The 269,658-nt window shown below is 39.0% G+C and overlaps 1 protein-coding gene and 2 long non-coding RNA genes across 3 annotated transcripts; 2 read left to right on the plus strand and 1 right to left on the minus strand.

Moving 5' to 3' along the window:
* Positions 1 to 52,489: 52,489 nt before the first annotated feature.
* ODAD2 (outer dynein arm docking complex subunit 2) lies at positions 52,490 to 242,900 on the minus strand. Its single transcript, XM_077946071.1, has 19 exons — positions 242,674 to 242,900; positions 235,141 to 235,298; positions 232,749 to 232,941; positions 231,935 to 232,041; positions 231,597 to 231,733; positions 229,222 to 229,338; positions 218,824 to 219,029; positions 216,511 to 216,606; positions 209,022 to 209,169; positions 192,813 to 192,959; positions 192,215 to 192,424; positions 187,591 to 187,833; positions 187,000 to 187,110; positions 183,833 to 183,987; positions 182,158 to 182,400; positions 153,376 to 153,490; positions 106,329 to 106,517; positions 104,520 to 104,741; positions 52,490 to 52,854 (listed from the first exon to the last, which is right to left on the minus strand). The coding sequence occupies exons 1-19, from the start codon at positions 242,895 to 242,897 to the stop codon at positions 52,741 to 52,743; spliced, it is 3,135 nt and encodes a 1,044-aa protein (XP_077802197.1). The 5' UTR covers positions 242,898 to 242,900; the 3' UTR covers positions 52,490 to 52,740.
* Positions 61,638 to 84,553, plus strand: LOC144331386 (uncharacterized). The gene is made up of 3 exons (XR_013398487.1): positions 61,638 to 61,697; positions 61,959 to 62,039; positions 84,445 to 84,553. It is a non-coding gene; the product is annotated as an uncharacterized LOC144331386 (long non-coding RNA).
* On the plus strand, positions 101,290 to 107,182 carry LOC144331091 (uncharacterized). Its single transcript, XR_013397974.1, has 2 exons — positions 101,290 to 102,829; positions 107,084 to 107,182. It is a non-coding gene; the product is annotated as an uncharacterized LOC144331091 (long non-coding RNA).
* Positions 242,901 to 269,658: the final 26,758 nt, after the last annotated feature.

A 269,658-nucleotide genomic window follows, 5' to 3' on the forward strand; every position in this document is an offset into this window, starting at 1 on the left:
ATATTTGATGGCTGCACCATAAATGAGGTTAAACTTGACCACTGGCTTCCGGTGATGAAAACCTGGTCCTTCTATTGTACACTTACATTTCTCACCTGTGACTAGCAAGAAAGCTTTGGTATTACTTTGGTACTCTGCGAATGTCTGACTGTCCATTCATCTTTTTTAAGATCAGCTGCTTCCAACAATAGTTGATAATTCTTGCCTGGGTCAATAATTTCATTAGGAATTGACAACGATTATCATAGTGTTCAGTTTTTTATCTTTCTTCATAGATGGTATTCTCTTGTAAAACCCCACTAGATGAAGTGGGGGTTTTTTGGTTGGCCTGAAATATAGTCTTACTGGAAAAGCAGACTAAGTGTTAAAGCTTTCCCATTAGACATACATTTTTAGAATAAGGAGCTTAATTAATAACTGCCTCAAATGTGTATGTGGGGGGGGGGCTTTCTCCTTTTTGAATACCATTATTCAATTATGAGTTTTCATTGTTTCCATCTAAGAAAATCACAGAGTTTATTGGCTTTGTAAAAATTGCCACTTCATCCTGAAAACATTTTGGATCCAAGAAGTTATAAGTTGAACAACTCAGCATCAGTTGCTTTTACACTGAAGTGTTATTTAAAAGAAGCAGATACAGCCAACTTCACAATTTTATGAACATTTTAAAAAATGAATTGATAAGAAAGTGAGAATGTCTTTTGTTACACACGATGAGCCACTCAGCCCAGAGAATGTCCTCTTCTAATGGCAGCATATAAGGCTCCGTCTATCAGCCTTGCATTATTAAAGATGAATTCACTCCAGAAATATGGGTTTATTAAGGCTGGAAAGGAAACACCATTTCAAAAACGGTTACCGATACCATCGTCAAGACAAGATGTCTCTATTTTGAGAATTTTTCTTTTTATTTAAAATGCAAATACTGAATTTTAGTTTTTACTTTTCTTAAAGATGAGTTGATAAATAGCTAACTACTGGTTTACTTGCACACATAGCACATAGATTGGAAAAAGTATTATATTTGGTCGTTATCCTCTAAAAGGATGTTAAACACATGGAAAAAATAATAACAATAAATGTATCTGAACACACATACTTATACACACATACACATCCACAGACATAAACCCACACACACACACACACACCGTGCACCTCCACACAGACACACACACACAGAAGCACACACACCCCATAACCACTCACTAACACACGTGCAGATACACATACACTCTGAAAAATATATTGCTAAATTGTAGTGTGACCAACTGTCTCTATGTTAGTACTGAAAATTATGTGTCCCAGTAAACCCTCCAGGGTTTGGCAACGTGGGGGGGATGATCCCTACAATTGGTCCTTAAAATTGCCAGATAGGAAACCATACAGGATTCAACCAACAGGTCTCTAATGAATCTTCTGTTCTTGACCTAGACATTTAAACAGGCCTTTAATTCAGATATGAGCTGATATATCAAAATGGCAAGAAAATACGTTTTTAAATACACAGGATGTGAGTTCTAAGAGTTATCAGGAATGTACTAAATTTCTTTAAAACTCCCAGCACAAAAGGGCCCAAGAATCTCACTACCTAGTTTTTCTTCCAAAGAAGTAATATTGTTGCCAATATTTCTGAATATTTCAGCCAAAGTTTAGAAAATAAAATGGTATAAGGTACAATGTGCTTGGGTTGATTTTCACTATGCAATTTTATTTATAGCAAATACTATTTGTACAACGACTATTCATTGAAAAGAGACCTTGAGAAGCCAATAGAATCTATCTTTCCATATTTAGTCAAGGCCATAATTAAGCCATCATGGAATTCTACCCAATATATTTAAAAATATCCCCAAAAGGGGGGTATCATTCTTTGACAAAGGTTAGAAATTGTCTTTACTTTTCTTTTCAGTATTTTAGTTCTAGAAGCTGTTAACTTTTCTTCAAAGTTTATATTTTAAACTTGTAGTTACATGTGAGGCTCTCGTCCAAGTACCTGAAGCATAGATTTGGATGTATTAAGCAAGCAGGACTGCAAGCAGAGATTTTCTTTGGGGGGAAAAATACAATTTCTACTTTGTAATACAAGTTTTTATATTCTTGAAATGATATGAAACTGACATATATGTAGTGGAAATAGTATTAAATAATAACCTATTGTTGCAGACCTGTAATAAAATTGATGTCTCAATAAATAAAACTATTAGTTTTATTTATCAGAATTTGACTCTGTAGGATCCCCAAGAGATTCTACAGGTATGGCATCTTATTGTTAGAATTTATCACTATCATTTTATCATTTTCAGCTGAGGATCAGAGAGGAGCCTAATCCTAGATGCTTTCTAGGAAAAAGAAGTGCTTTGAAATGAAAACATACTCCCTTTTCTCCCAATGGGAATATAGGTGATGCTACGAGACATATGTTTTAATTTTAGTCCTTTTTTTGTTTTGGTGCTTGGTGGGTAGTTTAGAAGTACAGAAACGTTTTATTTAGGTGACTAGTATTTTTGAGATTGAAAGAGCTGAGAGAAGTTAAAGGGTATTTGTTACTTAATGTCAGTACAGAAGAAATGAAAAGCAGTATTCTCAAATATTCGCAAACTTCAACTTGCGTGCAATTCACGTTGGGATCTTATTAAAACCAGATTCTGATACTGTGTGGTCAGAGATTCTGCATTCCTAACAAGCTTCTAGGTGGGGGTGATGGCCCAAGGACCACACTTTGAATAGCAAGGGTGTAGGGTGGTTTATATACAGAATGAAGTATTATTCAGCCCTAAAAAAGAACCAGATCTTGCCATTTGCCACAAAACGGATGGGCCTGGAGGATATTATGTTAAGTGAAATTCTCCAGGCACAGAAAGAAAAATATTGCATCATCTTACTTATATGTGGAATCTGAAAAAATTTCAAATATGCAGAGATGGAGCATATAACAATGGTTAGCAGGGGTTGGGGATGGGGGGAAGAAATGGGGATATGTGGGTCAGAGAATACAAAGTAGCAGATATGTAGGATAAACAAGTCTAGAGATCTAATGTACAAGAAGAAGATTATAGGTGATACAATTGTACCGTATTTGAGATTCATGCTAAATGAGTAGATTTTAGCTGCTCCTGCCACAAAAACAAATAAAAAAGTGAATAATTATGTGAGTTGATAGACATGTTTGTTAATTTGTTTCACTATATTAACCTTTTTACTCTGTATATGTATCCCATAACATCATACTGTATAACTTAAATACACACAACATAATTTGTTTCTTTGGAAAACTTTCTTTTCTTTTCTTTTCTTTTTTTTTTTTTTTTTTTTTTTGAGACGGAGTCTCGCTCTGTCGCCGGGGCTGGAGCGCAGTGGCCGGATCTCAGCTCACTGCAAGCTCCGCCTCCCGGGTTCACGCCATTCTCCTGCCTCAGCCTCCTGTGTAGCTGGGACTACAGGCGCCCGCCACCTCGCCCGGCTAGTTTTTTGTATTTTTTTAGTAGAGACGGGGTTTCACCGTGTTCGCCAGGATGGTCTCGATCTCCTGACCTCGTGATCCGCCCGTCTCGGCCTCCCAAAGTGCTGGGATTACAGGCTTGAGCCACCGCGCTTTCAGCTATAGCTTAGTTTCGTCTTTCTTTTCTTAACTTAGAAAAACAAATAGAACCCAATGAGATACACTCATTACAGAGAGGGGGTAAGGGCATGGACAGGGATTAGAAAAACCACCTCTATGGGATGATTTATTTGGTGTAGAGAGATATTTGTATGACCAGTTAGGAAGCTATTTCTGTAGCACAGTGACTAGAACATAGATATAAATCTGAACACTGTGTTGGTAGTTTAGCGTACAATTGCTGAGTGTTTTAATTACAATTTTTTAATTGTTTATTTTTAGAGACAGGGTCTCGCTCTCTCTCAGGCTGGAGTGCCGTGGTGCCATCATAGCTCACTGTAGCCTTGAACTCCTGGGCTCAAGGGATCCTCCTGCCTCAACCTTCTGTGTGACTAGGAGTACAAGTGCACCCACCATCCCCAGCAAATTTTGATTTTTTTCTCTGTAGAAACAGGGTCTCTCTGTGTTGCCCAGGCTGGTGTCAAAGTCTTAGCCTCAAGTAATCCTCGGGCGTTGGTGAGAATTATAGACATGAGCCACTGTGCCAAGCCCCTAGTTATAAATTTTTAATCTACGTGTTATAACTAGATGTAGACTTATTTTAATCCTCTTTAATAAAGTTTAGTTTTCTCTATTTTATATCATGAAAATACCAAATAACTTTATACAAAGATAGTTCATATACTGAAATTTGGTATTGCAAATATATAAACCAAATACCTTTTTGTATTTTGTACTTCAAGTTGATATGTAGATCTTTGAGACAAGACCCAATAGCCTTATTTCATGGGGTGCATACTTCAATTCACAGTCATTTATTAATCCAGCAGAAATGATGTACTGAGCAGTCCTCATTCATTTACTATGCTTTTTGAATTTTTGCCTGATCTGTTAAGATTGTTTGGCCATAACAGAAAAACTCCAAATCAAAATAGTTTAAACAAGATCATTGCTTACTTTCTTTTCATATTCAAGAAACCCACCTGACATTCCTATATGCCAAGGATCTAATTGCTTTCTATTTTGTTGCTTCCCCAATGCAAGGCTTTCTGTCTTGAGATCATTATCCGGTCTAAAAAGGCTATGGGGGTTTCAGCCATTATGACCACATTCCAACCAGGAGAAAAGGAGAAAGAATGGGAAATAGAAATGCATGCTTCCTCGTTCCCACACCTAGCTGCAAGAAAGGCTGGGAAATGCAGTCTTTATTCCAGGTGGCCATGTTCCTATCTGCAAAATAAAAATAAAGGATACTATTACTATAGAAGAGGGATCAGCAAACTATGATCTGCCACCCCAATCTGGCTCACTGCCTATTTTTGTAAATAAAGTTTTATTAGGAAGACATAGCCATACCCATGTATAGAGTATCTATGGCTGCTGTCATACTATAATTGTAGAGCTAAGTAGTCCCTAAAGAGATCACACAGCCCATGAAGCCTAAAATATTTTCTGTCTGGCCTTTTCACAGAAAGTGTTTGCAGATCTCTGCAATGGAAAAAAAAAAAAAAAAGCAGGGAAAGCCTCTGTCATAATTCTTCTCTTTTCTTTTTTTTTTTTTTTTTTTTTTTTTGAGGCAGAGTTTTGCTTTTGTCACCCAGACTGGAGTACAATGGCACAATCTTGGCTCTCTGTTATCTCCGCCTCCTGAGTTTAAGTGATTCTCCTGCCTCAGCCTACCGAGTAGGGGGTACTACAGGCATGCACCACCACATCCCGTTAATTTTCGTAGTTTTTGTAGAGACAGGGTTTCACCATGTTGGTCAGGCTGGTCTTGAACGCCTGATCTCAGGTAATCTACTCACCTCGTCCTCCCAAAGTGCTGAGATTACAGGTGAGAGCCACTATGCCTGGACACCTCCGTCACATTTTTTGGGCCATTTTCTTCTCATCTCTCATCTTTAGCCAAGTTCAGTTCATTTATGAAATCCACCAGCTTCTACAAAATGCTGGGAAGTAGGGCCTGCACAACAGTGGCATTTAGCCTGGTACAGGATGAGGGAGATGATTTGAGCAAGTTACCAAGATGTTCCCACATATTACTATCATTTTCTTTTTCTTTTTTTCAAGATAGGTCTTGTAGCAGTTAGGGCTTCATTGGTGCAAACGGAATCCACTCTAGCTAGTTCAATGAGGAAAAGATTGATTACAGGACATGAAATGACGTGGAAAACCACTAAGAACTTAGGAACAGGAGGAAGGGAAGTGCTTAATTAGTAAACTCTGGGTACACTTGGTATCACCCTGGTCCAGGTCCCTTCTGCCCACACGCAATAAATCAATCACTGTGATACGTGTTTTGCAAAAGAGAGTTTATTCACAAGGCAGCCAGATGAGGAGGTGGGAGAGCAGGTCTCAAATCCACCTCCTTGAAGATGAGGCTTATAGGGATATTTATGGGTTAGAGAAGCAGGGTGGTCTAAGGCGTGGGAAAAGGTGATTGGCAGTAGGGAAAAATGACGTAATCAGTGATCTGCACAAGCATAGGCAGTGTGCCTGGCATTTCACAGGACATATGTTCAGAACATGGCATTGTGAGCATGATCTGTGGGTAAAGTTTTGGGTCCTCTCATGTCAAAAGGTCAGCTCTCGGGCATTTGCACAGGCCCCGTTGAAGGGTGGTCTCAACCAGTTTGAACTGGATAGGAGCTATCCCAAGTTCCTGAAAAACAACTGACGTGACCATTACCGTGGTGACTTATAAGTGTTGTCAATAAGGTGGCCAGTGAAGGTGACATTGCAGCATTCATCTCATGGCCTTCAGATTCATGGAAATAAAAATGACCAAGAGCAAGAAGGCGGCTACATCTGGGAGACCTGATCAGGTTAACCCCTCCGTTCCAGGTTTTTCAGAAATGGCTTCCTAAGTACACTGCAGAGCAGAGGTACTGAAAGAGCTTCTGCCTCCTCCCTGATCCTAACTCCAGAGCACCACCCCCCTGTGCCACAGTCAGGAAGTGCTATGACCAAGAAACCACCACTGCTGCTGGCACCAGGACTGTGACTCCCATGAACAGCACCGATGGCCTGCACCTCACCTCTGACACCCATGGAACTTGTATGTGGACACCGGAAAGTCTGCCAATTCTGGAACAAAAACCTGAAATGTCTCCATGAGACTGAAAGAAACAGAAAACCACAGAGGTGAGGCCTCCACTATACTTCCAAATGCTGTATCGCACATGGAATGCATTTGATTTGTCAGATCAGTCACATTCAGAATCCAATTTGCAAAGGAGTTTTGGAAACATAGACCTGAGTTTTCCAGCCTCTGTCAGACGAGAAAGCTAAAAAAGATTGGAAGGGATGATGAACATTCGTATTTCACATAAATTCAACTTCTAGATATGTGATGATGTCTTCTTTCTTTTTTAAGATTTATTTTATTTTCTTGTAGAGACAGGGTCTCACTTCGTTGTCCAGGCTGTACCACAGTGGTAGGATCATGGCTCACTGCAGCCCCAAACACCTGGACCCAAGCAGTTTTCTCCTCTCAGCCTCCTGAGTAGCTAGAACTACAGGCACACACCACCATGTCCAGCTAATTTCTTTCTTTCTTTTTTTTTTTTTTTTTTGGTGGAGATGGAGTCTCACTATGTTGCCCAGGCTGGTCCTGAACTCCTGGGTTCAAGCAGTCCTCCTGCCTCGGCCTCCCAAAGCACTATGACTACAGGCATGAACCACCATGTTCAACCTCTTTTTTCTTGATTCTGACAAGTCGGTACAACACTCTGTTATCATCAATCTCCCTCAACTTGATCAAACCATGAAAGCACCAATTTTATATTCTCCGAAGTATAACTAAATTGTGCCATCTTAGATTTGAAATAGTCATTTTTCTTATTAGATCAGTGCCTTAACACATGTTTTTCTTTTGAGCCAGGAAACTCTTCAAATAAAATCTCCCTTGGAAATATTACACACAAGTAAAGAAATATACAAATCACTGCTCTTGTTGAAGTGGGGGTAAGGTCTTGTAGCAGAAATCATTTGTACTTGCTGTGGATCCTAGGTGCCTCCTGAGGTTTCCTGGGCTCCCTGTAAGTTAGACAGGGGCCATGTGACTTCATTCTGGCCAGTGGAGACTGCCACGTCCAAGCTGGCCCTAAAATCCTCCATGGACCCTCCATTTCTCCTTTCCTATTGCAGCAATAGCAGTCTTTAATATATAGTGGCATCACACAATGGTGGCAGATGGGTGTACGAGATGAAAGAAAAGGCTTTTTGGTCTGTGCTGCTGTTTGTGGAGCAAGAAATAGCATTTGTGGTGTGAAGCCACTGAGATCATATGTGATCCCCACATAGCCTATCTCTCTTGCAAATATGAGCCTAGGGGGTCCTGCCCAGTCACCATCTCCCATATCACAAACTCCAGCCTCCCTTTGCTTTGATTTTTTTCCCCCTGCTTTCTACACACATCCTAAGGCAACTCCAGACAACTATTTCTAGGGAACAGTTTGTAAACCATTGTGTTAGGCTTCTAAAATATCCTCTCTTCTGGCTTTGGAATGTAGAAGACTGTATAAAAAATGAATATTCCAGTTACACATAAATCCAGTGATATGGTTTGGCTCTGTGTTCCCACCCAAATCTCATCTTGAATTGTAGCTCCCATAATTCCCACATGTTGTGGGAGGGACCTGGTGGGAGATAACTGAATCATGGGAGTGGTTTCCCCCATACTGTTCTCATGGGAGTGAATAAATCTCTCATTCTCTCTCTTGCCTGCCGCCATGTAAGACGTGCCTTTCACCTTCCACCACGATTGTGAGATCTCCCCAGCCATGTGGAACTGTGAGCCAATTAAACCTCTTTTTCTTTATAAATTATCCAGTCTCAGGCATGTCTTTATTAGCAGCATGAGAACAGACTAATACATCCAGGAAGGACAGAAATTAATTCTGTCATTGGGATGGTGAAGGAATGTGCTGATCGCCCACCACACTTCATGGAGAACACTACTGAATTTATGTTTTACAGATAGAACCTCCACTGCTCAGAAACAGCATGAAAACCATTGTTTTCAGACTTTTAAATTATTATGTATAGAATCCAGTTTAATTTTCTGGAAAGAGCAATGTTTGCTAAAGTGATATAATTTGATAGAATTTGAATCTGATTTTTCCAAAGAAAAAATGTTAACCTAAGGACTAAGGGTGTTGACTAAAAGCCCAACTACTGAAATAAAAATGACTACAGACATTATACTTAATTAGCTAGAAATAGAATATGTGATTAGCATATCAAAATAAAATAAATAAAATAAAGTCACATTATTCAAATAAATAGGAAGATGTATTAACTAGTCACAGAACATTTTATTTTATAAAAAACATGATCATCATACAGTGTAATAAACCCATCAGCCCATGAAAGGCAATCTCAACAAAGGTCACAAAGTTCAGAAGGACTTCTTTGAGAAAAGGTTAACAACCCTTTTTGCGGGGAAATTTTGGCCACAGACTTTTGACACAGGTCCCCCAAGATTTGATGACTTTTTTGGCTCATCCAACATAAACGCTGTAATAATTGTAAGTATCTGATATCAAGGGCTTGATCTTCCTGATACATGGAGCATTGGACAATGTTTCTGTCAACTTCTCTGGGGTCTGTGCGTGTTCATGCATGCCTCAAGGATCAGGAGCAAAAAGATGACTGGACTGAATGTGTATTCTGTTTTTGCAAACTGAGCTTCTAATTCATTCAGGCCTCAGTGCAGAGGCCACCTTTTCAGGGAGATAGTTCCTAACCATCTTATCTAAAATAGCTGTGCCCTATTTCCTAATTGCTTTCCAGGCCTGCCTTCCTGCCTGCCTGCCTGCCTGCCTGCCTGCCTTCCTTCCTTCCTTCCTTCCTTCCTTCCTTCCTTCCTTCCTTCCTTCCTTCCTTCCTTCCTTCCATTTTCTCTTTCTCTTTCTTACTTTCTTCCCTCCTTCCCTCCCTCCGTTCTTCTCTCCTTCCTTCCTTTCTTTCTCTTTCTGTCTCTCCTTTCCTTCCCTCCCTCTCTCCTTCCTTCCTCCTTCACTTCTTCCTTTCTCCTTCCTACCCTCCCTCCTTCCTTCCCTCCTTTCCTCCTTTCTTCTGTCTTTTCTTTCTTTCTCTTTCTTCTTTCTTTTCTTTCTTTCTTTCTTTCTTTCTTTCTTTCTTTCTTTCTTTCTTTCTTTCTTTCTTTCCTTCCTCCTTCCTTCCTCCCTCCCTCCCTCCTTCCTTCCCTTTTCTTTCTTTCTTTCTCCCATTTCTTTCTTTCTTTTCTTTCTTTCTTTCTTTCTTTCTTTCTTTCTTTTTCTTTTCTTTCTTTCTTTCTTTCCTTCCTTCTCTTTCTTTCTTTCCTTCCTTCTTCCTTTCTTCCTTCCTTCTTTCCTTCCTCCCTTTCTTCTTCCTTCCTTCCTTCTTCTCTCCCTCCCTCCTTCCTTCCCTTCCTCTTTCTTTCTTTTCTTTCTCCCTTTCTTTCTCCCATTTTTCTTTCTTTCTTTCTTTCTTTCTTTCTTTCTCCTCTTTCTTTCTCTTTCTTTTTTTCTGTCTCCGTTTTCCTTCCTTCCTTCTTTCCTTCCTTCCTTCTTCCTTCCTTCTTTCCTTCCCTCCTTCCTCCCTCCCTCCTTCCCTTCCCTTTTTTCTTTCTTTTCTTTCTTTCTCCCTTTCTTTCTCCCATTTCTTTCTTTCTTTCTTTCTTTCTTTCTTTCTCACATTTCTCTTTTTTCTTTCTTTCCCTCTCTCTCTTTTTCTGTCTTTCTTTTTTCTCTCTCCCTTTTCCTTCCTTCCTTCTTTCCTTCCTTCCTTCTTTCCTTCCTTCCTTCTTCCTTCCTTCTTTCCTTCCCTCCTTCCTCCCTCCCTCCTTCCCTTCCCTTTTTTCTTTCTTTTCTTTCTTTCTTTCTCCCTTTCTTTCTCCCATTTCTTTCTTTCTTTCTCCCATTTCTCTTTTTTCTTTCTTTTCCTCTCTCTCTTTTTCTGTCTTTCTTTTTTCTCTCTCCCTTTTCCTTCCTTCCTTCTTTCCTTCCTTCCTTCCTCCCTCCTTTCCCTTTTCTTTCTTTCTTTTCTTTCTTTCTTTCTTTCTTTCTTTCTTTCTTTCTTTCTTTCTTTCTTTCTTTCTTTCTTTCTTTCTTTCTTTCTTTCTTTCTTTCTTTCTTTCTTTCTTTCTTTCTTTCTTTCTTTCCCTTTCTTTCTTTCTCCCATTTCTTTCTTTCTTTCTCCCTTTCTTACTCCTCTTTCTTTCTTTCTTTCTCTTTCTTTTTTCTCTCTCCCTTTTCCTTCCTTCCTCCCTCCCTCCCTCCCTCCCTCCCTCCCTCCCTCCCTCCCTTCCTTCCTTCCTTCCTTCCTTCCTTCCTTCCTTCCTTCCTTCCTTCCTTCCTTCTTTCCCTCCTTCTTTCCTTCCTTCTTTCTTTTTTCTCTCTTTCTACAGGACCTTGCTCTGTTGCCCAAGCTGGAATTTAGTGGTGTGATAATAGATCACTGCAGCTTCCAACACATGGGCTCAAGTGATCCTACCACCTCAGCTCCCCCAATAGCTGGGACTACAGACATGCACTACTATGTCCAAAATTTTAAAAAATTTTTTTATAGAAATAGAGTCTCTGTATGCTGCCCAGGCTGGTTTTGAACTCCAGGCCTCAAGCAATCCTCCCACCTCAGCATCCCAAAGCACTGGGATTACAGGCATGAACGACTGTGCCTGGCCAGGCCTTTCCTTCTCTTAGTCTCTGCATACCACTTACCTCTAATTGAAATTTTGTTGTTTATGGTCTTTTTTTCTCTACTACCACATAAGCTCGATGAGAGGACAGCTTTTGTTGAACGCCACTGTGTCTTTGGCAGATAAGCTATTGGCTGGCATATAGTAGGCACTCAGTATTTTCTAGGTTTCCCTTAGAGACTTATACTTGAAATATCATCCGAAACTCACACTTCTTTCAGTTGTATTCCCCTGTGTGATACAGGAGCTCAACTGGTGTGAAGATAAGGAGTCAAGAGGGGAGGCTTCCTCTAGACCTGTGGGGAGGTCTGTCTTGAAATGAGCCTGTGCCCCTGGGCTGCGACCTTTCCAAGTGCTTCTCAGGTCCCCCACCACCACCAAGCTGTGGTTAGACAGGAAGGTTAGATGGGGCTGGAGTTGGAGATTTCCCTCCTCTACATCAGTTGGGGTCTAGCAAAATCTCAGGGGTCTAACAAAGCAGTTTCTCTTTGGGGTAGTCTTTGTAAGGAGGAGAAAGCTCTGAATGTTATTTCACAATGGCTACTTTCCACACACCCTGCTGGAAACAGGAGGGGATTTTTCTGAGATGTTAACTGTGAGAACCTTGAGTGCTCTTGGAGGTACAATTCCTGAAAGTGCTCCCCATTCCTTCTAAGACCAGGTCCCCGGGAGTTTTTAATTCTCAAACTTGTCCGGACTGAGCCTCCAGCGATTTGTCAGTTAAGCTTAGGCTTTCCTACGCTGGTTCTGGTGCCCACCGAGGTTTCCGCTTGAACTTCCTTCCTTGTGTGATGGAATTTTCTGTATCCACCTGTCTATCTCTGCAATTCTGGGGGCAGTATTTTTGCTCTGTGATCTCAGTTCTCTGATGGATCTAAGAAGAGTTGCTGGTGTTCAGTGTGTGGAGCTTATTTTCCTGAGAGAGATGACATCCAAGCTCTGCATATGCTGGACTAGAAGTTGAAAATTTTTCAATGTGTTTTACAGGTAAGTGAATGACTGCTAAAACATAGTGCATCTACCAGCTTGTTTGCTCTAGTTGCTCTAGGAACTCTTGTTTGCTCTAGTTTTGAACATCTGAACTTTAATCAAACATAACTGTACAGAAAGAGATTAATTTTCCTATCAGTGAATAGTAATTTCCAAACATGACCTCCAATGAATTTTGTTACTGTAACAGATTTTATTTTTGCACAATACAGAGACTAGTATATATGTTATACTGTCCATTAGTCAATAACTCCTTAAATTGAAAGCAACATTTTCTTTTTAAAAAAATTATTTTAGATTTGGGAGGTACACATGCAGGTTTGCTACCTGTGTATATTGAGTAACGGTGAGGTTTGAGCCCAAATCTCACTATTATTAATGTCTATTGTTTCCATTTTTATGTCCACGTGTACACATTATTGAGCTCCCACTTATAAGTGAAAACGTGCATTATTTGATTTTCTGTTTCTGAGTTATTTCATTTAGGATAATGACCTCCTGCTTCATCTATGTTACAGCAAAAGACATGATTTTATTCTCTTTTTATGGCTGCATAGTATTCAATGGTGTATATATACATTTTCTTTATCCAGTAATCCACTGATGAACACTTAAGTTGACTTCATGCCTTCGCTACTATAAATGGTGCTGTAATAAGCATATGGGTGCAGGTGTCTTTTTTATAGAATCGTCTCTTTTCCTTTGGGTAGTAGATATCCAGTAGTGGGATTGCAAGGTTGAGTGGTAGTTCTAGTTTTAGTTCTTTGAGGAATCTCAATACCATTTTCCATAGAGGCTGTACTAGTTTACATTTCTCCCAGTTGCAAATTGTGAATGCAATTTCTCTGCGTCTACACCAACATCTGTTGTTTTTTGACTTTTTAGTAATAGCCATTCTGACTGGTATAAGATGATATCTTGTGGTTTTAATTTGCATTTCTCTGATGATCAGCAATGTTGCTCAAGGTTTCAATTGTTTGTTGGCTGCTTATATATCTTCTTTTGAGAAATGTCTGTTGATGGCTTTTTGCCCCCTTTTTATTGGGGTTATTTGTTGTTGTTGTTGAGTGGTTTGAGTTTCTTGTAGATTCTGGATATTAGTGGTTTTTGCAGAGGCATAATTTGCAAATATTGTCTCCCATTCTACAGGTTTTCTGTTTACTCTGTGGATTATTTCTTTGGCTTTGCAGAAGCTTTTTTAGTTTAGTTAAGTCCCACTTGAGTATTTTTGGTTTTGTCGCATTGAAAGTGACATTTTCTAGGTGTATTGATTATGGTGTAGGCTAAACTGCAATAGCAGATACTTCCATACATCACTGGTTCAAACATAATAGAAGTGTACTTCTGTCTCATACAGTCTGGAGAGAAGTGGTTAACCAGCTTGGATGGACAAAAGACTGGGTCGGGACCTGGGTTCCTTCTATGTTATTGCTCCTGTGATATTGTTCTCATCCAGATGGTTGAAACTGGCTCAGGTTATTGTCCATAATTTAGCCTACCAGAAAGGGATAATAAATGAATCTAGAGAGCAAGCAATTTTCTCTTAAGCACCTGCTGCAGAACTTGCACAATCACTTCTGCTCACTTTCCCCTGGCACAAACCTAGTCCAGTGGTCAACTAGCTTCAAGGGAGGCTGATAATGCAGTCTCTAGCATGTGGGCTAGAGGGAGGAGGAACTGAGGATCAATTAGCTGTCTTCCACACTATGTGACTCTATGTGCGTGTATAAAGTAAACTTGCCTAAAAGTTTCGAAATGCATTTTGAAGTCTGACAAACAGTGAAGCACAAATGATATAAATATTATTAACTTTCCATTCTTGGAAATAATGTTTATATGAAAATCTTAAACTAAGTACACAGAACACACTGCAGAAAATGAACCTAGTAATTTTGTCAAACTTTATATAGTAATAAATACGTAATCTTGATGCTGTTTAGTTGGAAGGACTGTATATTATCCAAATACAAAGAGTTTTTGTGTGTGGAGTGACTGTGTGTGTGTGCGTGTATGTGTGTGTGTAGAGCAGTTGTTCATAGGAACAGGTCTTAGTATAGTGTCTCACCTGAGGAAATCTAGACTCCAGCAGCAAAAAGTAACTTAGTCAATTTTGTGCTGCTAAAATCGAATAGCAGAGACTGGGTAATTTATAGTGAACAGAAATTTATTGGTTCATGGTTTTAGAGGCTGGGAAGTCCAAGATGCAGTGGTATCTGGCAAGGGCTTTTTTGTTGTGTCATACCATGGCAGAAGGCATCACATGGGAGAGAGAGACACCCACAGAGAGAACTAAAGAGCATTAGAACCAGAGGAGGCAAATTCATCCTTTTATAAAAGCCCACTTCTAGGAAAATGCCATTAATCCATCCATTCATGAGGGCAGAGCCCTCATGGCCTAATCACCTTGTAAAGGTCTCAACTCTTAATACTGTTACAATGGGAATTAAATTTTGACATGAGTTTGGGAGGGAACAAACACTCAAACCATAGCAGTAACTTAGAAGGAATTTTAATATTTTATGTGTATTTCACAGTCTTAAAGGGAATCTATGTTATAACCCACAAAAATACTTTTGGAAATATCATCTCTCTTCCACACTTCTTTCAAGGTCCATATTTGTTGCAGACTCTCCCCAAACTTTCCAAATTCTCCCAACATCAATCTAGCATGGCTTTTCTGTCTTCTTCCTCCTGCCTCCACCTCAAAATCTTTCTTATTTATATCAATTTGGAATTAGGCTTCTTTTTATAGTCTCATTTCTGCTTTGCTCATTACCTGGATTCTGCACAATAGAGAACCCAGGGCCGACCCAGAAAGCAAAAATCCTTTCGTTTTTCTTCAGGCATCTATGGCCCAGTTGCTCTCCCTGCCCCTTAATTTTGCATTACAAAAATACCAAGAACTAGACTGGCAAAGAAAGAATTCCTAAGACTGTGGGGGAGGGGTAGAATCTGCACAGACAGGAATGAAGGAGGCTATGAATACTTACATATTAAAACGTCTTGTTTCCATCACACATATATCATTAAGAGCTCAAGTGAGGCTAATGTGGGCTGCTATAACTCCAAAACAGATGGAAAATCTCTCAGTTTAAAAATACTCACAAAGCTGGATTTATACAGATGTTCCACCTGAAGGCAGAGCTGGACAAATTAATGCTCACAGTGGACTACGAAACTCTAATCTATAAAGTGAAAAGGGAAGGGAAGGAAACTAAAAGTTATTGAGCACTTACTCAAGTATTGTGCTAAGCTCTTTAAACAATGTCATGTCATTTAAAACCCCCAATAACCTTACAGATCAATGTTCTCAGCTTAGGGATCTACAGACCATATTCTCAGTAGTACATGAGTGGTAAGATTGAAAACTGCTTGTGTTTCATGTCAGAAATAATATGAACCTGGTTAACATGAGCATATTCTGAATCATCAGAAAGGTTATAATCAACACTTACAATGAGAGTGTCACACAAAGTAGTCCATTGTGCCACTTTAACTGAAGTACACTAATGAGAAAGGCACAAAGGCAGACTTAATATGCAAATGACATGCATATATATTCATTTCATGCAGTATGAGGTCTTTTGGTCGAGACAACCTCATCGTGTGTGAAATCAATGATGGCTTTGCAGGAGTTCAAATCCAGAATAGTGCTAAGATATTTTAGTTATCATCTGACAGACGGTGGTAAAGTCGTATCCTAAAGAACATGCATCATATTCATATTTTGAGCTATGATTTGATATAAGACAACAGTGTCACATTGAGTTAATACTGTTTCTTTGAGTTTCATTTTTTGCTTTGATTTATATCAGTGTGGTAAATTATTCTCCTCCTTTTTTCACTCCGTCTCCATTATAGGATTCTACAACCAAGCCCTTTGTCTAGACTTTGCAATACCTCACCTTAGAGAAAGCAGAATGCTACAGGAGGCTGGAAAACAAGACAGCCTGTACCACTGTTAGCAGTGGTGTATCGGTGCAGATCTTCAGCAACCTCAATTCTTGCGTCCTCAAAAGAGACAATGTGACTGAGAGGCATAAGGCAGAGGGAAAGACCAAGGCAGGTTTTAGAGCAGGAGTGAAAGTTTATTAAAAAGCTTTAGAATAGGAACAAAAGGAAGGAAAGTATACTCGGAAGAGGGCCAAGCAGGTGACTTGAGAGTTCAAGGACATGGTTAGACCTTTGACCTGGGGTCTCATACACTGGCATACTTCTGGGGTCTTGCATCCCTTCTTTCCTGATTCTTCCCTTGGGGTGGGATGTCTGCATGCACAGTGGCCCACCAGCACTTGGGAGGTGAGCACGCACAGTGTGTTTACTGGAGTTGTACACATGCTCACTTGAGGCGTTCTTCCCTTACCAGCCAAGGGTTCCTAGAAGAAGGTCATTTACCTGTTAAACTCTGCCGTTTTGCCTCTTAGTATGCAGGCTTGAGCCTGTTCACCCAGTTCCTGAGATCTTATCGGGAAGTTGCTGATCACCAGTTTCTGGTATTTCTATCTGTTGGGAAACTACCTTTTCTTGGCATTGTCTGCAACAAATCATTATTTTAGAGAGATGGTTAACAATGGCCTGACCATCACCTGATGGTCGCCTGACATTCCTGGTCCGGGGCCCTCTCCTGCCCTACTTATGTCTGCCTGACTACCTGCTGTAACACCATGGGGCAGTGAAACATTTGGGCAAAACTATCGTTTTTGATGACTAAGAAGGCAAAAGGTGTTCTCTAATGAACCTGTGGCACTGGGCAAGGAGATTCTGAATCCGAATGTTGATAACGTGAATAGGCTGCAATTCTCAGCATTTGAAAAAGTACCACAAGAGATAAGCTCAGAAAAGAACTGGCCAGTTTTCAAGCAAAATTGACAGGGAATGTAGCAAGCCTAGAAATTCCAGAAGCTGTCGAGTTGACGAATAAAGCTGTTTCTCATTTTCAATCAGTAAAATATAAAATTAAAAAATAACTTGCATTTGAAAGACTCACGAAAATAGCCTCAGAAAAATGACATGATCCAGGCGCAAACTCATCACAACAAAACCAACGTAGGTACTTTTCCCTGGACGTAATAACTTTTAAGTGGCCCAGAAAGTGGGCTCACTGATGCCTGATGCACCCAAAGTACTTGTAAGTGAGTTTAGAGAGAATGAGATGTGCCTCACAAAGAATTACAAGTGTGGCTTTTGGTACATGGAAATGTCTGGAATCAACTGCATCAAAACCCAACAGGCTTTTGAGAGAGCTGTATTTGCAAAAGTGTTGCTAGATTAAGAGACTGACCTTGAGATGAAAAAAAGAACTCTAGGCTCCTAACTTTCTATAGGTAGGAAGTGGGTGAGAGAGCTGCTCTCCCATCCTCCAATACAGTTGGCCCTCTGTATCCACGGGTTCTGCATGGGTGGATTCAATCAACTATGGATCAAAATTATTTGAAAAAGAAAACATTAAAAATAATACAACAATAAAAAAATACAAATAAAAAACCACGGTATTGTTTCCAGAGCATCTACTATGTATTAGGTGTTATACAGAGTAACATCTATTACATAGCATTTACGTTGTATTAAGTATTATAAGTAACCTAGAGATGATTTAAAGTATATAAGAGGATGTGTGCAAGTTATATACAAATCCTAGGGCATTTCTATCAGGGACTTGAGCATCCACCAATTTTGGCATCCAAAGAGAAGGCGTCCTGGAATCAATCCCCTATGGATACCGAGGAATGATTGTACTCTTTTCGGATGTGGCCAGGAAAAATAATGGAAAAGGAAGGCTGTGCCAGAGACAGAGCTGGGACATGGAGAACAGTGGACTGGGGCATTTCTCCAAAGAACAATCCCTCCCCCGGTGGGGAAACTGGTCAATACTTTCATAGTAGGATTTCAGAATTCCTATGGCCCAGTAATCACTATATATCTTCTCAGTCTTCCCCTTTTAAAAGAAGGGCATTTACTGCTATTCCTCAACCCTGTTTCACCATTGTATGTTGGGAATATAGGCTGACAGATGCCTTGTCTTTTTAGTTTATGAATATCTGAATAAAGAAGAGCCACATCTCAGTGAGGAGTACAAGATTTTGAACTTTGAGCCCCATGCCATGATTGGTTAAGGCTTGTGGTGTGTCTTGAGGGGAGGGGGAGCACGTCACATATGGGAGCAAAGTGAATAAGTACAATCTTTTTTTTTTTTTTTTTTTTTTCTGAGACAGAGTCTTGCTCTGTCATCCAGGCTGGAGTGCAGTGGCCCAGTCTTGGTCACTGCAACCTCCGCTTCCCAGGGTCAAGCCATTCTCCTGCCTCAGCCTCTGGAGTAGCTGGGATTACAGGCGTACACCACCACACCTGGCTAATTTTTGTATTTTTAGTAGAAATGGGGTTTTGCCACGTTAGTCAGTCTGGTCTCGAACTCCTGACTTCGGGTGATTCACCCCACCTTAGCCTCCCAAAGTGCTGGGATTATAGGCATGAGCCACCATGCCCAGCCGTGAAAAATGATAATCTAAGAAAAATTGTGGATTGAACCATTGCTGCCAGTCCTTCCGTTCCTCCCTGTTATGGATTTATACCTCCATGATCTTTGCCATGAGTCTTTGCAGTACCTCTCCCAGAGTAAGCAGACTATACTTCCCTGACCCATTAAGGCTGGACTTGGCTGGAATATCAGCTAATGTGACACAGGAAGAGACTCTAAATGTGTATTCATAATTTGACATGGCCCCTGCGGTCTTGTGATACATCATCAAAAACAAAACAAAACAAAATAGACATGCCTCACGTAGCCTCTGATCCTGCGATGAAAACAGAGGAAGCAGCACTGAGTCTACCTGCAACCTGGTGCTAATCCTCACCTGGCCCAGCTGAGATCGGCCAAACCCTACTGTGAATAGAAAACACAAATATTTGTATTTGTAATTTACCAAGATTTCTGGGGTTGTCAGTTATGCAGCATTATTTCCATAGTAGTCAACGAATATAATTGGTATAAGAAGTTAAAATAAGCATAAAGAACTTATACCTAGATTTATGTAATAGCTCAGCAACATTAAATCAGAAAACACTTTGAATCAACACTCTAGGCATCTTTTTTTCCTTAAAGTTTCCATATATGAATAACGTTTTAGAAATTCTGCTTTAAATAGTCCCAGTTAACCCCATTTTAGGGATGAGTAAACTGAGGCAACTCCAAGAGGTTGGTGGCTCCTTTAAGCCATAGAATCTGACTTGACTTGCCTGACTTCAACATGAAGATTTTTCTACTATATGCCTGGCTGTCTTTGAAAATTAATTTTAAGTAGCTTCTCTTTTTTCTAGGTGATAATTAAATTAAAATTCTATATAAGCATACAGAGATCAAAAGATAGAGAAAAAAATTTTTTAAATGAAAGAAAAAGAAAGGAAAGATAGAAAGAAGATAAACTGCCAAATTCCAATGATGAAACCTGGCAGAATAACTATAAGCAAAACTGTGAGTGTCCAAATCCAGTCAGATATTTTCCCCATCAAAGGATTGACACGCAAAGCTCATGTGTCTGTGCTATTAACAGGAAACTGCTTTCAAAATACTTCAAAAACTTGTGACTGTCCACCAATAAGATTGATACTAACATCAAAGTATGCAGGACTTGAAGATCCAGCAGAATTAGACCTGGAATGAAAGGGCTTCTGGGAATAAAAGTGCAGATTACAAAACAAGTGGATTCTTTTAATGTTCAAGGGAGCTTTTTCTTGTTTAAGTTTTCCTCATTGGAGCATAATTTGAGTAGTTTCAGATGTTAATCACATCACGGAGAGGAGGGAAAAACCCTCCGGAGTATTATTTTTTCATGTGGCTCAGTGTTAACAGGCCCTTTAAACCTGGAAGAAACTCATAAGCTCCCTGGGATAGTTTTCACAAACCGTCCATAAGGCCTGCCATTCGGAATCCCGTCATCCATCCGGGCAGGATAAAGGCTTTCCATTGCTTCAATCATTGCCTCTTTTTGGTGATCAGAGACCTTAAATGTTGCAGAGCCCTCGACCCTTTCCTGTCTGTCTAGGTGGATCTGTCGTGACTACACCATTTGCTCTCACAGAGACCAGTAGGTAACCAGAATGCGCCTTTTATGTGCATGACTTCCTCAAGGAATGTTGTGGGAGAAGCATAGTAATAAAAATAAGAGAAGGAAAAACTAATAAGAAAAAGAAGTTAAATCTTCTCCCTTGGCCACCGGTACCAAATTTCCTTGCTTCGGAAAACTCCTGCTTGATTTCTGAAATATCTCAAAAGATGCCCACCTGTTAAATTGACTGACCCATTTTGTGGGTAAAAGTACTCCCCTCTTTCGTAGGACACACTGAAACACATTGCTCTGGAAGAAGTTTTGAGTCAGAGAAGGACAGTTACCCCATGGATATGGGTCTCTTTGAGGAATAAAAGCAAGATGGTTCAGGCCACTGGGCTGGCCCTTGTAGACTCAGTCTCAGTCGCCTGGGAGGGTCGCTGTAGTTTTTGAGGTTCTCTCAACAGAGACAGCCTGTGTCCAGGCTTCTTGGTCATTGATAGCCTTGGGTGGGGGGCCATGCAAAGAGAGCAGCTGTTTAGTAAGAGCATGTTTTGCTCTGGAACATTACGAGGAAAACAGCACTTACAACAAATCAAATTAGCATCAATAAAAGTCACAGATCTTTTCATCAAAATTGAGATGCATATAGATATTATTGTTATTGATTAACTGATTGGCTACTCTTTTTACAACCATAGGTGAGGCAAATTCATTTTTGTCTTTTCCTAGTTTTACTTTCCTCTTACTCCTTTTCTGGGAGTACTAATCTGATCCTGCACATCATGGGATAGAGACAGAGAAAAGGGAAATAGCCACAATTTTTAGAAGGAGTTGGGGTATCAGTCTTGGTGAAGTTCTTGCAGTAGACTTTCTTTAAAAGCCATGTTTAGTGTCTAAGATGTCTGAAACAAACTGACATGAACAAAATGGATATAAACACTTATTTTTGCCAGTGTTGTGAAATATCTGAGTTTATTAATTAAATGAAATGTCAAAATGCTCTCAAAACCTTCAAAGCACGTCTCACATCTTTTGCATTGACTTTGACATTTTGTTTTCTCTAAACTAAGATGTGAAGTGATTATAATAACTTATGTATATCCGACAAAATGCGACCTATTACTGATACATCCGTCTGAAATTAACATGAAAATTAGATATAGGTATGTCTTATGTAGACCACTGCACATATCCTTATCGTTAGTCATTCATTTTGGGTGGCTATATTAGACTCTTTCTATTTTAAAATCAGGAAAATTGTTCTTTATCCATCATTTTAACAGATGTATTTTATATAAAATAAAACTTTCTCACTGAGAGATTTCAAACTACACAGAGGTAAATACAAAACCACCCAGTGTATGGGATTTTATTACGGCAGCATGAGGAGACAATACAAGAGTTTTCTTTTTGAATCCCTGAGAATGCTCTCACCTGCAAGCTACAGAAAGCCCAATTAAAAGGAGCTTAAACATTAAAGGCATTTTAAAAAACCTTTCTTGAGAATGTCAGAGTTTCAGGGAATTCCAGGGCGAGGTAACTCAGTGCCTCCCAGATTCATCAAGGGCTTAGGTTCTTCATCTTTTCCCTCTCCAGTTCCATTTAGATATTTCTGCCATTTGTCATGATTTTGAAGTTGCTGTCACAGTTGCCGGTGTCTTATTCAGACAACAGCTTTTAGAGGCAGAAATGAGAATATTCATGACTTTTTCAAAGTGAGGAAATCTTTCCAACCCTCAGAAGCATATTTACACTAATGTTTTGCCGTCCAAAACTGTCTTAAGCAATGAGATTGCCATAATTAACATGCTTCAGTGAGGATTTTCCCTTAGGTAGATAGGAAGAGTAAATTCAAGAGATCTATTATACAACATTACACTCTGTTTTCCAGACTGGAACGCGGGTGTGCAATCTTGGTTCACTGCAACCTCTGCCTTCCGGGTTCAAGCCACTCTTGTGCCTCAGCCTCCCGAGTAGCTGGGAATACAGCTGGATGACACCACACTTGGCTAATTGTTTTATTATTAGTAGATATGGGATTTCGTCATGTTGGCCAGACAGGTCTTGAACTGCTGCCTTAAGTGATCCACCCAGCTTGGCCTCCCAAAGTGCTGGGACCAAAGTGCTGGTGACTATAGTTAATAACAATGTATTGTATTCTGGAAAATTGCTAAGAGAGTAGATTTTAAGTGCTCTCACCACAAAAAAGATAAGTATATGAGGTAACACATATGCTAATTAGCTCAATTTAACTGTTCCATAATGAATACAGATTTTAAAACAACATGTTGGTCGGTGCAGTGGCTGCAACCTGTAATCCCAGCACTTTGGGAGGCCAAGCTGCGTGGATCACTTGAGGCAGCAGTTCAAGACCAGTCTGGCCAACATGGCGAAACCCCATCTCTACTAATAATTAAAAAATTAGCCAAGTGTGGTGTCACGCACCTGCATTCCCAGCTACTCGGGAGGCTGAGGCACAAGAATGGCTTGAACCTGGAAGGCAGAGGTTGCAGTGAGCCAAGATTGCACCACGGCACTCCAGTCTGGAAAACAGAGTGTAACTGTGTTCCCCAAAAATAAAATAAAATAAAATAAAATAAAATAAAATAAAATAACATAAAATAACATAAAACAAAATAAAATACATGCTGTACCCAATACATTTGTACAATTTTTACTTGTCAGCTTAAATAAATAAGTAATAGATTAATCCTCAGGGCTGAGAAGTCTAGCCTTTCCCAACAGACTGTTTTAGTTACCTATTGTGACACAACAAATTACTCACATATCTCCAAATTTAACAGCTTAGAACAACAAACTTTTATTACTTCACTCAGTTTGTGACAGTTGGAATCCAGGAATTGATTATTTGCTTAGTTGTTGCTCCAGATCTTTGTTGAGGTTGCAGTAAAGGTATCAGATGGGGTGGCTGTCATCTGAAGGCTTGACTGGGGCTGGAGGATCTGCTTCCGAAATGGTTCACCAGCATGGCTGTTGGCCAGGGATCTCAATTCCTTGCTGGCTGTTGGCTAAGGGGCTCAGTTCTTTGCTACCTGTTGGTTGAGGGCCACAGTTCTTTTTTTTTTTTTTTTTTTTTTTGAGATGGAGTCTCTCTCTGTCGCCCCAGGCTGGAGTGCAGTGGCCAGATCTCAGCTCACTGCAAGCTCCACCCCCCGGGTTCCTGCCATTCTCCTGTCTCAGCCTCCCGAGTAGCTGGGACTACAGGTGTCCACCACCTCGCCCCGGCTAGTTTTTTTGTATTTTTTAGTAGAGATGGGGTTTCACCATGTTAGCCAGGATGGTCTCGATCTCCTGACCTCGTGATCCGCCCATCTCGGCCTCCCAAAGTGCTGGGATTACAGGCTTGAACCACTGCGCCTGGCCGAGGGCCACAGTTCTTTGCTGTCTATTGGCTGGGGGCTACAGTTCTTTGCTACCTATTGGTTGGGTGTCTTAGTTCTTTGCTGCCTGTTGGTTGGGGGACCACAGTTTCTTGCTACTTATTGGCTGGGAGATTCAGCTCTTTGCTGACCATTGGCTGGGCTCTTCAGTTCTTTGCTGTTGGTTGGGGTCTTCAATTCTTTGCTGGCTATTGGCTGGGGGCCTCAGTTCCTTGCTGTCTATTGGCTGGGGGCCTCAGTTCTTTGCTGCCTGTTGGTTGGGTGCCTAAGTTCCTTGATAACTGTTGGCCAGGGTCTTTAGTCCTTTGCTGACTATTTGTTGGAGGCCTCAGTTCCTTGCTGCCTGTTGGCTGGGGGCCTCAGTTCTTTGTTGGCTGTTGACTGGGAGCCTCAGTTCTTTGCTGCCTATTGGTTGAGTGCCTCAGTTCTTTGCTGTCTGTTGGCTGGGGGCCTCAGTTCCTTGTTGCCTATTGGCCAGAAGCCTCAGCTTTTTGCTGCCTACTGGTTGGGGGAGCCTCAGTTCTTTGCTGGCTTTTGGCTGGGGGCCACAATTCCTTGACTGTTGGCTGCAGTCTTCAGTTCCTTGCCATGTGAGCCTCTCCATAGGGCTGCTCATAACATAGCAACTAACTTCCCCTAAGGAAAGCACTACAAAAGAGATCCAGGAGGGGGCTGCACTGCCTTTCATGACTGTCACTTCCACTTGATTCATCAGAATTGAGTCACTAGAAGGCTTTGCTTCTCGAGAGCTTGTCTGGAGATTCTAGCAGGGGAGTGCAGCTACTCATACACCCTTGACCAAAGAAAGGACCTCTTCTATCAGGGAAGGTCGTCCTCTTTGATCAAGAATGCAATCCACCTCTTGAACAGAGAAGTGGTAAACAATTTGTGGACATGTTTCAGAACCACCACAATTGCCATCAGAGGAGAGTGAATAATGGTGGGGTTCTTTTAGGAAGAAGTGAAGTTGACTGATGAGGAGACACTCATTGTTTTTTCTATCTTCCATTCCTAATTTTCTAGGTTTATTTATTTTTAATTATGCACATTTGAATTTCCCCAAAATTTTCTCAATGATAGAAATAAGTGTTTTTCTACTTTAATATTTTAAGGTGTTTGATCACATAATTAGGTTTTTTTTTTCTAACACTGAAACACCTTATTATTAATGGGACATACATTTTAATGTCATTCAGTATGAGTATTTTATACATTGCTGATTTGATTTTGCATCTATGTTCCAGGGTGGGACTAGTTTCTTCTTTAGTCTTCTATTGTACTTGTCCGGTTTTGGCTTCAAGGCTATATGAGCCTTGCGAGATATTTTGGGTAGTTTCTCTTCTTTTTTGGGCTATGCCTAACTGTCTCTCTTGCTCTATGTTTTTGTTATTTTTGCTCAGCTTTTTTTGGCTAGTGGGTATCTTTTTATCTGAAAAATTTGTCTTTCTTAAGTATGAAATTTTCTTCCACTACTTTTTTCCCCCAATAACCATTTTTAGCCTTTGGCTCCACAAGGAACTCACAGTTTTCGTCCCTCTGCTTTATTTAGAGAACTGTTTTTTAGGCTTCATTCTGGTGAAAAATGCCACCATTTCTGTATGATACTAGCCTAGTACTTCTGCAACATTTTAATCAGGTATCCATTCAATAGTGTGTGGCTTATGTTGGATCCATGGCCCTGCTGACTGTAGCCTACAGTTCTTGATGGGAAGATGGTAACTTGGTTTTGTGGTGGTCCTCTGCTATATGTGATTGGAGTTAGGAAGGCTGGGCTCTGGTTTTTCCGTAAATCCAATTGTGTTTGCTTTGTGTCCTACAGAAATTGTTCGCAGTATTTGGTTTCTTGATGCTATTCTTTGTTGGTTTGTAGCACTGTTATGGATTCGTATCTGTTTTGGAATTTCAATGAGATTTTGGGAGAAAGGGTAATAAATCCACACATAGTTTTATTCAGTCTGCCATTTAGACTGAAAATCGCTTGCTGCTGCACACTGACCACATAGAACTTTACCTGTGCACAAGCATGTCCCACAACAGTGGCACTTAGAAACCATTATTTTAAAAAATATATGTTTTATTATGGTTTTCATTACAAAAGTAATACATGCATTTTATAGAAAACTTGTAAAATGTACAAACCTAAAAAGAAGGAAAAAAAGATGCATTGGCTAATCACCTCAATACAATTTGATTTATTTTATTTTATTTTAATTTAATTTTATTTTATTTTATAGACGAGGTCTTGTTATATCACCCAGGCTGATCCCAAACTCCTGGGCTCAAGGAATGTCCCAACCTCAGCTTCCTGAGTAGCCGGGATTACAGGTGAACTCCACTACACATGGCTAAAACAATTAGTTTTATCAGGCTCAGGAATTTCCTTATAGTTCTATTAAATACATATCTGTAATCCTATAGTATATATGTTTGCATATCTTTCCACTTAGCACTAAACTAGGAGCCTCTTTTAGTGTTGTTGCATATTTATAATGTACTGTCATTTTTGGAATCATAATTTCCATGGTTCTAAAATATTGGTATTTTTCCTGATTATGTCCTTTGCATGTTCTTTATAGCACATAGTCTTATTTTATACAGAGTTTTCTTCTGTATTGGTATTGTGTATTTTATAACCAAGGATGGCTCACATGTTATCTTTATATAATCCTTTCTATTACTTTCTTTGCTGTAGGGTATTTCTATGGTGCGATGTTATTCCTTTATCACAGGCAGCTCTAATAAGGCTTTCTCTTTCATCTCAATGTTGGTGTGCCATCTTGGGTCCCTTCTTGCTTATCTGAGACCTCAGAATGTGGAGGGCTGGGCCTGCCGTTCTGGCTCTATTTGGAAGCCCGAGGCTCTGGACGGCAAGGGAGTGCTCAGGAAGTACCAGGTTAGTCGGATTTGGTGAATGAGTTCTGACCTTTCTTCTATAATTTAATGTAAAGCCCTGTGATGGGGTTACTTCCATCTAAGCAGTGGCCTTTCTTATTCCCTTAGGTAGTTTCCTCAAGCTTCAAATCCTTTCCTCAATTCAGGATGTAGCACTTCAGCTAAGAGTCACTCCCATCACTCGTGCCAGCAATCCCAGCAATCCTTCAGACGCTTCTCCCTCTTCTTTTTTTTAAATAACAGTTTTATTGTGATATAATTGACATATGACCTAGGTCATCTTTTTAAAGTGTATAATTCAGTGGGTTTTTTTCCCTATATTCACAATGTTGTGCAAGCGTTACCACTAATTATTATTATTATTATTATTATTTGAGATGGAGTCTCACTCTGTCTCCCAGGCTGGAGTACAGTGGTGTGATCTTGGCTCACTGCAACCTCCACCTCCTGAGTTCAGGTGATTCTCGTGCCCCAGCCTAGGGGCTGGGATTACAGGTACCTGCCACCACACCCAGCTAATTTTTGTATTTTTAATAGAGATGGGGTTTCACCATATTGGCCAGACTGGTCTCAAACTCCTGACCTCAATCAAGTGATCACATGCCTCGGCCTCCTAAAGTGCTGGGATTACCATCGTGAGCCACTGGGCCTGGCCACCACTACCTAATTTTAGAACATTTTCATCATCCCCAAAAGAAACTCTAGCCGTTAGCAGTTCCTCCTATTGTCTTCTCTCCTCCAGGTCCCAAGAATCTCTAATCTACTTTCTCTCTATGGATTTGCCTATTCAGGATATTTCATATAAACGGAATCATACAGGATGTGACCTTTTGTGATGGGCTTTTTTTTTTTTTTCACTTAGCATGATGTTTTCAAGTTTCACCCACGTGTAGCATGTATCAGCATTTCACCTCCTTATTTCAAATAATATTCCATTGTGTGAATATACCACATTTTGCTTATTCACCCACCAGTTAATGGGCATTTGAGTTGTTCATACACATTTTGGCTATTATGAATAATGCTGTAATATCTCAGGGTTTATTTATTTTTTAGAGATAAGTTCTCACTCTGTTGTCCAGGTTGGAGTGCAGTGGCATGGTCATAGCTTAATGCAGCCTCCAACTCCTAGGATTAAGCAATCCTCCTGCCTCAGCCTCCTGAGTAGCTGGGACTACAGGAATATGCCATCATGCCAGGCTAAATTTTAAAAAAATTTTGTGTGTGGAGCGGTCTCAAATTATTGACCTCGAGCCATCCTCCCACCTCCACCTCTTGCCTGTTGGGATTACAGGCATGAGCCACCTCACCCAGCCTCAACTCAGGGGTTTAAAAGGGAAAAATTCCACGGGTTTTGCTCCAGGTGGTCTTTTATGGGAATGGAGTGGGGCAGGAGGGCAGCAAGTGGCAGAGATTTCCCTTGGCCCCACCGCTCTATCCTTCTACTCCTGCAAACGGTCTCGCCTTCTTTTTCTCTCTTCTTTGCTTTCTGTCCTGGCAAAGTGTTGTTTATGGCTGAGCTAGTTTTCTGTGCCTCACTATTGACTGCTTACAGTCCCCTCCATGTCTTCTCCTAGTCCAGAGCGACAAGCCATGGCAATGCTCTCTCTTCACTAGTGAGCACCAACCTGAGTGCAAGAAACTCTTTTTGCAGGAGTTTGCTGCTTTTCTTTCTCCATCCTCTCCTTCTCTATCCCTATTTGCCTCTCCCCAAGCTGAGTAGGATTATTGAAACTGCTTAGGAGCCTGGGCAACATAGTGAGATTCTGTCTCTACAAAAAAAAAAAAAGAAAAAAAAAAAAGTAAATTAGCTCGGTGCAGTAGACTGCAATTGTAGTCCCAGCTAGTCCTCCAGAGGCTGAAGCAGGAGAATGGTTTGAGCCTGGGAGATCAAGGCTGCAGTGAACTATGATCACTCCATTGCACTCCAGCCTGGGCGACAGAGTGAGACTACCTTAAAACAACAAAAAACTCCTTAGGATTTCATCTGCTCACCTTTCTCCGTCTCATCTCCACTGCTTGGGGATGAAGAGTTAGGAGCTAATCCAAACGACTTTTTGGTTTTTCTCTCACCCTGATGCTTCTTTTCAAATACTATTATAAGAAGTTGGTCTTCTTTCTGGGTGCTGGGGTTTTGGTCCTTCTGTTTTTACCTATTTTTGCTCATTTCTTTAGTGTTAAGGGGAGGGATATTTTACAATTTGGTTTCACTCTTTCTGGGAGCGTCTTCAGTGATTCTCTAGAACCTATTACAAATTATTTATTTAATTCCTATAAATGGTCCATTAAGCGAATGTAACATGATTTATTTAAGAACTCTTTCCTATTTTTAGACATTAAGTTTATTTCCAGTTTTGGCTATTATAAATAATGCTGGGAGGAACAATTTTCGCAAAAGGCTTTTTTATTTTTTATTATTATTATTTTTTTTGCTTTGAGATCATTTTCTTAGGTTAAATTGCCAGATGTGTAATTACCCGACTGAAGAACAGGAGTGAAGAAAAGGATGATTTTAAAGTCCTTGAAACAGCTATGCCAAATTGTGTCCCCAAAAGATTCATTTGCATACCCAACAGCATGGGGTAAATGTCCCTTGCTGATCCAAACTTTCTTTTACTAAATAAATTAACCAAGCATAGGATCATTAATAACTTCTTATTGTTAGAATTAATAGCACTGCGGGTTAGAAAGAGCATAAAATCTTTGCAATTGCCTTAAAAGGCACAGAAGTGTCACAATGCTATTCGCATTTTTAAGAGACTCTATGTAAATTTTGATTGTTAGGGTTTATTTCAATTAAAAAAAGTGGAAAGACACTTGTATTCGTGTGATCTTAGCAAGTTTGCATATAATTAAGCAGATTTTTTCAGAATCTTGACTTTAGCTGGGCCACTTTTTATTTTCAACAGTTTTATCAAGGTACACGAACATATTGAAATATATAATATGCTGGATGATTTAAAGTGTACACTTTGATAAATTTTGACATGTATATACATATGTGTGATGTGAAAACATCACTACAATCAAAATAATGAACATTTTCATCAGTCCCAAGTTTCCTCTTGGTCCTTTGTAATCCTTGGAGACCCTTGCTGCCTTCCCACAACTCCATCTGCTTTTTATCTCTAAAGATTAGTTTTCATTTTCTAGAATTTTAAATAAATGAAATCACAAAATATGTACTCTTCTTCATCTAGATCCTTTCAATCAGTGTAACTGTATTGAGAGTCATCTAAATTGCTGCATTTCCAGGTTAGGGCCATTGCAAAAATGTCGCTAGGAACATTTGTGTACAAGTCTTTGTATGAATATAAACTTTCTGTTCTCTTTGGTAAATCCCTAGGAGTGACATGACTGGGTCATATGGTGGGTGTATGCTTGATATTTAAAGAAACTGCCAAACTTTTCTAAAGTGACTATGCCATGCCCCACCCCACCAGCAGGGTACAAGAGCTCCATCTCCTCCACATCCTCGCCAACACTTGGTAGGGTCAGTCTTTTTGAGTTCACACATTCTGATTCTGATGGGTGCATAGTGGCATCTCATTGTAGTTTTAATGTCGATTTCCAGCTGGGATACTTTGACATTATAGAGGTAGAATAAGACACTGTTATGTGTCTTACAGCTTAGTGCCTGTGGATACGTTACTTAATATCTGTATACCTTGGTTTACTCATCTAAAAAATAAAGGTAATGAAGACTGTACTACATAATTGAACGTAGTTGTTAAAACTAATAGACATTATGAATATAAAAATGCTTTGTAAACTACTTAAGTACTAGATATTATCATGATGGTGGTTGAATTGCTGCATGATTTTGGGAAAATCATTTCAACTTATTTGAGGATTCTTTTTCAGTTCTATAAATTGAGGGCTAAATAAGGTAACCTCTAAGTTTCCTTGAAGCACAAAATGTTCTTGTTTAAAAAATATACTGATGTTCCAATATCACATATATATACACATATATGCATATATATGTGCACATACATATACACATATATGTATATGTGTGTATATACCCAGCTCTTGATCTGAGTAACAAGATGTAGTTTTTTAACTTTGCAAAAATACTTTGAACTGGCTGCAGGATATTTAGTGAAATGATTGCCTTATTTTGAGGTTTGAGAATACAGAAGATGGGTTTCTATGTAAATATTAAAATTATTTTTTCTTTGGATCAAATTACTTACAGAAACAAAAGATTTATTACTAACCACTTCCACATATAAGACACAGAAAAATAGAAATCTGTAGTAGAAGTCTAAAATTTGGAGTAGCTGAGATAATAAGAACTTACAAAGTACATTTTTTTAATGTTTAGCTCTCATTTTTTTCCACATTAAAGAGTACTTTTCCATAAATATGTTTTTATATATATATGTGCACATATATGTGTGTGTGTATATATGTATATATATGTATATACATGTATGTATACATGTATATACATATATGTACATATATGTATATATATGTATATATATACACACACACACATATATATAAACACATTTATGGAAAATATACTCATGTTTTTATTCCCGTTTCCTTGAATAGCTTATAATTTGTCCACACTCCACAGGCTTTAACAATTACCTTTTAGGTAAAGAGCAATAGTAAAAAGTAGGAGGCTAATTCCTCCCCTCATATTCTCTGGCATCTAGCCAATTAAAAGTTGACAATGCCACACCATTGGTCTCCTATTTCTGTTTAAAAATTTTATCTTTCCAGCTATTTATTTCACCATATTATCCTCTTTCTTTGTCCCTCTACTCTATTTCAGGGTTTGATGTTATAGTGTTTTCTCAACAGTTCTTGAATTTAAATGATGGCTCTAGTTCTTTCCCCCTCCCCGTGTTCACACCTTTTGCCCTCCCACTGCAAGTGGGTGAAGTGACTGCCACCCATTAACACTGGGCTCAGCCAGGTGATTTGCTTTGGCTAATGGGATTCTAACTGACCTGTCATAAGCAAAGTCTTGAAAAGGGTTTTCATATGTGTCTTGCTCTCTGGCGCCTCAGCCATCACATGAGAACATCTCTGGGCTTGCCTGCTGGAGGATGTGAGAAACGCACGCAGAGTCAAGTCACCCCAGTCATGCCTAGTCCTGCCAGTCATTACCTGGATCAGAAAATGGCTAGCTGACTCCCACTTGAGCAAACTAGTCCAGCCAAGATTAGCAGAGCCACCAAGCCAATCCTCAACATACTTCAGACACGTGAGCAATAAACACTGCCGGTTAGGGTTTGCAGTTTGTTACACAGCGTTATTGTGGCAATAGATAAGGATACATTAACTAAATTCCCACTTCTAGGCAACTTCCCGTCATGTACATCATGTTTTTAATTAAACAGAATATGAACATATAGTAGCTAGAACAAAAAGGCATAGCCATCATTTCATCAAGCTTTGCAACAATACCAGGAATCTGCTGCTCCATTAATAGTGAATGGGAAAAAGTTTCACGCCCATGTTGTTTGACAAGGTGGACTTATTGATACTATCAGACCTGGAAGGATAAAAACCAGAGGCAGAGTTTGATGCTTTTCTGGCTGAAAAACAAATCAGGTAGGTTTCTTATAGAAAAATGGAGTTTCATTATTAGTTTGAAGTGCAGTTTGATTGTATAGTTCTTAAGCAGTGCTTCTCAACCCTAGTTGCATATTAGAAGCACTGGGGGATTGTTCTAAAAATATTCATGCCTACGCCCCATCGCAGACCAACTGAATTACCGCCTCTGGGAATGAGGCCCAGACTTATATATTGTTTAACAGCTTTCCCAGGTGTTCTAATGCACAGCCTGGGCTGGCAGATGCTATTATAAGACGAACGATTCCATTATATAGGAGATAGTTCTAACTATTTCAATCTGACCTCAAAAAGCAGGCTTGTTATCAAAAAAATAGCACTGAGTCACTTCTATGGTACAAGGCCTTTTCTTCCAACATGGGTAGAAATATATTCAAGCTAAATGTCTTGTGACCATTCTCAGCATTATCTTATACAAACAGTGCAGCACATAGTTTGACAACCTCTTCACCTTCCAAAGCTTCTCATTGACCACTGCTCTTTAGAAATCCCAGCCTCTGCTTCCCCTAAGAATCTATTAACCAGGGCTGAAACAAAGAAGAGTACAATACCTCCAGAATTCAACAGTTGAAACCAAGACTGCTACTAGGATAAGAATTCTAGCTCCAAATTCAAATAGTCCTGGGTTCAAAATCTGGCTTTTGTGATAGGTTGGTGCAAAAGTAACTGCGGCTTTTGCCATTACTTTTACTGTTTACTAATTTTAGTTTCATTATTTTCAAATGGGGATAATAATGCTCACTTATTCATGAGGCCATTGGCATATTAAATAACATAATGCAGGAAAGTGCCCTATACAGTTCTTGGCACATAGTTGCACTCAGTAAATGCTAGCTATAATAAAGATAGTAGTTGCTTTAAGACAATTATAAGGTAATTCATTCCATTATAGTTATGAGGCAGCTCTTTATTCTATTTAGACCATTATGTATTTTCTCAGAACTTCCAATGTCACTAATTTCTTTTTTTTGGAGTAATATGGAATAAACTTAATCTCTCTTCTAAATGCACAAGCTTCAACTATTCCGAGAGATGTATCATGTTTTCTATTTTGGACACATTTTCTCCTTCTTTCTGCTTTCTTTTAGTACATTACCTCTGCTTCATTGCATGCGGTCTTAAGTAAAAAGATAAGCCAAGCTTATTTGTTTGTTAGGGTAGCAAAGTACCACAGACAGGGTGGTTTAAACAATCGGAATCTGTCTTCTCACAGTTCTGGAGTCTGGAAGTCTGAGATCAAGGTGTCAGCAAGGTTGGTTTCTTGTGTGGCTTCTCTCCTTGGCTTGCAGATGGCCATTTGGATTCACATTCATCTGGCCTTCTCCTGCTGTGTGTCTCTGTGTCCAAATTTTCTCTTCTCATAAGAATACTGGTAGGATTAGGGACCACCTGAATGACCTAATTTTTAACTTAATTACTCCTTTAAAGACCCTATCTCCACATATAGTCACATTCTGAGGTTCTGGGTGTTAGGACATTAACGTAGAAACTGGGGAGGATACAATTTAGCCCATAACATCAACCTTCAGAGTCTCCTCCTAGGAGGCTGAAGATCTTAGAGCACAGTGATGAGGACAGAACATGTCAAGGGTGGATTCACAATGGCAGGGCTGTTCTAAGGGTCTTTTCCCAGGGCTACCTTGCCATGACTTCTGTCCTTCCTGACACCTAGTCCTTTTGCTTACTTTTCTTTTTCTATGAGCAACCCTCATATCATTGTGATAAATTTCCTTCTTTTTCCCTTTGAGCTAGCCAGAGTCCATTTCTGTTGTTTGCAATAAACAAAAACTCTGATGTGTAGCCTTAATCATGTTCCCCAAATGTGGGCTCTTAGGCAACTGGTGCTGGAAGCCAGCAGCCCCCCTTGGATGTCCTTGGTATAAGAACTGCCAAGTTCCCATTTGTTTAGACCTAAAAAAAACTCTAATTGTATATGCATGCATGCTAGCAGATATTCTGCTTTACAATTGCATTAAATTATTTATGTGTTTACTATTAATCTGTTCAAGGAATATGTGCTGTGAAAGTATTAGGAGAAAGTATTCCATCATTTTGATTTTTTCCTTGTTCTGTTTGTTATTGAAAACCTTTTGATACCGTTTGGCTGTGTCCCCACCTAAATCTCATCTTGAATTGTAGCTCTCATAATCCCCATGTGTTGTGGGAGAGACTCAGTGGGAGGTAATTAAATCATGGGAGTAGGTTTTTCCTGTGCTGTTCTAGTGATAGTGAATAAATCTCACGAGATTTGATGGTTTTATAAAGGGCAGTTCCCTACACTTCTCCTTGCTGCTGCCATGCGAAGAAGGACGTATTTGCTTCCCCATCCGACATGATTGTAAGTTTCCTGAGGCCTCCCCAGCCCCTTGGAACTGTGAGTCAATTAAACTTCTTTCCTTTATAAATTACTCGTCTTGACTATGTCTTTATAAACAGTGTGAGAATGGACTAATTTGCCCTTATTAGAGACAAAGTATTTTTGTTAACTATCGTGATCTATGATAAAGATCAGAAAAAAAGTTGAATTGGAAACTGTTCTGATGAAACACAAGCACTATATATAAGACAGGTGCTGCTTGGGAATAAAAGACGACAACTGAAAGTCAAACCCATTATACTTAATTCACAGGAAACTGTTGCTGGCTCTGGCAGAGACTGCTGATTGCACTCAAGAGCCATTCTTCCTTTCTTTTATGGTATTAGACTATTTTAGCTGGGTGCATGGCCACTCAGAATAAAGGCAACATTTCCTAGCATCTCTTGTAGGTAAAGTGTGGCCTATGAATGTGCCCTAATGGGTAGGAGATATGTAAAAGTGAGATGTGAAACTTCTAAGGTTTGCACCCTCCCTTTCCGTTTTCTTCCTTGCCATATAATCATGGGTCTTGTGAGCTGTTGTGGAATGTTGCAGACATGCAACATGCTAGAATGGCACTAGACCAAAAGAGAAGGAACATGGGCACCTGATAATTTAATGGAACAGCTTGGAAGTTTATGCAATGAGAGAAATAAGCTTCTCTCTTGTTCCAGGCTCTGTATTGTGGTTTGACCTGCAGCAGTACTTATGGCTTAATTGATATAGTCACCATTAACATGCTTCCTGCTCTTGATTAAACTTGTGATCATGCTGGAAATGGGAATATAATCAGGTAATACCCAGTGGTCCTAAGCTGTATTCTGTGTGCTTAGTGAACAAATGAACAACATGTATAACAATCAGCTCTATCACACGTTAAAAGTGAGAGAAAAGGCCTCAATTTAATGAGAAATGTTATATCATATATTTCAGTTTCAGTAAAAAAGTGCCAGCAAAGAACATCTCCAAGATTCCAAGTGACTTGCTAAAGTAGCATGTATTAGAAGTATATTTGGTTTTGTTAGTTGCTTGATTTTAACACATTAGAGCTAAAAAAAAAAAAAAAAAAAAAGAAAGAAAAAGAAAAGAAAGAAAAAAAGGAAAAAAGACCCCTTGATTTCAAATCGGAGAGGACTTTTTAAGACAATCAAACTGTGTGGAAACAGCTCTATCACTGTGTGTATGACTCTTTTTAACACCAAATCTCAAATTTCTTCCTTCTTTAGAGAAAAAATAATAATAACATCATATTGAGCATATTATAAAACCACATGCATATGCTGTTAATAGAAATTATAGAACTCTCTCTGGAGTCAAATGCAACCAAAAAACAGAAAACATTTACCCCACCTCCCAACTCAAAGCATACAAGAGTCCAGCTTTGGAGTGTATAGTAGTCTTCAATTGGAAATTTCTTCCTAGCTTCAATCCAAATACCCAGAACCATTTGTCAGAGCCATAAAACATTTTCTTCCAGTTCTGATGATTTATAATGTGAGTTAGAATTTTCTTATCTAGTAGAATAAAGATGAAAAAATAAAAGCATTTGGATATGGAAACTGATCTAATGCTTTAGCTATCCATTTTTGAGACGCATGTAGATTTTTGGTAAAAAGATTGCAAAGGTCAAAATTCCTCTTAAAATTATGTGTTTTTTTCTTTAAAAATCTCCTATATCTTTTTTTATTCTCTTCCTCTTTCTTCCTTTTCTTTCTTTCTTTTTTTCTTTTCTTTTTCTTTTTTTTTTTAACTACAGAGATAGAGTCTCACCATGTTGCTCAGGCTGATCTCGAACTCCTGGCCTCAAGTGATCTTCCCACCTTGGCCTCCCAAAGTGCTGGGATTACAGGCACAAGCCACTGCAGCTGGCCTAATTCTCATAAATCCTTTTTTGAAAAAAAATGTACTTACAATGGATGGTCCCTGTGTACAACGAAGTTTCAATCAAAGGATTTTACATTCCAAAATTTGAAGAAAAAATACTCTTTAAGTTACCTTTTCTCCAGGGTTTGCATTCTCAGATTCCTTAGGGTCAGGATTCTCAACTGGGGTCCATGAGTGAATTTATGGGTCCATGAGTCAACTGAAATTATAGTCCAAAATTTTGAGGGTTATATGCTTTGTTTTGTATATTTTTATACAGATCCATACTTTTCATCAAATGCACATAAGGATCTATAACCCCAAAATAGGTTAAGCGTCTATAAGGTACTGAATAATAGGTACTAAATAAGAGTATCTATTATTGGAAGTTAATATAGCATTGGAAGATTAAAGCAGCTTACTCCAATTGGAAAGACAAAAGGAGAACATCTGTTGTAACAGTCCATGGTTTTCAAAACCTTGTTATTTTTTCCTCAATTCTACAGTCTTGCCTGTCCTCTGTGATTGTGGAGCCAGAGTCTTACAAAGGCTGCTTAATGGAGAGTATAATTCAAGACTGCAGTAAGAGTTTGATGTTTACTGCATCAGTTTCCAAGTCCGGCTGTAAATATACTGTAGTTGAGAGATGGAGCACTAAAATCTGTTTGAGCTTGAAAAGACAGTGATGCATAGCCAAATACGTTGAACTGTTTGCTTGTTTAAGGAGAAATCTATTTCAAGATTTGATTACCACGAAGTCAGACAACTTTTTCATCACTAAGTCCTTTCAATTCCATATCATGTGTTTCAAATTTTGTCTGCATAACTTATTTTTGTTCTACTTTTCTGTCAAAAACAATGTGGAAATCCCAGGTTATATAATTGAGGTCTTGGAGAGGCAATATACATCTAGCCAACCAAAATAAAATGAAAGTTATTATCAGGAAACATGCTTAAGGAAGTCTATCCTTTGTTCGGTTAAGAGTGCCAACATTTGTGATCTTAGGATGAAGTCGAAAGGAAATAAAATGGGTTTTCCTTAATGTAACCATGTGCAAAATCATTCTTTACCATAACAGATGATCTGTACAAGTATTCATGCATTTTAACTATTCATGACAAGAAATCAACTTTAAATAAAATAATAATGTATTATTTGTATAATAAACCTGGAAGTAGAAATCATTCTATTCATCTTTCTTATTTGGGTTTACTATCATCCCTATGAGACAAATCAAATGAAAGCTCTCTACAAACTCTATCAGGGCAGGCGGTGAACTGTTCATTTCTTCCTCCCTCCTTTGAATCAAGTTGAGCATGCAATTCATTAGAGTAAATGGTAAAAGAGAAATTTTGCATAGCTTTGGATTTTGAAATTCACAGAAGCAGATGTTCTATCAATAAGAGGTTACTAATGTGCAGAGTTGTGAAGCTAGTGACAGAGTCCACAAGGAGATGGCCAGGTTAGCAATACTTGGAGCAATTTAGATTTCTTTGTGGAGTGGCCAGAGAGGGCAATAAGAAACTCCTCTGATAGCCACCTTACTAGCATAAGGAAAATGTTCCCCTGTGGAGTGGGAGTGTGGACAGGCTGACCGTTACTGGTCTGGCTATTTGAATAAAATCGCCACAAAAATGCTTAATAAAGAGAAAATAAATGGCATGTGGACTCTCACTGAGACTTCATGAAAACACTCAAGGAAAGAAAGAACAGAGGGCAGTCTTTCCAAAATACATGGAAGAAGTATAATGTTTTCCTAAATTTTCTGTCAATGTCAACGTTTTGGATGGAAATATGTTATTAGAAAAAAGACAAGCCCCAGTTGTCTCAGAAAGAATTTTCCCTGCAAATAATCCTGCATTGGTTTTTAATATGTAGGGTTTCTATTGCCAGTCAGTTCTGTTTTACAATTTTCAATATTATTTCTTTTTTGACCCATGAATTATTTAGAAGTGGGTTTTTAAATTTCTAAATGTATTCGTTTCATGACTATCTTTAGCTATTGATTTCATTTGTAATTTTACTGCTTTGATTTTTTACTGAGTTGCGCTTTGTGGTCAAGTATGTGATCAACTTTTATAGATATTCAATATGTGCTTGAAAATATGTATTTAATATTTTTTTGCTTGTAGCACTGTATACATACACAGTATATATATACACACACACACATATATCAATTACATCAAGCTTAGTAATTCTGCAGTTCATAATTTCTCAGTTTTTACTAAATTTTGTTCTGCTCAATGTCCTTGGAAAAACTATGTTAAAAATCTTCCACTATGACCTAAAATTATATAAAATTATTTATATTGCCAGCTGGGTGTGGTGGCTCACGCCTATAATCCCACCACTTTGGGAAGTTGAGGCGGGCGGATCACCTGAGGTCAGGAGTTCGAGATCAGCCTGGCTAATATGGTGAAACCCCATCTCTACTGAAAATACAAAAATTAGCTAGGTGTGGTGGTGCACTACTCGGGAGGCTGAGGCATGAGAATTGCTTGAACCTGGGAGACAGAAGTTGCAGTGAGCCAAGATCGTACCACTGTACTCCAGTCTGGGCAACAGAGAAAGACTGTCTCAAAAAAAAAAAAAAAAAAAAAATTGTTTATATTACCTTATATTTCTGCTTGCTTTCTGCTTCATGTATTTTGAAGCTATGCTTTTAGGTGAATACAGCATCAGAATAATTTGTCTTCCTGGTGAATCTATCATTAAGTAAAGCAGCCCTTGATCCTTAATAATGCTTTTATGTCCTTAAGTCAGTTTAGTATACATCAACTTTCTTCTTGTCAACACTGATCTGGTGGTGTGATCATCACCGCTTGCCTGGCTAGAATCCATTTATTCCCCTTCCTTCCTAAACCTCAGATTTGTTTCGGTAGTCACTTCTTTCCCAAATAGCTAAGTGTCTCAGGCAAAGATTTGAGACAAATGGTGAGTCCATTATGTTTTCCACTTGAGTGTTTATTGGGCATGAGGTCCAGTCCTGGCCAAAAGGAAGCGTGCTGGTAGCTAGGTAGCCTCTGGGAAAGTTTCCTTTTTCTGAGCAAGAGCCAGGGTCTCTTATCTCCACCTGAATATTGCTATTTCTGCTATGACACTCGAAATTGCTGTGGCTGTCTTGCTACAAGCCAAAAAAATGAAATCAACATAGAGAAGGAAAGAGCTCAAGTCTTTCATGCAACCATTACCTAATTTATTTTTGTATAGCCTTTTATTTTTATGTGTAGCTTTTCTTTTAGTGCCTTGCTTAAACTGAATAAAATTGAGTTGCTTTGGACCTAAATACAGAGGGTTGTTTTTTGACCTCTTAAAAGGTGCATTTGTTCATTTGCATTCATTTGCTCTTCCATTCTCGTATTTTGCTATTTTCAACTTCCTTGCAGTTTCTTTTGCTTTCAACCTTTTGTTATACAGATTTGGTTTTATTTGCTTTTTTCCTTATAATGTTTGAAAATTATAATCTTCATTCTGCAACAGTTGCCTTTGAAAATAAGATTTTTGATGTTCAATGACATTTTTGTAAAAATGAAAATTGATGCAATCTAAATATTGGCAAGAATTAATTATGCATACAAATAATGAAATATTTATAAGCAATTGAAGTGGTAATATTGATATTCACCTGGAAAAACTTTCAAGTCATGCTGCTAGATGATAAAAGCAGTTTGTAAAACTGAATTTACAGTTGACCCTTCATGCCTTCCTTAGTCTGTTTCCATTCCCATTATATTTAGCAGAAATTCTGTTATGTTTCTGATATGTAAATGCCACCTTTTACTATTTTCCACAGCTAGTTCAGGCTTTCTCTAATTTTTATATTCCTTTAGTCATATCATTGGCCTGAGTGGTGGCATGAGAATTAGAGTTTCTATCTTTCCTGTAAGCCTTTGTTTTTCTTTATAAATCAATGTTGTGCTTCATTCCTTCCTTCCTTCAATAAATGTTAATGACTACCTACTAAGTGCCAGATATTTAAATTTAACTGTAAGGATAGATGTTTAAGCCTACAGATTATGTAATCTGTAAACTAAACATAACAAAAGGAAGAGACTGGAAGACAGAAGTATCTGGAAAATAAACACCCAGCAGAGTAGCTTTGACCATGAATGAATAGCAGAGATAGTGTCTCATGCATGTATTTGCTGAGTTTCAACTGAATCGGTTCAGTAACCAGAAGAAAGTTCAAGGAAAGTGTAAAAGAGATTAGCAAGTCTGAAGTTATTTTTAATGTGAATCTTAGTAACTTATGAAGAAAAAGTTACACCATTTCAATACCTTGGAAACCCAATGCCTTATTTATCATCTCTTTGTGTCTCTTCTGTAAAATGTGGTAATAAACACCAACCTCCTAGGTCTAGCCTGAGCATTAAGTGAAAACTAGTAAAATGAGGTAATAATGATGTTGTTATATAATAATCTTGCATATGACATATACAATAATTATATATTAGATGTGTCAGACACTGTTGTACTTACTTTTTATATGTTAAGTTCTTTTATCCTCATGACGCCCTATGAAGTAGGTGTAATTATTCTTATTTTGCAGATGAGGTTTTGAGGTTCACTCTAGACATTTCTTTTAAGAGAGAAAAATGTTTTTCTAGAAATTTCAAAGACATCAATGGTAGTAATTATACAGAAAAAATGGAAATTATCCTTTATAGAGCAAAAATCACTTTTGTTCATTTAAGAGCATAAAAATGTGTCTGGATATTTATTCTGACCAATTAAGTTTCATTGAAATTAAAATTAAATTTATGCAGATGATAATTACAGATGGAGGAACTTAATTTACTTTGAAATATTTTCAGCTTTATCACGAAGTGAGGTGTAAGCATGAGAATGTTTGACTTTTCAAAGATCCAACGTGAGAGAAGGGTATTCACGTTCCTACAAATTTAGTGATTACAGTAAGTTAAGAGAGAAGATGGCTGCAGAGCAGCTATTCATGCTTTTAATACACAGAGCTGGTGCTTTTCTTTCAGGCAGATGTGGGATACAACCGGGCTGACATTCACGCCCTGAGAATGTTGTCTAACCTGCCATGGTTTGCTACATGTTAACCTTGTTCTGATTATGTGCCTATTAAGTCACCCAAACCAGAAGAGAATGTAACAGAGTCCTTTTCTGCTCAGACTACCTGAGGCAGGCATTTTACTGGCTTCCTGCACATTTACCCCATTGAGTATCAGCCCTGTGGGTTGGATGAGATGGAGCCCGCCATGTTCCAGTCAACACATGACCCAAGGAAGTCAGCATAAATCCATCTCCTTACCAGTGCCTGGTTCTTCAGGGATGAACACATCTAGGATCAGTCAATCCGCATGGTAATGACCTGAGTCAGTTCAATCAGCGTGAAGCCTAGACAGTTTGCTTTGTGGTTGGAGGAAGAGGAACTCCTCTGAACAGTGGGATGTGAGGATATGAGATTTGGAGTTGCTACAGCCATTTTGCAACCATGAGGGAAGCCAGCTGAAAATGAAGCCAACGTACAGAGGAGGGCACGGCCAAGATAATTTCAGACACATAGAATTCAAAACTCGATCAAACTTTACCTAAAGATCACTCTATCTTTAAACTTTTTGTTTACATGAACCAACAAATTCCCATTATTTAAAAAGCCATTTTGGCTGGGCATGGTGGCTCACGCCTATAATTCCAGCACTTTGGGAGGCCAAGGCCAGTGGATCACCTGAGGTCAGGAGTTCTAGACCAGCCTGGCCAATATGGTGAAACCCTGTCTCTACTAAAAATACCAAAATTAGCCAGGTATGGTGGCACATGCCTGTAATCCCAGCCACTCGGGAGGCTGTGGCAGGAGAATTGCTTGAAACTTGGGAGACAGAGGTTACAGAGAGCCGAGATCGTGCCACTGCACTCCAGCCTAGGCGACAGAGGAAGGCTCTGTCTCAAAAAAAAAAAAAAAAAAAAGTAGCCATTTGAGCTAAGGTTTTGCTATTTGCAATCAAAAACATTTAGTCAATGCTGATTATGGAGCCAGGCAACAGGCCAGCAGAGAAATACTGTATGTGAAATCCAGGGCTGGTTGTTTAGCCAAATGGTAACATGGTCAGGAATAACTTGGATTTTATTAATGCAGTTGATTAACAGCTTCCTGATGTCTTTTATGTCTACCCACACTGCAGTGTCTTTCTCACTTTTGATGTGGTCCCTGCACCTCCCAGTCCCTTCTTTTTGTTCTTCTTTGGTGATCTGGCTGGACATCATTTCACGGTTCTCTATTCGCCTTTCAGAACTTTGCACAGTTCTGCCTTGCCAGTTTGGCACCCTGTTCCCTGTCCTGCACTTCCCATACAGTTTGTTCACCTGCCAACATTGTTTGTTTAAAGAGTATCCATCTCTTCTGGATGGCTTTCTTCCCATTAGGTTTCCAAAATATGTATGTATGTATTTATTTATTTCGCCAGTGCCCTAAAGTTACTGAAATTTGCTTTCCTGGAACAAATTATTTTTTCCTCATCAGTTTCTTTCCTTTTCCTTAGGAAAAGAATGCTGTGCCTTTTTTCCCCCTTAGTATATTACTTTCACAGAAGGTTCAATCCTCTTTTAGTTCTCTGTTAATTCTGCCGTTATTGAAAATGGAGTTAGAAAGGATCTTTGTCTTTATGATGTATTTTGTAAAAAGTAATTATCTCCAGTGTACTTAAAAATCAATTTCACAGTTGGTGGCTGACCCATTTTCTTCAGCAAATTTCAGGGTAGCTAGAAACTGTCTGAACATACCACACTGGGGTGTTAGGACACTCGTCCTCGTGTAATTTTGGGTGGGATGTATTAAAATAAAGCAGGAGTAAATATACATTTGTATTGTTTGCTTATCTTAAAGTCCCCATAATAAAAATTTTGAAGATAAAAAATTAAATTATTACCCAGGAGCAAAAACAATTACTTTCGTTTCTTGCAACTCTCCCTGTTCCCAAAACACACTCACATACTGATGTTATTTTCTTGTGATCTTGGGAAGAAAAATCACAGAAGTTTAAGAGGTGGCTGCAAAGTTCTTCCAAGAGGAAAGAAATGTATTTTAAGTAAAAACAACTTAAGGACTATTTTGATTATGGGAACACAAGCCCTTGGATTTGTCCTATATATATGTGTCCCCCACCCAACCACTCCCCATATACACATCTCTTTACAACATGAGTTTGTAGCCCCCTATCAAGTGGAGACCTTGTGAGTTGCTTTGACAGATGGAATGCAGCAGAAGAAATGATGTACCAATTGTCCCTAGGCTTCAAGGATCCCTACATGCTTTTGGGTGTTCTCTTGAAACTGAGTGCAACCTCCATAAGCCTGGGCTTGCCTCCTGGAATGTGCGTGGAGCACATTCAGATCAGCCCAGCTGTCCCAGCTGAGGCCCCAGACAAGTGAAAGCCCGGCCAAAACATCAAAGTCAACCTATAGGTGACAGCAGATGCATGCAGGCCCCCACCTGAGCCCAGTCCAAATTGCTGACCAGTGGAATCATGAGCTCAACAAATGACTGTTGGCAATGGCTTGTTAAGCAGCAAAAGCGAATAGATACAGAAGTATTTAAATTTCTGAGGATAGCATCTGGGGGTGGGGTGGTGGTTCTGGAAATGGGGGGAAGTCATGGGAGAGGAAATTGGATGGTGAGAAAGAAGGAGCCCAAGGCCAGTGATGCCGGTGAGAGGTTCTCGGTTTTGAGAACAGCTGGGAGACAGAACATAGGTGTGGGTTTACAGAGTAAAGCTTTCTTCAGTCCTGTCCTCATTCATGGATCATCATTCAACATCTCCTACTTCTATTTGCCTGAGGCCAGTGGTATTTTTCAGAAATCAAAGAAAAAGGGTTGCGTTACATGCCTGAGATTACAAGGGCATGAAAGAAGAAGGAAACGGGAACACTTGCAAGAGGTGAGACTAGAGAGACCTGAACAGGTAGATGATCCGCCAATCATCAGGATCATGAGGTAACGTGGAAAAACAGGTCCCACTCAAGAATTCCTGGAAATACTGGAAGAATGTTGAGTTTTCCCCTCTCTGTGTGTTCAAGCTGATTTTATCGAAATCTTAGTGGATAAGATCACCCCCACCACGCAGAGAACGCTCATTGACAAGGAGCTGACATCAGGTTATCCAGAACTTCTAACCTTCATACATAATGTTTTGTCTTTTCATCTGTTTCCCAGTGGTTGCCAGAGAAAATGTGCGGCCCACTGGTTTGGCTCTGACATCAGTAACAAGCCATTTTCATTGCTAATTTTCCTTTTAATAAATCAGGAATGAAAGGAGAAATCATTTACAACAACTAAGGCGAAAAGCCACACAACAGACAAGCAAGCGTGATGTGAAAACTAAGCCCCAGGCCTTATTCGAAGTGACGGGATCAACACAGACAAGATGTGGAAACGGGACAGTCCAGCATATTCACGGAAGAGAAACCGTTTAGTTTGGCTGATTGAAATAGGCAATATTTTGAAATACCATATGATGTATTTTTTTTTCTCTTTAGTATTTCCAGGGTCGGGTTTGTTTGTTAGTTTGGTTAGTTGGTTGTTTTTAAAGCTTTGCAGCCTCCCCTCTATTTAAGCCAGGATGCTCGCAGAAGATAATTTTCTGCAGGGAAAGGGAGACAAAATGCCACCCAGAACAAAAAAGTCCTTGCTCAGCTTTGAGTTTCCAACTAGATTTTCAAAATAAACTCTGCAAATAAATAATCATCTCCAAAATTAGGCTTTCAAGCAGGAGTCGATGGTTTTCTCAGACCTCTAAGAGCAGGTTTTATATAAAGAAAGGAGGGTTGGAGGATTGAGATCAGAAAAAAATGGAGAATTCGATTCCAAAAAAGCTCCTGCTACACAGAGGAGAGTAAAACTCCCCTGTGTTGGGAGGACAGCTTGGAAGTGCAAGAAGAGAAGGGAAGGAGGTTGCTTGGAGAGCTTGGCTTACTTTGAAGGAAATAAAAGTTATTAAAGTCAGCCTAGAGGGGTTTATGCCCCTCAGGGAAGGTCCAGTTTCTGCAAGGCACCATGTCTGGCCCAGCTAAGGGAGATTTCTAAGCCGGTGAGCTTAGGGCAGCCTTGAAAGAGCCCATGTATGATTTTGTGGTACAGGGAAAGCAGCCAGCAGCTCCTAGTCTCCTGGGAGAGCCCAGCAGAGCTGAGACGACCCAGACACCAGACAGGGCCAGGGGTTCTAAGGAGAGGCCAGAGGTGGAGGCTTCTTGACTAGGATCCACGAGAGACTCCGTGCATCAGCACAGGTGCCGGCCTGCCCTGTGACCAGGACATTCAAAGCTACTCACAGCAAGACAAAAAGGAGTCAGGCTGGGGATAAAGGAACAAAAAGGGGTGTGTAACTTTCCTGGAGATTCCCACACGTCTTCCCAGAACTCAGCTCACAGGCGCCCAGGAGGGCAGAAGGGAAGGAAGGGGAGAACACTTGAGAAGGGGGAACAACTTTGAGAGATGTAGCAGTGAACCAAGAGGAGCTATTTTTAATCAAAAGAGGCTAGACACTTCTAATTGGCAAAGTCAAGCTTTTCACCCATCAGTGGAAAGACATGTAAAAATTAAAGGAAGTTACGTAAATTTTTTCACATCTGAGTCAACATATGTGATTTTTTTTTTTTTTTGGACCAGACTACATGTAGAATATATTTGAAGGAGAATAGTGGGAGGTAAGAACGGGGAGGTAGATTGAAATTAGAATGAATTGAATTGAGGAAAGGGAAATCGAAGACATTCATATCAATTTCCTTTGATTGCCTCTGAATAGATTGGCCAGGACTACATCTGAAGAACTAAGAATAAATTGAAGGTTTTCTAGTGCTTATAAGGCATTCCTCATTCCTTCTCTGAAGCCTCAGTTCTCTGCTGAAAGGGTATAAATAAAAACAATCTCCTTTCCGAGGAAATTATTAACAATATTATCCAAAAAAACGGAAAACTGAGAGGCCAAGGAGGGAGGACTCCTTGAGCCCAGGAGTTCGAGACCAGCCTGGGCAACATAGCAAGACCTCATCTCTACTAAAAATAAACAAATTTACCTGGGTGAGATGGTGCATGCCTGTGATCCCAGCTACTCAAGAGGCTGAGGTGGAAGGATTGCTTGAGCCTGGGAGGTCAGGGTTGCAGTGAGCCATGATCACACCACTGCACTCCAGCCTGGGTGGAAAAAAAAAAAAAAAAAAAAAAAAAAAAGAAAGAAAAGAAAGGGAAACCTCATATAGGCACAGTGCAAGAAAAGTCGGGCTCCTATAGGCCCATGAGCAGATTCTGCACTAGAAATCCAAGCAGACCAGCCACACATCTTGGTTAAAGCACATCTGTCTCCAACATCTGTCTTGCACATTCATGACACTCATAGGCAGAAAAGCAAAGACCCTCCTTTCCTTTACACCTTCAAGTTTGTTGTTTTAGCTCATAATTAGTTCCGTTTAAGAGAATAATCTAAATAAATTGACCTCACAGATTACAATGCATTAGCTTGTCTTCTGTTTTAAATCAGCATTAGCAGCTGTTTATTGCTTCAAACAGGACAAAATAATCAAGGTGATCCCTTAATGTTTTACGCCTTGCAGTTGAAGATTAGGAACGATCATCGAAGCTCGAAAAAGCAACACATCTCCTTCAAAGCAAAACCTGGTGCTAACCGTGAGATTCTCCCCATGTGTGCACAACATTTAAAGCAAGATGAGGTTCGGCTGGAGCTACAGTTTCTCTGCAAATGAAGGGAGGGGTTATAGAGAGAGAGGGGAAGACTATGCAGAAGCAGACAGTGGCATTTGCAAGCAGTCAAAGAACCAGTCTCGCCATCTTCACGGGCCTGTTTGTGAGTATGAATTACATCCACAATGCAAATTGAGCAGATTGTTATGGCAGCATCCCACCCAAGAAATCTTTCTCACAGTTCAAACACAACGTTTTCAGAGGTCTTCTGCCCCTTTTTCTCTCTAAAAGGGCTTAATTGCACACAGCAGTTGCAGAAAACTGACATTTGCCTTTTAGCACAATCTAAACATCACACAGTAGAACTTAAGAGAGTTAGTGTCATTTTTTAGGTCATCTTGGCACTCATAAGTGGCACAGTTACACCACCTTACTGGCATTTCAAATGCATGACTATACCTCCTCAAATGCCTAATTTGCCAACTTCTTACACAGCGAAGAGATAACTGTCTGCAAGCCAGGAAAAGAGGCCTCCCCAGAAACCAACCTGCTGGCCCCATGATCTTGGACTTCCAGCCTCCAGAACTGTGAGAAAATACATTGCTGTGGTTTAAGCCACCCAGTCTGTGGTTAACTTTTACGACAGCTCTAGCAGACAAATACAGCTGCCATATTTAAAATGTGGGAGATTGGCTATGAAAAAATATGTATTTCTACTGAATAACTGCAAGATCTGGCAATGGTTGTCCAGCAGTGAGTAGTAATTGTCTGTATTCTCCAGTTCTCCATAGTCTCCACCCATCCCTTTTGTCTCCCAGATATGGAGGCTAAAAGTCAATTGGCAATTGTATCAGTATTATTATTATTTTTTAATCTAGCTATTTTCTCTCATTTAGATTACTTGCCTGGTGCTTACAGACATTTAGGTTTGAAATTGCTCATGTAACTAATCTAATGGCAAACAACAGCTTTTTCTTTTTCTTCCCAATAGTGAGAAAGGAGTTGCATTGAACTATCCATACTCCTTTGTCTGAACTTCCTTTCTGACGTATGTATAGTCTTCCTCAGTGGAAAAGCCAACCAGCTATAGAGTCTTCAAGTCTATAAGAACCACACTGATATGCACGACTATATCTTTCAATCATGAAAATAAATTAGGATATAACTCTAAATTGTAACTACAAATCTTAACTCTGAACATCATGGGGCAATTATGTAATTTATAAAAGATGTCTTTTATCAGCTAATAAATCAGAGTGGCAAGAACTGGCAAAAGAAAAGCTTCCTTTTGTCTTGACAGATGCAAACAAAGAGTAAGTCACTTTTACTTGAAAATTTGAAAATAATGGGTTGAGAGTATAAGGATTCCATCTGTTACACGATTTCAAGTCAGCCATGACAATTATACATCAGAAACATATTGAAATATCAACTTTATATCTTGCATTTATAGAAATTGAAGCATAAAATATTTTAAGAGCCAGAAAATGTAATAACCATTTGTCAGAGAAAATGGAAGTAGAAGCTGGAAACATGGAGATTAGAGTGGAGGGAAAAAAAGAAGAGAAACAAATGTTGGAATGAGGGGAAATTAATGTAACAATCAGAGCATAAAGAAATAGCACAAAGGAGAAAAACATAATGCTTTAAGAGAGAACAGAAGTCTAGAAAACTGTCCTATATTTACTTATTGTTTGGCACAGTTTGGTTGAGAGTGTACTTCTGTTAGATTTATTCAGGCAAAATATATAAAGAGACTTAGTAAATCACAATATTTTTCATCTTAGGCATCTACGATGGAGTAAACAAATAAATGGGCCCAAATCATTCTTTCCTTCTCAAAACAACATTGTATGAAGCAATCTTTTAATGATCTTCGGAATTGTTACATCACTTGTGTGTTTTCTCTACTCCTGAGGTAGAATTCAGCTGCTTGTAATGGACAAAAACCAAATAAGGAAACAGTCAGAATTTACACATGGGCCACTTCAGCACGTTTCAGTTATGCTGCAGCACTATTATTTGTGGGTTAAGGCTATTGCAAATACATATTTTGTAGATTAAGAATATTTTTATGGTGTTTCAGATGTTGAAGCTATTTTTCTTATATTTCCAAAAAGTGTGTTGTGTATTCCATTTGTAAACTGAGAACTTCTCTTTTAAAATTAGTGCTAGAAAGTAGGAACAATGTCTGGTTTAGAAGTTTCCAAATGATAAAAAGATAAAATTAATCGATAATGGTTTCCCTTTAAAAAGCAGAAATTCATGTTCACTGTGAAATAGATCAGAAAACACACAGATGAGCAAAAGAGGAAACAAAAATCATTTTTATTTCAGTATTCAGGAATACGTGTGGATAACTCAGCTCTTTCTTTCATTGTAACTATTTAGCTATGTGTATATAATTTTTTAAATGTGCTCATACTGTATATACTATGTCAGAACCTGATTTTCAATTTAACGATATATTCTGAAATGCGTTTTATGTCATTAGCTATTTTATTATCCTATAATGTTTTCATTGCGTGATTGAACCATAATTGAAATAAAGCAATGGTGTGTTGAGCATCATTGTAGATAAATCCTTGGACATAGCACAAAGGTATACAAAATTGTAACACTTTGGGTATGCATTGCCAAATTCACCTTGCAAAATGATTGTGCCCATTTAAGTAGGCCCTAGTCAGATCTGAGAGTGTCTGTTTTATCAGTTCTCCTGTATTTTAAATGATATAATGAGTACAAAATACCTAATACGATGCTTGCATAGAGTAGCGTCTTATAAAAGTTAGTTTCCTTTCGACTCCATTCTCACTTAGAGAGAGAGTTCCACTGTTTACGCTTAAGTTCATGGGGACCATTGGTTTCTGGGGGCCATTTAATGAATGTGAAGCAGTGAGGCTCTTAAATAAGTGGGTGTCCTTGTTGTTTTCACTGAGTTACAGGAATGGACATAGACTATTCCATTCCCAAATCTTCATGGAACGAGATTAAATGCTTTAAATTATCTGGACTGGAGAAGTTTCTTTATTTTTGCTAACCCAATCCCACTAGGTAAAAGAAGAAGGATGGATTTACTTACAGCTCTGGTCATCATCTGTTTATCAACAACTGAGATACTTACTCTCCTGAGTAGCAATACATTTTCTAAATATTTTTAATTATAGTCTCTCAGTTCCATGCAAATGCCTTAGGGATGTACAATGGTAACATCAAACTCTATCAAAAATAACAGATTTTTCAATGCCAGGCCCTACGAAAACTATCCTCGCATTCACTTTCAGAAGCTAGAAAAGTTTTTGTAAGAAACAAGTCATTTTCAGTACAAGTCATCTTGATATTAGCAAAAGAACATTGACTGCAAAAAGCAGAAGGATCAAAGCAAGGATTTCTAGGAGGAAACCTTGCAAACTAAAGAGACTAGAACATCAAAGAATATCTGCTTAAAATTCTTTCCACCTTAAACCCCTCTCAAACTGTAGCAGCCATCAGTTATTAAGAGAGCATACTGTATTCCCTCAATGTCCTGGGCGGGGGAATAAAGTCTAAAAAAGAACCTTGTCCCCCAAAACTTACAAAGAATTAAGACTGTCAGCCATAAATAGCACAAAATAAATATAACAAAAAAATCCCTCATACAAAAATGAATGAAAAAGAAAAAGAGTACTCACACAGTATGGGGTAGCAAAACAATGGAGCGATCATCCATACCTGTGTTCCCTGAAAGCTGGGGGTGTTTCCACTGGCTTTGACATTTTTCTAGCAAGACCAGAGTTTTCTGTGATGCCATTTCACAACAATAAGCCAAAAATGGACCTTTAATTTCAACTTCTCATTTGTTTACTCTGAAATTACTACATTTCTGGTGTTTAAGAATTAAAAAAAAAAAAATCCTACTTAGAAATATACAAGACAATCTTCATGCTAATTTTCTCTGTTTCCAAGTGCTTAGTCTATTTTAAAACGGTACTGTTACCTTTCTTTTATGCATTTATTAACCATAAAAACAGAAGCCCCAAGTTTTGCTCCAAGCGAGCACATGGTAAAGAAACGACCCTTCCTTTCCAACATTCATACGGTTCTTTTTGTTGTTTTACCTGCTGTGTTTCTCACTCCCGGGACCACTACTGATTCAAGAACATTTTAAAATCTGAGAACAATGGTAGAAATTTCCTCTAATAATATTACAACAGCAATGTGTTTATTCTTTTCCTGTCGCTGTCATAATCCAAGGCTTCTAGAAGTATTTTTAATGCCTAATGAAACAAAGCTAAACAGTGACTTTAACATTAGAAATCTCTGCTGTTGAAAATTAAGGGATTTCCTCTATTATTTACATTTCAATTTTTAGTTTGCATTAATACCATGTTCTTGTTCTTCGCATTATCCTTTTTTAGAACCTCCTTTGAAAAGTCATGACAATGAATTAGTGTTTTATTAAACCTTAACATTCTCAGAAGGGCTTTATCTTTTTATCGGAGTATCTATCCCTCATATGATTTTCATCCTGTACAGGCTTTTCATTTCATACAAATAATTTACATTTAATTCAATTAAGTTTATGATCTTTAAATGATGACACACATATCCAGTATCTAATATTTTTCAATAAAACCTCCTTGATTGCTTTTTTAAAGCATTAACTGAGATTGTCAGTTTATGGTGCTGATGAATACAAAGCAATTTTTCTGGCGAGTGTTACAATACTAGGGACAGTGAGTTCCCAAACATTTCAGCACACCGAGCTTACATATGTGATTCTTCTAAGTGGGTTCTAATGTTTCTATAACCTGATAAAATGCCATTATTTTTTTGTAGCCACTTTTTAAAAAGTACTTCGTGTGCTGAAAACAAGTTCAGAAATTCAAAGCAATTTTATGTGAAGTCGTATTATCCTTACATCAGTATCAATTAATTTCTTTCAAGAAAATGTTGGTAAATCTCTGTGAGAAATAAAACATATAATTGTTTATGCTCTGTAAGTCCAAGTGTAAAACAACAAAACTCATTGCTTATGTTCTTGTGATTTGCATGATCTGGTACAGTGACAGTTACACGTTGTCCTTTCAGATGTTTGCTAGTATTTAGGAGAAATTTCGGATGACCTTAGGATGATCTCTGTAAGTCCAGCTGCTTGACGCTAAATTCTATTTAATAACAGTTCGTGAAATCAGCACATCTCCTCGGAACTCTCCCGTGGGTTGCAAGTGATCAAACAGACAAAGCCGTAATGACAGGACAGTTAGATTGGTTTAGCAGAAAGGGAGCTGTAGGGACGTTCATGAACAACCATGAAACTGCACATTGGGAGGGTCATATCCTTTATTACAATCACCACAAATACAAAAGCATCACTGAACTCTATATATACTGTATACGTATATTCTCAAATTCTTAGAAACTTATCAGAGGTTTATTGGCTTTCCATCTTACTACATGTCATATCCCTAAAACATTAAATGGAAACAAAAGTCTCCAGGCAATTTTCAGATGAAAAACATTCTGTGCATTTTTGATTTATGCGTTTTCATTTCGACGGTTGAAAGGGTTTGCTTATAAATGTTTCCCAAGGTAGGCTTCCTGGCCATGGGAGTGACATGTCCTGTGTCATGTAGAATTTGATGGCTTGTAATGTCCATTTAAATTTCAAGTGTATCTGGCCTTCTCTGTAGCAAGAGCCAGCCTGCGGATATTGGATATACAACCAGCTGCAGCTTCCTGGAGATCCTGGTCAGGGGACCCAACCATATCCAGCAGAAGCTGTCACACACAAGGAGGAGGAGAAGAGACACAAGAATAAAAACATTAATCTAAAGACATAAAGTTAGGCTATGAAAATAATTTTCAGTAGTAAATATTTTTTAAAGCCTCCAAAAAAGCATAAGAAATTCCATTTAAGCAAATGTGAATATAAACAGTGCTTAATCAGATGCAGGAATTTCCTCATGCACTTCTTACCTTTCTGGAGCTGAATTAGACTCCTTCCTCCCCACTTTCTCTGGGTATCTAACTGCTATTTTGAGGTTCTGCTTCTGAAATTTTTCTTGCATCCCTTCTGGCTTTTCCATCTCTCAGAACAAACCAACAGCACACCATGCTTAGACTAGCAGGGCATCCGATAAGATTCATCTCTCTGAGTCCCAATCCACCTGATCATGTCATAACCTCATTATATCAGTCACTTAGTAGGGACTTTCAGTGACTTCCAGTGCCAACTAACTAGAGCGGATCTATTAACTGGTCCTTGAAGGGTTTGTGCACTCTGACCTCAATGCATTTCCAGCTACTCATCTTTCTCCTCTTCTCCAAGATCACACTCTCCTACTTCTCTTGACTTTATTGATGCTATCCCCCACCTAAAATGCCTTCCCATCCCCTTCTCTGGCTTGGTAAGTTTTATCCATCTTTCAAAACAGACCTAGCTAACTTTTCCACGAAGCCTCCAAGATTTCCATCAAACTAAATGCCATTTATTCCTCATCAGGCTCTCAGTAGCAGTTTACTCAAATGTCTGTCGCTATATGTATTTTTTCCTTTTCATAAGATAATTGGCTTAATGCTTTCTGTCCTTCTTTAGATTTTAAGTGCTTAAAAAATGTACAGTATCTAATGCATAGAAGACAAATGAATTAGAACATTTAATATCTAGAAATTATGATTCTAATTAATGGTCTTGGTAAAAGAGTTTTTAAAAGTAAATTTGAATCACATATTTTTCTACCCCATAGCATTTGAGTGCAAATGTAGATCATGCCAAAATATGAGGATGATTAGATAAGCAAAGAAATCTTATAAAGAAAAATACTGTGAGATGTTTTACATATACCAGGCTTAGGGTGTGGCTTTTACTCTATAGGTAACAAAAAGAAGTTATTTAAGCACTTTAATCAGGGGAGTGACAAGGTCATATTTGTATTTTAGAAAGGTAACATTTACAGCAAATTACAGAATATAGACTGTAGGGAAAAGAGGTGGAAGTACTGTATTACTTCATGTAGAGGTGACAGGATGGAATAAAAGGTAAGGATAGTGAGGAAGGAACATATTCAAGGGATATTTGGGATGAAATAACTTCAATAAATGGCCCCAGAACAACTGCTTATCCAAATAGAAGAAAATTAAAACGGTAATCTGACATTACACATAAATATCAATTCCAGATGGATTAATGATGCTGTAGGACTCTCTTCTCAGTTCAGCTAAAGACAGGGTCCTTTTTACAAGGCCATGAAAAATTAGGCTCACAGACAATTTGAAGGGGGAGAAAAATGGAATTTATTGGGCAAAATGGGGGAAAAAGGGAAACAGGGACTCTCCGCAAAGCCAGAGTCCTTGTGGGTGTGCTTCCTGCCTCGCAGATTGAATCCCAGGTATCACCTGGGATGAGGAGGGCCAGGCTCCTGCCTGCTGCAAACATCACGTACTTCTGTGGCTCCACCTCAGTGCACATTCCTCCACCCCAGTGCACATTTCTCCCAGTGTGCATTCCTCCACCCCAGTGCACATTCCTCCCAGTGCACACTCCTCCACCCCAGTGCACATTCCTCCCAGTGCGCATTCCTCCCAGTGAACATTCCTCCCAGTGTGCATTCCTCCACCCCAGTGCACATTCCTCCCAGTGCACACTCCTCCACCCCAGTGCACATTCCTCCCAGTGCACACTCCTCCACCCCAGTGCACATTCCTCCCAGTGTGCATTCTCCCAGTGAACATTCCTCCCAGTGTGCATTCCTCCACCCCAGTGCACATTCCTCCCATTGTACATTCCTCCCAGTACACTTTCCTCCCAGTGCGCATTCCTCCCAGTGCGCATTCCTCCACCGCGGTGCACATTCCTCCACCCCGGTGCGCATTCCTCCCAGTGCGCATTTCTCCCAGTGCGCATTCCTCCACCCCAGTGCGCATTCCTCCCAGTGCGCATTCCTCCACCCCAGTGCGCATTCCTCCCAGTGCACATTCCTCCCAGTGCACATTCCTCCCAGTGCGCATTCCTCCACCCAGTGCACATTCCTCCACCCCGGTGCACATTCCTCTACCCCAGTGCGCATTCCTCCCAGTGCGCATTCCTCCCAGTGTGCATTCCTCCACCCAGTGCACATTCCTCCACCCCGGTACACATTCCTCTACCCCAGTGCGCATTCCTCCACCCCAGTGCGCATTCCTCCCAGTGCGCATTCCTCCCAGTGTGCATTCCTCCACCCAGTGCACATTCCTCCACCCCGGTGCACATTCCTCTACCCCGGTGCACATTCCTCCCAGTGCGCATTCCTCCACCCAGTGCACATTCCTCCACCCCCGTGCACATTCCTCTACCCCAGTGCGCATTCCTCCACCCCAGTGCACATTCCTCCCAGTGCACAGGCTGTTTGAAGTTTCTCTGGGGACCCCTTTCCACCTGGCTGTCTCAGTGAGATTCAATAAGAAAGGGACAATGCAAAGCATTTAGAAGGTTGTATATGAGAATATCATGTTCAAATTGGGGGACTGAAGGATGTCTGTCCTCTCAGTTCCTTGACCTCCCATTGTCACTGATCTTCACACTTCAACCTTCCACCTTCAGGGTCTCACCTGGGCCCTGATTTTTCATCACTGTCAACAGTCTGACCTCCAAACTCTCTGACCACAATGTCTCCTCCCACAATTTGGCTATGCAACCATCTTACTTGTTTGTTCTCATCATGATCTCTTGTCCATAGGCTCACATACTTTTTCTTTAACCGTCTTCTGTCTTTGCTTCCTCCATAACCGGCTTAGATTGCATAGTCCATCTTTTGGATCATTCTCTTATCAGTTTCTTAAACCTCCTTACAACATCCCTCCAGGAAAACCATTAACTGTCCATAAATCCAACTCTGTTCTTCCCTGTGCCTTCACCAATAACTGAGTCCTGTGGGAGACCATATGTCAACAAGGCAAATCAATCCACTATCAGTTCAACCTCAACTGGATTCTCATTCACTGCCCAGCAATAGAAATTTGTGTCCCTCTCATTAGGTTACTTTCCCTTTTCAATGCCTATTTTAAATCTTCCTTCTTCTTCAATCTCCAGTTCTTCCTTTTAACCACCACTTCCAGAAGATGACCAATAAAGTCTCCTTCATAAACTCAATAGAAGCCATTAGATAGAAACTACTCTACCTAAAACGGCAATCATGCCAGCATCTTAGCAGATCTTTTATCCTACCTTCCAGTTATAATGGCTCTCTCCTATCCCAGGCCCACAGTCCACTTGTATTCTTCATTCATTCTTCTTCTTCTTAGGACATTTTACTACCAAATACTCCCTGTTTCTCTTCTACTTTAGCTTTCACCTCTTCCTTTCTAATGATTCCATTATCATTTAAACACATGTCTTACACATTAAAAATCAACAAAACAAAAAGTCACCACTTTGACCTCATTTTCTTCCCTTCATAGCCAAATTTCTTTAAAGAGTTGCTGTCTGGAATTCCTATCTCCAGTCTTAAATTCCATCCCACTCACTCCAGGCTGCTGTCTGCCTTCAGCTCTCCTCTGAAATGACCCTCTCAGAGGATGTCGGTAACTTCCTTCCATGTGGCTAAGAGTAGTGGACACTTAGGAGTTCTCATCTTATTTGACCCCTTAACAGCATTTGATATAACTGGCAACTTCCTCCTTCGCCGCCACTGGCTTTTTCTACCCCTACTCCCCGACTTTTCCTCGCATCCATTCATTCTCATCTTCTCAATCTTCATCCATGGCTCTTTGTTTCTCCCAAAAAAAATTGTTGGAGTTCATCAGAACAAATTCCTCTTCTGTTTTCATTCTGTTCTCCCTCCCTAGATGACATCTTTCACTACCTGAATTCAAATGGCATTCATATGGAACCATCTTCTAAATTTCTGTCTCCACCCCAGAACCTTCTTTGGATTGGAACACTTCATATCCAACACTTCTTAGCCATCTCCACTTGGAAGTCTCACAGCCACCTCAAGCTTAATAGATTCCAAATGAAATTTTTTACTTTTTCTATATAAACATGAATCTCTTTCCAAGTATTTTCCTGTATCCATAATAGATGTTATCACTTAGTTGTTCAAGACGGAAATCTGCGTGCCTCACACTCACTCCCACCCTCATTTCCCCTATGCTGCATCCAACCTATTATCATATTCTTGTGATTCAGCTGCCTACACATCTTTCAAAGTCATTCACTTCTCTTTATTGCTGTTGTCATTCACCCCAGTAAAGCCCACAACACCTTCCCACTGTCCCTGCACCCTGTCTTGTCCCCTGATTAACTATTCATACTGTATCTAGAGCAATTGCCTAAATTGCAAAATTCACTAATAAGATACAATGTTTTTGACAAACAGGAAGCAACAAGACAGGATCAATCTTCTGAGATTAAAGAGAAAGGAAGATTCTGTTCTGCATGAGGGAAACAGGGAAGTTTGGAGGGGCTCATGCCTTAGGAGTTTTGTATTATTCTTTTTCTCCAGCATTGTTCAATATCCTAGGCATAAGACAGAGGAAATAGATTATAGGAGTGTGATTCATTTGAACAGCCATATGGTTCGTGCTGGGCCGGAAGGGAAGTGAAAACAGGAGGCTACTGATCACTGGGAGAATTAGGAAGTGAGGCCTCAACAATGCAGGAAAACAGTTTTGGTGGGACCAAAGCATAGGAAAAGGGTGAAAATAAGACATTCTCATCTGAGAATGAGATATTTGGAGTTTAAGATTTTACAGATGAAGTTGCTTTGAGTATTGACAAGATCCAGGGTATGGCCATGGGAATGTAGGTCAGTATAAGATTGTTACGTATTTTTTGTTTGTTTGTTTGTTTGTTTAGACAAGTCTCGCTCTTTTGCCCAGGCTGGAGTGAAGTGGTGTGATCTTGGCTCACTGCAACCTCTGTCCCCCAGGGTTCAAGTGATTCTCCTGCCTCAGTCTCCCAAGTAGCTGAGATTACAGGCGCCAGCTAATTTTTATATTTTTAGTAGAGATGGGGTTTTGCCATGTTGGCCAGGCTGATCTCTAATTCCTGACCTCAGGTGATTCACCCGTCTCAGCCTCCGAAAGTGCTTGGATTACAGGCATGAGCCACTGTGCCCGGCCTGTTATGCAGTTTTATACATACACACAGATGTATGCATGCATGCATACACACTTATATATTCTCATTCTCCCTCTCTCACTGTAGGAAAAGGAAATAATGGGAAAATAATGAGCAGGAAGAACAAAGTAGCCACTCTCTTTCGTTATCCTAACACATGACTTAGATGTCTTTGTATAACTATTCACACTTAAATCCCTTTCCTAGCTTGAAACTTTTAACGCATGATCTACGGTTCAGAATTTTTATTAATCTCTTTGTTCATACCTCACTTTACTATATAGATAGTTATAACTCTTTTCAAAAATTTTGGATATATTTCAAGGGTACAAGTGCAAATTTCTTACATGCATATATTGCACAGTGGTGAAGTCTGGGCTTTTAATGTACCCATCACACAAATAGTGAACATTGCACTCAATAGGTAATTTTTTAACCTTCACTCCCCCTCCCCATTTCTCATCTTTTGGAGTCTCCAATGTCTGTTATTCCATGTGTACCCATTGTTTAGCTCCCGCTAATAAGTGAGGACATGCAGTTTTGACTTTCTGTTTCTGAGTGACTTCACTTAAGATAATGGCCTCCAGTTCCATTTATGTTGCTGCGAAAGACATGATTCATTCTTTTTTATGACTGAGTAGGCATTCCATGGCATATATATACCACATTTTAAAAACCCAGTCCTCTATGGATGGCCACTTAGGTTGATTCCATATCTTTGCTATTGTGAATAGTGCCACAATACACACACAAATGCAGGTATCTTTTTGACATAGTGATTTCTTCCCTTTAGGTATATATCCAGTAATGGGACTGCTGGATCGAATGGCCATTTACAGACAGTTTTTAAAGCAGATATAACTTTATGAAATTTAGACGATTTCTTCTAGATACATACTTCACACCATTCACCATTTTTCATACTCACATGGCTTTTACTGACCTCTTTGTAGCCCACGTCCACCATGGTAACCTTTGTTATCCTGGAGTATGGAGTGCCAACTGTAAACCTGGAGATTTTACTCCTCCACACCACTAGTACATCACTGAATGTGAGCGCTGCCAGCATGGATGCCAACAGATCCTGATATTCATGTCTCTATGCCCAATGGGCCTGTTTTTTCCTCACTTCTGCTTTCTGATCTTTAAATTATTTCTTATATCAAAACAAAACATTCCAACTAATTTCTTGGTAAACTATATAATCAAGGGATTGACTTGATCCCTTGATTACATAATTGTATAACGCCTTGATTATAGGATTTTAAAGTTATTAATTTCCCTTTACCTGAGTTATTTTCTCACTCCTTCTCCCAAGTAGATGATTCATAAGGGTTCATGAGTCCCTGTGTTAACTCCATTGTTGTACAAAATATAGCAGAAAAACTCTCCCAACAGTCACTTTAATAGACAACAATTATTACTTTACGAATTTTGTTATTACAGCCTGGTCATCACAATGAATAATGCCAGTTCCCTGTAGGTGTTTCTGGGCCCTGGATTAGGGGACCTAATGCTACACTAAAAGCTTGATTTCCACAAGCAAATGAGATTTAGAAAAAAATCTAGTCTCCAATTGCCCTATATTTGTCGTTTAGGTAATAGGAGGAGAATAGATTGCTAGCTACAGCAATTCCACCTAACATCTACCTCCCACAGCCACCCACCTTGCTTCCGCTCCAGTCCTTGGCCTCTCTGCTCATAGTTCTGGCCATTGTTGCTTTTTAAATCTGGAAAGAAGTGAAGTAAAGTCCTAGTCCATAGCTCAACTACCTGAGAAGGAATCTAGATGCCTTATACTGTTCACTCCTTCCCAGAAAAATCACTATCAAACCATAGTCAAGGGTATGGGTTTTGAGGTCACAGCATCTTGGATCTGTACTCTGATTCTCCCAGTTACTGGTCACATCACTGAACCTCTTAACCCAACCTTCTCATATGTGTAAAGGGATCACGTACCTCTGGGGGTCACTGCAAAGATGAATTAAACATACATCTTTAATAAATGTTTGAACACCTGTATTCACAGCCTCTTCCTTTCTTTATGTCCTTTGATATTTCCCCTTCCTATTTCATCTGATGATTCCCCTGCCTTCTGCAAACCCAAGTCTGCAGTGTGTGAGAGGAAAGAGTGGAGGAGCACAGGTGGGGGGAATTTACACTGGCAAGGGCAGAGGACTCCTTATGGGACAGAAAAGAGCAACAGAAGGAGAAGGAATGAAAAAGGGGGAAGGAGAACTTTCATCCTGTTTTGAAGAGTTTGAGAGGTTTGGAGTAGAAAGGTTGTTTTAAAAGCAACTCTGAGGTGAGAGAGATATACTGAGAAAGATTAAGAACTTAAAGCTTAATAGTGCATGATTGTACTCTCTATCTTCGAGAGAGTAAAACTAGGATTCAAATTACTTTCAGGCTGGGTGCATGCCTGTAATCCCAGTGCACTGGGAGGCCAAGGCGGGAGGACGGCTTGAAGCCACAAGTTCAAGACCATCTTGGGCAACAGTGAGACCCTGTCTCTAAAAAAAAAAAAAAAAAAAAAAAAAAAAATTAACCAGACATAGGTGTGTTCGCGTGCACCTGTAGTCTGGGTAGCTGGGTGGGTCTGAGAGGCTGAGGCGGGAGGGCTGCTTGAGCCCAGTTCTTCAAGACTGCAGTGAGCTATGATTGCACCATTGCTGTGACCTCAAAACCCATACCCCTGACTATGGTTTGATAGTGATTTTTCTAGGAAGGAGTGAACAGCATACTGTATCTAGATTTAAGAGAACTCGTCTCTTAAAAAAAAAAAAAAAAAAAAAGAAAGAAAGAAAAAAAATACTTTCAAGTGCTATTGGGTTGCTAGGCTTCTGTTTCTCCGACTGCATTTTCAGGTCAGGACTAAACCATGAGGCAGCCTGGTTTCGTATGGGTTACGCATTTGAATCGCATAGTCCAGTGTCCAATACAAAGCAAGTGCTCCATGAATGCTATTCATGCTCATGGTGATTATTTTGCCAGTTCAGAAGTCTGGTTCTGGCATTATTTCCTGGAGGCCTGGCCTGGTTAGTTTGGAAGGAAGGAGGAATTTTGGCCCAGAGGTCAGTCTAGCTTCTGTCAGCACCTGCTCCAGGCCCTGCCTTGTCGCTGGTTGACCTCCATGGACACCGATGGCCCAGGCTCCACAAGGCACTGGCTGCTGCTACCTGGTACAGCTGCCTTGGAAAGGAAACCTTTGACCTGATGCCTGTCAAAATCTAGCCTGCGTTTCGCCCATCCTCCCTCAGACCTGGTCATTGTTCTGCGGTCTCTGCTTGGGCTTTCTAAGAGTCGGTTGTATTTATTTCCAAACTCTTGATTCACTTACATAATTTCCCATTGCATAAACCAATGGACTGTGAGTGTCAAGCCTATGAGTCATAATGTTTGGCACACAGAAAGCTGCTGTGTGTTGGCTATTCCCGGAGTCAACCAGATAAGGGTTGCTGGAGGCAGCATCTCCTGTGTGTTCACAAGACTTATGTTAGAAGAAAACGTGTAATCTAAGCAGGTACCCTTTATATGACTCTACTCTATAAATTAAATTTTTCTTTATCTGAGTAACTTCTAGTCCTGAATGTACCAAGAGGACTGCTCTTTGTTGGGGGAATTTATTTTCCCTTAAGTTTCTTACATTAACCACAAGGCTTCATTCTATATCCCATATGCTGGTTGGTTAAATTTTAGCTTAACAATTAAACCAATGAAGCCCAGCAACACCCCCCCCACCTTTATTTTTTCTTTTTGACAGAGTTTTGTTCTTGTTGCCCAGGCTAGAGTGTAATGGTGTGATCTTGGCTCACTGCAACCTCAGACTCCTGGATTCAAGCCATTCTCCTGCTTCAGCCTCCGAGTAGGTACGATTACAGGCATGTGTCACCATACCCGGCTAATTTTGTATTTTTAGTAGAGACAGGGTTTTACCGTGCTGGTCAGGCTGATTTCAAACTCCTGATCTTAAGTGATCCGCCCACCTTGGCCTCCTGAAGTGCTGGGATTATAGGCGTGAGCCACCGGGCCCGGCCAGCATCCCACTATTTTAAAGAACTATGATTTATTCTTTACTGCTGAATTTAGCCTGCTCTGTCCATTTTACTTAGCTAAGTACAGTCTCAATCAAGGGTATAGAATTGGAAGTCTAGAATTTTCTGTGTGCTCAGGGTCTGAATGGCTTATTATTTGAGACATACCCCCAGATCCCTCTTTGAGTTTTGCTGCTAGCTAACTGTATTGTTTTTCCCGAGTTTAACTTTATTGTCAATAAATGTTACTCATTGCTTTGTTATACAGCCAGAGGCTACGCATCTAATGCTGTTTTACAAATTGAATAAGGTTATGCTACTGTCCCAAACCACCATCTGAAAAATATGTAGCATATATGTGTCTTGGTTTTGAATTGGGTTCAGGAATATGTTTTTATTTTCCTATGAGCCTCACAAGCAAACTAAGGCACTAATTTCTTTAAACTAAGGCACTAGTTTCTTTAAACTAAGGCACTAGTTTTGTTAAAACTAACAAATACTCATACAACAGAAAGTTGGTACAAAATCCTGAATTTGATGTGCAGCTAACAGAAATGAAAGGCAGTGCGTATTTTCAAATCACTCACACACAGAGCAAGGTGAGGGCGGTTTCTAATCTTTTTGTCACAATTACATAAAAGGAATAGTTTTCTTAGGAAAGTGAAATACAAATTTGGTACAAGTAAGTATGAAATTGGTATACACTTTTTCAGTGTCTATTTTTTGATCTATAGACTTTCTTTCCAACAATAAAGACATTTTTTAATATTCTAAGGGGATTACCTTTTTGAAGTCCTTGTTCCTTTCCAACTTTTCTCCTTTTAATCCTCTGCCTCCCCCAAAACACACCTAAGGACTTTAAATTTATTGGGAGTTTCATATATACACTGAAGGAAAAACTAGCCCCCATGCTTTTGAAAACTTAACTGCACAGAGCACTTTAAAACAGCATTCAAACAAATAACTTTTTACAACGTTGGAGTGAACAAGAACGTGGGGAAAGGCACAAGGAGCTGTTTGTAGACTGGGTTAACACCAATGCTTCCTCTGGTGTAAAAGGCTTTGATCTTAAGGTTCATGCCCTCGGCATGCAGCTGTGACCCACAGTTCACATCTCCTGGAAGGTGTGACAAAGGTAGCATGGGAATTGGGTCTGAATTCAATTTTTACATTTCCATTTAACAGTTTATGATTTTATATAATATTTCAGTTGTATGGAAAATATGTACCAATTTGAGTGATAACAGATTTTCTTGTGGTTTGACTTGACATTGTTTGGGTGAACACAGCCTGGAATTATGAGTTTTAATTAGAGCCGGATGAGCTCTGGAATGCATACCAGGCTTAGGGGTTTTCCCGAAAGATCTTAAGTGCCCAGAGCTGATTTGAACTGGGAACCCTTCTGACATTCTCCTGTTTACAAGGCATTGCAGTGACGTTGTAGCACTCATGCACAACCCAGTAACAAGAAATGCCTTTGGACTGTGTCTGCCTATGGAATGGTTTCCCAACTATTTGGGTTGGCTTGGGTTCTGCAGCTCTTCCAACAGAGAATCCACCGCAGTGTCTTGCACATCCAGACTCTGAGCCTCAGCAATTCATTTCATATGACAGCTCACCAGAGCTAGGGGCCTCAAAACATATGTAACATTTGCTGGTTGGAGCAAAACCTTTAGTTCTGTTTGGTCAGTGAAGGGAGTCAAGGGGCTTGCCTTTATTGGTGTCTGTCCTCCTCAAGGTGATAGGTGTGTGTGTGATCTGAGGTCCATGTCTGCAAAACTTGGATCTGCTTATTGGATCCAGTACTCTTTCTGTGTGGACATTCATAAGTTTATCTTCTGGGTTTTCTTCCATGTTTCTTCATGAACCTTCTATTAGAGAGCTTTTGTGCCCAAACAGACAGACAGGAGATTCGCACATTGGCTTAATAGTATTGGGAGTAGAAATGGGATATATCATAGAGAGAGCCCTATTGACTTTCTTCTAAAAATGCTAGAAAAGAAGAATGACTTGATGGCTGGTTGGTCAGGGGATTGTGGAACATTGCTCAGCACCCTATATCAGAGGAAAAGGAAGTGATAAGTTTCTGTCTGCCCAGGGCAGAAGCTCATGGTGTCATTTGGAATGGCCTTAATTTGCTCTTGGATTTTTACTCCTATTAAATATAAAGAATATTGGCACACATAGGAGCTTCCTACATAAGAATGCTAAAGAAATAATAGGATAAGGATGGATTTAAAAGATCTATGTGGACAAGATTGTTTAGAATTGCATTTTGCTATTGGTTAGATCAAAGTGTAGATGGCAATTCTCTGGAAAAAAAAATTCCCATAGATTATGCAGCAAAGTGGCTATGAGTTTATGCTTTGAGTTCAGACAGTCTGAATTTGAATCCTGACTTTACGTCCTCCTAACTATATGTGACCTGAGTTAACTCTCTCTAAACCTTAGTTTTCTTATCAGTAAAGTTAGGATTTTTAATAGTACTTTCCTAATAAGATAGATGTGGGATTAAATGGGAAACTTAATGTAAAGTCCTCATGCCATGTGCCCCTAAATTAAAGTTGTTATTATTACTACTCTTATTATCTTGACTTAGAGATTGTTGTTGACCAGAGGCAATAATATTTACTGTTAACTCATTTTCTCTGCTACAGTTCCTGTTGGATTGATCCAAATAAGCAATTTTAATCTAGTTACATTGAAAATTAATCTGGTTACATTAACAGAAGGTTCATGGTTTCCCATTAGATGGTCAAAAACAAAAGTCAAGGCATTAGAACTAACACATCTCTATGTTCATAAAAATAGATCAGTAAGTTCTTATTCAAATTACTGTTTTCTCCTGTATCAGTCTCTAGTCTAGGAGAACATCAAATCCTGCTGTGGATTGAATGTTTGTCCCCTTCTAAACTCATGCTGAAACTTAATTGGCATTGTAACAGTATTAAGAAGTGGGGCCTTTAAGAAGTGAATAAGACCTGAGGGCTCTGCCCTTATGAATGGATTAATGCTGTTACAGGGTGGTTGGGCTCCTAATAAATGGGTAAGTTTGGCCCCCATCTGCTCTCTGTCTCATGAACTTGCTTCCACCTCCTGCCCTTCTGCCATGGGATGAAACTTGACAGATCCTGGTGCCATGCTCTTGAACTTCCCAGCCTCTAGAACTGTGAGAAATAATTTTTTCCCTCATAAATTACCCAGTCTATATTCTTTTATATTAGCAGAAAGTGGACTAAAGCCCCACAGGTAAACAAAGACACGAATTAAATTATCTGGAACAATCCATAGATCTCTTTATTAGAAACAATCCACAGGTTTCCTCTAGACTTAAGAAAATTGCCCTCTTGATATAAACTCTGAATATAATGCCTGCATTTAACTTGGGTTCTCTCCCATTGGTGTGAGATTGAAAGTCTGTTGGCTGTCTGTATTCTGTTGTTAGATCCATTTTTTGAGAGACTATTTGGAAATACATTTCTTGGGGAAAGGTTGTATATATAAAACGGTCAAACAGTGGAACAAGCTGGGTTTCACTGTGACTTCTCTGGAATTTTAAGTCTCCAACCCTGACCTGAACTCTAGACCATTCAGCTTCCTACTTGACATCTCCACTTGGATATAAAAATGGCACCTCAAAAAGGACAGAGTTGAACTCCTGATCTTCCCATTTCAAACCTTATTTCCCACAGCCTCCCCTACTCAGCTAATGCCAACTCATCTCTCTAGTTGCTGGGGCTGAAAATCTTGGCGTATCCTTGACTCCTCTCTTTCTCTCATAGCCCTTATCCAAGCCATGAACAAAATTTATTGGCTCTACCTTCAAAATAAACCCAGAATCTGTCCTGACATCTTCTCATTACCTTCACTGGTCTGAGCCACTACCATCTCTTGAATTGAATTTAATGATTAGGCCAAGTTTTCAATATGCAAAAAGATCTGAAGCTGACTTTAAAGATTCAGCCTAGTGAAAGCAAAAATTCTCAGATTCAGAATGTATTAGAACCTTTCTTTCTTTTCAAGGGGAGACAGCAGAGAAGAGAAAAGACAACTTAGCGATCTGGGAGAATGGTAGCTTCATTTAGAAATGGCCATGAGTCTTTTTAAGAACTGACATGCCTAATACTCAACTCAGAAGTTGCTGGAATTGCTGCAATGCATATGTCCTTCCATCACTCCAAAACGTTGACTATTTTTGCTTTGTACGTAACGATGTTACGGAAATGTTTTGGTTTGGTTGTTGCCTTCATGACTAAGCTGCTAATGAGGAGGACAGGTAAAAAGGGTTGAGTTCCAAATCTAGGTCAGCTCCACATAGGATAGGGACAACATGTGTACAGGAGCGAGACAATGCATAGCCTGGATCAGGTTATCAGAAGCTGGAGATGTCTGTGGCAATATTTGGAATCCTTTACAAGCCAGACTTTGCCGAGGGCATGGAAAGCAGGAGACTTGAGCCAATGTTTCCTATACAATAAGTGGAATAGCAGCCCTTGTTAACACCTGAGCTACTGAATCCATGTTTTTCTAATATATGAATAAAATTATGACTGAAAATGACACCTCATCCTCACAGTAAACAAACAAGACAAAAACATTTTCCTCCAAGCACCTCGCCTCTAACATCAGACCCTGACTTCCTCAACTCCATTGATCTTCACTTCAATTCCACATTAATTAATCAGTCATTCTTATGGTCATATCCAGACCTTAGTAATACCAGTGACTGCTTCATCTCTGCCTCTCATTGCTGTCTATCAGAAATTCCAGGTTCTGGAGAAGGCAGAATGGGATCAAGAATATCAAAAGGCACTGATCTACCAGCGCAGTCTCCCTGCTCTGGTCTGCCATGTCACCTGCTTTACTGTCACCAGGTTTGACTCTCTGTTCTCTATCATTCTTCTCCCATAGTGATATTACAAATTGAAATTCTGGCTCTCAACCAGGCTTCCAGATCATGTACATCCATTGCAGCAATGGCACACACATTATGATCCCTAATTTCCATCAGCTCTCCATGTTGCCCGGTCATCCACCCAGGTGTCTCTCTCATCAACTTTCTCCACAGCAGCTATTTAAAACCATCTCCACTCTCCTCAGATTACCTAACCCACCACTTCAGTTCCCTCACTCTCAAGCATATGTCTTTGCCTCCTACTTGGTGGGGAAAATAGAAATCACGAAAAGGGAAGTGGCCCAACTCACTGCCACCACACGCACAGATTCCCGCTGCAAGTGCACGCGTCCTTTCCTCCTCCCATCTGTCATGTGGAAGAGGTGTCTCCTCCTGCCCAAGCTCATCTCCTTGCCCTCATGCTCTGCATCCTCCTGCCTCCCTCTCCACCTCCTCTGGAAGCTGACTGCGCCATTAGCCCCCCTCTTTCCGGTATCTTCACTACCTCTTTCACCCTTCTTCCTGCTCTTGCCAATTAACATTTAAACATATCTGCTATCTCAGAACAGAAACATAACAAACAATGGAAAACCACCAAGACCTCCTTTATATCCCCGTCCAGCTAGCATCCTCACTCTCCAGCTAGCACTTTCCAGCTAGCATCCTCACTCTCCTTCTCAGTCAAACTTTTCCAAGGGTGACCTCCACTTGCTGCCCCTATTTCCTCACTTCTTATTCAAGGCATTTGTAATCGCTTTGCTATGCATCCAGGGGACACTTTTGGTTCTTATCTTACATTACTTTTCAATAACACTTGTCCCATCAGTCATGCTCTTGTGCTTAAAATATTCTCTTCTCTTGACTTTGTGAAAATAACACTTTCCTGATTGTTTGTTTGTATTTTCACCTCTTTAATATTTAATTGCTTTTTTCCAGGAATCCTCTTTCTTAACCCATTATGATATGACTCAGGACATCATGGTATGTCCTTCAACCTCATTTTTTGTCTATACACCCTCCAAAGGAAATGTCATTCACTCTCATTATTTCATGAACAACTGCTCTCAAATCTATGTCTTTAAGGACATATATACATAGCAAACACACACACGCACACACACACACACACACTATATATATATATATATATATATATATATATATATTCTGCATGTCTCTGCTTTATGTTTTCCAAGATGTTCAAAGCCATTGTGCCCCAAATGAGCTCTTACTTCCCCCTACAAGCAGATTTCTTCTCTCCTCCTTAAATCTTGTTGTCCCAGCCAGACATTTAGACATCATCACTCTGCCCTCTTTCCCAGGCATCACATCCAAAAAGTCACAAACTCCTGTTGTTTTTACTTGTCAATTATCTCTTGCTTGAATCCACTCATTTCTCTTCATCTCCGGGGATATCATTTTAATTGCAATCACCATTCTCTTGCCCTGAGCTACTGCCTAACTCATCTTCCAGCCCTGTCCATCCATTCTCAAACCAGAGTAACTTCTGAAGGGCCAATGGGACCCACTGATTCTCCAACTCAAAATATTTTAATGGCTCTCCAAAGCCAAATTTTATTCCCCAGAAAGGTTCACAGGGGTCTTCAGTGGGCTCCAGTTGACATTGTCCCCTTCTGTTCATCTTTAGCTTCTGTTCTTTTTTCTGTGACTATATATTACTTGTGCTATTTTAAAAGTTCTAGTAAGTGGATTGGCCAGAAGGAGATGCAGAGGAGATAAGGAGTCATCAGAGAGGAAGGGCAGGACCAGGAGGCCAAGAAATCACAGAAACCAGTGAAGGGTGACACTTTAAGGAAACGGGGATGTCAGTATTATACTATGCCTCGGGGAAGTTAAATTCCTTGAAGGATGAAAAGAATCCCTTGAATTCAGACATTTGAAAATCCTTGAGATCATTAATAGGGAAGTCTCTGAAGTTTCTAAGGCAAAAGTCAGAAGACAGTGAACTGAAGAGCTAGGAGCAGCTGGGGCAAGGAGGCTCCTCAGAGAATGCTACTTCTCTGATATGATGATTTCTGCAGTGGGCATGATCAATTGATGGGGGGTTAGGAAGGAAGATTAAGACTAAATACGCAGAAGTGAGAGGGAATTGCCAATGTCAGAACTTATAGCTTCTGGAGAAGTCAAAATGAGATCACCATTACAGAGGATGGGAAAGGCCAGGAGAAGGAATACTCAAAGACCAGAAGGAAGATGTTTAGACTGAAGGTAACTACGGGTAAGTTTGTAGGTGTGCGACAGGAAGTTGAGATTTTTTCTGGCTTTAACTTCATTTTTTTAAATATCAAAGGCAAGTTCATGTGAGTAATATCCCTACTTAATGCAGACATAGGGTTACTGTTCATAATTTAACATGGAAATATTTTTAAAGCAATAAAAGATATGCACCATCTATTAGAAAACAATTACCTTAATTATATAAATAAGCTTTCCATGAAATAATTTTGTTTTGGTTGATAACTTTACTTTGGAAAATGCTAAGAATTTGTGTAATCTGATGCAAAGCTGTTAAATCTTAACAAGTAAGAAAAGTTCAAAATTGTTTAATATAAGAAAAAAGTCAAACAGAGAATTAATACCCATATTAAAAATGAATAATTAGTTCCACAGTATTCCTTAACATTAGAAAAAGTATAATTTCTTAATGTTATGTTTGCCTTTATATTTATCTATCTTCCAAAATGAACTCATTATTAGAAGAAATTTGAAACCAAAGACAAGCCAATATTTAAAATACATTTTTGGATATAGAATTCATCCCTCATGTGGATAAAATTAGAATAGATATTATCCAGAAGAGATGAAGCCAAAGAATTAAAAAGGAAAAAAAAAAAAAAAAGAAACAAAATCCTTTTGTTGAGCCATTTTCCCAATTTTATTTTGATTTTGGTTCGGCTTTCAAAAGCAGATTAATATAGAAAAAATAAAGTACAAGGCTGGAAAGAAGAGCACAATTTTTCTTCTTCGATGTCAAATAAATAGCTTTCCCTGCTCCTACTAAATCCCTGCTCCTACTAAGCTCATAAGGATGAAAATAAACGACTAATTTCTTGAGAAATAACCTTAAGTGAAAGATTCTTTTGGTCCAATAATTGCTTTTTTCAAACTCCCGTTGACTTAACCTCATTCTCAAGGCCTCCTCGGCCTTTCCTTCCATTCACCCTGTTGATATCAAGTGCATCTTAAGAGTCTGTCTTGTCATTTGCTACCAATTTGAGGAATGTTTTCCTTGTCTCATATAATTTTTTGGAAGGCATATGTCAAATGTGGTTGTTATTTCTTTTTTATAACTTATTTCTAACAGAACTTGTCTAAGACCTTTAAAAATGGAGCCTAAAAAATATTACAGTACAATACAGAGTAATGTTTCTACCCACTCTGAAAAAGTCCCCTGATAATCCCCTAACATTTTAATAAGCAACTAGATATTAATTTTAGTCTTTTTGCAAAAATGATATAAAACGATGCTTTTCAATTTCATCTATATGAGAACTTCACATTTCAGTGAAAGAAACGGAACGAGTTTTAGAACAGAATGATCCTTCTTCCTCTCTGGCAAAGACTGTGTTCATTTCAGAGCCCATCTTACATGATTTTTGCCAACTTAGGTTTTCAGAGCTTCAAGACTGGTCCTAAGCAAGGTATTCAGACAGCAATTAAAAAATATATATATATATATAAGCAGTGGAACCTGTTTCTTTTTTCCCCAGACAAAACTTACTTCTTCTATGAAATCCACATATATGTGAACATACACATGTAAGATAAAATGGAACATCTGAACACAAAGTGGGGCACAGGGTCGTGGAACTTTGCTGTTCCTTCTTGTTCCCCATAGAGATCCTTGAAGAACCTTCTCCAACTCCATGATACTCTAAAAACTGTTCATCTTCGTAATAGGAGTGGGGCCTAATCCTTGGTCTCCTCACCTCCTGGTTTCCTGGAATGTCTTTCTCACCACATAACACCTCCCCTTGCTGCTCACTCCTATCTGGTAGCCTACTCATGTTCCATTCATTACACACGGGTCTGCGCAATCTGCACTTACTCTTCTAACAATTGCCCCATACCACTGCACCATAGTCCCTGAAGCTCCCATTCTCTCATTGAGAGTCTCAAGTCGATGTTTGGAAGAACACAGTTTAAACACATTCCTACCGAGTGTTAAGTGGCTGATAGCCTTGCTTAATCTTCCCAGATTTAAAATGAATGTTTACAAATTTTAGAGAAGATAGTTTTCAACCAGATCTTTAATTTATGAAGTTTCAAGTTATGTGGCAATATCACATGTGCGTTTCAGGCAGCCTAGTGAAATGGTTCTATTCAGGAAGGTCTTTTGGGGCCCTCTAAAATATACATGAAGAGGATCATCGTTTTTATGTTTTACTGACTCGTCTGAATATTCTCCCTGGAACATTGGAGTGGATTGCATCTCTAAGCCTTTTCCAGGATCAACCCAGAGTTCCTGTTGGAGATTTAATAAAGTCGTTCCCTCAATACTGATCTTACTTTAATATCAGTTTGGATCTGGGGCACTGAAATGGCTTATTCATGCCAATACTTATTTAGTATTAATATAGCTGTCTTCAGTGCACATCTTATACTTCTGGCAAGATTCTTTAAATAATTTTTTTTTCTCTAGTACATCTTTTGGATAAGTTGGGCAGGTGGACAGGTCCTTTTTCCTTTGTTCTATCAGGTAAAGATGTTGCTGATCAGCTGTGATGTGATGTTAAAGGCACCATGAGGAAAACACAGTCTAGCCCTGAAGGAGTGGATGGGGGAGGGAAGAGGCATGAGGAGGGATCTGGAGGCCAGTGGCCCAGGGGACAGTGCTCCCAGAAGTCCACCTGTCTTGTGCTTGGATGCATCTTTACATCTGCACATAACGCTACCTCTGCCTGCAACACTGATGGACTCTGGTCTATCAGAACAATTCTTTGTTCTTGTTTGATACTAATTCAAATGTTCTATGAATTGGAGGTAACATTTATAAAATATTAAACCTGTACATTTTTTCGTCATCACCGAAAATGACATTCCCCTGCCCAAATTCATCATTATAGACCCAGGAAAGGCAGAGGGGTTAGAGAACCTTCAAGAAGGAAGAGAATAATAGGAACAATAGCTGACACTTCCATAGTGAGTGCTTACCATATATCAGGCACTACTCGAAGTGCCTTATAGGATACTGATTCCTTTGAAGTTCTCAACAAACCTAGCTAAATTTTATTATTAACATTCCAATGTATAGATAAGGAAACTGCAGCATAGAAAGATTAAGCAACTTGCCCAAAGTTGCAGAGTTTGGCAAAGTCAGGATTTGAACTCAAGCCCTAGATTCCATGCGCTTATCTGCCATGCAGATGGCCTCCCTTGGCGTAGGTGTCCACACAGAAGAAGCTGGACTGGCCTGGTTCCTGGATGCCCGGTGTTGGCATATTCTGAGGCATAGCTGGTCCTCTCTGGCCCTTTGGCCATCATGCTCATACTCTGTAGTCCCAGCCATGTGCCTTCATGTTTGCAATTGTTCCCCTCAATGGAGCCTGTTTGTTTCTGCAAACCCTCCCTGTGGGTCCGTGGGTGCATGTGGCTCCCCTCTCCCCTGCATGCCACATGCAGTCTGTGAGGGCACCAGGACCTACCTGAGGCTCACCCTTCTAGGTGCCTGCCTTGACCCACAGTGCATCATTGCTCCTGCACCATACTGGACTCGCAGTCAAGCACATCTGGGGCTTCCCCTGAAGGCTGGACCACATACTTTCATCTTTGCATCTTCAGGGGCTAACACAGAGATAACTCAATAAACAGTATTTTGAAGTTCAGATGCTTGGCGTATTTCAGCTGCAGCAACAAATGAGGCTGAGAAGATTTAAAAACCACTCCTCAGAACCTTTCACTGATTTCAACTCAGAATCCTTAAAAAATATCCTTGAATAATTCTTTGGTACCCAGTGAAACTTATTAGTCACTCTTTTGCCTGGACACAATGTCTCTGGGTGTCTCTGGTTTGATTTTTCTCACACCTTTACTTGTACACTGACTTGATCTTATCACACATGCCCTCTTTCAAATATCTTTAGCTTCTTCAATAAGATTATTCCTAGCGCCGACCCTAGAAGCATACTGCCAAAGAATACGTCACGTGCTGACTACTTTCTCTCTTGTCCCTTGTATCGCAGCTAGGTCCACTAATTATCCACAAGATCAACTTTCTGCCCCCTCCTCATGTTGTTCACACACACACAGACACACACACACACACACACACACACACACACACACACACACACTTCTTTTCAATTACTTTGGTATAGAACTTTGTCAAAAACATCCTGGAAATCTACATGATGATCTGGCGGGCTCCTTTTGGTGTTACCGGTTAGCACATTTCATGAATTACCAGAGCACGCATGACCAGGAATACTATTTTTCTCCTTAAACGTTATTGCTCAACACATATGGCAAAAGGAGTTAATGTTGCATTTCAGCAGGATACACTCACCACGGGCATCCTATTTATCATGGTCCCATGGTACGCTAAAGCTCTCGTGGGTTAAAACTAAACATCTCTTTTTCAGCGTATCATTTTACTGTGACATAAGCAGCTACTGAGAAAATTATCCTACTTATCATGAAAGGAATAAGTAATAGGAATAATTTTTTCAAATTATTTCAGTAAAGTCGAAGGGTATAAGAGGAAAGTATCAGTGCAATATGGCTTTTCCAACTTGGCAGGGGCAGGTGGAATCTGTGATGAAATTGTTACCTTAACAGATTGGCTTTCTCCCTTGCCTGGCCGTGCTTTTTGAAGTTTTTCATATACCACAAAATACATAATAAAGGGTAGTTCAGTTTACTCTGAACCCCAGCTACATGGCCATGACATATTTAGAGGTGACTCTGGGGTGCATTCTCAAACACGGTGCATGTTTTCTAAATTTACAGTCTGATTTATTGCTGCCAATTATGACTGCCAAAGGCTTCTGACAGTGTGGCCAGTTTGTGGTGTCCCTAAAAATCATCAGCAATTTGAAAACATTAGCACCCGGCAATAGTCATACTTTGCAATGATTGCCTGTATTTATCACCTTACTTTTCCAGGGTACAAACTGAAAAAATATCAAGGAGGGAAATTAAACTTCTCTAGCAGCAGGGAAAATACAGCATTGGAAATAAAATGCATTGTAGGAACTCAGCCCCTCCCTGTATTCTTCAAAATTAAAATAAAGAATTTAAACTCCGTGGCTTATGTGGCTACATAGAAGAAAAATATTGTAAGTATGCATCTCTCCTCAAATACTTTTTATTTTGTCTTCACATTTGAAGAGTATTTTGATATTAGGATATTATGGTTATGTGTGGGACAAAAAGTGGGGCGAATAGTCCATTGCTTCATTCAACAAATATCTGCTATGTTCTGCTCCATGGCAGGCACTGAACTAGTTCCTGGAAATGCAGGAGTAGACAAGAAAGGCTTGACTTCCACAGGGGTCTTGCAGTTTGCTGAGATGCACAATTATGTTGTTACAATGGGGAAGAGACGTGCAAGTCCTGGGTGACTACAGACAGCAGGGTAAAGGCAGGCCTCCCTGAAGAGCAAGAGCGAATCTGAAACCTGAAAGATGGTTATGAACAAAGCACTGTGTAACATGGGGATTTGGAGAATATTCCAAGCCGAGGAAGGACAGTGGTGAAAGTTCCACATGGTGCCACCTTACAGGGATTTGCAGTGTGTGCAGCACCAAGGTGCTGACCAGAAGGTGAGTGACATCCAGGCCCTGCTCTGCTTTCCAGCTTGGACATCCTGGAGTGTCACTGACAACTCACAAGAGGGCACAAAAGTAGCAGATGATTGCCAAGACAAGTCCTATGAATGCACTGATTTGAGTCCAGGATAAACTGTTTTAACCTAAAAACTCTCAAATGTAATGATTGAAATAATCTAGAAGGTTGTTTTCCCTGGTGTAACATTATACGTGCATGTGGTCTAGCGCTGGTAGCATCGCTCTGCCACCTTCATTGTGCTGGCCAATCTCAGTGAGTCCAAAGCTGCTCCAAAGGCGCTATGCCTCGGCCTTCTGGGATAGAGATGGAACCCATGAAGCCACAGGCATCCCTTACATAGGGCAAGAAACACAAATAGCACGCATCACTTCTTCTCACTTCCCATTAGTGAGAAGCTAATCACACGGCCACAGCAAGACTCAAGGGAAGCTGAGAAGCATCTTCTCTGGCTGGCTGCCATGTGCTATCATCAAAGACGGGAGGATGAAGGTTGGTGGACATCCAGGAGGCTGTGCTATGAGGAAGGATGAGGGGCAAGAAGTGAGATAATGATGGAGAGGCAGGCAGCGGGCAGAACATGAAAGAGCTTGTTTAAAGCAACAGGAAACCATGCTAGTGTTTTCAAAAGAGCAGTGACAGATGTATGGGTATACGCTTGCAGAAAAGACTATTACAGAGAAGGCTTGATCAGGGTAGACACAAGCTGAGGTTTCTTAGCGATTCTCTCATTTAATTCTCAGATGTCCTTGTTTACCAACAGCCCAGATTCTGCATGCAGAAGACACCTATCTAAGTCATAGGGTCTCCGAAGAAATTGCCTGAAAGCTCTGATTTTAATGGAAAGTTTTTCTGTAGTTGTGGATGGAAACCTGAGCTATCCTATATTGTGCAGCTTTCCACCATCAGCGACTTTGTGATGTGGCTCTGAGTTTTCATGAGGTCACCCAGGCCCGACAGAACACACGACCTAAGGTGCAGGGGTTGCTGCACCAGCACATCCGTACTTGTAGACATCGCGTGGCCCTGCGTCCTGGCCGAGCCACAGAGAACAAAACCACTCTCAAGGCCGGCACAGTCCCACCAGCAGGCCCTTGGAGGAGCGTCAGATCCCGCCACGGACACAGGACCCATCTACACAGCTTCTTGGCCCTGAGGAGATAGGCTGCTGAAGCTGGCACCTCCAATTCTGTCTACAGTGGAAAGCAGAGAGGCTGAGAGCTGAATACCTGCTGTCTGAGTTGGTTCGATGTACAGGAATGGGACTTTAATCCAGGGAGGTCAGATGTGAGAAGAAGCAACTTAGAACGTCACCCATCTCACACCTGTAGCCTGAACTTGACGATTCTCCTCCTATAATAACGACAACAGCTGCAGCAACATTCAGATGCCCCCACTGTGAGGCGGGTGTGTTCTCTCTCTGAACAATGTGAGGGTTAGGGCACCGCGCCCTCATACAGTCAAAAACCCACATATCGCTTTTGACTGCCCCACACTTAATGACTAATAGCCTACTGTTGCCCAGAAGCCTTAACAATAACATAACCAGTCAATTAACACCAAGTTTGTATATCATGTGTGTTATATATTGGCTTCTTAAAATAAGAGAGGTTTAACAGGGGATAACATGTTATTAAGAAAGTCATAAGGAAGAAACAGCCTGTCCAACATGGCAAAACCCTGTCTCTACTAAAAATACAAAAATTAGCCAGGCATGGTGGCAGGCACTAGTAATCCCAGTTACTCGGGAGGCTGAGGCAGGAGAATCACTTGAACCCAGGAGGCAGGGGTGGCAGTGAGCCGAAATTGCACCACTGCACTCCAGCCTGGGTGACAAGAGTGAAACTCCCATCAAAAAAGAAAAAGGAAAGAAAAGAAAATCATAAAGAGGAGAAAGTGCATTTACTATACATTACGTGGAAGTGGATCATCATAAAGGTCTTCATCCTTGTCATCTTCCCGTTGAGTAGCCTGAAGAGGAGGAGGAGGAAGAGGGGTTGGCCTTGCTGTCTCAGGGGTGGCAGAGGCAGAAGGAAATCTGCATAAAATTGGATCCATGCAGTTCAAACTCATGTTGTTCAAGGATCAATTGTATATATATTTAGTACATATACACAGTTGAATACATATGAGTGTGTATGTGTGTGTATACAGAAAGGTATTTCATCTTTCCTATAACTCTTTGAGGAAAATATTATCATCCTTATAGAACTGATAAGGACACAGAGCCCAGGAGTACTGGGTGACCTGGCAGCAGAACTCGGGGCCAGAATCCAAACCCAGATCTGCTAACACCAAACACACATTCATTTCCCTGAATCCTGTCTTTTTTTACTTCATTAAATAAAAAAGATTTATCCGTTTTCTAAACTTGATCAGTGAGAGAATTTGGGGACGTCTTCCTAAATTATACCAATATGTAAACATATTTCTATTCTATCTAAAATGATTTTTTGCAAAACCCATCTAAATTTGCAAGCAAGTCACTGCGATATCCTATAAAAAAGTACATTAGAAACCTCTGATGTTTTTAATTCTTGAAAAATGGCCTGTGGCAGCTTTAGTGCCTGTGAGCTACAGGGTTCTTACCTTTATGGTTCACTCTCAGATCATTAGTTTTATGGTAGGACATAATTTCTTTAGGATTTCAAGGAATACGGAAAATACAGTTAAGCCATATTAGTGGTTTTGACTTAATTAATTATAATAATTACTATCAATTGATTAATAGTGTTGGTTAATATTCAATTGTTAATTTAATTGAATAATTATCAGAGCAGAAACTTGAAATGGTGTTGAAACACAGAGGACGGATTTCATAAACATCAAACCTAAAGAGGATAGCTCAGTGGTTCACGACTAAGCCTCAAAGATATAAATCAAGATTTGCCCTGGCTTTGCAGGGAATGTCGCTCAAGTCAGGCTCTCGAGTTGCCTTTCCAGATCCTCAACTGCCCACTGTGAGGATTTCTGGGACTCGTAGGAGTGTAACTGAAAACAAATTTTGATGCAAGAAAGGTCATATTCTTCCCGAGGGATAATTTGTTGTCCACACAATTCCACTGTAAAAGACACCAGTATCTCTGCTGCCTCTCTGGGTCACAGCGAGGATGCTCCCATCCTCATCTCTGCTCCCCTGTGACCACACGGTCCCATGCTGCTGTCACTCAGAGTGAGACCTATCGCGGGCGCCATCTTGGCCACACATCTTCGATGAGCGTTTCTTCACTTCTTTGATAAAGACAGTTCATTCCCAAAGAGGTTTTTGTTTTTACTTCTCTGCATGCAAAATGGCATGAATGAAAATATCAAGTTGATATTCTGGCAAGTCATTTCCTAGGCAAGTGATTGTCTAAGAAAAAATACCTTAGAAATATATTTTCACAGAAATTTGATCAGATTTCCACAATCAGAAAATCATGGATCTAGAGAAAATATCAGTGTTTTCAGTCATTAGTGTGTATATTTTATGTTCTTATAATAAGCAGAGGTATAAATACAGACTATAAATACAGACTAAGGCATCAAACCGAACGATGGTTTTCATTGCTGTAAATGGAACATTAGGGTGCTTTTCTAATTCCCTCTCTCTGCCGGGATTCAAAATTTAAACGCGGCTCATAAAGAATGATAAAATAAACTTTACAAATATTTCTCTTACTTTTGCTCCTGGGTAAACAAAGATGTAGAGAACCAAGTGCTTTTTCCACAAGCATATTATAAACGAACACAGTATCCGCAAGCCCTGACTTGTTAACCATAAGGACGAACCATTGTGCTCCCTCACTCCGGAGCACCTAGAGTTGTTCTGATTGAAATCTGCATAAGCTGTAATTAATTTGATTTTTAATGTAACTTTTTTTTAGCTCCTGTATTTTTATTTCAAAGAGGGACATCTTACTCCATGGCGATGGGTTGAGAAACACAAAGAACAAAGCTCCTAAGAATCTAAGATTTTTGTATTTTTTTAAATAACAAAACTGGATTAATCCTGAAGAAATTGAAAAAAAAGGAGTCTTAGAAGGGACTATTAATGCATGCATGTTTTTGGTACATTAAAAACTCCAACGTACTAATTCAAGCACTGTTTACTTTTTGTATATAACAGGATTGCTATTTTCAAGGGAAAAACAGAAGATATTTTCTGAGTGCCAAGAACTACTTACTCATGAAGTCTGAAATACCATTATTATTAGTAGTAATTCTTACATTCAGCATCTGTGAATAACTTCTTATACGAGAACACTATTTTGGGTCAGCTGAAGGCTAAAAATAATGAGTTGGCTTTCTGCCTTTGTGTATTGAGTCAAATAGCTGCCAATTAATATAATGGATTTTTTTTGTTCCTGTGATAAATTTCAGAAAATGGGAACAAATAGTTGTTGATGTTTCATAATTTCCAATGGAAAGAATATATTTCTCACAAGTTTAAAGACTGACTGCACTCTAAGTAACCAAACAACTACAAGAAGCTGCCGGTGTATTTCTGTGGTTTAGCAAAAGGGCCAAGTCGGAAGGAAAAGACATTCCCAACATTTTCTAAAGCTAGATAAATACAGAAACGAAATATAGATGAAAGATGGAACTGCTCTCTGTAGCATCTGCCAGATTCCTCGACTTTTTGGCACACTGATTTAATTTGGCAAAGGTACCCAGTAGCAATCTTTTCCATTAAAAGGAGCAGCATATACTTTATTTTACCATACTGTTTGTGTATTTTTGACCCTCCCAAACTTTCTTTTTTAGAAGGCAATTATTTCTACAGAGTTGGCTGCAATTACATTTATTTGAAACGGATCATTTATCAACAAAAAAAGCTGCGGGGCACAGCTGCTGTTGAACAGATCCAGTGGACCTACGGCTCGGCAGGAAAGCGTCTTTCTTTGAAACCAAGAGATATTTTAACATGTGCCCGCATCATCTTATGCCAATCTGACGCTTTTGATATCCAAACCTATTTAAATGTGGAGGAACCCTGGACTGTTCAATTTAGGCGAGATAAGCTACCCAGCTCTGTCGTTTTTTCTATTTGTGATCAGAAAAACTGTAACTGAGTCCAACATTCCTAATTTTGGTAACATGATGATGTTAAGAAAAGGAATAATTCTCCCGTCCAAAATCAAATTTTTGTGGAATCCAATACTTCTTAACCCTGAATTTTTTTCTGAGCTGGCAGTGATTCTATAGTAAACTTCTGAGGATATATAAGTAACAATCTCTAAAAATATGACACGCGGCAGCAAGTATGAAGGCAATGTTTTCTGGCTTCACTCAACTCAGGAAAGAGAGGCTCACACCTGATAAGCTTTTTATGTAACTCAGAGGAAATGACTTTTTGTTTTCAGATTTTTTTGGTTTCTTCTAAACCAAACAAAAGCAAAATATGAGGGGTGTTCACCTGTTGCTATGAAGTTTTTGACTGCAACATTATGGTCAGGTATTTGGTTTTCAAACAGCCCCAAATTGAGGCAGACTGTATAGTTGACAGTGACTTGGATATATTATTGTTACTAATGTTATTTGCCATCTAGTGCACTCTTTCTTAATCACTAAGTAGCAGCTAATTTAAAGCAGGGGAAGAGTATTAGCTTCACGTGAGTGCCAGAAAAACGCTGTGGTTTCAACATAAAGTTGGGAGCCAACAGCGACAGATATAAAATACCGAGATGTATAATTTGACAAGTTTAAAATCCCCAAACCAACATGGGAATGCTTCACAGGTTTACATGTGCATAAAGTGAAGACTGTTTTGCACAAATTTAAAATGGTGAAGGAGTGTATCTTTTCTTAAACTTAGGTTGACAGTGTAATAGTTCACCTCATATAATCACAAAGTATTTGACAAAAAAGAGCCAACTGTTATTCTGTTTAAATTTCAGGATGCTGAATCCATACCAACAGCTGGCAGTAGCTGAGTCTGGAATATTTTCAAAAAAAAAAATATAAATGATTACCTTTCACATTTATAATTTACATTGATTTAACTCACAAAGCTTGCCTTATGGAAGAGTTCTTTAATAAAAATAAAACAATAATAATAAATAAAACTAGCCAAAGCTGTCAGAAAGAATTTGTCATTTTCACAAATGAGGTAGAATATTCTACAAGTTAAATATTGGGTAAAATGTCCTCTGTACCTTTGTTTTGAATCTTTATTGATCTATTTGTACATATTTATGTACATCTTTAAAACAAGTGCAATAACAACCTCATACTAAAAGCATATATTTGACTCTAAAACAGCCTAGATAACAGTATGACAAAAGATAATGAATGTCAACTGACCTAAGAATTTCTCACATCAGTTGGTTCAGAAATTTAAATTCTGATTTGTCACATTTGTGCACATCTTTTGGAATGCCTTTCCAGCATATCATGAACTCCTTTGACTGCCCTTGTGTTCCACCTCCAGTGGCAAGTCTTGGAAGCCATCTTGTAAAATATCACGTTTCCTTGTCCACCACTGATTGGACAAGGGGCGGGTACTTTTCCTAAACTGGGCCAATCAGCTTCCCTTGTCTGAGATTTTTGAACTGAAACTGGGGGTGGGGAAAATATGTGGCCTCTTTGGGGTAGCTGGATGTGTAAATCCAGGAGAAGCTGTAAAGAAAACAGTGGCAAAAGAGAGGAAGTCAACTTGCAGAGAAAGAGTAAAAGGAAACAAATAAGAAAAGAGGAGAGATTACAGATGGAAAAAAGATGCTAAAGGCTTTGGAGCTCAGCACCTTCTTAGGGCTCTGCTGCTTTCTTGCTCATGGGAATTCTCTTTGGTGCGTAAGTTTATTTGAGTTATGTTGCTCAAATATGAGTTATGAAGTAATTTACTGATTTATAGCGGATCCTGCATTGTATCTGTAGGACTTTGGATGCATCACTTAGACTGTCGAGCTAAAGCTTCCCAATCTTTAAAATGGGAGAGTAATGCCTGCACCAGGGGGTTACAGTGAAGATTAAATGAAATAAGGAATAAAGCACACAGGCCACGGGTGAAGGCTTAGTAATTGATTGTTATTCTTTTTAAAATAGATCAATCTGAAATACACATTTTGTAACATATATATGAGCTATTTATATTGGCTATTTGCTAGTGTAATTATTAAGCCTAATATTCTAATATTGGATAATTATTCATTTAATGGGTGACTCCAAGTTATCTAATGAAATTTAAAATAAAAATGGGCTTGCTAGCAACTGTTATTACTATGATTATTTCCCTCCTTGTGGTAGAAAAAAGGTTTGTGAATGGATTCTTAATTCTTCCTGTTCCCTTACTCTCTCATCCAATCTGTAACCAAGCCTTGTCTAGGCCACTATGTCTCACGCGCTTACAGCTTACCAGCCTCATAGACAGATCAGCTTCCAGTTTTTCTTTTCTTTCCTTTCTTTTTCCCCTCCCCCCCACCCGGAGTCTTGCTCTGTCACCCAGGCTGGAGTGCAGTAGTACGATCTCATCTCATAGCAACTTCCGTCTCCCAAGTTCAAGCAATTCTCCTGCTTTGGCCATGTCCAGATCAACTAAAAGTAGAAGCCAAAATAATTCCCTACAGTAAAATCTTTGAATTCAAATAAACTGAAAGAAAAAGTCAAGTCAGTTGATTGATTAAAATTCTGAACAGACAAAATATTTATCCAGGTTTTATATCTGAACCCTCATCTGGCATGAAATCAATGGAGTAAAAATAATAATTTAATAATAATTACTAAAGCTAATTGTACATATGCCCTTTGATCCAGCAATTCTGCTCCTGGGCATATACTCAACATCAGTCGGTGCTTACATGCACCAAAATACATGTCCAGAAGCTCATAGCAGCACTATTTTTAATAGACCCTTTTAATATGTAGAGGATCCTAAAACAAAAGATTCATGTTCAAATTATCCTTCATAAATTTCTCAAGATGTTGGATAAGTGCTGTATGATTTGTAAACAATATCTGTGATTACATTTAAGGCAACATGTTATATATTCCCTAGAATAAACTAGAAACTTGTATCTCAAATAAATTAGAAAACCATATCTGGAAAAAATTAGAAACTGGTGTCACAGTTTGTTTTTTTTTAAAAATAAGCTGAAGCTATTTACTGTGGAGTGCAAAGTCTAAAATAAAAACAGCCTATCTGCAACAAATCTGGGCATGAAAATCCTGAAGGTTTAGAAAAGATCGAGCTGGATCAATAGTAATGTACAAACCTTTCCAGTGATCTATAAAAATATACAAAGCTTGAATACAATTGTAGTGGATGCTGTAGTGTGCCACCCAGCATAACTGGGTAGAAAAGCAACGGGCTGATGCAGAGTGGCTCTACATATTCCTGATTAACTGAAAGGTAACTGTAAAACTTAGCATTGAGGGCTGGGCATGGTGGCTCACGCCTGTAATCCCAGCACTTTGAGAAGCCAAGGCAAGTGGATCACTTGAGGTCAGGAGTTTGAGACCAGCCTGACCAACATGATGAAACACTGCCTACACTAAAAATACAGAAAAGTTAGCTGGGTGTGGTGGCATGTGCCTGTAATCCCAGCCACTCAGGAGGCTGAGGCAGAAGAATCGCTTGAACTTGGGAGGCAGAGATGCAGTGAGCCAAGATCATGCCACTGCACTCCTACCTGGGTGACAGAGCAATACTCTGTCTCAAAACAAAACAAAATAAAAAAGTTAGCATTGAAAATTAAGAATATTAATAGCCTGAAGATGCAATAGACATAAATAAAAAGATTTGCTTTTTCAAAAAATCATAAAGAATCTGGTTTAAACTTCATATACTATAACTACTACTAACAACAATGTTTAATTCTGCCCAACATGGTCACACCTGTAATCCCAGCACTTTGGGAAGCTGAGGTGGGAGGATCGCTTGAGGCTGAGTTCAAGACTGACCTGGGCAACACAACAAGACCCCATCTCTACAAACAATAAAAAAATTAGCCAGGTATGCTGACACGCGCCTGCAGTCCCAGCTACTGGGGAGGCCAAGGCAGATAGACCACTTGACAGGAGTTAGAGCCTTCAGTGAACTATGATCGTGCCACTGTACTCCAACCTGGACAACAGCGCAAGACCCTGTCTCAAACCAAAAAAGTTTAATTGGCGTAAATTAAGAATATACACCAGCTGCAAGAGCAGCAAGGGGGTTGGAAAATTGCTAAAACTGAAAAGAGAAATGGAGCCTTTGGGGTGGATTTTCAAAAGAGGATGTGGGAGTTCTAACAGGAAGGGCAGACATCATTCCAACATGAAGCAAGCAAACTCTCTGCCAAGTCCCCTTCCTTTTTGTGCTCTCTCCTATAAAGCAGAGTTTCTCAACCAGGCTTAGTCCTTCAGAAACAACCACAAGCCTAGGAGTCCACATACATTTGTGCATTGGGCACTTGAGCTTTACCTTCCAATGCTGGTTCAGAGAGCAGCCTCTAAACCCACGTTTTCTTGAGTCCTTTCCTTATGACCTGAGTGATTTGGGGAAAGTTATTTAATCTTTATGAAACTCAGTTTCTTTATCTGTAAAACTGAGATAATAACAGTTTCCAACTCAATAGGTTATGGAGAAGATTGAATAAAAGACTCCGTGTGTGACAAGGGTTCCAAGATGGCCGAATAGGAACAGCTCCAGGCTACAGCTCCCAGCGTGAGCAACATAGAAGACGGGTGATTTCTGCATTTCCAACTGAGGTACTGGGTTCATCTCACTGGGGCATGTCGGACAGTGGGTGCAGGACAGTGGGTGCAGCCCACTGAGCGAGAGCTGAAGCAAGGCGAGGCATCGCCTCACCTGGGAAGTGCAAGGGGTAAGGGATTTCCCTTTCCTAGTCAAGAGAAACTGTGACACACAGCACCTGGAAAATTGGGTCACTCCCACCCTAATACTGTGCTTTTCCAAGGGTCTTAGCTAATGGCTCACCAGGAGATTATATCCTGTGCCTGGCTAGGAGGGTCCCATGCCCACAGGGCTCCCTCAATGCAAGCACAGCAGTCTGAGATCTAACTGCAAGGTGGCAGTGAGGTTGGGGGAGGGGCGCCTGCCATTGCTGAGGCTTGAGTAGGTAAACAAAGCGGCCAGGAAGCTCGAACTGGGTGGAGCCCACCACAGCTTAAGGAGGCCTGCCTGCCTGCCTCTGTAGATTCCACCTCTGGGGACAGGGCATAGCCAAACAAAAGGCAGAAGAAACCTCTGCAGATTTAAATGTACCTCTCTGACAGCTTTGAAGAAAGTGGTGGTTCTTGCCAGCAATGGAACAAAGCTGGACGGAGAATGACTTTGACAAGTTGAGAGAAGAAGGCTCGAGAAACTCAAACATCTGGGAGCTGAAGGAAGAAGTTCGAACCCATCGCAAAGACGCTAAAAACCTTGAAAAAAGATTAGACGAATGGCTAACTAGAATAACCAATGTAGAGAAGTCCTTAAATGACCTGATAGAGCTGAAAACCGTGGCACGAGAACTATATGACAAATGCACAAGCTTCAGTAACCGATTCGATCAACTGGAAGAAAGAGTATCAGTGATTAAAGATCAAATGAATGAAATGAAGTGAGAAGAGAAGTTTACAGAAAAAAGAGTAAAAAGAAATGAACAAAGCCCAGGAAATATGGGACTATGTGAAAATACAAAATCTACGTCTGATTGGTGTACCTGAAAGTGATGCGGAGAATGGAACTAAGTCGGAAAACTCTCTGCAGGATATTATCCAGGAGAACTTCCCCAATCTAGCAAGGCAGGCCAACATTCAAATTCAGGAAGTACAGAGAACGCCACAAAGATACTCCTCAAGAAGAGCAACTCCAAGACACATAATTGTCAGATTCACCAAAGTTGAAATGAAGGAAAAAATGTTAAGGACAGCCAGAGAGAAAGAACGGGTTACCCACAAAGGGAAGCCCATCAGACTAAGAGCGGATCTCTCAGCAGAAACACTACAAGCCAGAAGAGAGTGGGGGCCAATATTCAACATTCTAAAAGAAAAGAATTTTCAACCCAGAATTTCATATCCAGCCAAACTAAGTTTCATAAGTGAAGGAGAAATAAAATCCTTTACAGACAAGCAAATGCTGAGAGATTTTGTCACCACCAGGCCTGCCCTACAAGAGCTCCTGAAGGGAGCACTAAACATAGAAAGGAACAACCAGTACCAGCCACTGCAAAAACATGCCAAAATGTAAAGACCAGCAGTGCTAGGAAGAAACTGCATCAACTTACAAGCAAAACAGCCAGCTAACATCATAATGACAGGATCAAATTCACACATAACAATTAACCTTATTAACAATATTAACCTTAAATGTAAATGGATTAAATGCTCCAATTAAAAGACACAGATTGGCAAATTGGATAAAGAGTCAAGACCCATCAATGTGCTGTATTCAGGAGACCCATCTCACGTGCAGAGACACACATAGGCTCAAAATGGATGGAGGAAGATCTACCAAGCAAATGGAAAACAAAAAAAGGCAGGGGTTACAATCCTAGTCTCTGATAAAACAGACTTAAAGCCAACAAAGATTCGAAGAGACAAAGAAGGCCATTACATAATGGTAAAGGGATCAATTCAACAAGAAGAGCTAATTATCCTAAATATATATGCACCCAATACAGGAGCACCCAGATTCATAAAGCAAGTCCTTAGAGACTTACAAAGAGAATTAGACTCTGACACAATAATAATGGGAAACTTTAACACCCCACTGTCAACATTAGACAGATCAATGAGACAGAAAGTTAACAAGGATATCCAGGATTGAACTCAGCTCTTCACCAAGCGGACCTAATAGACATCTACAGAACTCTCCACCCCAAATCAACAGAATATACATTCTTCTCAGCACCACATCGCACTTATTCCAAAATTGACCACATAGTTGGAAGTAAAGCACTCCTCAGCAAATGTAAAAGAACAGAAATTATAACAAACTGTCTCTCAGACCACGGTGGAATCAAAGTAGAACTCAGGATTAAGAAACTCACTCAAAACTGCACAACTACATGGAAACTGAACAACCTGCTCCTGAATGACTACTGGGTACATATCGAAATGAAGGCAGAAGTAAAGATGTTCTTTGAAACCAATGAGAACAAAATACAACATACCAGAATCTCTGGGACACATTTAAAGCAGTGTGTAGGGGAAATTTATAGCACTAAATGCCCACAAGAGAAAGCAGGAAAGATCTAAAATTGACACCCTAACATCACAATTAAAAGAACCAGTGAAGCAAGAGCAAACACATTCAAAAGCTAGCAGAAGGCAAGAAATAACTAAGATCAGAGCAGAACTGAAGGAGATAGAGACACAAAAAACCCTCCAAAAAATCAATGAATCCAGGAGCTGGTTTTTTGAAAAGATCAACAAAATTGATAGACCGCTAGCAAGACTAATAAAAAAGAAAAGACAGAAGAATCAAATAGATGCAACTAAAAATGATAAAGGGGGTATCACCACTGACCCCACAGAAATACAAACTACCATCAGAGAATACTATAAACACCTCTATGCAAATAAACTAGAAAACCTAGAAGAAATGGATAAATTCCTGGACACATACACTCTCCCAAGACTAAACCAGGAAGAAGGTGAATCCCTGAATAGACCAATAATAGGCTCTGAAATTGAGGCAATAATTAATAGCCTACCAACCAAAAAAAGTCCAGGACCAGACGGATTCACAGCCAAATTCTACCAGAGGTACAAGGAGGAGCTGGTACCATTCCTTCTGAAACTATTCCAATCAATAGAAAAAGAGGGATTCCTCCCTAACTCATTTTATGAGGCCAACATCATCCTGATACCAAAGTCTGGCAGAGACACAACAAAAAAGGAGAATTTTAGACCAATATCCCTGATGAACATCGATGCAAAACTCCTCAATAAAATACTGGCAAACCAAATCCAGCAGCACGTCAAAAAGCTTATCCACCATGATCAAGTGGGCGTCATCCCTGGGATGCAAGGCTGGTTCAACATATGCAAATCAATAAACATGATCCAGCATATAAAGAGAACCAAAGACAAAAATCACATGATTAAGAACATTCCATGCTCATGGATAGGAAGAATCAATATCGTGAAAATGGCCATACTGCCCAAGGTAATTTATAGATTCAGTGCCATCCCCATTAAGCTACCAATGACTTTCTTCACAGAATTGGAAAAAACTACTTTAAAGTTCACATGGAACCAAAAAAGAGCTCACAGTGCCAAGACAAGCCTAAGCCAAAAGAACAAAACTGGAGGTATCACGCTACCTGACTTCAAACTATACTACAAGGCTACAGTAACCAAAACAGCATGATACTGGTACCAAAACAGAGATATAGACCAATGGAACAGAACAGAGCCCTCAAAATAATACCAGACATCTACAACCATCTGATCTTTGACAAACCTGACCAAAACAAGAAATGGGGAAATGATTCCCTATTTAATAAATGGTGCTGGGAAAACTGGCTAGCCATATGTAGAAAGCTGAAACTGGATCCCTTCTTTACACCTTATACGAAAATTAATTCAAGATGGATTAGAGACTTAAATGGTTTTAGACCTAAAACCATAAAAACCCTAGAAGAAAACCTAGGTAACACCATTCAGGACATAGGCCTAGGCAAGGACTTCCTGTCTAAAACACCAAAGGCAATGGCAATAAAAGCCAAAACTGACAAGTAGGATCTAATTAAACTAAAGAGCTTCTGCACAGCAAAAGAAACTACCATCAGAGTGAACAGGCAACCTACAGAATGGGAGAAAATTTTTGCTATCTACTCATCTGACAAAGGGCTAATATCCAGAACCTATAAAGAACTCAATCAAATTTACAAGAAAAAAAACAAACAACCCCATCAAAAAGTGGGCAAAGGATATGAACAGACACTTATCAAAAGAAGACATTTATGTAGCCAACAGACACATGAAAAAATGCTCATCATCACTCGCCATCAGAGAAATGCAAACCAAAACCACAATGAGATACCATCTCACACCAGTTAGAATGGCAATCATTAAAAAGTCAGGAAACAAGTGCTGAAGAGGATGTGGAGAAATAGGAACAATTTTACACTGTTGGTGGGACTGTAAACTAGTTCAACCATTGTGGAAGACAGTGTGGCAATTCCTCAAGGATCTAGAACTAGAAATACCATTTGACCCAGCAATCCCATTACTAGGTATATACCCAAAGGATTATAAATCATGCTGCCACAAAGACACATGCACACATATGTTTATTGCGGCACTATTCACAATAGCAAAGACTTGGAACCAACCCAAATGTACATCAATGATAGACGGGATTAAGAAAATATGGCACATAAACACCATGGAATACTATGCAGCCATAAAAAAGGATGAGTTCATGTCCTTTGTAGGGACATGGATGCAGCTGGAAACCATCATTCTCAGCAAACTATTCCAAGAATGAAAAAACCAAACACCACATGTTCTCACTCATAGGTGGGAATTGAACAATGAGAACACTTGGACACAGGAAGGGGAACATCATACACCGGGGCCTGTCGTGGGGTGGGGGTAGTGGGGAGGGATAGCATTAGGAGATATAGCTAATGTAAACGACGAGTTAATGGGTGCAGCCCACCAACATGGCACATGTATACATATGTAACACACCTGCACGTTGTACACATGTATCCTAGAACTTAAAGTATAATAAAAAATTAAAAAAAAAAAACGCTCTGTTTAAATATGCTTTTAGAATAAATGTCTGGCACCCAGGAAGCTGAAAAAGCAAAAATGATATGACTTTCATTATTATCTTGCTCTTTTGCTACACTTAGGCTTTTCTTTTTCATTTCTTCTCACTTATAGCTCTAAGAATGGGAGGAAGATTTATTTGGCTAGCGATGGGGTGGTGGCGAAGGAGTTGGATTGGACTTAGCAGAAGCAAGGTGGATCCATTATAGTGAAGCAGAGCTTGCTTGGATGAAGAAAACAAGTATTCTATTGGCTCAGCCCCTCCTAGGCACGTTCAATTTTCCCAAGTGCTCCTGGATATTTTAGAAGTCAGCTGAATCACCTCAGAGGTAAAAGCATTGCCTAGCGCTCCCCAAGGAAAACTGAAAAAGAGGGGGAAAAAAGTGGCTTTAAAGAGTCATCCTCTGGTATAAAAATCAAGATGAGAATTCGTAATTCCTACTGAAGAGAATCTGATTTTGCAAACTTCTCTATCACAGAGGAGCAAAGTGCTAAATAAATGTGAAAAAAAAAAAAAGCTCCTAATGGGTTTCATAAACAGAACCATTAAAGGGCAGCATGGCCAAGTGCAGTAATTTTCAATTCTTTTTAAAGTCGCAAAAACTACTCTAAAATAGGAGCTTGTGCACGATTCTAATGTGTAAAATAGAAAAAGTAGCTGCTCTAATTGCAGTAGGTGAACCACCCAGCAACAGCTCTGAGTACCAGCCCCTGATCTCTGTCAGGGGAACCCAGAGTTCCTTGAGTCATGGTTCGAAATCTACTAATCAAATGGACACAGCACTAAAGTGAGCAATACAATAATTTATGATGTTACATCATATATTGATTGTGTAGGTTTAGATACTTCACTAGTTTGGGCCTTAGTTTCCTCATCTGCAAACTGTGTGTTTAAAATGAAAACATTTGCTGGGCACAGTGGCTCACACCTGTAATTCCAACACTTTGGGAGGCCAAGGCGGGGGAATCGCTTGGAGTCAGGAGTTTGAGACCAGCCTGGCCAACATGGTGAAACCCCATCTCTATTAAAAACACAAAAATTAGACAGCTGTGGGGGCAGGCGCCTACAATCCCAGCTACTCAGGAGTCTGAGGCATAAGAATCGCTTGAACCTGGGAGGTGGAGGTTGCAGTGAGATGATATCGTGCCACTACACTCCAGCCTGGGTGACAGAGCAAGACTGCGTCTCAATAAATAAATAAACACCTACATAAATAAATAAATAAATAAATAAATAAATAAATAAAATGGAAACCTTGGCTTTGCCAGCCCTAATTTTCTATGAATTTATTCTCTAAGAGAAAATATCAAAAGAAAAGACTGCTTCATGTTAAGATGGAGTAACAGGGACTGGATTTACCTTCCTGTCTAAAATAATTTAAAAATGGAAAAAACTCTGTGAAACAACAACTTTTAAAATATTGGGAATCAGACAACCAAAGATAGTGATTCTTGAGAGAAGGAAAACAAAAAAGGTAAGCCCTAAGACTGACCCAGACTAACTCCAGGGAGAATGTTTATAGGCTACAGCACAGGGAAGGAGAGCCCAGACAAAGCTTGACAGTCTCTCCAAGTTGAGGAGACAGAGCTGGAAGTCTGGGAGAACCACAACCACTGGAGTCTTCAGGGCAGATAATGGAGATTGGGGAGCAAAACAGAGAACCCCAGGGTCTGCAGAAGGTGCCTCTTGAATATTCGGCTCAATACTGATTAGCACCTGTATGAGGAGAAACTGTTTGAGGGCAGGAAAAGAAGAATCTTCTAAACTTCTACAAGAGGAGGGACAGTGTCTATCCACCACTCAGAGTGGAAGACTTCATAATGCACAGGTAGAGTAGCCAGAGGTCTCGCCTCAGTAGTGGGAAAAAAAGTATCCGTACTCTAGTCTTGCTAACAAAGCATTAAAGTAAGAACTGAAAGGATCAAATTGTTTCAAAATAGCAATCTGCGTCTTAGAACAAAGCTCAGGAATATTTATAGATATCCTGTTCCCCCAAAAAACAAAAACCAAGCACTCAACATGCTAATATTCAAGGAACCGAAAGCAACCCAGAAATGATATTAGAGTTGGATTACATATGAAATTAGAAAAAGACTCAACATGTCAAGTAGAGACACGAAAAATGTGAAAGGAGATCCAAATCAAATGTCGATAGTATTGCAGATGTAAAACACGCTAGGTAGCAAAAAAGGCAAATTAAACATTGCAGAAAAAAAAAATTAGTGAGCTTGAAAACAAATAAAAAGTTCCTAATTTAAAACATAGGAAAAATGTAACAAAATAAACAAAGTCTCAGGGAGCTGTGGGAAAACTTTCAGTCACTCAGAGAGCTGTGGGAAAACATTTACCTATATTTTCACCAAATATAGGTGATAGTGGAGTTTGCAAGGACGGTAAAAAGGGAAGAGGATGGAAACATATTTGAAGAAATAATGGCTGAAAATTTTCTAAATGTGATGAAAACCATAAGCCCACACATCTCAGAAGCTTAGCAAACTCCAAGCACAAGAAACATGAAGGAAACTACACAAGGCCCATCATAATCAAATTTCTCAAAACCAGCGAAAATGATGAAATCTTAAAAACAGCCAACGCAAAAAGATACATGACATACAGAGGAACAAATGTAAGGATGATAACAGATTTCCTCTCTTAAACAATGCAAGTGAGAATAAAATGGAGCACCAGGTTTAAAGTTAGGAAAGAAAAAAATTCAGCGTAAAATTCTATACCTAGCAAAAATATTTTTCGAAAACAAAGACAAAATAAAAAGTCTTTTTTAGATATATAAGACCTGAACGAATTCATCATAAACAGAATTGCACTACCAGGAATGTTAAAAGTCTTTTAGGCAGAAGGAAAATGATATCAGAAGAAAATCTGCATTTACAGAAAGGAATAAATAGCACTGGAAAAAATTACTATGAAGGTAAGTAGAAAAGATATTTTCCTGTGTATTTAAATCTCTGGGAAAGACGATTGTTTATAGTCAAAAACAAGAACAATACAGTTGAGCTTATAATGCTTGTAGGAATCAAATGTATGATAAAAATAGCATAAAAGCGAGGAGGGCAAAAATGGAAGCATATGGTTGTACAATTCTTAAATTATATGTTAATATGTATAACATTACTAGAAGTTACATTATACTGAATTAAATACATATGCTATGAACTCTAAAGCAATCACTAAATGACAACACGGAATAATAACTAATAAGCCAAACATGAGATAAAATGAAATGATAAAATCTTCAAATAATCCAAGAGGAGATAGAAAAAGAGGAGTAAAGAGAAAGAGCAGATGGGAAAAATAGAAAACAAATAACAAGATGGTACATTTAAAGCTAACCGTGGCCGGGCACAGTGGCTCACGCCTGTAATCCCAGCACTTTCAGAGGCGGAGGTGGGTGGATCACCTGAGGTCAGGAGTTTGAGACCAGCCTGACCAACATGGCGAAACCCCGTCTCTACTAAAAATACAAAAAGTAGCCAGGCGTGGTGGCACCAGCCTGTAATCCCAGCTACTCAAGAGGCTGAGGCAGTAGAATCGCTTGAACCCAGGAGGCGGAAGTTGCAGTGAGCTGAGATTGTACCACTGCACTCCAGCCTGGGTGACAGAGTAAGACTCAGTCTCAGAAAAAAAAAAAAAAAAAAAAAGCTAACCATGTCAATATCACATTAAATGTAAATAGTGTAACCACTTCCCCTCCCAATAAAGGCAGAGGTTGTATAAAAGGTTGAATAAAAAAGTAAGCCTTGGTCAGGTGTGGTGGCTCACACCTGTAATGCCAGCACTTTGGGAGGCCGAGGCCAGCAGATCATGAGGTCAGCAGATTGAGAACATCCTGACTAACATGGTGAAACCCCTTCTCTACCAAAAATACAAAAATTAGCTGGGCATGGTGGCGTGTGCCCGTAATCCCAGCTACTCAGGAGACTGAGGCAGGAGAATCGCTTGAATCCGGGAGGTGGAGGTTGCAGTAAGCTGAGATCACGTCACTGCACTCCAGCCTGGTGACATGGCGAGACGCTGTCTCTAAATAAATAAATAAATAAATAAATAAATAAATAAATAGTAAGCCCTAACTATATGTTGCCTACAATTTTCCACTTTAAGTAAAAAGATACAAATATGATTAAAGGATAGAAAAAGCTATAAAACTTTAGTATGCTAATTAATATTAGTGCCCTCTCAAGAAAAACAAGGGTGTCTATATTAGTATTGAAAATTATTTCAAAACAAAGAATATGACCAAGAATAACGATAACCATTTTATAACAATAAAGAGGGCTTTGAGAGAACATAATATTTCTAAATATATATGCACCTAATAAAAGAGCTTCAAAATATATAAAGAAAAAACTGATATAACTGCAGAGAGAAATGGACAAATCCACAATAATTGATAGAACAAGTAGGAAATCAATAAAGATGTAGAATTATTGAACAATATCAACCAACTCAATCTTAGTAAACTTCACAGAACACTATACCCAACCATATTAGAATACTCAACCATATCAGAATACTCATTCTTTTTCAAGTACATGTTGAACAATAACAAGATAAATAATGTTCCAGGTCACAGAACATATTTCAAAAAATTTTTAAATATTCAAGTAATACAATGCATGTTTTCCAACTATAATTATGTAAATCAATAACAGAAAGGTCACTGGAAAATCCCCAAATGGTTGGAAACTAAATGACACAGTTCTAAAAACACACTTCTAAATAATTCATAGGTCAAAGAAGAAATCAAACAGGAAATTATATAAAGTGTTTTTACTGATTGAAAATGAAACACAACATATAAAAATTTCTGGGATGCAACTAGAGCAGCATTAGAGATAAAGTGCTAGCACTAAGTGCGTCTGTTAGAAAAGAATATGTGTCTAATAATTATCTTAGTTTTCACCTTAAGAAACTAGATGAAGGATAGCAAATAAAACCCTACATTGGCCGGGTGCGGTGGCTCACACCTATAATCCCAGAATTTTGGGAGGCTGAGGCAGGCGGATCATCTAGGTCAGGAATTCGAGATCAGCCTGACCAACATGATGAAAACCCGACTCTACTAAAACTACAAAAGTTAGCCAGGCATGGTGGCACATGCCTGTAATCCCAGCTACTTGGGAGGCTAAGGCAGGAGAATTCCTTGAACCCAGGAGGCGGAGGTTGCAGTGAGCCAAAATCACGCCACTGTACTCCAGCCTGGGCAACAAAGAGTGAAACTCCACCTCAAAAACAAAACAACACAACAGCAACAAAAACAACAACAACAAAAAAACCCTACATTAAGCAGAAGAAAGGAAGAAAGAATGATCATGTTGGAAATCAGTGAAATAGAAAACAGAAAAATAGAGAAAATCAATAAAACCAAAAGTGATTATTTCAGAAGATCAATACAATTGATAGAGTTCTAGCCAGAATTTTTGTCTTCTCTTTGATCCTAAGCAAAGACAAGACAAGTTTACCAATATCAGAAATAAAAGAGGTTCCATAGCTATAGATTCTACATATAATAAAAGAATAAAGGATTATTATGAACAGTGTTATGCCAATACATTTGACAACTTAGGTAAAATAAACTAAATTCTTGAAAGACATAAGCTACCAAGTCTCATTAAAAAAGAAATAACCTCAATAGCCCTACATTGGTTAAAGAAATTAGATTTGTAATTTAAAACATTCCACAAATGAAAACGTTATGTTCAGATGGCTTTACTTGTGAATTGTACCAAATATCTACAATATTTAAGGAGAAAAAAATAGCAGTACTATAAATCTTTTCCAGAAAATTGCAGAGGAAGGGACGCGTCCTGACTCATTCATTGAAGCCAGCATGACCTGATACAAAAACAAAGACACTGCAAGGAAAGAATACCACACACCAATATCTCTCATGAGCATAGATTCAAAATTCTGAACAACATTTTTGCAAATTGAATTCAATAATGTATAAAAAGAGTAACATATCATGGTCAAGTAGGTTTTTCCCAACAATAGTGAGTTGGTTTAACATTTGGGCACCAATCAATATGGTCATGATAATAACAAACCAAAAAAAGAAAAAATAATAAGATAATCTCAATAGATATAGAAAAAGTATTTGAGAAAATCCAGTATATATATTCTTGATTTCTAGAATTCTCATCAAAGTAGTAATAGAAGGAACTTTCCAACATGATAGAGGTCACCTAAAAAAACCGACAGCTAACATAAAGCTTAATGGTGAAAGACCGAATGCACTCCCCCAAGATAGAGAATAAGACGAGGGTATTTGTTTTTATCACTTCTTTTCAATATTGTGTAGGTCAACTATCACTACACAAAATGCTTGGGACTAAAAGTGTTTCAAATTTTCAGATTTCGGCATATTTGCATATACAGAATATCTTGGGTGTGGGACATGAGTCTAAACACAAAATTCATTTATGTTTTGTATGTACCTTATATACACATAGCCTGAAGGTAACTTTATATAATATCTTAAATAATACTGTGTGTGAAACAAAGTTTCACTGTGTTTTGACTGCCTAGTCATGTGACATCAAGTGTGGAATCTTCCCCTTGTGGCATCATACTGGCACTCAAAGAAATTCAGATTTTGGAGAATTTTGGATGTCAGATTTTAGATTAGGGATGTTCAACCTGCATAGGAGTTTCCAGCCAGTGCAATCTGGCAAGAAAAATAATTAAAAGGCAGTCAGGTTTAAAAGGAAAAAGAAAAACTGTTTATTCACAGATGACATGATTGTTTATGTGACACGCTGAGAAACTACAATGTGTTTTTGTATAGCTCAAAATCACAAAATGAAGCGTGATTTTTACATTTTTGTATTGTTGTAAATAATAATAAAAATAATAGCAACAGTAACAGTAAAACAAGGAAGAATCTGCCACAGGGACTCTATTGACCCATAAAACCTAAAATATTTATTATCTTGCCTTTTAGAGAAAAGGTTTGTTGATTCCTGGTCTGTGTAGAAAGTTTGATGGAATCTAAAAACCTACTAGAATAAGTGAGTTCAGCAAGATTGGAAGATATGAGATTAACATACATATTCTATGTCTACATCATACCAATAAACAATCAGAAATTGACATTTTAAAAATACCATTTACAGTAACATCAAAATGTTAAACATATATGGATAAATCTGACAAAGATTTGAATGACATGTACACTCTAAACTATAAAATGTTACTGAAAGGTAAGACTTGAATTAATGAAAGTATCCCTTGTTCATGATTGGGGAAAGTTAATATTGTTAAGACATCGATATTCCCCCCAAAATACATAAATTCAACAGCATTCCAATCAAAATCCCAGAAAGCATTTCCTGTATAACTTGGCAAACTGATTTTAAAATTCCTGTGGAAATGTAAAGGCACCAGAGTAACCCAAACAACTTTGAATAAAGAATTAGGTAGGAAGACTTATCCTACTTAATTTTACTTTTGTAAAGCCACAGTAATTAAAACTGTGTGGTACTGGCATAAATATAGACAAATATAACAGTGGAACAAAACGTATATCAAATTGATTTTTATTTTTGTTAATTAATTAATTTATTTAATTTTTTTTTGAGACAGGACCTGACTCTGTTGCCCAGGCTGGAATGCAGTGGTGGGATCACGGCTCACCGCAGCCTCAACTTCCCAAGCTCAAGTGATCCCCCACTTCAGCCTTCCTGGTAGCTGGGACTACTGGTGCACAACACCATGCGTGGCTAATATTTTGTGTGTGGAGGTCCGGGGGATGGGGTCTTGCTATGTTGCCCAGGCTGGTCTCCTCCTAAGGTTAATCAATCCTCCTGCCTTGGCTTCCCAAAGTACTGGGATTATAGGCATGAGCCACTGTGCCTGGCTCAGTTGTTTTTGTTAATTGCAAAAGAAATTCAGTGAGAAAAGGGCAAACAGTTTTTTCAATAAATGCTGCTAATATGCCCTCCAAATGAACTTTGATTCATAATTAGCATCACAAAAAAGTTTACTTAAATGGGTCATAGACTAAAAGTGAAAAACCAAAAATCATAAAATTTCAGAAGAAAGCATGAAATCCTTGTGACCATGTGTTAGGCAAATATTTCTTGGATATGCAACCAAAAACACAATTCATTAAAAAAAATTGACTTCATCAACATTAAAAACTTCTGCTCTTCAAAAGACACAGTTAAGAGAATGAAAGACTAGCTACTGACTGGGAGAAAATATTTGCAAATTACACATCTGGTAAGCAGCCACAATGCATACAGAACTCTCAAAACTCAATAATAAGAAAACAAACAACCCAATTAAAAAGTGGTCAAAAAATGTGAACACTTTGCCCAAGGAGTTATACAGCTGATATACAAGCACATAAGAAGATGTCCACATCATTAATTATTAGGAAAATTGAAATTGAAATCGTGAGATACCATGACATACCTATTAGAAAGTCTAAAATCAAAAAGACTGACCATACCAAGTTTTGGCAGGGATGCTCTCCTACACAGCTGGTGGGAATGCAAAAATGGCACGCTTTGGAAAACGGTCTGGCAATTCTTTAAAAAGTTAAAGGTACACATACTGTATGATCCAACCATTCACTCCTGGGTATTTACCTAAGAGAAGAGGAAGCAAATGTCCACCCAATGACTTGTACATGAATGTTCGTAGCAGCTTTATTTATAACAACCCAAATTGGAAATAAATATTCATTAACAAATGAAAGGTGGTTGGGCACAGTGGCTTACACCTATAATCCCAGCATTTTGGGAGGACGAGGCAGGCAGGTCGCTTGAGGTCAAAAGTTCGAGACCAGTCTGGCCAACATGGCAAAACCCAGTCTCTACCAAAAATTTAAAAATTAGCCTGGTGTGGTGGTGCACGCCTGAAACCCCAGCTACTCGGGAGGCTGAGGCACGAGAATTGCTTGAGCCAAGAAGGTAGAGGTTGCAGTGAGTCCAGATCACGCCACTGCACTCCAGTGTGGGCCACAGAGAGAGATTCTGTCGCAAAACAAAACTAAACAAAACAAAAAAGAAAGGATAACCAAATTATGATAATTTCATACAACAGACTACCACTCAGCGATAAAAGAGTTGATTGATCCATGTAAGAACGTGAATGAATATGAAAATAAGTAAGCTGAGTGAAGGAAACCAAACAAAAAACCAAGTACTTACTGTAGGAACCCATTTTTCTTAAGTTCTAGAAAATGAAAACTTATCTATATTGACAGAAAGCAGACCAGTGATTGGCCCAGGCAGAGTAGGGCAGGAGACAGGGATTATGAAAGGGTACTGGGAAATTTTGGGTGATCATCATTTTGGTTTGGTAATATTTTCATGTATATGTGTGGGTATATGCATATATATGTCAAAATCCATCAAACTGTACACCTTAAATATGTGCATGTGTATGTCAATTATCCCTTAAAGCTGTTAAGGTTTCTTCAAATTAAAAAAAAAATGAAATAAGAAAAACATTTGATGTACATATGATATCAAAGTTAAACATGATGAACTAAACTCTAACTTACTGGACCCCTTCAGTAATCATGAACTTCTTTCTCACTTTACAGGAGAAATACAAATAAAAAGAAAAAAGCCAATCAGAAACAAGTCTGTTTATTACTCTATATGTAGTATATATTCATCGATACCAATTGATTAGGATCAGTAAAAGATTTCATCTAGTTATTAAGTTATTTAATAGCACATCACCTAGTAAACTCTTCTCGGCACTCCAAGGAAAGTCTGGAATGGGAGAAAAGCACTCAAAACTACAGCGACATTAAGGGTTTTAACTATCAGAAAATATATTTAGATAAAACATTAAGTATACGGGCGCTTAATGAGTGTTTCTAGGTGACCTTAGTATCTAAAATCCGTTTACTTGACTCGCAAACATTAGCAGTTTTTTTCTTTTCCTGTGCTAGGCTTCAAAAATGATGGGTGTGTTTGCATCTGGGATCATCTTTCTGGCCCTCTGGAACGCCAGTACATGTACTGAGCCTAGGAGGCAGCTAGCCTGTTGGCTGTACCAATTCAGCAGTTCCAGTTGAACTGCTCTCCACTCACTCTGCCAATGCTGGACACACTTCTGATTGTATTTGTCTGCAATCTCTTCAATTTCCTGTCTTTCAGAAAGTTATAAGCCATGATGTAGTTTTCACTTGCCTGGTATAGACATTTGCAAAAACAAATCCAATGTCACCATGGGGAAAGAAGCTTGATGCCTTTAATAGGTGCTCATCAGTTTTCTACTTGATCACTTTTTCTGTCCTAGGAAAGGGCTTGCCTTGATGAATTTTTTCCTGCAATTTATTCTTCCCCATTACTCTCCTATGCTACAGCTTTGTTATAATTAGCAAATAACTCGGGTACCTCTTAGACTTCTCATATTTTCCACATAGTTTCCAACAAATCTGCATCTATATTCACAAGATTTTGTAATGGTACAAATCCCTGGGCTGATACATTTGAAAAGGAGGTCTGTGCAAAATCATAAAGAGAATAGGATTGAATACTCCTATCACACGGTATTGGAGGGAATTGATTAACACATTTAGAAGAGATTTTTACCTCTTCTAAAACACAAGCTGATTTTTCAACATAATTGGATCAGGATATCCTTGTTGACCTCTTAGCAGTATTTAAATACAAACTCTTTTGAAACTTGCTCTTCCTTTGACTTCTAGAACTCCTGGTTAACCTCGTAACTTCTCCAGTCTAGTCTGACAGCACTTCTTCCTAGTTTACATGCCCCGAAAGTGAAAATGTAGATATTTCCCAGGCTTCTCTAGACTCTCTGCCAAAAACATCTCATCCACTCTCATTAATGGTTTAATAACCCCTGTTGATAATTTCCAAATCTCTCTACTCTCCCCTCTGGAATTGCACGGTCCAGCAAGGAAACTGCTAGCCACTAGTGTGCTCTTAAAATGTGGCTAGTGCAAACTGAGATATACTGGAAAAAACACACAAGAGATTTTGAAGACTTGGGTACAAAGGCCAAGGTGGGTGGATCACCTGAGGTCAGGAGTTCGAGACCGGCCTGGCAAACACGGTGAAACCCTGTTTCTACTAAAAATACAAAAATTAGTCGGGCATCGTGGCAGGTGCCTGTAATCCCAACTACTCAGGAGGCTGAGGCAGGAGAATCGCTGAAACCCAGGAGGCAGGGGTTGCAGTGAGCCGAGATTACGCCATTGCATTCCAGCCTGGTGACAAGACTGAAACTCCATCTCAAAAATAAATAAATAATAATAATATAAAGTATCTTAAGTAATTTTTATATTGACTATATGTTGAAATAACAGTATTTTGGATATACACAGTTTATCCTTGAACAACAAAAGTTTAAACTGCACTAGTCCACTTATATGTGGATTTTCTTCGGCCTCTGCCACTCCTGAGACAGTGATACCAATCCCTCTTCTTCCTCCTCCTCTTCAGCCTACTCTATGTGACGATGACAAGGATGAAGACCTTTATGATGATCTACTTCCACTTAATAAGCAGTAAATATATTTTCTCTTCCTTATGATTCTCATAACACTTTTCTTCCTCTAGCTAATTTTATTGTACTAATACATAATACATATAACATACGAAATATGTATTAATCAACTGTTGATGTTTTTGGTCAACAGTAGGCTATTAGCAGTTAAGTTCTGGGGCAGTCAAAAGTTATATGTGGATTTTGACAGTGTAGTGGGTCATCACCCCTAACTCCTGCATTGTTCAAGGGTCAAGTGTATTGGGTTAAACATATTACTAAAATTAATTTCACCGTTTCCTTTTATCTTTTCTTAAAGTGTGACTGCTAGAAAATTTAATATTACATACGTGGCGCATGTGACATTTCTGCTGGGCAGCGCTGCTCTGCACCTAAAATTCAAACTGATGATTCAAACTGAACACATTAGAAACTGACTCATCATATTCCAGACCCTGCTCCGTCACGGTCAGGACAGAATAAACCTCAGCCTTCAGGAGACAGATACACCGCATTACATTGGCCACTACTGTTGAGGAAATTGTCTAACAAAGCAGCTAATCCTAGGATCAATTACTTATGAATAGGCGACAGGGTGACTCTGGTCATTGTCAAAGCCCCTGTCAACATTCAGTCATTGGCAGCTGCAGCAGGAATGTTTGTACAACTGGAAAATAACACGACAAGCATTTGACAAGAAGCGGGCAGCAGGAGTTAGGAACAAAGACAGCCAGGGTTTTGCCAAAATACTGGATAAAATTTACCTGCATTCAAAGTCAGAAATGTTAGCAGTCACACATGTAGTTGTGACACATTCTCTGCAGGTAATTGAACCACCCCGATGTGCCAAAATATTTTGCATTACCTGGCTCATGAACTCTTCCTCTTCGTCTAGACTGAAATCTGGAATCATTTTTTTACTAGACTTTCCTTTATTTCCATATCCAAGCAACTATCAAATTATGATTCTACCAACACCCAGTATGCCACACCTACATTTTTTCCACCTTAAAGAAAACCAGAGAAAGGAAACACAGGTTGTTATGCTTCCCCCATGACCCCACGAGTTCTGGGGCTCAGAACAGAGTAGGAAAAAGAGGTTGAGAGAGACAATCTCCAGGTTACATATTTTTGCTGGTAACACAGCATGGTAAGGCCTGCCTCTATGTTATTGCAGAGTAATTTACAAAAAAAGTACCCCATTCTTTACAGTTTTCCTCCAGTAGAAATAACAGGCAGTTGGAAATGCAAACAGACTAAAGAGAAAGGCCCCCAAGAAACCCAAGGATAATCTGGGAAAGGCTCTAGAACACAACAGACACAATTTTCCTTCTTTGCTTTTTTCTTTTCTGTCCTTTACTCTAATCTTTCTTACTGCCTTTCTTTTTCTAATTCTACAGTTTCTCTTTACAGAAACTTTCCTAACTGTGTGGGTGGGCAAACACAGTTTCATCACTTTACAAGGTAGGATAATATTCTTAAATGATTTTGGATTATCTATTATCTTGCATCTGAAGAAATCATTGTGAGTTGCATATACACCAGGTATTTATGTCAACTGAACCATTACATGTACACCTTAATACTTTTTTTTTTTTTTCTGAGACAGAGTCTCGCTCTATCGCCCAGGCTGGAGTACAGTGGCAGTGGTGCAATCTCAGCTTACCGCAACCTCCACCTCCCAGGTTCAAGCAATTCTCCTGCCTCAGCCTCCCGAGTAGCTGGGACTACAGGTGCGTGCCAATACATTTTAAAACTTTTTGAGCTTAAACTAACTGGCAGTGGTCTAAGCATATGCTATATGTCAGACATTTCTACCTGGCTACCTAAATAGTTTTCTTTTTTTTTTTTTTTTTAAAGACTGCATACTTAGGTTGTGCAAGTCCCTGTTCAATAAAAGTATGTATACTTTTAAATTAGAAATATCTTCCTTTTTGAAATGAGAACACAGTCATATTGAGACAATGGCCTTTTTAGCATTCTTGAACAACTCAAAGTTAATGTTCCAATATGTTTTTTATAATCTACTTTTAAAAATTGTTACTTAGTTTAAAAGATGCCTTTTTTTTTTTTTTTGCCAGATTTTTGCTTGAAGAAACTAATCTGGCCTAATTTACATGCCGTAAAAACAGATTTATAATGGAAAGGTTGACACATTCAAATATAAATTGAGTTTAATTTCAGAAAAATTAACATCATATTCTCCCACTGGAATAGATTTCAAGAATTAATTAAAATAATTGCCTCAAAAATTACCAATTGGTATGTTAAGAGTACGATTCCTCCTAAGATGTTTCGTATCTGGCATATCTAGATTTGACTAGATATGACTAACTGGAGTTTTTAACTCTTAGCTAAAATAACAAGTCCACTTTGGGCATCTATTTTAAGATGTAAATGCATCTGGTGGTCATAGGCTCCAAATGAAGGTAATAAACAGTAAAATGATATTGTACAAGGAAACAGGCTATAGAAAAGAACTAATATTTTAAATCAAATTTTCCTAATACATGTAAGCTGTTCGTGTACTCTAAATATTTTTATATTTATTGCCAGCAAAATATTTTAGGTAGTTTGCAATGTGTAGATAAGTTAGAGTCTCTTTACAGAAACTTTCCTAACTGCCTACTGATGCACAGATTTAAACAAACGAACATGTCTTTGAATCTATCCATTGTTATTATGGTTTAGACTGACAAGCTCCACCTATTTATTGTTTCAGCCAGTTCCTTTGGTGTTTAGTTGGTGCCTATGGTTGCCTCTATCCTTTATTATTTATGTGTTAAGTAAACACTATAGCCAATAGAATTGTGAATACTACTGTTTGTTCATATGCTGTACATTTTCTTTCATCAATATCAAATTATGGAATGATTATTCTACTAAGGACATTTCTATGCTTTAATTTAGAAAAATTCTATCTCCATACAACTTTTCTGCAGCATAAATCATCATAACACACTGGCTGGGCATTGTGGCTCACTCCTGTAATGCCAACACTTTGGTAGGCCGAAGCGGGAGGATCACTTGAGGCCAGCAGTTCAAGATCAGCCAGGGCTGTATGGCAAGACCCTGTCTGTATACAAAATTAAAAGAATTAGCCAGGTATGGTGGCATACACCTGTAGTCCTTGCTACTTGGGAGGGTGAGGCAGGAGGATCACTTGAGCCCAGGAGTTCAAGGCTGCAGTGAACTATGATTGTACCACTATACTCCAGCCTGGGCAACCCAGAGAGACCTTGTTTAAAAAGAAAAAAAAAAAATCTTGGTAACGCATGGCTTGAATGCAGCCATGACGCAGCAGGCAGGCACTTTTGTGTCTCTGAATACCTCCTTTAGAGAAATCTTAGTGATGCCTAAGTTTCTTTCCAGCCTACATTTACCACCAAACTTGGACTAAACCACAAAGTCATTCAACTGTACCTTTACTGCACCATTCTCATGCATGGTGATGCAGTTATCAGCATCTTCTGAGAGTTGGTACAAGGCCTGAGCTGTCGCCCGATGCACATTGGTGTCATTCGATTTCAGGTAACGCACTAGTGGAGCCACTGCTTTGTGCTCACCGAAGGCCACTCTATTCCTGCCCCACATACAGCAACGTGAAATAGCTTCTGCTAGATGATGTCTCAATTTATTGTTATTCTGTGCAAAGGAAAATGAATTGGGATCTGTGCATTGTAATGACCCTGCAAAATCATATCGATAAGCACTTTATGTTTATTAACCATTAAGACACCAATGTGTCTAGAGAGAAGGGCCAGCTGGCTGACTACCTAGGTGATGTCTTGAAGGAACTAGTCTTTTTTAGACGGAGTCTCAGTCTGTTGCCCAGGCTGAAGTGCTGTGGTGCAATCATAGCTCACTGCAACCTCCGCCTCCTGGGTTCAAGCAATTCTCATGCCTCAGCCTCCCAAGTAGCTGGGATTACAAGTGTCCACCACCACGTCCACCTAATTTTTGTATTTTTAGTAGAGAAGGGGTTTCACCATGTTGGCCAGGCTGGTCTTGAACACCTGGCCTCAAGTGATCCACTCGCCTTGGCCTCCAAAAGTGCTGAGATTACAGGCGTGAGCCACTGCACCCAGCTGAAGGAACTAGACTTTTGGTAGGGTCACCCATGGACCAACGTTCAATCTTGAGTTGTCTTTTTATGAACTGAATGTAGTCAGTGCATTCAAAGGTGACCAAGCATCTGACATCAGTCATTAGCTCAAGGCTAGATTTTCTTTAGAGTAAGTCTACTACACAACACAAAATTACAGATTAGCAAGTTGTTTTGTAATCCAAATATTTAAAGTATATTGGATATTCTTAAAGGGATTCTGCACTTAACTGGGATAAGTGGACTGACTTGATTTCTCCACCCTAGGAATACATCAATATCAGTAATACACCTTGGTTCCCTTGGCTCCTAAGAGGGAGAAGAGAGTGCAGCAAATCTGAAGATACATTTTGGGTCTTCCATTTTTCTTTCTGTATTTTTTGATGCAGCCTATATCCTTCTTCGTATATGTAATTGCCTTGTATGGGCATACTATAACTGAATCGGATGGTTTTGTGTTTATTAAGAGTACTGTTCTCTTGATTCAGGCAACAACTTGGTGTCCTTAACTGAATCTGACAGATACTCTTAGGAACTTGAAGTCTTCTAGACCAACCATCCTTCCAGGGTTTGAATTTCTGCTCTATGACTTTTCTGCCGAGTGTAGTGCAAGCTATGTTCAAATACCTCTGGTCATGGTGAAGTCATTGTCTCTCAAGGCTGCTTATTCTGTCTGGCACAGCTCTGGATAAACAATGCAATCATTGCCAAAGTCTTCTAGCTCAAGAATGCCATCGACTGAAGCTTGCTAAGCTGGGGGAGGCACATTTGACTTCTAACGTTGGCATGAACAACCATCAAGAATCATAACCATGATGTTGGTGGTGAAGATGATAGTTAACACTTACATAGTAGCGCTTGTATTTGCCACTTTACTTGCCAGTGGCAAATAAAAAACAGCTTCTATTTTACAAGGATCTTGCAATATTAACATTTTACAGTTTAAAATACACTTTCACATATGTTAGTCTCAGAGAAACTAAATGAGTTGACCAAATCTCATACCTCATTAGCAATGGGTATTAAATTTGCATCCAGGTTTCTGGACTGAAAACTCATTGTTTTCATCATTACACCATGATAGCTCAGGACAACATGCATGTAAAACAAAAAGATACGTTACTTACTGTATTTGCCAGCTTGGACAACAAAGGAACAACTCCATGATCTGTAATAACAGCTAAATTTTCTTGATCTTTTGCTATGTTGGTAATGGCAGCACATACACTTGCCAAGACTTCTTTGTTATCTGATTTCAGTAAATTGACAATAAGTTCCAAACCACCAACAAAGGAACGAACCATTTCCCCAGCATCCTAGACAAAAATAAAAATAAAGGTGGTATCAAAACTAAGCCTACATTTAAGCATTTTTTAAGAGGCAGAAAGTAACAATACAGCTGTGAGGTACATCCTTGGCATGAAAGACTACTTCAGCTTAATTTATTTCTATATTACATATTATTTCTACATGTATATGTATAAAGTATGTGTACGTATATATGTCTATATATATAAAACATACAAAAATTCCATTTCAACAAATATTTATTGAATAACTATTACATGAGAGTCACTGTGTTAGCTACTGAGGATATCAAAGTTATTAAAGTACAGTTGTTTCTTACTATTTGCAGTAGCTTTGCTCTGTAAAGTAACTGCAAACACTAGATTAGCCAATACTAAACTGTTTCTCTTAGGAGAAATATAGGATTAGGTTTCTGCAAACCTCTGGCTACAACATTTTCATCAGTTGACGGATACATAACCTTGTTTTATGTGTATTTCTGTTTGAAGACACCTGATTTCATATATTGTTCATGGCCAAGAGCATTATAGCTCATGCAGTGGAGCTTATTTAACACAGATATTTTCTCTTTCAGGCACACCACAGCCTTCTTGCGCTTACAAACCATAGGCAGCACCTCAGCACCACATCTGGGGGCCATTGTGAACAGTGAAATAACCAACAAAAACAAAAATCCAAAACTTACGGCACTAAATGGACTGCAAAATGGACACTGGCTTATAGTATGAGAACTAGAACAAGAAGGCAGAGAATTGCCTTCTTCAACCTCAGCTGAGAACGTGTGCATTGGATAACTCACATATTTCACTTCTCTGCGCACATCCAAGAATGACTGTATTGATTAGGGGGTTACAAGTAAATTTGAGCAAGTAGGCTAATTCCCAAGGAGAATCTGAATAATGTGGATCGACTCTATATATTCTTTTGCCACCATGTTGCTTACAACTGGTGGGGTAGATGGGCATTAAGAAATTACAAGAATAACAAATAGCACTGGAGGGAGGAGGAGATGAAGAGACGACAAATCCACACAATGACGGAACCTCAACTAATATAAAGGTTCAAGGGCTGACTCCCCAAGGCCTAAGGGACAAAGAGTTATCCAGCATAAAAGGGATTCTGATCAGACAAATCATCAAGTTGCATAGATCTGAGAGTGAGAGAGAAGGTGACTTTTTTCTAGTTCAGACTGACTGGAGCATAAAATAGGAAAGGCAGCATGGGAGAAAGTGAGACTTAAGAGGTGAGATCTTGAAGGGTCTCACCTTTAAGATCCTTCAGGAGGCATCTTGGTAAAGAGTTTGGAGTTCATTTTTAAGGGCATTAGAAGGCCCCTGAAGAGGCTGAAGTGTGGGGGAAGGATTTTTATAAATTTTGTATCTTAGAAGATTTCTCAGAATTACAGGGTGCAGGGTTGGGTGGATGCAAAGAATGGAATAGGGAACACGGGGCTATTTCACTAGTCCATATGGGAAGTGGTGATGGTGTGGGTGAGGGTGGTGGTCTCTGCTGGGAGAGAAGAGTGTGGATTTGGGAAGCTTGCTTGGAGAAGATAGAGATGAGTGATTCGAGATGATTCCCATGTCTCTGGCTCAACTTAGTAGGGCTAATGTTGGAAAAGTTGGTTTGGTTTTGCTTGGTTTGGTTTTCTTGGGGTGGCATATGGTATTAGAAGACCTAATTTGAATGAAGTACTCACAGATGTTAAAGTGGAACTATCTAGGATGCAGGTGAATGTATGGGTTTCTGGAGCTTAGGAAAAACAAAAAAAAAACAGGCTGGAAATGGAGATTTGGAATTATCAGAATAAAGACTGTAACTAAAGCCATGCAAATTAGAGAGTGAGGAGTGAGGTGAGAGGGGAGTGAGGTGAGTGGGGAGTGAGGTGAGAGGGGAGTGAGGTGAGTGGGGAGTGAGGTGTGAGTGGGGAGTGAGGTGAGTGGGGAGTGAGGTAAGAGTGGGGAGTGAGGTGAGTGGGGAGTGAGGTGAGAGTGAGGAGTGAGGTGAGTGGGGAGTGAGGTGTGAGTGGGAAGCGAGCTGAGAGGGGAGTGAGGTGAGAGGGGAGTGAGGTGAGTGGGGAGTGAGGTGTGAGTGGGGAGTGAGGTGAGTGGGGAGTGAGGTGTGAGTGGGGAGTGAGGTGAGTGGGGAGTGAGGTAAGAGTGGGGAGTGAGGTGAGAGGGGAGTGAGGTGAGTGGGGAGTGAGGTGAGAGTGAGGAGTGAGGTGAGAGTGGGGAGTGAGGTGAGTGGGGAGTGAGGTGAGAGTGAGGAGTGAGGTGAGAGGGGAGTGAGGTGAGTGGGGAGTGAGGTGAGAGTGGGGAGTGAGGTGAGAGTGGGAAGTGAGGTGAGAGTGGGGAGTGAGGTGAGAGTGGCGAGTGAGGTCAGTGGGGAGTGAGGTGAGTGGGGGGTGAGGTGAGAGTGGTGAGTGAGGTGAGTGGGGAGTGAGGTGTGAGTGGGGAGTGAAGTGAGTGGGGAGTGAGGTGAGTGGGGAGTGAGGTGTGAGCGGGGAGTGAGGTGAGAGTGGGGAGTGAGGTGAGTGGGGAGTGAGGTGAGAGTGGGGAGTGAGGTGAGAGTGGGGAGTGAGGTGAGTGGGTAGTGAGGTGAGAGTGGGGAGTGAGGTGAGTGGGGAGTGAGGTGTGAGCGGGGAGTGAGGTGTGAGTGGGGAGTGAGGTGAGAGTGGGGAGTGAGGTGAGTGGGGAGTGAGGTGTGAGTGGGGAGTGAGGTGAGTGGGGAGTGGGGTGTGAGTGGGGAGTGGGGTGTGAGTGGGGAGTGAGGTGAGTGGGGAGTGAGGTGAGAGTGGGGAGTGAGGTGAGTGGGGAGTGAGGTGTGAGTGGGGAGTAAGGTGTGAGTGGGGAGTGAGGTGAGAGTGGGGAGTGAGGTGAGTGGGGAGTGAGGTGAGAGTGGGGAGTGAGGTGAGAGTGGGGAGTGAGGTGAGAGTGGGGAGTGAGGTGAGTGGGGAGTGAGGTGTGAGTGGGGAGTGAGGTGAGTGGGGAGTGGGGTGTGAGTGGGGAGTGAGGTGAGTGGGGAGTGAGGTGTGAGTAGGGAGTGAGGTGTGAGTGGGGAGTGAGGTGAGTGAGGAGTGAGGTGTGAGTGGGGAGTAAGGTGTGAGTGGGGAGTGAGGTGAGAGTGGGGAGTGAGGTGAGTGGGGAGTGAGGTGAGAGTGGGGAGTGAGGTGAGAGTGGGGAGTGAGGTGAGAGTGGGGAGTGAGGTGAGAGTGGGGAGTGAGGTGAGTGGGGAGTGAGGTGTGAGTGGGGAGTGAGGTGAGTGGGGAGTGGGGTGTGAGTGGGGAGTGAGGTGAGTGGGGAGTGAGGTGTGAGTAGGGAGTGAGGTGTGAGTGGGGAGTGAGGTGAGTGGGGAGTGAGGTGTGAGTGGGGAGTAAGGTGTGAGTGGGGAGTGAGGTGAGAGTGGGGAGTGAGGTGAGTGGGGAGTGAGGTGAGAGTGGGGAGTGAGGTGAGAGTGGGGAGTGAGGTGAGAGTGGGGAGTGAGGTGAGTGGGGAGTGAGGTGAGTGGGGAGTGAGGTGTGAGTGGGGAGTGAGGTGAGTGGGGAGTGGGGTGTGAGTGGGGAGTGAGGTGAGTGGGGAGTGAGGTGTGAGTAGGGAGTGAGGTGTGAGTGGGGAGTGAGGTGAGTGGGGAGTGAGGTGTGAGTGGGGAGTGAGGTGAGTGGGGAGTGGGGTGTGAGTGGGGAGTGAGGTGTGAGTAGGGAGTGAGGTGTGAGTGGGGAGTGAGGTGAGTGGGGAGTGAGGTGTGAGTGGGGAATGAGGTGTGAGTGGGGAGTGAGGTGAGAGTGGGGAGTGAGGTGAGTGGGGAGTGAGGTGAGAGTGGGGAGTGAGGTGAGAGTGGGGAGTGAGGTGAGTGGGGAGTGAGGTGAGAGTGGGGAGTGAGGTGAGTGGGGAGTGAGGTGTGAGCGGGGAGTGAGGTGTGAGTGGGGAGTGAGGTGAGAGTGGGGAGTGAGGTGAGTGGGGAGTGAGGTGTGAGTGGGGAGTGAGGTGAGTGGGGAGTGAGGTGTGAGTGGGGAGTGAGGTGAGTGGGGAGTGGGGTGTGAGTGGGGAGTGAGGTGTGAGTAGGGAGTGAGGTGTGAGTGGGGAGTGAGGTGAGTGGGGAGTGAGGTGTGAGTGGGGAATGAGGTGTGAGTGGGGAGTGAGGTGAGAGTGGGGAGTGAGGTGAGTGGGGAGTGAGGTGAGAGTGGGGAGTGAGGTGAGAGTGGGGAGTGAGGTGAGTGGGGAGTGAGGTGAGAGTGGGGAGTGAGGTGAGTGGGGAGTGAGGTGTGAGCGGGGAGTGAGGTGTGAGTGGGGAGTGAGGTGAGAGTGGGGAGTGAGGTGAGTGGGGAGTGAGGTGTGAGTGGGGAGTGAGGTGAGTTGGGAGTGGGGTGTGAGTGGGGAGTGAGGTGAGTGGGGAGTGAGGTGTGAGTAGGGAGTGAGGTGTGAGTGGGGAGTGAGGTGAGTGGGGAGTGAGGTGTGAGTGGGGAATGAGGTGTGAGTGGGGAGTGAGGTGAGAGTGGGGAGTGAGGTGAGTGGGGAGTGAGGTGAGAGTGGGGAGTGAGGTGAGAGTGGGGAGTGAGGTGAGTGGGGAGTGAGGTGAGAGTGGGGAGTGAGGTGAGTGGGGAGTGAGGTGTGAGCGGGGAGTGAGGTGTGAGTGGGGAGTGAGGTGAGAGTGGGGAGTGAGGTGAGTGGGGAGTGAGGTGTGAGTGGGGAGTGAGGTGAGTTGGGAGTGGGGTGTGAGTGGGGAGTGAGGTGAGTGGGGAGTGAGGTGTGAGCGGGGAGTGAGGTGTGAGTGGGGAGTGAGGTGTGAGTTGGGAGTGAAGTGAGTGGGGAGTGAGGTGTGAGTGGGGAGTGAGGTGTGAGTAGGGAGTGAGGTGAGAGTGGGGAGTGAGGTGAGAGTGGGCTCTTTCTGGTGTCCCAGGTGTGGGCCAAGGAAAAGGATATGTCAGAAGATCCTGAGGTCAGATCTCCTGCTTCCCTGAGGTCGTATGGGGGTGAGTGTAATGTCCACCAATCACTTGGCTCTATCATTTTCTCAAATAAAAATAATTCACATCTTTTGCCTCCCAGCGGTGTATCAGGCGTGGTACTACGCACTTCACATAAGTTATTTCAGTTAAACCTCACAGGAATCATGCAAAATGGGTATTATTTCCATTTTAGATTTTTAAAAGTGAGGCTCAAAGAGATTGAACCTTATAAACTAGATTGTATCCCTCATGAAGGTAGGCACTATGTCTTACTCAACTGAGTGATCATTAGAAACCGTAAATCTGATCATCTCATCTCCACGCTCACCAAATTCTTCCACAGCGCCCCCTACCCTTAGGATAAAATTCAAACTCCACAACGTTGTTTGCAAACCCTTCAAGGTGCACCCCTGGTTTATCGCTCCAGCCTCAACTTCCCTGCCTTGACATCTCTTCTCCAACCTCCCCTACACACACCCTGAGCCAGTGGCTCCCTATATGAGCTAATAATAACAACCCTGGCACTCATTCCCTGAGAATGTGATTCATTAAGTCTGGGTGGGGTCCATTAAAATATTTGTATTTTAAAAAGCTCTCCAGCCAGTATTGGGAACACTGCTTTATGAATTAGTCCTCAGGTTTCACGTCCTCAAATGTGCATGTCTCCACGAGTCTGCACAAAGCTTTTCTATCTTCCTCTTAGCTTGGGAATGCCTACACATCTTCAGCTGCCAATTAAGGTATGCTTTTCTTCAAGAAACCATTCCTGAACCTGAAGTCTGGGTTAAGCGGCATCTTCCATCATACCTGGTTCTTGTGTATTACAGCATCTATTCACTCCTCGTAGTTGTGGTTTCTTTGTTTGCCTTTGACCCTGAACTGTAAGTTCCAGGAGGGCTAGGACTCTTTCTGTCTCGTTCACTGTTGTATGCCTGGTACCTATGCCACTTTCTAGCAGTTAGTAGATACTCAATTAACTGATACTCATTCATTGAATTTTATTGTTTGCAAACTCATAGCCTTAAAAGAAAACTTTCACTGTGGGTACAACAAACCAAACTAAATTCCTACTAAATGGTGAAGGCAGGACATGACTCGGGTTCCACCCAAGTGTGAGGGCAAAGCCACCTTCTCTGTGTAACATGTTGCCTTACGTGATTGCTGAGAGAAGTGACAGCAGCAATATTGGTGGCCCGGTTCTCAATACCAAATCTAAATACAATTTCTGATAGTTAGGACATACTTCTAAATTCTGTTGTATTCATAAGCTTATTTGGAAAATAGTTAATTGCTGTTCTTTGTAAAATTCTACAATAAAGATTTTTATGTAGTACTAAAGAAATTATTATATTTTCAATTGTCTTCTATACTGTTACTTTATTACAATTCTATGCATTAGGATGCTCTCAAATCAAAATGCTATAAACACGAATGTATTAACCTTGAAATATCCAACGCTACTTAATTCTAATTACCCTTTGAGGCAGTTAGTGGTGGTAGTTGGAGCAGTAGTATTTGCATGTCACAGATGAAGAAAACCCAGAGGAATAAATTAACATGTAAAGGGTAAAGTGACAGAGTGGCAGAAGCAGGATTTGATTCCAGATCTGTCTGAACCCAGAGCCCCTTCACAATATTGAGATTTGTAAATCCTAACCATATACTTGGCTCAAATGAGGCCATGCACATGTAAATTCAAAAGCAGAAACAGCAGCTCTTGGAATTTCAGGGGACTTCAAAAGCATAGCCCCAAAGCTCAACTTTTCCAAGGATCACCTTGGTCCAACTGTGTTGCTATAAAGGAATAGCAGTTCTGGTGGGAACTAATAGAACAAGAACTCACTCATTACGAAGCTGGCACCAAGGCATTCATAAGGGATCAGCCCCCTCGACCAAAACTCCTCCCATTAGGCCCTACTCCAACAATGGGGATCAAATTTCAACATGAGGTTTGGAGGGGAAAATATCCCAACTATCTCAGTGATGTTCTGTGTGTCAATAGTCTCATACATTTGTCAATAACAAAATCACAGAACTTCTTTTTTTTCTCAAGAAAAATGGGAGGAATTCTGGACAGATGATAGTGGCAAAGTGTTTGAATCTTACTCTCCCTATGAAAACAGTGCAGATAGTAGAGCAAAACAAAAAACACAACGGACAATATACACCATAGTAGGTGAACGAAGTATCCACACTGACCCCAAAGCACAAGCAGACTTGGAGGGACAAATTAGCAACCACAGTGGGAAGGCAGAGGCATTTGGGAAGGTCTTGAGAGCCAAGAAACCCCAAAGGGCCATGAAATTCTCACTGGAAAGTTCCAGAACGGCAGCAGAAGCAGCTGGGAATGGACTTTTCAGGCTGTGATGAACTGATAAGACTACAACACCACAAAGTCTGATGGTGCTGGGGCATTCTGTTAGGCCTGAGTTCCATGAATTCGTAAAACTACAAACTGAAGCCTTTTCTGGGACAAAGCCCTGCACGGAAGAGAAACTACAAGGAATTGCATCATCCAAATTGAGCAAGGCAGGGACACTGGGATGAAGGACTAAGAAAGTTCAGATAAAAAGAAACGGTGGAAGCAGAGGGGCCAGAATGCACCCTGCATCACTGTGAAGATGACAACAGAATCCTGGGAATCAAGAAAGTTGCAGTGCCATCCTGGTCCACATCTCCCTTCTAAAAGACCAGGGAAACTCATTTCACTTACAAATGAGCAAGGGCCAGGTGCGGCGGCTCACGCCTGTAATCTCAGCACTTTGGGAGGCTGAGGCAAGCAGATCACTTGAGGTCAGGAGGTTGAGACCAGCCTGGTCAACACAGTGAAATCCCGTCTCTACTATAATACAAAAATTAGCTGGGCATGGTGGCGTGCACCTGTAATCCCAGCTATGGAGTCGCTTGAACTCGGGAGGCAGAGGTTGCAGTGAGCTGAGATTACGCCACTGCACTCCAGCTTGGGTGACAGAGCAAGACTCTGTCTCAAAAGAAAAAAAAAAAAAAGGAACATAAAAAAGACTCCAGTCAATTTCCATATAGAGTTATTATAAGAAATAAAAAACATGAACAGACACTTCTCAAAAGAAGACATTTCTGCAGCCAACAAACATGAAAAAATGCTCAACATCACTGATTGTTAGAGAAATGCAAATCAAAATCAATGAGGTACCATCTCATGCCAGTCAGAATGATGATCATTAAAAAGTCAAGAAACAACATGTTCTTGAGTCTGTGGAGAAATAAGAACGCTTGTACACTGTTGGTGGGAGTGTAAATTAGTTCAACCATTGTGGAAGACAGTGTGGTGATTTCTCAAGGATCTAGAACCAGAAATACCATTTGACCTAGAGATCCCATTACTGAGTATATACCCAAAGTAATATAAATCATTCTATTATAAAGATACATGCACACATATGTTTATTGCAGCACTATTCACAAGAGCAAAGACATGGAATCAACCCAAACATCCATCAATGATACACTGGATAAAGAAAATATGGTACATATATATACCGTGGAATATTATGCAGCCATAAAAAGGAATGAGATCATGTCCTTTGCAGGTACATGGATGAAGCTGGAAGCCATCATCCTCAGCAAACTAACACAGGAACAGAAAACCAAACAATACATGTTCTCACTCATAAGTGGGAGCTGAACAATGAGAACACATGGACACAGGGAGGTGAACAACACACACTGGGGCCCGCTGGGGCACAGAGGGAGGGAGAGCATCAGGATAAATAACTAAGACATGCAGGGCTTAATACCTAGGTGATGGGTTAATAGGTGCAGCAAACCACCATGGCACACATTTACCTATGTAACAAACCTGCACATTCTGCACATGTATCTTGGAACTTAGAATAAAAGAAAAGAAAATAAAAATAAATAATAAAATAAAATTTCCCTGTAAACATAAAAAAAAGAGAATAAGGAGCAAAATCATGCTCTTATGTAATGAAAGCACATTAGAAAGACATGCCTACAAAACAGATGAAAACCGTAAGATAAAATTTCAATAGGATCTAAAGGAAAATAATACAAGCAATGAGGGAAAAACCTAAATTAGAATTGCTGAAGGTGTAATTAGGTGATTAATTTGAAAAACAACTTTTTAAAAGACAGATGAAAGACATCCATAAAGAATTAAATATAAAATAAAAATGTATTTTTGAAATGAAGAGTGAACTAGAAGGAGCACAAGAACAAATAAAGATAATGGATAATCTTTTTCAATAGAAGATCTGAAAACTGAAAGGTAATGTAAAAATAGTTAACAAAAAATTCAAGGCGACAAATAGGCAGAGAAGTTCTAACACACGTATGTAAGAGTCCCCAAGAAAGAAAACAAACCTCTACAATAGGGCATATTTTAAAATCTAGAATAAAAAATCTTTCTCCTAAAATAAATAAAACCTGAGAGTATATTGAAAAGTTCTATATTTGGAAAAATTGACCCAGAATGGGGTAATGTAAAGATATATTCTGGTATAACTTCTGGACTTAAAAAAAAAAAATTCTATAATCAGCCAAGCAAAAAGACCAAGTCACTTTTTTTTTTTTTTTTTTTTTTGAGATGGGGTTTCGTTCTTTGCATGATCTCAGCTCACTGCAACCTCTGCCCCCCAGGTTCAAGTGATTCTCCTGCCTCAGCCTCCTGAGTAGCTGGGATTACAGGCGCATGCCACCACACCCAGCTAATTTTTGTATTCTTAGTAGAGATGGGGTTTCACCATGTTGGCCAGGCTGGTCCCGAACTCTTGACCTCAGGTGATCCACCCACCTCGCCTCCCAAAGTGCTAGCATTACAGGCATGAGCCACCATGCCCGGTCAACGAAGACACTTCTAAGGGAAAGAGTAAGACATTATCATTAGACTTTCCAATAGTAATGTTTGATGATGAGGGGAAGGGAGTGATACCTCTAAGCTACTCCAGGAAAGAAAATGCAAATCGATGTTCTAATATTGAGTCAAAATGACCTTCAAAGTAAAATATATAGATATATAGTTGAAAATATAAAACTTTTATAAACATGGAAGGTTTCTAGGAATGATGTTAACACATGCCCTTGACTTGAGAATGAATGTCAGATCTCCAAAAAGTCTAGAAGGCCATTAACAAAAGGGCCGTCAATGTCTTAAAATCCTCTATTGGTTTCATTTTTCTTCAGAATAATCATTGGCATGACATTCAGGCATTTTCCTGATCTGACCCAACCTCACTCTCTTCTCTCCCAGTCTTCTCTTTGGCATAATCTACACTCCAGCCTTCTGGGATACTGTCTCCTAAAGTTCCCGGTTCCTGTACATCTTTGAATCTCTTATTTTCTTTACTGGGATTCCCTTTCAAACTCCCACAAACTCCTACTTAGCCCTGCAAACTCTAACTCAGCTTCTAATAGCAGCCAATTATTTGCCCAGGGCCCAATTACAGACAATGAGGTCTGAGATGATGTCTCCGAGGAATCCTCTGGGAGTTCTCCTCCTTATAAGGCAGGAATCATCACAGGTCACAGCAAGGAATGGCAAAATTGAAAGGAAAATTTCAATTTTCCTTTCAGGGTCAGCTACACTTTGGTTTGTCCAAGTGCACTTTCCAGTATGCTTACCGTGTTACAACTTATCTCCTCTATATGCGCGCTGCCTGATGACCTTTTTGAGCTGCAGAATTGACTAATCCTAAAATCTGATGTGGTCATTTACAGCTAAGGGCATCTGTAGTCTTTTGTTCTTCATATTGTAATAATTTTCTTACAGATACTTCCCCCATTAATTATTGGGATCTTCCAGGCCAAAGAGACCCAGTCTTCTTGGTCTTTGATTCTCCCTTGGGATATAGACTTATGTCTATCACTCAGTGAACATTCAATAAATATTTGTTGAACGGTGAAAAATAAAAAAGGGGATTTTAACTTTAAAATACTTAGCCATAGTTACAAACACTTAAAAGGAACAGAGTATTAGCTATGTCTGATGGAATATAAATTGATGAAATCAGTTCAACAAGCCAAATTCCAAATCAGTTTTGCTCCTCTGGAGTTGACCTCACAGCGTCTAATGACTTCCCAGTTCTCTGGTTGCTTCATCAGTAGGGACGATCAACCATAGAACTGGGGCCGTACTGGGAAAAATGACAAAAGTGATCACATATGCCTCCGATCCAAGAACTTCCTAAGGTGCGTGGTATGAGATACCAGGAGCCAAAGTCCCAGTGAGATCGTGGACACAGCTCAACAGGGTCCCATAAGGTTCCTAACGGTTCCTAATCCGTGGGACAAGGAAACGTTAGTCTCAAAACCCTGCAGGTCCCTCCAAAGTTTATTTGTTTTGAAGGTGAGATTTCTTTCTTTTCTTTTCTTTTCTTTTCTTTTCTTTTCTTTTCTCCTTTTTAGATTTAAAGATTTTAAACATATGACGTCTTCCCTCACATAGTTTCTATGGAAAGGGAGGCAGTATATCGAGGATGGAAAAAGTAATTATTCTGCCAAAACTGTCTTTCACTAATGCTGAACGACTGGGCAAATTCACCACATTTTCCACCTTCTCACATGTCTTAAAAACCTAGTCTTTGCCAGTTTCACCACTGGTACAATGTTGGTTATGCACAATTCAAATGTTCATGTGTAATGGCAAAACCCTTAGTAATAACAATGATAGTAAAAATAACAAAAGGTTAAGTTTTGCAATTTATAAAGGACTTCCACATGTATTATCTCATATGATCTTCACAACGTTGTCTTAAGGAGGCATGAAATTTTTGTCCTATAGACATAAAGACTTGAAGTTCATGAATAGTTAGTGGCAAAACAAAAAACTGACCTTAGATTTTCTGAAATCTTGTTTAACATTTTTTCACTATACTCTGTGCACTTAAGACTTGGAAGCACCCACAATTATTTATTAGATTAAACCTAGTTCACAGAGATTCAAAAGAATCTTCACTACTTATGAGATTAATAATCTTAAAAAAGGTGAAGTTATTTTACCAAGATCATCCCCTAAGACAAACAAAAAGTCATTGAGAAAGAGAATATGAAATGCCTTCATAATGGTACTAAAGTAAAGGTTGAATGGTTAAATAAGCAGGAAACGGTGTCAAGTTCAAAGGTAATAAAATCAAGTAGAATACACAAATATGATGAAAAATATAAAACAGCAAATACATTTGGTTAAAATTCAACTAATGGGGAAAATATTAAGACATTATTTACAGATTAATGAATAAAACAGAAAACTGGGTGTTTTGGCATAGAGCAATTAAATTAATGGGTATGAAATTCCTTCTCTTGCCTCCAGCGAAAAGCACTGGCAGTTTTCTGATGAGGTGAGATATACATAATGCAACTTTAAAGCACCTACAAGGCAAGCGTAACATGACTCAAGACAAAAATTTTTAACCAGGAGAGCTATAAAAACACCACTCTGGGCCATATAGAGACCACAGGATGCATAATATAGTATTTGAAAAAGAGTTTAAAATAGCACATCACATACAGAAATTTTTTAAATCCTACACTCACATTAGAATAGCATGTCAGAGAAGTGAAAACTGAACAGGCAAATCTTGCCCTTAAAAGCATATTTAATAAATTAAATCCTTTAAAAATTCTCAATACAGCCTATATATCCTCAAGCACAGAAAGTTTGTTTGTGTTCCTCTATCACAATAAGATCCTTGTTCTGTTCCCAGTAGTTAACAAGTCCTACAACTTAAAAAAAAAATTATTGCTGATTTAGACTTACCTTAACCTACCAAATGTAGTACTTCAAAAATCAAAATTAGAATATCAATTATTACCCTTGTCCTTGTGAACTGAAGGAAAGGAAAATTAGCTTGGGTAAAGGAAATGATGCCGTTGTTATAGTCTAGATTTGCATAGCAAAAAACGCATTATCTGTTGACGGTAGCTTTATCCAATTGAACCACAAGAAAAGCAAAAAATAAATGGAATGGTTCTGATTTGTTTCTGCTTCTCTAGCCTGAGTTTAGATAACTTTCTTAAATATCACAGATAAGTGTGATTTTTCCATTTTACCATGCCCTGTGTTGATTCTGCTTTAGATGTAATATTCCATTAATGAGGAGATCTAAATTGTGAGGTACCATTGTGTAACCAGAGGCTTAGAGTTAATTACATGACATTCTTAACCAATGATGTATTTGGAAGAACTTTATAACAAGTATAAGGTGCTAAACAAATATGTCATATATTATCATAAAAGTTATTATTTATAAATCTATGTGTGTGTATCTATGCATACGTCTTTTATATAGGAATATATGTATATATTAAAGAATTGAAAATGTACATATATTTAAATGTCTTTCCTACTTATATTCAGTAACCCACAGATTAAGAAGAGTAAAGTAATTTCCTGTTCAGATTCAGACAGATGCTTCTAAACAGTGAGTTGTACAGATTAGGCAAAGAACAACACTTGAAACCATAATTACAAGAAAAAAATCTAACCATATGATGTATTATATTCCAAAAACAAAGAGTCTTCAATTTACGAAGAGATTGTTTTCCAAAAGTTTACTTGTTGGATCTGTTACATAACATTTTTCTGTAGACACGTGGTTAGCTTCCCAACTTGGTAGATAAGAGTCTACTAACTCATAATGGATGTAAACTATAACATTATATTAACTGTAACTAATCTTCATTTTTATGAACGCTCTCCTAATATTCCAAGCCAGCTCTCTGGTCTCCCTCATCCTTTCTGCTGTGTACCTTTAGCCAATTTTTACATTAAATAGTTTGCATAGGCCTACTCTCTCATTTATCGAAGTTCCTCTGAAAATAAATGCAGAGTTTAATGCAGAATTCCAGATGTGGTCCAACTAGAGCAGAGTATAGTGGAATTCTTATCTTCTGTGATTGAGACATGGTATTTCTGCTGGTGTGGCAAACTCCAGAAGCTATTTCAGCCTCATGTTACTCTATTTGTTCACATTAAGCTTTAAAGTCAGCTGAAATTCCTGTGTCTTTAACAAGTGAATTACTATACAGCCAGGACTCCCCTGTCCTGCCCCTATGGGATTTCTAGCTACTCTTTATTGCATTAATTAAGTTGAACAATTTTCATATAAAAGAGAACCTTTTAGATGTAAATTTCACCTTGTGAAACTTTTCTAAATCTATGTAATACTTAGAGAAACCAGTTGAGCTATCTGGATGTCTTGAAGTAAATAATTTATCTGAGCATTCTTATGTCTAAAACAATTCCTTTGGGAGGCAGAAAATATAGTTTTCAAGACAGTGGTTCTCAAATTTTACTCTATATTGGAATTGCTTGGAGAGTTTTAAAACTTCCTAAGTTCAAATGCTATGGTTTGAATGTTTACGTCCCCTCCAAAATTAATGTGTTGAAACTTAATTGCCAATGTAATAATATTAAGAGGTTGGACCTTTAGGAGACGATTAAGTCATGAGGATGGAGCTGTAGTGAGTGGAATTAATGTCTTTATAAAAGAAGCTACACATAGCAAGAGGCGCTATTGCCCTTCCCAATTCTGCCACGTGAGGACACAGCAACCAATCTTGGAAGCAGAGAGCAGCCCTCATCAGACACCAATGCCAGTGCCTTGATCTTGGACTCCCCAGCCTCCAGAATTGTAAGATATAAATTTCTGTTCTTTATAAATTATCCAGTCTGTGGTATTTTGTTACAGGAGCACAAATGGATCAAGTCACCCAAGTTGCACCAATACCAATTCATTCAGAATGTATTCATTGGTGGGTGGGGATGGGAGCCAGCATCATAAAGATTTCTACGTGAACCCAGTGCTTGGAAACTACTGGCTTAAGAGTTAAGTCCCATAGTGAAAAAATTTGGGAGCACATTCCAGCATCATCACTATTAGCAATGTGGCTTTCAGCAAACTACTTAACTTCCCTAAGCTTCAATTTCCTCATCTGTAAAATGGAGCTAATACGCTTTTACTCTTCAGGATTGTTAAAAAGATACATGTTAAACATATAGCAAGATGCCTGGCATATGATAATAGTGTTTATTATTATTATTTTTAGAAAGTATTTGTTACCAATAGTTTATACAACTAAAATAATCATTTTAATGAATAGCCACTTGAAATGTATTTGATTCCACATGTCATTAATCCTTATGAATGTGTTCAAAATATATAACTTGGATAACAATAAACATTGTACTGTATATTCAATGCCACTTTAAAACCCAAAGAAGGGCCAGGAGTGGTGGCTTATACCTATAATCCCAGCACATTGGGAGGCCAAGGCAGGAGAATTGAGACCAGCCTGGGCAACATAACAAGACTTCTGCTTTTACAAAAAAAATTAAAAATTAACTGGACATGGTGGCATGCACCTGTAGTCCCACTTACTTGGGAGGCTGAGGTGGGAGGATCACTTGAGCCCAGGAGTTTGAGGCTGCAGTGAGCTATAATCACATCATTGCACTCCAACCTGGGCAACAGAGCAAAATCCTGTCTCAAAAAAAAACTGAAAAGAATGAGTTGGCAAAAATACACCCTTGACTATTATTAGATAGTAAGTTTATGTTTATATACCTAAAACCACTTTTATTCATTAATTCATTTATTCATTCAGTAAATTAGGAGTCTCAGAAATATAAGGTACTGTATGTTGTACATTGTGAGATTCAAAAATAAATAAAACCTAGATCAGTGATTCTCAGCACTGCTTTCACATTATAATCACTTGGGGTGATTTCTTAGAAATATGAATGCTCAAACTGGGCATGGTGGCTCACACCTGTAATCCCAGCATTTTGGGAGGTTGAAGTGGGCAGATTACTTGAGCCCAGAAGTTCGAGACAAGACTGGGCAACATGGTGAAATCCTTCTCTCCTGAAAGTACAAAAAAAATTAGCTGGGCATGGTGGCATGTGCCTGCAGTCCCAGCTACTCAGGAGGCTGAGGGGGGAGGATCACTTGAGCCCAGGAGACAGAGGTTGTATTGAGCCACAATTGCCCCATAGCACTACAGCCTAGGTGACAGAGTCAGAGCTTGTCTCAGAAAAAATAAAAAGATTAAAAAAAGAGAAAGAAGAAAGAAAGAAAGAAAGAAAGAAAGAAAGAAAGAAAGAAAGAAAGAAAGAAAGAAAGAAAGAAAGAAAGAAAGAAAGAAAAGAAAGAAAGAAAAGAAAGAAAGAAAAAGAGAGAGAGGGAGGAAGAAAAAGAGAGAGAGGGAGGGAGGGAGGGAGAGAGGGAGGGAGGGAGGGAGAGAGGGAGGGAGGGAGGGAAGAAAGAACAGATCTCATTCTCAATGATACAGATTTACTGAACAGGGAGAGGACTCTGGAATAAGAATTTCTTTTAAGCTCTCAAGTTTATTTTAATGTGTAGCCAGGGTAGAGGATTATTTATCTGGATAATTTCCAAAATGTGGTGTTGTTACCTCCAAAATTATAGCATAGTGTCAACAAGTGCATATATTTAGTTTAAGAATAAACAGAGAGGAAGCATGTCTGAAATGGTGGAATAGTGACTTCCAAAAATCTTATCCTCCATAACAAAAAGAACACTGGCAAAAAGTGGTAAAAATCAACATTTTCCAGAACTCTCAAATTTAATAAAAGGTTTGCAACAAACAGCATCTATTCAAGAAAAATGCCTGAATCTCAGTTAGAAAAATGAGCTTTGTAGTATTTTAACTTTCTCTATTCCAATCTCCCTCTCTCCAGCTCTATAGTAGCCTTGAAGATCAGCAACCTTGCAACCATGGAATCTGGGGACATCTGCAACCTAGAAACCACAGGAGGGACAGAATGGGTTTGGAGCCCCCCAAAAGCTCCGTTCTAAAATCTGCCTGTATGGCAATTCCTAGGAAAAGCACCATTCACAAGCCTTGTCTTTACTTGACCTAAGACTTCACACAGTGAGTAAAGTCTTATCCCTAGAGTGTTTGTTATACAAAATCAGTGGCAATTATTTAACAAACAAACAAACAAAAAGTTGCTGAGATGAGCATACCAGTTGTGGTAAATAAGAGGCTGGTCAAAAAAATTAAAAGAAAAATCTTAGAAGTGAGAAGTCTGTACAGAGCTTTGAAAAACAACATATTCCTGGGAATCTAAAATGCTACATACATGTGTCGGGTTGTGTGCATGCTCAGAAAAGATCTCAGAAGGCCTTAGTTTCTCACCTCTGGCTGACCTTGAGGTGCTATATAAGCAGAAGTGAAGTCTGAGAGTTGTAAACTGTAGTAATATTAAATGTGTGCCACAACATGCATACAGAACCCTCATCACAGGGTGGGAGACTTAATGGTGCAAGACATTTAAGGAAATATCTGTCAACTCATTTGTTGACCAATAAGCTGAGTAGAAACCTCTGGAGTCATGCATGACAAAAAATGCATACTTTACAGAATTAGCCTAAGGTAGTTAATAACAAAATAAACAATAGCAAAAGCAACAAGAAAGAGTAACAAATACAGACCACGGGAAGGGGAGAGTCTGACTTCTAGGATTTTCATATTTAATTATTTAAAATATTGTTTTTAACAAAAAATATGATACATACAACAAAGGAGAAAAGTATGCCTCAAAGTATGTGCCAGGGGAAAAAGTATTCAAGAGATTCTGACCCTAAGGAAGCCTGTATAATGTTGGCCTCATTAGAAAAAACTTGAAAATCAGTTATTACAAATATATTTGCAAAACTAAAGGAAACTATGTCCCAAAAAAGTTTGAGAACAACTTTTCAGGAAGTAGTGTGCATCAATAAAGAGAATTAAATTGTATTGAAAAATTAAATAGAAATTCTGGAGCTGAATTCTTCAGTTTAGTTGAAAGTACAATAACTGAAATGAAAAATTCATTAGATGGGCTCAACAGCAGATTTCAGCAAGCAGAAGAGACACTCAGTGAGCATGATAGATGGGTCAATTCAGATTATCCAATGTGAAGAGGCAGAAGAAATGAATGAAGAAACATGAGCATAGCTTCAGATACCTGGGGGACATCAGCAAGTATGACAACATACACATATGAGCATTCTAGAAAAAAGGAGAAAGAGAAAGAGGCAGAAAGGATATTTGAAAAAATAATGGCCAAAAGTTCTCCAAATCTGATGAGAAACTTTAACTACATATCCAAGTATCTTAATGAATTTTATGTAGAATATACTTAAAGAGATCCCCAGTTAGGCACATCACAGTCAAACTATTGAAAGACAAAGAATCTTGAAAGTTGCAAGAGAAAATGACTCAAACAAGGGAACCTCATTAAGATCGACAGCTGACTTCTCATCAGAAAGTGTGGAGATGTTACCAAGATGGTGAACTTGGAAGCTCCAGACCCTCGTTCTCCTATGAAAACATTAAATAAACAACTATAGACAGACTCAACTTTATAAAGGCTTTGAAAATCAGCTCAGATATCTAAAGAAAATGCCAAACCACAAAACATCCATATTTGACCTATAAAATTTCCTGGCACTTTTATTTGCACTTTCTCCACCCCTTCTCTGGCACAGCATGGGGAAGTTGGAAGGCATTACTTTAAGTCTTATTTCCTTCCTTCAGCCAGAAGGACCAAAGTGGAAATTGTTTGCCATGTTTTGGCCTATCTGTGGGCTACTTGAAGGACTGGCTTCTGTTTTATCTGACTCAGAACTCAGACAGAACACCATGGCAGAGTCTAGATTTCAGCTAGCAGAAGCTGTGAAAGGCAAAGGCAGACACTGAGGCCTATGAAAACTTCAGGGAGACTGCAGACTCACAGACACCTGGGAGCAAGAGATTACAGGCACAGAAGTACAACAGAATGCCTAAGATCCCAAGAAGAAGCTGGGGTGAGCCTCTTTGGAAAATTAAGGCACTTAAGAACAGCCATGTATATGGGGGGAAAAAATTAAAAGCATACATACCGGCTCAGATAGGATGAATGCTCATAAAAGACCCAAGAAAGACCTTCTGCTTTTACTCTGGGATGATCCCAGGCTTAGGAACTTGTTAATTAGTGAAGGTCTTCCGAGCTGGTCTGCAAAAACTGGGAGAAGTGGCTGTTTCTTTAAATGCCCAGTTTTCAACAAAAGATCTGAAGACATATGAAGAAACAGGAAAGCATGGCTTATGTAAAGGAACAAATCTCCCAAAACTGAAAAAAGAAAATACATCTTACTAGACAAAGATGTTAAAACAACTGTCTTAAGTATATTGAAGGAGCTAAAGGAAAACACAAAGAATTAAAATAAATAAGGAAAACTATCTATAAACAAAATGAGAATATAAACAAGGAGACAGAAAAAATAGGCTTGGCACGGTGGCTCATGCCTGTAATCCCAGCACTTTGGGAGGCTGAGGTGGGCGGATCATGAGGTCAAAAGATAGACACCATCCTGGCCAACATGGTGAAACCATGTCTCTACTAAAAATACAAAAATTAGCCAAGCATGGTGGCACGTGCCTGTAATCCCAGCTATGTGGGAGGCTGAGGCAGGAGAATGGCTTGAACCTGGGAAGTGCAGATTGCAGTGAGCCAAGATCTCACCACTGCACTTCAGGCTGGGCGACAGAGTGAGACTCCATCTCAAAAAAACAAAAACAAAAAACAAAACACACACACATATATATATATATATATATATATATATATATTTTATATATATATATATATATTTTTTTAATATATATATATCTCCAAATTCTGGAACTGAAAAATACAATAACTGAATTGAAAAATTCACTATAGGATATAGCAGCAGCAGAAGAAATCAGTGAACACAAACACAGGTCATTTGAAATTATCAAGTCTGAAAAGCAAAAACCAAAATAACAAACAAAAAGAATGTGAGAAATGGACAGGAAAAGTATTTAAAGTAATAATGACCAAAAATGTCCCAAATTTAAGGAAAGAGATAGATATACAAATCCAATAATTCAAACAATTCCTGGTAGGACAAACAAAAAGATAATCACACCAAGACAGCACATCTGCAAGTTGTTGAAAGACAAAGAGAGGTTCTTGAAAGTGGCAAAAGAAAAGCAACATGTCATGTACAAGGGATCTCAACAATATAAATATCAGTAGATTTCTCCAGAGAAGCTTTGCAGGCCAAAAGACAGTGAAATTATATATTTAAAGTGATAATAAAACTATAAACTGAACATTTGATATTGATTGAAACTGTCTTTCAAGAATGAAGAAAAAATTAGACTAATCTAGAAAAACAGATGTTGAGGGATTTATTACTAGACTTGTCATATAAGAGATGCAAAAGAGAGTCCTACAAGTTAAAATAAAAGGATTCTACACAGTAACTTGAAGCCATACAAAAATACAAAGTTCTTTAGTAAAAATAAACAGATGAACAAATATAAAGAACAGTATTACAGTAATTTTGTAACTCCATTTTTTATTTTCTACGGGATTTAAAAGACAAATGCATAAAAATTATGCAAGTCAATGAGTATGCAATATATAAAGATGTTATTTGTGGCATTCATAATGTAGTCTGTGGGTGGAGGGGAAAGTGGAGTTGTATACAATTGAAATGAAGTTACTATCCATTTAAGTGAGATTGTTATAACTTTAGAATGGTATATGTAATCTCCATGGTAGTAACTACAAGGAAAATAACCATAAAATATACACAAAAGGAAATGAGAAGGAAATAAAAATGTGCCACTATAAAAAAATCAACTAAGCACAAAGAGAAGCAGTAATGAAGAAAATGAGGAATAAAAGGCTACAAAACATACAGAAAACAAAGCACAAAATAGCAAAAATAAGCGCTTTCCTATACTTTAAATGTAAATGGAATAAAGTCCCTAATCAAAATAGATTGGCAAAATGGATTTTAAAAAAACAATTCTACAATATATTGTTTACAAGAGAATCATTTTAGATTTAAGGATACACATAGGTTGAAAGTGAAATGTTGAAATAGGATATTCCAAGCAAATAGTAATCAAAAGAGAGCAAGATTGTCCATACCAATAACAGACAAAATAGCCTTAAATCAAAAACTGTTGCAAGACACAAAGAAGGATATTATATAAAGGTTAATTCAAGAAGATGTAATAATTACAAACATATATGCACCAAACATCAAAGTTCTGAAATAAATGAAACAAACATTGACAGAGTTGAAGGGAAAAATAGGCAACTTCAATATCCCATTTCCCATCAAGCATAGAACAACTAGAGAGGGCAGCGGGGGTGGGGGGCGCCCAAGATGGCTGAATACGAACAGCTCCAGCCTCCAGCTCCCAGCGTGAGTGACACAGAAGATGGGTGATTTCTGCATTTTCAACTGAGGTGCAGACTGACACCTCACACCTCACATGGCTGGGTATACCTCTGAGATGAAGCTTCCAGAGTAAGAATAAGACAGCAACACTTGCTGTTCAGCAATATTCTATCTTCTGCAGCCTCCGCTGCTGATACCCAGGCAAACCGGGTCTGGAGTGGACCTCAGGCAAACTCCAACAGACCTGCAACTGAGGGTCCTGACTGTTAGAAGGAAAACTAACAAACAGAAAGGACACCCACACCAAAACCCCATCAGTACGTCACCATCATCAAAGACCAAAGGCAGATAAAACCACAAAGATGGGGGAAAAGCAGTGCAGAAAAGCAGGAAATTCAAAAAATCAGAGCGCATCTCCCCCTCCAAAGGAACGCAGCTCATCACCAGCAATGGAACACAGTTGGACAGAGAATGACTTTGACGAGTTGAGAGAAGAAGGTTTCAGTCAATCAAACTTCTCAGAGCTAAAGGAGGAACTACGTACCCAGCACAAAGAAACTGAAAACCTTGAAAAAAGAATGGATGAATGGATAACTAGAATAATCAATGCAGAGAAGACCTTAAAAGAACTGATAGTGATGAAAACCATGACATGAGAACTACATGACAAATGCACAAGCTTCAGTAACTGACTCAATCAACTGGAGGAAACAGTATCAGTGATTGAAGATCAAATGAATGAAATGAAGCAAGAAGAGAAGTGTAGATAAAAAAGAGTAAAAAGAAATGAACAAAGCTTCCAAGAAATATGGGATTATGTGAAAAGATCAAATCTACATCTGATTGGGGTGCCTGAAAGTGACGGGGAAAATGGAACCAAGTTGGAAAACACTCTGCAGGATATCATCCAGGAGAACTTCCCCAACTTAGTAAGGCAGGCCAACATTCAAATTCAGGAAATACAGAGAACGCCACAAAGATACTCCTCAAGAAGAGCAACTCCAAGACACATAATTGTCAGATTCACCAAAGTTGAAATGAAGGAAAAAATATTATGGGCAGCCAGAGAGAAAGGTCGGGTTACCCACAAAGGGAAGCCCATCAGACTAACAGCAGATCTCTTGGCAGAAACTCTACAAGCCAGAAGAGAGTGGGGGCCAATATTCAACATTCTAAAAGAAAAGAATTTTCAACCCAGAATTTCATATCCAGCCAAACTAAGTTTCATAAGCGAAGGAGAAATGAAATCCTTTACAGACAAGCAAATGTTTAGAGATTTTGTCACCACTAGACCTGCCCTACAAGAGATCCTGAAAGGAACAACTGGTAGCAGCCATTGCAAAAACATGCCAAAATGTAAAGACCATCGATGCTAGGAAGAAACTGCATCAACTAATGAGCGAAATAACCAGCTAATATCATAATGACAGGATCAAGTTCACACATAACAATATTAACCTTAAATGTAAATGGACTAAATGGTCCAATTAAAAGACACAGACTGGCAAACTGGATAAAGAGTCAAGACCCATCAGTTTGCTGTATTCAGGAGACCCATCTCACATGCAGAGACACACATAGGCTCAAAATAAAGGGATGGAGGAAGATCTACCAAGCAAATGGAAAACAAAAAAAAGCAGGGGTTGCAATCCTAGTCTCTGATAAAACAGATTTTAAACCGGCAAAGATCAAAAGAGACAAAGAGGGCCATTACATAATGGTAAAGGGATCAATTCATCAGGAAGAGCTAACTATCCTAAATATACATGTACCCAATACAGGAGCACCCAGATTCATAAAGCAAGTCCTTACAGACTTACAAAGAGAATTTTAGAGTCCCATACAATAATAATGGGAGACTTTAACATCCCACTGTCAGCATTAGACAGATCAACGAGACAGAAAGTTAACAAGGATATCCAGGAATAGAACTCAACTCTGCACCAAGTGGACCTAATAGACATCTACAGAACTCTCCACCCCAAATCAACAGAATATACATTCTTCTCAACACCACATCGCACTTATTCCAAAATTGACCACATAGTTGGAAGTAAAGCACTCCTCAGCAAATGTACAAGAACAGAAATTATAACAAACTGTCTCTCAGACCACAATGCAATCAAACTAGAACTCAGGACTAAGAAACTCACTCAAAACCACTCAACTACATGGAAACTGAACAACCTGCTCCTGAATGACTACTGGGTACATAATGAAATGAAGGCAGAAATAAAGATGTTCTTTGAAACCAATGAGAACAAAGATACCAGAACAACATACCAGAATCTCTGGGACACATTTAAAGCAGTGGGTAGAGGGAAATTTATAGCACTAAATGCCCACAAGAGAAAGCAGGAAAGATCTAAAATTGACACCCTAACATCACAATTAAAAGAAACTAGAGAAGCAAAAGCAAACACATTCAAAAGTTAGCAGAAGGCAAGAAATAACTAAGATCAGAGCAGAACTGAAGGAGATAGAGACACAAAAAACCCTCCAAAAAAATCAATGAATCCAGGAGCTGGTTTTTTGAAAAGATCAACAAAATTGATAGACCACTAGCAAGACTAATAAAAAAGAAAAGACAGAAGAATCAAATAGATGCAATAAAAAATGATAAACGGGATATCACCACCGACCCCACAGAAATACAAACTACCATCAGAGAATACTATAAACACCTCTATGCAAATAAACTAGAAAACCTAGAAGAAATGGATAATTTCCTGGACACTTACACTCTCCCAAGACTAAACCAGGAAGAAGTTGAATCCCTGAATAGACCAATAGCAGGCTCTGACATGGAGGCAATAATTAATAGCCTACCAACCAAAAAAAGTCCAGGACCAGATGGATTCACAGCCAAATTCTATTAGAGGTACAAGGAGGAGCTGGTACCATTCCTTCTGAAACTATTCCAATAAATAGAAAAAGAGGGAATCCACTCTAACTCATTTCATGAGGCCAACATCATCCTGATACCAAAGCCTGGCAGAGACACAACAAAAAAAGAGAATTTTAGACCAATATCCCTGATGAACATCGATGCAAAATTCTCAATAAAATACTGGCAAACTGAATCCAGCAGCACATCAAAAAGCTTATCCACGATGATCAAGTGGGCTTCATCCCTGGGATGCAGGGCTGGTTCAAAATATGCAAATCAATAAATGGAATCCAGCATGTAAACAGAACCAAAGACAAAAACCACATGATTATCTCAATAGATGCAGAAAAAGCCTTTGACAAAATTCAACAGCCCCTTCATGCTAAAAACTCTTAATAAATTCGGCATTGATGGAATGTATCTCAAAATAATAAGAGCTATTTATGACAAACCCACAGCCAATATTATCCTGAATGGGCAAAAACTGGAAGCATTTCCTCTGAAAACTGGCACAAGACAGGGATGCCCTCTCTCACCACTCCTATTCAACATAGTGTTGGAAGTTCTGACCAGGGCAATCAGGCAAGAGAAAGAAATAAAGGGTATTCAGTTAAGAAAAGAAGTCCCTGTTTGCAGATGACATGATTGCCCCTGTTTGCAGATGACATGATTGTATATTTAGAAAACCCCATCGTCTCTGCCCAAAATCTCCTTAAGCTGATAAGCAGCTTCAGCAAAGTCTCAGGATACAAAATCAATGTGAAAAAATCACAAGCAACCTTGTACACCAATAACAGACAAATAGAGAGCCAAATCATGAATGAACTCCCATTCACAATAGCTTCAAAGAGAATAAAATACCTAGGAATCCAACTTACAAGGGATGTAAAGGACCTTCAAGGAGAACTACAAACCACTGTTCAGTGAAATAAAAGAGGACACAAACGAATAGAAGAACATACCATGCTCACGGATAGGAAGAATCAATATTGTGAAAATGGCATACTGCCCAAGGTAATTTATAGATTCAATGCCATCCCCATTAAGCTACCAATGACTTTCTTCACAGAATTGGAAAAAACTGCTTTAAAGTTCATATGGAACCAAAAGAGACCCCACATTGCCAAGACAATCCTAAGCCAAAAGAACAAAGCTGGAGGCATCACGCTACCTGACTTCAAACTATACTACAAGGCTACAGTAACCAAAACAGCACAGTACTGGTACCAAAACAAACATAGACCAATGGAACAGAACAGAGCCCTCAGAAATAATACCACACATCTACAGCCATCTGATCTTTGACAAACCTGAGAAAAATAAGAAATGGGGAAAGGATTCCCTATTTAATAAATGGTGCTGGGAAAATTGGCTAGCCATAAGTAGAAAGCTGAAACTGGATCCTTTCCTTACTCCTTATATGAAAATTAATTCAAGATGGATTAGAGACTTAAATGTTAGACCTAAAACCATAAAAACCCTAGAAGAAAACCTAGGTAATACCATTCAGGACCTAGGCATGGGCAACGACTTCATGTCTAAAACACCAAAAGCAACGGCAACAAAAGCCAAAATTGACAAATGGGATCTAATTAAACTAAAGAGTTTCTGCACAGCAAAAGAAACTACTATCAGAGTGAACAGGCAACCTACACAATGGGGGAAAATTTTTGCAATCTACTCATCTGACAAAAGGTTAATATCCAGAACCTACAAAGAACTCACACAAATTTACAAGAAAAAAACAAATAACCCCATCAAAAAGTGGGCAAAGAATATGAACAGACACTTCTCAAAAGAAGACATTCATACAGCCAACAGACACATGAAAAAATGCTCATCATCACTGGCCATCAGAGAAATGCAAATCAAAACCACAATGAGATACCATCTCACACCAGTTAGAATGGCAATCATTAAAAAGTCAGGAAACAACAGGTGCTGAAGAGGATGTGGAGAAATAGGAACACTTTTACACTGTTGGTGGGACTGTAAACTAGTTCAACCATTGTGGAAAACAGTGTGGCGATTCCTCAAGGATCTAGAACTAGAAATACCATTTGACCCAGTCATCCCATTACTGAGTATATACCCAAAGGATTATAAATCATGCTGCTATAAAGACACATGCACACGTATGTTTATTGCGGCACTATTCACAATAGCAAAGACTTGGAATCAACCCAAATGTCCATCAATGATAGACTGGATTAAGAAAATGTGGCACATAAACACCATGGAATACTATGCAGCCATAAAAAAGATGAGTTTGTGTCCTTTGTAGGGACATGGATGCAGCTGGAAACCATCATTCTCAGCAAACTATCACAAGAACAGAAAACCAAACACTGCATGTTCTCACTCATAGGTGGGAGTTGAACAATGAGATCAATTGGACACAGGAAGGGGAATAGCACACACTGGGGCCTATTGTGGGATGGGGGAGGGATAGTATTAGGAGATATACCTAATGTAAATGATGAGTTAATGGGTACAGCACACCAATATGGCACATGTATACATATGTAACACACCTGCATGTTGTGCACATGTACCCTAGACCTAAAGTATAATAATAATAAAAAAAGAAAAAAGAACAACTAGAGAAAGCATAAATAAGGAAACAGAAGAGTTCAACAACACTACAGACCAACTGTACCTAATGGACACATACAAAACACTCCACCCAACAACAGCAGAATACTCATTTTTCTGAAGTGCACAATAAACATTTTCCAGGATAGACCATGTATGAGGCCACAAAACAAGCCTTTAAAAATAAAAAAGATTGAAGTCATACAAAGTATCTCTTCTGAACACAATGGAATGAAACTAGAAATTTGCAGCAGAAGGAAAAGTGGAATATTCACAAATACGTGGAAATTAAACAACATACTTGTAAGCAACCAATGTGTCAAAGAAGAAATCATACAAAAATAGAAAAACAACATATAAAATCAATGAAAGCAAGAGTTGGTTATTCAAAAAGATAAAAAAATTCATAGACCTTAGATTAGAAAAAAAGTGAGAAGACCCAAAGAACTAAAATTAGAAATAGAAAAAGATTGTAAGAGAATAGTATGAATAGTTGTACACCAACAAGTTGGACAACCTAGATGAAATAGACAAATTTCTAGAAACAAACAACCTATCAAGACTGAATCATGAAGAAAAAGAAAATCTGAACAGATCCTTAATGAGTAAGGAGATTTAAACAATAAAAAAAAGCCTCCGAACAAAGAAAAGGACACTTCAGGTGATTCCATATCTTTGCTATTGTGAAATAGTGCTGTGATAAACACAGAAGTACATGTATCTTTTTGATATGACAAATTCTTTGCTTTAGGTAGATACCCAGTAGTGGTATTGCTGGATCAAGGGGTAGTTCTATTTTCAGTTCTTTGCGAAATCTCCATACTGTTTTCTATAGAAGTTGCACTAATTTACATTCTCCACCAACAGTGTATAAGTGTTCCCTTTCCTCCCCACCCTTGCCAACATACATTGTTTTTGTTTGTTTGTTTTACTTTTTAATAATAGCCATCCTGAATGGGGTAAGATGATATCTCACTGTGGTTTTAATTTGCATTTCTCTGAAGATTGGTGATATTGAGCAGTTTTTCATATTCCTGTTGGTTATTTCTATGTCTTCTTTTGAAAAATATCTATTCATGTTCTTTGCCCTCTTTTTAATGGGATTATTTTGCTGTTGAGTTGTTTGAGTTCCTTGTAGATTCCGGATATTAGTCCCTTGTTGGATATGCACTTGGCAAATATTTTCTCTTATTCTGTAGGTTGTCTGTTTAGTCTGTTAATTATTACTTTGGCTGTGTAAAAACTTTTTAATTTAATTAAGTCCCATTTGTCTATTACTCAGTTTGTGCCCACAATATATCCACATAACAAAATTGTATAGTACCCCTTACATTTATACAAATAAAAAATTTTTAAAAAGATTTTCAACAAGGGTGTCAAAACTATTCAATGAGGAAAGTCTTTTCAACAAATATTGTTGGGAAAATAAATGGTGTTGGATGTTCAGATGCAAAAGAGTAAATTTGAACTCCTACTTTACACCGTATGCAAAAATGTAACTCAAAATGGATTAAAGACCTAAACATAAGACATGAAACTATAAAACTTTTAGAAGAAAACATCCAAAACACAATGTATCTGAAGTTCTAAGCATGTTGAGTTCAGGTCCAGAAACAGACAAAGCCTCATTTAGTTTAGATTTTACAGGACAATAAAACAAAAGTGTTTCAGGCAGGGGAGCCAAATCTAGTTCACTTCTTGAAAACAGGTATACAAAGGGGCTTCCACATTCATGAAAGGAGACAGAAAAACATTACTACTAAAGGTTGCCTGTGGCTGCTTCTTATATCAAGCTATGTGCCTAGAGAGATCAAGTTGGACCCAACTTTCCAACCAGAAACTGAGCAAGGGATAAGGAAGATTTCACACTTGGGGCAGTTGCTAAAGCAGGGGCTTGTTGGGTAGAGAAGCAGGCATGCTGGAGGAGGACAGTCTGCCTGAAAGAAGAGAAAACAGCCACACTTTGATGGACACAGCATATCAAATTCAAATCAGAATAATTCCCAAGCACAGAGATAATCACCATAAGTGATTCTCTCACACAGGAATTTTGCTCAGTAAGAAAGCTGGGGGACCAGGCTGGAAAATGGAGAGGGATTTCCCAATCCCACTGTCTCTTAGTCTTATGATCTCATGGGTCTCTACTGGTGGTGTTGAAGCTCCACAACCTCAAAGTCTCTGCAGTCCTACATTTTGGTGTGCTGTCCCTCAGTCCCACTGTCCGACATTCTGATCTCACAGTCTCACACACGGACACTCCCATGGACTTCAAGTCTCCCAGCCCTGTGTACTCAATGATGACTGCAGCTTTGCGATTATGCATTCTCACAGTCTAACTAGTCTCATGTAAGTAGCTGGTGACCTCAGTTATGTTGGCCAGTTTGAGATTGGTGATCACATGTTGATAATAATGGTAACTGGCCCAATTACATGATTTTCTCCTGCAACATTCACCAGCCAGACTACAGTCATGGACAAGAAGGATAAATGCTTTTTCCAGGGTTGAGACTTCATTAGGCAGGTACCATGGAAAGAAAGAGAGTATATGGACTTGAGGGTATTTGAAATGCAGTGAGTGCTATGCAATATATCCATGGAACAAAACTGCACTTGTACCCCATTTATACAAATAAAAAATGCATAGCCAAAAAAATGGAGTAAGTATAATGATAGATCATGGAACTAATGTGTGCAATGAGGGAACTGAAGATAACAAAAGGCTGGTGGATAGAAAAGACAGTGAGGTCAATGGGCAGGGGGCCTGATGGGGTCACAGTGCAATGGGAGTGCTTAAGCAAGCGAAATGGAAGAAGAGGCCATCTGGGGTCCCAGTCAGGTATCTGAATCAATGAATTTTGACATGGCACAGTTTCTGATCTGATCACGACAGAGTGCATTGTTTGATGCTGGGCACTCTTGGCTGAGGTGAATATAATGACATGATTAATTTAATAGATGAAGTTATTAATTTAATAAGTAACTGAAAACTGATAAACAACTGCGCTTTCAAAATTAAGTGGTTAAGTGGTTTCATGAATAGTTAGTGGCTGGTACATAATTCTGTATATTCCTGTTTAGAATAGGCAATGCTTTTCATTGTAAGTTACCATTTTGTACACTGTGTTACTCTTCTGTCAGTTTCATCTCTTTGTAGACTAGCAGCCTCTATTGCAGTCCTCTGTGGAGTAGGGAATGGGAAGGGAGTAGTGGGGAGATGGGGAGGAGAAAGGAAAGTGATAGATTTGAGCTATGGCCAGTGATTCTTCCAGCTGTGCTCTGAAGACAGGCTTTTTAAGGCCCTCCTTTTGTTTAGACCCCTCATGTCTCCGCTTGAAAATATGGTATATACATTTAAAAAAAAAAACTTGTATTATAGTTTGTTACTCTAATCTTTTAGGATTTTAGAATCTGGGGGCCAGATGGGTACATACTTAGAACTATTTGGTGACTGAAAATGACAGCTGACCCCAAACAGGGAGGCAGAACCCAAATGCGGGTTACATTTTAAAGATGTTTTGGATTTAGAAAAAAAGTTGATTATTTGGCACCATGTCGGACAGCGATATATTCGACAGCCCAAACATGGCTAAATCGGAGCTTGTGTTTATAGCAGTATTCCTAGTATGAAACTAAACCCCTCCACATGTCTTCTTCTCAAAGTTCTCATTGGCTTCCTGATTGGGCATGGCCCACTGGGCAGCTGAAGTTAAACAGAGGGTGATGTCAAATTCCTGTCCTGTTTGATCAGCTGTGTTCTGTCACACCTGTGGTCAGGAAGTTGGCCTCATCCATTCTCAGTCCTCAACATTCCTGGCTAAATTGCCCAAGCATGTATTATAACCTCACAGAAATTAACTTCTCTTCTCTTTTGGGGAATCATTCTCAAATTCCTGATTGGCTTCTTAGTTTGGAGGAGAGCTTTAGGTCATTGGTTTTCAAATTACTAGAGTTTTTTTTTTTTTTTCCTTCAATATCAAAACCAGACATTGTCTAAACAAGTAGCAAATCCATATATATACATCATGGTTATATATTACTGATTTGGAAGACATATTGAGTTTTCTTCCTAACCCAACGACTGACTTATTATACATTCAGAGTATTTATTCTAAAATAAGAATACCTGTTTTCTGTCTAATTCATAAGGAAATGGTGATCACACATTAATATGAACTATACTAATTACTTCTTACGAAAATGCAAATATAGTTGAACATCTATTTTTTTCTTAATAAAAACTTTTAAAAACTCATTAATGAAAGGAAACAGAATTAAGGAAATTAAGCACTATCTTGTGATATTCACAAAACAAATAATATTAAAAACATAATGATATTTAAGAAAAAAATGTTTCTTACAAATGTTGACAAAAGGCATGAAAATAATTGTGTGATATGGCACAATTACATTTTTATATAAACTTTTATATTTTTCAGTATCAATGTTCATGGAATACAAATTTGAGTAGACTTTCTGCAGCAGAGAGTTTTGCTTCTTAAGAACAAAGAATTTGATATATGGATTTTTTGCCAGATTCGGTTGCATTCTTCACATCACAACTTCATAATACTGAACACCTGTTCAACCACCCTTTTTCTCCAAAAATGTGTTTGATCGTTCAGCTTGAAAGAAACAGTGTTTCACTTCCATTTACAAATCTCACATTTTTCACAAAGCAGTTATTAGTCTGCAACCTGACTTACGGCTCTTGAAATTTACACATAACATCACTACAGAGATTGAACCTTAGGATCTCTGTCCTTTTGAGCAATCTTAATAGGAAAAAAGAACTTTTCTTAGACCTAACACAGAAAATATCTCAAATGCTAAATGTTCAAATAAAACTTGTTCAAAAATATGCAGATTATTTTTTACGACTAGTTCACTTTAGTTTGACTTTCTTTTCTTGGGTTCTAGATAGACTAAAAAAGACCGTGTGGCTTTCTAAGTGAAGCTGCTTATTTCCTGTCTTAAATTATTTTGAGTTTTACAAAGATCATAAAACAGACTCTCATTTCACACTGCGATTTTCCAATCAGATAACGAATGCACAGATAATTTTTAAGCTGGAAAAACATATGTGTTTCACCTAGTACATTTTATTTATCACCAATAAGCTATCAATAACTATTACATACATACTTTCTCCAAAATGAAGTAAAGTTTTAAACTTAACTGAAACGCTAGTCTACTACCAAAAAGGTCAATATTTCTTATTACAAAAGTCCCACATTCCATTTGTTTTATGCATTTAATAACAAAATAATTATAACGCAAAGGCAACGTCAACTTACACTGTGAATCTTTATTTCTCTCAATTATCCCATAATTCATTACTGAAGTCTTCGATTCTGCTACTTGGTTGCTTGGCTCAGTCACTGATAGGTAGCTTTAAATGTTTCCCAACAAGAAAAGATGTACTACGGCCAGGCGTGGTAACTCATGCCTGTAATCCCAGCACTTTGGGAGGCCGAGGCGAGCAGATCACTTGTGGTCAGGAGTTTGAGACTAGCCTGACCAACATGGCAAAACCCCGTCTCTACTAAAAGTACAAAAATTAGCCAGGGATGGGAGCGAATGCCTGTCCATTCCTGTAATCCCAGCTACTTGGGAGGCTGAGGGAGGAGAATCACTTGAACCTGGGAGGCAGAGGTTGCAGTGAGCCAAGATCGCACTACTGCCCTCCAACCTGGGCGACAGAGCCAGACTCCGTCACAAAAAAGAACAAAGAAAGAAATAAAAGAAAAAGAAAAGAAAAGAAAGAAAAGATGTACTACATTCACTAGAAACAATATTCACATCTTATTTTCTTAACAGATACATCTGAAAATGTGTTCTAATGTGTATGATAATAATGGGTAACATCTGGTTTGAACAGTTGACATTTCACCATGTCCACACCACACGGACACACATATACATGGTGAACTTAGGTTTCATGATGCCTGGCAGACATGGCAGGGGCCCTGAAGTAGCAACAGCTTGTCTAAAGGCATAACTGGTACTTTCTTTCCTTTCATGTGGCTCTCAGCTATAATTAAAATAGCTGGTTTCTGCAGCATTACTGTCAGCGCCATTAATCTAAACAAAGACGTTATTTATTTCAAAATGATGCCAAATCCTATGACTCATAAGTTAGTATGTCTAAAGTTACTTGCAAAAGCATTGTATGTGAAAACAATGTAGAAATGCTTCCGTACACAATAAAAGGCAATTCTTTCCTAGAAAGCTGAGTCACTAACTGACCTAAATAGGAAAGGGGCAGTGAGGGGGAGAAAGAAAGGGCTATACTATTTGGTATGATCTCTTCTTCTAGTTCCACTGTTTTATTGCAATCTGGATGTCCCAGCATATTCAAAAAACATTCCCCATCCTACTCTCCCTCAGAATTTACAACCTTATTAGAAGGCCGAGTGTGGTGGCTCAGGCCTGTAATCCCAGGGCTCTGGGAGGCCGAGGTGGGAGGATCACCTGGAGCCAGGAGTTTGAGACCATCTTGGGCAACAGAGCAAGACCCTATCTTGATCTGAAAAAGTTAGCCAGGCATGGTGGCTCAGGCCTGGAGTCCTAATTACTCTGGGGGCTGAGGCAGTAGGATTGCTTGAGCCCAGGAGATTGACACTGTAGTGAGCAAATGTGCCACTGTGCTCCAGCCTGGGCCAAGAGTGAGACCCTGTCTCTAAAAAATACATGTATAAATAAATAAATAAATAAATAAATAAATAAATAATCTTATTAGAAAACAAGTTTAATTCTTCTAACATAGAACATACAAAATATTCATTGAAAATGCTAAATTTAATATAACCAAGTGGGGAAAGTTTTGTATAGTGATATAAACACAACACGAGACCTTAAAAAAATTCCAAGTACACGTAACCTCCACGGATATACATTTACATGTATCTTTGGCCATATTATTTTCCACTAATCCAAAAGGCAGTTGATTGTAAAATAAACTATTATTTTATGTACCACCAAGAAAATCACCACTGATTAACCTATGATATAATGTTACTGGTAAAACAAATATCAGTAAAACAATATTTTTTGGTAAAAACAAAAATTTTTACCAAAGGGTCAGCGGTAACTATTTTCTTTCCCTATGTGAAAGAACATTCTAGAAAGGCTTAAAATAATTTTTTTTTTTTTGAGACAGGGTCTTGCTTTGTTGCCCAGGCTTGAGTGCAGTGGCGCAATCACGTCTCACTGAAGCCTCAACCTCCCAGGCTCAAGCAATCCTCCCACCTTAGTCTCCAGAGTAGCTGGGACTACAGGCATGTGCATTTAAAAAAAAAAATTTTTTTTTTGTAGAGAAGGAGTCACCCTATGCTCCCCTAGCTGACCTCAAAATCCTGAGCTGAAGCAATGCTCCCCACTTGGCCTCTCAAGTTCTGGGGTCACAGGTGTGAGCCACTTTGCCCGCCTTCAAATGAAATTTTTGTTTCACTCAACCTCACTGTTCCTTAACCTGGAAACTTAATTACGAAAATGAATTATGATATATCCACACAATATAATACTATATAGCCAAAGAAAATTAGACAGGGATATGGAAAGACATACAGAGAGAATTAGAGAGAGACGCATTAGTCATTGGTTAAAAAAAAAAAAAAAAAGTTGGCTCTTAATATCAGTTATCCCAAAGCACTAAAATTACAGGTGATTTTTTTTTATTTGCTTTTCTTTAGTTTCTAAAACTTACATAATGAACACGTAAGCACACACAAACTCATTTAATTCTTGAGATTTACAACTTTTCACAGCAGATGGCTTACAGAAACAACTCTCTCTTACTTGCATATCTCAGACCTGGGCACCAAAACAATAGCCACTAACTACACGTAACTATTTACACTTTTTTATTTTTATTTCTTATTCGAGATGGAATCTAGCTCTGTCACCCAGTGCACTGGAGCAATCTCAGCTCACTACAACTGCAGCCTCCCGGGTTCAAACGATTCTTGTGCCTCGCCTGGCAAATTTTTGTATTTTTAGTAGAGGCGGGGTTTTGCCATGTTGGCCGGGCTGGGTCTTGAACTCCTGTCTCCAAGCTATTTAATCGCCTCGGCCTCCCAAAGTGCTGGGATTATAGATGTGAGCCACCACGCCTGGCCTAAACTTTAATTAAAACTGAATATAACTAAAAATTCAGTTATTTGGCCCTACTAGTCACATTTCAAGCACTGAGTAGCCACATGTGGCTAGTAGTTGCCATATCTGAACAATACCTTTTCACCATCACGCAAAGTGCTATTAATAGAGTTGCCCTAACCATGGTTTGATTGGGATCTGTGTAAATAATGAGATGCTATTCTTAAACATTATAAATGTGCTTTCTTTCCTCTTGCCTTTCCAAGCACATGACCTCCGTCATATTCTACTCCTGAAGTACCCTTCTGCCTTGGAAGAATGAAATTTATTGTAAAAGGATGCAAGGTGGGAGACAAATATAATATTCAGCTTCTGACCCCGTAAAATAGGACCTTTTAAGAAGAGCGAGCCTTGCAAATCAGGTCATTTTCTTAAGGAAAGATGCTTTAAATTTCCCTCTCTCTCATTTCAAGTGTTTACTAGACAAGTGTCTTCAACATTTTGCTCACATATCTCCTTGCACTTTTGAAAAGCTGTGCATCTTCTTCATCTGTTTTGAATTGACATCTAAAAATGTTCATCATTAATTTAGCCACAAAGATTTACTTTCTGATATTATACATGTCAATGAAATTTTGTCCCTGCATCTTCAGTTAATTCAATATATGGGAATATCTTCCTTATTACCTAATCATAAAAGCCAGTGCTCACTGTTGAAATAATCAGCCAAATTAGCAATCTGCTAGGAAAAGTCTGACTTTGATTTTTTAAATTCATATTAAGGTATTAATTAGGATCCCTTTGATAACTTTCTCACTTCTGGATTCAAATCCAAAGATATTGATGGGTAGGTAATATTTAAATTCAAAGACGTAGATTGATAGGTAATAGATGGATGATTGATTGAAAGGTAGACAGACAGATAAGTAGGCCATGCGTTTGTTGTCTGGATGAAATAAGAAGGTGCCTCTTTCAGTATTCCTTTCTATTCTTGCTCTTCTGGTTTTGTTCTTCCTGGACTCGCCCTCAGGAATTAGGCATTTTAGAATCATCCTTTTGCTTGGTGCTCTAGAAATCGTTTACCGTACTCAGAGCAATGTGCTTATAGGATTAAGGAACAGTGAGAGCCATGCCTGTCCTTTTTTTCTCCATCTGTGCTTGTGTGTGTGCACTCTCTCTAGATAAATATAGGTATATAGATATAGATATATAGATACACGCACACAATCACACACACATGCCTCTTCCATGTTTATCATTTCCTAAACCTGAGCTATCTTCTGGGTTTCATAATGGCCTCCTTCTCTTAATAGCTGAGTCTCTAGAAAAAGCTATGAATCCTCTTTTCCTCTATTTCCTCCCCTCAATTCATTTTTCCCTCCAGTGCCATCCAGCTTAAACTCTCACCTCTCAGTGGAAATGGCTATGACCATGACCACCTAATTCCTGTATTTAATGTACTCTTTTCACTTTTCAAGGGAAATTGTCCTCTTAGGAGTAAATAATACTGTTGAACATTCTCCCTCCCTCTTGATTTCTCTCCTTTCTTGGCTTTTTTGTAATCAAGTTCTCCTGGTTTTCCCATCCCCTCCCCACCCACCTGCCTTCCTCCTTTACTTCACTCTGTCATTGGTGGTCTCCTCTCACTCCACGCCCTCTCCCTTCCATCTACTCTCAGACCTCCACTACCTCCTAAAGGCTGATGACCCTACACATATATCTCCATCTAGAATTCTCTCCTGACATCCAGATTCATGTATTCAAATGACTGGACATATCTACCTGGAGGAAGGCAACTCCATCATCTTTTCTTCAGACCATGTTATTACCATGTTTGGAAAAAATTCTATCATGTTCCTAGCTGTCAACATTAAAGAAAAAAAAAATTCAAACATCCAATCACTCACCAATTCCTGATTCTACTTTTCAATTCTTTCTTATATTGTCTCTTCTCTCCATTCACACTGCCATGGTGTTAGGTCAAATTTTAATCATTTTCATCTGAACTACCGTAATAGCCTAATTTGTCACCCACTCTTATATGGCTAATTTTCTCATTAGCCTTGTGGCTTACATCACTTCCTTGTTGATGATTCTTCAAGTGTTTGTGTTGCCTCAATGATAAATGCATACAAGAGAGGGTAGTTCTTGGTGAGAGATGTGATCAAGCAGAGATCTTTTTCAGGAGCCTGCCTTTCCCTTGAGATAAGTAAGAAGGCGGCTGGAGGCAAGGAGTAGGTGTAGTTCAAGAGCGTAGGTGAAGTTCAAGAGAAATGGAACAGGAAGAAGCTCTTTTGGGAGTCTTGGATCTGGTTTAGACCTTGGGGCCAAGAGCAAAGAGAGAGGTGGGCTGGGTCATGTTTTAGGCTGCTTGCATAGGAGACCAGCCAGATATTTAGGAAAGAAAACCTATGTAAGAACAATGAATATGAAAATACTGAAAAATCTTTTAAGCCCAATAATAGATAATTAGATTTGAAGTTGAAATTTATAAGAAGACAGAACATACTTTACATATAATAACAGCACTAAGCAGAAATAATATCTATCAAAATGGCAACTCACCAATGATAACATTAAGTTTGACATTTAAATACAGATTTTCAATGACCATTGAGAGTTAATCAGTATCTATAACATCCTTTTCTAGGAAAGGGAAAGGACTTTAGTTATTATTATATTAGTTATAATTATTTAGCCTTATTCATCTTAGTATTCATCTTTTCTACTAAATTTGTGGTTTTGCCAAATATATTTTCAGTTTCAAAAAAAATCAGTTTTAAGCCTACGAATTGTAAATAACAGTGTTTAATAACAACCCTTAGGTGTTTCTGAAAATAATAATTTTAAAATTATTTCATTCCTTACATTATCTCCATTTCTTCTGAAGTCAGTTCTGCTAGTTCACGTGGGTGTGTGTCTTTAACATGGTTAGTATTCCTTAAATATATAGTGATCTTTGTTTAAATTTATGAATGAAGGGCTGGGCTGATTAAAGTGACTAATGAAGACTATCCTTCAAGGATTTGTATCAGTCTTTCCCCAGTTGGCTTCTTTCTTTCTCTGTAAACAATATTATTTAAATTTGGCACTTTAAAAAATATATTTGAACTTTAATAGGAATTATATATCTATTTCTGCAAGTTTTTATTTTGTTCAATATATTTGTGATATATATTGATATTAATGAACACATTGCCAAAATACATTGATTTTTCACTGCTGCAGTGTATAACGTAGTGTGACTCCTGTAAAGATGTGAGATCTTTTTAATTTTTTGCCTATGATAACAAATGATTCTATTAATGGGTTTATAATAGGTCTCCTCTATTCCAAACACACATCACGATTCACTTTTTAAAAAATTATATTTAGGATGATATTTAGAGTCAAGTTAAATTTATTGTAGAACTATCCTTTCTATAAAAATATTCAACAAGACATGGGCAAGATGGCCAAATAGGAACGGCTCTGGTCTGCAGCTCCCAGTGAGATTGATGCAGAAAGCAGGTGATTTCTGCATTTCCAACTGAGGTACCCAGCTCATCTCATTGGGACTGGTTAGACAGTGGGTACAGCCCACGGAGGGTGAGCAGAAGCAGGTTGGGGCATCACCTCACCTGGGAAGCGCAAGGGGTCAGGGAAATCCCTCCCCTAGCCAAGGGAAGCGATGAGGGACTGTGCCATGAGGAACAGTACACTCTGGCCCAGACACTATACTTTTCCCACAGTCTTTGCAACCCACAGACCAGGAGATTCCCTCAGGTGCCCACACCACCAGGACCATGGGTTTCAAGCACAAAACTGGGCAGCCATTTGGGCAGACACTCAGCTAGCTACAGGAGGTTTTTTTTTTTTATCACATCCCAGTGGCACCTGGAATGCCAGCAAGATAGAACTGTTCATTCTCCTGGAAAGGAGGCTGAAGCCAGGGAGCCAAGTGGTCTAGCTCAGCAGATCTCACTCCCACAGAGCCCAGCAAGCTAAGATCCACTGGCTTGAAATTCTCGCTGCAAGCATAGCAGTGTGAAGTCGACCTGGCATGCTCAAGCTTGGTGCGGGAAGGGCATCTGCCATTACTGAGGCTTGAGTAGGCGGTTTTCCCCTCACAGTGTAAACAAAGCCTCTAGGAAGTTCGAACTGAGTCGAGCCCAATGTAGCTCAGCAAAGCCACTGTAGCCAGACTGCCTCTCTAGATTCCTCCTCTCTGGGCAGGGCATCTCTGAAAGAAAGGCAGCAGCTCCAGTCAGGAGCTTATACATAAAACCCTCCATCTCTCTGGGACAGAACACCTGGGGGAAGAGGTGGCTCTGGGCACAGCTTCATCAGACTTACACATTCCTGTCTGCTGGTTCTGAAGAGAGCAGTGGATCTCTCAGCACAGCGCTCAAGCTCTGCTAAGGAACAGACTGCCTCCTCAAGTGGGTCCCTGACCCCAGTGCCTTCTGAGTGGGAGACACCTTCCAGCAGGGGTCGACAGAAACCTCATATAGGAGAGCTCTGGCTGGCATTTGGCAGCTGCCCCTCTGGGACAAAGCCTCCAGAGGAAGGAACAGGCAGCAATCTTTGCTGTTCTGCAGCCTCCGCTCATGATACCCAGGCAAACAGGGCCTGGAGCGGGCCTCCAGCAACCTTGAGCAGACCTACAGCAGAGGGGCCTGACTGTTAGAAGGAAAACTAACAAAGAGAAAGGAATAGCATCAACATCAACAAAAAGGAAGTCCACACAAAATCCCCATCCAAAGGTCACCAACATCAAAGACCAAAGGTAGATAAATCCACAAAGATGGGGAAAACCCAGCACAAACAGGCTGAAAATTCCAAAAACCAGAATGCCTCTTCTCCTCCAAAGGATCACAACTCCTCGCCAGCAAGGGAACAAAACTGGAAGGAGAATGAGTTTGATGAATTGACAGAAGTAGGCTTCAGAAGGTGGGTAATAACAAACTCCTCTGAGCTAAAGGAGCATGTTCTAACCCAATGCAAGGAAGCTAAGAACCTTGAAAAACAGGTTAGAGAAATTGCTAACTAGAATAATCAATTTAGATAAGAACAGAAATGACCTGATGGAGCTGAAAAACACAGCACAAGAACTTTGAGAAGCATACACAAGTATCAATGCCAAATCGATCAGGCAGAAGAAAGGTTATCAGATATTGAAGATCATCTTAGTGAAATTAACCATGAAGACAAGATTAGAGAAAAAAGAATGAAAAGCAACAAACAAAGCCTCCAAGAAATATGGGACTATGTGAAAAGACCAAACCTACTTTTGATTGGTGTACCTGAAAGTGATACAGAGAATGGAACCAAGTTGGAAAACACTCTTCAGAATATTATCCAGGAGAACTTCCCCAACCTAGCAAGACAGGCTAACATTCAAATTCAGGAAATACAGAGAACACCACAAAGATACTCCTTGAGAAGAGCAACCCCAAGACACATAATCATCAGACTCATCAAGGTTGAAATGAAGGAAAAAATATTAAGGGCAGACAGAAAGGTTGGGTTACTCACAAAGGGAAGCCCATCAGACTAATAGTGGATCTCTCTGCAGAAACCCTACAAGCCAAAAGAGAGTAGAGGCCAATATTCAACATTCTTAAAGGAAATAATTTTCAACCCAGAGTTTCATATCCAGCCAAACTAAGCTTCACAAGTGAAGGAGAAATAAAATCCTTTACAGACAAGCAAATGCTGAGAGATTTTGTCACCACCAGGCCTGCCTTATGAAAGCTCCGGAAGGAAGCACTAAATATGGAAAGGAAAAACCGGTACCAGCCACTGCAAAAACATATCAAATTGTAAAGACTATCAACACTATGAAGAAACTACATCAACTAATGGGCAACATAACCAGCTAGCATCAAAATGACAGGATCAAATTCACACATAACAACATTAATCTTTATTAAATGTAAATGAGCTAAATGCCCCAATTAAAAGACACAGATTGGCAAATTGGATAAAGATCAAGACCCTTCGGTGTGCTGTATTCGGGACACCCATCTTGCGTGCAAAGACAGACATAGGCTCAAACTAAAGGAATAGAGGAATGTTTACCAAGCAAATGGAAAGCAAAAAAAAAAGCAGGGGTTGCAATCCTAGTCTAGTAAAACAGACTTTAAACCAACAAAGATCAAAAAAGACAAAAAAGGGCACTACATAATGGTAAAGGGATCAATGCAACAAGAAGAGCTAACTACCCTAAATATATATGCATCCAGTACAGGAGCACTCAGATTCATAAAGCAAGTTCTTGGAGACCTACAAAGAGACTTATACTCCAACACAATCATACTGGGAGACTTTAACACCCATTGTCAGTATTAGCCAGATCAACAAGACAGAAAATTAACAAGGATATTCAGGACTTGAACTCAGCTCTGGAACAAGCGAACCTAATAGACATCTACATAACTCTCCACCCCAAATCAACAGAATATACAGTCTTCTCAACACAGCATCACACTTATGCTAAAATTGACCACAAAATTGGAAGCAAAACACTCCCCAGCAAATGCAAAAGAACGGAAATTATAACAAACAGTTTCTCAGACCACAGCACAATCAAATTAGAACTCAGGATTAAGAAACTCACTCAAACCACACAACTAAATGGAAACTGAACAACCTGCTCCTGAATGATACTGTGTAAATAATAAAATTAAGGCAGAAATAAATAAGTTCTTTGAAACCAACGAGACCATGACACAACATACCAGAATCTATGGGAAACAGCTAAAGTAATGTTTAGAGGGAAATTTATAGCACTAAATGCCCACAGGGGAAAGCAGAAAAGATCTAAAATTGACACCCTAGTATCACAATTAGAAGAACTAGATAAGCAAGAGCAAACAAATTCAAAAGCTAGCAGAAGACAAGAAATAACTAAGATCAGAGCAGAACTGAAGGTGATAGAGACACGAAAAACCCTTCAAAGAATCAATGAATCCAGGAGCTGGTGTTTTGAGAAGATTAACAAAATAAATAGACCACTAGCCAGACCAATAAAAAAGAAAAGAGAGAAGGATGAAATAGACACAATAAAAAATGATAAGGGGAGATTACCACTGATTCCACAGAAATACAAACTACCATCGGAGAATACTATAAAAACCTCTATGCAAATAAACTAGAAAATCCAGAAGAAATGGATAAATTCCTGGACACATACACCCTCCCAAGTCTAAACCAGGAAGAAATCAAATCACTGAATAGACCAATAACAAATTCTGAAATTGAGGCAGTAATTAATAACCCATTAACCAAAAAAAGCCCAGGATCAGATGGATTCACAGCGGAATTCCACCAGAGGTACAAAGAGGAGCTGGTACTATTCCTTCTGAAACCATTCCAAACAATAGAAAAAGAGGGACTCCTCCCTTACTCATTTTATGAGACCAGCATCATCCTCATACCAAAACCTGACAGAGACACAACAAAAAAAGAAAATTTCAGACCAGTATCCCTGAAGAACATCGATGCGAAAATCCTCAATAAAATACTGGCAAATCGAATCCAGCAGCACATCAAAAAGCTTATCCAACACCATCAAGACAGCTTCATCCCTGGGATGCAAGGCTGGTTCAACATACGCAAACCAATAAATGTAATCCACCACATAAACAGAACCAAGAAGAAAAACCACATGATTATCTCAATAGATGCAGAAAAGGCCTTCGATAAAATTCAACATTCCTTCATGCTAAAAACTCCAAATAAACTAAGTATATATGGAATGTATCTCAAAATAATAAGAGCTATTTATGACAAACCCACAGCCAATATCATACTCAATGGGCAAAAGCTGTAAGCATTCCCTTTGAAAACCAGCACAAGACAAGGATGCCCTCTCTCACCACTGCTATTCAATATAGTATTGGAAGTTCTGGCCGGGGCAATCAGGAAGCTAAAGCAATAAAGGTATTCAAATAGTAAGAGAGGAAGTCAAATTGTCTCTGTTTGCAGATTACATAATTGTATATTTAGAAAACCACATCGTCTCAGCCCAAAATCTCCTTAAGCTGATATGCAACTTCAGCAAAGTCTCAGGATACAAAATCAATGTGCAAAAATCATAAGCATTCCTATAGACCAATAGTAGACAAAGAGAGAGCCAAATCATGAGTGAACTCCCATTCACAATTGCTACAAAGAGAATAAAATACCTAGGAACAGGACCATCTGAGGCCTCCAATGCAGTACCTCCTATTAGATACAGCTGAGGTCCCACCAATACATACAAGAAACCCTTCTCCTCTGAAAAGCTGGTGTCACAGGCCGCCTGTCATTTCCATGAGTTCTATGATCACACCAAGACAAGGGTGTCTACCCCCCCAGGGAGACCACTGCCCCAACCAAAAAGACTCCCTGTGTCTTCTCTTCTTCCCCTCTGTGGTTCCCTTTAGAACTTCTCAAGATAATACAATCTATGTTTTCTCCAAATAAGAACTACCTTTTGCCCAAAATGGTATATGCAGACAACAATTGGAGGTTTAGTGTTTTAAAAAACTCTTTTGGCCACTATGTTAACTACTCCCCAAACTGTTTCCTACTACAGAATGACCCACACCTTAGTTTGGCTCCTATCAGCTCTGTAAGCATAAATGACTTGGAAATTAACAATAGCTTTCCATGCAATAGGGCTCCTGCAATGTGGTGCACGTTCCTAAAGCCTTCCAGATTTTCTATAAGAAATGTGGCAAGCACCAACCCCACAAAGTGGCACAGGACAAGAAGGGCAGGGATGCTGTGTATGCACGGGGAACGTGGAATCATGGCAGGAAGCAGAGCGGCAATCTTGGGCTGAGCACTCAGGAGGCTGAGGCATCAGAATTGCTTAAACCCAGCAGGTGGAGGTGCAGTGAGCCGAGATTGTGCCGCTGCACTCCAGCCTGGGTGACAGAATGAGACTCCATCTCAATAAATAAAAAATATAAATAAATAAATATAAAAAATCCATCACTGCCTCTGAGATTTGATATGCCACCTTTATCATTTACTAAATTCCCATTTGTACTTAGGTCTATTCTGTACTTTCTATCCTATTCCATTGGTCTGTCTGCCTGTTCACATGGTCAATGTCACACTGTTCTAAATACAGGGGCTTTACAGTTTGTTTTAATAGCCCATAGGGCTAGCCCCCCATTTTGTGTCACTATTCCAGCATGTTTATTTTCCATAGAAACTTTAGTATCAACTTACCAACTCCATGAAACAAAGCTTGTTGGTATTTTTATAGGAATGGCATTCAATTTATTAATCAGCTTGGAGGGAATGGGCATCTTGATGATGAGTTGTGATAGCCAAAAACAAGGGATGTCTTCCCACTCTACGTGCTTTTGTGTTTTCCAGAAGTATTTCCCCTTTATAGATTTTGCACATTTCTTAATGTTTGTCTCTAAATATTTAATCTTCTTTGTTGCTATTATACATGGGGTTTTCTTAAGTCTTCTAACCTAAGTATTGTTTGTGTATATCAAGGCCATTGATTTCTGTAAGTAAGCCAATTTTCCAGAAAAAGGCTAAAACTACAAAGGAGATGGCGCCAAGGCTTGAGCACTGAGTCCAGCTGCAGATCTAAGACGATGCTGGCTATGAGGACATGCAAGCATTTTGAACTGGGAGGAGATACGAAGAGAAAGGGTCAAGTGATTCAGTTCTAAATTTCATCTTTTGTTTTATTATGAAGACAATAAAATCTTGAGGTTATGTTCAGTTCAAAAAAAGAAATGTATGATAAATTTTACACTGTAAATAAATCCTTTTTTGTCAGTGAAAAAAATACCTAGGAATACAACTTACAAGGGATGTGAAGGACCTCTTCAAGGAGAACTGCAAACCACTGCTCAAGGAAATAAGAGAGGACACAAACAAATGGAAAAATATTCCATGCTCATAGATAGGTAGAAACAATATTGTGAAAATGGCCATACTGCCCAAAGTAATTTATAGATTAAATGCTATCCCCATCAAGCTACTATTGGAGTTCTTCACAGAATTACAAAAAGACTTCAAATTTCATATGTAACCAAAAAAGAGCCTGTATATCCAAGACAATATTAAGCAAAAAGAACAAGGCTGGAGGCATCACACTTCCTGACTTCAAACTATACTACAAGGCTACAGTAACCAAAACAGCATGGTACTGGTACCAAAACAGACATATAGACCAATGGAACAGAGGCCTCAGAAATAATGCCACACAACTACAACTATCTAATCTTTGATAAACCTGAAAAAAACAAGAAATGGGGAAAGGATTCCCTATTTAATAAAAGGTGTTGGAAAAACTGGCTAGCCATATGCAGAAAACTGAAACTGGACCTCTTCCTTACACCTTATACAAAAATTAACTCAAGATGGATTAAAGACTTAAATGTAGGACCTAAAACCATAAAAGCCCTAGAAGAAAACCTAGGCAATACCATTCAGGACATAGGCATGGGCAAAGCTTTCATGACTAAAACACCAAAAGCAATGGCAACAAAAGCCAAAATTGACAAATGGGATAGAATTAAACTAAAAAGTTCTGCACAGCAAAAGAAACTGTCATCAGAGTGAGCAGGCAACCTACAGAATGGGAAAAAATGTTTGCAATCCATCTGACAAAGGGCAGTATGGCCATCCAGAATCTACAAGGGACTTAAACAAATTTATGAGAGAAAACAAACAACTCCATCAAAAAGTGGGCAAAAGATATGAAAAGACACTCCTTAAAAAAAGACATTTATGTGACCAATGAACATATGAAAAAAAGTTCATCATCACTGGTCATTAGAGGAATGCAAATCACAACCACAGTGAGATACCATCTCACACCAGTTAGAATGGCAATCACTAAAAAGTCAGGAAACAACAGATGCTGGAGAGGATGTGAAGAAATAGAAATGCTTTTACACTGTTGGTGGGAGTGTAAATTAGTTCAACCATTGTGGAAGACAGTGTGGCAATTCCTCAAGGATCTAGAACCATGAATACCATTTTTTAATCTCATTACTGGATCAATCTACTATAAAGACACATGCACATTTATATGTTTATTGCAGCACTATTCGCAATAGCAAAGACTTGGAACCAACCCAAATGCCCATCAATGATAGACTGGATAAAAAAAAGGTGGCATATATACACCATGTAATACTATGCAGCCTTAAAAAAGGATGAGTTCATGTCCTTTGCAGGGACATGAATGAAGCTGGAAACCATCATTCTCAGCAAACTAACACAGGAACAGAAAACCAAACGCTGTATGTTCTCACTCATAAGTGGGAGCTGAACAACGAGAATGCATGGACACAGGGAGGGAAACATCACACACCGGGGCCTGTCAGATGGTGGGGGATAGGGGAGGAATAGCATTAGGAGAAATACCTAATGTAGATGATGGGTTGATTGGTGGAGCACACCACCATGGCATGTGTATAGCTATGTAACAAACCTGCATGTTCTGCACATGTATCCCAGAACTTAAAGTATAATTTAAAAAAATATTCAACAGGCAGAAATAACTTCAGCAACAAGGATCTTAAAGGGCAATCTCTAAACCTATAGAAAAAATGTTAAGAGAAATAGGCTGAAAAGTGATCTTCAAAGAAAACAATAAAATTTACAAATCAAGGGCTAAAATCGATTTCAGAGACTTCTGGTCTCCTCTTTTTAGTGACAGATAAGAAAAGTGAGTCATTGAAATCATGCGACCTTTTCAAAGCAACACAGAACATAGTGCTCTCTCACTGCAGGCTGTAACGACAAGAGAAGCAGTCATGTCTCCCCAGTGGCTGCACTCTCTACATAGCAGGTAAATGCAGACAATTTCCTCTCCCTCAGGAGACAAGAACAGTCAACTTGTCCTCACTCTGATTTACCTGAGATGCTTGCTTCCATTGCACCAATCAGCTAGAACTTGGCAAGCACCGCCATCTTTGGCTAGTTTGGCTTTGCATTTTAAAACTGCCCAGAAAAAAGGCAATGCTCCAAAATTATTTTGGCATAAACATTGTGCAACACTCTCTCCCACCAGATAAATCTGACTTATAATAAGTAGAAAGCAATTAGTCACCTGTGGTGGCATTTTTCAGTACAGTATTAGAGATTCTAGAAGAGACTGACTTGCGGTCCGTTCTTACCTTTGCATTTTCGATGCATGGACAGAGTGCCCACGCTGCGCTGGCCTTCACGTCTGGGTGAGGATTTTTCAGCAGGGACCACAACAAACGAACTCCATCTAAGCGATCAATTATGCTATCATGGAACCCAAAATCATGACATAAACTGTCATTAATACGTGAAGACAAACCATTTTAATGACCCACTTATTTACACAATTTTAATTATTTTTTTCAACTTTTGATATTTTGCTTAGATTTTTTTTTCAAAACTTCATCAACAGTAGGGAGGTAACATGCTGTTGAATTGTCAGCCCTCTGATTTCAGTTTTAAATCCATGACACAGAAATCAAGCTGCATGATGATTATGATTCACATAAACTGAAAATCAAGCCATGTAATTTTTTAATTAGCTGTACACAGACTGTTACCTAAATGTAAAAATACTGGTTTCTTTCATATAGTAACATCTAAATACTTTCCAAAACAAATATTTATGCCTCAAAACTGTGCAGTTACCTTTTTTATTTGGTCCATGTTTAATTGACTTACCTTACTGTATGACATATTTTAAACGCTTTCAGTCCTAATCTAGCATTAGGAATTAAAATCATTACACCACAGTGCATCCTTTGTTGGGCATGAATAACACGTAACTTGTTTTCCATGTGCACCCTTCCCAGCAAGACTAACATTGCAGATTGTGTTATAATTACTTAAACACACTGTAATCAAAATAGCTTCATGACTAGCTGAAAAATGAATTATCATCAGAGCCATCTCTACACCATCTGTCTTCTGTTTATATATCAATCAGTCCAGGAGCATAACCTCGCAGTAAGGTCCACTGGGTACTCACAGCGGAGAAGAAGGCCAAACAAAACTTAATAACCTTTACAAACATGGCTTTGTTCAGAAAGGTATATTAAACTCAAAGCAGATGAAAAAAGATAAAGGGCATCAAAATTCCTTTGATTTGTAATCTCAAGTTGAATTAAACACATGTAGTATTGAGCCACAGATAGAATAAATACTAGCTTAAAATGCCATTCAAATTCTTCCTTGAAAATTGACATAAAAACATCTAGATGTCTTGATTATCTTAGATGAGTTTACCAGGGGGGAAAAACGTATTATTCCAAAGTTTTCAAGTAGGAGATCAGTTTTGCATAACCTTATAAAATTGGTGATGCTGAAAAAGAGCATTGAAAAACCTTGGTGATGCAAATAGCCTATATCAGGATAAAAACAGTCTTAAAAAAGGACTTCTAATAAGAAAAAATACACTGAAAAATTATTTTAAAGTAAAGCTTAAGTAAATAGGTTTTCAAACCTGAAACTTTCATACCATGCTGAGAGAAAACAAAGTTTTATTTCTCAATTAATGGAAACTCTAAAGAAACATACTGGCACTTCACAATGAAGAATTTGCTTTTCAAATTTAAACTGAAAAGTCATATTGCCTTCCATATGCTACTTAAAATATAACTAATGCCGATCTCTGAGCCTCTATTTTTTTCATAAAAAAATGTCATAATGAACAACAGTGAATAATGGTCTGCCCTATCTTCTTGTAAATTTCGCAGCAAGCTTGGCATCAGTGATATGTAACTGTACACTGCTGGCCAGAAATAACTTGCCATCACAGTGGAAGTCATTTGGATGGCACAAATTTGAAATTTAAAAAAAAGGATCGTTCAATACTGGACATAATTTCACAATTAACTTTAAACAAGTTATAGACAAAATTTCACAATTAACTATAAAAATTCACTATAATTGTAAAATTAGATCTATCATTTACCATTTTCAACCCAAACCCTAGGCAATTCATCAGCTACTTAGTTACAATGAGTGAGGATTTTGGTCCCATTACTGGTATCTTAAAAGAAGACTCAGGGGCGGGGCCCAGTGACTCACACCTGTAATCCCAACAGTTTGGGAGGTGAAGGCAGGCAGATCACTTGAGGTCAGGAGTTCAAGACCAGCCTGGCCAAAGTGGCTAAATCCTGTCTCTACTAAAAATACAAAAACAAATCAGGCATGGTGGCATGTGCCTGTAGTCCCAGCTACTCATGAGGCTGAGGCAGGACAATCGCTTGAACCCGGGAGGCGGAGGTTGCAGTGAGCCGAGATTGTACCACTGCACTCCAGCCTGGGCGACAGAGTGAGTCTTCATTTGAGGGAAAAAAAAAAAAAAAAGACTCAGAACAGTACAGAATGATAACTTCCTATGACAAGAACATGATTGAAAAACATTTGCAACCACAGGAACTAACAAAGTCAGGAGTGGTAAACTTCAGAGTTTAACTTTATCCCTTCCATCTCCCTCGTCCTCTGCATGAACTCATTTATTGCTAAATTTTACTTCACAATAACTTAAGTATCTGCCCGTTTCCCTGTTTTCTATTTGATCACCCAAATCCCAGTCTTTGCCATTTCATCTCAGGATCGTTGTGTGAGAGAATAACTTGGTTTTGTGTCTTCAGTTTTTCTCAATCTCAATCCATCTTACAAATCGCTGCAAATTAATCTTCCTAAAGACACTTTTAGAGTTTCTGCAATAGCTCCTTGAGAGCAGGGTGCCAGGGATATTAATTCTGTTCATGACACTAGCTAGCACATTTAATCAGTGCCTGTTAAACAATTCACAACCCAAAGATCACTCCTGGGGAAAAAAGTCTCCAATGGCCTCCCGTTGCCTTCATGGTATTAAGCTGCAATTCCAAAGTTCGGTATTTAAATTTTTTAGGGAGCTGGAATTTCTCATAAGACTCCTTGACTATCTACTAAACACTAAGTACTAGGCATACAGAAATAACCGATACACTTGGGTCAGAAACGGTGGCTCACGCCTGTAAATCCTAACACTTTGGGAGGCCAAGGTGGGTGGATCGCATGAGCTCAGGAGTTCAAGACTAGCCCAGGCAACAAAGGACCCTGTCTCTACAAAAAATACAAAAAAAAAAAAAAAAAAAAAAAAATTAGCCAGGCATGGTGGTGCACGACTCTAATCTCAGCTACTTGGGAGGCTGAGGTAGGAGGATGACTTGAGCCCAGGAAGCGGAGGTTGCAGTGAGCCCAGATTGCACCACTGCACTCTAACCTGGATGACAGAGCCAGACCCTGTCTCAAAAACAAACAAACAAACAAAATGGATACAGTCAATTCTCATCAGGGGAAGTTATGTTCTATCAAGTCACTGCAAACCTTAGATGAACAAATACTGAACTACTGTTCCTAGGGTATATATAAAGTGGGTTCCCATCAGCCACTGGTCAGAACGTTTTCATCAACCAATCAATATATAACGTTGTTTCACGTGTATTTCTCTTTAAAGACACCTTATTTGGTACAGATTGTTGAATCGTGAATATTGGACTTATGGCCAACAGCTCTATAACTTGTGCCGGAACGGCGTTTAGGGAATACACAGATTTTTTCCAAAATGAACATCGCAACCTTCCTGCACTTAGGAACACTGGGCGGCACTTCAGCAAGCACTATGCTTAGGGACCATATTAAAACAGCAAAATCACCATCTGAGAGCACAGACTGTGAAAAACGTGGCACTAAACAGACTGCCAAATGGACGAGCTATTCACAGGGTGAGAGCTGGAACGAAAAGTCAAAATGTCACCTTTTTGGACCTCAGCAGAGAACATGTGCACCAGGTGATTCAAAATGTGTCCCTACTTTGCAGGTCCAGGAATGACAGCGCAAGTGATGTGACTACTGATTTAGGGGTCATAAATAAAGTTTAGAGAGTATATGAATTCGTCAACTCAGAATCTACAAATAATGTGGACTGACTGTGTTTTAATTGATCATTGGGAAACTACAGTCTCGTGAGGGTGATAAACAGACCATTATAATCTGTAATAAATGCTGCAACAAATGGAGCACGGGGTTTCACATGACCACAGACAGAAGACACCAGTTTACTCACAGACCACAGAGATTCTCCCCCTGTTATACTTTTCAACTATAGTTGTTTCCCAGCCATCTCCATATTTTACATAATAATCCATCACTTAAGGTCTACAACAAAACCTCTTTCACAAATCCTTTGGCATCTTCCTCCTTTAAGCTTCTTTTTAATTTTGCTCTCCCTTTTCCTGCACCTCATACCACATTACTTTGACTTGTAGTCATGTGTTGTGTGCTTCTTATCTCCCAAATTACCATGTAATCTCCACGATAGCAGGAATTCTGTGTTTCCCACCACACTCCCAGCAGGCTACCACACCAGCGAATATTGGTGAAATGGATCTGAAACAAGACAGCCTTTGCTTCCTCTTCTTCAATGAATCAAAAATCTCTCCCAACACAATTACATTCCTCCTTAAACCTCATACTTGCAAAATACATCTTCAAATTCTAAATGTAAGCAGTAAAGTTTTCATTTGAAGTTGTCTCTAAGTGGAAAGTGTATTTTCTCAGAATTCCTTGACAACTTCATTGCTTTCTGCATATACAGTGATGGGCTTATAGGTGGTGTTAATTTATACCACTCTCCATTTTCAACAGGTCTACCCCTTACACAGTTCTCTTACTTGATTAGCATCTTGCTCTGAATTCATTTCCAGCAGTATGGTAGCTCTTCTCATTTTGTGTAGCAATAGAATCCTACATTAATTTCTTGACATTATAAAAACAAAACTGAATTACATGCTTTCAAGATCTTCAGCTATATCCCAGAAATCAAACTGCCTGGCTGGCAAAATAACAGCTCTAGAAAGATGAATCCATGTACGTATTTTTGGTTATTTAAAAAAAAATAAACAAACCAAAAAGATGCAGCTGCTTGCTCTGTTTCTCAGGCTCTTGTTATATTAACATTTTCCAGGACTGCTATGAAGTTTGGCTGGCTCGCCTGCCCATTGAGGCCACATATATGAACAAATGTGAACAGTTTGTGCCCATACTGTGGGCACAGGCAAGATTGTAGGGTTTCTTTCTGGCAATATCAACATATCTATTTTGAAACCATAATTTTTCATGTTTTCTAAAAACTTCACAGTATTTGCTGAAAATTACACTGATAAATATTATTGAATGACAGTGGCTCAGACTAAGTGTGGTTTGCTTAAAAGAACATGACGTTCTTAAACCACAACATTAAAAGATGCGACTGTCATCTATAAGTTTTGAAACCAAGTTGGCAATTCAATAAAATGGGAAACATAAATGTATGTCAGAATTAAAATGATCATCCCTGGGAAAAACAGATTAGAAGAGAATTTTACCTTTAAAAAAATCCTTAAGGTTTTTTACATTTTTACCTCTATGTGTTATTCCAAAGAGGCTATGGGATAACAAATTTGGAGAAAAGATGTGAATGTGGCAGTCTTGGGAAAAGTATGTCAGAAATTCTTTGGCCTTTGGAAAGCAGGAAGATAGTCTGTGCTTTTATACTTGGTATAAGCAATATGATTAGAAAGACTCTAGAAACCTTTCTTGTCAGAAAAATTATTCATCATATAGTAAATATGTTTTTCCTTCTTTTTCTAAACTTTTATTTTAGTTTCGGGGCTACATGTGCAGGTTTGTTACACAGGTAAATTCCATGTCACAGGTTTTGGTGTACAGATTATTTTGTTACCCAGATAATAAGCATGTACCTGATAGGTAGTTTTTCGATCCTCACCCTCCACTCACCCTCCACTCACCCTCTACCTTCAAGTAGGCCCTGGAGCCTGTTGTTTCCTTCTTTGTGTCCATGTGTACTCAGTGTTCGCTTCCCACTGACAAGTGAGAACATACGGTATTTGGTTTTCTATCCCTGCATTAATTTGCTTATGGTAATGGTCTCCAGCTCTAAGCATGTTGTTGCAAAAACAATTACAACAAAATAAAAATGAACAAATGAGACCTAATTAAACTAAAGAGAGCTTCTGCACAGCAAAAGAAACTATCCACAGAGTAAACAGATAAACTCACAGAATGGGAGAAAATATATGCAAACTATGCATCTGACAAAAGTCTAATATCCACAATCTATAAGGAACTTAAATTAACAAGCAAAAACTGAATAACCCCATTAAAAAGTGGTCAAAGCACATGAACAGATCCGTCTCAAAAGAAGACATACACGTGGCCAGCAAGCATATTGAAAAATGTTCAACATCACTGATCATTACAGAACTGCAAATGAAAACCACAAGGAGATACCATCTCACATCAGTCAGAATGGCTATCATGAAAAAGTTGAAAAATAACAGATGCTGGCAAGGTTGTGGAGAAAAGGGAAAACTTGTACACTGCTGGTAGGAATGCAAATTAGTTCAGGCACTGTGGAAAGCAGTTCGGAGATTTCTCAAAGAACTTAAAACAACGAACATTCAACCCAGCAATCCCATTATTTGGTATAAACCCAAAGGAATATAAATCACTCTACCATAAAGATACATGCATGTATTTGTTTACTGCAGCAAAATTCACAGTAGCAAAGACATAGAATCAACCTAAATGCCCATCAATGGTAGACTGGATAAAGAAAATGTACATATACACCATGGAGTACTATGCAGCCATATAAAAGAATGAGATCAAACAATAAATACTAAGTGAGAGCCAATTATATCCCATGCATTGCAACACATCAAGAGGCACAAAACATCTAGTTGTCCAACTTTCAGCAATGCTGAGTTAGCAATGCTGAATTTAATTATGCTGGTGACCACCAGATCTTTCCATGTAAAGATGCCATTTTTTCTTTTCACTGTATAACAATCTGTGGGGTCATATTGTGTCACCCTAAGAAAGTCCTATTCCAACAATCATTCCCTATTTTAAGTTTTAGCATCCATTCATTATCCTTGCCTAAAATAATTATTTTATTGGGAGTTGTAAAATAGTGATTTTTCTAATTCTGTTCATTTTCTCAATTTGTTACTTGGCATTATTCTATGAAAAAGAGCTTTTCTTTCATTAACTACAGCTCAGTTACAGTTCCTCCATACAGACAGAATAAATGTTTAATCTGTTCCCTTTAATGACCAATTTGTGGTTATCTCCTCTGTAGGCAAAGGAGAAATATAGCATTTCTATTATTTATAAGTATGGATGTATGTGTGTGTGTATATATATATAGTGTGTATATAAATATGCATGTATATACATGCTTTATATATGTATATAAAATAGAAATGCTATATTTGAAAACTACAGTATTAGAAATGAAGAATTCATTAGATGGGCTTAACAGCAAACTAGACACAGAAGACAAAGGGATCTGTGAATTCAAGGCAATAAATTATATCCAAACAGAAAAACAGAGAAAAGCCTGACTTTTCCTCCTTCGAAAAAGAAGTAACAGAGTTCAATGTCTGTGAAATATTATTAAATGAAACAACATATGCGTGATTGGAATACCAAGAAGAGGACAGAGAGAGAAGAGGACCAAAAAATATCTGTGAAGGCGATAATCGCAATCTTCCCCAAAATTGATGGCAGACATTAATCCATAGATCCAAGAGGCTCAGTAAACCCTAAATGAAAGTAAAAACCACAATATAAATAAAAGTAAAACCACACCTACACACATCATAATCAAATGGCTGAAACCCAAAGGTAAAAAGCCAATCTTAAAAGCAATCAAAGAAAAAAAATACATGTGGCTTAGTCCCTTCAGGCTACAACAACAGAATGCCATAGGCTGGGTGGCTTGTAAACAACACACATTTATTTCTCACAGTTCTGGAGGCTGGGAGGTCAAAGATAAAGGCAGGCAGATTCAATGTCTAGTGAGGGCCTGCTTACTGGTTCATAGACAACCATATTTTCACCTTAACTTCACATGGTAGAAGGGGCAAAGGAGCTCTCTAGGGACTCTTTTAAAAGGGCATCAATTTCACTCATGAGGCCTCTACCCTCATGTCCTAATCACTTCCCAAAAGTCTCAGCTCTAAATTTTTTCACAATGGGGATTAAGTTTCCACATGTAAATGTGAGGAAACATTTACAATATATAGCACAGTAGTTATAGGGAATTATGATATGATTGAATTCAGACTTCTCATAAGAAACAGTGAGGGCAAGAAGACAATAGAATGGCATTTATAAAATGCTAGAAGAAAAAGAACTGTCAACCTAGACTTCTGTATCCAGTGAAAACATCCTTCAAAAGGGATATTAAATCCCTTTGCCTTAGCCCTAAAGTCAGTAAGTAGAGCACAGCAAAGCCATTGTGTGGGGCAGAACAAAGTAGTCATCCATGATATTGCCAGAAAGAAACTCTATGACCTTAACCATGCCTACAATATGGGCACAAACTGTTCACGTTTGTTCATATATATGGACTCAATTGGCAGGTGAACAAACAAGGTTGCTTTAATGGTCCAGCATGGAGTGTTGGAGCACAAGAAGGATGAAAAGAGAATCTTTCTAAGTGTAGGGGGAAACAGTCACAAGATATTAGAACCTAAATAGAGTGACTGAAGCAATCTTTAGTGGTGCAACCCAATGCGGGAAGTCAGAACCCTGGCAGAATAAGGTGAATATCCTCATTGAGAATCAGCTGGTATGTGGGGACAGAGATTGAAAAGTGTGAAAGAAAGTGCCAATATAGTGGAGCAGCGTTGCGCAGGAGGTCAAAAGCTGAGCAGGGTGAGGAGGGCAGACATACTAGGGGAAGGTGGCCTAACATGGTGAACTAGAGCCTGAATGGGGTGACGAGAACATTTTGGTAGCTGGGTAATCCAGCATGGTAAATCAGAACCAGCACAGGGTGAGGAGAGCATCTACGAAGGGGAGGAGATGGGGATGCTCGGTGAATGAAAGCTTGGTTACATACAGGGAAATTGATCAAATAAGTAAGGACAGTAAGAACAGAAGTCAGTTTCTCACTGTCAATGAAGAGAATTATAAATACAGTTGACCCTTGAACAACATGGGTTTGAGCTGTGTGGGACCACTTACATGTGAATTTCCTTCCACCTCCGCCACCCCTGAGACAGCAAAGCCAACATCTCTTCTTCCTCCTCCTCCTCAGCCTGCTCAACATGAAGATGACCAAGATGAAGACCTTTATGATGATTCACTTCCACTTAATGAATAGTAATTGTATTTTCTCTTCCTTAGAATTTTCTTAATAACATTTTCTTTTCTCTAGCTTACATTATTGTAAGAAATCAGTATATAACATACAAAACACATGCTAATTGTTTATGATATTGGTAAGGCTTCTGGTCAACAGTAGGCTATTAGTAGCTAAGTTTTGGGAAAGCCAAAATTATACACAGATTTTTGACTGCATGGAGGGTTAGCGTCTCTAACCCCTGTGTTGTTCAAAGGACAACTCTAGGGAGAAAAAACTAGAAATACACAAATCTACAATCATGATTGAAAATTTTCACACCCCTTTCTGAGGAGTTGATAAAATAAAATTTAAAAAATGGTAAAGATAGAAAAGACTGAAAACCACACTTAACCAATTTAACTTAATCAACATTTAAAAACATTGCAGACAACTACTGCAGAATACACAGTTTTCTCTCAGTGCAACGGGAATATTGACAAATACAGACCAGATGGCTGAGTCATAAAGCCAAATATGAAAGAACTGAAATCACATATAATATCATCCCTGACTTTGTGGTTTTAAACTAGAAATCAATAACAACATGGGATCTGGAAAATAACCAGTTTTAGAAATTAAGCAGCACTTGCAAATAATCCCTGGGTCCAAGGTAAATCACACAAAAAATAGAAACTATTCTGAATTAAATAAAAATGAAATCACAACTTACGTTTATGGGATTGAGGCTAAAACTGTGCTTAAAGAAAAATGTATACCTTTAAAAATGTATATAAGACAAGAATTGGCCTATAATACCAATGAACACAGCTTTTACCTTAAGAAGCTAGAAAAAGAAGCCAAAGTTAAACACAAATAAGTACAATAAATAGAATAATTAAAAATAAAGGCAGATATTAATGAAATAGGGAATAGACAAAAATAGAGAAAATAAAGTCAAAAGTTGGTTCTTCTAAAAGGTGAATAAAAATGGTAAACCACTAAAGAAAGGTTGACAAACTTTTTCTGTAATACAATATGTAATATGTAATATAATATGTAATATAAAAATATTTTAGGCTTTGTAGGTAACATATAAGCTCTATTGAATAGTCTTCTTTGCTTTGTTTTTGTTTTTGTTTGCAAAACCAATTGAAAATATAAAAATAATTAGCTCACAGATTATTTTTTAATGGACCATGGTCCTCCCAAAAAAGAGATTGATGGAGAGAGAGAAAAATAAGAACTACTATCATTATATAATCTACAAAGATTAAAAGAATAATAAAATGAATAATACAAGGATATTACAAATAATTTAGGCTTGAGCTTGAGCTCAGGGGTTCAAGACCCACATGGCAGCATGGTGAAACCCTGTCTCTACAAAAATTAGCCGGGCATGGTGGCATGGGCCTGTAGCCCCAGCTACTTGGTAGGCTGAGTGGAGAGGATCACTTGAGTCCAGAAGGTCAAGGCTGTAGTGCCACAGCCTTCCAGCCTGGATGAAAGAGTGAAACTCTGCCTCAAAAAAAAAAAAAAAAAAAAAAAAAAAGAAAAGAAAAAGAAAAAGAAAAGAAAACAACAACAAATAAAAGAACTTTATATCTAGCATATATATATATATAAAATATATATATGAAAAGAAAACAACAATAAAAGAACTTTATATCTAAAATAAATAAAATAAAATGAGCATATTTCTTGAGAAACACAAATTACCAAAACTGACCCAAGAAGGAATTGAAAACCACATAGTGCCATATCTTTAAGTAAATTGAATTTGTAATTTCAAAAACCAATTAAAAAGGAATATTTTTCACAAAGAAAACCCCAACTTAGATAATTTTGCTAAGTGAATTATGTCAATATTTAAGAAAAAATAATCCTACACAAAATCTATCAGAAAATAAAGAGAAAAAATAATTTCTCAACTTGCCCTATAAGGCCTACATAACCCTGATACTAACACTGATAAAGATATTGCAAGGAAAGAAAACTACACACCGACATATCTCATGAACATAAACACAAAATATAAAATATCAGCAACTTGAACACAAGAATGCATGAAAAAGGTAACGCAACATGATCAGAGTGATTTTATCCAAGGAATGGAAGGTTGGCTCATCCTTCCAAAACAAATCAAGGTAAGTCACTTTATTAATAGAACAAAAGAAAAATCATCTGATCATCTCAATAGATATAGAAGAGCATCATATAAAATTCAAAAATCCATTTTTATTAAAATGTAAATCTCACAGCAAACTAGGAATAGAAAGAAACTTTTTCAATCTGATAAAACATCTACAAAAACCTACCACTAACATCACACTTAAAAACAGAATGCTTTCTCCCAGATTAGGTAGAGAACATATATGTTTGCACTCACTTGATTGTAACAGAGGTCTTGGCCTGCTTAATAAAGCACACACAAAGAAGAAATAACAGGCATAAGGATTGTGGGGGGAAGTGAACTGTCATTATTTGCAGATTATGGATTTCTACATGTAGAAAACCCTATGGTATCTACAAAAAAAAATTAGAAAAAATAAAGTTAGCAAGTTTGTCAGCATACATAAAGGTATATTTGAATATACAAAGGTATATTCAAAATTTAATTACATACCCATTACTTGTAACAAACAAGTGGCAAAAAATTAAAAATGATTATAAATCACAAAACCACAAGTAAGTAGATAACTAGAAAAAGTATAATGCAAAATGTGCAATACTCTACATTGCAACTACAAGGTATTGCTGACAGAAATGGAAGACCCAAATAAATGGCAATATATACCTTATTAATGGATTGACATTCTCAATATCATTAAGATTTCCATTTTCCTTAAATTAGTTCAGAAATAGACCCATTCATTTACAGTCAATTGAATTTCAACTGAGATACCAAGATAATCAAATGAAAAATTGTGTTTTCAATAAATGGTACTGGGACAAATGGATACTGTATGAAACAATTAATTTTGACTCCCTTTCAAGCCATACTTAAAAACTAGTTTGATCACAGACAGGACAGAATCCCACGAACCTTAAAGGACAATTGAAAACCATATTAAAGGTTTCTGCTCAAAAGGAAATCTTAATGCTTACTGGTGAAAAATTACTCCACAGTACATACATCTAATAATGCAAACGTATTCAGAATATGTAATGGACTGCAACAAAAGAGAAACAATCCAATTAAAAATGGGCAAAAGACTTTAACAGGCCACAAAACAATATATACAAGTTGGTAATAAAGATATGGAAAGTTACTCAATATCATCATTAGTTATCAGAAAAATGAAAATGAAATCTACAATGACATACCATTTCATCCTATTAGAATGACTACATTTTTTAAAAAAAGACTGACAGCACTAAGTATTGGCCCTGGTAGGAGTGTAAAATCGTATAATCACTTTTGTGTACTATTTGAAAGTTTTTAGTAAAGTGAAACATGTACTCTGTGATGACTCAGAAGTTCCAATTCGAGAATATGCAATTCTAATCTATAGTGATGGAAATAAAAAAGTGGTTGCTTAGAGTGGGCATGAAAATTGATTGAAACATAACATGAGAAAACTTTCCTGGATGAAGGACGTGTTTTATAATTACTTTTGCCTGCTGGTTATATGGCTGTATACAATTATGAAAACTCACTAAACTAAACAATTAAGTGTAAAAATAACCCGTAATTTAGAACAAAATGTCAGACAAAACACTTTATGCTTTCATTCAGATACACTCCAAATAGAAACAAAACTAAGCTGCAGTTTATAGAGATGCATTCTCAAGTATAAAATTATGAAAAAGAAGCAAGATCCTAATTACAATAAAGGCAAAACAAGGAGCCATCCCCAGAGTAAAGAGAGGTGGCACTGGGTGGGCTGTGAGCACAGGCAGTCAGGGGCTTATAATAATGACAATATTCTACTTCTTGACTTGGATGGCAGTTACATAAGTGTTTCCCTTCCAATAATTTACTAATGTGTTAATTTTCATTATGCACTTTCCTTTATGTATATTTTACAAATTAAAAACATTTTAAAGGCTTTTCATTTTATTGTGAACACACAGATACACATATGTGCTCCCCCAGTAAATAGTACTTAGAAGAAGCCCATTCTTTCAGCTATTAATATGAGTGCATATCATAACTGGCTGGATGAGATACAGAATGTGGAAAAATAAAACCCACATAATCCTCAAATTTAAAAATCCCTAAAGCCTGTTTTAAAATGAGAAAACCAAGATTCTGAAGATTAAATGATTCACGTAATTACTCTCCATTTGACACTTTTGTATCTCAGTTAAATCTACATGCTTTTAAAAGTATGCAGATGAAAAAACAAAAATGAAAATGTGAAAGAAAAATGTTCTTGTTGATACAAACATGTAAAACATATATTCTATTTTATGTTTTGCATAAACCCTGAAAGGTCATGAAGACTGGTTCTGTGGCAAAAGAAATATCTGGGCAGCCACAGAGAGATTAAATCTCTTCTGTATACAAACAAGCATAGCTTTACTTTTTTCCCCTTTTTACAAAGAACAAATAAACCCAATGTAAAAACTGAAAAGAAAAAAAAAAACTATGTAAATGCAACATAATTATGTTTCAACCACAGAAGAGAGGAAATTTAGAGTTACAGATTCCATGGTAAGTTTTAATTCTATCCTTGTGTATATGAAAGAGTCTTTCATTACACGATCACATAACACTGGGCCATGTAACAATCAGTCCAACAAATGTTTACTTTACAACGTGTGGAAGGAAAATATTTTGTAAGAGAAATTGTAGGAAATTAGTATATTATTTATGTAAATTGTTAGGTAACATTTCTTAGAATCCTGGGCACTTACAAAATATTAATAGAAATACCTGTTCCTTAATTTCCTTGTTCTAAAGAACATGAAATTTGAAGGATTGCTTGAGCCCAGGAGTTTAAGGCTGCAGTGACCCCTCATCATGCCACCGCACTTTAGGCTGGGTGACAGAGTGAGACCCCACCTCCAATGAAGAAAACGAAAAACATGAAATTTAACTCTTTTATAGGCAGGCACTTACTTATGTTGAAAGCTAACCTTTAAATTTTAAGGATATATTGAAGTAATGGAAAATTTAGAGCATTAGACTTTTAGTATGTTTTGAATCATGTATGCCAGGTAGTTTGTACTAAAGAACAGTAGAGACTGAGTAACTCATGAAGATTCATGAATTCAAATAATTTTAAAAAAGGGTCCAGGCGCAATGGCTCACGCCTGTAATCCCAGCACTTTGGGAGGTCGAGGTGGGTGGATCATGAGGTCAGGAGATCGAGACCATCCTGGCTAACATGGTGAAACCCCGTCTTTACTAAAAATACAAAAAATTAGCCAGGCGTGGTGGCGGGCGCCTGTAGTCCCAGCTACTCGGGAGGCTGAGGCAGGAGAATGGTGTGAAACCAGGAGGCGGAGCTTGCAGTGAGCCGAGATTGCACCACTGCACTACAGCCTGGGCGACATAGCGGGACTCCATCTCAAAAAAAAAAAAAAAAAAAGGAAAAACAGTCCTTATCAGTCGGAGTTTGCTGGGATTCCTGACAACTCACATATCTATATGTATATATAAATGGATTTTTTTTAAAAAAAAGGAGGAATAAATTATCCTTCCTTATTTGTATGAGTTATATTTCAGGTTAACAAACAGCAATGAATTCTGAGACAAACCTAACAAAATTTTTAGATTACAAAGATAAAAATCCCCAGTCCCTCTCCCAAAAAAATTAGATGATTTACAAAGGTAAAATAATTAGACTAGCATCAGACTTTTCAAAAAAATGTTATGAAGCAAGGCAACGGAGCAGTTTTGTTGTTGTTGTTGTTGTTGTTTTGTTTTGTTGTTGTTGTTTTGTAATTTAATGAAAGAACTTGGAAATCAAGAACTTCAGGCTGGCCGCCTTGGCCCATGCCTGTGATCCCAGTACTTTGGGAGGCCAAGGAGGGTGGATCGCTTGAGCTCAGGGTGGTTCAAGACACGCATGGGCAACATGGTAAAACCCTGTCTCTACAAAAACTACAAAAATTAGCCAGGCATGGTTGCAGGGGCCTGTAGTCCCAACTACTTGGTAGGCTGAGGGGGGAGGATCGCTTGAGTCCAGAAGGTCAAGGCTGTAGTGCCACTGCCTTCCAGCCTGGATGAAAGAGTGAAACTCTGCCTCAAAAAAAAAAGAAAAGAAAAGAAAAGAAAACAATAACAATAAAAGAACTTTATATCTAGCAAGGCTGTCCACTGAGTATTTTTAGAAAGTTTTAACATGTAAGAATTTAGGGAATTCTGCACCCATGAGCCCTTTTTGAAGACTCACCTAGAGGATGAGCTCCAAACTAAGACTATAGAACTGAAGCTAATTGAATCTCATATGCATAGATTATATAAGCAAATATATACGTAACTGTTGATCTGAGTTTAAAACAAAGGCAGGGTCAATGGTGAAATAATAATGTTTGAATGTTATATATAACAAAACAGAAATAATGCACTTTAAAAATGGGAGGAAAAGGAATGGAGAAAAAGAAAAATAGAACGATCCCATTGATTACCATACAGGCAACAGGTGAGAATTAAAGAAACCAATAAAAACTGAAAAACTAAATACTGAATGGGCTGGGCACGGTGGCTCACGCCTGTAGTCCCAGCAATTTGGAAGGCTGAGGTGGGTGGATCATTTGAGGTCAGGAATTCAAGACCAGCCTGGTCAACATGGTGAAACCCTGTCTCTACTAAAAATACAAAAATTAGCTGGGCTTAGTGGTGCGCGCCTATAATCCCAGCTACTACGGTAGCTGAGGCAGGAGAATCATTTGAACCCAGGAGGCAGAGGTTGCAGTGAGCCAAGATCGTACCACTGCACTTCAGCCTGGGCAACAAAGTGAGACTCTGTCTCAAAAAACAGAAACAAACAACCAAAAAAAAAAAAACAAAAAAAAACAAAAAAAAAAAAAACCGAAATAGTGAATGATTAAATAAGGAGGAGGATGAGGGCACTGGAAAAATTTATAGGCACAAAGGTAACCACTAGAACAAAAATGCAAACCTTTCTAAAGAACACAAATTAAAGAGCAAGGAACAAAAAATTAAAGAACAAAGGCTGCAAATCTTATAGCAAAATATAATTATAAAAAATTGACATTGTTGAAACTAAACATTATTCATATCAATGAATGTTAATACATTTAACTCATTAAAACAAAGACTTTTTAATTGACTCACAAAACAAGACCCAATTTATATACTGCATGCAAGGGCACATCTAAAACAATGTGATTCAGAAAGAGTAAGAAGGAAATGGAAACAACAAGAAAGCAGGGATAAATATTCTGTTATCAGACAAAGTAGAAATCAAGCCAAAACACTTTGAACCTGACAAAGAACAGCACTTGAAATATCAAAAGTCATAATTCATAACCATTAGAAACATTTATGCACGAAATAATACAGCACCTACTATAGAAGATGTAAGAAGATTTAGATAAAAGTGCACTAATGGTAAGAGAATTTTATACAGCAGTTATAGCATAAGATAGATCAAATTCACACAAAATAACAAGTTAGAAAACATAAGTAACATAAAGTAGATCTAGAGAATACACATCAAACTCTACACTCTGTTGATAAAGAATCCCAAGCACTAGCAGGGTACGGTGACTCACACCTGTAATCTCAGTGCTTTGAGAAGCCAAGGTGTAAGAATCACTTGAGGACAGGAGTTCAAGACCAGTCTGGACAACAGAGCAAGACCACGTCTCTACAAAAAATTTTTGAAATTAGCTGGATGTGGTGGCACATACCTGTAGTCCTAGCTACATGGGAGGCTGAGGTGGTAGGATAGATCGAGTCCAGTTCAAGGCTGCAGTAAGCTATGATTGCACCACTGCATTCCAGGTGATAGAAAGAGACCCTGTCTCATAGAAAGAAAGGAAGGAAGGAAAGGAAGGAAGGAAGGAAGGAAGGAAGGAAGGAAGGAAGGAAGGAAGGAAGGAAGGAAAAAAAGAAAGAAAAATAATCCCAGTACCCATAAAACACAAAAATTCATCTTCTATTAAGTCATAAAGAAAGCATCAATAAGCTTCATTAACAGTTGAAATCAAAAAGTCAGCACACTCTGATCAAAATATAGTGTGAGAAATATCTTACAAAAGCAAAAAGTAAAATTCTTTGTGTAGTTAAAAAAAAATTTAAACAAAAATTTCTCATTAATTCTATTAAGCAAATGGGCTAATAGGGAAATACAAAGTGAAATTAAGATACTTCTAAAAATGATGATAATGAAAGTACTACACATCAAAATTACAGGGTACATTCAAAGTAATGTCAAAGGAAAATTTATAACATAAGCAACTTTTATTATTTTAACAAAGAATGAAAATAATTGGAAAAATAGCTACAATATAAAGCAAAAGAAACCAAAATGAATAAAGATAAAAGCAGAAATGTATGTGGTGGAAAATAAAAGCACAGCACATCCAGTTAATAAAATAAAAAAATTTCAGAAAAAAGAAAATCAAAATAGAGAAACCATATTAGCTAACTTGATTGGGAGGAGAAAAAACAACAGAATAAAGCTCACATATACAAAAATTTAAAATGACAAGAAAAAAAAAAAAAACCATTGAACCAGGCAAACTTTAAACATCATTAAGAGATTAGTTTGTAGGCCACTATTCAAATAAATTTGAAAGTTTAAAGGAAATTGAACATTTCCTAATAAAACGCAGATTTCTAAAATTGAGCTCAGTAGAATAAAAAGCATAAATAGACCAGTTTCCATAGAAGAACTAGAGAAAGCTATTAAATAATTTTTTAAAACACAGTAGGTCCATATAATTGCATAGGAGACTTCTAACAAACCTTCAAAGCCCCGGTAGTCCCATTGCTCAATAAAATATTTCAGAGTATTGAAAATGAAAAGAAAAATTCCCAATTCCTTTTGTGAAGCAAGTATAACATTGATAACTAGATTTGATAAAGAGCCAGAAAATGAAAACAGAAAAAAGAAAAACTATAGACCAACATCACTCATGAATACTATTATAAAAATGCTAAATATTAGCTAACAGAGTCCTACATCACATTAAGAAAAACAGTACACTATGACTAAGTGAGACTTATTCCAGGAATGCAAGGTTAGTTCAATGTTTGAAAATGCATTAATAATTCCCTATATTAATAAGAATAAGGAAAAAATCATAATGAAACATATAGAGCACAGTCGCCACAAATGCTCAGAAAGCTTTTGACAAAATTCAATATCCAATCCTAATAAAAACACTTTCTTTAAAAAAAATTATTTTTGAGTCAGGGTCTCACTCTGTCACCCAGGCTGGAGTACAGTGATGCAACCATGGCTTACTACAGCCTCAAACTCCTGGTCTCAAACAATCCTCCCACCTCAACCTCCTGAGAGGCTGGAATTACAGGTGCACACTACCATGCTCAGCTAATTTTTAAAGTTTTTGTAGAAACAGGACCTCATTATGTTTTCCAGGCTGGTCTCAAACTCCTGGCCTCAAGTGATTCTCCTGCCTGGGGCTTCCAAAGTGCTGGGATTACAGGCATGAGTCATCACACAAAAAACACTTTGAACATAGAAATTGAGAGATAATTTTTTTTTTTTTTTTTTGAGATGGAGTCTCACGCTGTTGCCCAGGCTGGAGTGCAGTGGCGCGATCTCGGCTCACTGCAAGCTCCGCCTCCTGGGTTCACGCCATTCTCCTGCCTCAGCCTCCTGAGTAGCTAGGACTACAGGCGCCCGCCACCTCGCCCGGCTAATTTTTTGTTTTTTTAGTAGAGACGGGGTTTCACTGTGGTCTCGATCTCCTGACCTTGTGATCCGCCCGCCTCGGCCTCCCAAAGTGCTGGGATTACAGGCTTGAGCCACCGCGCCCGGCCGAGAGATAATTTTAATATGATAAAATATATACACTTTAAACCTAAGGTTACTCTTTTACTTCATAGAGAGACACTAGAGGCATACGCACTAATATTAGGAACAAGACAAAGAGGATCCCTATCTCCACTGTAGCAGGACAACTCGCAGACAATACCCCTCAGACACTGAGTTAAAGAAGGAAGGGCTTTATTTGGCCGGCAGCTTCGGCCAGACTCATGTCTCCAACAACCAAGCTCCTGGAGTCAGCAATTCCTGTCCCTTTTAAGGGCTCACAGGTCCGTGTGAGAGGGTCGTGATCGATTGAGCAAGCAGTGGGTACATGACTGGGGGATGCATACACCAGTAATTAGAAAGGAACCGAACAGAACAGGGATCTTCACAGTGCCTTTTTTAAGCAAATAACTGATTAGGTCAGGGATTCATCTTTAACTAGCACTCCCAGGGTGTGGCACTGGGCTGTCTGCTTGTGGATTTCATTTCTGCCTTTTAGTTTTTACTTCTTCTTTCTTTGGAGGCAGAAATTGGGCATAAGACAATATGAGAGGTGGTCTCTTCCCTTACCACTACTATTCAAGAAGGTACTAGGGAATTAGCTAATGAAATTAGAGGAGATAATTCAATTTAAAGAATAAGAATTTTAAAGGTGTAACATTTGGGAGGCTGAGACAGGACAATTGTTTGAGCCCAGAAAGCAAGGGTTGCAGTGAGCTGAGATGGTGCTACTGCACTCCAACCTGGGTGACAGAGTAAGACTCCAATTTAAAAAACAAACAAACAAAAAAAGTAACACTTTCTCTAACCCTAGAGCAGAGGTGAGCAAATTTTTTCTGTAAGGAGCTAGATATTATTTTAGTCTTTGTGGGCCATCCAATCTCTGCCACAGCTACTCAACTCTGTAATTGTAGCACAAATGCAGCCAAAGGCAATATATAAATTAATGATGGTAACTACGTTCTAATAAAACTTTATTTATAAGAGTAAGATTTGGCCCATAAGCCATAGTTATCAAACACTGGCCTGGAGACTTAACAATAAAAGGAACTCAACCAATAAGAGAATTCTGTAAGGTGGCAGGATATAGAATTATCATACAGAATTCAGTGGAGCTCATTAAATACAACCAATCAGTATGCCCACATGATGGCAGGTGGAAAAAAAAACATTTCCACAATCCACAAAGAGGACAAAATACTTAGGAATTAACTGGACAAAAAACCCACAAAATTCATGTGAAGAAACCTTTAAAACATTCTTCAAAGTCAAAAATCTGGACTTGAATAATGGAAGGTTTCTGAAACTTACTATGACTATGTAAGATGTTAAGGTTAAGGGAAGTTGAGTAAAGGGCATGGGAATTCTGTGTTCTGTGTTGTCTCTCTGCTTTTGCAGCTTTTCCATAAGTCCAATGCTATTTCAAAGTAAAATTTAGCCGAAAAATTTTTTACAAAGAAAGTAAAGATTCAGAGGTGTGGAAAAATAAATCATAGATATTTCTGAAGTTTTTAACTTCAATTTTTTTAGTTGTTTGACATTTTATAATATTTTATTAGAAAATCTGTTCCCCAAAACACAAATGTTAATGGTTTTTTGCAATGTTGGTATGATTTTATATACTTGAAGGCCAAATTACCTCCAGATGAATTTTGTAAGTATCAAATAGACATTACTTGATACTTACAAAACAAGAAAGGAAAATTCAGCACACATAAATCTACTTTTTCATAAACTTAATGTGTCAGGATACCTATTGTCCCATTTTAGATCTGGTGGTGGGGCATAGGGTATAATGAGTATGAAATAATTTATATTGAGTTTTTAAAAGAAGTAGTCTGGAGTACTGAAAAAAGTCAATAGAGTTTTGCAAAATCATTGGTTTCATAAAAATCACTTTTACTTCAGTAGCCAAACTATTAATATTAAGATGATATTTCTTATTCTTACTGAGAAATATGTGAAGGAAGAGAGTTGCTATGAATTCTACTCCACAAAGTTAATAAAACTGTGCTAAGGGTTTATATGTTTATTCTGATATGCAACCCAAGTTTTTGCCACAGCCACAGCCAAGTCACTAAAACATAAAGCTGCTAGTCATTAAAACAAGTTCCTAACCCATGAATTATAGAAGATTTACATAGGAGAGAGGGATTTGTCATTTCCTTACCGTGTAAGACTTAAAGCTCAGAGATGTAGTAAATCCTATAAATCTAGCAATAATAGCCATGCCTGAAACATAATGCAAAGAGTAATGCTGTTTTATTTCTTATCAAAGTTAAAAATACTGTTTTCTGAAATTTAGTGTGTTTATAAAAACACATGTGGGACGCCTATGTTCACAGGTGCAAAAGGATTCACTAACCTCCTTGTCGCACAAAAAAGGGCAGTTTAGTCCTTATCTTACCAGGCCTTGCTATAGAATTTAACATGTTTGACCTCTTTGTCTCCTTTAAACACTCTCTTGCCGTTTTTTCTATAATTCACTCTTCTAGTTCCCCTCACAACTCTCTGGCTGATGCTTCTCAGTTTCTTTACCGAGACTTTTTCTTGTGTCCATTCATTCTCCTTAAATGATTGAGTTCAATAAGCTTCTGTTTTTGTCTTTCTCTTTTCACTGTGTTTCTCTTCCTCACAACCTCTTACATATATCCATGACATCAGTTACCAAATATTAATAATATTATACACCCAACCCACCCCTCTAATCTAACTAAGCTTTAGACATGAATACCCAATTGACTAGTTGCCATCACCACTTGGATGTCCCATAGGAACCTCAGAGTCTCTAAACAACCACAACTGAACTCACCATTTATTCATTATACAATAAGCGTTTGTCAGGTGCCTACCCTGATCATTGTCCTGGGTTAGGCAATGGAGGTATAATAATGAACATATTAACTTTGTCTCTCCTCTCACAAAGTTCACTCTTTCTTCAACCATCTTCTACCAATAAGTGGTACCAATATCCATATGGTTACCCAAGTCAGCAAACCAAACATCATCTACGACTCCTCCCTATTCTTTGTAACTCACGTTCAATCATTCACTTGGTCCCATCCATTCTCTTCCATCATAGGTCTTTATTTAAACTGTCAATTTCTCTATTTTTATTACATTGTATTTTACAGCGTTAGTTTAAGCCACCTTCACCTCTCACCTATGATGATCCCCTAACAAGGTTTCCTGCCAGTATTAATGCTAAAACCCTTCAATGATCCTCAACTGACCTCAAAACAAAATCTAAATTAGTATGACACACAAAGGCCTGATTTATCCATTGCCTATTCACACGTCTTATGACATGCCCTCAAAGCTCCTTCACTGCAGGTGAGAGTTTAATGGAAATTATTTACCATTTAGGGCCCCTTGTTTCAATTTATGGCAAATTAAATAACATATCTTGATATAAGAGAAACACAATCAAAAGACAAAGTCGTCTTATACAGATGAATATACATACTAAGGAATCTGACTTTCATTTTCTAGTTATGTATTATCTTTTAAAATTTCTATTCATTGAAGCTACTGCTACCTCAACAATACTAGCATATATTTACACATAGCACTTATTATGTGTCAGTCACTTTACATATATAAATTTGCTTAATCATCTCAACAACCCAATGACATAGGTACCATACTATCCCCATTTTATGTATATGGTGACCAAGACACTCAGTCATTTACAACTTGCCAAAGGAAAAATGGTTGGAGAATGATGAGACTGGTATTGCAGGCAATGGTTCCAGAATCCATATGTTTAGCTATTATACACTACACGTTTGAACAAAATGGGATTGTACAAGGTGTTAAACAAGAAATTTGATTTTGTAAAGGTGACATATATTTATCATGTAGACAGTACAGAAAAATACAAAGCATTAACAAATAATCCCCAAATCCTACCATACTGAAATAACAATCACTAGCTGCTAATGTAAATTATTCTGGATATATCTTTATGTCTTTAGGTAGATAGAAGGATTGACGGATAGATAAGACAGATAGATAAAACAGATGAATATATGAGAGATGATTGATTGATTGATAAAATAATGTTTTGTACCATGTCTATTGAATTTTTATGTGAAAGATGATAAAATTTGCATACTTACACATCTGCCCTGAAATGACTTTGATTTGTGTCAGTTGTATTATTAAATTATAATTATCCATTTCTATAAAATATAGCTGACTCTCCCTAATGATGATTCGTTCATTGCTTTGTCTTAGCTTAATATTTAAATGAATTCAAACGTTTCCACTGGTATCTTTTAGCCATAGTTTTACTATTTTAAAATACTTTGAGTAATTTCTTGGTTGACTGGAATTTTGTCATCAAGTAGTCTTTGCAGGGAGAGCTAGAGAGCACTACATTCACTAATCCTGTATGCTTAAGAATATGTTATTGCCTTCACATTTGAAGGATAACTTGGCTAAAATGAAATTTTCGGGCAATAGTTTTTCTCTCTCAGGATGTTTTAATCAATGGCTTGTGACATTAAAAGAAGATACAGAGTTTAAAGCCAATGGTTTTGCTGGATGTATTTATTTTTTCCCTTCTGAAATGCAAGTAATTTTATCAGGATATGTGTTGCTGTTGGTCATTTTGTGTCAATATTACTAAGATCTCTTGGGGTCTTTTTGACATAAAGACTCACAGCAAAGTTTTCTTCTGTTATATCCTTACTTAAGGTCATATTCCATTGGTTCCAACCTCTTCTTGAGGAATACCAATACGTTTATGTTGGATGTCCTTGGGTTTCATATTTATCCATTTTTCTATTAACTTTTTATATATTTTTATTTTTTATTTCCTATACATCACATTTCTGACTGTGTTTTTAGTTGTGTTTATTATATTTCTTTTACTCCTATCCAGGCTTTTTGTTCAATGATTATCCTATTTCTTTTCTCAGCTCTAACTACTTGCTTTTAAAACTACTTAGGTTGCCTTATAAAATCTTTTGCAAAACTATCTATGGTTGTGACCAGGCCTGGTGGCTCACACCTGTAATCCTAAGCACTTTGGAAGTTTGAGGTGGGAGGACTGCTTGAGGACAGGAGTTAAGAGCCTGTCTTTACAAAAAAAATTTTTGAAAAAAATTAGCACACCTGTAGTCCTAGCTACTTGGGAGACTGAGGGAGGAGGATTGCTTGAGCCCAACAGTTCGAGGCTGCAGTGAACAATGATGGCACCACTGCACTCCAGCCTGGGTGATAGAGTGAGACCTTGTCTCTGAAAAACAAAAAATAGGCTGGGCGCAGTGGCTCATGCCTGTAATCCCAGCATTTTGGGAGGTCGAGGCCAGTGGATCACGAGGTCAAGAGATGGAGACCATCCTGGCTAACATGGTGAAACCCTGTCTCTACTAAAAATACAAAAAGTTAGCAGGGCGTGGTGGTGGGTGCCTGTGGTCCCAGCTACTCGGGAGGCTGAGGCAGGAGAATGGCTGAACCTGGGAGGCGGAGCTTGCAGTGAGCCGAGATCGCACCACTGCACTCCAGCCTAGGCGACAGAGAGAGACTCCGTCGCAAGCAAAAACTTTATATAATTTTTTGACTCTCTTATTAAGAAACAATATACTGTTTTAACAGCCGTGTGACTGTAAGGAAGTTATTTGAATTTGTCTGTCTGCTTTTGTGATGGAATCACCTCAAATACAATCACACAACAACCTGCAATCCCTTTCACCCTGAGAACACATTGTCACTCAGTTTTGAGCATTCAAACAGTCAATCTGGCTTACTCCAAATCTCTAAAAGTTTACAGCTTCTTTTTGTGTTATAATCTGGCAATCATTGTCTCTAATACCCTTTTCACTCCGAAATGTCTCCAGTAATCCCCCTGGGCTGGAAGGCTGTCGTAGACAAAACAAAATGACATGTCCATATGACTTTTCCCAGGGCTCCACTTCTGATGCCTCATAATGCAAAACTGGGTCTCTGGTGGCAAAGTCTTCACCTCTTCTAAGACACATTCAATTCCCCTAATCCCTGCTCTCTTAAAAAAGAAAAAAAGAAAAAAAAAAAGGTCGACTATGCTTCGAATGACCATGACACTTATTTGGAAGGAAATCTTGACATCTGAAGAGGCATGTGTTAAAAGTCAGCATATTACAGATGGGTCAATAATTCACAGCATTTTGCAGATGTGTTTAACATTTTAAAATTTGGAGTTGTGGCCATTCCCCTGTTTGTGTGAATATAATTTTTTCTCTACTTTTGCTCTCTTTTTGTAGGTTTCATGCCGTTAACTAGAAGTCAAGCCGCTCATAAAACTCCACAAACTAGTTTTGTGCATTACTAATAAGTGTTTACTGCCTTATCATCATCTACTTTACTATTTTAAAATTATCACTTCACTTGTCTGTCTCCCCAACTCAACCAAGTCCTTCGGGCTTGTTGTTTATCAATGACTTTTTTTTTTCATTTCCATTTTATTGTTTCAAAACTTGATAGATTCTTTAAGAGTCAGAATATGAAAAGAAGATAGCTGTTTTCTCTGGCCTTTTCTTCAATGGATACAACTGAAAAGTCAATAAATCTAATACTTGCTTAAAGTAGTTACATTAATGAGAATTTAAAGACCCATTTCGAAAAGTAATGCAATGATAACATTTAGAAGGAATTTCAAGGTGGCAACTAGATAACCTGGTAATTACTTACACAGAAATCATGAAAGCTGAGATACAGAATAGAAGTAGAGGCTTTGCAAGAGTAAATTCTAATCTACAATCAATACAATTCAATGCAGACACTCTCCTCACCTCACAATGGGGTTATGTCCCAATAAACCCATCATAAGTTGAAAATATCATAAATCAAAAGTACGTTTAATATGCCTAACCTACTGCACATCAGAGCTTAGACTAGCCCACCTTAGATATGCTCAGAACATTACTGCAGCCTCAAACTCACGGGCTCAAGCAATCGTCCACCCTCACGCCCTCTAATTCTTTGCATTTTTTATAGAGACAGGGGTTTTGTTATGTTGCTTAGGCTAGTTTTGAACTCCTGGCCTCAAGCAATTCTTCTGCCTCTGCCTCCCAAAGTACTGGGATTACAGATGCAAGCCACCATGTCATTAGCCTATAGTGGGGCAAAATCATCTAACACAAAGCCTATCTTATAATAAAGTGTTGAAATCTCATGTAAGTTATTGAATACTGTACTGAAATTGAAAAAAAGAATGGTGGTAGAGGTACTTGAAGTATAGTTCCTACTGACTGCATATCATTTTGGCACCATCATAAATTAAAAATTTCTAAGTTGAACCATCATAAGTTGGGACCATCTGTATATTTATTAAGAAGTTAATAGTCACTGAAAGATTAAAAGATGATTTGTGACACAGACTATCAAGTCATACAAAAATATTATTACTAACAAGGGAGGCAATGATAAATTCTATATGAAAAATACTTGAAAATTTTAAGGCAGTTTCTCAGGTGAAGCCCAATTCCATCTCAGGTCCTCCATGTTGGCTACTCCTGTCTGAGATGTTCACGCAAGCTGCCTTCTCAGTTTTTAGGTCTTGGTTTAAATATCATCCTCCCTGAGTCTACTTTCCTGACTGCTTGAGCTAAAGTAACCACCTCCCACCCAGTCACTGTCTTTCAATCACACTGTTTTCTTGTCTTCATAGCTTTTAACACAATGGAAGTCATTTTATTTGTTTATTGATTGAATGTATAGTCAATGTTCCACACATATAATAGAATGTAAGCCCCATGACAGCAGGAGCTTTGTTTGGTTACCATTATAAATCCAGTGGCTAGCACAAAAGATGCTCAATAAATATGTGTTTAATGTAAAGGAATAAATAAGGAGCTGGGTGTGGTGGCTCACACCTGTAATCTCAGTACTTTGGGAGGCTGAGGCAGAAGGATTGCTTGGGTTCAAGCAATTGCAAGGGGTTCAAGACTAACTTGGGCAACATAGCAAGATCCCCATCTCCACAAAAAAATTCAAAGAATTAGAGGGCATGGTGATGTAGTCCCAGCTACTAAGGAAGCTAAGACGAGAGGATTGCTTGAGCCCATGAGTTTGAAGTTGCTGCAAGCTATGATCGCATCACTGCATTTCAGCCTGGGTGAATGCCTGAGACCTGTCTCTTAAAAAAAACTAAACAAAACAAATAAGAATGTAACTCCAGACAACTGATATTTGCAAATAAAAGATGAAAGCAGAGAAGTTAAATGGGGCCACAAGACAAAATGCTTTGAATCGCAAGTTAAGCACCTTAGCATTAAAATGGTTTTCAGCATTGAAGTCACTCAGGGTTTTGTGGGCCAAGAAAACATTATCAGATATGCAGTTTAGAAAAGTAAATGTCAATGTTGTTCAGGAACAAACTGAAAAGGGAGGGGGAGGCTAGAGGTGATGCCAAATAGGACCCATTTCAGTAGTTCAGGTAAAAGATGACAGAGCCCAACTGAGAGCAGAGAGGAGGAAATTTGTTTAAAGAACGTCAGAGGTAGCTGGTGGACAAGTAGATTTGGGTAGGCAAAAAATAAAGAGGAACCAAAGATCAAAAGAAATACATGCAGCCATTTCTGGCAAGTGTTTATAAGATTCTAATGAATAGCAAAGCAAGTTTCAAAAACATAAATACATTAGAAAATGGTTTTATAAGTCCAGCCAGTATTCTTCCCTTAAAGTAATCACATATGCAACTTGTATTCCTTAGTGTCTGAAACACTGGAGACTAAGGTTCCAATAACCAAATTCAAAAGGAGTTATGGAGGTGTTAGGATTTGTTTATAAGATAATGTGGTTAGATGAAGCCCCCTGATATGGTTTGGCTGTGTCCTCACCCAAATCTCATCCTGAATCCCCACGTGTTGTGGGAGGGACCCAGTGGGAGTTAATTGAATCATGGGGGCAGGTCTTTCCCATGCTGTTCTTGTGATAGTGAGTAAGTCTCATGAGATCTGACCACTTTAAAAAGCAGAGTTTCCCTGCACAAGCTCTCCTCTCTCTTCCCTGCCACCATGTAAGATGTGACTTGCTCCTCCTTGCCTTCCGCCATGATTATGAGGCCTCCCAGCCATGAGGAACTGTGAGTGAATTAAACCTCTTTCCTTTATAATTACCCAGTTTCGGGTATGTCTTTATCGGGTATGACTAACATCCTTATCTCCCCACACTTCCTGTTGGTTCTGTTTATCTGGAGAGCCCTAATAAAACAGCTTTAAGTCAACTGGGTTCCTCCTTTTTTGGAGTAAAGATATATATCTTTATATTATATAAAGATATAAGTCTTTATACATATATGAATATATACATATCTTTTAATATATGAATATATATCTTTATATATGGATCTATCTCTCTCTATATATGATATATTTTTGTTCTATTGTTCTTAAATTGTCTTTTCTTCCTAATTAGACAATAAGGAAAAATACCATCACTTAAAATCCTTGTCTCTTCCCCTCATCAGTTCACAGTTCTTGCTAGGTGCTCAAAATACATTTGCTGAATAGGTGAGAAACAAGAAAGCTACTATGAGAATGTACCTGGCACTCTCCAGGAGCCTAGTTAGACAGATGTATAATCCTTCCCTAGGAGACAGAGAAAAGTTTTGTTGATTGAATAAAGGTTTCCACATGGGAAATTGATTACCATGTATTGTAAATCCTCCCAATATGCCCAACTTAGCCCTCCATCTCATATAAGGTAATATTTTGGCTCTGTAACTCATGATTTGGTAAACCTGTGATTATTTACATGACACACTATTTTTTCATCATTTATGTACATCAATTCTAAGTGATGACACTTCTGTGACCTCCCAAGTGTTTTCCCTGACACTTTTATAAAATATTACCATCTCCAGGGCCACTTACGCCATACTTTCAGGTTCTACTGCGCAAGCACCAACTGCTTTTGTAACATTCACAAGAAGAGCTTGGTTGATTCCAACAAGGAGGTTCACAAGTGGTTGAATGCCACCACATTTCCGGACAATGACTCGGTTTTCATGTTCTTGGCAGCATTCTCCCAAGGCCCCAACCACATTCACAAGTACTTCTTCAGGCTGATCTGTTGAAAGCCGCACCAAGGTTTCAATGACTTTGTATTCCCGAAACCTAAGTTCATCATAAGAAAGAGGAGAATTGGTTTTTGTATAAGGTTAGCTAAAAATTACTAAATGTTCATTCAATCCTTACAACAACTCAGTGATGCAAATATTATTTAATCCCCATTACTGGATGGCTAATCTGAAGCTTGGTAAATAGTAGAGCTGACACCTACACCCAGCCATCTGCTCCAGACCTGCACCCTTAATCACCATGCAGTACAGCCTCTAAGAAAACCACAGCTTCTTCTAACCTGAGGGTCTAAGATTCCACTCTACTAGGGTTTTCTTCCCCCTGTCTTCCAGAGACTACTTTACCTGAATGAAGTCTTCTAAATGTTTTATAAAAATAAATTATATATTATATATTTTTTGTTTTCAAATGCATCAAACATGGCTCTATTGTACCTATTTGGATTTAATAGGTCTCTTGAAATGAGTAGTAGCTTGTGCTACTTGGATAAAAAAAATGTCACTCTCAAGTATCTTCAATATTAACCACTAATACATTTCAGCATCTCTCTTGTCATAAAATTTCACTCTGATATATATGTATATGTGTATGTGTGCATATATATACAAATACACACACACACACAAACACACATCAAAAGCAAGCATGCTACATAAAGGTAAATATTTGAAAATTACTAGTTTCTATACAGAACATTTTCCCTTTCTAATAAATTTCAGCAGTATTTAAGTACCATGATGCAGTTTTTAATTAAGATAAAAGTTCCATTAGCCAAGGTTACTTTTAAACTAGCCATGTCTTCACTAGGCCTTATTTATTAAGTCAACTTATTTTGTGTTAAATGGTCAGGATGTGAATTTCTTGTTAAAGGAAATAATCAGATGGAGTCAAGGAGAAGCTGTCTCAGAATACCCATTACTGAGAATGTAAACTGTCAAAAATAGGAAGAGGTAGAATTAGAAAATTAAAATAAATCAAATGGTCATAAAGTTTATACTTTAAAATCAAATCTGATGAAATCATGTTTGAAAATGACCACTCTTTAAAGAGTAACTGATTAGTTGACATTTAGCTGATTCATCTTGTTTATCTTTAGAAAAGGAAAAAGAATAAAATCACTTCCATCTCTAAAGATTCCACGGGAAATCCACCCACTCACCTTGATAGATTCCCACAGAAAATATCAAAGATATTTCTAATTCAAATGGCTGCCCATATGCAAAATAGAGAGATCATGTCAGCAAGCCTCTTAGTGCCACTGAGGCACAGAAAAAGTCATTGCCAGGTGGTGGGCAATTTCTATTCTTTTCTTTTCTGTTCCAAGAATCCCTTCATTCAGCTAACTTCATCCAGAATATACATCTACGACTAACATTAGAATCAATTCCTTACTAGAACGGCATTAAATGACAAGAAGGTGTTTCAGAAGCCATATCTTCATTTCAGAATATTAAGTGCCTTCTCTTACTTGGTCACGTTCTCTTTGCTGATGGAACATTTCCATATTGCCCCCGTGACAGCGGCTAACCGCTCTTTATTGTCAGTGTTATTGAGTAGACTGGCCAAGGGCTTAAGTCCTCCGTGCAGCCTAACGAGGTCCCGGGTTTCCTTATCTTCAGCACACTGCACAAAAAGTCAAATCAGAGGCTGTCAGTGATCAAGGAATATCAAGCTTTCAATGATTGCTAAAAAGGCTGCCATTCTAGTAGGTATGAAACTTCTTTCTAGAGAGATCATTTTCTAAAGATGCCTCCAAGTAAAATATAAAATATAATTCGTCTCTCTACTGGTAACTTTCTGACAGTATGTCTCTCCCTTTACATGGCTTTGGGAATGGACAGCAGTTTCTACGTACTCAGCAATTCTCCCAAGCCAGTTTTGAGATGGCCTGGGCATCTCTTGAGGCGAAGGTCAGTGAAAAACCTACAACTCCACTGGCAAGGAATGGAGGATTTCTACAGTGATGCAACTCAGAGTCTTGGGAAAATGTCGTAGAGAAAACAGATGAGTGAAAGGGATTTGGTCAGCTCTTCAATGGCCCCTGAAATCTAGAGATAAATATATTTTCTTTTTTTTTTTTTTTTCTGAGACAGAGTCTTGCTCTGTTGCCCAAGCTGGAGCGCAGTGGCATGATCTCAACTCACTGCAACCTCCACCTCCTGGGTTCAGGTGATTAGAGACAAAGAATTTCTCCAATCAAGTTTCTATGCCCAGAGCAGTGGGTGATATCAATAGTACCCGACATTTTATTCAAATATGCTTATCCATGTTTGTCATCCTTTGAAATAAATATTTTCCACACAGATGGTCTCAACTGATCATTCTTCCTGGGCTCTAGAGCCAACAGTTGATACAATTAGCAGAGACTTGGCTATTACTCCAAGCGCACAGTTGTTTTTTGATGCCATGAGATGCCAATGTGTCATGTGTCACCCATGGAGGCCACTAGAAGAAATCCTCATCACAATGCACCATACAGGCACCTGCCATGTTTATCCTCTACATGTGATTTTCATTTCTGGATTAGAGGCACCTCCTAAAAATTAATCCCTATTTCTAATCAACTCAATAGTTACTCCGACGAGGCATATATACAAATATATACAAGTCAGGGCCATATATGATTGTTATGGGCCAAATTGTGTCCCCTCAAAAGTCACATATAGAGGTTTTTTGTTTTTTGGTTTTCAGATCAAGGTGCTCTCTGTTGCCCAGGCTGGAGTACAATGGCACAATCTCAGCTAACTGCAACCCCTACCTCCTGGGTTCAAGCAATTCTCGTGCCTCCACCTCCAGAGTAGCTGGGATGACACCACCATACCCGGCCAACGGGTTTTGTATTTTTAGTAGAGATGGGATTTCGCCATGTTGGCCAGGCTGGTCTCGAACTCCTGACCTCAGGTAATCTGCACACCTCGGCCTCTCAAAATGCTGGGACTACAGGCTTGAGCCACCACGCCTGGCCCATATATTGAAGTCTTAATTCCCAATACCTCAGAATGTGACTGTACTTGGAGACAGAGTTTTTAAAGAGGTCGTTAAGGCTAAAGGACCTCTTCAAAATTACTTGGGTAGGCCCTGCTCCAATAGGACTGCTGTCCGAGGGGAGACGATGACACTGGCATACGCTAAGGAAAGACAGTAGGAGGACACAGGGAAAAGGCAGCCATCTACAAGCTGAGGAGAGAGGCCTCAGAAGAAACTAACTTTGGTCTGAGACTTCTAGCCTCCAGGGCTGCGAGGAAATAAATTTTGGCTGTTCAAGCCACCCAGTCTGTGGTACTTTGTTATGGCATCCCACCCTCACAACCTAATACAATCCTCTACTGAAATGAATCCCTGTATCTTTTTTTTTTTTTTTTTTTTTTTTTTTTGAGACAGAGTCTCATCTCAGGCTGGAGTCCAGTGGCGCGATCTCGGCTCACTGCAACCTCCACCTCCCGGGTTCAAGTGATTCTCCTGCCTCAGCTTCCTGAGTAACTGGGATTACAGGCACACACAACCATACCCAGCTAATTTTTGTATTTTTAGTAGAGACAGGGTTTCACCATGTTGGCCAGGCTGGTCTTGAACCCCTGACCTCAAGTGATCCGCCCATCTCAGCCTCCAAAGTGCTGAGGGATTACAGGGATTACAGGGATTACAGGGCCGCATCCGGCTCCTTGTATCTTTTTGGCATACTCTCTGATTATGCACATCTTAATTGCATTCCTCTAGCAAATCTACTGTGATTAGGTAGAAGCAGACATGCACAGTAACCAGCCATCCACAACTTTGTCAAGGCCATTTTTCTCCCTTTACCATTCTAATCTGTTTTCTGGTATACTATGAAATGTACCATACACAAAAAGTTAGTGTACATTACAATAAGTAAACCAGTAAAAAGATAAAACAGGAACACACACGCACACATACCCATTCCTCTAGCTAGTCTTGGTAGGAGATAAATGCCCCAAGATTATTTAAACAGGACATATTAAAAGCAATATAGAAGCACCATGTACTTATTTATCTATTTTCCACTAAGTACATTATTTTAGGAGACAAAGACGCATATGTGTCTTCTAGAAACAAATAGTCACAGATGTCAAAGCAGGTTTCTCTGACTTATACAAGTTGTCTGTCATTACCACAGGACAATGGTTCTTAGACCTAACTGTGTTTGAAAATCCAATGGGGTACTTGTTAAAAATGCAGCCTGGGCACGGTGGCTCATGCCTGTAATCCCAGCACTTTGGGAGGCTGAGGAGGGAGAATCACTTGAAGCCAGGGGTTTGAGAGCAGCCTGGGCAACATAGAGAGATCACTGTCTCAGAAAAAATAAAAATAAAGAACATTAGCGAGACATGGTGGTAAATGCTCTAGTGTCCGCTACTTGGGAGGCAGAGATGGGAGGATCACTTCAGCCAGGAGACTGAAGTGACAGTGAGCTATAATTGTGCCATTGCCCTCCAGCCTGGGCAACAGAGCAAGACCCTATCTCTAAAAAAATAAAATTAAAACTTAAAGAAAAAATAACTAAATAAAGTGCAGATTCCTGAGTCCCATTCTCACAGAAGGAAACCACATGGTTAGAAAACTACCTTAAACTATGTGAGAAAGAACGCCAACAACCGCTGGAAGAGTTCATCGCACCTGGTAAATGGCCATGGCGCAGTGCTCCTGCAGCTCCTCGTTCTCACTATTTAGGTTCTTGACAAGGTTTTCAATGATCCTTTCTGCTTTGATTGCAGCCCGGTAGTTTTCCTAGGAATAAAAACCTACGTATTTATGTGTCTAAGGCATGAATATAAGTATCTGTTTACATTTAGTAATAAACATGCTGAACAAACTTTCTTAGGAAATAATCACCAAAGTCTTGACATATCCCTACATCAATAAGCTTGACATATCCCTACATCAATAAATTAACTGAATTAATATATGTGTGTGTGTGTATATATATATAGTGTGTAGATATACATGTCAGCATATATATGTGTGATATATATATAAATGTCAGTATATATGTGAGATATATAAATACATATATATGTGTGTGTGTGTATATATATATCACAGATACTGATTTAATTAATGTCCTATCAGTTGGATCTTCTCTTTCTCATAGAATGCTGACTTCTTAAAAAAAAAAGTCCTTGAGCCATCAAGATAACCTTAAAAACAACTTTTGGACTAAAGAAAGTGAAGTTGAGAAGGCAAGGGAAGCAGAACTGGCATGAGTACCTCTGATGCACACTCTTGCAATGTCCCCACCACCGGAATTAGCATGTTTTCATGAGAAGTCTTCAGCAGCCGAGCCAACAGAGGAATGCCCCCAGCTTTGCGGATGGCTTCTTTATTCGTATGACTCTTACTGCAGCTCCACAGGGCCAGCGCCCCACAGCGAGCCACTTCCACGTCTCTGGCCTCATACAGACTCGATTGGGCAGGTTTTGTGGAATCATGTGCACAGTCCAGTAGAGCAACCTACAATAATAGATAAATCCAATGTTCATGGAAATCTTAAAAAGAACATTTAAGTCATTCTTCAGTAGCTACAGGGTTGTTTACCAAACTCACCTCCATCAAAAACAAGAATGCTTTAAAAAATCAATTTTCATACTCCATAGCAGCCAGGGAAAGCAAACAAACAAAACCTTACAAAAAACCTTCCTCCAGATTTGGGAGCTTATACATTTCCTTCCCACAAGAAATGTAAGCCCACCAAGATAGTATTTTCTTAACATGGCTCTAATATTTACATTAATCATATTTGTAAACCACATCCTCAGCCCAAACATCTCAGAAAACCAGCTTCCCTAAAACCATCAGCACTTTCTAAGGAGAAATGAATGGACTATACACTCTTTAAAGCCACAAGACCTGACCAGGAACAGTGGCTGATGCCTGTAATCCCAACACTTTAGGAGGCCGAGGTGGGAGGATCACTTGAGGCCAGGAATTAGAGACCAGCCTGAACAACATAGCAAGATCCAGTTTCTACAAAACAAAACAAAACAAAACAAAAAAAAAACACTGGATGTGGTGGTGCACGCCTGTAGTCCCAGCTACTCAGAAGGCTGAGGTGGGAGGGCTGTTTGGGTCCAGGAGTTCAAGTCTGCAATGAGTTATGATATCAACACTGCACTCCAGCCTGGGCAACAAAGCAAGGTCCTGCCTCCAAAAACAAACAAACAAACAAACAAACAACAACAACAAAAAAACACATGAGATCTCTTTGGAGGACATAGCCTACCTCATATGCTACTGAAACCAACCAAACCAAACAGCACAACTGCTAGCATCCAGTTTTTTTCTTTACAATAACTAAAGTCACTGAAGAGCTTAAGGGAAAAGCAATTTACTACAAAGATTAAGCAGTATGTCAGGTTGCCCCACGGAAGAAGGGAAGCCAGACCTCCCTAGAGCTGTGATTGGCTGTCAGCCATCCTTGTAGGCTCACTGTCTCTATCTGGGGCTTGGGAGCAATCATCTATGCATGTCTACTCCATTATTCTCTCCCTGAAGGTCAAATTCCACAGATACTGCCCATAACCATCAATCTCAAATTTATAGGGGAATAATAGCCCAGGCTAGGTAGAGTCTCTCAATCCCAATTCCAAGTTCCTGGGAGAGAGATCCAGTGGGACTGGCTTGAGTCAGGTGGAAACTCCTGGTCTAATTAGTTATGGCCCCAGGAAAGATGGGGGTAGGGGTACGGAGGCTTCCAGGTACTGACTGCAGATGGGATAGCAACGTGGGAAAAACTCTAAGACCGTGGGATTGAACACAGATGCACAACAATAAATGATACAGTACGGAAATGCTCAGAAAGCCTGTACCATTTGTGACTGTTTTGGAACTGCGTGGTGGTTAGGAGGTGCTCCTCACAATCTTTGCCTTGCAAAAATTTATTCCTTGATTTAACCCACTGCCACTATGACCAGCACGACTGGCTGATTCACCAAAAAGTGGTTAAATAATTGTCTTACTTGTTTTGATGAATCTTTCTGAAATGTATGTATAGATCATAGTCATTTCAATGTTTTTTTTGTTTTGTTTTGTTTTGTTTTGTTTTTGGAGATGGAGTCTTGCTTTGTCACCCAGGCTGGAGTGCAGTGGCATGATCTCAGCTCACTGCAAGCTCCACCTCCTGGGTTCACACCATTCTCCTGCCTCAGCCTCCCAAGTAGCTGGGACTACAGGCGCCCGCCACAATGCCCAGCTAATTTTTTGTATTTTTAGTAGAGACAGGGTTTCACTGTGTTAGCCAGGATGGTCTCGATCTCCTGACCTCGTGATCCACCCACCTCAGCTTCCCAAAATGCTGGGATTACAGGCGTGAGCCACCGCGCCCAGCCTTCAATTTTTAATGTTGGAAGTTTTGGGGTCTTCATTTAGAAGTCTGGTGATATTTTTGTGACCAGAAAAATGACATAGGACCTTATTTCTTGTTTATATCAGTTAATCTATTAGGAAAACTGGTTTTGTTACATCTTGTTTTGCTTAAAGTCACAATTTTTGAGAACCTGTTGATATTGAATGAAGACTTACTGTACTAGGCTCCTGAATGTGATGCATAAAACATATTTTATATTACATTATCCATTCTTATAATTTAATGGGAGTAGTGTCAGTAGACAGTCACATCAACCTACCAAATTGTTTCATTATTTAAGCAGAATAATGATAATCATAGTAATAATTACATTTTCTGTACCATTTTAATGAACATTTTCGAACAGAAAAGCTTAAAGAACTGTACAATGATTGCACACAAACCTCCCTACATCCACCACCTGGAGTCTCTAATTAACATTCTGCCACATTCGTTTTATTACCTATTTCACCATCTATTCATCCATCTACCCAACCATAAGTCTATCTTATTTTTGAAACAAATACACGTATAGTGCTTTACAGATGACAAGTGAAAACACAGAATGTCTTTTGGAAAATTTCTGAACACATTTTTCAGTGTACCTATTTACATTAAAATTCATATTTGCCCAACGGGTATATATTAACCCTTTATATGGGTAAGGTACTGGCCTAAGTGCTGTGAAAGACACTAGGATGAATAAGGCCTGTCACTTAAAGTGCGGAAGTGGAAACAATACAGTAAGATAACAGCTCTGGGTGAGACACAAGATCTACTGATCCTTACTAAGAAGGTGAAAACATGTTGACTTTTTAAAGATCTTTCCTAATGATGGCAAAGGTGGTAAGCAGGATTCTGGTATTTTTCTTTTGATGCCAGCTATTGAGAAAATCATTTTTTCTGATTATAAAAGCAAGACTTAGACAAAGAAGACAAATTGGCAAATGTAGAAAAGCAGGCAGAAAAATCAGTCATCGATTCAGAGAAAACTCCTGTGAGCAATTTGTGTGTTTATTTCCAGTGGGTTTTTTTTTTCTACACTGGTGGGTACATCTTTAAAAATTGGGATCATAGATAACAACAGTTTTTAATCCTGTCACGATTTTATACAATATTAAATATTATACATTTTATTCCTTGCTATTAAATATACTTTCAGGCTGGGTGTGATGGCTCACGCCTGTAATCCCAGCACTTTGGGAGGCCAAGGCAGGCAGATTGCCTGAGCTCAGGAGTTCAAGACCAGCCTGACCAATATAGTGAAACCTCGTCTCTACTAAAAATAAAAAAATTGGCCGGGCTTGGTGGCATGCACCTGTAGTCTCAGCTACTCAGGGGCTGAGAGAGGAAAATTGCTTGAACCCCAGAGGCGGAGGTTGCAGTGAGCCAAGACCGTGCCACTGCATGCCAGCCTGGGCGATAGAGTGAGACTCCATCCATCTCAAAATAATAATAAATAAATAAGCTTTCAACACACAATAGTGATAGCTGTCTCTACAGACGTTTCTCATGGACACACTGCAGACCATTTTACCGAGCACATACTGCTAAACACCCAGGTTGTTTTCAGCTCTCAGTCTTCTAACAATGAGATGAACAAGAGCCTGCAGCTCTGACTGTCTCCTTGGAAGACAGTTCTGCCAGTAAGGTCACATCAGAGGCCATGGGCCACCAGTAAGACTTACACATAAAAGGCAAATTGGCAAATGCAGAAAAATAGGAAGAAAAATCAGTCATGCCTTCTCCTGAGAGCAATTTTGTGTGTTTATTTCTAGTGGATTTACTTTCTATAATGGTGGGTAGATCTTTAAAAAGTGGCATCGTAGGCCAGGCATGGTGGCTCATGCCTGTAATCCCAGCACTTTGAGAAGCCAAGGCAGGTGGATCACTTGAGGTGATCTATCTCTACTAAAAATACAAAAATTAGTCAGGCATGGTGGCAGGTGGCTGTAATTCCAGCTACTTGGGAGGCTGAGGCAAGAGAATTGCTTGAACTTGGGAGGCTGAGGTTGCAGTGAGCCAAGATTGCGCCACTGCTCTCCAGCCTGAGCCACAGAAGTGAGACTGTCAAGAAAAAAAAAAATTGCATCATAGTTATCAACAGCTTTTAAGTTGTAAAGTTTTTGACGTTTTAAAGTTTTCAGCTTTCCACCGAGCAGCAGGTCTCACTATCTCTTAGCTCCCCTACATCTATACATGGATGCATTCCTACCAATGTACCATAGGTGGTGACTTGTACCAAAGAGTTACATCTGCTTTAAAACTTTCCTATTTATTTGAAAAATGAGTTTGAAGATGTTTTTGTTTTGGACACTCACTAATATAAATATGCAAAAATAATTCTTAAGGACAAGTGATACAGACAGAAGGCTCCCAGAACACACTCTTGTGGCTATGGCATGTTCAGCGTGGCCAGAAAGGACAGCAAGGAGCTGTGTGCGGTGGCGGCTGGCACTCAGTGATGATGATGACGTCAGGGCTACTCACCAGTTTGGTGATACCCCCGTGCTGCCTCACCACCCGCCGTGCTCTTTTAAACTTGGCAACATTCGCAATAGTTTCGGCTGCCAAACATTTCAGACTCTTGTGTGGAGAATCAAGTATATTCACCATAATTGGTAAGCCCCCAAGGTCAACAATATTACGTCTGATTTGAGGATTATCACTGATTTCCTTCAGTATTTTTAATGAACCAATCTGCATGAGAAAAAAAAAATGATGAGTGGTGAATATGTAACCCGTGCTATGTTTTTAAAAATTCCGAGTCTACCTAAAATCCTTCCCCAGTTAAGTTTTTTAAGAAATAGTTTCCATTCCCAGAGGTTACACACATCCGGCATATTATCTTTCATTTAAGTAAACAATCCTCATTCAGGAAGCATGAGAGAGGAATGGAGAAGAGCAAAAGAAAGAAGAAAAGCAGAGAAAAGAGAAAGTGCAGTGAACAGAATTAGCAGGTCATCAGCAATAACAGCAAATAAAGACAAGAACTACGCAGCGAGGAATGGCAGAAACCTAGAGCTAAGAAGAGAGCTGCAGGAAGGTGGAAAGAAGACTCTGTATCCAAGGTGACAGAGCCACTCACCTTACATTTGACTTCGTCGGTTTCAAGCAAATTTATCAGCACTTCCAGGCCTCCAACATCTCTGATGGCCAACTGGCAGGTTTCTTGAGCTAAGTTGAAATCCCTCATTGAACACAACGCAATCACTGTAGCTGTCTGATTTCCTCCCTATAAAGATGCAATGCCAGAGAAAGGTTAAGTAACACCACGTTCCCATAGAAATGCACTAAGTAGTTACGAATCCATGAACTAGAAAACGTGTCTCTGAGTGGGCTAGAATTTGTTAAATGAATCGGGTAGAGCTGAAGCTTGGAAAAGCTGTACAGAGCATCATAAAACATTGTTCCAATTAAGAGTCAATATTTAAAGGCGGGCTGTCTCCTTTAAACAGCTGTAACATCAGGCAGTATCACCTATTAAAGAGAGTCATGGGGCCAGCCTTGACTCTTATCAGCTGGTTGATAAGAGTTCTGGCATCAGCACTGAAGTACCTCATCACACACAAAAGCCAAGAAGGCTGTTCATTTTTGTAAAAGGTGCTGGTAATAGACAAGCCTTTGATCCCTGCTTGAAACATAGTACCAATGTTTTAAGGGAAGACACTTTAAATTATGTTTATTTCCATTTAGTAAGCATTATATTTCCATTATCTACTTGTTTATATATAATTATGTATACAAACTGATCATATATATGTAATAGATAAGGTAAACATAATGTATTTTATAAATTTATTCATTATCTACTACCCATTATCTATTGTATAATTTTAAAATACATTTTAAAATATATAAAACATTGTGCATTATGTTTATATAGAAATTTAAAATTTTAAATATATTGCACATAATATATAAATATAAAAACATAAACATAAAAACATATATTTCTATATATAAATAGATAATACATAATAGGCTTAGCACAGATCATAGAAGTTACATGCCAGCTGCCAAACTCCCTCCTCCATAGTACGAGCCTGTGCATGTGCAAATCTTCTTGTGAATTCAACAGAAAATGTTAATTTTTAATCTTTTAAAATTTATATTTAATAGTTGTACATATTTTGGGGGTACATGTGATATTCTGATGCATGTATAAAATGTATAGTGATCAAATCAGGATAATTGAGATATTTATCACCTTAAACACCTATCTTTTTTTTATGATGGCAACTTTACAATTTCTCCCTTCTAGCTGTTTTGAAATACATAATAATAAGTTATTCTTAACTATAATTTCTTTACTGTACTATAATAGGGAACTTGAACTTAGTTGTACTATCTCACTGTACTTTGTACCTCTTAGCCAATTTATCTTCATCTCTTCATACCATGTCTTATATATAATAAGGTTAGCACAGAAAATGGAAATTACATACAAGCTTCCCACATGCCTCCTCCTTCATATCACACTTGTACACATATGCAAACCCTCTTGTGAATTCAACACAAGGCTTTTAAAATAAGAAACCGAAATGGGATTACTAGAGGATCCCAAGTGAAGATAGAAAGATTTAGATGTGAGCCTTTCTTCTTACTCCTTTTAAGAAAATTTCTTCCATCCCTCTAGAAATGTCCTCAACAACTGTCCCGTGAAGATGTCACTGACAATATCCATTCCCCACATGAATGCTCCCAATGGATGCACCAGGCTGTCCTGTACATTCACGATTAAGTTCAGAATGACAAGAGCCTAAATTTTACTATTTACACGTAAAATAAGTCATGTTCTTACAGCTTTTAGTGTCTTTTCTGCTTCCCATCAAGGAGAAAAGTTACCGCCACCAATACCACCAATTTTCATACAGTTGGTTTTAAAATAATGAAATTTTAAAATCCTCTCTTTATAACTGTCAGGTTCATAAACTCCCATATTTGGGTGCACGTGGCTCCCATAAGCCAGTACTTCCATTTCCTCTTTTAAAAAAACAAAAAGCAGATATTTTATAAGCCATAAAGAAGAAGCTAGTCTGAGTGCGGAGGCATGCACCTGTAATCTCAGCTACTCAGAAGGCTGTGGTAGAAGGATCGCTTGAGCCTGGGAGTTGGAGGCTGCAGTGATCCATGATCACACCACTCGAGCCTGGGCAACAGAGTGAGACTCTGTCTCTAAAAATAAATTTTTAAAAATAATGATAATAAAGGAGAATCTACATGCTAACCATAATTAATTAAAGGAAATTAAATCAGCACAAAAAGAAAGAACAAAGAAAATAAGAAAAACAATTCATTTGAATAAGGCTCTTTTTTTTCTTTCTGAATTTAAATGGTTAAAAGGAGCCAGAAACCTCCCCAGGAGTGTCTGAAGGAGCAGAGCAGGGTTCCTATATTAAGGGTTTGGAAATCCAAACCAAGTACTTCAGCAAGAGAGTTCTTTAAGCAGAGGCTTCAGACTTAAGCATGACTAGAAAGTGCAAGAAGACATGGAACAGTGTGTCATGCCTTGGTTAAGCCAAGAGCCTCCTCCCACCCCAGGTCCACTCGTTGAAGAAGATTGTCCTGTCCTGACACTCTTAATCGCGCGTGCTGAGGACTTGCTTGACTGCTATTCTTGCATTATAATGTTTTCTTTGGTAGCAATTTTCAGGCTTATACACTCAGCACAATCTTTGTTTCCTATTTCAAGTTGTCTTAATTTTTCTCTTCTAGACAATTTCCCCATCTTTTGAGCTTTATTTCATTACTTTTACTATAACCAATGACATAAATTCTTAAAGGCCATTTAATTGCAGCAGATGTCCCAAAGGTAAGAGTTTATAGCTTTCTGAATTATCTCTAGGCTAATTTGGAATGCAAAAGACTGACAATTTACAGTTATCAAGAAGTTAGATCCTTATAGAAAAAAAAATTCTGTAAATCATCAGCTTTTTTTCTGAAAATCTGGAAACATATTCATAGGCTTGAGGGATTTTTTTAGAACAGTTTTATATTAGGGAAAGTTAGTTTTTCCACATTTCAGGATTTAGTTCTACTCTTGTCACTGACCACACTCCCAAAAGGATTATAAATCTTTCAGAATGAATACCAGAGAACAGGAGCCAAAATATTCAACATACAGAGCCACAAATGTTAGCCAATTGCTATTCTTTAAATATCAGCTATGTCAAAGGATTTTTGAAAGTTTGTTCCACTTTGTTCAGATGCCATAAATATCGAACTGAGAAGAAGCCATGCAAATACCCTCCTTTTTCAATTAAATCTCCCCTGAGAACATAATTATTTACCAATACTTATTTTCACATTTTATCACGCATTTGCATTTCTGAGGTTTTAAGAGCTGGAGAAAATACAGTAAAATATGATTTTACTAGCTTCTGAAGGGCTTCGAAAAATGCTTCCAATAAGTGTTTCCACTTCTTAAATTAATGCAATTCTTTTGCTAGTTGTCTTCCTGCCCCGTTGCTTTTCAAACATCTCCAGGCTCTGTTGGCCTTTGGATTTTTTTTTTTTTTTTTTTGCAATTGACATTCCTTCTGATGACCAGGAGGCATTTGTTCATTGTTACCATTAGGTTTTAAACGTGCAGAGATTGAGTGAAAGTCGCTGTCTTTCCCTTTTCTTAAAATTTCTTTTTGAAAGATAAGACGAATTAAAGATAATTTCTTCAACTATGATTTTGCTTTATTACTTCAAATAAAATATTTGAAATAAGCAAGTATTACCCCGTTTGGTATACAGAGCAATGCCCCTCCCTTACCGTTGATAAGGAAGAAATAAACATTTGCTAAGTTGAAATGAACAATGTATTCAAGAGTAAAACAGGAAGTGAGCTGCCTCAAATCACTTTTGTGTTATTTCATTCAACAAATGTGTTGCATGCTTCCTATTTGCCATGCTGGATGGTCGGCACTAGAGATACACCAGCTTACAAAAACAGACACTGCCCTTGCCTTCATGAAGCTTATAATGTAGTGGAGAAGAAAGTTTTTTAACTTTTTTAAGCTCACCCAAATAAACAGAAACTATAAATCTGAGAACTGCTACACGGGACAGGGGCATGGAGCTGTGGACGCACATCACAGGGAACTTTGACCTAACTTGGAGCATCACCCACCAGGAAAGAACATCTGAGCTGAGATCTGGACAGAAAATAGGTGATTTCCCAGGCAGAGAAGGAAGGGGATGTGATGAAATGTCCACCAGTCAGAGCAGACCGTATATGCAAAAACCCGGGGGAGTAGAGCATGGCATGTTTAGAACCTGAAGAAGGCCAGAGCCCAGGCTGGGAGCGTGGTGCAAGATGAGCTGAAAACCAGCTGGGCTACTGAGCCCAGAGTCTGGGCTGAGAATTTTCATCTTTATTTCGAGATTGGCCAATGTAATTTACAATGATGCCATTTATAAAAGATCACTCTGGCTGCAGAGGCCGTTGGTTGGAGGGGGCAAGCGTGGACGGATGCAGTCAGGTTACTGCAGTGATCCAGAGAATAGAAGATAACTTGGAGTAGGAGGGGAGGGTGACTCATCCCGAATCATAAAGAAACTTTTGAAAGATTTTTATCAACTTGGTTCAGGAAAGGACGCTATAAGTAGAGATGAAACACCAACTCTGTTGGGCAACACGCTTGCAGGGACATCATTGGAAGTTATTATCAGAGTCCCACATGACCACAGTGAGACAGGAAGGCAGGCAGAGAATGATCAGGACCAGAGGCCTCTTCTTCTGTCCCTACCCCACACGGCTTCTCCATCTGCAATCAAGAAGCAGCCGGTGAGACTTGGAGAGGCGGCACAATTATCACATGGCCATGCAGCTGGCTTTGAACATTCTCAGCATTTTTTCCCTCAAACATGCCACTCAGAGCAAGAAAAGTGAACCCCTGCCAGTAACTGCTCATTAACGATCACAGAGGACCTGGTGCCCGGCATGAAGGTTGGCTTAGAGATACTCTTCTTCTCCCGGAATCAGAAATGGTACAAGGTGGGTGCTCACAGTGAGTAGTGGTAGACAACCATGTGAGTCAAAGCAGAAAAATACACTGCTTTTCTTCCGTTTATTTGCAGGTCTATTTTATACTGATGACTTAGCACTCCAAAACCTAAGACTCAACAGAACCCTGAGGAGAAAGAGAAAATACTGTTTCCAGAAGAAAAATATACAAATATCCTTAAATAAATTATACTCAGGTTGTTGTATTACAAGCTGCTATGAATGTTTTATCAGGAATGGGTAAGGAACAATGCAAGGAGGCTACATAAATTCTTTTAATTGTATTTATTTATTTATTTTCAGACAGAGTCTTCTCTGTCATGCAGGTTGGAGTGCAATGGTGTGATATTGGCTCACTGCAACCTCCATCTCCCAAGTTCAGGAGATCCTCCTGCTTTAGCCTCCCAAGTAGCTAGTACTACAGGCATGCACCACCATGCCTGACACATATGCATTCTTTTTAATTTGCCATGGAACATTTACAGGAATTGACAGTTATTGGAATGCTGTAGTCATTGCAATGCAGAAAAATTAATAGCAAATATAATTATCTTACTAAAAAGATTCAGAAGAATGAGCTGAATAATTATGATAATTAATAAAAATAGTTCAACAAAGTGACTGGATACAAGAGCAGCACTTTAAAGTGGTATTTATACACTAACGATAACAAATCAAAATGTTTAACTTGAAAAAAGTTCCCATGTTGAGATTAGCAAAATAATAATAAAAATATCTATGACTAAATCTCATAGGAAATGTTTTAGATACACATGAAAAAAAGCTATTAAGTATTACTAAATTATGTAAAAGATTAAATGGATGAATGGTCATACCATGTGCCTGAACAGGATAATTCAACATTATTTAAATTGCAGTTAATCCAAAAATAATTTGTAAATTCATGTAAATCAACCAAAATGCCCACAGAATTCTGGGGTTTTGTTAACATGATTTTCAACTCATTCTAAAATGATCTAGAATGAAAAATCCAAAAAAATAAGTTTTAAAAATGTTAAGGTACCTATCTGGTCTACCAAATATCAAAATATACCAAAGCTGTAGTAATTAAAACAGCATGTAACTAGCATGGGAACATCCAAATAAGTTAACGCAGAGAAAGATCCAGAAATAAACTCTCACATGTGAGACTGCAGAATTTGATGAAGGTGGTATCCCAGATTATTGGAGAGAAGAGCAGATAGGCCAATAATCTGTATTGATACAGTTGACTGCCCCTCTAGAGAAAAAGAAGTGAAGTTAGATGCTTACCTTCTATTATACATAAAGTGAATTCCAGGATTAATAATTTGAACTTAAAAAAAAGCTATAAAACAGAGGGAACTAGAAAGTATTTTTGTCCTCTTGGAATGGCTTCAGAAGAAAAACCTTCCTAGTTCCTAAGAAACAAAACCTATAAGCCATGAAGAAATAGAAGACACTTATTAATGTACAAAAGAGTAGACAAAAAGACATCCAGCTGGGCGCAGTGGCTCACATCTGTAATCTCAGCACTTTGGGAGGCCAAGGCAGGTGGATCATCTGAGGTGAAGAGTTCGAGACCAGCCTGACCAATATGGTGAAACCTCATCTCTACTAAAAATACCAAAATTAGCCAGGTGTAGTGGCATGCTCCTGTAGTCCCAGCTACTTGGGAGGCTGAGACAGGAGAATTGCTTGAACTGGGGAGGCAGAGGTTGCAGTGAGCCAAGATCGTGCCACTGCACTCCAGCCTGAGCAACAGAGTGAGACCATCTCAAAAAAGTAAATAAATAAAAAATAAAAAAAGACATCTGACACACTAAGAGAAAATAAATATCTGCAATTAGTATAACAGCCAAAGGATTAATCCGCATCATCAAGACTTAAAAAGACAAACCACCACACAGAAAAATAGGCAAAGGACATAATACAATGGCTATTTGACATATAAAAAAATTGTTAACCTCACTAGTAACTAGAAATATGAAAATTCAAACAAGGTACATTTTGCCCCATGAGAATTGTCCAAAATAAAAAATAACAAAAAGACTACACATCGATGAGAAGTTACAACAATGAATTCCAATCCTGTATTAACAACTTTTTTTAATTTTTAATTTTTTTTTTTTTTACTTTAAGTTCCAGGATACATGTGCAGAATGTGCAGGTTTGTTACATAGGTAAACATGTGCCGTGTGGTTTGCTGCACCTATCAACCCATCACCTAGATTTTCAGCCCCACATGCATTAGCTGTTTGTCCTAATGCTCCCCCGTCCCCTTGGCCACCTTCCCTGACAGGCCCAGGTGTTTGTTGTTCCCCTCCCTGCGTCCATATGTTCTCATTGTAGATGAACAGTTTCATTACCACGGGGAGATTCAAAAGTCTGTCAATGCCTAGACTCCAGCTTGAACCAATTCAATCAAAACTTCCAAAAATGGTACCTGGGCATCAAGGTCTTTTGTTTATTTGCTCCTTCATTTAACAGCCCTGGCTAATTTCACTCTGAGGTTGAAGGTTCAAGGTTGAAAACTATTGGTATGTTACTGGTAGAGTGTAAATTGATAGTTGCTTTCTGTAAGGAGCTATGAAACTTTTTTTTACATAAACTAAGTTTGTTTTGTTTATTACTCTTCATTATTTCTCTTTAAATTGAAAATTTTTTAATGGAAGTCGTCTCAAATTGTAGTGTGCATATATTATTTTTCTCTTTGTTTTAAACAGCTTTATTGACATATAATTGATATAAAAAACTGCACATCTTTAATGTATACTATTTGATGAGTTTAGATATATGCATATACATCCAACACCTGTGAAATCATTACTACAATGAAAGTAATAAATGTATCCATCAGCTGAAAACATGTCCTTTGTCTCTGCCTTTCTTGTGGTAAGAACACTTCATATGAGATTTACTTCTTAAATGTTGTCAGTGCACAATATATATTGTTAACTATAGGTACTATGCTGTACAGCAGATATCCAGAACTTATTCATCTTTCATAAATGAAATTTTATACCCAGTGAACAATTACATGAAACTGCCTTAGCTACCACAGTTCATTCCAATCAAAAATCTTATAAATATCTTGGCATGTGTATAGAACTCCCTATTAGTGCTATCAAAAATGTAAATGTGCATTCTCTTTGACCCAAGCAATTCCATTTCAAAGAATCCATCCTATAGAAATAATGTATATATCCAAAGAATATGTAAAAATATTAGCTGCAGTATTGTTTGTAGTAACAAAAACTGATTTGAGTGACAACTTAAATGTTATCAATAAGGCAATTATTCAATAACTTAATGATATACACGTTTAATGAAATACTATGTAGTAATTAAACGGAGTGAGGCAAATATGAAAGATCACTAAGACACAATATTAAATACAAAAAGTAAAATGTAGAATAAGAATAGGATTTCATTTATGTATATAAATATGTATATAAACAAAGAAACATCTAGAAGGGAGCTTTCACTTTGCATGGTTTGAAGTTTCACATTGAGCATATATGAGTGTGCTATTTGTATGATATTTAAAGATTTTAAACACAGAAGGGAGTAAGGGAAACAGGGGAAGAATACCACGTTCTTCTGCTATGCCCTGTGTCACAGAAACATCAGCAACCACACCAGACAGCCACACCCACCCAGGGAGCAAGAGCCGGGGAAAACCACAGCCCTCCAACAGAAATCTCAAAGGCCAATGGACCAAAAAGGGACATGGGATTCAGTATTTTTCCTGCTACTATGCAATTTTAAATAATGATGACAATAGATCCATATAAAGATGTAAAATGAAAAATCATTCATACCAAATCTTATGCCTCTTATTCACTCCTTAACTCATATATTTAGAAATTCTTCAGCATGCAGACTCTGTAACAGGCCGTGAATGTGTGTTTTTGAAACAGAAAGCAAAGCAGCCTAGCACATTATAGAAACTGGGAACTAGCCAGTACTACTACTCTTCTCCAATCTACTTAGCGTTCTCAAATGTATTTTAGGGGAAAAGCATATTTTAAGGAACAAAAGTAAGTGTTGCTGCAAATACATGGGGCAAGAAATTCCCTGAAAAGTTCTACTATATAAAACTGCCTTAGATATCCCAGTTCATTCCAATCAAAACTCTTATAAATAACTAGATGGGTATGTGTATCATATCATCATGCTCTAGCTGTGCTGGCTCATAGCAAACATTCATGAATAAACACATGAGTGAATGAATGAATGAATGAATGAATGAATGAGTTAAAGCTTAAGGGAACTCCCCTGAGATTTTTAATATTGTCATTTTTCAGTCGGTAAGTTGATGTGGTAGCATAGAGCTAGCTAGTGGTCATATAAACTGTTAGGAGTCAGTAGCATTGTATTATCATACTGATCTAATTGTCTTTACTCTGCTTTTTCTCCACACGTATTTATTTATGACTGCCAAGAGGCAAGGAAAGTTTAAAGCTCAAAAATGTAAATACAGATTTCCCTTTGGGAAAGACGGAGAGGAATCTCTCCATTTCTTCCACAATCTCCTTTATAACAAAAATAAAAGATGACAAATTCTTTTGTGAGCAATATAAGCACACAAGTAACACACATTACCAGTAATCCAAATACTTTAAATGCATTTACTTCTTATACTACAATATTTATGAAAGCATAAATGCAGATTCTGAGTAGACTTTTTTTAGCTGATGGAATTTAAATATGTTATGATTTCAAACAGGCAATTTAAAAAAAATAGTCACAAAAGTTGTCCTATTCGTTTGTCACTGACTTTTTTAAGAAAGTCAACCCACATCAATGTAGCAACACACGTACTAACTTAAAGAATGTTCCTCAGGAACATGGCACTCATTTGTCTTTCTAACTACTGGAGTTGATTTGAGTGGATGAACAGTGACCATTGTTTTCCATTTTCGAAATACTTTTTTTAACAAGAATAGCTCTGCGTCATCACATTCTTTTCCACTTTTTTTAAGTAAAAACTTAGCAAAAGAGCACAGTCTAACACGGCCTTCCAAACGTGAATACTGAGTTCCTTTACGGGAAGGGCTCCCTGTTGACTCTTACTCGAATGAAGAAATCCAAACAAGCGAAAAGACAGGAAGGTACAACAGCAAGTTCTGCAGGCCTCCTGGGTCCTGAATTTCTTGACAGTGGAACAGAACCACCAGGCAATGGGCAATAAAGATAGAAGCCTGGACTCCGTCCCAGCCCGCAGCTGCCTTCTGTGTGGCCCGGAGCAAAGAATTTCTCAGCTTTTCCACCAATGAAACAAGGATCAAACTACCTGCCACTCCATACCCAAAACTCAAGTAATGGGAAAGGAATTTAATTAACTGTAATTGATTGCAAAGCACATCAAATTCCTACAACAAAAACTCATACAACTTCCAATTACCACTCGAAAGAACTCTTTAACCAATTAAAGAGTGTGTGTGTGTGTCTGTGTGTGTGTGTTTAATCAGTTTATGTAAGATCATTAAGGAACTGAGCCTCACAAATGCAGTCTTTAACAAAAGTTTTCAAGTCTGAAAAATGTCCTTGCCAAGAATCCACCTCCAGAGAAGAAACCCAAAACCTTCCAGGGAGAGAGCTCTGGGGAGTCCCTTCTGAAGCTGGCAGCCCAGTGGCATTTCTGATGTGAATGTCTTTTAGATGTCACTCTGGAATACAGTATTGACCGCTGCTAAGCTGGGATCCACCAGGCCGCTTCACTTTTCATGGCCTGAAAATTCTCAATTTGTGGTTTCAGAGCAGAAGCATGGCAAGCAATCTGGCTCATGAGAAAGGTGAAATCAATGCCAGTGTTTGATGAATTTGATGATATAGAACGAACAAATTAGGCGACCCCTCACCAATCTGTTGTGGGTCAGGGGAGAGGATGAATGTGTGGTAATGCCCATCCTTTCTACCAATGTAACCCCGTTGTCACTGTCTTCTCGTCCCTTCCCATCAGATTCACTTGGCATATCACCTGCTGCTGGATTCATCTTTCCAAATCAATGCTTTCATCATCCTTTTCCCCACTCTCCCACCTGAACTCTAATAAAAATCCCAGGTGCAGAAGCTGGCTTCCCACAGGGAGGAGGTACACATGGAGAAATGGCCCTGGGAATGAGCCCTAGAGGCATCCATCATTGCAGCAAGAACTCAGGAATAACACCGGCTGAATGAAGCACTTCAAAGTATGGGCAGATATCCAACTGTGCTTGCCAATATAACCCTTGTTGAACCTAGAACTGGTGCCTGGATAATACGGGCATCTTACCCTCTAGTGACAGCTCTAGGAAATATCTTCAAAGGAAAGAAAGCATAGTTCTAGGCCCAGCCTCTGATATGCCTCTAAACTACCAAAAGCTGACCAACCAACCACGTTCTCGGCATTATTCTAGTCTTCTCAATGTTTTCTTGGATTTACTGATCCTATAGTGTTAAATACCATACCCACGCCACCTTTAATCCACATTGACATGGATTTCAACATGTTTTTGACCTTGGGTCCAGAAATTCTTTTTCATTATAATATGTATAAAATGCAAATCTACTTATAATTAGGACCTTTCAATATTTTACCCCACTCTACTGAAGAATACCCATTTGCATGAATTTATAACATATGGTACTTGTAACTAATATTAATTTCCACATTTCCAAACAAGGAAAATATCCTACATCCCTTCTCCTATTCCACAAAGGGGCTCTCCACATACCTTATTTAGAAATGAGCACGATTTCACTGAAGTTTTAGAGAGACTCATAGATTCAGTATGGAGCATAGAGATGTTAACAAACCATCTCCTTTAATCGCTCAAGTTGATCAAAAGCAAGACATTTTCCTTGCAAGATTTTAAAACAATTTTGGCCAGGGAAGAAAATAATATCCATATAAAGTCAGCAAATACAGCAATCAACTAGTATGTCTACAAGAAAGACGGCAGTAACAGGAAGAGAGAGGGATGCAAGAAAAGTGGGAAAGAAGTCAGCAGCAGAAGGAAGGACAGGCTCAGAGGCAGGAAGAACTGCTTTCAGGGGGCTGAGAGTGAAAACAGCAAAGCCCTGCCACTAAGGAACCTCGTCCTCTCCCCTTCGCACCATCAGGGCAGAGGTGGGGAGGCGAGTTTGTGCCCATTGGCAAGATGCCATGCAAGATACAGCAATAAATTTGATGTGGTCTCTCTACTCAAGAAGTAGGTACTAAGGCAGACAACCTGAACCATCAGGATAGCAGAAGATAGAACATAAGTGCTTATCAGTAAGGTAGCTGAAAAGGGGGTTCCTTGCTTCCTTTAGAATTAGGGTACAGCATCATCAGCTACGGGGGAGAAAAGCTGGAAGGTTGGTGAGTAAAAATGTGATACATTCATTAATTTAAAAATTAAATTGTGTTCAAAAATTCCAGATGAAAAGAATATATACATATATAAAACTTGTAGGTTGAAATTAACATATGTCAAACCAAATAATGAAATACAAACTCTATTTATGTGCCAAGATATGAGCTCATAGCTCTGGACGAAGAATAAGCTATAGTTCATTGACCTCTTTGGGTATTAATGAGCTCATTAAATCTTTTTTTTTTTCCAACAATCACAGACATTACTCTACTTGGAAAATGGTACATAGAAAGTCAGGTCAACATGAACATTTCTCTGCTAGCTTAAATCTACATTTAAGCCATAATTTCATAAATTAAAATGTCAGGTGTATTTATTTTGAGATTACCTAGAGACATTCAATTTTGCATTTCATAGACTTTTAATATCATTTTGTGTCTCCATATAAAATATTTATCTGTGTCAAAAACCTTGAAATCATTTATAGATATGCTTTTCCTTTTATTGGCTATGTGAAGAATATTTACCTGTGGGAACTATAAGAATTCCAGGCAATTTACTGTCTGGCCAAGAGTATCACATTTGCACATGATTTATTAATGAATAACTTGTGCAAATTTAAGTAGCACTTCATCAATAACCGTTTTCTTTAGCTGTACTGGGACAGAAATAGTGCATCTCTTTTTGGCCTAATGCTACATGGACTTATCCTAAATAGTTGAAAAACTCAAGACAGTTATCCAGTAATTAGGCTATTGTGAGAAACTCTCTTTGCCATGTTCACTGGGAGGATATTATTGAGGCTGTTCACTCTCTCACTCCATGCCTGCCCCATTAAATCCTAAGGGAGAAAATTCTTTCTGCTCTTAGCACCAGGATCAGTTATACTCGCTGGCAACTGGTTTGTTTTTATTTTAAGATGCTGAGAGACTTTCCCTCCCTGTACTAACTCACTCTATTTCCCTCCTTTTATTGGTTGCTAGAGAACTGAAAGTAAAAGTTGAAGGCCACCTGCACAAGTCAGTTAAGCCTCCATGCCACACATTTTCTACAGTAATAATAAGCAATAGAAATGATTATCATTGCCAACAGTTACTAAGTACTTTGTGCTAAGCACTTTACATGTGTTATATTTCATTTAACATTCTTAATAATCCTAATATAAGAACTTTTATTTTTCCATCTTCACCAATGAGGAAACTGAAGCTTAGAGGGGTTACTCAAGTCACCCAAGGCCATTGAGTAAGCGGCAGAATTTCAACTCAACTAGTCTTTCCAACGTCAAAGATCATGCTTCTAATTACTCTAGTATTCTGCTTCCTGATCCATCTTTTGTTTCTGCCATTTTGACTCTTGTTTCCTTTTGCTAATGAAATAAAGATAATGGACCAGGACTCCTGGGAAAAACTCAAGACTCTCTTAATTCATATTCTGAAAGGCTATGTCTTGGATGGGCATAGAGGCTCATGCCTGTAATCCCAGCACTTTGGGAGGCCAAGGCGGGAAGATTGCTTGAGGCCAGGAGTTCAAGAGCACCCTGGGAAAAAGAAAAGGAAAGAGGAGAGGGGAGAGGAGGGGAGGAAAAGACAGGGGAGGGGAGAGGAAGACAGGGAAAGGGAGGAGGGGAGGAAGAAGGAAAGGGAAAGGGGAAGGGAAGGGAAGGGGAAGGGGAAGGGGAAGGGGAAGGGAAGGGGAAGGGGAAGGGGAAGGGGAAGGGGAAGGGGAGGGAAAAGTCAGGAAGTCTAAGCCCCAATGGCCCTGTCTAGAGCTGCCCACCTCAGAGAGAGTTGTGTTGGCAAAGTTCTCCACAGCCAGTTCTTTTTTTTTCCCCCTAGATGACATGCGTTTTGAGAGTCTAGGAGAGGCAATCACAGGAGGCCCTGTGGTTCAGTAAAGATGCAGAGGCACTGTTGCAAGCGTGTCCTAAATGTTCCAAAGCTGGACATGGTTGCCACGCACGCCAGGCTGGACCGCCGTGTTGAACTATGTGGTTTGTGCACAAATACTCCTGCCAAAGGGGAGTGCAGGAGCATGTGGCCTGAATCTAGCTTGTGCTCCATGCTGGTGTTTCCAAATTCCCGACAGGTTAATCTTCAAGATTCAGGAATACGCAATCAAAATTCCTAGAAATTTTCATGAGTTCCCAAAATTATATTATTCTGTATTTTTCCTAACATTTCATTACATATCTTTCAATAATAATGAATGCCTATAATAATACTGAATCATTTCTATCATAATAAACATTGAATCATTTTTGGTGGTAGAGTTATGCTAAAAGTTTCAGAGGTTTTCTGTAAAAAAACCTTATGTAATAAATGCATGATTTATTATTATGAGCCACAATATATGACATAATTATATACTGCAACAATATGTAAAAACAATGTGCACCTGATATAGAAATTTCATAATACAAAACATAAATGAGGGAAATATTAACCGAAAATAAATGCCAATAAAAACCATTTTAAAAATTGACAGATGCCATAAAAATATTTACTATTTATAAAGTATCGTGCTTAAAATGAAATTTTAAAACTCACAAAATATTAACTGTTCTGTCCAATAGTCTAGAGGTTTGTTTCATGACAATTAGTCCAGACTAAAAAAAAATAATTTTCATTTTGCATTGATGGTCAAATCATTAGGAGCCTGCCAAAAGGATCTCCAAGTTGAGCATTAGGGCTTGTTTTGTATAAGGTCATGTCCTTTTTGAAATATGAAAATATTATTTATTTATTTATTTTATTATTATTATTATTATTTTGAGACGGCGTTTTACTCTTATTGCCCAGGCTGGAGTACAATGGCATGAACTCAGCTCACTGCAACCTCTGCCTCCTGGGTTCAAGCGATTCTCCTGCCTCAGCATCCCCAGTAGCTGGGATTACAGGCGTGCGCCATCACACCAGGCTAATTTTTTTTGTATTTTTAGTAGAGACAGGGTTTCACCATGTTGGCCAGGCTGGTCTCGAACTCCTGACCTCAGATGATCCACTCTCCTCGGCCTCCCAAGCTGGGATTACAGGTGTGAGTCACTGCACCTGGCCAAAATATTATTTATTTTTAATTGACAAAAAATAATTGTATATTTTTGTGGGGTACAATGTGGTATTTTGATAAATGTTTACATTGTACAATGATTAAATCAAGCAAAGCCATTGGCAAATGCCCTTGGTTGATTTGACCAAAGACATGAAAAAGCAGAAAGAAAACATGAGTTGAGTCAAATGCTTTTTCACAAATACTTCTGGACGTCGGCTTTACACAAGGCCTAGAAATCATCAATACTTGCTATCTGACGTCAGAAATGAATATTAATCTGGGTTTTGGTGAGTCATTCCCCTTGCCCTCCTGCAAATTCAAATACTTAAATATATGATGTGGGCCAATTATTATGTAAAATGTTCTCATACGTGCTATCTGACTTGAGAGAAATGAAAATGGACCAACCCACACTATAAGCACCCACAATGTCTCAGAAACCATGCTATGTTTCAAGTGTGTTTTATTCAACACTTTATAATAGTCCTGTAGTACAGGTATATTAATTTTATTCCATGGGTTGAGAAAATTAGGGCTCAAAACTGTAACGTTTCAACAGCTACGTTGCTAGTAAGTGAAACAGCCTGGAGTTTAACCAAAGTCCAGCTTTAAAAATCTGTGTTGTTTCTTCCACACCATACTACAAATCATCAAATGGCAGCAAGTCACAGTGTCAGCTGTTTACCATGCCCACTGCCCAGCCAGGAGAGAGGGCTGGTACCAGGCAGCCTGGTTGCTCCATGAGAATGAATCTTGCATCCTCAGGGTAATAAGACCTTGCCCTGCACAAACTTAGATAAAACAACAGGAATGTTTACTACTCTTATTTGAAAGAAACATAAAGTAAACTTGGAAGCAGCATATACATCTTTGGGAAAGTATTTTAAATGAATGTTGCAAATATACTACCATAGGCCTTTCTTACCTTTAAATATTTCACCAGCTTCTGAATTTGCCAGTATTCTGATGGCAAATCTGCACTTGCTTCCTGACGATGGTCAGGTGGCTCTTCATCTTCCTCACTTTCTGAGGAGCTATCACTAATAATTTCCTCTATCTTTTCAGCACTCTTTCTAAGAACAATAACAACATACATATACATGTAAGCTACAGTGTGGAGATGGTTATAATCATATTTTGGCAACACAGGCACAAGCAATGGATCAGATACCAACACCTTCTGAGTTCTAGTAAATCTCTATTAAGATCTACATGAGGTCAGGTTCAGTGGCTCATGCCTATAATCCCAGTGCTTTGGGAGGCTGAGGTGGGAGGATTACTTGAGGCCAAGAGTTCAACACCAGCCTGGACAACATAGCAAGACTCTGTCTCTAAAAAAAAACAAAAAAAAAACAAAACAAACAAACAAAAAAAAACAACCTTAATTAGCCAGACATGGTGGTGTGTGCCTGTAATCCCAGCTACTCAGGAGGCTTGACGCAGGAGGATCACTTGAGCCCAGGAGTTTGAGCTGCAGTAAACCATTATTACATTATCACACCACTGCACTCCAGCTTGGGAGACAGAGCGAGACCTTGTCTCAAAAAAAAAAAATAAAAATAAAAATAAGAAGGAACTGCGTGCAATGAATAAACCTGTCTCTATTGCAGGTGCAATTGCTCTGGGTGCAATAATCATAATAAAGAAAATAGTGAGAAATAAACAAGGGTATTCAGTGAATGTCCTAAGGCTGTGCTTTTCAATAAGACTGCCACTCATTGCATGTGGTCATCTATATTTACAGATATTTGAACTTATTTATTTAACTAAAATTAAAGAAAATTAAAAATCCAGTTCTCCAGTCACACTAGCCACATTTCAAGTGCTCAATGGCCCACATGCCTTGTGGTGAGCACACTGGACAGCTCAGATAGTGACTATTTCTTTTATTCCAGTAAGTTCAACTGGGCAGCGCCGCAAGGCCCTAAAGTGAAAGAGTCTCTGTTACCAAGGAGAGTCAGTATTCAGCACAGCCCTCCGTAATGTCTACACTGAAGTACTTGCAAGGGCAAAAGGTGCCAAAGAACAGTAATGACATGAACATAATCAGGTTCAGGACCGAAGAGTCAACCACCAACTCGGAGAGGCATCACCATGCAAAGTGTTGAGATCCACAGAAGTACACCACATTCTGTGGTTGGATGCATGGACAACAGTATTACAAGAGCCTTCTGGAATCCAATATAAGCCCATGTCCCTGCAGAGGTCCCTCGTGCACATGCACACTCATCACACCAGCTTGTCTCCACCTCCCACCGCCGGATGACAGATTACTGCCATTGGGTCACCAAACCCACAATGATTTCTCAGGAACTGCATCCCTCACTCACACGTGGAGAGGTGGTGAACCCTGGATGTTTATCCTGATATTGTTTCCCACACATTCCTCATCTCACAGGACAGAAGCAAACCTTTAAATCTTCTACTTAATTTTAATATTAAATAATACCAACAGCAGCCACCAGTTTTGTCTATTTTGTCCTAGGTACTTTTATTTTTTTGAAACAGGATCTCGCTCTGTTACCCAGGCTGGAGTGCAGTGGTGCGATCTTGGCTCACTGCAACCTCTGCCTCCCAGGTTCAAGTCATTCTCCTGCCTCAGCCTCCTGAGTAGCTGGGCTTACAGGCACGTGCCACCACATCTGGCTAATTTTTGTATTTTTAGTAGTGACAGGGTTTTCACCATGTTGGCCAGGCTGGTCTCGAACTCTTGACCTCGTGATCCTCCCGTCTCAGCCTCCCAAACTGCTAGGATTATAGGCATGAGCCACTGCACTCAGCCTGTCCCAGGCACTTTATATTCATTGTTTCTAAACTTCACAACCACCTTGCAAAGCGGGCTCTATTCTTCCCATTCTACAAGCAAGGAAACGTCAGAGAAATTAAGAGGAGAAAAAAAATCATTCATTTTGAAGGATCCAAAATTACTTAAAATATGACTCTTGCCAATCACATATTAAGGTGTCCTTAAATATCAAAGTCACAAAGTGAATGACCATTATAGATCACACAAGTCCACAATACTTTTCCTCTAACTCTGAAATCCAAAAAGCTCTGAAAACTATTTTCCCCCCACTGGACTTAACTTGTTGCTAAGGCCTTAGATGAACTGATACTAGACTATTTATGGTCTTTATTCATGTCACCAGTGTGAATATTCATGTTTCACTACAGAAATGCTCATGCTTTTGATTATAGGGTATTGGTTCACACTCCAATAGAGGTTATCATAATATACGTTATATAAATTTCATCACCCTTTTTTAAAGTGAGTTTTTCAAAACCCCACGCATTTGGCCACGAGAGTTCAGGACAACAGACCGTAGGTTAAATGTCTCATTTGAATTCTCTCAACAATCTATGAGGTTGTCATTACTCTCATTATAGAGATAACAAGTTAAAAATAATTTGGGCCGGGCGTGGTGGCTCACGCCTGTAATCCCAGCACTTCGGGAGGCCGAGGTGAGTGGATTGCTTGAGGTCGGGAGTTTGAGACCAGCCTAGTGAAACCCTGTCTCTACTAAAAAATACAAAAATTAGCTGGGTGTGGTGGCATGCGCCTCTTGTCCAGTTACTCGGGAGGCTGAGGTAGGAGAATCACTTGAACCCGGGAGGCAGTGGTTGCAGTGAGGCAAGATCATGCTACTGCACTCCAGCCTGGATGACAGAGCAAGACTCTGTAATAATAATAATAATAATAATAATTTGAACAAAACTCCATGGTTAGTGAAGTGGCTGTGCTAAAACAAAGAGTTGTAATGGGAGCTGTTCATCTTGGTTCCTAGAGGAGCTGGGGTAGTCATTTAACTTACTTGTGCCTCGGTTTCCTCACCTGCAAATTGGGGATGATAATAGCAATTAGTATGTAAAAAGCTTATAACAATGCCTGGCACAGAGAGAGTGTGAAATATGTGTTAGATAGTTCTGTATTATCATGCATATTCATTCAACAAATGTGCATGGAGGGCCTGTTGGCTGCCAGGTATCCAGGGCATGCTATTGAAGAACGCTGTCTTTCAGTATCTTTCTTAAACTCCAAGGAAAAGCTGTGGTTTTGTTTTTGAAAATCTGATCTGTTTTCATCTTAGGGCCCACATAAATTAAGTAACTGGTTGGGTTTTTGTCTTTACCTTGATCTTCAGCAAGAACAGAATCAAATCTGTGGTCTATGAGTAATTATGTAAGTTCCCATTATTTTGTAGCTCAGAACCTTGTCCACTTTGGTCACCATCAGAAAATTTTTATTTCTGTGTTTTCTTGTATTGTCTTAGTAAGTTCCGTGAAGGCAAGGACCATTTCTGTCTTTCATACTGTCTCCCCTAGCACAAGGAAGGCACTCAATAAACATTTGCTAGAAGAATTAATCAATTAAAGCAGGTATGAATAAGTGAATGAACAAATGGATTCAGTCTAGGTTAAGATTTTGGAAGAAGGGTATTTCTGGTGATAACTCCAGGAAGTGGCAGTAGCAGCAGCTTGATGGAAAGGAGGCAACAGTCAGTGAGACTGAAACCAGGGAGTGTGTAGGTCAAGATTTGGTACTGGTCTTCCTCTTGGGGTTTCAGGTTTTGCAAATGATGATTGGACGTAGGATGAAAGTGATAGTAAGTCAATGTCAAAATTGTCAGTAATAATGGATCCACAGAAAACAGCAACCAGGAAAGACAGAGGGTTACATCAGCCTCATAGGAAAGGAGGTCTAATCTGAAGAGTAAGGTAGTTTGAAGCAATAAAGAGGAGATTTCTGCCTATGGTCCCCATGCCCTGTATTTTTACACATGCCCTGTGCAGTTACACAGGGCCTGGGAAAAGAAGATCTGAAGGAGAATCGCTGCTGTCATGGAAAAGTTTCAATAAATGCAAGAAGGAGACAGTGGAGGCTTTGGTGCATAGGGTGAGGATATAAGGAAATTCATTTCCTTGTAGTATGAGGGGGGTCAAGGAAAAAATGTAGAAGAAAGAGCAAAGTGGAAGAATGATTCATTTGGGATATTGCAGAGCAAGACAGGGACGAGAGTCCAGGAGGAGACAGGACTCATTAGGGTTTGCATTTAGAGTGGTGTCCATGGGTAAGAGGAACCCGAGAATCCTGCCAGCCACCCCCTGGAGTAGTGTATTCATTCTGGGTTCCCATTAATCTTTAGAAAATGTATCTGGGTCCCCAGTAATCCATAAAAGGGTTATTGACACCCTACACAGCGCAAACCTGGAGTGAAATCAACCAGGGCTGAAAACGGGCCATCTGCAGATGTTTAACTTGGATTTACAAAAATAGAATTAGTGGAATCACGATCATTGTGCTCTAATTATAAAAAGACTTATGAGAAAGTACACTTTATTCCTCATCGCTCTAGAAGTTTCTAACTCAACATTAAGCTCATGGGCAAGGACTAGTCCATTTAAGCCTTCATGCTCATATCTAATTCATTCTCATTTTCTTTGTTTCTCTCCCTTCTCTGCTGTCTCCAACTCCCAGTGGGTTCTCGTGCATAAAAGTCTTTTCTAGTCTATTCCATTTTGGAGCATAGGAAGAGGATGGACAATTTTTAAATTTTATTAATTTGTAAGATTCCATGATTCTCTTAATTTCTTACAGGTTTTTTGGCACAGAATACCCCCAATTTTTGCACTTCCAAAAGCCAATTTGTGTGTAAAACACTATGATTATGCTCTCTGGACCATGGAACAGGGAAAGCCTGAATTGAAGCATCTGTTCCCATTTAATGAGACACCAGAGTGAAGTTTCTAATAGATCAGGTCTATTCAAGAAGTGACTTAAACTTAACTCAAAGATTCCCGATTGAAGCATATAGTAGAATAAGCCTAAATTCTTTGGGAAAAGCCTAAATTTACCTTTCCTTAGCCTAACAAGGTCCTGGAGTTGAGGGCATAGTGAATTAGGTCTACTCAATCACTTCACAATCCCATTTTACAAAGCAGTGCCCCAAAGAAAAGCTGTCTTTCTTTTTTCCCAATTGATGAATCCTTTGATAGCTAACTTTAAAGTACTTTTCCTATTTGATATGATTTCTTCCAATCCTGTCCCATGGCAACTGCACAGTCAGGAGGTAAAAAGAAGCAAATGTCAATGTTGAATTGATCTACAAACTGCACCTTAAGAAATACTTCTCTACCACAGAATTCTATCCACTTAGGCAAGATTAGACACAAGGAAATTTCATTTTTATCATTGAGTAATAGCTGTTGCTTGGATACATTACAACTTTACCTTATCTATTACCCTAAGCTCTCTAGCTCACTAAAAATTGAAATACTTTTGGCCCAGTATCTATTTCAGGAAAGATGAAGTAGATATACTTTTACCTATTTCCCCCACCAAGTACAATTAAAATCTGGATGTTGTAAAAAAAACAAACATAAAGTGACTCTGAAAGGTAGAGAAAAAGAAGAGGACTACCTAAGGATCTGAAGACCTGTGGCTCAACACAGTGGTGCATTCCCTGGGTTTTCTTTTTGTCTTCATCCTAGACTGGGTACTGGAAAAGCCAGCAAAGCAGAAACTCCAGGCGGTGCAGGCAAATAAAGGACCTAAGAAAGTCCTGCTCTGTCTAATTCAAAGGGTCAGAAAAGGAAAGCCTAATAAGACAGAAAATGTTTAGACAACAAATGATCTATGTCAGTCAAGACCATGGATAACAGCATGGCCCAAGTCTACCTCTTACAGCAAAGGCCAAGTGAAGAGCCTGGGGTTCCACCTTTATCAGACTGTAAGAAAGCACTGCAACCCACCTGCTGGGGTGGCCTCAGAGAAGGCCTGACAGAGAGTCAGATGCTCACTACCTCATGGCAAAAATGAAGTCACTCCCCGAACTGTGATGTCAGTAGAGCCCACAGACAAACCAAGGACTCCCCCATCACACTGTTCAGCTGGTATCAGCAGAGGCATAGGTGGAGCATGAACTCCCACTACCCTCCAGAAATAATGAGGACTCCTTTGCCTGACCCTCCAGGCATCAACGAAGGCCTATGGGAAAACCTGCCATTTCAATTCCTCACCAGCCTGGAGAAGGAACACATACCTCATCCTATCAATATGGTGGCAGAGAAGGCCTTCTAAAATATAAGATTTAGGCCAGGGGCAGTGGCTCACATCTGTAATCCTAGCACTTTGGGAGGCCGAGGCAGGCAGATCACTTGAGGTCAGGAGTTCAAGATCAGCCTGGCCAACAAGGCAAAACCCCATATCTACTAAAAATAAAGAAATTAGCTGGGTGTGGTAGTGCACTCCTGTAATCACAACTACTCAGGAGGCTGAGGCAGAAGAACTGCTTGAACTCGGGAGGTGGAGGTTGCAGTGAACCGAGATTGCACTACTGCACTCCAGCCTGGGTGACAGACAAGACTCTGTCTCAAATAAATAAATCAATAATTTAAATAAGATCCAGAGTCTCATAATAACCACAATGTCTACATTTCAACTGAAAATGATTTGTCATACCAAGAATGGGGAAGATCTCATCTTAAATGAGAAAAGACAATTTAAAAATGCCAGTATCAAGGTGATGGAGATGTATGAATTATCTGACAAAGATATGAAAGCCACCATCATAAAAATATTTCAACAAGCAATATGAACATGTTTGAAATAAATGAAAAAAATAGAAAGTCTCAGCAAAGAAACAGAAGATAGGAAAGAAAAACCAAACGGAAATTTTGGAACTAAAAATCGTAAGTGAAATTAAAAACTCACTGAATGAAATTAGCAGAAGAATAGGACAGAAGAAAAATAAATGAACTTGAAGATGGAACAACAGAATTGGCTCAATCTGAACAACCTAGAGAAAAAAGTAGCTGAAAAAAACAATGAACGCAGCCTCAAGGACCTGTGAGATTGTAACAAAAGTGCTAATATCCACCACTCTGAAGCTAATAGAAGTGGCTGACCCTTATCTTCCAGACATGTCACTTTTTTTGTCAAACTGAAAATGAAATAAGAAGTTTACTAGTTGGCCTCATATTTAATTTTTAATTGTTTTCATTAGCAATAACTTATACCACTTCAAAATCGGCAGTCATTTGTGATCAGCAAAGGGAGGCTCAGACAGATGACATAACTTTGCCAGGACATGATTGTTCAGAGGCAAGACATCAGTTAGGAGCCCAGTGTTCCTAAACTTAGTTCACTGCTCTTTGCATTACACATTTCTTTTCCCACAGTCAACTAATACTAGTAAATCACTGTATTTCTGGTAACTCTGCATTAGAAGACTATCTTGAAAAAGTATTTAAAGAAATCTGGTGTGACCACTTTTACTAACATTCCTAGTAACCGTCAGTGTAAACATCTTGGGACCCTAACAGTAAGAATGGCATTAATTTGCATGCTCAGTAGCCCACCGTGTGAGGGTGGCTTTAGGGAACTCGGGAACTTGTCATGCTGACCAGAAACATACCGAAGTAATTGTGCTCTTCCGTGTGAAATAGATGGTCTTGTTTTTTCAAGTTTTCCTGTGCGTTTGTCCTCTTGGATTTCTTTTGCTGAGCCTTTGCTTCTAAAAAATATGTACAAATATATTAGCTTTATTGCTTTTTGCTAATTAATAAAAAATAAAAGATGGCAACGTAGATATATACTCCATTATTTCCATGTGCTCAAATGATGTGTGTTCCTGACAGATGTGTGATTCTGACACTTGGAGTTGTCTCTTTCACTCTTTCAGCACAGCCCTATGTTTTATATATCGAAGAAACTTTCTGTCCAGCACCTAGGAACAGGTCTCCACAGGCTGCCACTGTTGGTGTGAATCCTGCACCCAATGCCTTCTACTCTAGGTACGTATCACCCCCAATTATAGTTGTCTATTTTCTTATCTTCCCTACTCAACATTGCAACAGGGCCTGTGCCTGGTTTTCCAGGTATTCGCAGACTTTGCATAGTCCTTGGCATTCTGTGTCCTCCCTTCAATACCTGCTAAGGAATCTCATGCTTGAAAGAGTAAGCATATGGAAAAAGCAGTATTTTAAAACTCACTTGCCAGTTAACAGAGTTGCCCATGCATTTTTCATTTTCACATTGACTCTTTCAAACAGAGGCACAAAAGTCAAGCACCCCAAAATTGATGAGAATCAAGAGGAGCTAGTGTCTCCCCTCTCCATAGGACTCCGTTCTTCAAACGGCTCTCTGGGTTTGCTTCCAAAACACAGTCACCCTGTGGTTCTCAGAATCCCTGTAGGAGAAGGTGCCCGTGTGATCAACCAGGAGCCGTTCTTAACCCAAAACTGGGACAACATAGAGTATCACTTATAGGCCGCGACTTGTAAACTATTTGTTAAATTTTAAAAAGTGGGCAGGGTGCAGTGGCTCACACCTGTAATCCCAGCACTTTGGGAGGCCAAAGTGGGCGGATTACTTGAGCTCAGGAGTTCGAGACTAGCCTGGCCAACATGGCAAAACCCCATCTCTACTAAAAATATAAAAATTAACCAGGCATGGTGTCACACACCTGTAATCCCAGCTACTCGGGAGGCTGAGGCAAGGGAATCGCTTGAACCCGGGAGTTGGAGGTTGCAGTGAGTCAAGTTTGTGCCATTGCAGCCTGGGCGACAGCAAGACTCTGCCTCAAAAAAGAAAGGAAAGAAGGAAGGAAGGAAGGAAGGAAGGAAGGAAGGAAGGAAGGAAGGAAGGAAGGAAGGAGGGAGGGAGGGAGGGAGGGAGGGAGGGGGGGAGGGGGGAGGGGGGAGGGAGGGGGGAGGGAGGGAGGGAGGGAGGGAAGGAAGGAAGGAAGGAAGGAAGGAAGGAAGGAAGGAAGGAAGGAAGGAAGCTAGCTAGCTCTAGGTGTTTCAGACTGCCCCAGCATTTAAGTAGCATTGGCCCTCGATTTTTGCTTTGATGCCTGTTTATAGAGGGTCCTAAACGGCACTGTTTTGTGTATTTCGTCCATTCATCAAGCCGGTGTCCACTTTATATAGGCCCATTCATATTTTTGAGACTCTAGCCTTTTCATAGTATTAAAGTTCTGTTAAAAGAGAAGACATTATCTCTATGACAGTTTCCCTGATTAACTCCATACAATTTTCACCATTCCACATTCTCCTAGTGCTTACTTAACCAGGTCTCTACCATGATTTTTACATTTCCCCTATGACTTTTCCAAGTGTTTTATCATCTTTTCTGCATATTATTTGTCCTGACTCACCAACTATATGAAAGTGAATTGTTCTTCTCTTCCCTTCATGGTGCTACACACACAAACTCTATCAAATCTTTCCGCTTGGAATACAAAGAGGAGCAGAAAGGAATCAACCTGTGCCTTGGAGGGACATGTAAATATCTCCTCAGTATTTTTCCATTATAAAATAAAGTTCTGGCCAGACGCAGTGACTCATGCCTGTAATCCCAGCATTTTGGGAGGCTGAGGTGGGCAGATCACTTGAGGTCAGGAGTTTGAGACCAGTCTGGCCAACATGGTGTAACCCTGTCTCTACTAAAATTACAAAAAAAAAAAAAAATTAGCCAGGTGTGGTGGCACATGCCTGTAATCCCAGTTACTCAGGAGGCTGAGGCAGGAGAATCACTTGAACTCAGGAGGCGGAGGTTGCAGTGAGCCGAGATTGTACCACTGCACTCCTGTCTGGGCAACAGAGCAAGACTCCATCTCAAAAAAAATAATTAATTAATTTAATTCAATTAAATAAAGTTCTGTGAAAAATTAGGTGAATATGGTTACTAAAGATGCATCTGAAAACAAATGCAAATGTCTACATACTCTTTGTAATTAACAGTGGTCTTCCAGTTTAAGCTTGGTTCCCATCTCTTGGTCATTTGATTCCTCCCAAAATTAATTTGGTTCTTCTCCAGTGACCTCTTGTCTGAACCAGAAATGTCTTTGCGGAAGGCAGCTGCTTCTTCCTTCTTGGGGGCTCTGCCCAGCTGATCATTATCCTTTTGCTGGTCTTCATTGATGCTAATCCCCTTTATTGAAAAAATGAGAATAATTTTTAATGATATCTGAATTATCTAGTGTTCTCTGAAACATTATGCCAGTGGTAAATTCAGGAAAGGAAGTCTCAGGTGCATCTAACTCGTGGTCCTTAGTAACAGCTAAATAAGGGCAGTGTCAAGACTAAGGCTTCTGTTGGAGTTAGGTGGACAGTAACGTGATGTTTTTAAATTCACTCTCTGTTGCAGCACACACAGATACAACACCAGGGCTGGACCTGCTCATTCCTCACCACCACCAAAAAATTCAACTAAAACCCTCTATTGACTAAAATACATCATATTTAAATTGCTTGAACCAAAGATAAAGGGAACATCTTGAAGGTAGACAGGTATGATATATTAAACACAGAGGAATGAACATAAGAATTTTAAGAGGCCTCTCATCAGAAACACTGCAAACCAGAGAAAAAGAGAGTAATATATTTAAAGCACTAAAAAGGAAAAAACAAAAAACCATGTCAACCCAAAATTCTATACTAAGAATAAAACAAAAATCTTTCAAAATTGAAAGCAAAATAAAAACTTTCACAGATGAACAAAAACAGAGAATTAACCAGAAGACCTGTGCTAGAAATGTTAAATAAAATTATTCAGTCAGGAATAAAATCATGCCAGACAGAAACATGAATCTATGCAAAAAAATTGAAAGCTACAGAAATGGTAAAAATAAATATGCAAGACTTTGTGTATTATTTTTAATCATTCTCACATATAATTGGCTATCTAAAGCAAAAATAGTAACAACATTTTGAGGGGTTTATGACATGTAGAAATAAAATGTGTGACGACAATAACACAAAGTATAGGGCGGGGTATTCAAAGTATATTGTTGTAAGTTTCTTAAACTATTTGTGAATTTTAGAATCTTACTTAAAGGAGACATGACAAATTCGAGATATATATATAAACCAGAGGGCAGCTAAGAAACTTTTAATAAGAAATATACCTAGTAAAGCAATAGCACGAATAAAATGGAATCATTTTAAAAGGCTCAATTCAAAAGGGGTGGAGAAAGGAAAAAAAATCACAAAGAACTGATGAAACAAATAGAAAACAAGTAGCAAGACAGTAAATTTAGATTTAACTATATTAGTAGTTACATCAAATGAAAGGGTTTACACACATCAATTGAATGAGAAATCATCAAATTGGATGAAAAAAGAGACTTAACTATTTGTGGCCTAAAGAAACTATTTTATATGTAAAGATACAAATACATCAGAAGTAAAAGGCTGGAGAAGAATAGTTTATGCAAACAATAATCAAAAGAAAGCAGGAATGGCCATATTAAAAACAGACAATATCGACTCACAGCAATAAATAAATTCTAAATAAATATTATTATTTACTGGGACAAAGAGGAGCACACATACTAATAAAGAATCAATTAGCACACAGTCGTAATTGTGTATTCACCAAGCAACAGAACTTTATTATATATGAAGGAAACACAGAGCTAAAAGGAAACGTAGATAAATCCATAATTGGTGGACTTCGAAACTCTCTCAGTAATCAATAAAATGAGCAGAAAAAACATCAGTAATGATATAGAAGACCTGAGCAACACAATCAGACAAGTTGGCTTCATTGACATTTAAAAGACACACCTCTCAATAACACCAGAATATAGACTCCTCAAATGTACAAGGAAAAAAAATCACCAAAATAGATCATATTCTGGGCCATAAAATGAATATTAACAAGTTTAAAGTAACTAAAATCATATAAAATATCTTAAAACATTGGAATTGAACTAGAAATTGGTAAAAGATCTACAGAAACTCCTCATATATATTGAATAAAAACATCACGTATCAAAATCTGTGGAACATAGTCTACACAATGCTCATAAAGAAATTTGCAGCATGAATTCTTATGGTCAAAAATGATAAATAAATAAATAGGTTAGACAGGCAGATCACTTGAAGCCAGGAGTTCAAGACCAGCCTGGCCAACATGGCAAAACCCCATCTGTGCCAAAAATAAAATAATTTATTTTGGGTTCAGGGGTACAGGTGCAGGTTTGTTATATAGATCATGTCACAGGGGTTTGCTGTACAGATGATTTAATCATTCAGGTACTAAGCCTAGTACCCAATAGTTATTTTTTCTGATCTTCTCCCTCTTCCCACCCTCCACCCTCAAGTAGGCCCCAGGGTCTATTGTTCCCCTTTGTGTTCATTTGTTCTCATCATTTAGCTCCCATTTATAAGTGAGAACAGGGGGTAATTGGTTTTCTTCTTAAAAAGGACAGGATCACATTCTTTTTTATGGCTTTGTAGTATTCCATGGCATATATGTACCACATTTTCTTTATCCAGTCTACCACTGATGACTATTTAAGTTGATCTGATGTCTTTGCTACTGTGAATAGTGCTGCAATGAACATGTGTGTGCATGTGATGATTTATATTTCTCTGGGTATATACCCAGTAATACAGTTGCTGGATTAAATGGTAGTTCTGTTTTTAGCTCCTTGAGGAATTGCCACACTGTTTTCCACAATGATTGAATTAATTTACACACCCACCAACAGTGTATAAGCATTCCCCTTTTTCTGCAACTTCACCAGGATTTGTTATATTTTGACTTTTTAATAACACCCATTCTGACTGGTGTGAGATGATATCTCACTGTGGTTTTGATTTGTGTTTCTCTAATAATCAGTGATATTGAGCTTTTTTCACATGCTTGTTGGCCACATGTATGTCTTCTTTTGAAAAGTATCTGTTCATGTCCTTTGACCACTTTTTAATGGGTTGTTTGTTTTTTTCTTGTAAATCCATTCTTTATGGATGCTGGATATTAAACCTTTGTCAGATGCATCGTTTGCAAATATTTTCTCCCATTTGTAGGTTGTCTGTTTATTCTGTTGATGGTTTGCTGTGCAGAAGCTCTGAGGTTTAATTAGATCCCACTTGTCAATTTCTGCTTTTGTTGCAATTGCTTTTGGCATCTTCATCATGAAATCTTTGCCAGTTCCTATGTCAAAAATGGTATTGCCTAGGTTGTCTTCCAGGGTTTTAATAGTTTTGAGTTTTACATTTAAGTCTTTTATCCCTCTTGAGTTGATTTTTGTATATGGTAAAAGAAAGGGGTCCAGTTTCAATCTTCTGCATATGGCTAGCCAGTTATCCCAGCACCATTTATTGAATAGGGAGTCCTTTCCCCATTGTTTGTTTTTGTCAGCTTTGTTGTAGATCAGATGGTTGTAGGTGTGCAGCCTTGTTTCTGGGCTCTCTATTCTGTTCCATTGGTCTATGTGTCTGCTTTTTATGGCAGTACCGTGTCATTTTGGTTACTGTAGCCCTGTGGTATAGTTTGAAGTTGGGTAGTGTGATACCTCCAGTTTTGTTTTTTGGTTTTTTTTCTTCTTTTTTTTTCTTAGGATTGTCTTGGCTATTCTTTTCTGGTTCCATATGAATTTTAAAATATTTTTTTCTAGTTCTGTGAAGAATGTTGCTGGTAATTTGATAGGAATAGCATTGAATCCATAAATTGCTTTGGGCAGTATGGCCATTTGAATGATATTTACTCTTTCAATCCATGAGCATAGGAAGTTTTTCCATTTGTTTGTGTCATCTCTGATTTCGCTATAGTGTTTTGTAATTCTCATTGTAGAGCTCTTTCACTTTTCTAGTTAGCTCTATTCCTGGGTATTTTATTCTTTTTGTGATAACTGTGAATGGGATTGCATTCCTGATTTGGCTCTTGGCTTGGCTGTTGTTGGTGTACAGGAATTCTGGTGATTTTTATACACTGATACATTGATTTTGTATCCTGAAACGCTGCTGAAGTTGTTTATCTGCTAAAGCAGGTTTTGGGCTGAGGATCCCTTGTTTAATATGCTCTGAGTAAAACATTATTCACTATTGAATTCATCAAAATTTCTTCAAATGCAAATATGCCTAGATTAAATTAAATGTATCATGACATTTTTTAGAAACTGGAGAAATAAGAGTAAATAAACCCAAAATAAAACCACATAAACATCAAAGTAAAGTAGAAAAGATAAAAATTAAACCTAAAGCTAGTTCCTTGAGAAAATTTAGTAAATCTATAGTCCTATCATTATAGGTGGATCAAATTAAAAAACCACAAATGACCAATATTAGGAATGAGAGAGGTAACAATGACTAAAAATTCTACAGATATTAAAAAGTCAGTAAGAGAATACTATGAAAAAAGTTTATGCCAATAAATCTGGTAACTTACACCAAATGAACAAATTCCCTTAAGGACAATCTAATCTACCAAAGCTCCCTCAGAAAGAAATAGACAACCGGTATAGTGTCATAACTATCAAATAAATTGAATTTGTAGTTAAAATATTTCCCATAAAGAATATTCCAGGCCCAGATGGCTTTCACCAAACATTTCTACCAAACATTTAATAAACCTACCAAACATTTAATAAACAAACAATATTAATTCTATACAAACTCTTCCAAAAAATTGAAGATAAAACTTTCCACATCATTCTATAGTGTCAATATTACTTCAATACCAAAACCAGACAAAGTTACTAAAGAAAACAAAGCTACACACTAATAACTTTATGAATATAGGTGCCAAACTTAACAAAATCTTAGCAGATTAAATCTGATAATGTATATAAAAGATTCAAGTGGGGTTTGTCTCAGAAATGTAAGGTCGGTTTGTCACTTGAAAAATTAATCAATGTAATTAATCACATTAACAAACTAAAAGAGAGGAAAAAAAAGATGATTCTCTCCACAGTACACAAAGAAACATTTGATAAAATCCAGCATTCATTCCTAATAAAAGTTCTCAATGACTCAGAATAGAAGCTTTAACCTTGTAAATGGTTAGCATCAAACTTAACTGAAAGATTTCCCTACAATATCAGGAAGAAGACCATTTCTATTCAATGTTTTACTGGTGATTCCAGCTAGTGCATTACGGAAATAAAAAGAAATAAAAAACTGTTGAGATTGGGAAGGAAGAGTTGAGATTAGGAAGGAAGAAGTAAAAATGATCTTTATTCACTGACAATATCTACATAGAAAACCCTCTGGAATGTACAAACAAGATACTAGAACTAATAAGGGAGTTTAGCAAAATTTTAGGATATAAAATCAGTATACAAAAATCAAGTATATATTTATACAATAGGAAAAAATGACTAGAAATAGAAAAGCTAAAACTCATTAACAATAGACCCAAAATATGAAACACAGATAAGTTTCAAAAGAGATATATAAGACCTGTATATTGAAAGCTATAAAACACTGGTGAGAGAAATTAAGACCTAAATAAATGGAGAGATATACTATGTTTATGGATTAGAAAACTCAATATTGTTAAGATGCCCATTTTTCCTAAATTCATCTATAAATTCAAGGCAAAAATTCCGTTAGACCTTTTTTTAAGAAATTGACATGCTGGCTCTAATATTCTTATGGACATGCAAAAGACCCATAATAGCCAAAAAACTTTTTTAAAGAACACTATTGGAGGATTCAAACTGAACAACTTCAAGACTTATCATAAAGCTAGAGTAATCAAGACAGTGTGGTATTGGTGTAAAGATAGAGAAATCAAAGTTACAATATGAAGTGTTCAGAAATACATTCACAGACAAATGGGCTACTAATTTTTGACGAAGTTATAAAGGTAATTCAGTGGCAAAACAATAGGTTTATTTTTGACAAATGATGCTGGAACAACTAGATAAGCAAAAGAAAAAAATGAACTTTGATCCATACCTCATATACACAAACCAAATTAAAGTGGATCATAGACATAGATTGGAATGGTAAAATTGAAAAATCTCTAGAAGAAAACATTGGAGAAATTCTTCATTATACTGGGTTTGGAAAAGCATTATAAGATAAAACACTGTAAGGAAAAAATAAGCTGGACTTTATCAAAATTGAAGACACTTGCTCTTTGAAAGACACTGTTTGGAGAATAAAAATACAAGATCTGGCAGGGCGCAGTGGCTCACGCCTGTAATCTCAGCACTTTGGGAGGCCAAGTTGAGCGGATCACGAGGTAAGGTGATCGAGACCATCCTGGCTAACACGGTGAAACCCCGTCTCTACTAAAAATACAAAAAAAAAAAAAAAAAATTAACTGGGCACAGTGGCGGACGCCTGTAGTCCCAGCTACTTGGAAGGCTGAGGCAGAAGAATGGTGTGAACCTGGGAGGCAGAGCTTGCAACAAACCAAGATCGCACCACTACACTCCAGCCTGGGCGACAGAGCAAGACTTTGTCTCAAAAATAAATAAATAAATAAAAAATACAAGACCCAGATTGGGACGAAATATTTACATTTCATATATCTAACAGAATATATAAGCCAAGAACATATATAAAGATCTGTTGCAACTCAATAAAAAACTGAATAGCCCAATGCACAGAGTCTGAATAGACACTTTACCACATAAGATAATGTGAATGGCCAATAAGTACATGAAAAGATGCATTCAAGAAATGCAAATTAAAACCAAAGGAGATACCAGTACACACCTATCAGAATGGCTGTAGTTAAAGGACTGACCATAATGGTTAGTGATGAGTATGTGGAAGAACTGGGACTCTCATACATTGCCTACACCAATGTAAAATATTACAACCACTATGGAGAGCAGTTTACCAGTTGCTTAAAAAGTTAAATATACAACTACCATATGACCTTACCACTTCATTCTTAGGTTTTTAACCAAGGCACAATGAGACTATATGATCATACAAATCTTTGTACAAAAATGTTCTTAGTAGTCTTATTTGTAATAGCCCAAAACCTGAAATAACCACACATCCATTAACAGGTAAGTGGATAAACAAATTGTGGCATATCCATAAAATGGAATAATACACATCCATAAAAGCAATAAATTAATGATAGATGCAAAAGCATAGATGAATCTCAAAAAGAAACAAAAATCTGCACAAACCATACCACAAAAATTACAGAACACCAAGGAAGATCCTAAAGGCCTCCGAAGAGGAGAAAAAGCCAAAACAAACAGTTTGCGTGGAAATATAAGCCTTTGAAATGCTAACTAAAAATTAATTTCAAACCATTACTCTACAAACAACTGAGAGAAAATAATAAAGGTATTCTCTAACACCCAAATCCTCAATTTTTCCCTCCAATGTGCATCTTTTACTCAGGAGGGTCTACCAAATGATGGGTGCACCAAGAAAAGGAAAACTGGAGCCGGGATGGTGGCTCACACCTGTAATCCCAGCACTTTGGGAGGCTGAGACAGGTGGAACACCTGAGGTTAGGAGTTTGAGACCAGCTTGGCCAACATGGCAAAACCCCATCTCTACTAAAAATACAAAAATTAGCCGGCTGTGGTGGTGTGCACCTAGAATCCCAGCTACTAGGGAGGTTGAGGCAGAAGAATCGCATGAACTCGGGAAGCGGAGGTTGCAGTGAGCCAAGATCGCACCACTGCACTCCAGCCTGGGTGACAGAGCAAGACTCCATCTCAAAAAAAGAAAAGGAAAGGAAAACTGAATAGAAGGCAACTTCCTCAACATGCTAAAGGCCATATAGGAAAATCCCACAGCTAACATCAGGCTCAATAGTGAAAGCCTAAAAGTTTTTTAATTAAGATCAGGATTCAGGCTAGGCATGGTGGCTCACAGCTGTAATCCCAGCATTTTGGAAGGCCGAGGCAGGCAGATTACTTAAGGCCAGGAGTTCGAGAGCAGCCTGGCCAACATGGTGAAAACCCGTCTCTACTAAAAATCTAAAAATTCACAGAGCATGGTAGCAGGTGCCTGTGAACCCAGCTACTCAGGAGCCTAAGGCACAAGAATCACCTGAACCCAGGAGGGGAGGTGAAGGTTGCAGTGAGCCAAAATCACACCACTGCACTCCAGCCTGGGTGACAGAGTGAAACTCCATCTCAAAAAAAAAAAAAAAAAAATCAGGAATCAGACAAGGATGCCTGATGTTACCACTCTTATTCAACATAGTCCAGGAAGTCCTAGCCACAGTAATAAGTAAAGAAAAAGAAATTGTAAAAGCGTCTAAATCAGAAAGGAAGAAGTAAAACTATCTGTATGCAGATGGCATGATCTTGTATGCAGAAAAACCTAAGAAAACACAAACACAAACACACACACACAGTTAAATGAATTCAGTGAAGTTGCGAAATTCAATCTTGACTTTAACACTCAAAAATTAGATCTGATTTGATCACTCAAAAGTTGCATTGCTACACACTAGCAGTGAATAATCGAAAATAAAATTTAGAAAACAATTTCATTTACAGTAGCATCAAAAATAAAATGTTAATGAGTAAATATAATAAAGGAGAAAAACTTGTACACTGAAAACTTCTAAACATTGCTGAAAGCCATTAAATATACAACTAAATGGAAAGATATCTCCTGTTCATAAACTGGAGGACTTAATATGGTTAAGATGGCAATACTATTTAAAGCAATTCATAAATTCAATGAAAACTCTATCAAAATCCCAATGGCACTTTTTGCAGAAATGTAAAACCAAGCCTAAAATTCATATAGAGTGTCAAGGAAAACCAAATAGCCAAAACAGTATTAAAAAACAGGAACAAAGTTTGAGGACTCATACTTCCTGATGTCAAAACTATTACAACTATAGTAATCAAAACAGTGTGATACTGACATAAAGAAAGACATATAGACCAATGGAATAGAATTAAAAGTCCCCAAGTAAACTCTTCCATCTATGATCAATTGATTTTCAACAAGAATTCTACCCAAAGGAGAAAGAACAGTCTCTTCAATGAATAGTGTTGGGAAAACTGAATATCCACATGCAAAAGAATGAAATTGGAACCTAAATTTCATTAGTCTCCAAATGGACACAAATCAACTCAAAAGAGATCAAGGGCCTAAATTTAAGAGCTAAAACTATACAATCCTTAGAGGAAAAACAGGGGCAAATTTTTTATGACCTTGGATTTGGCAATGATTTCTTAAATATGACTTCAAAAGCACAGGCAACATAAGAAAAAATAGGTAAATTAGGCTTCATCAAAAGTAAAAATGTTTCTGCATCAAAGGACACTATCAAGAAAGTTAAAGGGCAACCTGCATAACAAGAGAAAAAAATTTGCAAACCTTGTATCTGATAAAGGGTTAATACTGGGTATATACAAAAACTACAACAACAAAAAGATTCAACTTAAAATATAAGCTAAGGACTCAAGCAGACATTTCTTCAAAGAAGATATACAAATAACCAACAAATACATGAAAATATGGTCGACATCACTTATCGTTATGGAAATGCAAATCAAATTCCTAATGACACTGACTATTTGTAATTATGTTTGTAAATTATATTTGTAATTATATTTGTAAATATATGATGTTTGTAATTAAACAACAACCTAGAAAATAAGAAGTGTTAACAACGATGTGAAGAAAGTGGAATGTTTGGATAATGCTGGTGAGAATGAAATTGGTGTGGCCCCGTGGAAAACACGTTGGCAGTTCCTCCAAAAGTTAAATACAGAATTGCCATATGACCCAGAAATTCCACTTTTAGGAAAAGATCCAAAAGAATTGAAAATAGGTACTCAACAGATACCCGTACACCAATATTCATAGCAGCATTATTCACCATACCTGAAAGGTGGAAACAACCCAAATGTCCATCAATGGATGAATGCATAAACCAAATGTGGTCTATACCTAAACAAAATATTATTCTACCATAAAAGAATGAAATTATCATACATGCTATAGCATGGATAAGCCTTGAAAACACTATGCTAAGTGAAAGAAGCCAGACACAAAAGGACAAATATTATATCATTCCAGTGACAATAAATATCTAAAATAAGCAACCTGATAGAAATAGCAGATCAGAGTTAACCAGGAAGTCAGGGAAGAAGGAATGGGGAATTACTGCTTAATGGGTGTAGAGTTTAAGTTGGAGAGATGAAAAAGACTCGGAAGTTGACAATAGTGATATTTGTACAACATTGTGAATGTAATTAATGGCACTGAACTCTGAACAATGATACTACATTTACGATATTTTTATGTTATGTTATATTGTAAAAAAAAAACCACAAAACAGTGTCCAAAAATAGGCAAAGTTACTGTTTTCCTTGTACCATAGAAAGTTGTAGTTTAGTAACATAATGCTATGAAAGCTCAAAAGAAACCATAAAACTTACCTGTTTAGACATATTTTCTGAAAATTTTGGTGATTTTTCTCTTAAAAATGTGACAAGGTCTTTATAAATTGAACTTTTTCTCTCGTAATTAACGTCCCCTTCATCATCTGTTTTGCCCTTTGGGAAAAAACAAGTTTCATTCTACGATTAACATAAGAACAATGATAAGATCCTAATCAATACATCACAAGCTAAGCACACGTATTGTTTTCATCTCTAAAGGATCTATATGGTAGTCTTCATACATGAAATGTATAGGCAAAATCCTTTCCCCTTAATTTAATGTTATCTATTTTTCCATTCATTCACTCATTCCTTCCTTCATTCAATTGTTCAATCATTCAGTAAGGCTTTACTGAGTACCTCCTATATACATGTAAGGCACTCTGCTATTCAGCAGAGAAGTGAGAGCTTCCTTCTCTCCGCTCTCCTCTACTCTGAAAATGCATTATGACCTCACGAGCCTTAGTTGACGATGTCATAAAAGTCTTCAAGGTTAGAATTTAACCATGGAAAAGCCTATGTTTCTGCTTGTCACACTCTGTTCTTCTGTGGCATGGTTGCTATAGGCTTATTTTCTAGATGTCTATGTAACAATCTGTCCACACATCCATGTGTCTCTTTCTCTTCTTGTCTCTTTCCTTTCCATATTTTCCTTTTCTTCCCTACTTCTATTGTTCTTTCATAACAGAATATATACATATGTACATACACATCACATAACTGTATGTATATAAATACATATAACTGCAGTGTGTTATATATAACTATACACAAAAGCATTTCTATACATATGACTAGTGTGTTTTAAATTTTGTTGTAATTATTGAGTAGTTTTATCGTCCTCATCTTTCACTTTTTTAAAACTTAAAGGGTACTTAGATATCTCCATGCCAAATAAGTTATATGTATGTAGATCAATAATAACCTTTGATGGAAATAAAGACTCCCTGCCCCCCTCCAGATGGTCATAGAAAATCATTCCTTCTTTTGTCCCTTTATTCCTAATTAGAGATTTCGTTTTTCTAAAATACCATGACAAACCAAAGCAAAATCTTATTTGTCTACTTCCTCCTTGTAGAAATGAGCTCAGTGTCATGCTAATAAGAAAAGCACCAAAAGGCATGTCAGAAAGATGATTACAGGTAATCAGAAAAGAGGCTCCAGCATTTTGGTACCAACCCAAGCCAACACGTAACAACCCTCCAGGCAGTCCCCTGTGGTGGCTGGGTCCCCATTAAGGACTTGGGTCCTCATTATAGAATTTTGTTTCTGAGTTCCAAATTTACATTGAAGATACCGAGGGCAGGATGTTGCAGAGGTGAAAGCTAAGCTCCTTCCAGCTGGTTCTGTGAATAGGGATGAGACTAAAAGTGTTTTAATCCAGAACACTGTGTGCTGTTTATCACTCAGCTCAAAGCCCAGTCACCCAGCCTCTACTTTGTGCTACTCACGCGGGAATCTGCAATGTCGTATTTCTCCTTTGCCAGGCTAGGTTAGGCTCCGTCATTAGAATCAGCTAAAGGAAGACTGAAAGGCTGGGAGAGGGAGGAGGGACCTGCTGCTTCCTGTTGGCCCACTGGCCCTGTTAGAGTCACCCCAGCAACGGCCCTTCCTTCCACGCAGTGGCAGTTGCTTCCAGTAGCAACAGTTGGTTCCAGTTTCCAGGTTTGTTTATTTTTCACAGTCCCAGAAACAGGCTCACCACACCCCCTGGGAAATACCACTATCAGCCATCTAGTGCTCCACTTTCACAGGTCCGGGTCCCAGCTCTGCCAGCTCTACAAGGATCCTCTTCCCGAGGTACAAGCATTAACTGGGCAGTGCCCACTCTCCAGAGATCTGCAGCCCTGCCTCATGGAGATGGTCTGAACTCTGTGGGGACCAGCACAGCCTGGAAGTGGACCCGCCCCAGAGGTCTGGGTCCCAGCTTCACGGGGCACTGTCTCCAACCTTCTACATTTAGATAAGCCCCTCTCTTTCCCTTTGTCCCTAAGAGTAATGCACAACTCTTAGGATGCCAGCTGCAGTTAGGACATCTGTATTATCTCAGTGTTCTTTTTTTGACCTTTCTATCCTTTGGTTGCTGTGTAACAAATCAGTGAAGTGATTATGTTAAAGACATTTATAAAGTGGAATGGGTCACTTTGAAGCCCATTTCTTATCAGATTGGCTTAATGACCTGCAGTGGAGAATAAGAGAGCTTATTCTGAAGCTGTTTTGGATTTGCCCAGCAAGCATATATCAAAGGAATCTGCTTTTATCCTACAGAACGGTAATTCATTCTCTGTGGTCATTGGGACACACCCTTGAGACATCTACAGCTAAAAACCAAAGTCCACTGGTTTTAGTTACGTTTTTAAAAATGTACTTACACCATTTAAAAATACTCCTCCTGCACTGCAAGTAATGCACAGAGTCTCACCATCGTGAGGTTTCACCAGCACATAACAAATTTCCCCGTGAGTTTGTCTCCACGGTGGGGCTCGACATCCATTTGAAAATTCATAATCTGAAACCAATCGTCAAGCAATTAACAGTTCTTTAACCTAGAGTTTGGTAAAAAGTGTGGGCTTCCACAAAATAAATATTGTGGAAATTTTAAGCTTTCCCCTTCTTAAACCTTCTCTTGTATTGTAGACATTGAAAGCATTTTGCAAATGTAATTATGAAAATGTAAATAACATAAAATGAGCCTCAGAAAACATCAAACCTGAGGTATATTCAATAGATTCCAAGACTGTTGGGTCTCCTTTTCCTGAGAAATGTTTGAGCAGTTCTATATCCTTCTTCACTGCCACGGGATTTAAACTTATTTCTCTGAAATAAATGTTTAAAATGTCAGCTTAAATACTTTAAACAGAATCTAGGAAACACATGAACACATTTCATTGTATCAAGAGAAATATCTTTTTTGTAATTAAAATTGCAGTTAATTTTAGCCATGCCATAATTTTATAACAGCACTGTCAACACATCAAGTAATCAGTGATTCATGTTTAATGCAACATTAAACATACTCCATTAAATATTCACTTTATTTCATGCTGATAATATTCTAATACTAAAAATATTAGAAAATGAACATGCTTTGGACTATACAAACTCTACATGATATCTGCATTATAATTTAATAATTTGTGCACTAGTCTTGAGAGCCTTTGAAAATAACAAGGCCACCTAATGTCTTCAGAATTGCATGAAACCTCACCAGAATGTTTTAGCAATGTTAATTTTTAGAACTGGAATAAATGAATCCCAAGAAAATTGTTTGTTCCAATAAAATGTAAAGTTAAATCCATAGCAATAACTTCCATGCTTTATTTTTTGTGTCTTTTTTTCTAAAACTCTGAAAGCAGCTTCGTAACTAATTGTTAAAGCTTCCTTTTTAATTTTTTAATTTTAATATTTTATTATTTATCTATCTATCTATTTTGAGAGACAGTCTTGCTCTGTCACCCAGGCTGGAGTTCAGTGGTGCAATCTTTGCTCAATACGATAGAGGTTCCTTTTTGAAAAAGACTCACAAGGAAATATGTTTTAGAGAATGATTGAGGAGGTGCAGATCCAATTGCTTAAGCAGCATAGCAATCTTCATCTTAATTTCACTTTCAGGATCATCATCTCTGGTAATTTTACCAAGAATATTTAATGCAATTGAGTCTTCTTTCATTGTATTATAATCGGAGCCCAGGATTTTTACTATGGGGTCTCTGTTAGCTGCCAAAAAAAAAAAAAAAAAAAAAAAAGGAAGACAAATAAAAATTATCCTCTTGTCTTCTAGCACAAGAAACATTAAGACTAATAAATCTTTCAAAGTCCATTTAAATGTGTTTCTTTCATTAAGCTTTTTCTAAACCACCCAATTAGAATTCATCTCTACGTCTGAGATTCCATTGCTTTTAGGAACTTTCTTCTATCTCATGAGATGCTCTAGTTTCTATTGTAATATCATCTGTATATCTCCCTAATAGCACAAAGACCAAGACAGTCATTCTTTGTTTCTTTTTTAATTGGCTGTGGGGCATTGTTCAGAATGTACATTCAATTAATATATTCAGAATTTATTTGAAGATAGAGAAATAGTGATCTCCTTAAAAGAATCATCACTAGAACTATACGGGCACGTGTGTATGTGTGTGTGTAGCACGGTTGGGTATTTATAAAGGCTTTCTTTCCAAAATAGCATGCTTTCCTAAGGCTACAGACCCCCTAGCACTCTTTTGCACCTATTCAAACTGCTTAATATTTGTAATGCCATGTGATCTTACAGCTGAAAAACACATCTAGCCATATATGTATGTATAATGCAATTATATATATATTAAAATTATAGGGAAAAACAAATACTAATTCATGATCAAGGCTGATAAAGATGTGAAAATTGAACCTAGAGATGCTGAAAACAGAATTTGGTTAATGTTAAAAACCAATATGGTTGAAAATGAAGGAGAAAGGGGAAAACCCTTGTTTAGAATGGAGAAATTTGAGAAAGATGAAAGTATATATGCATTGAGATGGGAGTGGAGAGGAATGCCTGTGAGACTAATTCAGAAAGCTTAACTTAAAAGAAATGAAGAAAAGTACAGTGAAGGCATTAACCTTCCAGTGTGGTCATGGGATATTCCACAGACTTGGGGCTGAGAAAAAAACTTCACTGGGGGAGACGAGCAACGAAAAGGAGACCAAGGAATCAATCATTTATTGAGCATCTCAACTTAACAACCTTATGACTGTCATCACACAGAGATTTATGAAAAGGCAGAGCAGGTGGATTCTGAGGAATGGCATAAACCTGACTACCAAATTGCCATGTACCATGCAACTTGGACATGAAACTAAGGGTTATACCAAAATTCTTGCAGAAATGGCAAAATGCAGCAAGTGATAAGTATTTAGCTAATGGATAAGTATTTAGCTATATAGAAATCTATGTATTATGTCTACCAATTAAGTTGAATTGAATGAACAATCCTTCATCTATTAACTACTTTCTTGAATTCAGCTTTACTCTTCAAGACATGATACCCTCACCTAATAAGGAGTAATAGTCAAGGCATAAAAAGAGGTTGCCATCCTAAGGTTGGCATATTAAAAATAAAATAAAATTTTTAAAAGACCCTCTTCCCATCTCACACAGAAATGGGCAGAATTCAAATACCTTGTGCCAGAAACCCATTGGTCACAGAATTCCAATAAAGCAAAACACATACATTATCACCTATGACTAGATATTTCTACTCATAAGAAACATTTACAACACAATTATAGCAGGCAACCACATTCATTTTTTGCATGTTAGATGATTAGACGATAGTGCAAACATCACATATCTTTAAGAAGAAGAAAAATATTTGTCACAGATTTGAATAATTGTAACTATTCACAGAAGGCTGTGAAGCCCACAGCAGAATATGGCCGAGAAAAGTGGAAAGGGAGATTATTAAAGGCTGTCTCTGCTAAAGAAAGAGCCTACGTTCATTTGAAAGGAAATAGATTGTAATCATTCAATCTATTCCTTGGCAGTAGGTTGAGAGAGAGTGGATTCAGAGGCCGGCCCTTGTCATCTGTCTTCTCTCCTGACGTTGACCTAACAGGCTACAGCCCCCTGTGCTTTCCAGAAGCTGAGAAGGTTCTCTTTCAAACCACATGCTAAAATCAGAAACCTGGAAACTTAGAAACTTACCAGTGGTAAGGTAACAGGCCTTTCATTCTAAAGCAGAAATTTGATAGGAGCATAATATTGCAGCCAAGGAAAATTAATAACATTTTCATGAAGTTGTACATTTGACTTTTTACCTTGTAGATTATAGAATTTTTTTCAAGAGACTCTAACAAATGATCCTCCCATCCTTTCCCCACTTCCCCAGCAAGATTATTTCTAAAAGTTCAAATCACAGACTGGAGCATTAAGATCACCTTCAACACATGCTTGCGCTTCCTTCAACTTCGCAGTTTTGGCAATAAGTAACAAGCGTGACAGCTGCCCAGAGCTCCTAATTTTAATTTGTGGTACAGAGAGAAATAGCAAAGGCTGTCCATTTTTATCAACTTCTTCTGATTTGACTGTTGTTTCACTAAAAATAAAAATAAAAAAATTGAAAGCTTCATGCTACCTGGAGGCCAGTAGAAGTTAAATTTAAGACATGTAGACAGATTATTCCTATATCTCATTATAAAATACAGAAAATATAAATACATCTGGTTAGTAGCTCATCTATTTTCCCACTTTCTTCCACTAAAATCCTCAAACTTACCAGCAACCCTAGTGACCAATAGGATATAACCAAGGAATATATTTTTTTTTAGCAATTTCTTGAATTCACAATTGAACTCAAATAGTCACAGTTTTTGTTTTCTAAAATGTGTTGATTTCTGGCATCCTTTTAAAAATCATTGGTTCTGCAAAACCATTCATGCTTTGGGGATTTCTAATGTTATTTTATTTATAAAATTTTTACACCACAGTAATTCGTGGTTAGAAGTTTTCTTGGCTACACTGTGTTTATGAATAAAAAAGCTATGAAAAAAAAAAGCAAATTCAAGGCAAACTAGATCCTCTCTGTGAATTCCCTTCCCACGCTAAACTCCTTTATTTGGTTTGCCTTGGGATAATAGGCAGTTTTTCTCAATGGACTCTTCCTGATCAAAAGTTATTGAGTCTCTTAGCTTTGTGCTTCTATCCATTTTAATGATTTTTTTTCAGGTTGGCATTTAAAAAAAAATTAAGATGTTTTCATGGAAGTGATTTCTTTAGATTTCTACGACTTACAACATTAACTAAACTGTCTAGGTTTTGTATTACAGGAGGCTATCTCTGATGAAACTCCTGACACCTTAACACCTGATTAACACCTGATCTAGCCTTTTTTTTTTTTTTTAGACACAATATCGCTCTGTTACCCAGGTTGGAGTGCAGTGGCATGATCTCGGGTCACTGCAACCTCTGCCTCCGGAGCTCAAGCAATCCTCCCACCTCAGCCTCCAAGTAGCTGGAACTAGAGGTGTGCGCCACTATGCCTCGCTAATTTTTGTATTTTTAGTAGACGCAGGGTTACACCATGTTGGCCAGGCTGGTCTTGAATTCCTGAGCTCAAGGGATCCACACACCTCAGCCTCCCAGAGTACTGGGATTACAGGCGTGAGCCACCACACCTGGCCTAATCTAACATATTTTGAATTGCAATGTAGATACATAGATATAAAATGTTGCTAGTTCATCAGAAAAAGTAAATCTGACCGACCCAGATTACTTATTACTGACGATCTCACTAGAATAAAAACAAGAGGATAGGAACTAAGGGAGACAGAATAATGTTCATATCCAAATCCCCAAAACCTATGAACATGTCACCTTACATGGCAAAAGGGACTTTGCATAGAAATTAAGTCAAGGATCCTGAGATGGGGAGACTATTCTGGGTATCTGGAAGGAGCCAAACATAATCACCAGGGTTCTTATAAGAGGAAGACAGGAGGGACAGAGGCAGTGACACGGATATGCTGATGGAAGCAGTGGTCAGAGTGATGTGGGGCCTCGAGCCAAGGAGCCATGAGCCAAGGAGCCATGAGCTATGAGTCATGAGCCAAGGAACACAGGGGCCTCTAGAAGCTGGAAAAGCAAAGAATAAATTCTCCTTAAGCCTCCAGAAGGAATGCAACCCTGCTGATACCTTGATTTTAGCCCTGCAGATTCATTTTAGACTTCTGACCTCTAGAACTATCAGAAAATACATTTGTGTGTGTTAAGCCATTAGATTTGTGGCAATGTGTTACAGCAGCAAAAGAGGGCTCACAGAAGGACTTGATGAGTCTGATTCTGCTGGGTGCAGATAGGGACTGTCCCTATCTCCAGCACTTCATATAGGAACTGCACATAGAAGACATTTGGTAAACATCTGTGGAATAAATGAATGAATAAAATATTTCTAGACTTGGCAATGACATGCATTGTTGACAAAATGTATATTTTCTCTAAAATTAAGCTTCTGGAATAATGTCCTTAGGACTGAAGAGATTTCTTAAAGGCCTGTTACCTAAAAGTTACTCACATCAAGGGCTGGCCAGTTACACTAAGTGGATGGTGAGAGGGCTAAGTAATAGGCTGACTGAATGCCAAAGATACCAAGCTACTTAACTAGAGAGAGTGAAACTCCTGGTGAGAAAGCAAAGGGTACGGGTGACATTTTTCATTGCTCCTACCAGTTGAAGCCTGTAACTTAACAGAGAAGTAAGAAATAAAATGCCAGCTACATTGACCAGGCATGGTAGCACGTGCTTGTGGTCCCAGCTACTTGGGAGGCTGAGGTGGGAGGATCACTTGAGCCCGGGAGGCGGAGGTTGCAGTGAGCCAACATCACACCACTGCACTCCAACCTGAGTGACAGAGTGAGACTCCATCTCAAAAAGTAAAATAAAAATAGATTTAAAAAATAAAAAACACCAGCTATCGACAAGATTTTGAAGAGGAAGCTTCAGTTTTTAGGCTCACAGTTTCTAACACCTGAAGAATGAGCTCTTGGAAAGAAAAATGCTCCACCCACCTTGTGAACATCAGGAAGAATGAGCTATCAAAAACTCCAAGGACCTGATGGAGACATTTTTAAACCAGAGCCATGGAAGGGTGCTAAAAATTCTGTTTATACTCTAAAGCAAGAAAGCAGAAAAATGTCTTTTTTCTTTAATCCCCAGTATCGAGTTTAGCGTCCTTTTTTTTTAAGAGACAAGATCTTGCTCTGTCACCCAGGCTGGAGTGCAGTGGCACAATCATAGCTCCCTGCAGCCTCAAATTCCTGGGCTCAAGGGATCCTTCTCTCTCAGCCTCCCAAGTTGATGGGACTACAGCCACACACCACCACATCTGGCTGTTTATTTATTTATTGGTCTGTTTATTTATTTATTATTTATTTTTTAGAGACAGGGTCTTGCTATGTTGCCCAGGCTAGCCTTGGATTCCTGCATTCGACTCATCCTTCTGTCGCCACCTCCCAAAGTGCTGGGATTACTGGCGTGGGCCACAACACCTGGCCTCATTTAGTGTCTTATTACTTAATAAACGTATGTGTAAATAGTAATATAGAAAATAAGGCTATAGCTAAGAAACTAGCAGTTCTCAGAGACAAAAAATAAAGAGCCACTTATGGCCACTGACCCTACTACTGTGACTTAGAAATTTTACCAAAATTCAATAATTACTGTCTCATAAAACAATATTATTTTATAAGTTGAGTGTAACCTTAGAGATCATGTAAATTCAGCCTTTCATGACATTGATCACAAAGCTAAGGTCCAGAAACGTATGAATTGTGTGTGAATTGTGCATTCTTGCGGGGAAGAGAGCTATTACTCAGGCGATCTGACTTCCTGTCCCAACTCCTACCAGAACATATTTTTATCTCAATGCATATATATCACTGAGATGCAGCGGAGTGAGATTTAAAACTAAAATATGATAATATTATAGCACATTTGATTCAAAATCATACTGTAGTTCTACCAGAGAAGGAAAAAAAATCAGGTCACAACATTTTCACTATGTGATTCTGAGCACTTATCCAATTTATAAATTTCCCAAGCTACATTCAAATGAATCAAAGTGCCTCAGTTCTATGCACCACAGATGGTATTGCCATTGAGTGGCATCATTTGTTCTTAGTTTACAGCATATTTAGGCTTCATTCTCAGGTGTTTTAGGAAGATTATTAATTTCATCCTGTCTGACAAAAACAAAAGCAATTGCAAATGATAATACAAAGAGACCTACGATTTCCATGAAATGAAAGTAGAGCTATTTGATCCCCAGCCCCCACCCCAAGAGGGAACGTGGAGAGATGATGACAAATGTTAAAACAGGGTGAAAACATTGGAATGATTCTAAGGAAAAGACAATCATGTAACATGAACAGGGCTATGCCCATCTATTCAATCAATAACAATCTGTACAAAAGGACAGAAGGTGGTTGATGAAACATAAAAGCTTTCCAGTGTGTGACTAAAATATCAGTTTCAGTATCAGATGCTCATTAGCCTAATCAGAAAAAGGGTGATCAAACTTTTATTGACTGTTGCCCACAGTGCATTTGGAGTGTGCAACATCAAATGAGAACTAAGGCCACAAATATAACTATATTCCCATCAGTGTCTGCAGAGACCAACACAAAAGGGGTAATTTATCTACTTTGGCAGAATTCCAGTGTAGATAAAACTTAACTTGTTTTGGAACAGGAGGCCTGAGAGGTCTACCCACAAGGAGAGCCATCCACCTTTACTTTAAAAGATCCAAGGACATTCCTATTTGGTAGAAACACATCCGGAGACTCCAAGCTCAAATCCTTCAGGATAATCTTCGTCTTACACACAGATGCCCAGACCTGAGTCCTGTCTGGAAGGAAAGTAGCTTCCCCACTTTCAATAAATGTATAAATAGTGGACTAACAGCAGAGAAGTCAAAAGAGTGTGCTTGGTCCAAAGGGCAATGAATGACATCATGGGGACTGTTTTGATAATAAATTCTTTGGGCAATTGAGAATATTTCTGGTTGACATCACTTGTTGTTGTAGCAAACACCGAGTGGCTACAGGTTACTGAACTTTCTTTGGTTTGGGGAGTAGACCAAAGGGTATAGTCAAGATCCGCATGTTAAAGCATCTGATGTTGTCCATTATGACCAAAATCTCAGCTGCACCCTTTGCTATCTTCAAGGCGATCTTGGTTTTCATCAGAGCCAGGCAAGCACAGCTTCCTTCAGATACAATGGCAATACCTCCCTCTACTCTTCCAACATCAAAGATATCATCAATAACGGTCAGACACAAAAAGAATGGATTGAGAAATTAGCCCAAGGAAAAGTTGCACAGTAAACGTGACAGAAGTATAAAAATCAAGGGGTAATTGTTTCAAAATGTAAAAATGTCCTTCTCAGGAGGGAACACTGTGCATAAAGACTGCATGCAGAGCTGGGCACAGCAGCTCAGGTCTGAAATACCAGCAATTCAGGGGGCCAAGGTAGAAGGATCTCTTGAGGCCAAAAGTACAAGACTGGTCAGAGCAATATGGTGAGATCCCATCTCTACAAAGAATTAGAAAAATTGACCAGGCATGGTATTATGTTCCTATAATCCTAGCTGCTTGAGGGGCTGAGGTGGGAGGATCCATTGAGCCCTGGAGTTTGAGCTGCAGTGAGCTATGATCACACCACTGCAGTCCAGCCTGGGCAACAGAGCCAGACCCTGTCTTAAATAAATACATACACAATTGTGTGCTGAGATATAAGAATGGAAACAAAGCAAAAAGAATCTGGACAAGAATAGAGGGGAAATAGTGATAGATTTGAGTGGTATGTGTCACAGCCAACCTAACCAGGGGTCAGATGTGGTCATGTTTGTGCTTGGAGCACAAAATTTGTACAGAGGCAAAGCAATTACAATCATGATATTCTTTTCTGTCATCTGCTTTAAATGCATTTTTATTAAAAAAAAAATAATTAATTATTTTTTGAGATGGAGTTTCTCTCTGTTGCCCGGGCTGGAGTTCTGTGGTGCAATCTCGGCTTGCTGCAACCTCCACCTCCCAGATTCAAGCAATTCTCCTGCCTCAGCCTCCCTAGTAGCTGGGATTACAGGAATGTGCCACCATGCCCAGCTAATTTTTGTCTTTTCAGTAGAGACGGGATTTCACCACGTTGGCCATCTGGTCTTGAACTCCTGATCTCTGGTGATCTGCCCACCTTGGCCTCTCAAAGTGTTGGGATTACAGGTGTGAGCCATGTGATCAGCCAAGTAGTTAATATGTTTTACATTTGTTTTACATAGAAGACCATATTTCAAAAGTTAGGAAAAAAGCTGAACAATACAGAAATAACAAGCACTTCTGGAGAAAGTTACCACTGGCACAGTTAGAAATAAAATGCACTGTTAAAAAAAAATAAGATTTCAGGCTAGGCTTGGTGGTTCACACCTGTAATTCTAACACTTTGGGAGGCTAAGGCAGGCGGGTTGCCTGAGCTCAGGAGTTCAAGACCAGCCTGGGCAACACAGTGAAACCCCATCTCTACTAAAATACAAAAAATTAGCCAGGCGTGGTGGCGGGCGCCTATATTCCCAGCTACTTAGGAGGCTGAGGCAGGAGAACCACTTGAATCTGAGAGGCGGAAGTTGCAGTGAGCCGACACTGCACCACTGCACTCCAGCCTGGGCGAAAGAGCGAGACTCCATCTCCAGAAAAAATAAATAAATAAATATGACTTCAAACAACTCAGAGAGAAGGCCGACCAATAGAAGAATTAAAGAGCTCTTGAAATGCAGTTTAAGAATGGTTTTGCTGCAGTTCTAAAAATGAAATTCTGAATTTATTCTCACAAATAATCCCAAAGGGAGAAAAGGGAAAAGGCATCTAGAGGAAGCTTTGGCTTCCTACGGAACTGTTTTTCATACGATCGGACTTTAAAAGTTCATATCCAAACCAAAGAAGAACAAGGCTGTAGAAAATAGAATGCCTAAAGTGCAAAACAAACTTCGACTGGCAAAAATATGTGTGTGTGTGTGTGTGTTAGCTTGCTTATTGTATAATTATGCTTAATGAAATAATACATTCTTATACAATTATATTTAATTTGTTCACATAATTTATGCATTTTTTTTGTGTGTGTAGGTATTTTTTAGCCACGTTTGAATGAGATAAATGGAGAGTTCACTGTTTGAGACAGAAGTAAATTATTTTATTTCATCTCAGATTTGAAAGGCTCTCATCTGAGGACAACAGTAATTCTTAAGAATTATCTCCCTTATATTGAGCAAAATCAAAATTCATTATTCATCACCCCTCCCCGCCGCCTCCTGCTTCTATCCCAGGAATTGATCAATTTAAATACCAGAAGAGATATCATCTACATCAGAGGCCACAAAACCAATGGCTCCTGGCATCTGGCAGGTAATACGGAAGTATCCCATATATTTATAGAAATAAAATTCAGAAGAATATGGATGACCTGGGGTGGTGGCTCATGCCTGTAATCCTAGCATTTTAGAAGGCTGAGGCAGGAGGATCACTTGAGGCCAGGAATTTGAGACCACCCTGGGCAACATAGCAAGACCCCATCTCTAACATATATATATATACACACATCCACATATGGGTGGAAAGGCGAGGCATAAAGTAGCAATAAGTGTTGGCAGTGTAGTGACTTGGATAATGGATACCTTGTCCAAAGAAATTTACCCACAAAAATTAAAATTGGGTTTAATTTAAAAACTTAAATTTAAAACTTAGAAAGAGAATGTTTTGGCCAAGCTGAACATCCTCAGACTTCAGCTGTGTGTCTCTGGTTCACAATCCCTGGTTTAGAGGGCTTGTGAGGTTCAGAGAGGTTAGGTGACTTACCCCCATACCTAGAACCAACTGATAAACATATGTACAACGAAGATATCAAATCCTAGAAGCATGTAACTGGCTTACCTGACAACATAACCTGATTCAAATGCTGAGGGCTCCAAACTTGTGTTCCACTCAAGTGGTTCCGCAAAAACAAATTTCGCCTCTTGAGGATGTTTATAGATAAAACTCTCCACAAACATAATAATTTCTTTCAATATCGCTTCATTTAGAGGTGTGATTTCGAGGGTTCCAGTTCCATGCCCAGCAGCAGTCCACTGCGTCGATTTTGTCAGAGCCACACCCATGGGATCCGCCAGTGCTCAGACCTGAGCTTAGCACAGGCACTACATCAGAGTAGAAAGAGAAAGAGACAAGAGCATCCACCTTTTCCTTGGAACATTTTTCATTCTCAAGACTTTAAACTAGTACTCCCCACCCCACATTCTGCTTATTAATCTTCAAAGACTGATTTTTCAAAATTATCTAATTGCTCTTTAGTTCAATGAAGTAGTAAACCAGCACTAGGTAAAACTGACTAGTATTTAAGAAATTTCCAGTATTTGCCCTGAAATTAATAACTTCTTTCTAATTTCCCTGGGGCCTAAGAGAGAGGATTCAAACAGATAGGCATAAAACCCAAACAGAAAACTCCAAGAGTGTAAAACAAAGAAGTGGAAGAGGTTAGTATTAAGGGCTTTTGTTCACAGCTCTGTTGGGAGCCAGCAGTTTCAGGGACAAACACTCCTTTGAGCCAGGACATACACTGTTTAGAATTACACTATTAAACTGAATACTGTTACCCCGACTTTCTTATAGTGATAATATCTGCATCATCACAATGATGACTGAAGAACATGATTCTAATAACTCCAGGTTCCCCAAGTGCTTTCTGAGTTAAAAAAGAAATAGAATAAGAACAGTATTGTGAAATATAATTTTTTTCTGAAAATTGATATAGGACACATTGATCCTATTACCAGAATATCTGGACAATCCAAATACTATTTTCCCTGCCTGTATATCCTGCCCAGAATGACATTTTACTGTAATTCACAACCTTCTTAAGAGTTAGTGTGAGAGATGTAGGAATAAGTGAAAGTCTTTCAGACTTTTTATCTGAATTAGTTATCGGAAGAGTCTAGCAGTAAAACTTAAAACAAATTCAAGTGAGACAAATTTCACATTGGCTAAATAGAAATTAGTCTGTAAAAGAAGATCTTTTAAAAAGTAACAATATCTGTAACATTAAATAAAAGCCAAGTTAGAAAGCAAGTTCCGACTTCATAATGAACATTGAAGGCTTTTATGGCAGATAATCTCTACTTGTCTCTTTTCTCATTTGTAATAACACTTACTGATAAAATCTTTCTTCCAGAATATTAGAAGAATGGTTATACAGTTAAATATAGAATAAAATTAGCTTTTTTCTCCCATCATTACTACAAAGGCTTAAAGTACAAAGATTAGACTTGGAGATTTTACATTCTATACTGTATTAAATCTTAGAACTATCTATTAAATTCAATCACAGGAGATCATTGGATTGCAACAGGACAGTACTTCCTGCTGATAAACAGTATAGAAATATTATAGAGATGTGTAGTTATCAACATGATAGGAAAGGGGGCATTATCGGCCTTTAGTGTTGAGGACAGACAATGTAAAATATCCTTCTGTGCAAGACAGTACCGCAAAAGGAAGAATTCTGCTGTAACCTCCAGGCATCTGGTAAGTGAAAAACTTCACATAAGCACTACCTGAGCCTAGAATTTTTCTGCACTTTGCAAAAATTGCGGAGTATTTTGTCACAGTTTTAATACACCCTGAATTTTCCAGAATTGTAGCTATCGTAAATGAAAGGAAGGTTGTACATACTTTGTTTTACATGGAATTTTACCAAGAGCTCAGCATTTTGGAAAATGACACCATTGATGGCAATGTTATTTGAGAAATTTAAGTTGCATGGCATGTCTGTATCAGTCTGCATTTGGGGCTGCTGTGTTCAGTCATTCTGTGTAAGTCAGATGTGGACATCTGACTACTTCCTTATATATTCTAGTGTAGTGGTACTTGAGTGTTTACATGCCGGTATTTTCTTACAATTATTTTCTTTCATTTTATAGTTAGCATGCTACCACTATTTAAAACTATATTCAATATGTAAGATTATAATCTACAATCTTGATTTCAGGATAGCAAAGCAGCATTACAACATATTTGTTTTAAAAACCAAGTACTGGATCAGATAGGGTTGAGAACAACTGATCCAGACATATATACCAAAGTGTTCATGAAATAAAGCATAGAAGTTAGTGTACGAATTTGTTCTGGGCGTTTGTTTTAGTATTCCAGCATTTTGTTTCAACTGCTAACCGATGAGAAATGCTTTAGATTTAAACACATAAATATGTTCTGATGTGTATGTGTGAGACTCTTGAGTTTCCCATTGTTGCATAAAATAAGTGCAAATCAGTGTAAAATAGTGTGAAATAAATGCAAATAGCTTTATCTTACACAGAAAGACTTAGGTGAACAGTTCTGTCTGTCTTTAATCTCAAGCATAACATTTGTTTTGGTAATCTTATAAAGATTGCTTCTTGCACATTTTTAAAGAAAAAATGTGCAATTAAATAGATTATGTAACGCTATGGTAGTCAACATATCATATAGCAACTTCTTGAAGGATCCTTAGCACAGAATTAAGAAATGCAAAATCGTTATTTTCGTCAAGATAAATTTTGACAGAAATGGAACATTTGAATCTATTCAAATCGCATTTCCAAGTCTAGTGAACCGTAGCAGTACACAAGTTTTATTCAAGAAGGTTGGTCAGCTTAAGAAAACTTAGGGTGGCCTATGACAATCCAGAAGGCAAGTTCAATGTTATTAGAAAATAAATAAATAAATGGTGTTCCCGCATGTTCTCACTCATAGGTGGGAACTGAACAATGAGATCACTTGGACTCGGGAAGGGGAACATCACACACCGGGGCCTATCATGGGGAGGGGGGAGGGGGGAGGGGGGAGGGGGGAGGGGGGAGGGGGGAGGGGGGAGGGGGGAGGGATTGCACTGGGAGTTATACCTGATGTAAATGACGAGTTGATGGGTGCAGCACACCAACATGGCACAAGTATACATATGTAACAAACCTGCACGTTATGCACATGTACCCTACAACTTAAAGTATAATAATAATAAATAAATTAAAAAAAATAAAATAAAATAAATGGTGTTCAAAAATGGTCAGTATAACTCAAAACTAAGATTTTAAAATCAAGACCAGTTGCTCCCCAGTTTCTACCCATTGCCAAGCTCTTTTGGCTTAAGAACCATAGTTAAAATGAATCCATGTAAATACACAGCACATACCTTTGAAGTAAAGAAAGTAAGCTTAAAGATTAAAAGGAAAAAAGTTTTGGTTACGTGTTTACATAAACTGGGATGTTTACATTAACTGGGACTCTCTTTATCCAATGGATACCATAGATTGTTTTTTTTCTAAGGGTCAATTTCAAGCTTCCAGCATCATTAGTGAAATAAAACCCATTCGGGAATCACGTCGTTAAGACTTAAACAGAAGCACAACCGAATTCTTTAGGGGGCTATGGAAAGGCAGCCATCAGCTCTGAGATCTGTGAATGTGGTTGGTAACATCCACCGGGAGTCCGCGCACACACGGCTTTCCGAGAATGCAGAAGTTATTCAGTAAGACCCGCAGAAAATCGAACTTTCAGAACTGACATGAACAGGGCCCTAAGTAAAACTAAAGCTAAGCCTAGTGTGGGATGACGGCCCCCAGTAGACTCTTTACAGGAAGTGGGCGTCAGAGCTGGGACTCTAAGTTTCCAGGGATGGATTCACTAAGGGGACGAGGAGGGAAGGGACAGCGAAGACCACGGTGGGAGTGGGAGGCCGAGCTGCAAGGCCGGAGGAGAAAGACGGGCTGGGGGAAGGAGAGGCAGGGAAGCGGCGGCAGAAGTGGAGAGCGGATCCAGGAGATGAAGGGGTCGGGGTAGTGCAGAGCGGGGCGCGAGGACAGAGGAGCAGACGGTCCCCAACCTAGGGCGGAGGCAGGGTCTCGCGGGGAGGAAGGTGCGAGATGCGCCTGGGAGAGAGAAAGAAAGGGGGTGGGTCTTGGTCCCCAGGAGGGAAAGGGGAGCAGGCGAAAGCAGCAGCGTCGGGGCCAGAGAGCCGCCTCGGTTTCCCGATCCATGCGGCCTGCTGCAGAGCCCCCGCGGGGGTGGGCGTGGAGACTCCCAGACGCACTCACCTGCAGCGCGCTGCCCCGCCGCAGTCGGCCCCGCCTGTTGCTAGGACGCCGGTCAACACTGCGCGCCCGGGCGCAGCGCACGGCTGCGCCCTGGTCGGAGGCCTCCAGGGCCGGTGCCCTCCCCCGGGCGCCGCCGCCGCCTTCCGCTCCCAATCTCACCCGGCCGCGGTCGCAGCCCAGTCGGTCACCCGGTCCCGGGACTTCCGCGCATCCAAGGTTCCCGCGGACCCGCTGCACCGAATACCCGGGCCAGAGACACTCTGCGCCCGCGCTGGATTCCACCCGCCCCGGCCACCTGCTGCTTTCCGCTCGGCCCCTCCCGGGAAACACTTTTGTTCAACTCTGCATCTCCCTTTCTCAAACACTTTTATGCAACTCCCGGTATGCATCCCAACTCACTCCACGCGGTGGGAAAGGTTGACTTTGACGGAAGTCGTGAGCAGTTGCGGGGTCGGGGGCAAGTTAGCAGAAACTTAAAATGGAGCAGAAAGAAAACAGAAAATATTCCCTAGAAACCCCTTTTTACATTTGTCCACAGGCTTCCAGACAAGTGCATTGTATGTGCCTGAAATCTTCACTGAGCACCCTCAAGTAGTATAGGGCCTCTCGTAGGACATTTGAGGCTTACATGTTTCTCTCCAGAAAACGAATATGGTAGAATACTCTGATACTCACCGGGAAATCAGAAAGCGCTCTTCAATAGGGCAGAGGATCGGAGTGAAAGGAAAACATGTCCTCCATCTCTTTCTTTAAATGGCTTTTACCTTTGTACGTTTTGAACCCACCTCTAGACATCCTACCAGCAAGAGTCCCAACTGGAACACCAGTGAGGGATAAGGGAGTAGGACTATTGGCGGGCGGTGGGGGAGAGGGGTGCGGAGAAGAATGCACTATCTTGGGGTGGGGGGACACGGTGTTCAAGGACCAGTGTCGGAGCGTTTAGGATGATGGGGTGTTTCGGATTAAAACTGGATTATTTTCCGGATGCCAAGGAGGCAAATGTGGAATGTCAGGATATCACCTGTCATAATATTATATGGATCCAGCTCAAAGCAGAACCTTTCTGCAAACATGTAGGGATATGAGGTATAGATATTTGTCCTTTGTTTTGGGTTTTTTGGAGGGTGGGGGACGGAGTCTGGCTCTGTCACCCAGGCTGAAGGGCAGTGGAATGATCTCGGCTCACCGCAACCTCTGCCTCCGGAATTCAAGAGATCCTCCCGCCTCAGCTTCCTGAGTAGCTGGATTATAAGAATGCGCCGCCACGCCTGGCTAATTTTTATACTTTTAGTAGAGACGAAGTTTCACCATATTGGCCAGGTGGGTCTCGAACTCCTGACCTCAAGTGATCCACCCACCTCGGCCTCCCAAAGTGCTAGGATTACAGGCGTGAGCCACCGCGCCCAGCCTGTTTTGGGTTCTTTTCTTTCTTTTTTAAAGTGCAAAAGTTGTTAGGAATGGAATAGTTTCGCCTAAGGGAGCTGCTACCTGCAGAGAAGATTAGACTTGCAACCAGTGAGAAAGGGGCTTATGCTAATAGGTATATAGAGAAGCCCTTTTTAAAATGGGTGGATTACAGTCTGAGACAACAGCATCACACCTGTGGTGGTAATGCAGGTCACACCCTGGTGAGGAGCAGCAAGCATCTTTCAGAAGGATCCTGGAGTAGTCCCAGTCCCGGAAGCAGGGAAGCTTCTGTGGGTACTTTAGTTCCTCTGCACATTTTAATCAGCTATGTGACATGAGGGAGCATTACTGGGTCCAATGTGGATGCTGGCCAGAGATATTCCAAGTTCAGGACATTTCACCTTGGTTTGCAAAGCTGGAAAGAGCCAGAACCCACCAAGAGCTGAGCAACTATATCTTCGTTTGCCAAATTCACGCTAAGTGTCAAAATCTAACATTGCTTAATCTGATGCCAAAATGTGAATTTATTTTACCTGAGACTTTCCAAGCAAAAATAACTTAATAATATTTAAATTTGAAGGAGTCCCAGTCGCCTCTTTCTAATTTTTCCTTGCCGTGATTAAACACTACCTGAGCCAAGTCACTCCCTGAAGGATTTATCATGACTTGTCTTTTTTTTTTTTTTTTTTTTAAGACAAGGCCTCACTCTGTCACCCAGGCTGGAGTGCAGTGACATAATTATAATCATAGCTCACTGCAACCTCTAACTCCTGGGCTCAAGTGATCCTCCAGCCATGGCCTCCAAAAACACTGGGATTATAACCATGAGCCACTGTACCTGGCCATAACTTGTCTTTGCCTTGTTACGCATCTGCTACCCCTACAAGATAAGCTTTATGAAAATAGGGAGCTTTTCTGCCTCCTTCAGGTCTGTACTCCTAAGATCTAGAAGGATGACTGACATGTAGAAGGAGCTAAATTCACGAATTGCCTAGTCAAAGATTCCTTGCTTCCTGACACTCTTCACCAAGCCCCAGAAAGGCATGGCCTGCATTTTCTTAGGGTTCATAGAACCAACCTGAGGATTCTAAGTAGGCATGATCTTGGAAAGAGCCTTCATCACTGAGAGCACCCCCAAGTTTTGCTGTACCAGAGGCCTTTACCAGCCCTGCCTATGGCTAGAGCACAGACGCATGGTGCAGCGCTGTCCACTGAAACTTTAGAGAAAATCTGCCACGGGCTCCTGGGAAAGACTTGATAGTTTTTGGTCCACCTCTGCAGCACTACGTCATCCTCAGCAGGGGTTCCCCACCCCCGCACCACACCTTCTGTCAGATCAGCGGGCATTAGGTTCTTATAGAAGCATGAACCCTATTGTGAACTGTGCATGTGAAGGATCTAGGTTACAAGCTCCTAATGGGAATCTGATGCCTGATCTGTCCCTGTCACTCATCACCCCCGGATGGGACCATCTAGTTGCAGGAAAACCAGCTCAAGGCTCCCACTGATTCTACATTATGGTGAGTTGTATAACTATTTCATTATATATTACAATGTAATAATAGTAGAAATAAAGTGCACAAGAAATGTAATGAGCTTGAATCATCCTGAAACCATCCCCTCCCCGACACCCTATCCATGGAAAAATTGTCGGCCATGAAACCAGTCCCTGGGGACTGCTGATCTACAGGGATTCTTATGAAACCATCCACCCTGGCTTGGGCAAATCTGTTCCTCTCATGTATCAGAGAGTTCAGACACAGATTGCACACATTAGTTTGCTAGGGCTTCTGTAACAAAGTGTCACAGACTGGGCGGCTTAAATATCAGAAATGTCTTATCTCACAGTGCTGGAGGCTAGAAGTCCAAGATCAAGGTGTTGGCAGGATTGATCCCTTCTGAGAGCTATGGGGAATGGATCTATTCTAGGCTCTTCTCCTCAGCTTGTAGATGGCTGTTTTCACATTCATATGATGTTATCTCTGTGTGCTTGTCTCTGTACGCAAATTTCTGCATTTGAGGCAGGACCCAGGCTGGAGTGCAATAGCGCAATCACGGCTCACTGTAGCCTCAACCTCCCAGACTCAAGTGATCCCCTGCCTCACCCTCCCAAGTAGCTGAGACTGCAGGCATGCACCACCATACTCAGCTTAAGTTTTGTGGCTTTTTTTTTTTTTTTTTTTTTTTGGTAGAGATGGGGTCTTGTCGTCTTCCCCAGGCTGGTCTTGAACTCCTGGGTTCAAGTAATCTGCCTGCCTCAGCCTCCCAGAGTGCTGGGACACTCCTCCTGGCTTATTTCCTCCTTTTTTTATGAACACCAGTCACATTGGATCAGGACTCACCCTCATAAACTCATTTTAACTTAATTACTTCTATAAAAACCCTGTGTTCAGTATGGTTGCACTCTGAGGTACTGGAGGTTAGGACTTCAGCATACGATTTTAGGGGGAAACAAAGTCACACATAGCATTCTGTAAAGATGTGATCAGCAGGCTTCCAGGGCCCACTCTTCCATGTTAGAGTGAAGCCAACTAAGAATTTACAGGCTGTAACCAGGGAGAAAGTAAGAGGCAAGGTTGGTTTAAGCATCCAGTACCTCAATCAGTAAAGGACTAAGACAGATGAAATAAACCTCCTGAGGTTTGCAGGGAATTACAGTCATTTATATTGTGTCATAATGGGGGTAAGTCTCATTATAGGACAGAATTCCCTCTCTGCAGAATTTTTTCAGGAGTTTTTCAATAGAGATTCCAAGGAAAGAAAATTGCATGAAGTCTTATGAAGTCCTAAAGACTAAATTCACCAGATTCTACCTTTTCTCATAGATAAAGACAAAATGTCAAAGAAATGCAGCTTCAGCTGCCTCCCTGGACTCTCTGATATTTCTCAGTGATGCATTGTGGACCGAGGCCCACGGCCTGGAAATCAAATGGCTCCTTCTTCTCAGATTCTAATCTCTTAGACATTCATTTACTCAATAAATGCTTTTTGGATGCCAATTTGTGCCAGGCACTCCATTGGCAGAACTCAATTATCCAGTTCAAGTCCTGGCCAAAAAAGGAGGCTACTAAACTCAACTCAGAATTCCTGGACTAGAAGGAGAGCCACTCACATGAAGCACAGTAGCAAAGGAGAGAAAGGAGAAGAGACTAAATCGGTGGGAAGAATTGCATGAGGTGAATAATGATAATGATTGAAATATTCTTCCAAGCCATGATAATGATTGAAATATTCTTCCAAGAACAAATGAAAGTTACTGGAAGATTTTTAGCAGGGAGTGACATGCTCTGATTTCTGTTATTAAGAAGCTGTTCTGGTTACATGGTGGAAGTAAACTAGAGAAATGCATGAGTAGAAAGAAAGAGACTATTAATAAGACACCTGGACTCAGGTTCCCCTGAGAAATGGACTCTGAGATAGAGAAGGGCGTGTGAGAAATGTATGGAGAAGTGCCCTCAGGAGAGTGAAAGCAAGGAGATTAGACTGAGAGAGAAGCTGAACTGCCGTGCAGCCACAACCGTTCCACAGAGAACCCTGAAGCTGGGATGGCCCAACAGTTTTCCCATATTGAGGCAAAGGGGCTGGACCTTTAGATCTTCTCATCAACTGATCATTATCAGCCAGTCCCTGGGTGCAGGCTGTCCCCAGGACGAGGGCATAACCTTACTCTTTCAGTTGAGGGCTATTGGCTGCCCATACTCCCCAGCAGCTGAGGGCAGGAGTGCTTCAGTCTTAGAGAGGTGGGAAGGGGTCAGGTATCTGGACAGTCCACAGCATCCCCTACTGTCCACCCCTTGCACAGCTGAGATCCCTAGCATCATGCAATACAGCTCTGAGAGCGGTATCTGGGAGCAACTCTTCGGGGATCCTGGTGGTCAGCTTTCCCTGGGGAAACTTACAAGTGAAAGATGAGACAAAATCGCAAGCCCTGGCTCTGCAGTTGGTCTCCATGCCAAAGCGTATCCATTTCTGCCCTCCTCTTCTGCCTATTCCAGATTCCCGGCACGTTTCACTAGCACTTTTGCTAATCTAGATGGTTTCCTTGGTGGGGGTGATCCTGACCCTCACTACTGAGTTTCTGGTATCATGCCCTTCTCAAGTGGTGACTACTCTATACCTTTACCATCAAAACTGGGCAAAGACATCCTTACCCCACTTTGCAACAGCAACCTCCCTCTTCCTGATGATCTAGGTCAGTTTCTCCTATAGGGATCATGACTCCTTTACTTGCCTCTTTGTCTTGCGTAAAGAGTCCAAAGTTACAACATAGCCACCATAACTTAAAGTTTTATGTCCCTTGGTGGAACATTCTCCTCTCCGAGCCAGGACCTCTAAATGTGCAGAATAGGCATCAGGTTCACTGGATACTGAGTGCATGAGGCCCTGCAGAGTGGAGACTTAAATCCAAGGTCATGGCAAAACATCTGAAGTTCATTGCCGGGACTATGATGGTACAGGAAGGGCCGTGGAGGTTACAGGACCCTCAACGGAATCCTCACCGTAGATGGACTCATTGAGGACATTAAGCATCGGGGATACCATCAGGGGTACTATGAGAAGCCATGCCGCCATTGACAGCAGGAAAGCCATGAAACCTGCCGGCAGTCCTATAGCACTGAAATGACTCACAAGATCAAATTCCTGATGCAAAAGAATTGGACAAACCTGTGGCAGGACTGCTGAGGCCTTTGGATAGGATACCCAGCATGAAAACCCTTGTCCAGTTTATGTCTCCACCACCTGTTTTCTTTCTACAACTCTATTTTCTAGTACCTTTCTCTACAACAAACGCAATCACATATATGCAAGAAGGCCTGCACATAGAGAACTATCCCGTTAGCCAGTAGTGCACCCTCTCTTTTATTAAGTGAAAGAAGAAACTGAGTCCGAAACACAACGGTGTTTGCCAGGGACTGGAAGAGGGGGTAGTGGGGAGTTATTGTTTAATAAGTACAGAGTTTCAGTTTGGGAAGATGAAAAAGTTCTGGAAATGGATGGTGGTGGTAGTTGCCCAAAAATGTGAATGTACTTAATCCCAATGAACTGTAGACTTGAATGGTTAAGATGGTAAATTTTACATTTTTACTACAATAAAAATTTTTTATGTCTAAAGAAAATATAAATGTGCAGAGCCCAGATCTGTGGTGACAGGAAGCACAAATTTTCCCAAATGATGGGTAAACGTGGCCACTTATTCCATCTCTTGGTTCTGGAACTGGTGCAATTTACCCTTAGGAGTCATAGCCCCATAGAACGGCTGTTGATTTGGGGCACCTACTGCAGCCTGTAGGATGGCACCCCACCCCCACGGGGCCCCACCACCAAACTGGCATTTCAGCCACACCTCCAAAAAGGCTCCATGGCTCTATCAGAGCAGTAGCTGATGGTAGAAACAGTGAAGATCTGCTTTGGAGTACATCTAAATGCCCCTTCACTGAAAGTGTTAGACTGGATGACCAAATGTTAGAGAAGAGATGTAGAAGAAGAGATGTAGAAGAAAGTGACAGGGATGGAGGCTATGCATGGGCCCAGCAATGTGAGTCCCTTCTTGCTGACACCAGTCTGACCAATGCCACTGATAGTTTCCAGCCTGCCAACAGCAGAAACCGACACCAAGCCTTTAATATGGCACCATTCCTGGAGAGACCAACTAGGCCCTGGTAGCAGATCAATTACATCATACCCCTTCTACCTTGGAGGTGGCAAAAAGCTTCCTCCCTAGTAGGGCTGACATGTCTTCCAAATGTGAGTTTGCTTTCTCTGCACACAGTGCTTCCACCAGCACCGCCATCAAAATGCCTGCATCATGGGAGGATCGCTTGAAGTCAGGAGTTCGAGACAATCCTGGGACACATAGTATGACCCCTTCTCTACAAAACATTGTTTAAATAGCTGGGCATTGTGGCATATGTCTGTAGTCCTAGCTATGCAGAAGATTACTTGAACCCAGAAGTTCAAGGCTACAGTGAGATGTGATTGCACCACCACACTCTAGCCTGGGCAACAGAGCAAGACCCTGTCTTGAAAAAAAAAAAAAAAAAGCCTGATTCACCCACATGATTACCTCAGATTCACCACAGCAATGTATACCTCAGAAAAAGAGACTCATTTGAGAGCAACAAAGATGCAACAATGAAAGACATGGAATCAACTGAGATGCCCATCTGAGTTGGATACAGATGGTTGGATTGAATAAAGAAAATGTGGTACATATACAACATGGGATACTACACAGCCAAAAAGAATAATGAAATCATGTTCTTTGCAATTGCAGACCATTAATCTAAGTGAATTATTGCATAAACAGAAAACCATGTAGCACATGTTCTCACTTATAAATGAGAGCTAAATATTGGGCACCACAGACACAAACATGAGAACAATAAACACTGGAAACTCAAAAATGGGGAGGGAGGGGGCAAGGATTAAAAAACTACCTATCAGGTACTGTATTTACTACTTGAGCTATGGGATTATTAGAAGCTCAAATCTCAGCATCATGCAATGTATCCATGTACCAAACTCTTACATGTACTCTCTGAATCTAAAATAAAACAAATACACAAAAAGAAAGATACAACAGTAGGCTCGTGACTGTGAGAGCCACCAGTCTTACCTTGGACCATATCACCTAGAAACAGACAGCCTGATAGCACAGAAGAATGACACGTTGAGGGCTCAGGTAAGGTGCTAGTATGGCAGAACTCTTTTTAGGGCTGGGTCTTCATCCTCCAAGATGTGGTATATGCTCGGAATTAACAGTGGATGTGTGATACACAGTGCTGTTTTTCCTTCATTGCTGGAATTCCTAAGTGTGCAAAACAAGGAGTGAATCTTCTCACCAGAGCTCTCAGTGACCTACCTACTTATGGAATTTGAGCTTCCAATTATCACCAATCTTGGGCTCTGCCAGATTAGAAACTCTGCTTGTCATGGAGAGACTCCATCCATCAGGGAATAGAGTAAGGGTTCCATTGAACTTGAGGCTGTTACTACCACCTGGCTATGTTGGACTCCTCATGCAAGTAAACCAGTAGGCCAAAAAAAGGGGGGTGGGTGGGGGAGTTATTACACCCATCAGGTCATGACTGGCCATGATTGCATGGGAGCTAGGGTGCTACCACCAGGAAAGAGGATGTTTAGAACCCAGGGACCCTAAGAATTCACTTCATTGCTCCTCCATGGCTTACAGTAACCACAGCCTGATTAAGACAAGGCAGCTAAGGACTCAAACCCCTCAGAAACAGAGATCTGGGTCATCCCATCAGGCAAGCATCCCAGACCAGACAAAGTGTCAGCCTAAGGGCAAAGGACATTTATAATTGTGATCACTTTCTTCTTTCTAGCTTGTCTTCGCCATTTCCTACCTGGGGGTTCACTCTAACCCTTCAGGTGAAAAGGGACAGGGAAGGAAAAAAAAAAAAAAAAAAAGGAACAAGGAAACTGTTTAATTGTCTGGTCCTGCCATAAGCTAGTTTTGCATTCTCTGAACAAAGCCTAGGCTGGCTGTCTCTCTTGTGGGTATTTTTCTTGGCTATTCAGAAACCTTGCCTGGTTGGTGTCCTTTCCCTTGTGTTTTGCTCCATCCCAGAACAAGCTTCTCTATTCTGGCTGTAGTCCTGGGAATCTGGCAGTTCACTACATCTACTATCTGCCGAGGTCCCATAGCTGCCATCCCACCTCCATCTCCCCCAACCAGTGAATTTCCCTCCCCCTACCCCAACAGCCTAAATCTGATCCATGGGAAGCACTCACACATTATTTGCCCAGCAAATTCTAGCAGTGCAGGTCAATCCCATCACTATAGAAGCTCTCTTGCTCTTTTCCACCAAAGCCACCAGACCCAGCCTGTCTCTTAACCCCAAGACTTCTCAGCTGGGAGTCAGACACTTGTCCACACTGTCCTCCCTGACCCCCAGCCACACAGGACATATATTTTGCTCTCTGAGTGGTACCTTGAAGTCCCTTTTCTCCTTTCCCCTCTGAATTGATGTTGGGAGCCAAGAGGGCAGCAAGTAGAGAGGCAATGCCTAGAATGACTCTGCGAAGAACTCCTCCCTGGAAATCCACTCATTTCCCTTCTATAATTTCAGTGTGAGTGAGTCAGGTAATTGACTTTCCAGTTATTTTACAGTTTTATATCTTAGCCTTGTACCCCACTGTGGAATGAATTGTCTGTTGTATCTTGAACTAGTGAAACATTTCTAACATCCTATTCCTTAGGTATATGTATAAACTATGAATGGTTATGCAACAGATCAATAATGTATATATATTGCCTTAGGAAGTGAATGGATGGGGAAGAACTGTTAATTTTTAAATTTATTTACCTCTTTATCTTTTAACATGTTACAATGAGTTTATGTTCCTGTAGTAACAAAAATTAGGATGGTATAAGAGACAATGAACATAGAACCTATGAGTAAACTTAAATTTCATATATAATTAAAATTAGGCCATCTGTCAAATAGCCAAGTATAATGGGTTATTTCATATATATCAAACAAAATGATTTTGGTTCTGAAATAAAGCTGTAGAATTGCCTTAAACATTTTGGCTTGAAGAAACTTCATAGAGAAAAGGTGGTCTCTCCAATCCTTATCTAGTATTTACATGTGATGCAGTTGGCTGGACTTCTGACTAGAAAACTTGGGCAAGAAAATAATCAAAATGACTGGAATCTGAAATTGAATTTTGGGGGACAGGATAAGGATGTTATGAGCCTCAGTACTCTATATAAAAAAGAAGGAAATAAACCCAGGAAAGCATATTCTCTTCTCAGTTTGGTCAACACCTCTAGAAATGATGAAAGTGGTCATGGTCTCAATGGTATTTTAAACCCACATGCGACATTACGAAACTTCCAGTCAAATACAGTTATTGGGCGCATTCCAAAAGCCCACTAAAATGACAGTGGGGAAAGAGAATGGGAGAAAAGAAGAAGTAGACAAAACAGGTCAACAAAATGTGAACGATAGAAATCAAAGGTGTTGAACTAGCTTAGCAGATCAGAGAGAGATGAAATCTAAATGCTCTAAGGGGTAAAAGCCAACAAAAATACATTTGCAAATCAGACTCCGGGAAGGCTCAGAATTTCCAGGCATCTTTTTCTTTTTCCAGTTAACTGCAAATTAAATTTTCTTTGCCCAGTCATCAAGTTTGACATAAACAATTTTTATATTTACAAAGATTCTTTCATACAAATGTGTCATAATTTCATATTGCTAGACATTGAGCTTAGTTGATTTTTATTAGCAATAACCCAGAAATGAGTATATTTATTCTCAAATATTTATTGTTACTTGGAAGTATATGATCCTAGAAGTTGAGTTGAGTCAAGGGACATAAATACTTCTAAAGTTTTTAATGAATTTCACCAGATTGCTTCTCAGAGTTTTAGTCAATTCGTTCTCTATCTTCAGTGTTGGAGCTTTTCTTTTCTCACCATGAACTATCCAGCACTGAAGTAGTCTTCTGAATTTCAGAGCTCATTCTTGCTCTAATTTGAATTTATTTGATTATATTACTGTTAATTTGTTGCATTTCAAGATACTTTTAATTTTAGTATTTTGTCTTTTGTAAATTTTCTGTTCATGCTTTTGTGAATCATCGCTTAAGGCCAGGATAGAGGTGGGCTGAAAATGAAAACTGCTTGAAAGCCTTGTTCAAAGGGTAGCTGGACCCCATATGCTTTTTATCAATAGACAAGTTTATAACTCAGAGCACCAGGCACAACCATGAACACTGTACTAACATAACTGGCATGCTGAATGCTGAGAGCCCCTCAACCCCTTCTCTTGGTCACCTTCCTTGCACTAGAAACCCAGTATATATCAGCAGGCAGATCTGAGTCTGACCAGCCTGAAAACAAAGATCTATAGGTGCTCACACTTAAGAGTCTTTTCAATCAAATATGCAGGTCTTGGAATAGGGCAAGTGTGTGGGTAGAGTGGGGAAAGTGTGATGGAACAGAATTATACCCTCTTCTTCCAGAGTAAGAAGTCAATGATAATCTCTTAAAAAGAAAAATCAGGGCTGGATACAATGGGACATTCCTGTAATCCCAGCACTTAGGGAGGCTGAGGCAGGAGGATCACTCGAGCCCAGGAGTTCAAGGCTGCAGTGAGCTATGATTGCACCACTGCACTCCAGCCTCAGCAACAGAGCAAGACCTTGTCTCTTAAAAAAAGTTTAAAATTAAGCAAATAAAATAAAGAAAACAATAGCAGTTTAAGCATGTAATTTAGAAATGTAGAAATGTTTGAACAATGCTGAAGACAATGGTAAGAGTTGTTGCCCATCACTATGACTTTCAGGAAAAGAACAACCAGGAGCAAATCAACTTCTCAAGAAGAACCAGCATCGACCACTTTGCAGAAGCCTTGCTCTCCGTTATCCAGGCCTGGCTAATCATCACAAAGGCTTAAATGCACTCAGTCCTGATGAACACAGACCATCAAAGGAGCTGAAGCTTCTGTGACAGTGAACGACAGGTACAACAATGTTGCATAACAAACTGCCCCCAAACTCAGTGGCATGTGTGTATTTATGCTCACACTCCAGAATCTACAGGCCATTTGGAGTTTCGATTGCAGTTTGGCTGATCTAGGTTGGGCCTGACTCAGGCTCTGCTTCAGGCTGTGTTTCTTCTGGGCTTGGTTGCAGGTTGTGAATCTGCTCCACAGGTCTCACTCTGGATTCAGAGGCAGTGACTACCGATGACATGTTCTTGTCACGGTGGATCACTTCCGTGGACATTACAAATCTTTGATTGCATCATATCCACTGACATCCCATTGACCAAATCAAGTCATATGTCAAGCCCAAAGTCAAAGTGTGGGGAACTATCATTTGCCCACCATGAAGCCGTGGCAAGAGTGTAGAGAGATGACATCACTATGAGAGAGTGAAAAAAATCATTGACACCAGCAATTCAATCTGCCAAAGCACCCTTCTTCATCACATCATTCATCATTTATCAAATATGTTCTGATCTTGGTCATCATTTCCATTATATTACCATGGTGATTTGGTCATTTTATCCTATTTCATCCTCTTAGCAAGAATATCTAGGATGAACAGCAGAATTAATGACTAAGTGTACGAATTTGCTTCTTTTTTATGCAATTATTTTAAATTGTATTTAATATTGTTATAAATTGTTGTATTTAAACACTGTTTTATTCTAAGCTCTCTCTTTTATCTAGAGAATAAATAGGAATATATTTTACTCTTTAAAAATGTTTGAACTCATTTTATGTCAAGTGGCACTTGTCTGGATTTTTTAAAAGTCGACACTCACGGCAAAATACCTTGGAATATAGGGAAAGTTATTTGATATAGAAAATGTGTAGTCTAGCCAAGAAGTGATTACTCCAGAAAACCTCATGGAGGATAAAGGATTTAATGTGAGACTTGATATTTTGGAAAAACAAACCAAGGATTAATAATATCCGGGTGATGTCTCCCAATAACACCAAAGGAAACACTGAAGACGTCTTAAAAGAATGGCTTCCAGATGCCTAGTAAATCAAGCGTCCATACCAAATGAGAACATGGCTAAGGGAGAATGTTTCTTATTTTGAGAAGGGATGCATTCTTTGGGTGACTAGTAGTATTTTGCACTTCAACTTCGTAATATCATTAAAGAGATAAAAGCCAAAGGCATTATCCTTTTCAAATAATGAAATGATGGATAAACTATTTGCAATGAAAATCAGTTTTACCATTCAATGTGATTTATTCGTAAGAACATAAGTAAATCAGGGTTTATGGTGAGACGATTTGTTTATTTCATTGACTGGAATATACTTCAAAGTCTTGTACAGTGGAAGGAGGATGATTGTAAAAAGGAAAGTAGAACAAGAAAACCGGGATGACGCTTTGCACATGGGAACGTTCTTAGAAACATAAATTTTTGAAAGAACTGGAATCTGGAAATTGATTTCCCATAAACCATCTTACACCCACATAACCTTTGAAAAAAATTCATGTGTACCTCAGTTTGTAGACCACTTAGTTAGTTCATTGATAGAGTTCCCGTATTTCTACGCCCTTCAAGGTCTTAAGTCATTTCCTCCTACACACTCCATTATAGATTTGCACCAATCAAAATGCACCAGAACCTATTAGCTTTCAGAGCTAGCATCATGAAATGCATTTAGTGAGGTCACTGGCTTTTAGTTTTCTCTATTGAAATCTTCCTTTGACTTACTCTGTGGTTAATTTTCACATCTCTTTATTACCTGGCAAGAGTTTGCGCTTGAACAATTCTCTGGGTCTTGTCACTGGATTGAAAAACAACAGCAGCGGCAACAGCAGCAGGGGCAAAATGAGTTTTTAAGGAACACAAACAGATTGTAATCCGATATTATAGAACAGAAATTCGAATGTGTGCATTCTCTGAGGGATATTTCTCTTAATCAATTAAATTTCCTATAGAGGATATTAAGCACAAATGGACCATTTGGCAATTTCCATGGATATTAAGTGCTTGAAGAAGAAAGAAAAAAAATGGAAGTCTAAATGAACCAAACTAATCTTCTAATTTTCTATTTCCTTCTTAACTGGTAAATCAGCTGAAAGGGGGCAGAGCATAGATTAATAACCATATGCAATATATTGCCAGTTGTCATTTGAGGGAACTATTTTTCTTCTGTCATATTGATTACCTAAGTGTTATAATAATGTCTCAGGAGTACTTTGGAATTAGGAGAGCAATGATGATTTTTTTCCTTCCTTTGCAAAAGTATCCACTTCCTTGGCTTCTGTAAACTCACTCTGTATTAATTAAGATTAGGTTCCGGTGTGAGAAACAGACTCTTAAAAACAGAGCCTTTCAGAAGACAGAAATTGATTACTTACAACAATCGTCTGGAGTTAACAGTTAAGGTCTGCAGCCGTGGCTCGACTCTGCAGAGTTACAAGGGACCTAAGCTCCTCCTCCACTGTGCAAGACCCAGGTTTCCGAGATGTGCTTTGTCTCCAGCCATCATGACTACATTCTGGCCAACCAAGAGGAGAGAAGCCTCAAGAGAAGGGGCAAAAGTCACAAACTGACTTTCTTTCTGGAAATTGCTACACCACAATTCTATTTGTATCTCTTTGGCCAAAATGAATCATATGAAATGTTTTCGTTTTTTTGTATTTTGAATATTTGGAAGCTATGTCTTTTTTTTTGGAGGGAGGATATCACTCTGTCATCCAGGCTGGAGTAGAATGAGGCAATCATGGCAGCCTCAACCTCCTGAGCTCAAGCAATCCTCCTGCCTCAGCCTCCTTACTAGCTAGGGCTACAGGCTTGAGCCACCACATAGAGACAGGGTCTCACTTTGTTGCCCAGTCTTGACACTGTATAACAGGTACACAGAAATTTAAATTTGTTATATTTTCCTGGGATTGATCCTCTTATATATAAAGTGACCCTATTTTTCTCTAGTAATGATTTTTGCCTGAAAGTCTAATTTTTCTGATTTTAATAGAGGTACACCAGCTTTCTTTTTGGTGTTTTCCAGGTATGTCTTTTCCTATCTTTTACTTTTAACTCTTCCAGAAACTTATATTTTAGACATGTTTATTGTAACAGAATATAGGTGCTTTTTAAAAAAAATCTGGCCTGACAATCTTGATGTTTAATGTTGGCATTAATTTATTTGCACTAAGTGCAATCTTGTTATGTGTTATTTGTCCTACCTTTTCTTTGATTCCTTTTCTCTCCTCTGTTGCATTCTGTTTAGATTGACTATTTTTTCTACATTTTACTTTGTCTGCTACTATTTGGAAGTCATGCAGTCTGATACTATTCTTTTAGTGTTTACTGCCAAAATAACATGCATTATTAATTTATCAAAGATTGAAGTTAATCAATACCTACCTACGGAACATTGCTTTCACCCCTATTAGAATTATGTCTCCCTCTGGAATAAGATGCCATTGTGGTCATGCAATTAAATTCTTTTTTTTTTTTTCACTCGAAACACAGAGATTGCTGTTTTATACAATCATTATTTTGTTTATATTTATCCATATGTTCTCCAAATTCTCTGGCCTTCCATTTCTTTTAAAAATAGAATTGTTGAGGCATGAATGACATACAATAAACTGCACGTATTTAAATTGCCCAATTTCATAAGTTTTGACATATGTGAAACAATTGCTACAATCAAGAGAATGATCATCTCCTCACCTCCAAAAGACTTCTTAGGTCCAGCTGGAAACCATCATTCTCAGCAAACTATCACAAGGACAAAACACCAAACACCGCATGTTCTCACTCATAGGTGGGAACTGAACAATGAAAACACTTGGACACAGGAAGGGGAACATCCCACACTGGGGCTTATTGTAAGGAGGCGGGAGGGAGGAGGGCTAGCATTAGGAGATATACCTAATGTAAATGACGAGTTAATGGGTGCAGCACACCAACAGGACACATGTATACATATATAACAAATCTGCACGTTGTGCACATGTACCCTAGAACTTAAAGTATAATTTAAAAAAAGAAAAAGATTTCTTAGGTCCTTTTTCAATCCATCACTTCTGCCACTGCACTCTATTTTGGTAGTGGAGGTGTTTCAGGCAGAAGCCTAAAGCCAAATCCTGTTACTCTATATTGGCTATTAGTGAAAGTCCCTCTCCATTATTGTTTGTATCTCAGACTTGGAATATGAGATCACTTTCTTTTCATCTCTAGTACACCCTTTAGATTTTCCTTTAGCAAAGATCTGCTAATGGCAAACTCCCCTAAGTTTTTGATGGATTTAGAATGTCATCAGTTTGGCTCTATGTAGAAAAGAAAGTTTTCTACATTTGGATTGAAGACAGTTTTTCCTTTGCATATTGAATATGTTATTCCACTATCTCTTGGAGTGGTCAAGAAATGAGCTGTCAGTTTGTTGCTTCTTTGAAGGAAGGTAACATATCTCCTTTAAGACCTCTGCATCTTCTTGGCTCTCCAGTTTCACCATGAGTTATGTAGCTTTTGCGTTTCTTTATATTTATTCTGTCTGATTCTTGCTGTGCTCTTAAATCTAGAAGAATATATTTTTGATACATTCTGGAAAATTCTTAGTCATCTTTTCTCAAATATTACCTCTGTCCTCCTTTTCTCTCTTTTCCATCTAAAATTTCAGTTAGGCACATTTCCACTCTATCCACCATTTTTCTTAGCTACCCCCCTCCAAAAACCATTTTGCATCTCATTTCTGTGCGCAACATTTTGGATAACATCTTCACACCTCTTTGTCTTCAAGATCACTAATTCTTTCTTCATCCACATCTAATCTACTGTCAAGTCCATCCACTGAGATTTTTGTTCATTTTAGTTAATGTATTTTTCATTTCTAGGTGCTCTATTTGGTTCTTTCTCAAATGTGATTGATCATACTATACAGTTTATTATTCTCTATAAGGATTTTTAAACTTTATTTATTTAAACACACTAAACATAATTATTTTATCGTCTTCATCTCATTATACAATATCTGAGGTATTTTTTAGTTTGTTTCTGTTGATTGTATTCTTGCTGCTTTTTACTCTGTGTACCTTGTTTCCCTATATTTTGAAAGTCTTTTTGGCTGTAAGCTGTTCATTTACTTGGAAATTTTTCAAGGAAATTCCTTAAGAACTGGGAAAAATAAGTTGCCTCTAAACAGGATTGGCGTTTGCTTCTGCCAGACACTACATATTTATGACCACTTTAAACTACTGGTGTCATTTTATGCATGTGGTCTGCAATTTTTCACTTAACAATATATCATGAAATGGTTGTCATTGAAAGTAAATTTATCTACTCATTATTTTGGCTGCATAGAATTCTATAATAAAGATATATTGTAATTGATTTAACCCTTCAACTGTTGGTGGACTTTTAAGTCATTTCTAAGTTTTTGCTATTAAAAACAGACATCACTTCAAATGTGCACTTCTTATTATAGACACATACACAAATATATGTCTGTATAAACATTCCTAAAAGTGGGAGTGCTATGGCAAAGAGAACGTGCATTAAAAAATTTAATTGGCCGGGCGCGGTGGCTCACGCCTGTAATCCCAGCAAGAACAAATGCTCTGTCTCAGACAAGGCCATGAGTTGGTTCTTATGCCCTCCCTGAGAACATGTTAAAAATATATTTTAAACATTAAAGAACTTTGGGAGGCTGAGGCAGGTGGATCACAAGGTCAGGAGATCGAGACCATCCTGGCTAACACGGTGAAACCCCGTCACTACTAAAAATACAAAAAAATTAGCCGGGCGTGGTGGCGGGCACCTGTGGTCCCAGCTGCTCGGGAGGCTGAGGCAGGAGAATGGCGTGAACCCAGGAGGCGGAGCTTGCATTGAGCCGAGATTGCACCACTGCACTCCAGCCTGGGCGAGAGCAAGACTCCGTCTCAAAAAAAAAAAAAGAAAAGAAAAGAAAAAAAAGAAAAAACTTAATTACACACAATTTTTCAAAAATACTCTATCTTTTTACAGCCCACCAATATATAGCCATGTTCTTAAAAGTACTGGATATCATTAATCTTTACATTTTGCTGATCTGATGAGAATCTTATTTTTTTAATCTGCTAATGTCTTATTACCAATTAGCTGAACGTATTTGCATATATCCATAGACCATTTGCTTATCTTCTGTGAAATTGCTGCTCATTCACTCTGCCCATTTTTATAATTTTTATTCTGGACTGTTTTCTCACTGATTTGAACTTTAAACTTAAGAATTGTAATATCTTGCTTTTAAACATTTTACTGAGGAATAACTTTTAAAATATAAATATGAGCTAGTATAAATTAGTATTGAAGATTTTTCATAATAGATACTGTTTTAATGCAAAGATAAGCATTGTATGATTGTCTTAAATGGTGCACATTATAATAATTTCCTCCATTAGTTCTTTGCTATTCTTCTCAAGTTTTACAACAGTGCTTTTTGTGGCTACTTTTGGAATTGATATTTTAAAAATTCCTGTTTCTGGTCATTACCTAAAATGAGTGCTTTACTTGAAATGTGTGGGTATTCTAGTTGAGGTAAAAAAGCCTACAAGTTAGTAGTGATTGTATATGTTATTGCTGAGAAAAATTCAATCTAATTACTTCTTCAGTCTAAAGTGTTGGAGATTTGTGTACTAATAGTCATAATTAGAGAGATATTTCTAATCAGGTTTCTGTTTTTCTGTTTTACTAGATGAATACTTATTTTCAAAGAGATATATTTTTTTCATTTCAAGGGCTTAACATATAACCAATTTTTACCAGCTATTTCCATCTTCTTTGTTTATCTAGAGCAGTTACGTTTATATTTTAAAACTATGCAGGTGGGAGTTAATAGCATTGTTGAAATTTGAAGTTTTACTAATTAATATTTTACTGTTTTCGAAAATTTGTATGACAGTCAGCCCTTCATATTTGTGAGTTCCGCAGATTCAACCAACTGTGGATCAACCAACTGCAGATTGAAAATATTTTTAAAAAACAGTAAAAAATAATACAAATAAGGTCAGGCACAATGGCTCATGCCTGTAATCCCAGTGCTTTGGGATGCCAAGGCAGGGAGATTGCTTGAGCCCAGGAGCTTGAAGCAAACCTAACTAACATAAACAAGGGCCTATCTCTACTAAAACATTTTTTAAATGAGCTACGCATGGTGGTGGCATGTACCTGTAGTCCCAGCTACTCAGGAGGCTGAGCCAGGAGGATCACTCAATCCCAGGGGTTAGAGGTTACAGTGAGCTATGATTTCATCACTGCACTCCAACCTGTGTAACAGGGCAAGACTCTAGCTCTAGAAAAGAAAATTAATTTAATCTGATTAAAAACCAAAATACCAACTTTTGTTAATGTAGCTGCAGAAGTTATATCTGCAAAAGTTGAAGGAGATGTTTCAGTCAATACCATTTTCTATATTTAGAACTGAAAGGTGACATCAACAGCCCTCAGCAACTTACTTATTGTCATATTTTTGATCTCCAAACAAGGCTGTGTAACATATGCACTGAACTTTCAGCCCTGGGAACAGAATCCCAAACATTCACTATATACATATGTCTATAATTACTTCTGGCCACAATAAAACCTACAAATAAAATGAAAAATAAGAATATAAAAGGTTTCTCCATCTTGTAATTTTGTCTTTTGTTATGTACACACATATACCTTAATAACAAATTTACAAAGCAGGATGCAAAATTGCATATAGACTGTGATTACAACTATGTAAAAATGCATAGGAAAATGAATGGATGGCCAGAAACCAAATAAAATTGTAGTCATGCTTATGTTCGGGTTATAGAACCATGGCTGTTTTGCCTGCCTTTGCCTTGATTTTCCAAATGAAATGCAATGTAGTCAAACTACTGTAATGCTGATGCCTAATGCTCCTTTGTCTTTTTGGCTGGGCTTTCTCAAAAGAATTTACTGAAAAAATAAGTTAACGATGAACATGCAGTTTATTGACAATTTGGTAATGGAGAAGAGATATTTAACATTATTTTCTGTGGGACAGAAGAGATGTCCCACATCAGAGAATTTGAAAGCCCCTTTGAGAGCCTTTTCCCCAGAATCCCTTCTGTGCTGTCGTGCCATGAAAACCATTCTTTCTTCTGTCCTTTAAGCACCACATCACCACAGGTCTAGGTCTTACTCCAGTCTTTGACCTCCAGAATTCCACCTCTCCCTTTGGGTTTCTCTCTCCTGAAATGTTCAAGAAGATTTAACTGTGCCTTAGTTCCTGCCTCTAAACTTGCTCACCGGCCGGGCGCACTGACTCACTCCTGTAATCCCAGCACTTTGGGAGGCCGAGGCAGGTTGATCATTTGAGGTCAGGAGTTCGAGACCAGCCCGACCAACATGGTGAAACCCCATCTCTACTAACAATACAAAAAAAAAAAAAATTAACAGGGCATGGTGGCACATGCCTGTAGTCCCAGCTACTTGGGAGGCTGAAGCAGGAGAATTGCTTAAGCCCAGGAGGTGGAGGTTGCGGTGAGCCAAGATCACACCCCTGCACTCCAGTCTGGGCGACAGAGCGAGACTCTGTCTCAAAAAATAAAATAAAATAAAAATTTAAAAATTTAAACTTGCTTACCAAACCAATCTTATAAGGCATTCAGAAAACAAAAGGATTCTGCAATTTTCAGGAACCACTCTCCTTTAAAACTGATTTTAAATAACCAAGCTATACAGCTTTGAAAACTAAAAGTAAATAATAATGTTTACAAACACGCTATGTTTGTATGAGTATAAAATGGCCTAATATGTCACGAATACACTGCACAATATCTATCAAAATGTAAAATGTTTATACCCTTTGACCCTGAAATTCCACTGCTAGAAGTTCATCTCATAGAAGTAGTAAGTTCACTGAAGAAAAATGTTCATAGATATTTACTGCAACTGTGTATGTAATAGTAAAAAATGAGAAAAATCCTAAGTGTTCACCAATATGCCATAAATTTAAACAAATACCTTATATCCAGGTGAAAAACTATTACACAGCCATTTTTTTTTAAACGGAGTCTCACTCTGTCACCCAGACTAGAGTGCAGTGGCATCATCTCGGCTCATTGCAACCTCCCCCTCCCAGGTCCAAGCAATTCTCCTGCCTCTGCCTCCCCAGTAGCTGGGATTACAGGCTTGCACCACCACGCCCGGCTAATTTTGTATTTTTAGTAGAGATGGGGTTTCTGCATGTCAGTCAGGCTGGTCTCAAACTCCTGACCTCATGATCCTCCCACCTCAGCCCCCCAAAGCACTGGGATTACAGGCATGAACCACCATACCCAGCCTCCACAGTTATTTTAAAAGATGACAGAAATCATGTAGACTAATATAGAAAGCTGGCATACACACACACACACACACACAGAGAGAGAGTCAAGATTAACAGTCTTAAAGTATTTTTAATTTTTAATTAATTAATTTATTTATTTAGAAACAGGGTCTCATTGTGTTACCCAGGCTGGGGTGCATTGGTGGGATCACGGCTCACTGAAGCCTTTATCTCCTAGGCTCAAGAAATCCTCCTGTCACAGCCTTCCAAGTAGCTGGGGCTACAAGTACATGCCACCATGCCCAGAAAATTTAAAAAATGTTTTTCGTAGAGACAGGGACTTGCTATTTGCCCAGGCTGGTCTTGAACTCCTGGCCTCAAGCAATCCTCCCACCTCGACCTCCCAAAACACTGGGATTACACCTGTGAGACACTGGTGAATCTTCAAGCATTTTTTAGAGGGTGAGGTGCAAACTATCTACTCAATCAAAGACACTAGAGAAAAAGATGGTCTATGGAGGAATACAGCTGGCCCAAAAGCACAAGTCAGTAAGGAAGTCTCTTGGTGCTGAACAATATACAGACTGAAGAGAAGAGCAAGGCTTGAGGGGTCTCCTAGCCTTTTTGGCCCAAGCGATGTGACCATGTAATCTCCCTTGGGGACAATAAATAGCATTGGTGGTACAAATGGCTGATGTGTAGTCACAAAGGTGAGGAAATCCCACACCTGCAGACTGCTCTCTGGCTGTCTTATGGGGACTCATAGAGAGGCACCGTGGCCAGTATGGAAGCAGATTGAGGCCTGCCCCCAGAGAAAGGGTCTGATGAATTCTGCCGTGATGGGCACTTTCATTTCTTTGGCGGGCCTTGGACATTCCTGTTTTGTGCAGAGGCCAGATGGGCTTGATTTCTCTGGTGAGTTACTGTAAAACATGTGACCTATGTTCTTCGGTTTCTTTCATTCTATCCCTTTGAGATGGTGAAACATCAACCCTCTACTTTAACAAATAGCACCTGGACTTTCTCGTCTTGTTTCTTTCTTAAGCAATCACAAAACACTTTAGTGTAAAAGATTTATGACAACTTTTCTGGGTTTTTTCCCATTTTATACGTCTGCTAAATTCCATTTTTTAAACATTATGGAGAAAGCCACTGGTGGAATCACCACGTCTAGAAATGTTAACTTCTCTGTAAAAAATAAGGCCACTCGAATCTTGTTAAACTGATATTGTATTCATTGTGCCTCTTAATGCCCACGTTCATTCCAAAGGACTTATAAAATGAAATCATCAAAAAGTTCCCAGCTGCACAAGCCTTTTGAAACTGTTCTGTCGTAACGAAGTCTGCGTTCCACATTACAAAAACACGCAAGGAGGCTTAAAGATAGTTTAACAAAAAGACTAGAAAGGGAGAATATCCAGGTGGCTTTTTAAGTGTGGAACATAATAAAACAGTGTTTGGAAACTATTATGCCAAGATGTAATAACTAGGAAACAAGAAAGTCCGTTTATAAGATGAAGTGCAACTTCAAGTCGTAAATAGAAGAAATGTTGAGAATGCAAGGGGGAAAATAATAACATGAGCACTTATGAAATGGGAAACAAACAGACTGAAAACCT

Source organism: Macaca mulatta, chromosome 9, assembly GCF_049350105.2.
Source record: "Macaca mulatta isolate MMU2019108-1 chromosome 9, T2T-MMU8v2.0, whole genome shotgun sequence".
In the NCBI taxonomy this organism is placed as follows: Eukaryota; Metazoa; Chordata; class Mammalia; order Primates; family Cercopithecidae; genus Macaca; species Macaca mulatta.

Coding starts and splice junctions, on each gene's coding strand:
- ODAD2 (XM_077946071.1), bottom strand. CDS start 242,897: ATGGGTGTGGCTCTGACAAAATCGACGCAGTGGACTGCTGCTGGGCAT. Junction 192,960..209,021: donor AGCTGGTGAAATATTTAAAG/GTAAGAAAGGCC, acceptor GCATCTTTATAG/GGAGGAAATCAGACAGCTAC. Junction 183,988..186,999: donor GCGCCATGGCCATTTACCAG/GTGCGATGAACT, acceptor CTTTTTGTGCAG/TGTGCTGAAGATAAGGAAAC.